A 288,358-nucleotide genomic window follows, 5' to 3' on the forward strand; every position below is an offset into this window, starting at 1 on the left:
CATCCCGTTCAGATAATTCCTTGGTGGTGGATCAGTTCCTTTTTGTGTATTTTGCATAGATATAGGGGCCCTCTTATTTAGTGCATGTACTTTGGTTCTATTTGGGATTTGATTAAAAATAGTTTGGTTCTGGGGTGCCTTCGAAATCTCAAGGTCTTCAAGATTCAGAGGCCCCCATGAGGACCAGAAGTCTGGGGTGATCCCCCCCCCCCCCTCCTCATCTGCCATTCATCGTCATCTTAACCAGTTTCCAGGCTCAGGCTAGTCCATATGAAAAATAAGCCTTGCCGTCTAGTCCTGTTTTCCCACCATCTTTCTGCGTTCACTCTGCCCAGTCCTCACCTCCTTTTTCAGCACACTCCTCCAAATTACTTCAGTCATCCATCCCTTGGTCTTTCTTTTGATCACTTCCTTCACATTTCCATTTTATGTATCTTCTTGGAAATCTTCTTGTTTTCCATTTTTCCCGTATATAATTGTTATGGTACAGCACATTCCTAAATGTTTAATCATGGACTGTGGGTCCAACAGTGCATTTGTGGTCTCCCAATAAATAAATACTGCTATACACAAGCCCTTAAAAGCTGTAATGTGTTACACCAAACCAAAACATTACTTACTATTTCAAGAGGTAGATCACACAGTATTTAACTGTTCATTTTAAACTTGGATTACCCACCTTTTTTTAGAATGGACTATGGTTAGTTATATGCCAATTCATCCATGTAGCCATCTTGGAGTGTGACGACATTGAGGCAGCTATCTTGACCTTGAGGGAACCAACAGGATAAGTACCCTTGAATACGGTAGAGAGGTAGGGGAAGGTGGAGGGAAAGGGGGTGTCTCAGCATTGGATTTTAACATAAACAACAACTTGTGAAACCATAATTAATTCCCCTGCATGCTAGAAAGGGGGCGGGGAGAGGTGGGAGTGAAGGAGCCTGTCACAGCAGGGTAATAAATTATTCTAATTAACTGAGTTGTCTGACAGAGGGATGGGGAGCAGAGTAAAAATTGTTGATAAGGATGGCAGGTGGGGGAGACTCGGTGACAGGTCATAAATCACTGTGCTTGAAATGGCAAAACCATTATACTACTGACTATATTCAAGCAGTGTGCACACTGATAGAGAAATTTACAGAGTGTGATATCCCACATCACATAGCCTTCAAAGACTACTGGCATTTGATGCAATCAAGACCTGAGCAGTAATGAGGGTTATAAGTAGTGTCTGCATTTACTACAGATATAACAACATAATCAGCTACATTTATGAGAATGCCACTCTACATGTGAAAATAAAGGCAGGCTGGATCACCGGAAAAGTTCCAGTGCTAAGAGGCGAAAGACAAGTAGACACAATCTCGCCTAACTTGTTCCCTGTGCTCTAAGGGATGTATTCAAGTGCCTATCCTGGAGACAGAAAGATATCAACATAAATGGAAAACGTTTCAACCATCTTCAGTTGGCAGATGTATAATCCCCTTTAGCATCAACACAAATGGTCAACAACAATCCAACAACTTAAAGAAGCTTCCCAAGCAGTAACCCTAAAATCAACCTTGAAAAGACCAAAGTCATGAGACATGTCAGTATTACAGCCTCCAGTGAAAATGATCCTCTGAAAATAGTACATGAAGACTTTTATCTGGGAAATAAAATCCAACTAGGAAACGATATTCAGGTAGCAGAGATCACCTGGCATATGAGCCCCACCTGGATGACATTTGGGAAACTTGGTTACATTCTCCACAAATTGAGTATCCATATATATTTAAAGAGGAACTTTTATGATACATGCATCCTGCTAGTAACAACATACAGGCTCAAAACACTGACCCTTATAACAAGCAGCAAAAATCAACTCTGGGTCTGTCAAAAGGCAACACAGAGTGCATAGAGAGTGCAATGCCTGCAGTGAGTCCCCGTGATAGCATCAAGAACAAAGAGAGTAGGAGATGAATGTGAGTCTATGATGAAAAGCAACCCTACGTTTACAGCATTTGTAGACTTATAGAAGGCTTTTGACAGTGTTAATTGGAATACTGTCTTTGAAATTCTGGGGGTAGCAGGGGTAAAATACAGGGAGTGAAAGTCTATTTACAACTTTTGCAGAAACCACCTGGCATATATAAGAGTCAAAGGACATAAAAGGGTTGCTGTCATTCAGAAGGGAGTGGGACAGGGTTGTAGCCTATCCCCAATCTTATCAGTCTGTATAATGAGGAAAAAAATTGAAGTAGGAACTTAAAAACTTTGGATTTTGCTGAAGGCATTGTAATTCTACCAGAGTCAGCAAAAGACTTGAAAGAGCAGTTGAACAGAATGGACAGTGTCTTGAAAGGAGGATATAAGATGAACACCAACAAAAGCTAAACGACAATAGTGGAATGTAGTTGAATTAAATCAGCTGATGTTGAAGGAAATAGATTAGGAAATGTGACACATAATGTAGTAGATGTGTTTTGCTATTTGGCCAGCAAAATAACTGATTGTAGCTGAAGTAAAGAGGATACAAAATGTAGACTGGCAATGGCAAGAAAATAGTTTCTGAAGAAAAGAAATTTGTTAATGTCGAGTAGATTTAAGAGTCAGGAAGTCTTTTCTCAAAGAATTTATAAGGAGTGTAGCCATGCGAAGTAAAACATGGACAATAAACAGTTTAGCCAAAAAGAAAATAGAAGCTTTCGAAATATGGTGCTACAGAAGAATGATGGGTAGATCATGATAGGAAACTGAACTGGCAGTCACATGTTTTAGATCTTCTCAATCAACTGAACTATTACATTACAGGTAATAGCAGGATCTGGAGACCAAAATGTCACAAGTTTGACTTACTTATCCTCTAATGAACGTCTTTTGACATCAGATTCTGGGGCAGCTTATCATAGAGGAAGAACATGTTTACTGCACACAAGTGTGTAATATGTGGTGATTATGATAGAATCTCTTGAATATGATTCTAAACAATTGGCCACACTGATTATGACCTTGCAGTACATTTACTGCTCATGATATTTGTAGTCGACAGTTATCATGTTTAGAAACCAACAGTAAAAATTCATAAACATAATACTAGAAGGAGAAATGGATTACACTATGCATAATTCAAGATAAGTAGGGTGCAGAAAGAAGTCAGGTACTAAGCTAGTAAAAACAATGGACAGCTTAACCAGTACATTACTCATGTTGTGGTCTTCAGTCCAAACACTGATTTGATGCAGTCCTTGGTGATAGTCTAAGCTAAACAGGCCTCTTTATCTTTGTGTAGTTACAGCAACTAATATCCAGTCCATTGGTCTCCTTCTACAATATCACACTTCCCCTAGCCTCACACAATCACTTCTTCTAGTACAGTTGTGCCATAAATTTATTTTCTCCTCCGTTCCATTCAGTCCTCTTCATCATTTAAATGGTCTACCTACCTAATCTTCAGAATTCTTCTGTAATACAACACTTGCAAAGCTTTTATTCTTTTCTTGTCTTTACTTTATATTGTACCACTTCACCACTACAGACAAATAATTTAAGAAAATATTTCATACCATTTATATTTACATTACACATCAAGATATTTTTATTTTTCACAGACAAATTTCTTGCTACCTACAATCTCAATTTTAAATCCTCTCTACTTCAGCCATTGTCAGTTATTTTGCTAACCAAATAACAAAACTCATCTAGTACATTTAGTGCCTCATTTCCCTAGATAATTCTCTCAGCATCACCCGATTTCATTCCACTACACTCCACCAGCTTTGTTATGCTTTTGTTAATGTTCATCTTACATTCTCTTTGTTATACACTATCAATTCTGTTAAACTGATTTTCTAAGCCTCATGCAACCTCAGATAGAATTTCAGTGTCATTGTCATAGCTTAAAGTTCTTTGCTTGCTCAATGTACAGATTCAGTAACCCGGAGATATGCTGCACCCCATCCCTCTCCTTGCTCAACCACCTCTTCCCTTTCACGTTCTTCCACTCTTATAATTGGAATTAGGTTACTGTAAAACTAGTGGATAACCTTTCACTACCTGAATTTTATTCCTGAATTTCTAAAAGCATATTATACTTAACATTCTAATAATCTTTCTCTAAACTCACCAAATCTACATTTATAGATTGAATTGCTTCGTCTTCCTTTATTTTGACTGGCAGGGATCTCAAACAATCACGCATAACTCAAGAATAGGTCATACAAATGTCTATATGTGTCTCATTTATAGATGAGCTACATTTTCCTAAAATTTTCCCAGTAATTCAAATTCAACCACTCACCTGCTACCAACCTTACAAGACTGTTCCATTTCATATCACTTTGCAATTTTACACCTTGGTATTTAATTGAGGTGAGTGTATCAAGCCGCTCATCACTACTAATGTATTCGAATATTACAATATTGTTTTTCCACATCATCCTCACATTAACTTACATTTTTCTACATTTAGAATAAGCTGTGATTCAGCACACTAAATAGAAATTTTGCCCAAGTTGTCCTGTGTCCTCCTACAGTCACACTTTCCCTGTGGCACTCCTGACGATGTCCTTGTTTCTGATGAACACTTGCCATTGAGAACAATATACTGGGTTCTGTTAGTTAAGAAGTCTTTGAGCCACTCACATTTTTTGGAACCTATTCTGTATGCTCAGGCCTTTGTTAACATTTTGCATTGTGACAAAATCTCAAATCTTTCCAGAAGTCTAGGAATATGGAGCCTGCTTGTTGGCCTTCATCCACAGTTTGCAGTTGACTTTCATCCACAGCTTGCAGGATATCTTGTGAGAAAAGGGCAAAGAGTTTTGCACAAACAATGCTTTCTAAATCCATGCTGATCTGTGGATAGAAGCTTTTCTGTCTCAAGGAAATTTATTTCTTTAGAACTCAGAATATATTCCAGAAATCTGCAGAAAATCAATATTAACGGTAGTGGCCTATAATTTTGTGCATTCATTCTTTTACCCTTCTTATATACAGGAGTCACCAGCACTTTTTTCCAGTTGCTTGGGACTTTACAGTGGGAGTGACATTCATGATAAATGTAAGCTAAGTAAGGGACCAATGCAGCACAGTGCTCTTTGTGAAACTAAACTGAGATTCCATCAGTACCTGACAACTTGTTTTAAATTCCTTCAGTTGCTTCTCAGTGCCAGAGAGCCTACTTCTATAGCAGTCTGTATGGTGGTCAAGCTATGGTATGTCTGTACAGTCCTACTGCCTGAATGATTTCTTAAACAGGAAATTTAAAACTTCAACTTTTCTTTTGTTGTCTTCTATTGCCACACCATATAGAAATGACTGGATGCCTCCTTAGCGATTTTATGTAGGATCAGAATTTTCTTGGGTTCTTGGTAAGATCTTATGATGGTACAAACAGCTGGTTTGACTGCCGCTGAACGAACTGAGGTCAGCTGTGGACTGGTTGACTGTTTGTTGGGGCAGCCAGCTGTCAGATGGCTGTGACAGGCAAGCTGGGTGGGAGTACAGGTGGCTAGCAAGCCACAAGGCCCAGCGGTCATCAGGTTTTTTCCAGGGGCCAAGAGGGATGTGTTCCTGTGACACGGTCATGGGATGAAATAATATGGAGGGACCTGTGACTCAAAATGTCATCACTAATATGATTTTAATGAAAATACATTAAACAGGTTAAAAGATTGCTAGAGAAAAACCAATGACAGTTTTGGAACTGTGGTGGTGGGATGAGGTCACTGAACATAAATCCATGTCTGAAGCTTTAATGCTTAAAAAGTATCACACTTGTGATACACCAGATGATAATACCTGTAATATAATGAACTGATTATTTTTCTAATTAAACAATTATAAAAAAAAATGTTATACATAATTTAGTTCATTTTTGTTAATAGTGCCATGACTATGAACTCTCCCACATACACAAATGATCTTATGAGCATGAGTTTCTTTCCTTAATACTCCAATTAACTCTTGACAGTATTTAATTTTGGTGGTGAGTTATAAAATAGATAAAGTTAGTATTTTGATTAAAGTGTTGAATGTGGTGATTTAAGTGTTTTTGAAATTTATTTAAAATTGTTAAAATAATGTATAAATGAGTTTGTTAAGAGACTGGAAAATGATTGCAAAGATTTTCACATTTTTTATTGTAAGTAATTATATGAAAGTTATGAATGGTGGTAAGGATGAAAGTATCTGCACTGAATCGAGGAGTGATCATGTGACAAAACCTTTAGAAAAGCATGTGGGGCATAGCTCATGGTCTTTCGCTTGTTGTCTTGTGTCTAGAGTGTTGGTGGGGTTTTTCGTCTCAAGCAGGTAATGATATGGGTGGTGTGTATGTCACAAATGCTATTTTCATGTATTGCGACTTGTACATTGTGATTTAGTGCATGCTGCTGGGTATGATGCTATGTTTGTACAAAGGCATACCAAAAGGGGCACTGTTGCTGAAAGACTCTGTCCAGTTATTCAATGAGTTATTTGTTTGCTGCTACCATTCACATATGTTGTGCAAACAAAACAAAAAAACAAAAAACAAAAAAAAAGGATTGGGGTTGATATAAAACTTGAAATAGATCAGTTTCGAGCAGTGTTATTTATCTTTCAGGATTTCGACCAAGAGATTCTTCAGTACCTCTTTTATTAAATTATTTGTCAATGTCTCACTGCTAATATAAGACTTTGGAATTAACATTATTATGTTGTGTTGTTGGGTTAAAGAACAAAAGTTTGTGGCTACCCCTATTGATATTAGTGAGCCACATGCAAAATTAATGGCTGTACACTGCCCACATCCTGGGAAACAGGAGAAAACATCATAATCTTTAGCCAAGATGTAATGGTGGAAATTGTTATATGCTTTCGGCATCAATCTTTTCAGAGGAGCATGAATTTATACAAAATTTTGCCTGTTGATATTTTTGTGTTTTTCTTTTTTTTCTGGACCAAAGGTGCAATGATCTTTACTTCCTTGCAATTTTCCAAATTTTGTTATGAACCCACAGAGGTCCTTTTCATTCCTCAGACCACTTATTTGGCACATACTTCTCCAGAATGTAACTTATGATCAGTTCAAATGTTGCTCATAATTCCCCTACTTCTCTCATATCGGAACTAAATGATATCCATTCATTGTCTACGTAGGAGGCTAACAAGTTCTTGTTTGCTCTTACCTGCATAAAAACTCTCCTAGCCTTCTCAATGACTTTGTTAACTTTGGTAACCATCATCACTATGACTAATATCTAATATTTGTCTGACACTGTTGATGACATAGTAATCACATCTGTTAGCAAACACCTTCTTTGGAATTGGGATTATTGCATTATTTTTGAAGTATGAGAGTATTTCACCTGTCGTATGCCTTGCATTCCAAGTCGGATAGTATTGTTATTGTGGGTTCTTTCATGGATCTGACTAATTCTTTTGTAACATTGCTTATTCCATTGTACTGTTTTAACTTAAGGCTTCCAATTCCTCTGTCAAGTCCTTCTAGCAGTATCAGACCTTCCATCTTCCTTTCATTGACTTCTTCTTATCCTTCCATAATATGGTCAAGTTTCTTTCCTGTATGCAGTCCTTTGTTACTTTCCGTTCATCTACTCATTGTTCTTCCATAATATTCCTTTCCCCCATTTCAGTCAATCATTGCCACATGATCCCTTTGAAACTCTCAACAGTCTCTAGTTCTTCAATTTACCCAGATCCCATCTCCTTCATTCCTACTTTCGTGCAGTTTCTCCAGTCTTCCCCTGGAAATGTTCTGCATTTTAAAATCTTGTTCTAAATCATTGTTTTACAATTACATAAGGTGTATGAAACCTAATGATCATATCAGGGTGTATACACAGACAAGAAAAAAAAGTCCCATTTTTTCATGGTTAAAAATACACTTGTTAGCGGGTGAAAAAACACATTTTTCCAGGAGAAAGTTCATGTCTTCAGTGTTAAGTGACAATATACTTTCCCACAGAGCTGTAAAACTCATCAATCCTTTGAATGGTACATTGGTGTAAAACTTACCTGTATTTTAGGAACTAAAACCCAGCAAACAAAAACATATTTTAGAAATATCTTTAATATGGAGCAACATGTACACTGCATATTTTGGTATTAGAAAAATATAAATATGAATTCTAGCAAATACAGCACACTAATTTCCTAAGGGAAAAAAATGAAGACTGCGATGTGATTCTGTCAGCGAACCATAGCTTATGTCACGTGATCATGACAGCAGATATTCAGATTATAGGACACATCAGCCAACAGCAACATCATTGTCAAGTACCATGAACACACAAATAGGAAAAGTTAATGGTTTAAATTAATGTACATACAGTATAGCTAAAAAAACTAAGCTGTCACCTTTTATACTGGCATCACAACTTTTTGCTTTTTTGTTTTCAATTGTGCTGTTATCCACGATTGTAAGAGCACAGCTGAAACTGCAGCAGCTACATATTTCTGAAAATCATGATTATAAATTTCACTGCTGAGTGACAAACATTACGTGGTTTACCTGGGTGAATACACGTTCCAACAAGTACTTCAAATTTTCCATAAAAAAGCAAATTACATGTGAAATTGCTCAAGAACTCATCAAGTACTTTTTTTCAAGGATAAGTGTACTTTTTGCTATCATTATTCAAATGGTTCAAATGGCTCTGAGTACTATGGGACTTAACATATGAGGTCATCAGTTCCCTAGACTTATAACTACTTAAACCTAACTAACCTAAGGGCATCACACACATCCATGTCCTAGGCAGGATTTGAACCTGCGACCGCAACAGTCGTGCAGCTCCGGACTGAAGCGTCTGGAACCGCTCGGCTACCATGACTGGTGCTATCATTATTACATAGTTCATAATTTACAAAAGAACTAAAATGATGTGAATATAATAGAGGGAAACATTCCACATGGGAAAAATATATCTAAAAACAAAGATGATGTGACTTACCAAACGAAAGCGCTGGCATGTCGATAGACACACAAACAAACACAAACATACCCACAAAATTCAAGCTTTTGCAACCAACGTTTGCTTCATCAGGAAAGAGGGAAGGAGAGGGAAAGACAAAAGGATGTGGGTTTTAAGGGAGAGGGTAAGGAGTCATTCCAATCCCGGGAGCGGAAAGACTTACCTTAGGGGGAAAAAAGGACAAGTATACACTCGCACACACACACATATCCATCCATACATACACAGACACAAGCAGACATTTGTAAAGGCAAAGAGTTTGGGCAGAGATGCCAGTCGAGGCGGAAGTACAGAGGCAAAGATGTTGTTGAATGACAGGTGAGGTATGAGCGCCGGCAACTTGAAATTAGTGGAGGTTGAGGCCTGGTGGGTAACGAGAAGAGAGGATATACTGAAGGGCAACTTCCCATCTCCGGAGTTCTGACAGGTTGGTGTTAGTGGGAAGTATCCAGATAACCCGTACAGTGTAACACTGTGCCAAAATGTGCTGGCCATGCACAAATGCATGTTTAGCCACAGGGTGATCCTCATTACCAACAAACACTGTCTGCCTATGTCCATTCATGCGAATGAACAGTTTGTTGCTGGTCATTCCCACATAGAAAGCTTCACAGTGTAGCCAGGTCAGTTGGTAAATCACGTGGGTGCTTTCACACGTGGCTCTGTCTTTGATCGTGTACACCTTCCAGGTTACAGGACTGGAGTAGGTGGTGGTGGGAGGGTGCACGGGACAGGTTTTACACTGCGGGCAGTTACAAGGGTAGGAGCCAGAGGGTAGGAAAGATGGTTTGGGGATTTCATAGGGATGAACAAAGAGGTTACGAAGGTTAGGTGGACAGCAGAAAGACACTCTTGGTGGAGTGGGGAGGATTTCATGAAGGATGGATCTCATTTCAGGGCAGGATTTGCGGAAGTTGTATCCCTGCTGGAGAGCCATATTCAGAGTCTGATCCAGTCCCGGAAAGTATCCTGTCACAAGAGAGGCACTTTTTAGGTTCTTCTGTGGGAAGTTCTGAGTTTGTGGGGATGAGGAAGTGGCTCTCGTAATTTGCTTCTGTACCAGGTCGGGAGGGTAGTTGCGGGATGCAAAACCTGTTTTCAGGTTGTTGGTGTAATGGTTCCGGGGTTCCGGACAGGAGCAGATTCGTTTGCCATGAAGACCGAGGATGTAGGGAAGGGACCGTTTGATGTGGAATGCGCTTTCGTTTGGTAAGTCACATCATCTTTGTTTTTGGATATATAAAGAACTAAAATGAATATATATGCCCAAACTCTTTGCCTTTACATATGTCTGCCTGTGTCTGTATATGTGCGGATGGATATGTGTGTGTGTGCGAGTGTATACCTGGCCCTTTTTCCCCCAAGGTAAGTCTTTCCACTCCCAGGATTGGAATGACTTCTTACCCTCTCCCTTAAAACCCACATCCTTTTGTCTTTCCCTCTCACTCCCTCTTTCCTGATGAAGCAACCGTGGGTTGAAATTTGTGTGTTTTGATGAGAGTCAAACATTTCGCAATTTAAGAAATTTTGTCATTACATATTCTCTCATTTAACATAATTCATCTCATGTAAAAGGAAATTTACCTTGAAAGTAATGCTTCTCAAACCACCATTCACAATGTTTTCCCATAACCTGCAAGAAATGTAAACAGTTGTGACATCATGCACATCAAAAGCAGTTTGTTGTCTTCGTCCTAAAGCTTTTGACACATTTTGCTATCAGCAGATGCCTGTGTGTACACTATGTTTTGTTTTTGTACATTTTCTTTGGAACTTAAGTTTTATTTTGACGTTATTTTGTCATTAATTTTTTATTGCTGTAAGAGCATCAGTTATTATCAATCAAAATTAGAAAAATTTAACTGAAAACGGAAACTGTGAAAAATTCCCAGAATTCTAAAACTCCCCGATTTTCTGGATCCAATACACCCTACATATACAGTTAATATTCCTGAGATATGTTGAGTCTTACCTTTATCTATGATAACGATGTAGGCTGAAACAATTAATTAATTTGTACCTGTGCGAGATTTGAACCAGGGTTGCCTCCTTACTAAGCTGATGTGCTAACCACTTTGCCACATTGGTTCTACAACTACCAGCTACACAAATTACCCTAGTACGTGTCCCTCCCCATTACAGATTCACTTAATACCTCAGCCCATTGCTATTCCCTCTACTGGCATCAGTATTGAAGAGGCTTTTTAATAGCATCATAGCACCTTATCAGTAACGGAATTGAAGTTAATCATGGCTCCATCTCAGGTGTAGGTGATTTATTAATCATATATGAATCACATACAGTGTGGTGCAGCATTTACGGCATCTGCCTAGTAAGCAGGAGACCGGCGTTCGAATCCTGGTACTGGTGTAAATTTTAATTCATTGCTTCAGCCTAAATCATTATGTACATAAAACCTTATCATTTCTACAAATCAGTTCCTCACATTTAATCTTTCATGATTTAATTATCTAGGCTTTCACGGGCGGTGTCAAGACAATCAAAATTCTTCTGGGTGTTGTACCACATCACTGTATAAAATACTTTAATTAGAAACTAAAACCGATGTTTAAACCATATTACAATGGCATTACACAGGGCAAGACTGGTTTTGGTGGACGAAATGTGACTATTTATTTCAAAAAATGGTTCAAATGGCTCTGAGCACTATGGGACTAAACTGCTGTGGTCATCAGTCCCCTAGAACTTAGAACTACTTAAACCTAACTAACCTAAGGACATCACACACATCCAAGCCCGAGGCAGGATTCGAACCTGCGACCGTAGCAGTCGCACGGTTTCGGACTGCGCGCCTAGAACCGCGAGACCACCGCGGCCGGCGACTATTTATTTCAGACAACTGGTATCAATACATTATTTTTTGAACCTTAGAATATAATAGACTAGTCATGACACAAGGGGGAGGGAAGGAAGGAAACTATTGGAGTGCCAGCCGGCTTGTCAGTGATTGACAACAGTTTGCAGATCTGCATAAGGGTTCTGGTGGGCACATTTTCTTCCTGGTGCACATGGAAATACACTGACAGTTCCTCTGTACCAGTTTGTTTAGGCTGTCATACCCATGCCCAGTGAAGCTTTTACCCTACAACTGCTCACAGGCAGTTGGACTGGGAGAGCTGGCAGCTAGGACACTGAAAGTTTGAGGCAGCTTAATAATCTAAACTGTCTCTTGAATTTTTTGTTGGCGAGACCATAACTCTTTCACCAGCACACTGGCTTTCTGGAACAAGATAGGTTGTCTGCAGTCATGATGGTGTTCTGCTGTTGTCAATTTAATTATACTATGCTAATCACACATAGTATTTACCTTCTGTTAGTCGTGTGCTAACTGGTCACTTTGTCTCCCCTACGTAGGCAGCTCCACACTCACGAGTTCATTTGTTAACTGCATCCCTGGAGGAACCTATCACATTGTCGATCTTGTGGCTGCTGCAGAAAATCGGTTTGAGACTTTATTGGCAAAGGACGTTGCCTAACCAGTCACTGATGCCCTTCACATATGGTAAGTGCACTAGCGGATGCTTCTCATCATTGCCCTCTTCTCTTGTTTCAGTTGCCCTTGGTTGTGTTTCTTATAACATTTTTGTCATAACCATTGGCGTGAAATGTGTGGTGTTGCTCACTCAGTTCTTCCTTGATTTTGTTAGCGTCAGTTATGTGGTAGACACGGGCAATCAGCATATGCAGAACTGAATACTTCTGAGGTGGTTGATATTGGCTCTCCATGTGCAGGTACAGATTTGTGTGCAACGGTTTCCCCAATGTTTGGTAGTCACAAAAATATTTTTTTTTTAAATATTGTTTATTATTTTGAAATGGCGGCCCTATTTGTTCCAGGTGGCATCCATTTTTTCGTATTTGCAAGCATCTACATTTTTTACAATTATTCAGTAGTAGATTGTCCTAAGCTTTTCAGATAAAATGCATTTAGTTCAACACACTCTGGGCTACAAATTAACATCATTATCACCTAGCTGAAGGTAGTCTTCAATATATTTTTAATAGTTCAAACTTATCAACCACAAATTTTAAAAAATCAAGTTTTGAACAGTAGTTTTCCAAAGAAAGATTAATTTCTCAGCTTTAATATTTTTTCTGCTTTGAGATTCAGTTGGAAGTTATGGAAAAAAATTACAAACAAGAGACAAAAATACATTTTTTAATATCTGCGATATCTGGTAGGCTAATCAAATAAAGTACCAATTGCATAATGTAACACACCACATTACACTAGCTAATGATTATTTGTCAAAACAATGCTGTGGTAATTGTTTCAGCAGGCTAACAATTGCATCTGCAAGCCTATAGGAGTCTGATTGTTCTCTTCCCCCTTATACCAACAATTGCCTACTCACACTTATTGAACTAGAAGTTCTTGAAGTGTGCAGTTGAAAAATGGTGTCTCAGTGTTCTGTTGGTGTTATTATTAATGAAGCATGCCATAAAAATGTGTATGGAGTGTATCCTAAAGACATTACTTTAATCGAAGATTACAGTGAAGAAGAAAAAACGTTGTTTTACTTATAAGTTGGCTCAGAGGTAAAAATCAACATACAAGTGCCACGAAATGAAATACTTTAAAAAATTCATCTCCTTTCTGGTCAGTTTTACATGGACCCTTTTGAGAAACATAAGAAACCTACAACAAAAGGTCTGCGAGAAATAACATTTGATCATTATTCTAAAAAAAAAAGGCCTTTTGTCAATCTCATACCAGGAAAATCATTGTGTCCAACATGTTATTCTAAGATATTTGTAATTCCCAAGAAAAAGGATAGTGGAACCTCAGATACAGAATTTTGTGACGCATCAGCAACCATTAAATAAGTAGATACAGCTTGTGAAATCCTGGGTATATCGCCTGCTAGTAAAATTACAAAACTAAGTCAAGATAAAAAACCAAGTGCCTTGTATACAAAAATTGAGAAAGTGGCAGCTACTGTCAAAAAGAATTTGGAAGTTTCATTTCAAAATACAATTTGTACTAAAACAGATGGAAGTTCTAAAACTTCACCAACCGAATATGATGATTTGATAAAAAAAACTAAAAACTAAATGCAGTACTTCAAACGAGGAGGATAAAATTAAGATGATCAGTTTACTGCCGAATTCTTGGAGTCGAGTAAAAGTTAAGTGATGAATTTAATGTGTCAGAGAGTCTTGTTAAGTTAACAAGGCAATTAGTAAAAGACCAGGAAATTTCACCTGCATTACAAAAGAAATGCACATCTAATTTGGTAGATGAAAACACAATCCATAAAGTTATTAAGTATTATGATGATGACAATAACAGCTGTTTGATGTGTGGCAAAAAAAGACTGTGTTTCTGTGAAAGAAAATGGTTCTAAGATTCAAAGACAAAAAAGGTGTAATTTAAATAAACTATTCACTGAACTTAAAAAAGAAAATCCTGACATTAAAATTGGAAGATCAAAGTTTTGCAAGTTGAGACCAAGACGGTGTATTGTTGCAGGGGCATCTGGCACCCATTATGTTTGTGTTTGTTTGTATCATCAGAACGTAAAATTGATGATAGATGGGGTCAACCTTAGAGCTGACTATAAAGACCTTTTAGAAGTTATGGTATTCAATATTGACAGCTACAATTGTATGATCAAGGGAAAATGTGAAGAGTGTCCAGGCAAACAAGCCTTACTTGATATGTCTGAAGAATCCAAAGAAGACAATTTGATGCCTGACAATATAAAATACAAACAATGGGTGATACAAATCAGAACTGAAATGGTGACAGTCATAAAATCACGAGAAGAGTTTTTTTAAGTGTTGTTGGCTAACCTTGAAAATCTGAAAATGCATCATTGTATTGCAAAATCTCAAAGTAAATTTTTGAAAGACAAAAAGCAAACCTTGGCAGCTCATGAATGCTTAGTTCTTGCTGACTTTTCGGAAAATTATTCCTTTCTTGTTCAAGACGAAGTACAAGGGCACCACTGGGTTAACAAACAGGCCACAGTTCATAAATTTGTATTCTATTATAAAGATGAAGATAAACTAATGAACCACAGCTTTTGTGTCATAAATGACACAACACTACAGCAATGCATATTTTTCAACTAAAATTAACAAACTATATTCAACACCACCACCCTTCCATAAAAAAATTGATTTACGTTTCGGATTGGGCAGTAAAAAAAAAAAAACCAAACTCCTTTCACAAAGAAGATTTTGGGTCTGATGTGGAATGGCACTTTTTCACTTCATGCCATGGGAAGAATGCTTGTGATGGTGTCGGGGGTACAACAAAGCGAGCTGTTACAAAAGCAAGTCTGCGCCGGACTGATGACAATCATACCATAACACCTCAAGAAATGTTTGAATTCTGTAAAAAACATATCTAAGGAATTACCTATGTTTTTGCACAATATGAGGAAACACAAGAAGTCTATGACAGTGTCTTGAAGGAAAGGTACAATGCTTGTCAGAAGACTGAAGGCACTCGATCTTTTCATTATTTTGTACACCATTCACACAACTTACTGAAGTGTAACATCAGATCAACTTCACCTGATAGTGAACTTAATCAGTGTGGAAAACTTGTACAACAGGTTCTTCAGAATAAAGACATAGTGGCTTGTGTTTACGATAAACAGTGGTGGATTGGCAAAGTTGATAATATTGACTGTCAAAACCAAGATGTACATGTTGTATTTTATCACCCTCCAGAACCAAGGACATCTTTTAAAAAAATTGCGAAGGATCAAGTTTGGATGCCACTTAAAAATGTACTAAGGAAGCTGTCTCCCATGGAATTTACAGCTGTGAATGGGCGAACTTGTAATCTAACACCCAAACTGCATTGAGCGATGTACTAAAAACAAATAACAAGAGAACAATATAATGTAATTAGTAGACTTATTTCCAATTAAAAAAGTAAGTAATCATAGATATTGATTAAATTATACTGTAACTGATATATTTTATTCCATAAGCCAAGATATCACAGATGTTAAGAACGTATTTTTGACTGTGGCAGTGATATTTTTAATGTCTGGTGCAAAGTGATATCAAAAGTGCATGAGAGTTTTTTTTTGGTCATGTGTTGTTTTTTATCTTTGCCGTAAGACTACACAGTCTCCTAGTTTTTGTTTCTTCTCTGTTGTTTTTTTAATTTCTTCTCATTGCGAGTTTTGCGAATAAATATTTATTCACAAAAATTCACAATGAGAAGAAACACATGACCAAAAAAAACTCTCGTGAGCTTTTGATATCACTTTGCACCAGACATGAAAAATATCACTGCCACACAGAAATTAGAGACTATGATAAAATTGCAGTGGAACAGACCAAGGATGCAGAGCTACGACAGCTGTTAAACGACCCGTCCATAGGTCTGAAGTTCGAGCAAATTCTGGTGCCTAGCTCCAAGCGGAAGCTGTGGTACGACTTTTCTCGAGGCAGACCGAGACCTTTCATTTCAGAAATATTGCGCAAGACGGCATTCGACAGTGTTCACACACTGTCACACCCTGGAGCCAACGCTACAATCAAGCTCTTGACAGACTGCTATATGTGGCCTTCTATGAAAAGAGATGCGGGCATTTGAGTACGTTCCTGCATTCCTTGTCAACAAAGTAAAGTAGGATGACATGTGCGTGCTGATATTGGAGATTTTCAAGGTACTTCTGCTAGATTCGCACACGTTCACATGGACCTGGTTGGACCTCTCCCACAGTCAGAGGGTTACAGATATTTGTTTACGGCCATAGATAGGTGCACAAGATGGGCAGAAGCAACTCCAATAGTCGATATTTCAGCCAAAATTACTGCAAAGACGCTTCTGTGTACGTGGGTTGCCCGTTTTGGATGCCCCCTTCAAGTCACAACTGACCAAGGACGTCAGTTTGAATCTACACTCCTGGAAATTGAAATAAGAACACCGTGAATTCATTGTCCCAGGAAGGGGAAACTTTATTGACACATTCCTGGGGTCAGATACATCACATGATCACACTGACAGAACCACAGGCACATAGACACAGGCAACAGAGAATGCACAATGTCGGCACTAGTACAGTGTATATCCACCTTTCGCAGCAATGCAGGGTGCTATTCTCCCATGGAGACGATCGTAGAGATGCTGGATGTAGTCCTGTGGAACGGCTTGCCATGCCATTTCCACCTGGCGCCTCAGTTGGACCAGCGTTCGTGCTCGACGTGCAGACCGAGTGAGACAACGCTTCATCCAGTCCCAAACATGCTCAATGGGGGACAGATCCGGAGATCTTGCTGGCCAGGGTAGTTGACTTACATCTTCTAGAGCACGTTGGGTGGCACAGGATACAAGTGGACGTGAATTGTCCTGTTGGAACATCAAGTTCCCTTGCCGGTCTAGGAATGGTAGAACGATGGGTTCGATGACGGTTTGGATGTACTGTGCACTATTCAGTGTCCCATCGACGATCACCAGAGGTGTACGGCCAGTGTAGGAGATCGCTCCCCACACCATGATGCCGGGTGCTGGCCCTGTGTGCCTCGGTCGTATGCAGTCCTGATTGTGGCGCTTACCTGCACGGCGCCAAACACGCATACGACCATCATTGGCACCAAGGCAGAAGCGACTCTCATCGCTGAAGACGACACATCTCCATTCGTCACTCCATTCACGCCTGTCGCGACACCACTGGAGGCGGGCTGCACGATGTTGGGGTGTGAGCGGAAGACGGCCTAACGGTGTGCGGGACCGTAGCCCAGCTTCATGGAGACGGTTGCGAATGGTCCTCGCCGATACCCCAGGAGCAACAGTGTCCCTAATTTGCTGGGAAGTGGCGGTGAGGTCCCCTACGGCACTGCGTAGGATCCTACGGTCTTGGCGTGCATCCGTGCGTCGCTGCGGTCCGGTCCCAGGTCGACGGGCACGTGCACCTTCCGCCGACCACTGGCGACAACATCGATGTACTGTGGAGACCTCACGCCCCACGTGTTGAGCAATTCGGCGGTACGTCCACCCGGCCTCCTGCATGCCCACTATACGCCCTCGCTCAAAGTCCGTCAACTGCACATACGGTTCACGTCCACACTGTCGCGGCATGCTACCAGTGTTAAAGACTGCGATGGAGCTCCGCATGCCACGGCAAACTGGCTGACACTGATGGCAGCGGTGCACAAATGCTGCGCAGCTAGCGCCATTCGACGGCCAACACCGCGGTTTCTGGTGTGTCCGCTGTGCCGTGCGTGTGATCATTGCTTGTACAGCCCTCTCGCAGTGTCCGGAGCAAGTATGGTGGGTCTGACACACCGGTGTCAATGTGTTCTTTTTTCCATTTCCAGGAGTGTACGTTGTTCCTCAAGCTATCCAAAAGGTGCGGTTTCCAATGCCACCACACGACTACCTATCACCCTGCCATTAATGGTATGGTCGAACGATGGCACAGAACACTCAAAGTAGCATTGATGTGTCATCAAGAGAGATGGACAGAAGCATTACCATTAGTGGTGTTAGGCCTGCGGACAGCTCACAAACCCAATGTTGGTGCCTCAGTTGCCGAGATGGTTTACGGCAAGCTGCTACGGATTCCTGCAGATTATTTAGTACCAACCTGACTACCTGGGTCAGAGGGCCTCACACACTGGGTGCAGCAGCTAAAACGTCACTGCACAAATATACGTTGCCCGCCAACATCTCGCCATGGCAACCGTGAGGTGTTTGTACACAAAGACTTATACAATTGCTGTCACGTAATGTTGAGAACAGACTCAGTCAAATCACCTTTACAACCACCATATATGGGCCCATTTCAGGTGCTGAGTAGAAATAAGCATACCGTGGACATAATGTACAATAGTGTTCCGACAAAGGTATCGATTGAACGTGTCAAGCCGGCACGGGTTTTACCCTCTCTGACCTCTGACACCACGCCTGTGTATCAACACATTATGGATCCAGAACATACCGAAACACTGCTCAGTACATCATCTGAGACAGGTGAATCACCGCCCCCGAGACAGCCGACACACACCAGAGCTGGACGCCGAGTAAAATTCAAGTATCAAGATATCCCTGGGGCTCCACACATTAAGGGGGGGGAGGGGGGGGGCTGTGTGGCAGTGATATTTTTCATGTCTGGTGCAAAGTGATAGCAAAAGTGCACTAGAGTTTTTTTTTGAGACATGTGTTTTTTATCTACTATAGAGTCTCCTAGTTTTTGTTACTTCTCTGTTGTCTTTTTAGTTTCTTCTCATTATGAGTTTTTGCGAATAAATATTTTTTCATTAACTCATTATACTGGGTGGCTATGCAATTATTTGCTGTAGGCAAGTCGCCTACATGACTCGTGTTTGTAATTTTTTTCCATAACTTCCAACTGAATCTCTAAGTTGAAATTTATACTGAAGTTTGATATCATAAAGGTCTATTACTGTCAAATTTTCAGATTTTTATCTGGTCCCCCAACAAAGATATTGTAGACCACAAAATGGAAAAATTAAAAAAATCCATTTTTTAAAATAGTGTATTTTTTAAGTGTAAGCTGCTCACCACTGATACTCTATAAAAAGTAACTATACTATACAGTGTAATAGCAGAAAAACATTAAAACTAAGAAATTAATCTTTCTATGGAAAACTACAGTTCAAAAATTGAGGTTTCTTTTTTTTTAATTTGTTGCTGATAGCTTTACACTATTAAAAATATAGTGAAGAATACATTCAGCTAATTGATAATGATGTTAATTTGTTGCCCAGAGTGTGTTGAAGTAAATGTATTTCATCTGAAAGGCTTAGGACAATCCACTACTGAAAAATTGTAAAAAATGTAGATGCTTGCAAATACGAAAAAATGCATGCGGCCTGGAACAAATAGGGCTGCCATTTCAAAATGATAAACAATAATTTAAAAAAAAAAATACTTTTGTGTCTACTAAACATTGGGGAATTCATCCAGCAAATATAAAATTTTTCTGAGATGGTCAAGCAACCAATTATTTTTTTCTTGGACCACTTGGTATGGATTGACCCTCTAGGGAAATAAAGAAACTTTAGTTTGCCCTTACTTTCAGCTGTTTACAGTATTATTGTAGCAAGCCCAAATATGTGAATGTTAACAATGCAGGAGCAGTTAGTCAACCAGGCTACTGGCCCTGGAACTATCTTCAACATCATAGTGAGAAATCACATTTATTACTCATGTTTTACAAAAATAACTAACAAATAGAAGAATGAGATAGATGACAAAAGTCTGCGCATGATTTTTACTAATTTAATATAGTGGGACTTAAGAGCTAGTAGTGAGCAATTATTCTGTTTCCACTGAAGAAAGAATACTGTTTCCTTGGCAATACAAAGAGGTACTTCAATATGGAACACGAAGGTAATTCACTCAGGATATCTGCACAACTGCTGAAAGAAGATATTATTTGCAAACTGTTTGTTGTGTTATGTAGGCACTTTACAGCCACTGGAAACAAAAGGCAGAAAAGTCAATAGAAGCTATAACCACATATTTTAAAGTATTGCTACATACTGAGAAAAAGATTCAAGGTGTAAATGTGTGAAAAGAAAAAAAATTCCCGGATTTTTCCTGGATCTCCCGGTGAAATATACATTTTCTCCCGGGTGAAAATACACTTTTTCTGTGTTAAGTGACCTATACTTTCCCTCCAAAATGTAAAACTTATCCTTTGAATGGATATGGTTTTATATAGCAACGTAGAATTTTCCGGCACTTTGGAAAACAAAACTCAGGGGGGAAAACACATTTTGGAAATATCTTTGATGTGCAGCAACTTGTACACTTTCGCATTACAAAAGTATAAATTTGAATTCCACCAACAGGAAAAGTTAATGGTTTACATTAAAATACATAGTGTTGCTACAAGAAAAGGAAAGCTTTCGCATATAGTATCAGTCTCTAAGATTAATAAGCAACAATAGAAGCTAAGCTTTCACATATAATGTTGATCTGTTTAGCGCATGTTACACTTTAAGATACATTACACAAATACGCCAGTAAAATTTTTAATACAGACATACATCTTTGATCTTATGGGCTCGAAATTCTTCTAAATGGTTCGTCATCAAAGAGTTGATTTTTAAAAGAGAGGAAACGCTCTGTGATTTAAGAAATTCATTGTACATTCTCGCACATAGTTCATAGGAAATTTACTTTGAAAATAATGCTTTTCGAACAACAATTCGCAATATTTTCCTGCGACCTGTTATAAATAGATTCATTTCAGCAGTGGCTAGAGAGCGCCAGATAAGAGGCATCAGTGCGCTGGCGCAGCTAGTAGGAAGCCCGTATGCTCGTACATATAAAACATCAAAAGATCTTCCATTATGTCATAAGAGAAACAAAACATCAGAGGATACTCGAAGAGTGTCGGAATTTTGTGAACCATACTAAAATGCATAGTTCACCTTACAGTGCACATTCGTATGTCCAGATTCCCAATGAAGTAGGCCTCAACCTGATATGAAGCTTTTCAGTGTGATTTTCGAGGCGTAAATTTTCTTGGAGTACCAGTACTGTATTATCTCATGTTTGTTTGTTTATTATGGCATAATGCCATATGTGCTAGAAGATGAAAACGTGCACTTGAAATGCAGCGAACAGATGAAACTAGCCAATAGTGTGGAGTTAAACACTTCATTTCGAATAAATTGACTGCCTCAGCAGGAAAGCTTAGTAAAAGCCGTCAAAAATAAAAAGACTTTTCAAAAATAAGTTCATTTTGTAGCACACACCTTTCTGAAGAGTCTGATATATAAAACACATATCTTCGATGAAATTTACGACACGGTATTGGTCTTAAAGTGTGCAGTGCAGTGCCACGCCTCTTCAAACAATATTCTTATACCGCACGTCACTGCATTTCGTTCTGTGGAACTCAAACATGGATATTTTGTAGTGGATGCCATCAAACTATTTCAGAACAATGAAATTAAACACACAGGGGCTTCAACTGGCACCGTCTAGTATAGCGATCTGGCCAAAAGTTGTCTGTCAAAATTGCACTTTCTTGGATACACCGAGAAGATAATACATAATCTTTCTTACCTGTTAGTCTTTTTATTTCCACTCTGGTAGTCTGAATCTATGGATTTTGCTACTAATTATAACAACGCTGAACATTTGCAAACCAAATCAACCACATAAACAAGCAGCAGTTGGCAATCACCGGTTCGGCTTTATTCCGCTCAGCTCTTATAGCCCCGTCCCGTTTTGTCTGAAGGAAAGTTTATTTCTAGCTGCGATGAGGATTCCTCTGGCAGAGATATCATGAACACTATGCACGCATTCAAAAATCAACTTATAATTCATTCATTTTCCCTGTACCCCATGTGGCTGGTTGCTGCTTACACAGCCAACAGCCACAGTTCTGTAGCCAGAAGCGGGAGAAGGTACTACTCATACGCGACTCAACTGCGTGTGTGCACGAGGCCGCTCGTAACTGATTGAGTCTAATGTAAACAGTTGTGACGTCATGCTCATTGGAGCCAATTTGTTGTTATGAAGCATTGCATAGTCTTCCGAAAGCCTTTGACACATTTTGCTGTTGGCAGATGCTAGTATGAGCACTGTGTTATTTTATATGGCGCATTGCCTTCGCAATTTAAGTTTTATTTTCATTTTTTTCTCTCGATCATTTTTTAATGCTGCAGTATAGTAGCGAGATACAGTAATATTCTTTGTTAGAGTATCAGTTCTTACAAGTCAAAATTACAAAAATTTAACTGAAAACTAAAACAACGAAAAATTCCCGGAATTCTAAAAAATTCCCGGTTTTCTCCCGGATGAAAAAATTTCTGGGTTTTTCCCATATCTCCTGGATCGTATACACCCTGAGATTGTTAACAATACCACCCCATCAAGGAAGATTGCTGGATAGTAGTTTGATTCTGTTTGACATGATTACATGTCCAGTTTCCAAGTATCTGCCTCATTTGGTCATTGCCCGTATAGACAGACAAGAAAGCTACAAACTTAATGAAGCAAGTCATGAATGTGTTGGCAGTTCTGCACACTATAGTCAGTAGGAGCTACAGAAAGAAGCTGCTGACACAACAAAAAAAAAGTAACTGCCATCACAGCCCAGAGGGCCAAGCAATGCTGACCAAATGCCATTTCGTTCTCTAGCTAAAAAAACATAGTTCAATTGTGATCTAAATACCAATCTTGGTCCTGCCAAACACCTGTGAGATTCCTATAACACCATATGAAGTACCTTATACAAAATTAGCCTCTATAAAAAGACTGAAAGTGACAATGATTGCATACATGTTGACTCATCCACAGTACTGCTACTGAGATGTAGATGTTGCATTTTTGTTGCCCAATGAAATTATGTGCTGTCTACTTTCTTAATTACATGTATACATAAAAAAATCTAGGGAAACAAAAGAGAAAGACGACATAACCTTCAACAACTTTATTGAGGATTCAAAAAACAATCCATACTACTCCACTGAAGTTATTGTCTTTTACTGTTCACTGACAATCAAGAAAATAGCTACTAGTAATATAAACTGAATAAATATAATTTTCCAGGCTTATTAAAAACATATTACAATCCATCATCACTGTGAGGAGCAGAATTCTTAAAAGGAATGGCATGTTTCTTAATTTTCGTAGAACAATAAAATAGAAAACAAAATGGAACATTCAAGCACTACCAGAGACTGCAATTGACTGTTCCCCAACTTACTTTTTCTTTGAAACAAATAAAATTGGTCGGAAGCTCTTACAAAAGTATACTAAGATAATATTTACCTGTGTAGACATAATCATGTAGAAAATACAGATTTTATCTAGAAGTCCTTGCAATATGATAAGATTAGGGATCAGATAACTAGAACATAGCACAAGACATAATTATTTGTGAAATGAGCTTCATTTGACTTCTGATCATACAATGTCTATTTAAGATTATTACTTTCATTCATAATAAAATCACTGAAAACCTAAATTATGAAAGAAAGACAATAAATTAAAAAAGATTCCAAGTATGAGCTTGCTATGTAACTGTGATGCCCCTCCGCTCAATATGCACAAATTCTCCTGTCTGTTTAACAGGCAACATATCTGTTGTCACTGGTATTAGGAGGCACTTCACCAATTACACTTACAGCTTTCATCTGGCCATCACTTTACTTTCTAATGAAGGTGAAAGCATTGCAACGCTGTATAACATTCATCAGTTTAATAAAGTTTTCAGTTAATGCACGAGTACTGTATGAGAGATATTAACCACAGTACCTACAGTACCACAAATAATACACAACCCAGCCCACCAACTTCAAACCTAAGTATTGGAGTAATCTGCTAGTGACACAAAAAGGATTAAGCAGCGTTTACCACGAAACAGTCGGCAGCGTGCGGTTAGCGTAGCTGCCTCTAGATTGCAGAGTCCTGGGATCAATTCCCACACAGGTCAGAGATTTTCTTTGTTCGGGGACTGGGTGTTTGCATCCTAAACATTCCATCTCACCAATGTGCATGTCACCAGAGTGGTGTCAAATAGTGAAGCTTGCGGCAAACAGCAGAAAAAAAAAAAAAAAAAAAAAAAAAAAAAACAGATGGGGTCTCCTGGCCAATAATGCCATATGATAGTTTCATTTCACTTTGAAATAATGTGAAAAATTGTGCAAATTAAAATATTGCATTCTTGTATTACATTTATATTGAATGAGTGCTCAGTGAAACAATGTTTACAACTACATTTTTGTTTCTCATCAAGAAGGAAAACAATAAAGATTCTTTTGTCTGCTTTAATTGGTTTTACTCGTATGTCATAATATGCAAATGAATTTCTGAGAAGGAAAAAATCACTGATACATTGCAAATAAGAAAAATATTATAAGACTGTAAACAAACCATCAGGACCAATAAAAGATTTTACCTATGCAGGTTATCAATAGCATTACTTCTGTTATAGCCTGAAGCCTCCTATGAACTTCGATGACATATCATCCAGGTTCCTCAGTCATTGTGTCAACATGATACATGACTATCAGAACACAGTATCTAAACCATATTGTACCTGGTCTGACATCTGTGCATGCTTCTTCAGTACATACTTGCCATACTTTAAGGCTCTGAGGGCAGGAGGGACTAAAGCTTAGATAAATTTCTACCTCCAAACTACTGATGCTGAAATGGCATCATTAATCATACCACATGTACCATTCACAAACAAAAAATCAGTTGCAGTTGTGTGTTTCATAGAATGTTGACTGTCAAACAACAATTTAATCACTGGGTGGCAACTGAGGATCAGACCATTTGGCTGTTGCTTAAAACGACAGAAATAATTTAACTGTCAAAAAAGTAATTTCAATATTATTTTTAAATTTTGATAGTTGAGAACTTCTGTCTCATTTAATTGTGTGTTCCTCTTATGTGTTATGTTTGCTTTGTTCCCCTTTGCCTTATTCATTGTTTGGCACTGTGTATTGGCTGCAGTCTTTTGCTCTGTCCTATGTGAATAACTAACACACAAATATTCCAGTAACTCAGAGACAGTGCTTCAAAAAATCAGGAATCAAACTTTGACTGGCAAGATGGGTCGAGACCTTCTGAAATTTACGACGAAATCTTGTGAGTGATAGCTACATTTGCATACAAGTTCTTCAGGATGGTGCAGCTTTAGTATCTATAAAATCAGATACTGACTTTGTACTGTGAATAGAGATGATACTGTTTGCGTGTTCATTTCTGTACACTTTTCAAAATTATTATAGAATTGAATAGTTTTTTTTTTTCTACTACTGCCACTGACTCTTATGGGGCTTATATTTTAGACAGCAGCATCAACAATAAACAGTTCACAAAGGGAGTTGGTATCAGAGACAAAGACAAACTTAAATAAATCCCATTCCATGGTACTTCTTACAGAATGTTTCTATTATTTGGACAACACTTATCTTTTTTATAGTTGTATGTGTGGTGAAAAAACAAACCTATATATAGAGTTTTTTGTACGACAGAAGGTTCAATGTTATTTCCAAAACTTACATTTCAATATTTTTATTTAAGACAAGTAATTAAGCAAAATATTACAAAATAGTTCATTAAGGTAATGTGAGAACACACAGAAAAATGAAAAAAAAGACAAAAAAAATTATCAGCTCCCCATTACAGCTTCAGTATGACCTTTATACTTTTTGTCATGAGTCACATTTCTGTCTGAACAAAACAAAAAGAACTAAGGACATGTATCAAATCATTTACCTTACAATATAAAATTGGCGTAAATGAAGGAGAACATAGTATCCGTGTTGAGGTTTTTCCCTAAAGTTTTCCACATCGTTGTATTATACAATAGTACCAGTAAGCATGTACAACAATGAACTGATGCTATCACTGACTATATTTATGAAATAATTATATACTTTTAAGCATACAAGTGACAAACACACACGAACATGTCATAAAAAGTGACATTGTAAACAAGAGAATTTGTATAAATCACTACTTTACTGCTCATTCAGTACTTCCCATATAACATGGCAGTACTGGCACAACAAATACACATAATCATGTAACACATAAGTATTTCCACAGTTGCAGGCCTTCTATCTGCTGATTCTTCAGTGAAAAGCTCTTGATTATTACCAATTTCTGAAAGCAAAATCAATATTAATTACAAAAAAAGCTGTGGATGAGGTTCCACCAAATCTAATAAATGTGTGTGCTAGAAACAGGAAATTTGGAAGGCTTGCTTTTTTTCCATTTCAACACTATTGCTTTCTCACATACCTAAATTTATCAAAAAATATTAAGAAATTTTAAGTGTCTTCTGAAACAGCAATCCTATATAATGGTATTTTGCTATATGATGCACCTGACTTTTTGAGATGGAGTTACATTACTCAGTGACCCAACACTTGCCGAAATTTATACTCTCATAAATGACTGTAAAATTTTTTGTAACAAAATCACAATATATGAAAATATTTTTTTTCCAAGATTTATCAACTCCAGTATTTAAGTGTGTGCATATTATAACAAATGGACGTTATTCTCTTTGGAAGGTACTTCCCCAAATGCCACCACAATTCATATTTACCCTGTACTTCCCCTTCTTGTACATTGCACAAACTCAAAGATACCCTTCTGATGAAGGATTAACTGGGAAAGATTGGAAAGTAAGTTTTTTTTCTTTCTTTCAGTATTGTCAACAAAGGTGGGAAAAGAATAGCACCTTGTACTACCCTATTAGATTTTAGCAGAAGGGGTGAAGGTTCTGAGGGGATTTAATGTGAACAACAATATCCATATATCAGGGGAGTGGTACCCAACCAAAAATTAGCCAAGCCAACAATCTTAAACAGTGATTACACTTCTCAGAATCTTGCACTTGTCAAACACATCTTAGCCACCTCATCTATAATTTCATACCTATTATTAGTAGATGGTTATAAGAAAGAAGTGGATTCACAAACAAGCAGAATAAGCAATAGGACATTAGAGAAATATGGTGTGGGTTACACATTATGGATTTACATGAAAATACTTAAAGTACATTTTCCATAATACATAAGTTACATTAATTTCTTTTTTAAAAAAAGAATTAGTTGAATTCACTTGAATAAGACTTTTTACATGAGATTCTTTGTAGTTGCACAAGTTACCACTTTTTATGAATTTATAGAATTACACAAACAGAGGCTGCATTCAGATTTGATTGTTAATGCATCATAATGACAATACAAATAAACAAGCACATGAATTACAAGTAACATTAGCTCTGAAATCTTGTGTACAGTATCTAAGAAGAAAGACATACCGTGTAGGTTTGTAGGAACAATGCAAAACAACCAATAAGTTACTTAATGGAAGAGAATGTCCAGCGTAGGCTGTTTTTATTTTTGAAATTAACATTTTATTTCATGATTTTTCGCTATTGGATCATTTTGCTCCTTTGGGCATTTTCAAGCTGCTTACACAGATGTGAATTCCGTCTGCTACATGATGAAATGGAACCCTTATGTAGGTCTTTGTTGCCATACCAGCATTAACCACAATAAATCTGTTGGTTCCTATTAAAAAAAATGCACATGACATAATCAAAATCTAAAAATGAAATGTCATTCATATCAGCAAATTTAACTGTACAAAAGCATACAATTAAATTCGCTGACACACATGCCATTTAATTTTCAGATGTTGACCATTTCACGTGCAGTTTTATTTCAAATGTGAACCAGTGGATTTGGTGTGGCTGATGCTTGTGACAAAGATCTGCACGAGGGTTGCATTTCATCATGTTACAGATGGGCTTCACATATGTGCAAATAGCCTGAAAATGCCCAAGGGGGTAACACTGGTTAACAGGGGGGGGGGGAAACAACATGAAATAATATTTTTTTTCCCCAAAAATAAAAACAACGTATGCTGGACAATGACTTCCCTGAAACAATTTACAATGGCTATGGGCCCACATACACAGAAGACTATTGAATCAATAAGGTATTTGTCAAAGTAACTAGGTCACATAAGGTCGAAGTTGAATAAGTTTAAGAGCAAAATTTTACTTGTTGTCAATATGACAAAATAAATGTAATACAAACCTTCAATACTATTCATTTATATGCACATGAACAAGGACTAAAGAACTTCTTGTAATTTAGTCAAAGACATAAACTGCATGTTTTAACACAATACAATAGAACTCAAACATATGACACATGAAATATCTACTTTCTGATCTATTTATTTTATGGCAGTAACAGCTGTATATGGACACCCTAATCTAATAAATACAAGTACTGCAGATTCTTAACACTGAACCTGCAGGGCTGCAGCACAGCAGTAGGTTACATATATTACTCTACAACTAGTCAAACTGACGGAGACTGAAGGACGGGAATGATGAACAATCATCAGAAAACTGTGAAGCCAGACACATGAGTCCCAAGGTGCATACTAATGTCACCTTCAGTAACTGAAAAACCTTAGTTACACAAGTGACTGCTTTTACCTGTTGGAAAAATTGTTTCTTTTCTCAGAAACAATTTCAATACTCATTAATGTACAATGAAGCCCATACAGTTCAACACAGCTGACAATTTGCAAACATTAATTACGCATTCTCGTATACAGGAAGGAAAATGATGCTCTTTATAGAAACCATCACTTTATGTTTTCCAAATACATGAAACTAGTTGCAGCAGTGCACATTTATATACCACAAATATATGGTAATGGACATAGAATTCCAAATAAAAATTGCCGTCTGCACATCATGGAAGCAATCTAATGGCCTAACATCATTAGGCTGTCAGACATGGATCTAAAGTCAAAAGCTAGAGATGAAGCACAAATAATGCAGTGAGTGTTTCAAAGGTGCACATCAAACACAAATTGCTCTTAAGATATACTGGAAAAATGTCATCACTTCTTAGTCCAGTCCACAAATTAACACATGAACTGCAGAATCTGGCAATGAAACTTAACAAGACTTGAACATATCAAAATGCTGAATGCCTTTACATTTTCTTCATCACAATTAAGACTGAATATTTTGTCCAAAAATTTTCAATGATTTTCAGAGTTTTTCACGGAACAAGGCTCCACTGCAAACTATCTGCAGAACTTTGGTCATTGCATAAATATTTCTGCCACTAACAAAATAACTCTTTCAGACAATGACATTTAGGACACAACCAGTCTCTTCTGAGAAGAGCACTGGCGTATCCCATGCAATTTTCTTGTCTTTACGTCACTACAATGCAAGAGGTAGCCTATATTTCGAAAGCACTCCCCATTTACCTTTGTTTCCTAATGAAATTCTAAATTCTTTAATTCACTTAAAGAAGTAGGGAAGGAGAGTGTAATGCAGATAAATATGTGACCAGCTTCCACCACATCAGTCATTGTGCACACTTTTTAGAAAAGAACTACTTTCTGATGAATATCAAGTTACAAAAAAAAGGCACCTTTTTCAACTTCTTTGAGTTCTGCAGTTTACTGTAACTATGTCAAGCCACCCACATTTTTACACACTGCTTTACACAACAGACGTGTGTCCTCTTCATCTCTAGCACTCTGTTCTGATGTTCTGAAAATATTCTAGCATTCTAAAACAATAATAGCATGGATATGCAGCGTTATTTAACAATGTTGGGTTTCCTACATGTTACAACACTACAAAAAATAATAAATAAATCTCTGTCTCTTAGTTCCATTTTCACTCACAGCAGCAATAACCCCAGAGTAGCAACGAGTTTCTACACTTGCATATTCTTGTCTTTGCCAAAGCAAATTTCTGGCCCTGAGTTGTGACACAATATTTTACAAACACTACAACTAAAGACGAGGCCCTCACTGCTCTACAATCAACACCAAGGTACAAATAGTGTGTAAAGCAGCACACGAAGTAGCTGAATGTGGACTATGAGTAGTGTGCAACTGGATGCGGTCATCTTAAAGCACAATAAAAGCTTCAGTCAGTATGTCACCTGCACACCCACAAAGAGTAGCAACGTAGGAAGAAACTACGATTTGCTAACAAAATTGGGTGCATCACCATGCTGCTGGTAGAACTGGCGCAGAGCAGCTAGGATGTGGTCCATCTCAGCGCGGTATTCGGCGAGCTGGCGGTTCTTCTCCAGCAAACGGCGCCGCAAGGCATCCGCATCCTCATCACCGTGCAGCCCCGCCAATCTGCGCCTCTGGTCTGCGTTCCTCTCCAGCAAACTAGCCACCACTGTCTGCAAGCGCTGCTCGCGTGCCTCGTGCCGCTGCTCCAGTGTTAGCAGTTGTGACTGGAGGGATGCAAGCTTCATATGGTCCTACACAAGAGAAAGTCATTGTACAAGATTCTTGGAACACATTCTACCTGCACACTGTAACCGAGTTTTTACTTTTGTGCTAGTGCAGTAAAATATATCCGTAAATGTTTGTAACATAGTGTTTGAAAAACAGAATTATTTTGAAAATATTCTAATGTGAAATGAATTAATAATACTATCCCATACAAACGAATGAGCAAATATGAATAAAACATTCATAACAAGTCATGGAAGTTTGACAATAGAAAATTCAGTTTGAAAAACAAGTAACTTTTACAAGCACAGGCCATCAAACATTTTCATGGTGAGATACTGCTAATGGACAGAGAGGCACACAAACAAGAAAAAAATATCTAATTTTTACAAACATTTTCTTTTTCTATTTTCTGACTACAGCACTGATTTTCTGATTCTCTCTCTCTCACTGTTCATGTTCAATATTTTTGTCACTTAGGGACTATGCATTATTAACATAGTAATTTCCTTCCCTCGTTTATCATAAATTTTTGAACCGCTGACTATTCGTGGGTACAATTCAGGCATCCATGCTGTAACAATTCTGATCTTTCTGCTGTCTCATCAAAGTGGTTTGTTTTCTATAACGGATTTAACACTGTATTCTCAATGTGTGTTTCCCTCTTGAGGGGCAATGTGTCAATTTCCATATTGAGGAGGGAAAAACCCTTAAACACAGTTAATTTTAAAGTAGAAACTCACCTGTAAAGAATTGCCCATTGAATTTTACATTTTCACGATTGATTTTTAAGTCACTTTGTAGCTTCCAATAAAAACTTGTTTTACTGAAGTGCTAAATATTTGGTGCAAACAATACATAATCTTTAGTACCAGTGCACAAGAAAGTAACCAGAACATATCCACTCAGGGAGGGCTGTACTCACTCGATGACAGTGAGTACTTCTGTAACAATTACACAGTTGAATTACTAGAAAGAGAGCTTAAGTCTTCATTTCTTTTACTAATAAAGATATTATCTCAAATTATATTTTGGCCCATGATTTACAATACTAGCTACTCATGGATTTTTTTAAAAATATGTACTTTTTCAAAACATTAATAATTTTTAAATTTCATTTTGGAAAGAATTTCTTACATTAACCTATATATTACAGTATACTACATGAAAGGGCATGAAATCATCATCATCATCATCATCATCATCATTTAAGACTGATTATGCCTTTCAGCATTCAGTCTGGAGCATAGTCCTCCTTATAAAATTCCTCCATGATCCCCTATTCAGTGCTAACATTGGTGCCTCTTCTGATGTTAAGCCTATTACTTCAAAATAATTCTTAACCGAATCCAGGTACCTTCTCCTTGGTCTACCCCGACTCCTCCTACCCTCTACTGCTGAACCCCACCATCTAAGCCTGTTTGCCCTGACTGCTACATCTATAGAGTTGATTCCCAGTTTTTCTTTGATTTCCTCATTGTGCACACCCTCCTGCCATTGTTCCCATCTACTAGTACCTGCAATCATCCTAGCTACTTTCATATCCGTAACCTCAACCTTATTGATAAGGTAACCTGAAGCCACCCAGCTTTCGCTCCCATACAACAAAGTTGGTTGAAAGATTGAACGGTGCACAGATAACTTAGTCTTGGTACTGACTTCCTTTTTGCAGAAGAGAGTAGATCGTAGCTGAGCACTCACTGCATTAGCTTTGCTACACCTCGCTTCCAGTTCTTTCACTATGTTGCCATCCTGTGAGAATATGCATCCTAAGTACTTGAAACCGTCCACCTGTTCTAACTTTGTTCCTCCTACTTGGCACTCAATCCGTTTATCTCTCTTTCCCACTGACATTACTTTTGTTGTGGAGATGCTAATCTTCATACCATAGTCCTTACATTTCTGATCTAGTTCTGAAATATTACTTTGCAAACTTTCAATAGAATCTGCCATCACAACTAAGTCATCCGCATATGCGAGACTGCTTATTTTGTGTTCACCTATCTTAATCTCTGTTTTCAACTTATGATCCATAAATAATATGAACAACAGTGGAGACAGGTTGCAGCCTTGTCTTACCCCTGAAACTACTCTGAACCATGGACTCAATTTACCGTCAACTCTAACTGCTGCCTGACTATCTATGTAAAGACCTTGAATTGCTTGCAAAAGTTTGCCTCCTATTCCATAATCACATAGAACATACAATAACTTCCTCCTAGGAACCCAGTCATATGCCTTTTCTAGATCTATAAAACATAGATACAAGGGCATGAAAAATGCTGTAAAATGGTATGCACCCCAGGTCTGTACCTCAATCAGAAAAGCTTCTACAGAAATTGTAAAAAAACTGTCATTTCCTGTTTTTGGGTCCATTTATGACAACGTTACAGCTCTGTAATTCAGAAACGAATTGATATATCTCAGTAAAACTTCATATTTTTCTATGCCCATATCAACAGCCCTCCACCAAATTTAAATAAAATTTGAGATGGTGAGGTTGATGTGATTTGATATTGAGTAACCCTAGCCTGGTCCAAGAAATCGGTTAACAACACGAAGTATGACTTTTATGTGTGAGATTATGTCTCCGGAATATATTCTAACAAGAAGAGGGCGCCCAGGGGTGTGACCGACGTTGTGAGACCATCTATAACTCTGGAGCAGATTACGACTGCAGGCATCAAGTTCTGCAGTCACTGACCTTAGTAAGCCATCAGTTGTGAGCAACTTACGAAAAACATTTCTTGGAATTTCATGTGATGCCCTTGAGCAGAATTTCCAAACTGTTTCATCCAGAACAATGGTATCTGTAGTAAGTGCTCCACAAAATCTATTAATAATGTGGCAGGTTTTTTTTAACATTTTGATGATAATAACTATTTTTTAATTTTGTTACTATTTCTGTGTTAATATTTATGATTTAAAATTGAAGTAATGACTCAATAAAAAAAGTTTTTCCTGTTTTTTAAAATTTTATTAACCTCTGAAATAAATACTGTGTTCCACCAAAGAAGCAGGGTTCTCAAAAGGTTCTGCCAGAGGAAAAATTTGAGAACCCCTGCTCTAGAGCTCTATAAATGAAATCCATTCACAGAGTACTATAAATGATATCTGTTCACAGAGGTGTGCTGTGTTGTAGTGGTTAAGGTACGTCCATAATGTCCAGAACATTAGGGGTTCAAATCTCATCAATAACTACAATTTTTTTATTTTTAAATCTTCGTAAAAATCATTTTGATCTATATTTTTATTCAATTAATTGCTTTAAATGTAGTCTTTTTTAATTTCTAATCCTTTGTCACATAAAATATTTAATTTTATTTTATTCTGTCTTACAATTATTCTTTTTTTCATTTGGAATTCATCTTATTTGTTTTAGTTGTATGCATGCCCTTCTTTCGTTTAAATTTTCATCTGCATTGTTTTGACCATAGTTCAACAAGAATTTATGTTTTACATGTTTGTAGGGCAATTGCCGCCCGAAAAAGTACATCTTGTAATGAAAAACACATTTTTGACAAAATATAAATAGGTTAAAACATTCTTTGATTTTTAGCTGACAGGTTAGCAAATTTAAACATTTAACTATGATGGTACATAAATGAAATCAATTAAAATGACATGCACAAAGATTCCACACGAAAAAAGAATGATTGGAAGACAAAATAAGAATAAATGAAGTAGTTAATGTGTTGGTTAAAAGAAGAAAACATTACACTTAAACCAATTAAGTGAATAAAAATAATTATGAAAGTCATTTTCAAATACAAAAACAATCACAGCACCTTACAATATTTGAGCCAACAACCTTCTGAATGTCAGGAAAATACCTCAACCACTACACCTCTCTGTGACTGGTACCATTTTAAAAGGCTCCAAAGAATGGATGGAGGACTAGCAGCATTTGGGCCGGATCTAGCCTGCGACTGGTTTCAAGCCCAGTCTGAGGAAGGATTTAGGGGGTGGGGAGGGGGGGAGGGATGGGGTGGGCGTAGGGGGTGGGGGTAGGGAGGGAGGGAGGGAAGGAGAGAGAGAGAGAGGCGGGGGGGGGGGGGGGGGAGGGGTGCTCGCATTACACGCCATAAGAGATGCATTTTTTGATATTTCTGTTGACATTCGGCTGGTCTCAGGCTTGCAGCTCATGACGTTTTGCTTACTTTGCTCAAGTGCTATGTCGTTTCTCCACCACTGTATTTGAACAACAATCAGAAACACATGTCCAGTCTTAGCATGAAATCACGGCTGTTACGCTCATGTATACACTGAGGGTGGGGAAAATAGTCTACTGCCTTCAAGGGACGCAGGGAGAAAAATTTTGACCTCTGGATCAGTGCTTGTAACACAGACGTACTTTTACTGCTTACGTCCTGCATCTGTGCTACACACTGATACATCACAAATGTTGACAGTAGGCGACAATGGCACAATAATACCCAATTTGAACAGTGTCAGCTGGGATAAACTAACTGGTTGTGTTGTCACATATAACATTCTACACTAGTTATTTTTTTAATTTCGTGCAAGTGTTCCTGTGCACCTTTGCTAAGTTTATTTGCAAAATGTCTTACATTGAAAGGACGAAAGTATATTCTCAATGTTGCCAAATCCAGGAGAAACGGATAGACAATTATTTCTTTACCATGTACAAACATCAATTTACATGCTTGCTATGCAGTTTCAGGGAGACCATAAGGGAACAATTCACAGGAATGGGGGAAAGAAATACAGTAGAAGAAGAATGGGTAGCTTTGAGGGATGAAACAGTGAAGGCAGGAAAGGATCAAATAGGTAAAAAGACGAGGGCTAGTAGAAACCCTTGGGTAACAGAAGAAATATTGAATTTAATTGATGAAAGGAGAAAATATAAAAATGCAGTAAATGAAGCAGGCAAAAAGGAATACAAACGTCTGAAAAATGATATCAATAGGAAGTGCAAAATGGTCAGCTGGGATGGCTAGAGGACAAATGTAAGGATGTAGATGCTTATCTCACTAGGGGTAATATAGATACTGCCTACAGGAATATTAAAAAGACTTTTGAAGGAAAGAGAACCACTTGTATGAATATCAAGAGCTCAGATGGAAACCCAGTTCTAAGCAAAGAAGGGAAAGCAAAAAGGTTGAAGGAGTATATACAGGGTCTATACAAGGGCGATGTACTTGAGGAGAATATTATGGAAATCGAAGAGGATGTAGATGAAGATGAAATGGGAGATATGGTACTGTGCGAAGAGTTTGACAGAGCGCTGAAAGACCTAACTCAAAACAAGATCCCTGGAGTAGACAACATTCCATTAGAGCTACTGACAGCCTTGGGAGAGCCAGTCCTGACAAAACTCTACTATCTGGTGAGCAAGATGTATGACACAGGAGAAATACCCTCAGACTTCAAGAAGAATATAATAATTCCAATCCCAAGGAAAGCAGGTGTTCACAGATGTGAAAATTACTGAACTATCAGTTTAGTAAGTCATAGCTGCAAAATACTAACGCGAATTCTTTACAGACAAATGAAAATACTGGTGGAAGCCGACCTCTGGGAAGGTCAGTTCGGATTCCGTAGAAATGTTGGAACATGTGAGGCAATACTGACCCTACGACTTATCTTAGAAGAAAGAGTAAGGAAAGGCAAACCTATGTTTCTAGCATTTCTCAACTTAGAGAAAGCTTTTGACAATGCTGATTGGAATACTCTCTTTCAAATTCTGAAGGTGGCATGGGTAAAACACAGGGAGCGAAAGGCTATTTACAATTTGTACAGAAACCAGATGGCAGTTATAAGAGTCGAGGGGCATGAAATGGAAGCGGTGATTGGAAATGGAGTGAGACAGGGTTGTAGCCTCTCCCCAATGTTATTCAATCTGTATATTGAGCAAGCAATAAAGGAAACAAAAGAAAAGTTCAAAGTAGGTATTAAACTCCATGCAGAAGAAATAAAAACTTTGAGGTTCGCTGATGACGTTGTAATTCTGTCAGAGACAACAAGGACTTGGAAGAGCAGTTGAACGGAATGGACAGTGTCTTGAAAGGAGTATATAAGATGAACATCAACAAAAGCAAAACGAGGATAATGGAATGTAGTCGAATTAAGTTGTGTGATGCTGAGGAATTAGATTAGGAAATGAGACACTTAAAGTAGTAAAGGAGTTTTGCTATTTGGGGAGCAAAATAACTGATGATAGTCGAAGTAGAGAGGATATAAAATGTAGACTGCCAATGGCAAGGAAAGCGTTTCTGAAGAAGGAAAATTTGTTAACATCGAGTATAGAAGTCATTTCTTAAAGTATTTGCATGGAGTGTAGCCATGTATGGAAGTGAAACGTGGACGATAAATAGTTTAGACAAGAAGAGAAAAGAAGCTTTCGAAATGTGGTGCTACAGAAGAATGCTGAAGATTAGATGGGTATATCACGTAACTAATGAGGAGGTATTGAATACAATTGGGGAGAAGAGGAGCTTGTGGCACACCTTGACAAGAAGAGGGAGACCAACAGATGAATACATTACACAGATTCAGAAGGATGTAGGCTGCAGTAGGTACTGGGAGGTGAAGAAGCTTGCACAGGATAGAGTAGCATGGAGATCCGCATCAAACCAGTCTCAGGACTGAAGACCACAACAACAACATGCAGTAAATCACTATCTTTTGTGAAGGAATATAATACAAAATGGCACTTAAAAAAAAAAACACCACTGTTTACAGGACAACTGTGGAAAGACAAAATTAAAATATTAATTTCCAATTTGGACAAGCAACAGCAAATGTTTGCCAAACTGAGGACACAGTGCAACAATTTGGTTAAAGCTAGTTTTATAGTGAACACAAAAATTGCCAAACTGTTAAAGCCTTTTACTGAAGGTGAATTTGTAAAGGAGTGCCTCTTGGACATCACAGATGTACTAACTCCTGATTTTTTTTGTTTTAAAGAAAGAGTTTATCAAGATAAACAGTTATCCACCAAATTAGTATGATGGCTGATTACATTAAAACATGTTTGTGTGATCACCAATCTAATGACTGACCGAGAGCGAGGATTGTTGTACTGTGGATACACGAAATGTTTTGAAGTTGAAGGTAATTTATAATGAATTGGCAGCAACCAGTTGACTTTATGGGGGTGTATTTTCCATGATAACATTTCAAAATGTCTGTCATCCCATCTCCACATATTTACATTTATTTATGTGTCATGTACACTGTTTATTTACAAATAATGTTGCAGAATTTTGCAATGGAAGTTTTTAAGACAGCTCTTGTAAAGCATCATAAGTAAAGAAACAATGCTCACAATGTGCAAATTAAGTATAAATATCTGGAGATGGGTGAACACAATACGAATGTACTCTCAAAGAGGCATGCTTTGAGGCATAATTTGCTGGCATGTTGTTTCAGGAAAGGGGGTGCCATTCCAAAATAATATGTTAGTGACCAATCAAACTTTCTTCATAAGATATCAGTTCCTCAATGAGACAGTTGTAACACAAATAAGTCACCAGGTGTTATACAATACAACAAATGAGCAAGCTCAGAGGGGAAACATCCACCTCCTCTTCATTTTAGACAATACTTTGTTCTTTGTAGCACTTAAGTATCTATGCCATTCAATTTATTGTTTAAATTCAGCCAATGGTATTTTATCACTTACAAAAGGAAATTTGATCAGCACAGCATAGATGTAGGTTGATGATCACACTAATTGTGATAGTCTTTACCATTTTATGGACACTGAGTAACATCAGCTTAACAATTTCTGTTACCAGCAGTTTTTCATATGTGACATCATTATTATTTCCAACTATACTCTGTATCATTAAAAAAAATCTGAGGGAATACGCTCAGAAAACAAACAATTACTTTATAGTCCACACTCACAACAAAAGTAATGAGTGTCAAATCATAAGACTTACCGGGTCATTGTCAGTCTGGAGAACAGATATCTTCTTACGGAGTTCCACAACACTGTTCTCCAAATGGTCCCGTTCAGTCTTCAGAACTACTATCTGCTCCTGACACAGATCAAGCCTGGAAATGTAGAAAGAGTATGAATATTATCAATAAAGTCTCCACACCTAACACTGTTATATATGCATAACACTGTCTGTCTGAGGCTGGGCAGGTGAAGTTACGAAAATAGAGTAATTCTACTTTATGAACCTGTCTCATATTTAGCACTACATTTTTGAAGCTAGATACACACTAAAAAATACACGAGGCAAAATAAAAAGACATTGTCATTCGCTTCAGAAACAAATAAATGAAGCTGGCTGCAGTATAATGCAGATAATACAGTTTTATGATTGTAGTACACCACACTGAATATTTCTAACAATTCAAAACTGTGTGTCAGAGTGGTACTCAAAAGCATGCACCCGGCTCTCACAGGCTTCTTGTTTCTAATGTTTTCCAATACAACTGATTGGTGGTATGTTTTCAGGGTTCCAGGTAAAGTTTTTTAATATGGTATTATGAGGGCTAACATACGAGGTGCATTCAATTTCTAAGGCCTCTGATTTTTTTTTTTCTAATTAACTACTCACCCGAAATCGATGAAACTGGCGTTACTTCTCGACATAATCGCCCTGCAGACGTACACATTTTTCACAATGCTGATGCCATGATTCCATGGCAGCAGCGAAGGCTTCTTTAAGAGTCTGTTTTGACCACTGGAAAATCGCTGAGGCAATAGCAGCACGACTGGTGAATGTGCGGCCACGGAGAGTGTCTTTCATTGGTGGAAAAAGCCAAAAGTCACTAGGAGCCAGGTCAGGTGAGTAGGGAGCATGAGGAATCACTTCAAAGTTGTTATCACGAAGAAACTGTTGCATAATGTTAGCTCGATGTGCGGGTGCGTTGTCTTGGTGAAACAGCACACGCGAAGCCCTTCCCGGACATTTTTGTTGCAGTGCAGGAAGGAATTTGTTCTTCGAAACATTTCCTTAGGAGGCACCTGTTACTGTAGTGCCCCTTGGAACGCAATGGCTAAGGATTATGCCCTTGCTGTCCCAGAACATGGACGCCATCATTTTTTCAGCACTGGCGGCTACCCGAAAATTTTATGGTGGCGGTGAATCTGTGTGCTTCCATTGAGCTGACTGGCACTTTGTTTCTGGATTGAAAAATGGCATCCACGTCTCATCCATTGTCACAAACGACGAAAAGAAAGTCCCATTCATGCTGTCATTGAGCGTCAACATTGCTTGGCAACATGCCACACAGGCAGCCATGTGGTCGCCCGTCAACATTTGTGGCACCCACCTGGATGACACTTTTCGCATTTTCAGGTCGTCATGCAGGATTGTGTGCACAGAACCCACAGAAATGCCAACTCTGGAGGCGATCTGTTCAACAGTCATTCGGTGATCCCCCAAAACAATTCTCTCCACTTTCTCGATCATGTCGTCAGACCGGCTTGTGCGAGGCCGAGGTTGTTTCGGTTTGTTGTCACACGATGTTCTGCCTTCATTAAACTGTCGCACCCACGAACGCACTTTCGACACAACCATAACTCCATCACCACATGTCTCCTTCAACTGTCGAATTTCAATTGGTTTCCCACCACGCAAATTCAGAAAACGAATGACTGCACGCTGTTCAAATAAGGAAAACGTCACCATTTTAAGTATTTAAAACAGTTCTCATTCTCGCCGCTGGCCGTAATATTCAATCTGCCGTACGGTGCTGCCATCTCTAGGATGTATTGACAATGAACGTGACCTCATTTTAAAACAATGCACATGTTTCTATCTCTTTCCAGTCCAGAGAAAAAAAATCGGAGGCCTTAGAACTTGAATGCACCTCGTAGTATCCTCTTTCAGGTGCTGCAAGCTGTGGTCTTAACTGAAGTCTCTGCCTGGCCTCTAACCAGACTGGTTGGAGTCACTGAAAAATTATGTGCAAAAATGGAACTGTCAACTGAACTGGAAACATGTTAAACATGCCATCACGTGCTCTACATACTGAATAATGTCCATAACTGCACACTGAGTTCCAATTTGGTAATTTTTCTCCCAGAAGTGTACAGGAAGACAGGTGGGCTAGCTTCAGGAGGCACAACTGCCAGAACCGCCAAAAGAAACAGACAGAAAAGCAATACCAACCCTATAATTTTTGGAACAACAGATATGTCTTCAGCTTAGAATGAGGATTTGGTTGGAAAGTGGACAGAGGGACATCTTACAATACAAAACTCAGGCTAAGAGGGATTTACCACGTACAGTTCAAACTCTATCAACCAATTCCTCTTACCTCTCTGAAGAAAGAGCTTGTTGTTCTGAAAGCTAGGACTGCTGTTATCTTTTTTTGTGCACTAGTAGTACTGGGTGCTGCATCTCTACTTGGATACAGCGGAAAATTTATCATCAGACACTATCATGAGTTTCTATGGCTGTAGTTTTTTAAGGGTACAGTTTTCTTTTTACCAGTAATATGTCACCTTCTCTCAAAATATTTTCATTTTCCATTTAAGTCCAACATATTTGAAGTTATAATTGCATTTTCAAGGAATTTACTGATACAATAGTTGTTACATTCAGTGAAATTCACCACTTGGTAGTAGTTGAACTACACAGATGTTACTTTTACAAGAAAAAGCTTCTCAGAAGATATTAAAAAGTGGACAAAGTATAATTAGTTGTGACATTCATTCAGCAATAAAATGTTTGTCTTCTGCATTGATGGAAAACTTTTATGTCACAGTTGTACTTATACTTCAAATGGTCTAATATATTTATGAAACTGCATGACTCCAATACAAGTTCAACTCCCAGCCACTTATTCAGTTTTAACTCATCATGAAGAATTCACTACTGGATGTACTCCAAAATTTAATATGTCATCTAGAAGATGAGGGTAATGAATGAATTTTCATATGTTACATAATAATACGGACTCCTAATTTTCACTCAACCGTGCACCCGCTGTTTCTAGCCAGCATTTGCCGCACACTCACTCCTTGAGCTTCTCCTGCAGGTGCTCTATGACTAGCTGCTGTGTGGCCAGCTGGCCTTGGAGTTCCGCCACCTGGGTATCCGTGCCATAGCGCGCACCCTCGTCCCGTGCTTTGCGCAGCTCCTCCGTGTGGTGCTCTTGAAGCACACTCAGCTGGAACATCAGAGTAAGATAGAATGAAGAAGTGGACAAGAACCATTGTTCATAACACAACTGTGAAAGCAATAATTTTCAATTTTATAAAAGCATCAGAGCTAAGAAGACTTCAATTTCAACGCAACTGAAATGTGGACTTGTACTACTAAGTGCTTGAGTTTCTCTCTCTCTCTCTCTCTCTCTCTCTCTCTCTCTCTCTCTCTCTCTTTCTCTATCTATCTATCTCTCTCTGTCTCTGTCTCAGCTTATGAGAAGTGCTTCGAGGATTGGAAGAAGCGTTGTCACAAGTGTATTGTATCTGAGGGGAATTACTTTGAAGGAGACGACATGAATAATTGATAAATAAATCTTTTTTCATAAAAATATAAAGTCACTTTACTTTTTGGACACACCTCGAATGGTGAGTAGCATTATATCCTTTACATAATATTGTCATTATTCCAACCTGGATTTTCTATTGTTAGGTACTGGAAGTTAATATTTTTTCAGTATAATCGCCAACGCAACCGAGATATTTGTCTTAAAAGTAAACCAGTTTTCCAACACTATCAACAACAAAATGCCAGATGTCATCCTGTCAAGCCAGCTCATTGAAGTTCATCATTTGTTACCCATAGTATGAGCTATCAGTTTCCTCAAACTTACTCTCCAGAATTTCCCACCGGATATGTTAAATATACAGCTCTCAGGTCTGCCACTGGATTACACTTTGTAAATCTCTCAATATTTCTTCTAGGCAAATGCTCAATATCATCAAATGGTAGCTATTTGTTACTACTGGCAAATGGTCACTAGTACTTGCTACTTGCCAGTGACAGCAAACAGCTACCACCTGAAGGGCTGAGCAGTTGCTTCGAGGAATTCTGAGGTCCAGTAACAGACACGAGAGCCATATATTGAAATTTCCTCGATGACTTTCCCAGTATTTTGTGTTCCTACTGCAATTAACAGTGATGGCTGAAGACAGATTTTTATGACACATTTTTTACAATATCAACTATTTGCACCATTGTTAATACAGCGCTGTTTTTAAAGCTGGTGTTTTACAACGGCAAGACATTTAATGACATAAAAATGAATAATTTGATTTTTCAGACTAGTTCTCATCAGTGTTTTTCTTCAAATATCTGTAATGTTCTCTTTTGCCTAATAATGTAGATTAATATTTTGTGTTCATTATTTGTGTGAAAGTTCTCACAGTATAAGATTCAACAGCACATCCCTCTTGCAATGGAAACTTAGGATCCACATATGCTGTTTTAAAAAATCTTATCCTCCTGTTTTAATAGTGTGGTTTCAGTTCTCTGAGACTGCAGGCGTGTGTGCAAGTTGCATTTGAGTGTGTGTGTGTGTGTGTGTGTGTGTGTGTGTGTGTGTGTCTACTGCTGACAAAGGCCTTAATGGCCGAAAGCTATAATTGTGTGAATCTTTTTTCGTGCCTATCGCGACTCAGCATCTCCACAATATGGTGAGTAGCTACTTTCCTTCTCTGGTATTGTTACATTCCATCCTGGATTTTCCGTTGTTTGATTTCTTACAAGAGTGACAGTCCAGTAAGGCATGCAGGATGTTTTCTACAAAGTTTGGGAGGTAGGAGAGATGCAATGTCAGAACTTGGGCTGTGAGGACAGGCTGTTGAGTTTTGCCTGTGGACAGCTAAGTAAGTAAAATCATTACCTGCAAAAACTAAGTTAACAGTTTTGAGGCTCTGTTTAGCACACACTTTTAATCTGACAGGAAGAGTTTCAAAACACACTCCTGCACAATCAGTCAGTCATTTTGGAATGTTTTTAATGCTGTCAATAGCAGTTTATTAAACAAGAAAAAGATACAGGTTGACCAGTTTCTGTTCCTAGTTTAAAATTAAAATAAAACTGGAGTGCATACAATAAAATTGGAGTGTGCGGGCACGCCCACGCCCGCACACGCGCAAAAAAGCAAGAGTAGGACCTCCAAATTTCCTTTTAGGTACAAGAATTTAGTGATCTCTGAATCACTAATAAAACTTTTCACAATCATTTACAGAACAATGAGAACACAAAATGAAGAATAATATTGTACAGGACAGAGTTCAAGAACCTACTTACAAGTTACTGAAAATAAAACTACTGCAACACTAATGGAAGACAAAATTAAGTAAAATAACTAATGATTTTGTACCCAACAACTAAAAGAAGACACGAGTAAAACTACAGGAAAAAAGTAAAAAATGTAATTAAAATGTAGCTGAATTTCAAATTACAAGAAAAGTTTTTAAAGTGGTATTTTGTATGCCCATTTGACTGACCAGCCAGTAATTAATTTAGTGCAATATTCTGTATAACAATATGTACTCATGTTAATAAGGACTACAAAACATGAAGAATTACCATTACTTCACAACAACTGACTTCTGCTGTAGTATTCCACTAGCAGATGGTGTGGTATGACTTCGTAAACCAAATCGGCCAAGTGTTCATATGGAAACTGAAACACCATACTATCCAACGAATTTTTTTTTAAAGCAACACAGAACCAGCAGTATTAATACCAGCTCTGCACGGTTTGCTGTCTGACAGCACCTAATGCAGTCAAGAACAACTTCATTAGGCAAACTGCCTCATCTCATGTGCCAGCCACTGTCACACTCTCTGCCTCCTAACACCATGTAGCAGCGTTACTCAGCCGATGCTGGAGTACTGGTTAATCTTCATGGTATGTGTCCCTTCTACCTCATATCAATAAACTGAATACAGCACTAGACTAATTTGGAACTGCACTATCAAACAGGGACAGAAAATACCAGATTGAAAAAACATTTTGCTTTTAAAGATAAACACATGGCATTTTCCATCGACAATGCACATCACATAAAACAAATGATCAGGAATATTTGTTTGGGCTGACTACATATATAAATTGCACATAACTGTTGAAACAGCAGGGATAATGTGCTCGGTGAGTCTTGGAAGAGACATCTCTACAAAAACCCAGAATGAAAATAGCAGCAATGGGGAACATAACAATGTTTTTCATTTAACCCTGGATTGAAAATCATCTTTGTAAGGAAGTGAACACCAGTTCCAGAATTGCAAATCCTATTATAGTTTGAGTAAATAGTAAGTAGATTCTCTCATGCTAACCTACACAGTTATTCTGTTTCTTTCAACTGAAGAAGACATATGCCACTTAATTTTTAAGCCATTGGCATGATGTGATAATTTCTGTGAAATGTCTAATTCACACAATTTAAAACACCTTCACATTTTTGGTTTTTCCATTTCATGAATAAAGAATGTCCACTATTTTCTGTCTCAGAACACATTTATTCTTAATAGCTAGAATGTGGCAACAATATCAGTCATTGATTTTACATGTACACGGCTACTATAATGATGAATTGGTTCGTTTCGAAAGTCTTATATTTTCCTAAGTATTGCATGTACAAAAATAATGCAGGAATAGAACAGTAAACTCATCAATTCTGCATTTTGGCCAGAAGTTGGCGTTATGAGTGCAGTGTCTGACAATAAAAGAGAGATATCCCTTACTACCTGATATTCAATGACAAATAACCTTCCAGTCATCTGGTATGGTTAAGTTGCAGCAACACAAATGTGAAGCACTCAAAATCCTCATGCAACTGTAGAACATATATGAGATTTGCTGAAGGTTAATGTTTTCTGTACAAGGTCATGTCCCAAGCTGTATGGGCCATTTTTATTCTGTGAGAAGACTGTGATGGGTGCCTCTTACCTTGATATGTTGCAGCTGTGGTAGTTTCCACAACTGACTGCTAATTCTGAGAATTTCATCAACAAAATGGTACACACACTCACTGGAGCACTGATGTTCATCACTGCCCAAATGAATATCTTCCACTTTGCTGGATTGGGCACAAATACCTTACACTTCGCATGGTGGGTCTAGTGGTGAAGATGATATAGCTCTGTTCCTCTGGCTGTCCATGTCGCTTGACCTAATATCTTTTCATTTTTCCTTTTGGGGGTACATTAAGGACAGTATTTATGTACCCCTGCTGCCAAGAATATCAAAACAGCTCACAGAATACTGCTGTGATGGCCACTAGCAGGATTTTGATACACAATGTATAAAACAAACTTGATTATCCCTTGGACATTTGACCAGAGGGGTATTCGAGCAAAATTTGTAGAGTGAAAAATGAAAACTTTGTGAGTTTATAGTTCTATTCCTGCATTGATCACACTTGCACATGTAATACAATGGAAAATATAGAGCTCTGAAAATGAATGAATCATTTATAGTAGGCTTATACTATTTTTCTGCATACTCTACTCACATTCTATGACCTCAGCCAGCACTGAAGAGCACATATTCCCTGTTGGCATAAGCTCTTGTCCTGTGCTCACAGTCATGTTTCCATTGCATGATCTATACTCTCATCAGTTTCAAAGTGTGTCCCACATACATAACCTGTAAGAGGCCCAAGCACATGGTAGTCCGATGGTGTCAGGTCTGGCCTACAGGATGGATGAGACAGTGAAGACCAATCCAATTTGGTCATGTGTTCCCAGAACACTGTGCAGACATGCATTGTCATGTTGGAGCAAGATTTCTTTATTGTTCCTGGCCTCACAATTAATGGCTGACCCTTTTGACAGCACATCCCTTAGAATGACACGACTAATAGCCCAAAATAAAGTCATTGTGACTTTCCAGCAGACGGAGTTGTCTAGAATTTCTTCTTTATTGGTGACTGTGGGTGATGTCACTCCACTGAATGCCGTTTGTCTCTGGCTCAAGGTGATGCATCTGTATTTTCTCACCTGTAATGTTCGGTGGCATCAAATGATCCAACAGTTCAGATGAAATTGCTTTTCTTTTATCTTGTTGTCTTGTGTAACCTATTATAAGCACAGCTTTTAATATCTAATTGCAAAAGTATTTCTAAATATTACTGATAGTTGTAGAGTCAATTGTTGAGTTACAACACACCAGTTTGCAAGAATAATGGCATCCACATGATTCAATGTGACGAAGGAACTATGACAGGACATCCCAAAAGTGGCATGTCAATGCTCTCAGTTTCTGCACTTCTTGACACTAACTCCTTTTACCCACTGCCCAACAGTACTCGTACAAACTGCACCATTATTGTACACTGCACACAAACATTTCTGTATGTTCACCACACTTTCTTTTTGTACAACCAAGAACTCAATTACAGCATGTTGCTTGTAACTGTCTCTTATGTAGACAAAATTTTGTTAGTGAACTAAGGCTCTGCCAGCTTTCCGAATCGATCACAATTTTGCAAACATGCAGAAGAAACATTATTTGTTGAACAACTCTCATATATTGTCCAGTGACTGTCAATTAAATATAGCTTCCACTCCTTACCCTGAATTTGCCATGCCATTCCCAAAAGAGTAAGTTCCTCCTCATCCTTATTTGATAATTTTTACACATTTCAGTTTCTTATTGTGAAAAGAAAAACAGAAATTTTGACTCATCTAGTCACAAGAATGGTAACACATGGTTTATGCTAAAATACTAACATCCTGCAAGCGCTTCACTTTCAGCTGCTCGAAGTCTGCCTTGAGAGCAGCGAACTCCTGGTGCAGCGCCCTGTTTTCCTCCTCCAGCCTGCGCATTGCATCCAGCTGGTCGCCTGAGCCGCCGCGCTGCCTCAAGCTGCTGCTGGACGAACTGCTAGCTGCGCAGTTTTGACTGTCCCCTCTTTGTTCCCCTAATGATGCAACATGGTTAGGTGGTTGTTAAGGTTAACAAGAACATTCAGATGTGTATAAGTGTTATATTTACAGAAAGCAGAAACATTAGTATGAGTTAAAGGAACATACAAATCTGATAGTCAATTCTGAGTTTCTCAATTTAAGTTTTTCCAACTGAGGACACTAAATCCTTGTGGCATGGTTGCATGTGAACTGGAAGTAGCTAATCTGATGCCTGGAGACAACAAAAACTTATACCCAGAGGTGATAATAGGTCGTCACCAAACTATGTCCCAGTGTACTAACTTAAATTGTATACAGTATACAGCTGATGTGTTCTGTAGACTGGTGATGTACAGCCAATGGTGACACAATGCAACTGATAGATTACATCACATGAACTCATACACTGCTTCATGCTCGACTCGTACATCCGACAAATCCACCTTGGAGGAGGGAAATAACCATCCAGTAAACACAGTTGATGCACGTTCAGTGTCCAAAGAAACAATTTTCACCAAGTTTGTTCTGACTGTTTCTTTCTTTCTCCCTCAAAAATTATCTGATATTAAGCACAAGAAGTAAAGGAATATGATGCAGTAATGTACGCTCATATAAAATGACAAAAGCTAACTACATTCATGAGTCATGGAATCAGATACAGCCAATGTGTGGAAGAGGCAGCACTCTCGAAGTCACATATAGTGGAATGATTCATAGTGTCACAGTTGGGTTCTCATCTCATCTCGTGGCACATAAGCACAGGCCAGGAATGATGAGCAATGTTAGCATATCTGCTCACAATTGTTCTGTGAGAGTGAATAACTCAATTTTGGAGAAACTGTTGCCAGTCTAGCCATGTGCAGGGGGCAACAATGTGTTAATCACAGTGTTCGCTCTTGATTATTGCGAGTTGTAACAGTGGATTTGTAGGCCGTAACTTAGCAAATCAGTCACCTGTCGAATGCCAGATAATCACAGCTGATGAGCACCCATACTATCCAGAACAATTTCCTTGCCTCGGAGTATAAAAGCCACAGCTCCACATGGTATCCTGGGTCACCACACTTCACAGAACAAGAGGCAAGCACTGGTGCCGGAACAACAACAGCGGAGTCTCTAAATATGTCAAAAGGTTGCTGGGACTTAAAAGAGTCACAATAAATATTTGATAGTCATTACTTACTGGTGTTTATGCAAGATATACAGTAATTCCAACAACACAAAATAATTTCATAATAAATATTAATATTTAACTGCGGGTAAACAATAAAACTTAATTCTCCAGAACTTCAGTCAAAAAGTCCCAAAAACTGGAATTAATTTTCAGAAATATTGATCAACACCTTACAGTACATCAAACATTAATGACTTTATAGAAACTTGTTATCACATTTTTACAAGCTTGCAAAATCGTTAATATACTTCACATTCTGCAAGGCCTTCTTTGATCAGTAGATATATTTATATGTTGATGGAGATTTATATCAATGTAAGGAAATATTTTTGAAGTGATTTTCATAATCATGACACAATATACCAACAAAGATTTTGTAAAGTTTTATTATCCTCTTCAGCAATATAGAAAGTAACAACCCATCAATGATGATGCCATATATTCTCAAATAATACAAGGATGTCGAAGTAAATTGGCCCCGTAGCTTTCAAAGGAACCATCCCAGCGTAAAGCCATCGGCACATTAACATTGAGCGTGCCAAGTTCAACGTGCTGCTGAACGCTCAGGAACGATGTGACTTGTGCAAACGGTGCGCGGGCCCCAACGTGGTATACGTGAGCGCGATGCACTCCAGCGGTAGTTGAGGGATGTTTCTAGTTCATAAATCACACTGTGTACTCAATGCGCGCACGTAAAATTCCCACATTAGCTCTATTAAAACACACATTTCCTCCATCGTCCACAAAAGGGAAAGTACCATGTCCAATCGATAAGGAATCAGGCTTATAAAAGTTCCATTACAAACAGTGCGGTATAAATTTAGAATACTTCTCCGCAAAAGATAAACATTATTTCATCATTCCCACATTTTAGTAAAACCCCAAGGTCAGTCTTACTTGATCACTGTTCTTACCCTGTAGTAGAATCTTTGCATCATGTGAATTACAAAGTGTAAAAGAAAAAGGAGCAAACAATCTTCATACAGGTAATGGAAGCTGTCCTGTAGATTAAGTCAATCGAACAAAGTCACCCTTCAAAAAAGGTGAACCTATATTTATATAACATCAAATATTATAGTATATATTAAACTAATAATAAAGTATCAGAACCTAATAAAAACACAAATGTTAGGAAAAAAAATTTGGAATTGTCAAGACGCAAACCATCGCCCCAACGAACAACTCTATACAGGACAGTGACGCTACTCATTACACTAAACCAACAACACACACCTTGCTTCTAATCACAGGACCCTTGCTGAAAACCTTAATTGTAGATATGTTACTAACTGAAATTTAATTGTAAGAAATTGGGTGGATCTTTAGCGTGTTGCTGCCTTCAAATACCCTACTCTCATAATAGGCAAGTTACAATAATTCTTTTGCCACAAATATGATGTTATTTTATTGGAACGAATCACACAGTTAACAGCAGTTTTTCCAGTGATTCTCAATTTGCTGGTGCTCAGAAATGGCAAATATACATATAGGCTTGAATTGAATGCCAATATGCCACCTCACAACTCTGTACTGAAGGGAGATGGTGTGCGTGTGACGTAGGTGGCGTTGTGCCATCTCGTTGGTCAACGCTCAGACGCATGCTCAGAATATCTGACGTGCCAGATATTGCTCTGCATGTTTGGAAAGACTCCCGAACGTGCTACTCCATGCTATGATGTCAGAAACTTGGCACGCTCAACATTCAACTTTTGGATGCACAGTCCATGTGCCAATGGCTTAAGGAAGGTTTCTGTATATAATTTATATAGATGTAAAGCATATGGGCTGAACTATGATTAAGTTGTGCCTCTTGAGAACTTTCCTGGTATGTGGTGATTAAACTGTTCAAGTTATACTTGAATTTGGAGTTAATATGCAATTACCAAACTCTACACTGTGGCCGTAAACAAAATTGCCACTATACCAAAAAAGTTGGCTGTGGATACTTAGTGCTAGCAGTGCACAGCTGGGGCAGTCGCTTTTATAACCTAAAGCTGGATCAACAGGCAGGAATTTGAAGACTAGTACACCTGAGAAATGCAGAGGTAGTGACTGACTTTTATTTCAAATTCTGTTAACTTTTTTTTTTTTAAACAAATAACAAGAAGGAAATGTGGTAATGGAAACTCCTTGTTGGTATCAGATGTGTGAAAGCAGTCGTATCACATACTAACTCTACTCTAATTCCTGCACACACTTTTACTTGGACACAACCACCAACCAGCTGTGCACTTGAATGAATGGCTGCCACCAAAATGTGGCCCAGAACAGAGTTAACCACCTGCCTGTATCCGTATCTGAGTGATTACTCTGAAATTTACACCTAAGTGTATGGCAGAGGGTTCACAGGACCACCTTCAAACTACTTCCATCATACCACTCTAACATTATGTGTATTCTGCCAATGAAACACATTCTCTGGTTTGCCCCCACAACATTTTCCATGTGGTGGTTCCAATTTCAATAGTTTGTAATTGCAATCCCTAGATATTTAGCTGAGTCGACAACCTTCCAATTTGTGTTATTTTTTATGTAACCAAAATTTAATACAATTGTTTCAATACCAGTGTTGAGGACTACACACTTTTTATGGTTTAGGTTCAGTTTCCCCTTTTTGTACCATGCAAATACGCTGCTTAAATAATTTTGAATTTCTTGCAATACAGTGGCAGAACACAAGGCTTAGCACAAGATGTTGGCTTTCAATGGCTCCTTCACAACCCTTACCATGTGTATCCTTCCCTTCCCCCAACACCACCAGCTCTGAATTACAGTGAAACACCATTTTTGCATTCTCGCATTTTACATTTTCCCACTTTTTACATCCATTTTTGTTGGTCCCAACAGAAGTCCTAGTCTCTCAATACAATGCTTTCCCATCATTATCGATTCCAAGTTACATTTTCTGTATTTTAAGTTTTCTTTGATGTTCTTGTGATCTTTAACACTGATTTTCATACAGATTTTGGCAAAAAGTGCATCATATTGCTGCTCAAAGTGAGCCTTAGAACAAAGCAGAAAAAACATACTATATGAAAAGTTACTGATTGTGTAATGCAGTGTTAGCACAGTAAGCAAGCTGTAAGCTTGTTGGATCATGGCTGCTTAATTATAAGTCTGCAGTGTTTGGAATGGTGGGAAACTCTGCTGAATTACTGCCTTATGGATTATCATGATCTGACAATAGTGACTCTAGTAGCAACCTTCCTTCTGCTTTATAACAGCTTTAATTTAATTTCAGAGTTGTTTACATAAACAAACACCACTTTTGAATATGGCCGTCTCATAATGTGCTTTCACAAATAATTATTTCTGCTTGAAAAATGCTAAACTGTACTAGGTGAACTGCCCCCAGTTTGTACGATATGATGGCAGATGTAAACATTCCTCCTCAAGATGCTCTGTAACAAGATAACAATTTCTGCCCTGTTTCTCATCCAGAACTTCCCTGAACTGAATGACCTCCTTGTTAGCAAGAAGCTGTAGATTTAGTGTTTATTGTTCTCTGTTTTCAAAGACTGCCTCTGGATAGTAGAACATCACCAATTGGGATTTTCTGTGATCTCTCTAAGGCTTTTGATTGTGTGGGTCATGAAATCCTCTTAGATAAGCTGAAGTACTATGGAATGAATGGTTCAGTACACAGATGGTTCACTTCATATTTAACTGGTAGAATGCAGAAGGTTGAAACAGTAAACCCACATAGTACACAAAGGGCATCAGATTATTCAGACTGGGGATGTATCAAGAATGGGGTACCACTGGGTTCTGTCTTGGGACCTTTATTGTTTTTAATATATGTTAATGACTTGCCTAATTATATTCATGAAGATGCAAACTTGGTTCTCTTTGCAGATGACAGAAGTAGATTAGATTAGATTAGATTAATACTTGTTCCATAGATCATGAATACGACACTTCGTAATGATGTGGAACGTGTCAGGTTAATAAAAGATGTCTGTACAAGAAATTACATTACACAAAATATTGCACGACACTAATGATTAAGTTTTTTTTTTTTACTTAGTTTATATCTAAAAATTCAGCCAATGAGTAGAAGGAGTTGTCATCTAGAAATTCTTTTAATTTATTTTTAAATGTTAGTTGGCTATCTGTCAGGCTTTTGATGCTGTTTGGTAGGTGCCCAAAGACTTTTGTGGCAGCATAATTTACCCCTTTCTGTGCCAAAGTCAGATTTAACCCTGCATAGTGAAGATCATCCTTTCTCCTGGTGTTATAGGTATGCACACTGCTATTACTTTTGAATTGGGTTGGATTATTATCAACAAATTTCATAAGGGAATATATATACTGTGAGGATCCCTAGATCCTTAAATAGATGTCTGCAGGATGACCGTGGGTGGGCTCCAGCAATTATTCTGATTACACGTTTTTGTGCAATGAATACTTTTCTACTCAACGATGAATTACCCCAGAATATGATGCCGTACGAAAGCAGTGAATTAAAGTAGGCATAGTAAGCTAATTTACTGAGATTCTTATCACCAAAATTTGCAATAACCCTAATAGCATACGTAGCTGAACTCAGACGTTTCAGCAGACCATCAATGTGTTGCTTCCAGTTTAACCTCTCATCAATGGACACACCTAAAAATTTTGAAAATTCTACCTTAGCTACAGAGTTCTGTTCAAATTCTATATTTATTACTGGAGTTGTGCCATTTACTGTACGGAACTGTATATACTGTGTTTTATCAAAATTTAAAGAGAGTCCGTTTGCTGAGAACCACTTAATAATTTTGTGAAAAACATCATTTACAATTACATCACTTAGTTCTTGGTTTTTGGATGTTATTACTATACTTGTATCATCAGCAAAAAGAACTAACTTTGCATCTTCATCAATGTGGAATGGTAAGTCATTAATGTATATCAAGAACAGTAAAGGACCTAAGACCGAACCCTGTGGGACCCCGTGCTTGATAGCACCCCAGTTTGAGGAATCAGCTGTTGTTTTAACATTACACGAACCACTTATTTCAACTTTCTGCATTCTTCCAGTTAAGTATGAATTAAACCATTTGTGCACTGCCCCACTCAAACCATAATGATTTAGCTTATCTAAAAGAATTCCATGATTTACACAATCAAAGGCCTTTGAGAGATCACAAAAAATACCAATGGGTGATGTCCGGTTATTCAGAGCATTTAATATTTGATCAGTGAAAGCATATATAGCATTTTCTGTTGAAAAGCCTTTCTGAAAACCAAACTGACATTTTGTTAGTACTTTATTTTTACAAATATGGGAGGCTACTCTTGAATACATTACTTTCTCAAAAATTTTTGATAGAGCTGTCAGAAGAGAGATTGGGCGGTAGTTGTTGACATCCGACGTATCCCCCTTTTTATGCAATGGTTTTACAATGGCATATTTCAGTCTATCAGGGAAAACACCCTGCTCCAAAGAGCTATTACATACGTGGCTGAGAATCCTACTTATCTGTGGGGAACAAGCTTTAAGTACTTTGCTGGAAATGCCATCAATTCCGTAAGAGCTTTTACTTTTCAATGAGTTTATTATTTTACTGATTTCAGAGGGAGAGGTTGGTGGAATTACAGTTGTTTCAAACTGCGAGGGTATGGCCTCTTCTATTAATAGCCTTGCCTCTTCTAGTGAAGATCTAGATCCTATTTTCTCCACAACATTTAAAACATGATTATTCAAAATATTTTCAATTTCTGATTGTTTGTTAGTGCACTTGTCATTCAGTTTTATTGCACTAAAGTCTTCCTGTGCTCTTGGTTGCCCTGTTTCCCTTTCAATAATATTCCTAATTGCTTTAATTTTATTATCAGAGTTACTGATCTCAGACACGATACACATGCTTCTGGACTTTTTAATAACTTTTCTTAGTACCGCACAATAGTTTTTATAATATTGAACAATTTCGGGGTCAGTACTCCCTCTTGCTGTTAGATACAGTTCTCTTTTACGGTTGCAAGATATTCTTATTCCTTTAGTTAGCCAAGGTTTTTTATATGTTTTCTTGGAATTATGTTTAACTATTCTCTTGGGAAAACAATTTTCAAATACCCTTAAAAATGTATTGTGAAATAAGTTATATTTCAAGTTTGCATCGGGTTCCTTATACACTTCATCCCAGTCTAGCTGCTGTAGGCTTTCCCTAAAGTTTGCAATATTTATATTGTTAATTGAACGCACTGCTTTGAAAGTCTGATTTATTATACTGCATGGAGCTATGTCATGTACTGTAACAAGCTGTGCACTATGATCTGAAAGACCATTCTAAACAGGATAAGCATTTATGTCCTTAAACTTATCTTGGTCTATAAAAAAGTTATCTATCAATGTACTGCTGTTCTTTGTTATCCGAGTAGGAAAATCAATGACGGAGCTCAAATTGAAAGAACTGAGTAATACTAAAAGGTCATTCTTCCTATTACACTCTTTCAGGGAATCAACATTGAAATCCCCACAAATGATAATTTGCTTCCCCCTGTCTGACAGATAGCACAACAAAGCATCCAAGTTTTCTAGAAATAGCTGGAAATTCCCCGAGGGGGACCTATACACTGTTACAATTATGAAAGTGCCATCATTTAGTTTTAGTTCAGTGGCACATGCTTCCATATGTTGCTCTACACAAAATTTTTTAGTTTCTAAATTTTTTGCACTGTGGAAGCTTTTGACATATATGGCAACTCCTCCTCTCATCATATTATCTCTACTTACATGTGCAGCTAATTTGTACCCATTGATGCTAACCTTTTGCATATCAGTGACAATGTGATGCTCAGACAGGCATAGTATATCTATTACATTCTTGGTTTCTATATCTTCTAAACAAAGCAGAAGCTCATCAATTTTATTCTTCAATCCCCCAATATTTTGATGAAATATACTAACAGTATTTTTCACTTTACTTTTGTGAGTATCTTGAACTTTTTTAACATCTTTAGTACTTGCCTGGCTGAGTTTCCCACTGGACACTGATCTTACACTAAAAAAGAGTTTCCACCATGAGATGTAGTTCTTCCCCCCTTTAAATTTCCTGCTATCAGCCCAGCCAGTTTACCCTTCCCTTTCCTGTTGAGGTGTAGGCCATGTCTAGTATAGTCCCACCTACAGAGTGAATCAACAGGAACCACACCAATGTGTGACCCTGCACCAGATCCAAGTAGCCGTTCCAATTCCAAATTAACTCTCCTGACAGAAGAGGTCAAATGAGGTCGGTCGTGGCGCTCCAGAACCGACACAAACCCAACACTAGTATGATTCGATGCCGATGCAATCTTTGCCAGGTCACACTTTATGCTGTACCTCGGATCTCTGTCAATACTGTTGCCCGGCCCACCCACAATAACCACGGTGTCTTCCTTAGTAAAACCTTTACATAGTGAACCTAAATCCTCTGTAACCTGCCCAAGTTCAGCACTAGGTTTGAAAAAAATTGTGACCTGGTAATCCAACCCTAATTCATCCTGCAGAAGTTGGCCCACACCCCTAGCATGCGAACTACCTAGCAACAAGACTTACTTTCTCTTTGCAGACTTCCCTACATTCTTAATCAATTTGCTGCTGAAAGCTTGTTGAGCCCTGTCTACATCTACTTCTGTGAGAGGCTCATCAGTTTCTGACTGAGGCAACAGGTCAAACCTATTTTGTACATTAATAACAAAGCTGTCAGAAGAATTTCTTGGCCTGTTCCTCATGCCTGTTGCCACTTCCCACCCCTGTTTACCCTTCTCCCCCCTTAACCTGCCCAGTTCTCGCCTAGCCTCATCTAACTCAGCCTGAAGGGCAGCAATTTTCCCCTCCTGTTCCACAATCTTCCTATCTCTACTGCATAGCCTACAGAACCACTGATGAGTCTCGCTCATTTTCCCAATTCCCACGCCACTACAGTCGCCCCAATGAAAAAAGTTACTACATCCATCACACCAGACCCCGGAGCTAACGATCCTGCGGCACGTCAGGCACTTTACACTCATGGTACAAATCGATTTTAGTGACAGAAAGACAATTAAGTTATCGGAAAACAATGAAAATACGTGTACGAAAAATTAGGCCTACTCGCGACTATGTAAACAGTGGTTCAGAAGTTTTTTTACTGGAAATTACTTAAGAGATGACGATACTCTACAGATATAAAGGGGTAGCAAACGTATTTAGCACACTAAACTATCAGTAAATGCACTTAAGATTGCGGTATGAAGTTTAATCTGAAAACTCAAAAGTTCGGCCTGGCCGCGATATGTAAACAAAACGAACTTTACATGATTACTGTGAAAATACGCGAGTAAGACAAAAACCTTTAATGGTACGCTTGCAGAGCACTATAATTAACGTAATAAATTAGTTTAAAGTGTTAAAAAACAGTTTATTACTACTTAAATTACTTATCTTGTACAAGAGCTGTGACTCAGACGTCTGTGTAGCAGGCGCAGGGCTACCAAAGTATTGTAATCAAGCCTAAAAAGCAAGAATCAGCTGAGGAAAATGCAAATAATGTTTTTCAAAGAGTTATTAGGTGGTTTTCCGCAAATGGACTTTCATTGAACTTTGAAAAAACACTGTACATACAGTTCAGTACAGGGAAAGGCATAACACCGGAAATAAATATAGAGTGTGGGGGAAAATCTTTAGCTAAAGCAGATTGTTCAAAATTTCTGGGTGTCTGTATTGATCAGAATTTAAACTGGAAGACACACATTGACAATCTACTGAAACGATTGAGCTCAGCTACCTATGCTATTAGTGTCATTGCAAATTTTGGAAACAAGCACATCAGTAAGTTAGCTTACCATGCATATTTTCATCAGTTGCTTTCTTACGGAATCATCTTTTGAGGCAATTCATCACTAAGCAAGAAGGTATTTATTGCACAAAAACGTGTTGTCAGAATAATGTCTGGGGCTCATCCAAGATCATCTTGTAGACAATTATTTAAAGAATTAGGGATATTGCCAGTAGCTTCACAACATATATACAGCCTAATGAAATTTGTTGTTAGTAACCCAGATCACTTCAGAATTAATAGCACAGTCCACAGCTACAATACTAGGAGATAGGGTGACCTTCACTACCGTTCATTGAATTTGACATTGGCACAAAAGGGGGTGAATTATACTGCCACAAAGATTTTTGGTCAATTGCCAAACAATATCAAAAGTCTGACAGACAACCAATCGGCATTCAAAAGTAAGTTAAGGGAATTCCTGAATGACAACTCCTTCTACTCCATAGATGAATTTTTAGACATAGGCCAAAGAAATACAGTAAGCATTAACAATTGTACCATATATAAGACTAACAATGATTATTTGGGATAAATGAATCTTGTGTACTTTGACACGTTCCACATCATTACGAAAGAATCGTGTTCATGATCCTTGGAACAAGTAATATAACTAACTAACTAACTAACTAACTAACTAACTAATTAACCAACCAATACTTTATTACAAGTTCTATTTACTGTAATTTTATAAAGATTATCAATAATAAGTCTCATATTAAAATGTGAATATCTTTTTAATATGGTTTCACAAAAGATTTGTGTTTCCATTAGACATGATCACAATGAAGAAGGAAACCTGCACATGTGTTTGAGTGTGTCAGCACTCAGCTGCTGCCTTTGTGATTATCATGAAGGTAGTGGCCGAGTGCTAATACACACAAACATGCATTTCCTTCTTCATTCCAATCTTGTCCGATAGTGTAAATAAAACACAGAAGGAACAGTCTTTTGTTAAACCACATTCAAAAGATATTTGTTTTCTACTGTGAGACTTATTATTGACGATCATTATAAAATTGTGGTACCAAAATTTGTACCGCAATATTTGTTGAAACACTAAAGTTCGCAGTCTCTGTAAACAGAGAACAATAGGCATGAAATCTACAGATTGTTGTGTTTCCTATGCTTTCCTGTATGTCACACTTTCCTGCATTTTAAACTTTTCAGGGTCAGTCCACTGAGAAGAGTAAAAAGGGTTTTTTACTATAGGTAGGTGGAAGTTGTCAGTGAACACACCCTCCGATCTCGTAACCTGCCTGGCCTGTCTCCACTAGATGGTGCCCCATACCCAACTTCACGTGTGTCCCATGACTAACTCCAATCATCCTGCTCTCACGCCCTTTTTGCCAGTCTCCCTCCTCCTCTATTCCACATATTTAAACACACGTAGTATGACATGCTGAAAGATTTGCATGCTATAGTCAGAGAAGACATCACTGGCTTCACAATGCCACTGGCGAAGGACGAAGAGGGCGGAGAACGAAGAGGAGGAGGAGGAGAAGGAGGAGGATGATGATTTGTTCAAAAGCTAGCAATGAGTTAGTCTTGTTTGTATGTCTGTTAATAACATAGTATCTCAGTTATTCAGTGAGTTATGATCTTCACTCCTTAAATACAAAGTAAACAGTTTTGAAAACAAACCTGAATGCATCCCTCAGCAAAAGCTCTTTTTGTAAATTCAAATGCTAATAAATTATGACAATTAAAGGTAACTTCCCCACTTTTCAATGAAAAACTATCAGTATTGCTGAAGTGTGAAAAAAGTTCCTGTAGATAATCATGGAATCTAAAGAAATACAAGAAGTAGCAAGTCCTTGCTGATTTTCTTTCTTATTCCCTGAATGGTACATACTTCTCAAGTACTTCTGGCAATTTCACTGACAAAGGGAAACCTTGTTTCCAAAAGCCTGCACACCTATCAACTTCTCTACATATAAATGTACTGTACTTTTATTTGATTTGAATCAAGCAACTATCACTCCCTTTTCAGGTTCAGGTTTCTCATTTGTAAATGACAATCATTAATCATCAATATTTGGCATGAAAATACTGAACACTATTAAGGTTTATTTCTCCTGACCAAAATATCCTTACTTAAGGACTTCAGGTTTTTATGCACATTGTTTTCATACTCAAGAAACTAATAGCCACATGACAATATTATGAAAAGGGTAACTGCTACTTACCATATAATGGAGATGCCGAATCACAGTCACAACAAAAAGACCATCAGAAAGTGAGATTTCAGGTAACATGGCCTTCGTTATAAGTACACACACACACACACACACACACACACACACGACCACAGTCTCTGGCTGCTGGTCTGGTCTCGGCAGCCAGAGACTGTGCACGACCACAGTCTCTGGCTGCTGGTCTGGTCTCGGCAGCCAGAGACTGTGGTTATGTGTGAGTGGGTTGCTTTTGCATGAGTATGTGCATATATGTTGTCTATTTCTGATGAAGGCTTTGTTGGCCGATCACTCACTTTCTGACAGTCTCTTCACCGTGGCTATCTGCTACTCAGCATATCTGCTATATGGTGAGTAGTAACTATCCTTTTCATAATATCATTACATCCCATCCTGGGTTTCCCTTTGATATAAATATGAATGCTTTGTGCAAACAGTTTAAAAAAAATTAAGTTCCTCTACTCTAATCTACTCTTCCTAGACCACATAATCACAAGCAAGGACTGGTTCACAGGAAACTACAGGTTCAAATGATAACACAAAGTAGCTGTGCTCACCAGTACCAGCAGTTCTGAATACAGAGAACAGAGGTTGACATAATGACAATGATTAAGCATACCAGAAAGTTTTCATTTAAGTTGTAGTTTTCACTGTATCATTAAGAATAATTAAACACATGCAATATGAGATGCTCAGAAATTTGCAAACCACAGTCAGCAAGAACATTATTGGCTTCAAAATTAAACACACAATATTCCTTGATAGGGGGATTTTACTTCATCAATAATTTTACGGAGTCTTCAGGAGCTGTTAAAAAGCTGTATACAAGATTATAACTGATTTATCTACGCTAATTTACATGCAGCAAAACTGAAAGCAAGGAACTATTAAAAACATAGAAAGATTTATTACCCTCCTATAACTAAGCCTGAATCCTAATGAGGAATTTGCCATCCAGTCTACGCTATACCTACATCTACACACATTGCTACACTTCTGGCTACCACTATAGAAAGCATGCCAGAAATGTGTGTGTGAGCGAGTACCTTGCGTTACCTTTCGAGGCAGTGTGGACGTGCTGGTGCTGCTGGTGCTGCTGCTGTTGCTGTTGCTGCAGGTGTCGCTCCCTCTCCTTCTGCAGCCGGCGGTTGACCCGCCGCATCTCCTCGAGCTCGCGCGCCAGCTTACGCGCCTCCGCTTCGCGCGCTGTCAGCTCCTGCTGCAGGCCACGCACCGTTGCCAGCAGGTGCGCGTCTACTGTGGTGGGGGCAGATCGCGGCCGCAGCACCTTGGACGGGTTTGTGGGAGCTGGGGCAGGGGTGGGAGTGGGTGTGGGTGTCGGCGTGGGAGCCTGTGAGGTGGCTGAGGCAGGGGCAGCTGCAGAAGGAGCAGCTGGAGCCGTAGACGCTGGGGAAACTCCATGCTGCTGCCGCAGTTTCATTGTGTGCAGCTGTAGCTCCAAGTCTGACACCTGCTCCTCGTACTGCGACTGTAAGACAATTTTAATCATTTGTCTCTTTTGTAATAAAAAATACAGGATATTTCAGTAACTGGTTAACAAACAAAAATACCACATTTTATGCTTCATATGATAACATAAATCAATTGTGATGGATTAAATTAAGATAACAACAAAAGTTATGTCTTTCAGTCAGCAAGTGATGGAAGGAATGACTGTCAGTCAACTAACTTCTTAAATTTAACAATGTACAGATGTTACCAAAATGATGAAAACATAAGAACCGACATGGTATAATGATGAACCAGCATATTTATCTTGAAACTTCCTTGCAGATTAAAACTGTGTGCCGCATTGTAACTCAAACTCAGGACCTTTGCCTTTCCAGGGAAAGTTCTCTACCTCTGCAATATCTTTTCTTCCCAGAGTGCTAGTTCATCAAGTTTTGTAGGAGAACTTTTGTGTAGTTTGGAAGGTAGGAGATGAAGTACTGGCTGAAGTAAAGCTGTGAGGACAGGTCTTGAGTTGTACTTAAGTAGCTCAGTTCGCAGAACATTGCCCTCAAAAGGGTAGGTCCTGAGCTCGAATCTCAGTCCGGCACACAGTTTTAATCTGCCAAGAAGTTTAATATCAGCGCACACTCCAGTGAAGAGTGAAAACTCATTCTGCACATTTATCCTGTCACCCATTTGTAATTTATTAAGCAAATGATGGATATTCTTTGTGAACTGTCTTCACAGGAATTTTATATTATTCGTCACATTGCACTGCACTTAGTGTCAGGATATCGCCGAGCCTCAACATGTGCGATGAACAACACAGCAATCTATATCAATTCAAGCACTGCCACACTAAAAGACAATGATATCAGTAGACTATACAGGGGTTGAACAAAGTAATGTTATGAAATGCGGAGCCACTGCCACCACACAAAACAGTATAAATGCTCTTGGGGATCAAAACTTACATATCCAGACTGGCAGTCAGTGAGATTTTAAACCATTCCACGTAAATGATTGATTCTATCTCCTTTGAAGATACTACAAGAGTGTGATGGGGTCTTGTATTCTCAGTACAAACTACAATTAGTCTGAGTTGTTTACTAGGTAGAATCAATAGAAGATACAGAGAAACTCCAAATCAGATCAACAGGTTTCCATCACAAGTTCATTTACTTACAGTAAGAATTTCGAGGATACATTGAACAAACTCCAGTGCCAGTGTATCACAGCAAAGTTTAAAGATAAAATTCTTAAACTGTGCATAGCAAGAAGAGTCGAGTAACATTATTATGATTTCCACACACCTCGTAAAATGACCACAATGGGAAAAATGAGACAAATTACAGCTTATACAGAGGCTGATAGGCAATCTTTCTTCTCCCACACCAATCACAGGTGGAACAAGGAAAAAAAATGAAAGGAAAGGAAATGACACTTGTATCTGAAGCAAATTTCTCCACATACCATATGGTGGCCAGCACAAAACAAATGGAAACTTCAGACTATTCAATATTTTGTCTTTCTGGTGTGTACTTTCGCTGTTCAGCACCTTTTTCAGTTGGTAAACAGTATCTATCTGCAGCAGATTAATTCCCCCCCCCCCCCCCCCCCTCTCTCTCTCTCTCTTACTCTGTCATTTTGTTTGGAAAAAAAGTTTAGCAGGGATTGGAATGAAACCACTATGAATATTGTGCTACCACTGAAGCATTAACATGCACAATGAGTCAGTAAGAACTGAACTCTATCATTCTTTCAGCAGCCAGAAAGTCGCATTCTTTGTTGCAACAGCATTTGGTAAGATGGATAATACAGAAAAGACATAAGATGACTTCATTAAAGCTACTAATAAGATTTTTTAACACCAATAATTTGAAGTGTGTGTGTGTGTGTGTGTGTGTGTGTGTGTGTGTGTGTGTGTGTGTGTGTGTGTGTGTGTGAGAGAGAGAGAAGTAGGATTTGGTTTTCTGCGAATGCTCTCAAGAGGGGTGAAAAGGCTAAAATGTAACTGATTAACAGAATTTAATACTGGACAGAAACAATTTCAATATGAAAACTGAACCTATGCCATATGTGACAGGATCCTAAAGCACCACAGAGAAAACCTCTTAAAACTGCCACGGATAAATTTTGGGTGTGCCCGTACTTTCAGTATTTGGTTTACTTATCTGCAGGAAGACTGGTCTGCGAGTATAATGCTGCCCTAATAGAGAACCTATTACATTGGAGCACAAAATACAAATCTACTTTTAGTGTACAGCTTCCAACCTACTTCAGTTTTTTTACTCACAAGCTGACAACTTATTTGCAAATGAAGTGAACACAGTCAGAACTAAATGAAGACTGCTGTAATTCAACAAAGCTGGCCTCTTCAGGGAGGCTATTTTTCACTTCAATGATATTGTGATATGAGAATCATGCAGAGTAAGCCCAGTAGAAAAATAATTTTTCCATGAAAGGCAGTGGAAGTCAAGAGTACCTTCAGTTCCTGACGCTGCTTCTCGGCATCTGCTATTGCAGCTCTGTGCTGCTGCTCCCTCTCGTTAAGCTGTTGTTCAAGCTGCTGGAGTCTGTTTTCCAGGTGTTTAACGCGTGGCGAGAATTCTGGAGAACCTTTTGGCAGAATGCCTGCCTCCTGTGCTGCCACAGGGTTCCTTTTTAGGATATGCTCCAGCTCGTGCACCTGTAGAAAAAATGATGGCACTGACTTCATGAACCAAAGGGCACTGCCTGCAAAGTTGTTAATAGAGAACGACACATAAGATGGGCTCAGTGTTCAATAAAACACTTGCAAGAAACCGGCCTGTGAAACTTGGCATTTTACTACAAGTGAGAAGCTAATGTTATTACTAGAAGTCAGTTCAAAACCAATCTCTAAATCACCGCAAAGGCCTAAGGATAGGCAAGATAGCATACAAATGTTTTAATTAGTAACTGAATGAAAATTGTAGGATGTTAGGTCCGCCAATTACACAATACACCATTTTTGCTCAGCACCACTGTGCTGCAAACATGTTTCAGTACCACTGTGCCATAATCAGTGGTTTCCATTTTATTTATTCTGTAACCTCACCATCATGCGTAGAATAAAAGGCCTAGCCACACGAAAATGTAATAAAAATGAATATAAGCGCAAAAACATTGCGACTTACCAAATTACATTCTATATGCTAGGTTAACTCCCAGTAAAATTTTCTCATCAACATTGTTTGGTTGCAGATGACAAGTTACCTGTAGTAAATAATACACAAGTGATCCGGAAACTTCATGCACACCAAGTGTAAAGGTATTAACAAAAAGAAACGAACAATTGTTTGAACTAAACATCGACATAATTTTGTAACCATTTAACAAAAATGTTCACATTACAGAATAAATAAAATGGGAACCCACTGATGATGGCATATTGGTGCTGAAACATGTTTGGGTACTGAGAAAAAAATGGTGTTTTGCATAACTGGTGGACCTCACATCCTACAATTTTAACTGCAAACACAGTCAACACAAGGAGCTGCAAATACAAATGATGAATAACTGAACCAAAATTATTGGTATTATAATCAACTATAAATGAAAAAATTCAACTTAATTGTACATTTTATATTTTCCATCACATATTTACAGAAAATGTTTATATCATTACACATTATCAGTCACCAGTGGTCTTAAACAGAACTAGAAAAGAAATGAATATCTATTTTACTTTGTCAAGCCTACATCTACAACAGAACATAAAAAAGGAATAGAATTACATTTCATATGAATTAAAAGCAGTGTTGGTTAGTCACCAAGTAATCCTCTGTAAAAAAAACTGTGAAATTAAAAAAGTCAATCACTTTCTCCACAACAAAATGTCTTATTTCAACTTAAAGGTAACAAGAAAGTAAAGAAACACATGCTATGGGCACATAGGTCAAGTGTATAATTTCCTATGGGATTTTCTTCTCTTCTGCTGGATGAAGGAGCCCTTCCAGCAAAAGCTAAATTCTGTGTCACTTCTTGTTTTTATTAGTGCTCAAGTTTGTTGGCAGCTGGTAAGAAGGGTTTTTTCCAGTTTCAAATTAATGTTTGAAATGATCTTGTTTATTGTCTCACAATGTGTGTCCTCATCTGCTCCAAAATATGTTTGCTGTAACTCGCATATTAAAACATGTCTCATTTGAATCCTCAATGAGTAAACTAAGAATTTTGGGGATAAAAAGATCTTTCAGTTCACGCATCTTATTTTTGTCAACAGGATTTTCCAAAGGAGACAGAGACCTGCAAATAGGTAGAATTGTGGTTATGCAATCAGTGATGCACTGCCTTCTCTGTATGAACCAAAGTTTAATGGTTATGGAAAGTTTTTTTGAGGTGATGTACCTTCAATGACTTGTTTTAGTAGTTGACACTTTTAACCTTAACACCTATATACATCTGACAAGCCTGTTGATGGTTCCGAGACAATAGCTAAAGTCTGTTTTCCACATAAATTGATAAAAAAAGATTAATAACCTTATAAGAAGACTGAGGCAGTTTGTGTATTCTCTGAAGAGGAAAGGTGTATTTGTATACCTGATAAAATATGTGCAGTACTCTACAGGATGGAGAAAAATTGTGTCACAATATTTTAACCCCGAATAGCTGATGCCAGTAGGAACCAAAATTATTAATGCTGTATACATCGACAACACACCATTTTTAAATTATGGAAACTTGGCACTACGTGCTCTGATTGGCCGTGGGATGGCCCTATTGCCGTTTGTTGGTTGGCGGGCAGCGCTATGGTTGTTGGCTCACACATACAAACATCCCTCGCCCCGTCACTGCCCAGATGTGATACACACACATGTCGAATAGGTCTTGCTGTTTGTCTCCACCTCACATCACAGGCATTCACACGTAAGCTTCACTTCAGAGACACACACGTCACCTGCAATTTAGGCATGCAGCATGCCTGGTGGCACAGTTTTCATTTGAAGAACAGAGATATGGTTTTTGTTTATGGACTAGCTGACAGTAATGCGCATGAAGCTCAACAGTTGTAGGAGGAACGGTACCTTGCAAGACGCCACCCACACCTGCAAACATTTACAGCAATTCACCACCGACTTGGTGAAACAGGCTCATTAGAGGGATACAATGGTGATGGTAGAAGACCTCGAAAACTAAGGGATGCTATATCTGAAGAGAATGTTTTCGAGCACTTTGAGGAAGCACCTACGACAAGTATTTGAGCAGTTGGACACAACAAGAAGGTCACTCATCGGTTAGTCTGGGAGGTTTTGAGGGATGAGGGCCAGCATCCATTTTCTTTCCACCCTGTCCAAGACCTAAATCCTGTGGCAGACTACGAACACAGGCTAGGATTTTGCTGGTGGTTTCTGCTACACGTTGCACGAGATCCCGTCTTCCCCGTCACTGTGTTGTTAACCAACGAGCGCACTGTCCATCGGGATGGCCTTTACAACACTTGAAACATTCATTATTCTGCAAGAGGAAATCTTCACGTTACGTATGTCCACAGACACCAGGAACGATTCTTGCTCAACATTTGGGCAGGCATTGTGAGTGACCATCTGATTGGGCCAGTCTGTCTACCTCCTCGACTTACTGAGGCAAATTACCTTCACTTTTCATAAGAAACTCTACCCGGCCTGCTGGAAGATGTTCCCCTGGACTTGCGGCTACACACGTGGCTGCCGTATGATAGGGCATCCGCACATAACAGTCTTGCTGTGCGTGGATATTTAAATGAACTCTTCGATGACCGAGTAATTGGCGGAGGTACTCGATGGACATGGCCCCCATGATTACCTGACCTCACACCACCGGACTTTTTCCTGTGGGGATTCTCCAAGGTTCTAGTTCACCCACCTGGACATGAACCAGCTAGAAATGAAGACGAATTAATGGAGCGCATTCAACATGGTGCCAATCACATCAGGGCAATGCCAGGAATCTTTGAAAGAGTTCGGCAAAACACCATTTGACGTTACCAAGCTTGTGTCACGTCAGAGGGTCGCCAGTTTGAGCATCTGCTTTAAGTAAACAGTGTCCTAGCTACAAAAAGGGCCCTTTTCAGGACCGACACAATTCGAAAAAGACTTTCTGTACACAGACTAACCGCTGTTGATGGGTTTGTTCCCGGTACGTCTTACCATGACACTACAGTGGATGTGTCAGAACCCTGGTGGATTCGCCCCCAGGCCCCCAGAGTGGAAGACTGGCGCGCTACCACGGAGCATGCGGTCCACCTTGGATACACTACGATATTTGGCAGGCAAAGCAATCATGGTCATGCGCTGTCCAGAGCATCTGCCAACAGGTAAATCCTGTGGCCAATCGGAGTGCATGGTGCCAAGTTTCCGTAGTTTAAAAATGGCGCATTGTTGACCTACACAACATTAGTAATTTTGGTTCCTTCTGGCATCAGCTATCCAGGGTTAAAATTTTGAGACAAAATTTTTCTCCACCCTCTATGAAAACGTGAATGTAATATAAACTGTCCAAAAATACCGTTTTTGAACCTAACAACCAATATTTATTGAAAAATGTAAGTATTTACCTTCCACTGGGAAGTACACTGACACAAAGCCAATAGCAGTTGTCTGTGAAATGGTGTGTGTGTGTGTGTGTGTGTGTGTGTGTGTGTGTGTGTGTGTGTGTGTGTGTGTTTTCTTCAGCCAAGTAGAAGCAGCAACTGGAAGTACTGCATCAGTACAGCTAAACCGATTAGCAGAGCGGCTCAGCTCACCTGGCGTGTCATGTCCTGCAGCTGGGCCGCTTGGTTGCGGGAGTCCCTCTCGACGGCATTGGCACGTGCTCGCTCCTTGCTGAGGGCCTCGCTCAGCTCTCCCACACTCGCCTCCAGGGCATTTCTCTGCAGAGCCGCCTCCGTCCTCTCCCGCTCTGCGGCTGCCTGCACTTTCTTTGCCTCTTCCTGGGCCAGTGCCAGTTCTCGCCGTAAAGAACGTGACTCACGTTCCAGTTCTTCTATACGAGATGAATCCTGTGTAAGAAATATCAGTGTTACATTATTATTATTATTATTATTATTATTAGTTTACTGAGTCACACTGAATATCAATTTCAAAAGTGTCACAGTCTTTTTATATATAACTTATCACACTTCTATCAGTAAAATAACAAATTCTCCCTTTATAAATCTATATGTAATAGACACAATCCCACTTTGATGCAGTAAAACTATGATTCAGTTTTAATGATCGAAGCAATGAAACTTATTCATGATTTATTCAGATACATTTTGCCTTTCGTTCCACTTTTTGTCCTGCACTCATATAATTAGTCCTGGACAGAACTTGTTATTTTTGTCCTGCACTCATATCATTATTCCTGGACAGAACGTGTTATTTCTGTCCTCAGGAACAAGGCACTATCCATAATCCCTCAATGCTACATACTGTTTCTCTGGTAGATTTACAGCTACACCATTACTCTGAAATTCACACTCAAGTGCCTAGAGGGTACATCAAACCACTTTTTCTCTACCATCCCACTCTAAAAAACAAACACTTATATCCTTCTGTGTGAGCTCTGATTTCTCTTATTTTATTATAATGGTCATTTCAGCCTATGCAGGTGGGCACCAACAAAATATTTTTGCATTCAGCAGGGAACATTAGAGATTGAAACTTCGTGAAAAGATCTTGCCATGGTGAAAAAACACCTTTGTTTTCATGACTGCTACCCCAATCTGCATATTATACCTGTGGCACTCTGCCCCCGTTTCATGACAGTACAAAACAAGCTGCCCTTCTTTGGACTTTTTTGATGTCCTCTGTCAATACTATTTGATGCGCACCCCACTCTGCGCAACAATACTCCAAAAGAGGGTGGAAAAGCATAGTGCAGGCAATCTCATTAGTAGACCTGTTGCATCATCTAAGTATTCCACTAAATCACAATCTTTGGTTTGCCTTTCTCACAATATTACCTAAGTGATTGTTCCAATTTAAGTTGTTCATAATTTTATTTCCTAGGTATTTAGTTGAACTGACAGCCTTCAGATTTGTATGATTTATCATGTAACTGAAAATTAAGAGATTGCTTTTACTACCCATGTGGATAACCTCACATTTTTCATAATTTAGGGTCGGTTGCCACTTTTTGGCCCACATAGACTTCATGTCTAACCCATTTTGCAATTAGTTTTGATCATTTCACGACTTTGTTGGATAAATGGCAGCATCGTCTGCAAACAATCTAAGACAGCTGCTCAGATTGTCTCCTAAATAATTTATAGATTAGAAACAGTACATGGCCTATAATACTTACTAGGGGAGAGCCAGGCATTACTATGTCGTTAATATAGATCAGGAACAATAGAGGGCCTATAACACTTCCTTGGGGTACGCCGGATATTACTTCAGTTTTACAAGATGATTTTCCACCAAATACTACAAACTGTGACCGCCCTGACAATAAATCATGAATCCAGTCACACAACTGAGACAATATTACATATGGACACAATTTGATTAGAGACTGCTTATGAGGTACAACATCAAAAACCTTTGGAAATTTCAGATTAATCAATTGTATTAGTACTTCATTCTTACAACTTCCTTCTTGTATTGCCTTCCTAATGTGTTTCCTGTTATATAAGTTCTATCACCACAAATTTCTGTCTGCTTGTAGTTACCTTCACAACTTTTCCCTTCATATTACAAGGTACTATCACAGTGCTGTATATCTGAATACCATCTACAACAATGAAGTGTTGATGTATGTTCTAAGCTATTCTGTACTCCTGTTTAAAAATGATAAGAGATCTCATCATCAAGAAAAATGCTGCTAGATATGAAACTCAGTTCCAATTAATCACCAAGAACTTGCAAAATTACAAAGCAATTTCCTTAAAATTGGTTTGCTGCAGAATTATTGAGCATATCTAAGTTCAAAGATAAAAATTTCCTTGAGACAGAAAAGTTTCTGTCCACAAATCACAGTACATATTTAGAAAGAATCGCTCTTGCAAAACTCTGCTTGCTCTTTTCTCACACAATATCTTGTGACGATGTAAATAAAACAGAAAGAAACTTCCACATGGGAAAAATATATTAAAAATAAAGATTCCAAGACTTACCAAGCGGGAAAGCGCCGGCAGACAGGCACATGAACAAAACACACAAACACACATACAAAATTACGAGCTTTCGCAACTGGCAGTTGCTTCGTCAGGAAGGAAGGAAGGAAGGAGAGGGAAAAATGAAAGGGTGTGGGTTTTAAGGGAGAGGGTAAGGAGTCATTCCAATCCCGGGAGCGGAAAGACTTCCCTTAGGGGAAAAAAAAGGACAGGTGTACACTCGCACACACACACACACACATATCCATCCGCACATACACAGACACAAGCAGACATATTTAAAGGCAAAGAGTTAAGGGCAGAGATGTCAGTCGAGGCGGAAGTACAGAGGCAAAGAAGTTGTTGAAAGACAGGTGAGGTATGAGCGGCGACAACTTGAAATTAGCGGAGGTTGAGGCCTGGCGGATATCGAGAAGAGAGGATATACTGAAGGGCGAGTTCCCATCTCCGGAGTTCGGATAGGTTGGTGTTGGTGGGAAGTATCCAGATGACTCGGACGGTGTAACACTGTGCCAAGATGTGCTGGCCGTGCATCAAGGCATGTTTAGCCACAGGGTGATCCTCATTACCAACAAACACTGTCTGCCTGTGTCCATTCATGCGAATGGACAGTTTGTTGCTGGTCATTCCCACATAGAAAGCATCACAGTGCAGGCAGGTCAGTTGGTAGATCACATGGGTGCTTTCACATGTGGCTCTCCCTTTGATTGTGTACACCTTCCGGGTTACAGGACTGGAGTAGGTGGTGGTGGGAGGGTGCATAGGACAGGTTTTACACCGGGGGCGGTTGCAAGGGTAGGAGCCAGAGGGTAGGGGAGGTGGTTTGGGGATTTCGTAGGGATGAACCAAGAGGTTACGAAGGTTAGGTGGACGGCGGAAAGACACTCTTGGTGGAGTGGGGAGGATTTCATGAAGGATGGATCTCATTTCGGGGCAGGATTTTAGGAAGTCGTATCCCTGCTGGAGAGCCACATTCAAGGTCTGATCCAGTCCCGGGAAGTATTCTGTTACAAGTGGGGCACTTTTGGGGTTCTTCTGTGAGAGGTTCTGGGTTTGAGGGGATGAGGAAGTGGCTCTGGTTATCTGCTTCTGTACCAGGTTGGGAGGGTAGTTGCGGGATGCGAAAGCTGTTTTCAGGTTGTTGGTGTAATGGTCGAGGGATTCAGGACTGGAGCAGATTCGTTTGCCACGAAGGCCTAGGCTGTAGGGAAGGGACCGTTTGATATGGAATGGGTGGCAGCTGTCATAATGGAGGTACTGTTGCTTGTTGGTGGGTTTGATGTGGACGGATGTGTGCAGCTGGCCATTGGACAGATGGAGGTCAACATCTAGGAAAGTGGCATGGGATTTGGAGTAGGACCAGGTGAATCTGATGGAACCAAAGGAGTTGAGGTTGGAGAGGAAATTCTGGAGTTGTTCTTCACTGTGAGTCCAGATCATGAAGATGTCATCAATAAATCTGTACCAAACTTTGGGTTGGCAGGCTTGGGTAACCAAGAAGGCTTCCTCTAAGCGACCCATAAATAGGTTGGCATACGAGGGGGCCATCCTGGTACCCATGGCTGTTCCCTTTAATTGTTGGTATGTCTGGCCTTCAAAAGTGAAGAAGTTGTGGGTCAGGATGAAGCTGGCTAAGGTGACGAGGAAAGAGGTTTTAGGTAGGGTGGCAGGTGATCGGCGTGAAAGGAAGTGCTCCATTGCAGCGAGGCCCTGGACGTGCGGGATATTTGTGTATAGGGAAGTGGCATCAATGGTTACCAGGATGGTTTCTGGGGGTAACAGACTGGGTACGGATTCCAGGCGTTCGAGAAAGTGGTTGGTGTCTTTGATGAAGGATGGGAGACTGCATGTAATGGGTTGAAGGTGTTGATCTACGTGGGCAGAGATACGTTCTGTGGGGGCTTGGTACCCAGCTACAATGGGGCGGCCAGGATGTTTGGGTTTGTGAATTTTAGGAAGTAGGTAGAAGGTAGGAGTGCGAGGTGACGGTGGGGTGAGGAGTTTGATGGAGTCAGGTGAAAAGTTTTGTAGGGGGCCTAAGGTTCTGAGGATTCCTTGAAGCTCCGCCTGGACATCAGGAATGGGATTACTTCGGCAAACTTTGTACGTAGAGTTGTCTGAAAGCTGACGCAGTCCCTCAGCCACATACTCCCGACGATCAAGTACCACAGTCGTGGAACCCTTGTCAGCCGGAAGAATGATGATGGATCGGTCAGCTTTCAGATCACGGATAGCCTGGGATTCGGCTGTGGTGATGTTGGGAGTAGGATTAAGGTTTTTCAAGAAAGATTGAGAGGCAAGGCTGGAAGTGAGAACTTCCTCATCCCCTCAAACCCAGAACCTCTCACAGAAGAACCCCAAAAGTGCCCCACTTGTAACAGAATACTTCCCGGGACTGGATCAGACCTTGAATGTGGCTCTCCAGCAGGGATACGACTTCCTAAAATCCTGCCCCGAAATGAGATCCATCCTTCATGAAATCCTCCCCACTCCACCAAGAGTGTCTTTCCGCCGTCCACCTAACCTTCGTAACCTCTTGGTTCATCCCTATGAAATCCCCAAACCACCTCCCCTACCCTCTGGCTCCTACCCTTGCAACCGCCCCCGGTGTAAAACCTGTCCTATGCACCCTCCCACCACCACCTACTCCAGTCCTGTAACCCGGAAGGTGTACACAATCAAAGGGAGAGCCACATGTGAAAGCACCCATGTGATCTACCAACTGACCTGCCTGCACTGTGATGCTTTCTATGTGGGAATGACCAGCAACAAACTGTCCATTCGCATGAATGGACACAGGCAGACAGTGTTTGTTGGTAATGAGGATCACCCTGTGGCTAAACATGCCTTGATGCACAGCCAGCACATCTTGGCACAGTGTTACACCGTCCGAGTCATCTGGATACTTCCCACCAACACCAACCTATCCGAACTCCGGAGATGGGAACTCGCCCTTCAGTATATCCTCTCTTCTCGATATCCGCCAGGCCTCAACCTCCGCTAATTTCAAGTTGCCGCCGCTCATACCACACCTGTCTTTCAACAACTTCTTTGCCTCTGTACTTCCGCCTCGACTGACATCTCTGCCCTTAACTCTTATCTTTAAATATGTCTGCTTGTGTCTGTGTATGTGCGGATGGATATGTGTGTGTGTGTGCGAGTGTACACCTGTCCTTTTTTTTCCCCTAAGGGAAGTCTTTCCGCTCCCGGGATTGGAATGACTCCTTACCCTCTCCCTTAAAACCCACACCCTTTCATTTTTCCCTCTCCTTCCTTCCTTCCTTCCTGACGAAGCAACTGCCAGTTGCGAAAGCTCGTAATTTTGTATGTGTGTTTGTGTGTTTTGTTCATGTGCCTGTCTGCCGGCGCTTTCCCGCTTGGTAAGTCTTGGAATCTTTATTTTTAATATATTTTTCCCATGTGGAAGTTTCTTTCTGTTTTATTTACATCGTCATTAATTTGAACCCAACAATTACGTTTGTTATTGTCTCTGTTACATTTCGAAATCTTCTCTATCGTCTTACTTTCTCTTTTCGTTTGTACAAGAAGTTCCACTTTGTATTCATCTTCCATTTTTCCGTAATCTACCATACATTTTATCCTGCCTAATTATACTCAATAATACGTAATTTACTTCCAAACCATAACCTAAAATTTTCAACGCTTTCAACATAACCGCTGCTATAAAATCCATTGTTCCAAGTTTACAAACATTTCGTGTAAACTCGTGAATACTATTTCACAGCTTCAGTTCCTTTCACCCATTACACAACCATCTCAGTTTTTTTCCAACAACTTTCGTTTTATTTCCATTCCCGTTTTTTCCCACAAAACCGATCATTTTCTAGCAGCTTCCCACAGGTTTACACGTTATTATTTCTTCATCAAACAATTGTTAGCCTCATTATCATAACCTGCCAGTACATAACCAGTCCTTTGAATACATTTACACACATATTCTTCGAGATTTTATTCAAAAATTTTTTTTCGAATTTTAATTTTTCGCAAATTATTTCTTCGAAACTTTTTTCGAAAAAATTTTTTTGTCGAAATTTTCTTGAATTTCTCGAAATTTTCTTGAATTTCCCCACCCTTTAACGTGATCTGGAGACAACATAACTACCCAACCTTTGCACCCATTGTTGTTCACCAACCTAAGTTCAGCACATGATCAACATAGCTCATCTCAAACCAACACTTTTTCGACTTTTTTCACACCTTTATCTCTCCCTATATAAATCTCTCTTTACTTTCACTTTAACCTCATATTACCCTTTCCACCTACCAATACCATGTCAACCTCACAACATCCCTACAATGACCCCATTAAATTTTATTTACATTCCCTCCACAAACATGCCTTCACCCTAGCCAGATTACGCTCCCATATTTTATTTACTCAGGCTTGTCTGACATTTGGCATTACTCCCAAAGGCCTCACACTTAAAGTTCCCATCTCTGGCTGCAATCCTTCTTTCCATCAGTCCTTATACCAGTTCCAAACAGCACAATCCATAGCCCTCACCCGCCTAATCCTTCACCTATACATCGACTCGGCCAATGAACACACCCGTCAACTCCTATCCCAAATCAAAGTCCTCAATCTTTCCTCTCCCGCATCCACACCGGCTGTACATAGCATCCTCCTACAGGCCAACCGCAAATTAGAACAACATGCCACCCTCCACCTCAAAAAACTATCCAATCTCCTGGTTTCCCACCTCCGGAAAGGCAACTCACTCACCCTCCACAACCTTTCCAACAAACCTCAACCCCCTCTCATTGCACACAGACCCAGTCTCTCCCATCTACTCAATCTCCCACTTCCAGCTCCACTCCCCCCAACACCTCAAAATTCTAGTCAACACAATCTGGAACCACAACACCCCAATTCAGTAGTTAACCTTTCCTCCAAACCCCTCTCCCAATCCGAAACCTCTGTCCTATCCAAAGGCCTCACCTTCAGCCCCACTCCCAGGTTCAACCAAACTGCCCTTGTCAAGGATTTACTGTCCTACACTCGTAGTCTCTGCTGGAAATATCACTTTGCCACGAAGAAAAACAATCCTGATCCCACTCCTAATGATCCAACTCCCCAAGACACTATCCAAATTGAACCCTGCCTGCAACAGTTCCGTCCTCCATCACAGCGGGACCCACCTCCTATTCCCCAAAATCACCCTCTCCAAACCTTCCAGGAATTTCTCACTTCCAGCCGTGCCTCTCAATCTTTCTTGAAAAACCTTAATCCTACTCCCAACATCACCACAGCCGAATCCCAGGCTATCCGTGATCTGAAAGCTGACCGATCCATCATCATTCTTCCGGCTGACAAGGGTTCCACGACCTTGGTAGTTGATCGTCGGGAGTATGTGGCTGAGGGACTGCGTCAGCTTTCAGACAACTCTACGTACAAAGTTTGCCGAAGTAATCCCATTCCTGATGTCCAGGCGGAGCTTCAAGGAATCCTCAGAACCTTAGGCCCCCTACAAAACCTTTCACCTGACTCCATCAAACTCCTCACCCCACCGTCACCTCGCACTCCTACCTTCTACCTACTTCCTAAAATTCACAAACCCAAACATCCTGGCCGCCCCATTGTAGCTGGGTACCAAGCCCCCACAGAACGTATCTCTGCCTACGTAGATCAACACCTTCAACCCATTACATGCAGTCTCCCATCCTTCATCAAAGACACCAACCACTTTCTCGAACGCCTGGAATCCGTACCCAGTCTGTTACCCCCAGAAACCATCCTGGTAACCATTGATGCTACTTCCCTATACACAAATATCCCGCACGTCCAGGGCCTCGCTGCAATGGAGCACTTCCTTTCACGCCGATCACCTGCCACCCTACCTAAAACCTCTTTCCTCGTCACCTTAGCCAGCTTCATCCTGACCCACAACTTCTTCACTTTTGAAGGCCAGACATACCAACAATTAAAGGGAACAGCCATGGGTACCAGGATGGCCCCCTCGTATGCCAACCTATTTATGGGTCGCTTAGAGGAAGCCTTCTTGGTTACCCAAGCCTGCCAACCCAAAGTTTGGTACAGATTTATTGATGACATCTTCATGATCTGGACTCACAGTGAAGAACAACTCCAGAATTTCCTCTCCAACCTCAACTCCTTTGGTTCCATCAGATTCACCTGGTCCTACTCCAAATCCCATGCCACTTTCCTAGATGTTGACCTCCATCTGTCCAATGGCCAGCTGCACACATCCGTCCACATCAAACCCACCAACAAGCAACAGTACCTCCATTATGACAGCTGCCACCCATTCCATATCAAACGGTCCCTTCCCTACAGCCTAGGCCTTCGTGGCAAACGAATCTGCTCCAGTCCTGAATCCCTCGACCATTACACCAACAACCTGAAAACAGCTTTCGCATCCCGCAACTACCCTCCCAACCTGGTACAGAAGCAGATAACCAGAGCCACTTCCTCATCCCCTCAAACCCAGAACCTCTCACAGAAGAACCCCAAAAGTGCCCCACTTGTAACAGAATACTTCCCGGGACTGGATCAGACCTTGAATGTGGCTCTCCAGCAGGGATACGACTTCCTAAAATCCTGCCCCGAAATGAGATCCATCCTTCATGAAATCCTCCCCACTCCACCAAGAGTGTCTTTCCGCCGTCCACCTAACCTTCGTAACCTCTTGGTTCATCCCTATGAAATCCCCAAACCACCTCCCCTACCCTCTGGCTCCTACCCTTGCAACCGCCCCCGGTGTAAAACCTGTCCTATGCACCCTCCCACCACCACCTACTCCAGTCCTGTAACCCGGAAGGTGTACACAATCAAAGGGAGAGCCACATGTGAAAGCACCCATGTGATCTACCAACTGACCTGCCTGCACTGTGATGCTTTCTATGTGGGAATGACCAGCAACAAACTGTCCATTCGCATGAATGGACACAGGCAGACAGTGTTTGTTGGTAATGAGGATCACCCTGTGGCTAAACATGCCTTGATGCACGGCCAGCACATCTTGGCACAGTGTTACACCGTCCGAGTCATCTGGATACTTCCCACCAACACCAACCTATCCGAACTCCGGAGATGGGAACTCGCCCTTCAGTATATCCTCTCTTCTCGATATCCGCCAGGCCTCAACCTCCGCTAATTTCAAGTTGTCGCCGCTCATACCACACCTGTCTTTCAACAACTTCTTTGCCTCTGTACTTCCGCCTCGACTGACATCTCTGCCCTTAACTCTTTGCCTTTAAATATGTCTGCTTGTGTCTGTGTATGTGCGGATGGATATGTGTGTGTGTGTGCGAGTGTACACCTGTCCTTTTTTTTCCCCTAAGGGAAGTCTTTCCGCTCCCGGGATTGGAATGACTCCTTACCCTCTCCCTTAAAACCCACACCCTTTCATTTTTCCCTCTCCTTCCTTCCTTCCTTCCTGACGAAGCAACTGCCAGTTGCGAAAGCTCGTAATTTTGTATGTGTGTTTGTGTGTTTTGTTCATGTGCCTGTCTGCCGGCGCTTTCCCGCTTGGTAAGTCTTGGAATCTTTATTTTTAATACAATATCTTGTGAACTACATATGAAGGGCAACAGGCAGATTCCTTATTCCTAGGTTTCCAGAAAGCATGTAACCCAGTGCCCAACTGCAGACTGCTAACGGTCTGAGTATATAGTTTAGGTTTCCAGATACATGAGTGGTTCGAAGAATTCTGAAGTAACAGAACCCACTACATTGTCCTCGAAGGCGACTGTTCATCATAGGCAAAGATATCATCAGGGGTGCCCAGGAAAGTGTGACAGGAATGCTCATGTTCTGTTTATACATAAATGATCAAATGGATAAAGTGAGCAACAATCTGGATCTTTTTGTTAATGAGCTGCAGTGTATGAGAAAGTGTGGTCGTCATCGTGTGACTATAGGATGACTTACATAAAATTTCTATCTTATGTGATGAATGGTTGCTTACTTTATAAGTAGAAAAATATAAGTTACTGTAGATGACTAGCACAAACAATTCTGCAAAAAATCATCTACAACTTACAAGAAATCAGATGGCAGTTACAAGAGTCAAAGAGCATGAAAACAAAGCAGTGATCGAGATGGGAGTGAGACAGGGTTGTGGTGTGCCCCAAAATACAGGGTGTAAATAAAGTCCGGTAACACGTTCAGTTATTTATTGCACAAGAACCAAACATTGTACAGATATCATACATATGTGATTTTGAAGAGAGACCCTGTAAGTTTTTTTTTTCATGTATACTGCCACAGTGTAGTTTGGTAATTTGCCGATAGTCAGCGCTAGTCATAAACATGGCGAGTTCACATACGGGGCGAGCTTTCTGTGTGTTGGAGTTCGATAAAAACAAGTATAATACAGCTGTGCAACCGATGTTTAGAACCAAGTACGGTAAGAAGCCACCAACAAGGAAGACCATTTACCACTGGCACAACAAATTGGTTACGGCAGGTTGCTTGTGCCCAGCAAAGAGAAGTGAATGTGGAGCACATCTAGGAGTCTAAAGAAATCGGTGCATTTTGCATCCCATGAACTTGAAATGGCTCCAATGACAGTGTGGAAAGTCCTGCGGCAGAAGTTGTCTTTGAAACCATTCAAATTGGAGCTAGTGCTCAAGCTCAATGACGATGACAAAGACAAGCATTTTGAGTTTTGTTCGCAGTTGCAACAACTGAATGAGGATGAGGATGGCATTGGTGATCGCTTAATTTTTAGTGACGAAACCACTTTTCACACTAATGGAAAAGTGAACAAGCATAATTGTCAAATCTGGGGTACAAAGCATCCACATGAATGCATTGAATTTGAGCGCAATTCCCCAAAGGTAAATGTTTTTGTGCCTTGTCACGTTGAAAACTGTAAGGGCCATTCTTCTTTGCCGAGAGTACAGTCACTAGATATTCCTACTTGGACATGTTGCAGCAATGGCTGATGACTCAAATGCAATTGGACTCTCAATTCATCTTTCAGCAGGATGGGGCTCCACCCCATTTTCATCGTGAAGTTTGTAGGTACCTGACCACGGAGCTGATGCATCGATGGATCGATCGTGCTACACCACAGAGCATTCCTTTTACAATTTCTGAAGGGGATGAAAATCACCTGAGTCAGGGCGGTCTTCATCTTGATGCAATGGCTTAACGTATAAACTGGGGCTCGACAACTTCACCGCCTAGAACTTCAGAGCTCACAAACAGAAGACAGAACACCACCTCAGGAAACACTCTCAGCAGAAACATTGAGCCCATATGCCACACTGTTGGCAATTAACAGGATGCAGTTGCTGGACCTAGATCACTAATGGAAGCCTACACACTGTATTTTTGTGTTTTACTTTGTAAATAGCTCTTGTTCTGCCACCATGTGAATGAATAAATAAATGAACAAACTGGTCACTACTTACCTTCAGGAGGGTAAGTGCTAATAGACATGTGAAAATAAAAATGATGAGGTTATCCTGACTTTCACAATGGTCAGTATTTCCCTTGGGGAGGAGAGAGGGATAGTGTGGTGAAGCTCAAAAAGAAAAAGCAGACCACTCACACCTGTCTCACATTTATTAGTTTTCTCAATAGAATTTTCCTTTGATAAAAATTAATAAAATTTTAATCCATCAAACACCTCCCTCTCCCTCTCGAAGTGCTGACAGATTCCATCAAGTAGGTATACTTTTAGAAAGAATTTCTGTGTCTTTCCCCCTAGTCTAAGATAATTTGAAAATTTCATAAGCTTGGAAATCTTTCATCTTATCTCTGCCTTTTGAGCTGAAGTCTGCTTTTATACTGGCAGGTACATTTTTCATTTAGTTTTATGTGGTCGACTGTATGACATGACAGTAAACACTGCTGCCCTATACAGCTACTGATGATGAGCAACAGAAAAACCCTTTACCTACCTGATGTGCCGAGGCAGCACCACCTCACCTATTTATCACAGAGAAAAAAGCTAGCTAGTACACGATTCAAACAATACACTTTATTTCACTATCAGCAGTTTTCTACAAAACTGTGGATGCAACTCGGCAACTGCACCTGTGCATTTTGCCTGACAGTCCTGGTGGCAGTGGTGGGGGACTTGGGGGACCGCAGTGGCTTGCCACCAGCAGCAGCTCCGCCTCCCATGCCGTAGGTTGCGCGTCGCCGCTGCCTCTCCAATTCAGACTTTGTCTCGGCCAGTGATGCCCTGAGGTCACGGACTGTGCCCTCTAGGTCCCTCTTCCCTGCCTGTACCATCCAGAACAAAAATTGGTGATTATACTGATTCAACTTAATGACAAAATAAAAAAACCCTAGTAACTTGAAACTTCTTGGCCAATTAAAACTGTATACTGGACCTTTGCCTTTTGAGGGCAAGTGTTCTACTGGCCGAGCTACCAAAGCACGACTCGTGACCTACTTTACTGGAGGAAGTAAAACAGTCAGGACATTTCGCAAGTTGTGCCAGGGTAGCTCAGCCAGCAGAGGCCTTGCTTACAAGAGGCAAAGGTCCCAAGTTCAAGTCTTGGTCTGGTACACAGTTTTAACCTGTCAGGTAGTTTCATATCAGTGCACACACTGCTGCAGAGTGAAAATGTCATTCTTTCATACCATGTCAGTAACAAATACTGTTACTCTGGGCTTACAGGCTGTGTTTTATATTTGAGTACATTCAACAGAAAATGTCCCAAAAAATTAAGTGCAAATTAATGTAATGACATATTACTTGACACAGCAAATTGTAAACCCAGTCACAGAGGGAACTATTTTCGCCCAATCACTATGAACAGCTATGTTCCAGTTCAAAGTACTGTGCACTGTTATCTCTCAGTGGAAGTGCGGACCACTAAAAATGACTTCATGGGCAACCATAATGCCTTGTTATTAATGTCTATAAACTTGTAGCAGTGAGGAGGAGAAAGGTGTGACAGTGCTGGCAGAAGAGGTGATGGGATGCAGGAGTAAAATGTTAAAGTTGAGTAAGTTGGAGATGCACAAATTACAAAAGTAGGGATATGGTGCTTGGTGCTATGAGTGAAATTCATAATAGTTGTCTCAGAGGAGGAGGAGGAGGAGGAGGAGGAGGAGGAGGAGGAGAAAAGTAAATATAATAATTATACCACTAACAATGGTTAAATGTGTCAGTATGGAGAAATTTTTGCAGTATTATGTGCACTGCAGAGATATACACACTTTGCAAGAAGCACAAGCTTTTGTCACATCAGAACTGGATTTCAGAGAAGGTGAGGGAACTCTGAGAAAAAGGCTCTGTCTGAGATTTGCTTTTAAAAGGTACCAGACAAAATTAGTCATCCTGTCCGAATCAAATGACTCAGTTAAAAAAAGGCACACTAAATTGCACTGGAACATAGCTGTGTAGTGCGTGACATTGTATCATTTGTAAGAATACTGCAATGTAGTCTGTTACTATTATGCCTTCCCTCTCTGCTTCTTGGGGATAAACACGATGGGGCTATCAGACGAGTCACCTCTTCATTTTGCTTCACCAAATAATACACAACTTACACTAGTTTTATTATCATATGTGAAATGTGAGATTAAAATGATGACTAGATCATGAACAAACAGAAAATGTTAATTTGATGTAAATTAAATAAAGGTTTTACTAAAGTATGTAAATTATCTTACAGAGAAAAATCTGAAACATATTGTCACAATTAGCATGCAATTATAAATCATCTGTGTGTGTGTGTGTGTGTGTGTGTGTGTGTGTGTGTGTGTGTGTGTGTGTGTGTGGGAGGGGGGGGGGGGGGGCACACTCTCGTGAAGCTTCTAATATATTGTTTCTGAGTAGCTGTCTGGAATATGTTACTTTGAAGGGAATACTTTTGGTTAAGAAGTGGCAGCTGATACAAATAAGTGTAGATGAAACATGCAACATCATTGCCTTTTGAATTGACCAATTTCTCTGTCTAGCAAATGAAACAAAACATAGAAGGAAGTGGGCCTACTCATCTACAGGAGACATAGCTGCACATTCGGACATCATTTCTTTGTCATCATGCCTTGATCTAGAGTTCTCATGATAACACAGTCTACTAAATCCCTGATAGACTTGTTTCATATAACTCTCTTACCTCTTCCATTTTACAAAGAAACTTCTGGAACTGTAAAGCTGTGTTATCCACTTTTATTCATTGATGTTTATGTGTATGCCTTTGCCTATACCTATGCCCCCCCCCCCCCCCCCCAAACTCCTTCCAGCTCCTCTCATAGTGATTTACTTGCTTTTCTGGATTAGAAAATTAGCCTATAACATGCAAAATAATATGCTTACAATCAGTTTAAACTTGATTATCACATGTGACCAACAAACAGTCACTTGATATCTGTCACAACAAGTAAGAAAAAGATGACCACAAATTCTAAAAGAGCTGTAATGTTAGTGAGGAAGGTAGGACAGTAGTCTTGCAGGAGTGAATGGTTGTAGAGGTGTGGTTGTACTAGAAGTAGCAGTTATCATGTTAGTGTAATGACGAATTCTACAGTTATGTATACTATTTTGCACTTCTCTATAGTGAGATTGTCAGACCAACATTACCCAAAGTAATGTACCTTGAATTTTCATTACTTATCTCAAATTTTTCCCTACCTTTGCGTACCATCAACACAGACAATACAAGTGAGGACAGGTTGAAAAACAAGAAGAATATGACTTCTACAGTCTCTGTGAGATGTTTCTTACCCTCAATGCATCCATTTGCACTCTTGCAGCAATAGCAGCTTCTCGAGCCTCACGCAGCTCATCTTCGAGCTTTCGCCTTTCCACATCACCTGTTGCTGGACCCTTACTTGCCGTTGAACCTGCCTCTTTTGTCTTTAACTTCTCCTGGAATACAATTGGAATTATCAGTTTTATACCAATTGTGTGTGTGTGTGTGTGTGTGTGTGTGTGTGTGTGTGTGTGTGTGTGTGTGTGTGTGTGTGTCAGGGATGTACTTGTTAGTTCACAACATGTGTTCTCTGTAAGTACAGGGTGCTAAAAAAGTCAGTATAAATTTGAAAACTGAATGTATCACAGAATAATGTAGATAGAGAGGTACAAATTGACACATGTGCTTGGAATGACATGGGGTTTTATTAGAAGCAAAAAAATACAAAAGTTCAAAAAATGTCCGACAGATGGTGCTTGATCTGATTAGAATAGCAATAATTAGCATTACAAAGTAAGACAAAGCAAAGATGATGTTTCCAATTTGGAAGGTAGGAGACGAGATACTGGCAGAAGTAAAGCTGTGAGGACGGGGCGTGAGTCGTGCTTGGGTAGCTCAGTTGATAGAGCACTTGCCCGCGAAAGGCAAAGGTCTCGAGTTCGAATCTTGGTCTGGCGCACAGTTTTAATCTGCCAGGAAGTTTCATATTGGTGCACACTCCCCTGCAGAGTGAAAATTTCATTAAATGAACAGATGTTTAATTATGTTGGCTGCCAGGGTCTGAAGTGTTCCTTGGCCCATAAATAGATTGCTGTAGTCAGTGGAGTGGTGCAGAATGATGTAGCACTGAGCTGACACAATCAGTGATTACATATATTTAGTTTTTCTATGAAAGTGGAAATAACAGAAGTCTTTTTTCCTATTTGGAGCCAATGGCACAGTTCACAAACACCATAGTGGATCATGATGACGGCCTCACTCACCACTGTTATTACATTAATAGTGGCAACTATTTACTTACACTTACACAAAATAAACTTGTTTCAAAGTTTTACTGATGTCACCTGCATTGTGATCAACCTATTGCCAGTTGTGTGGATGTTATTGGGTACCGCTAGTAGTGTCAGCTGTGTTGATACTTAAGAGTGGAGCAGTCTATTGCCCAGCAAATCTCTGCAACAGTTCTATAGCGAACAGCATGATGAGTTTCCTACACATTAGAAATCAAGTTGAAGCCACAATGGCTTAAGTCTGGGGAGTACAGCACTTCGCAGCCCTGTCGATCAAACAAACCTGTCACATCTCACTCCATATGCATCTGAGCACTGTCCTGAAAAATGATGTGCAGGTGCTGCAGGAATTGTCATCACCACTTTCTCTAAGATGTTCATTTTTGAACCCCTGTGTCCAGCTTAAAAGAAAGAAGAGGCAACACTTACTGCATGTCCCCACCCATAATTTTGCAGGACAAAGCTCAGGCACATATGCAATGCGTTGTTACGGCTTGTTTGATCATTGGGGCTATGGAGTGCTGTTCTCCCCAGACTTGAGTCATTGTCGCTTCAACTTGATTCCTAATAGGCAGGGTCACTTTATGGCATTCGCTTCAGTGTTACAGTTATTCGTTGAACAACACACAGCCTCACACGCACTATCAACACAACTGGTGCAGCAAAGGATATCCTACGATTTCCACATCACTGACAATAAGTTATAGACAATGCTGGTGACTACTGTGAAGGATAGCATAACTTTGAAACATATCTCTATTTTGTACAAGTTGTAAGTAAATAGTTGCCACAATCAAAGTTTCAACCCTTGTATTTTATAATGTTACAAAAGTTACACCATGAAACACAATGCAGCCCATTGAAGCTAATGCAATTACTACTACATATAGTGTTTCCACTAGCTAACACTGACTGCATCCAGAAGAAAGTGAGCACTGAAAATGTGATCCAAACTACTTCAAAGAACTGGCACTTAGTAGCCTGAATATATGGAACGAAGGTCATTTTTTATAGAATAATATCATCTGAAGCTGCATAACATGAGTATCAGTCATAAAAGTTGTAATCATCAGCTCTAAAGATAAAGTTATGTAACTAGGTTTTTGCTTGTCTGGAGTTACATACAGTGGTCTTGCACACATCAGAATCCCCACAGCACATAACAGTAACACAGCACTATGGAGTGCCAAAGCATAAGTGCGCAGCCAACTAATGAAGTGTAGTAGAGTGCGATAATTCATTTTCTGCATCTGAAGGGGAATAATGCAGAAACAATCTATGATGAGTAGGTAAAGCTGCACAGAGATGTGCACCATCTAACGACACTGTAGTTATGTAACACGACAGTGTCCGTTGTGGTCAAACAAGTGTGACTGACAAAACACGAAGTGGAAGATCATATCTCTGTGAAGAATAAGGAATGGCATGGGAAGCTGAGACCCTGATCCTTGAAGAATGGTGTTAACACAATCAAAAAGTGGAAATTGGTAAGGGTAATTTTGAATATGACAAAAAGTTGTTGCCTCCTACGTACTGCAACTGCTACCCCCATTCAAAAAAGCCCACTAAACTGTTGTAGCAGTTGTTACATCTCTGTTAGGTGAATTCAGATGACTTCTTTGGTCACCAAATCACCACTGGTGAGTGCTGGGTTTATCACTATGATTACAAGAGGAAGGAGTAAAACAAGCAGTGGAAAAAGGTAGATTAACCACTGCAGAAAAAAGGTGAAAACCAATGAAATATTAAGTGTAAAGTGGTGACAACAACTCTGTTGAATATCTGGAAGTATGTGTACCATTAACATGGCATAAAACGGATGACATGTATGTGCTTTTATCCATCAAAAATAAAGGGAGAGCATGCTCAGTCACTAACATATCTACATCAATACTCCGCAAAACACCTGATGGTGTGTGGCAGAGGGTACTTTTGGTATGACTAACTGATGCCCCCTTCCCTATTCCACTCATGAAGGTGTGCAAGAAGACTGATTGTCGGTAAGCCTCTGCATTAATTTCTCAGATTTTCTTGTCATGGTCATTTTGTGAGACGAATGTAGGAGGAAGTAATATGCTCCCAACTCTTCGGACGTGCACTCCCAGGATTTCAGAAGTAAACCTTTCTGTGATGCGCAATGCCTCTCTTTTAGCGTCTGCCAATGGAGTTTGTTGAGCATCTCTGCAGTGCTCTCACACTGACTAAATGATCCCATGGTGAAACACGACACTTTTCACTGGATCCTGTCCCCCTTCTGTTGTTTTTTTCTTGGTAAGCGCCCAAGACTGTTGAACAATACTCAATAATTGCACAAGGAAGTGTTTTGTATGTCACCCCTTTTGTGGACATATTAAATTTCCTCAAGATTCTTCCTAAGAATCTCAGTAGGTCATTCACTTTTCCTGCAATTTGTTTTATATGGTCATTCACTTTATGTTACTCTCGATGGTTACTCCAATGAATTTTGGAGTATTTACATGTTCCATTAGGCTGGCTGGTTTAAAAGAGAAGAAAGGGACCAAACTGCGAGGTCATCGGTCCCTTGTTCCCAGTAGAACAATTACCCAAGGGAAAGAAGAAAACAAAGAAGACGTACTGCACAATAACAGGAGAAAGGAAGAACCAGAAGAGTGACAGAAGGACAACAAACACTACAATGGACAAAACAGGACAAAAAACTACAGAGAGACACAAGAAACAGGGAGAAGAGACTAAAAACAAGAAAGCAGATTACCATGGCTGGCTGACCATGAGAATAAGAAAAGAGAAGCCAGCCACTCTGCAACACATTAAAACCTACACCCAAAAAGCCCTAGGTTCGAAGACACAGAGAGAGAAGGGACATGAGCTAAAACTCAGATCAAATGATAAAACCCACCCTCACAAAGAAAACATAAGACTAAAGCTGCTGTTGAGGCATTGTCACTCAACGCCAAAGGTAGTGTGCTGGGAAAGTTAAAAGTCCACTGCAGAGTGGCTAAAAGTGGGCAGCCCAGCAAGAGGTGGATGCCTGTCATTTGGGAGCCACAGAGACACTGTGGCGGATCCTTTCAACAGAGGAGGTAACCATGTGTGAGCCATGTATGGAAAAAGTGAAGCCGACAAAGGACAACTGATTCCCTGTGAGAAGCCCCCAGGGAAGACTTCTGCACATTCGTAGTCTCCTTAATGACATGCAGTTTGATGCGCATACTGTTATGCCACTCCGTCTCCCAAAGCCGAAAAACCTTGTGGTGTAAGACAGAATGCAGGTCAGTTTCAGAGACGTCCAAGTCCAGCAGTGGTTTCTGCATAGCCTGTTTGGCCAGCCTGTCAGAAAGTTCTTTGCCTGGGATTCCAATGTGTCCTGGGGTCCAACAAACACCACTGAACGACTGGACCATTCCAGTACAGAGATGGACTTCTGGATGTTCGCTACCAAAGGATGGTGAGGGTAGCACTGGTCAATAGCTTGTAAGCTGCTCAGGGAGTCAGAACAGAGAAGAAATGACTCACCAGAACAGGAACGGATGTACTGAAGTGCACGAGATATGGCCACAAGCTCTGCAGTGAATACACTGCAGCCAGCAGGCAAGGAATGCTGTTCAGCACGGCCTCTGTGAACAGAGGCGAAGCCAACATTACCATCAGCCATTAAGCCATCAGTGTAAACAACTTCAGAACCCCGGAACACGTCAAGAATCGAGAGGAGGTGACACCAGAGAGCGGCAGGGTTAACGGAGTCCTTAGACCCATGCAAAAGGTCCAGATGAAGCTTCGGCCAAGGTGTACACCATGGAGGTGTACGTGAATGGACCTCAAGTAGAGGTGGCAAAAGGGAGAGCTCCAGTTTGGAGAGAAGGGATCATATGAGAACCACAATTGTGAGCCCTGACCTGGGCCACTGATGCGGGAGGATGAACTGCCGCAGGTGTTAAAAGGAGATGGTAATTCAGATGCTCAGGAGAACTACGAATGCGTGAAACATAACTGGCGAGCAGTTTATGCACACCAAACCTTCAATGGAGGGACTCCAGCCTCCACAAGGACCCTGGTCACCGGACTTGTTCTAAAAGCTCCCGTCGCTAGACAAACGCCACAGTGGTGCACTGGATCAAGTAAACGCAATGCCGAAGGTGCCGCCGAACCGTAAACCAGTCTTCCACAGTCAAGGCGGGATTGAACAAGGGCTCTGTAGAGCTGCAGCAGCCTAGAGCGATCTGCACCCCAGTTGGTGTGGCTCAGACAGTGGAGAGCATTGAGGTGCTGCCAGCACTCCCACTTAAGCTGGCCAAAGTGAGATAGCCAAGTTAATTGGGCATTGAAAACCAGTCCTAAGAATTGATATGTCTCCATTACAGTGAGTGGATTGTCATTAAGATAAAGTTCACGGTCCGGATGAACGGCATGATGCCAACAGAAATACAGATTTCTGCAGAATGCCATTCTTCTGAATATGAGGGGGGGGGGGGGGGGGGGCTATGGGAGGCACCAAAATGGACATGGAAAGTACGGAGCGACAGGAAGTTTTGGATAAAAATCAGGAGCATGCCCTGGAGACCCCACTCATACAATGTGGCAAGGATATGACGTAGCCAGGTAGTGTTGTATGCTTTATGTAAGTCAAAAAAGACAGCAACCAGGTGTTAGCATCTGGAAAAGGCTGTTCGGATGGCAGACTCAAGGGATACAAGATTATCAGTGGTAGAGTGACTCTGGCGGAAGCCACCATGACATGGAGCCAGTAGGCCATGTGACTTCAGGACAAAACCCAACCACTGACACAACATACGTTCCAGCAGCTTACAGAGAATGTTGGTGAGGCTGATGGAGTCGGTAGCTATCCACATCAAGTAGATTTTTACCGAGTTTCGGCACCAGAATGGTGGTGCTCTCCTGCCATTGCGATGAAAACACGCCATCGCACCAGAGTTGGTTGAAGATGACAAGGAGATATCGCCTGTAGTCAGGCGAGAGATGTTTGATCATCTGATTGTAGATCCGATCCGGCACAGGAGCTGTGTTGGGGCAATGTGCAAAGGCGCTGAGGAGCCCCTCCCACTCTGTAAATGGGGCGTTATAGGGTTCACTGTGGTGTGTAGTGAACGAGAGGACTTTCCTTTCCATCCGCCGTTTGGAGGTGCGAAAGGCTGGGGGGGGGGGGGGGGGATAGTTCTCTGACGCAGAGGCTCGAGCATAGTGCTCAGCAAAGTGCTTGGCAATCACGTTTGCATCGGTAGAGAGCACGCCATTGAAGTTAAACCCAGGGACGCCTGTTGGGGTCTGGAACCCAAAAAGACATGTGATCTTGATCCAGACTTGCGAATGTGATGTATGGCACCCAATGGTCGAGATGTACCTCTCCCGACACTCCTGTTTCCATCGTTTTATACACAGGCAAACGCGGGCACAGAGCCGTTTAAAGGCTGTTATGTGCTCTAAAGAAGGGTGCCGCTTTTATCACTGTAGAGCTCGCCGAAGCTCTTTAATTACCTTCTTCGACTTTCGGCGACCACCAAGAAACTGTCTTTCGCTGAGGGGCACCCTAGAGGACAAGCGATCGCGCTTTCCGCCGCAGAAATTATCGTTGTAGCAACCTGCTCAATGACAACATCGATTGCACCATGTGGGGGAGATTCAACGGTGAAAGCAGAGGTGAAGGCTACCCAGTCTGTCTTGTTTAAAGCCCATGGGCATGACGTCAGGGGAGTGACAGGAAGATGGGGAAGTGGTCACTACCACACAGGTCGTCATGTGCTCTCCAGTGGATAGATGGGAGTAGTCCCGGGCTGCAAATTGACAAACCAATGGCCGAGTAACTACCATGAGCTACACTGAAATGTGTGGCAGCCCCAGTATTTGAAAAGCAGAGGTCGAGTTGGAACAGTAAATTTTCAACATCTCTGCCATGGCAGGTAAGCGTGGTGCTACCCGACAAGGAGTTATGGGCGTTAAAATCTCCAAAAAGTAGGAAAGGTTTAGGGAGTTGATCAATCAGTGCAGCCAATAGGTTCAGGGGTACCGCACCATCTGGAGTGAGATATACGTTGTGGGCAGTTATTACCTGCATCGTCCATATCCTGACAGCCACTGCTTCAAGAGGAGTTTGAAGGTGCACAGGTTCACTACATAACGAGTTTGGGACATAAACGCCAACTCCACCTGACGCACTGTTACACTACTGGCCATTAAAATTGCTACACCATGAAAAAATGCAGATGATACACGGGTATTCTTTGGACAAATATATTATACTAGAACTCACATGTGATTACATTTTCACGCAATTTGAGTGCATAGATCCTGAGAAATCAGTACTCAGAACAACCACCACTGGCCATAACAACGGCCTTGATATGCCTGGGCATTGAGTCAAACAGAGCTTGGATGGCGTGTACAGGTACAGCTGCCCATGCAGCTTCAACACGATACCACAATTCATCAAGAGTAGTGACTGCCGTATTGTGACGTGTCAGTTGCTCGGCCACCATTGACCAGACGTTTTCAATTGGTGAGAGATCTGGAGAATGTGCTGGCTAGGGCAGCAGTCAATCATTTTCTGTATCCAGAAAGGCCCGTACAGGACCTGCAACATGCGGTCGTGCATTATCCTGCTGAAATATAGGGTTTCGCAGGAATCGAATGAAGGGTAGAGCCACTGGTCGTAACACAGCTGAAATATAACGTCCACTGTTCAAAGTGCCGTCAATGCGAACAAGAGGTGACCGAGACGTGTGACCAATGGCACCCCATACCATCGCGCCGGGTGATACGCCAGTATACCGATGACGAATACACGCTTCCAATGTGCGTTCACCGCGAAGTCGCCAAACACGGATGCGATCATCGTGATGCTGTAGACAGAACCAGGATCCATCCGAAAAAAAATTACGTTTTGCCATTCGTGCACCCAGGTTCGTCGTTGAGTACATCATCGCAGGCGCTCCTGTCTGTGATGCAGCGTCAAGGGTAACTGCAGTCATGGTCTACGAGCTGATAGTCCATGCTGCTGCAATCGCCGTCGAACTGTTCGTGCAGATGGTTGTCGTCTTGCAAACGTCCCCATCTGTTGACTCAGGGATCGAGACGTGGCTGCACGATTCGTTACAGCCATGCAGATAAGATGCGTGTCATCTCGACTGATAGTGATACGAGGCTGTTGGGATCCAGCAGGGCGTTCGTTATTACCCTCCTGAACCCACTGATTAAATATTCTGCTAACAGCCATTGGATCTCGACCAACGCGAGCAGCAATGTCGCTATACGATAAACCGTAATCGCGATAGGCTACTATCCGACCTTTATCAAAGTCGGAAACGTGATGGTATGCATTTCTCCTTCTTACACGAGGCATCACAACATTTCACCAAGCAACGCCGGTCAACTGCTGTTTGTGTGTGAGAAATCGGTTGGAAACTTTCCTCAAGTCAGCACGTTGTAGGTGTCGCCACCAGCGCCAACCTTGTGTGAATGCTGTGAAAACTAATCATTTGCGTATCACAGCATCTTCTTCCTGTCGATTAAATTTCGCGCCTGTAGCACGTCATCTTCGTGGTGTAGCAATTTTAATGGCCAGTAGTGTATATGCGCTACAATTCTTGTAACATCCCCTGTAGCCGTGAAGGGCAGGGGTCCGCATTGCCGGGAACCAGGTTTCCTGGAGGGCAATGCAGAAAGTGGGTGCAAAGCTTAACAGTTGCTGTAGCTCAGCCAGGTAATGGAAAAAACTGCCGCAAATGCACTGGAGGACGACGTGATTGTGAGACTGGGAAGGCATGAAACACTCAATGAGGCAGTCTACACTTCAGGGTCATCTGCTGCGACAGAGTTATTTCATGAACAGGCTATTGTATCCATTGTGTCTGAGGTTATGGCGAGATCTAGGTCCTCAGTGGACACCAGCATCTTCATCTCTTCCTCAGTCGCAGAGCTTGTAGGTAGCAGTGGTGTGGGTGCCACTGCAATTCCCTTGCTCTTAGGGGTCTTCTTTCTGGATTTCTTTTGCTTATCCTTGGGTTTCTCTGGCTGGGAGGGCTTCACTGATTCAGTCTCCGGGACTGAGAATGATCGTGAAGCCTTACGACCAGCTGCTTTTGGGCACTTCAGCCACTGGCAGTGTTATCTTTCCCACTATCGGAAACCAGGGAAGGGAGTGAACCAAGGGACCCTTCTAGCGAGGGGAGACGAATAAGCCTTACGCTTCTCTGGCTGAGAAGTGGGGACTGGTGTCCCTGATAGTTGGGGGGGGGGGGGGGGGGCAGTGCTCCCGATGTAAGTGGTGCGGAAGCAACAGCCAACATGGAGGGAAGTGCCCCCCCCCCCCCCCCACCATCAAGGGAGCAGGTGTAGTCTTCAGGCTCTGAGAACCGACTGGAACTCGTGGAACTGATGTGGCTACAACTGTCCAACAGGATCTTACTTCCTTGCATTGTACTGAGACTTGGAACACTTAGAGACTGCTGGCGTTTATCACCAGCAAGTGATGACGTGGTACGCTTCATCGCGCGTAATTCGCCCTGGCCCTGATGACACCCACTCCGACCCGAGGCCCTCCCCACGGGCACCACCCAACCGCAGCAAAGGCCACCTGACAGGATGGCCATTGCCGCGAGTCCCGATGCCCCATGGTGACTGGCATCTACCCCTTGGCATACGTGGGGAGTTAATGGTGCAGGCATCAACAGAGAGATACCTGTGAAGTCAAGGGGCTACAACCAACAGGGTACATGGCGGCCCCACTACAATGGATTGGCTGCCGTGCTGGGTATGAGGTGCGAAGAATTCTATGGTCATCGTCGGTGCAGAAAACGACACTGCATAGTGGGTGGAGGAAATCGCACCCAGGAAGGCGTCCTCGCTCAAGAGATGGAGGATGAGCAGGACAGCAATTCCACGAAGAGAAAGTGGGCTAAAGATCTCAATGCACGATGGACACAATGCACCATGTAAAGGCGCCCTTCCCCAATTCGCTCGCTCTTCTTCAAAATTTTGAAAAAATGGAGGTAAAACCCTACAGGGGACCATCATATGGTGTGAGGCTCCTTTTAGTCGCCTCTTACGACAGGCAGGAATACTTCGCTCCTATTCTAAACGCCAGGTACGCAGTGGGTGTTCCGTTAGGAATGACGTGTTCGTTAAGAAAGTCCTCGTGTGTTCTGTCTGCAAGGAAGTCTCGAAGCCAGTCACAAATGTGGACCGAGACCCGGCATGCTAGTATTTTGTTCACTAGATGACATTATAGAAATGTGACGAATGTCTTACTGAAGCCAAGACCCACGGCATTAACCTCCGTGTCTTTGACAATCCGTTCCAGATTTTCTAACTTTAGTTCCTACACTCCTTTTTCCCCTCACAGAATGAACAATAGAGTGTTTTAAATCGAAAAATGGTTCCAGGCATTCCCATTGACCTCACCAGGCGTACTTAGCAGTAATAAACTGTAGAAAATGACAGCAAAATGATGCACGAGACCTGAGAAATTTTGTATTTGTACCACCATTTTCTTCATGTACTCCATGCCTGCAAATTTAGCACAAAATGCTTCTTGATGTAGAGAACAACGAATCTCGTCTGTCGATCATGTAAATTTTGGCTATTTCATTGCCAACTAAATCTTTCAATTCTTTCTGCATGATATTGTAATGTCGTTTCCAAGCAAATTTGCAGTACCCTTCGCTTATTAGACTACATAATATATGTTGACAATTCTCATCCGTCTCTCCTGTCATTCACATTCATTTTTAAGGGCTTTTGACGACAGATCGCTAGCTGCCTTTCCTGTGCAAACAGGCACTGGACCTGTGAACGTCCTCCATACCACATAGAAATAACGAAGGGTAAACAGCGCTGACACCACGATTCTGCTGAACTTGAAGAGAGTTTCAACGATCGAAAAACGCCGCACCGAAATCCTAAATGAAATGTCGCGCTGTGCCGGGCGCTTCAGAGAAGGACCTCAGCGAAATCCTACGTTGGGATTAGAATTTATATTATAGCATAGACTAGGCGCCAGTGGTGGCGGCGTTTTTATTGCATAACAGCTCTATAGTATGTATCTAGTGAGGTTACTACATATTCGGAATTTCAAATTATGGGGTGAAGTTGAATATCTAAAGGAGACAAAATATGGTAATCGGATGCATACAACTTACTGTATGTCAAATAACTTATAATTTCTACTCAGTACTTTGTGCTAGGAATCTTCGCGCCAGGATGTTCGACCGGTTCCTTTCTGCAGCTGTGGAACTGCAGGTCGAGGGAGTGACAGAGAAAAGATTGATCACATTTCTTTGGCACGTTTCTATGATGATTCACAACCATTTTGAATGCAGAAGAGGGACGAAACCGCCGTCGCATCAAGGAATCGGCAAAATTGCCTGTGGACTAAGTGAGATGACTGTTAGATTTCTACGAGGGAAGGGTCACAACTAGTAGTAGTCGCTTACGGCGCCAAGCAGAGAGAGGCGCCAGGAGCACACAGGTGCCAGAAATCTATACGGCGTATATCACCAATAGTGGTGAAAACTGAAAAGACTCAAAAATGTACGAGGGAAAGAGACAGCGGCGCCAAATGAAAAGTCGTTTGTGTGGAGAAATGTTACTGAACCGGCCCTGATTGCATTGGAGTCGCAGACAATCATTGCTATTAATTCATGAGAACTGTGTAATGAATAAAGATCCTGTGCTCAGATTTCAGGAGAGGGAAGTGCCACCTCTTGTCCCCTGTTAAGGATGCTCTACACAAGTGCATTTATTCTTCAAACAACTCCGTTTAAATGAGAGTTCTTTAAACGCAACAGATCAGGTACAATAGGGCCATCAGTGCACCCACCACACAAACGTAAAGTACCGGCGCACACAGGTGACTCTGATGTGTATACATATGTAGGCATCATGTAACATAACATACGAGAAAACACTAACGACGGGAACATCTTATGAAACAGAAGGGTACAGGTCTAACCAAGTAAATTTGCTACTCTCTCTACTACAGCAACTGAGACTCCAAGAATCACAATGCACTTCTTGTTAACAACTGGATTGGATGTTTGAGCAGCAAACATGTATGAACCCTAATATTTGCCTAAGCGGGCAGTGAAAATATCTACGACACGCAGAGTATTACCATTACAGTATCACAGTGGTTTCATGATGATTCGATAATATGATCCATAGCTCACATAAAAATTGTGTTATCGAATTTTTAAAATTATTCTCTGTGTGTAAAGTGTCCTACGTTATTTTCACACACCACTGTAATTCCAGCATTATCGTTAAACACTACATGTACAGTCCTGTCATTATGCATAACTGGAAAATCAGGTGAAAGGGAAGATAAACCAAGAGCACTCACCTTAAACGATCACCAAGAATTCCTCCACAAACCACAATTGTGCTGCCTATACACGAAATGAGATGGAAGGAATACCAGGGTTTACTGTGCTGTTGACTACGCGGTTGTAAGAGATGGTCCACAAGTTCAGAAAGAAACTAAATTAGGAAAGAAAATCGACCTCGTTCTTTTCAAGAGGTATTCAAATTAATAAATTTATGGAAATCACGAAATACTTTAATATGGACACGGATTCGAAACCCGCTCCTCTCGTATGTGAGTCCATAGACGCCTTGTAGCCGAACGAACAAGGATTCAAGTCTCACAAGGAGAGAGGTGCCACCGACTTGTTGAAACTACACTATGTGATCAAAAGTTTTCGGTCACCCGCAAAAACATACATTTTTCATATTAGGTGCGTTGTGCTGCCACCTACTGCCAGGTACTTCATATCAGCGCAGTCATCAGTCATCGTGAGAAAGCAAAATGAGCTGCTCCGCGGAACTCACGGACTTCGAACGTGGTCAGGTGACTGGGCGTAACTTGTGCCACAGTCTGTACGCATTTCCGCACTTCTACACATCTCTAGGTCCACTGTTTCCCATGTGATACTGAAGTGTTAGCGTGAAGGGACACGTTCAGCACAAAAGCATACAGGCCGACCTCGTCTGTTGACTGACAGAAACCGCCGACAGTTGAAGAGAGTCGTAATGTGTAATAGGCAGACATCTATCCAGACCATCATACAGGAATTACAAACTGCATCAGGATCCACTGCAAATACTATGACAGTTAGGCGGGAGTTGAGAAAACTTGGATTTCATGGTCGAGCGGCTGCTCAAAGTCACACATCACGCTGGTAAATGCCAAACGACGCCTCGCTTGGTGTAAGGAGCGTAAACATTGGACGATTGAACAGTGGAAAAACGTTGTGTGAAGTAACGAATCACGGTACACAATGTGGCGATCAGATGGCAATGTGTAGGTATGGCGAATGCCCGGTGAACATCATCTGCCAGCGTGTGTAGTGCCAACAGCAAACCTAAATCCTATAGAACACCTTTGGGATGTTTTGGAATGCCGATTTCATGCCAGGCCTCACAGACCGACAGCTATACTTCTCCTCAGCACACGACTGAACGTATGCTTGCGACAGTGGAAGCTCTCATCAAGGCTAAGGGTGGACCAACACCATACTGAATTCCAGCATTGCCGATAGAGGTTGCCATGAACTTGTTAAGTAATTTTCAGCCAGGTGTCCGGATACTTTTGATCACATAGTGTACCTATGCAGTGACGTACGTTAAGGTCCCAGGAATCAGACACTGCAGCCATTCACCCTGGTCGGCACTGATTTGCGAGTAATCGACGGAAAAACGGTGTTTTATATGATATTCAACAGCGCTAAAGAAAGTCACATTATGAAGGCTGGTTGTGTGGCGCTAAATAGCTTCACATGCAGGAGGTTGTGGGTTCAAAGCTCATCAACTGCAGCAAGGTCTTTTATTTTTATATCTTTATCGAAATTACCTCGATCATTATTTTTATTCAATTAATTGGTTTGAATGTAATTGATCACTTTTCATTTGTTTCATTGTTTATATCATTCTTTTCCCAATCGGAATTTTTGTGAACATGAATTTAATTATACTTATCTATTATAATATTCAATTATTCCAAAATTTCGATTAGTGATATGAATATCGATGCAACCTCTTTGATGCAACGATCTGAAATTACATTCTCGTACGCTAAACCCAATGCATCAAGTGATTACGAAATAAATCTACAAAATACTCACAAAAAATTATTTATTTTCCCGTAATGCTTGCTTGAAACTGAACTTCATCAATCTGAAAGAGAAAAAAAAGGTCTGAACAACTCCGAAAATTCTGCTGGATATCAACAAAAATAACAAAAAATGCCACTATCACACCCCTCAAAGTGGAAAAACAAGGAATAAACTTTTTTTTAAAAAAAGTATTATTCATCTTTGACGTCATCCACTACACTTCGTTAGCTTACAAAATTTCACATCGAATAATGTCAACAAATTTATTGCATTACTTCTGTGGTTTCCGTTAGCTATATTTACCGTCATAGCCCTACTGATCAAAATGTATTTTGACAAATCTGTCGGATTTGTTAGGTAAAGTGCAGCCCAAGGCAAACATATGACTACGTCAACGTCGACAATCTCCGGAAACCACACTCAAATTGACCGGTGAATCCACTTTTAACAGCCTAGGACTTGAACTAACACAGTCCTTTTCTATACAGTTAGTCACATTTTTGTGCGGCAATACTAAATGAACTGCTGAATTTCTAGCTATATGATCGCATGTGGAGCTGTCCTACAAACCACATAATTGAGATGCTCCCGAATCCTGGCAAGGACAACTTTTCGACCTCAAAATCTCAAAATTTAACACTTTTCTCTTCTAGGGCAGAGAAATTTTATTTTCGTTTTCCGACTAATCCATTCGAGCTACAGAATATGTACAGATGTAGTACACACACACACACACACACACACACACACACACACACACACACACACGCTCGTGTTCTTGAGAGTCTACTGCAATAGTTCTGCATAACAAAAATGAATGAAGAATTCGCAAGCTATCAGGGGTTTTTTGATCCAGAGATAAAACGATACGCTATAGTTGTGATTACGTTGCGCAGCAGGAGGACAAAGCGTCCTTGAGGGAATTGCAGACGATTGACGGGCACGTAAACGGCTGCCATGTTTGTGTTCTGCTGTAAATACCGTGTTGCAGCTCGGGAGTATGCGACAGGGAAAATATTGAGAACACTCCTTCGATACTATTTTGTAAAGGTCTGCTTCCATTTCGACTGCAGAACAGCGCAGGAATCGCTGCCTCGCAAAGAAGTCTGCGTTAAGTTCCCGTGAACTGCGTGACAAAACGTTGTATATACACTTTCGTGGCAAAAACCATGGGATAACTACATACATATATATATACAGATAGCGGAAGTAACCCTTACAAAAGGTGTAAAAGGGCAATGCATTGGCAGAGTTGTCATTTGTAGTCAGGTGATTCGTGTGAAAAGTTATTCGACGTCATTATAGCCGCATGACAGGAATTACCAGACTTTGAACGCGGAGTGGTAGTCGGAGCAAGACGCATGGCGCATTTATTTCGGAAATCGTTGGGGAATTCAATATTTCGAGAACCACAGTGTCAAAAGTGCGCCGAGAATACCAAATTTCAGGCATTAGCTCTCACTACGAACAGGCAAGCAAGACCGCGTGGAATAACAACAGAAATCAATGTGGGACGTATCCGTTAGGACATTTCGGCAAAATTTGGCGTTAATGGGCTACGGCACCAGACGACCGACGCGATTGCCTTTGCTAACAGCACTTCATCGCCTGCAGCGCCTCTCATGTGCTCGTGACCACTCTGGTTGGACCCTAGACGACTGGAAAACCGTGGCCTGATCAGATGAGACCCAATTTTAGTTGCAAAGAGCTGATGGATTGAGTCGCAGACTCCAGGAAGCCATGGGCCCAAGTTATTGACAAGGCACTGTGCAAGCTTGTGGTGGCTCCATAACGGTGTGAGCTGCGTTTACATGGAATGGGCTGGGTCCTCTGGTCCGATTCAACCGATAACTGACTGGAAATGGTTAGGTTCGGCTATGTGCGAGACCATTCGCAGCCTTCAGGGACTTCATGTTCCCAGAAAACGATGGCATTTCTATGACTGGCATACGCTATATCACTGGGCCGTAATTGTTCGTCATTGTTTTGAAGAACATTCTGGACAATTGGGGGACATAATTGTTCGTCATTGCTTTGAAGAAGATTCTGGACAATTGGAGCAAGTGATTTGGCCACCGAGATCGCCTGGCATGATTCTCGTCGAACATTTATGGGACATAATCGAGAGGTTAGATCGCGCACAAAATCCTGCACCAACAACACTTTCAAAATTATGGACGGCTATAGAGGCAGCATGACTGAACATTTCTGCAGGGGACTTCCAACGACTTGTTGAGTCCATGCCGAATTGCTGCGCTACGTCGGGCGAAAGGGGGGTCGGCATAGTATTAGAAGATATCCCATGGCTTTTGTCACCTCAGTGTACCGTGATCGCTGAAGTGACGGTGTACGTAGGACTCTGGAAAGTAAGTTAGACATGCGGACTACCTGTAACCGCGGTTACAGGTAGTCTGCGAAAACCAGTTATAGATGTTAGCCCGCTCAGGCCTGAAGATGGTCCAATGAAGCACCGAAACTGGTAGGCATACAATAAATGATATCTTGAGGACGGCTGTACGTGCTTCATTTTATTGCGTAAGTGAGCGGCCGAAGTCACCCACACCTCCTGTCAAAGGATGGACATATAGAAAAAAAGACGATTGTTGTGACCAAAACGACTAAATTTCACACAGGTTCTCCGTGAAAGTCTGGCGACGTATGGACGACATGCAATGACGAGTGCAGCCGTAGTGAAATGGTGCCAAGACTTAGACCAGCGCCGCAGAGACGCGGGTGATAATGATCGGGGAGGAAGGCCATCAACATCGACGACAGACGGTATGACGGGGCAAACTTTTCGGCGAGTTGGAAGAACATCGGAGCGAAAGAGATCTTACACCTACGAGGACGTTCACACATTGATTCTCTGATGGCTCGTCGAGCATGGAGTAGATTTCTATCGTCGAGTAACTGAACGGTAGCCAAAACGTTCCGAGGTGCGGCATTCAACATAAGTTCATAGAGCTGCCATAATAACGTGTTCAAATGTCTCTGAGTACTATGGGACATAACATCTGAAGTCATCAGTCCCCTAGAACTTAGAACTACTTAATCCTAACTAACCTGAGGACATCAAACACATCCATGCCCGAGGTAGGATTCGAACCTGCGACCGTAGCAGTCGCGCGGTCCCGGACTGAAGCGCCTAGAACCGAATGGCCACCACGGCCGGCGTAATAACGTGTAACTTACTCTCTGAAGTCCCCTCGTGCTTAACGTTGCGCTCGGCATTGTTAAATCTGCAGATTAGCACAGTCCAATGCCATCGCTGTTACAAATTCGTGACAAATCTGTAAATAGTAGTAAGGCTACATCCAGATTCCAGAAAGGGATAAGTCCGTACTGCTACGTACGAGTATATCCCGAGAAAAGACCATGAAGGTGAGAAGCTTCCAGCTCACACGGGACTGACAAACAATCTTTCTTCTCGCGCACAAATCCTGATTGCGAAAGGAGAGAGGTACGCTTCGCCGCGGAGCACAGTGTAGCTTATGGAGTATATATAGGGTGTTACAAAACGATACGGCCAAACTTTCAGGAAACATTCCTCACACACAAAGAAAGAAAATATGTTATGTGGACATGTGTCCGGAAACGCTTACTTTCTATTTTAGAGCTCATGTAATTACTTCTCTTCAAATCACATTAATCATGGAATGGAAACACACAGCAGCAGAACATACTAGCGTGACTTCAAACACCTTGTTACAGGAAATATTCAAAATGTCCTCCGTTAGCGAGGATACATGCGTCCACACTCTGTCGCATGGAATCCCTGATGCGCTGATACAGCCCTGGAGAATGGCGTATTGTCCACAATACGAGCACGAAGAGTCTATACATTTGGTACCGGGGTTGGGTAGACAAGAGCTTTCAAATGCCCCCATAAATGAAAGTCAAGAGGGTTGAGGTCAGGAGAGGGTCGAGGCCATGCAATTTGTCCTTCGAACACTTCGACTGAAATGTGCAGGAGCTCCATCGTGCACGAACCACATTTTGTGTCGTACTTGTAAAGCCACATGTTCTAGCAGCACAGGTAGAGTATCCCGTATGAAATCATGATAACGTGCTCCATTGAGCGTAGGTGGACGAACATGGGGCCAATCAAGAAACTACCAACAATGCCTGCCCAAACGTTCACAGAAAATCTGTGTAGATGACGTGATTGCACAATTGCGTGCGGATTCTCGTCAGCCCACACATGTTGATTGTGAAAATTTACAATTTGATCACTTTGGAATGAAGCCTCATCTGTAAAGAGAACATTTACACTGAAATGAGTATTGACAGATTGTTAGATGAACCATTCGCAGAAGTGTGCCCATGGAGGCCAATCAGCTGGTGATGGTGCCTGCACACGCTGTACATGGTACGGAAACAACTGGTTCTCCTGTAGCACTCTCCATACAGTGACGTGGTGAACGTCACCTTGTACAGCAGCAACTTCTCTGACGCTGACGTTAGAGTTATCGTCAACTGCACGAAGAATTGCCTCATCCATTGCAGGTATTCTCGTCGTTCTAGGTCTTCCCCAGTCGCGAGTCATAGGCTGGAATGTTCCGTGCTCCCTAAGACGCCGATCAATTGCTTCGAACGTCTTCCTGTCGGGACACCTTCGTTCTGGAAATCTGTCTCGATACAATCGTACCACGCCACGGCTATTGCCCCGTGCTAATCCACACATCGAATGGGCATCTGCTAACGCCGCATTTGTAAACATTGCACTGACTGCAAAACCACGTTCGTGATGAACACTAACCTGTTGATGCTACGTACTGATGTGCTTGATGCTACTACTGTAGAGCAATGAGTCGCATGTCAACACAAGCACCGAAGTCACCATTACCTTCCTTCAATTGGGCAAACTGGCGGTGAATCGAGGAAGTACAGTACACACTGACGAAACTAAAATGAGCTAACATGGAAATTAAGCGTTTCCGGACACATGTCCACATAACATATTTTCTTTGTTTGTGTGTGATAAATGTTTCCTGAAAGTTTGGCCGTACCTTTTTGTAACACCCTGTAGATGGAGATGTAGTGGAGTCGCCCAGAGGAACCAAAAAAATCTAAATCCCAATTGCTGGGCGGAGAATCGTATTTCAGTCTAGTGTCGCCTCGCTCGGTGAATGTGGCTGGGCGCTGGGACACTAGTGACAAGTTATATTCCAACTAGCAACGTCAATCAGCGGAGAGAGGACTCGACAGGTGGAATCGTAGAACTAAGTAGGGTGCCGCTAGGAGCGCCAATGCTTGCAAGTGGACCGAAGCGCCATTACTCGTATGACGCGGCACGGCGCGGCACACAGCCTTCACTTTCCCGCTCAGCAGACAGCGGGCGGGCGGTAAAGTGTGCTAGCGGCGCCACTGGTGGGCGTCGCCGCGACCCGCTGACCTCGCCCTGCTCTGCTCTGCCGAAGCGGGCCACAACTGGACGACCACACAGGTCACACGAAAAGAGTAGCGCGCTTCATCTTCAAAGCGGAACTTCTTTTGTCGTCGTCGTTGTGGTGGTAGTCTTCAGTCAGAAGGCTGGTTTGATTCAGCTCTCTACCCTGTTCTAACAAACCCCTTCATTCCTTAAATGGATGCTACTGCAACCCAATCCCTTTGAATCTGCTAACAGCCAAGCCTTGGCCTCCCTCTACAACATTTACCGCACAAACCTCCCCCCACTGCCAAACTGCATATTTCTCGACACTCAGGACGTATTCTGTCAACTGGTACCTCCCTTCAGTCAACTGTTGCCACATTTTTTCCCCGTCAGTTCTCATCTACATCATACTTAGCAAGCCACCTAAGGGTATGTGGCGGAGGGTACTTTCGGTACCACTACCTGATCCTTCCACACCTTTTTCACTCGCGAATAGTGATTGTCGGTAAGCCTCTGTGTTGGCTCTAATTTCTCGAATTCTCTCCTCATGGTCAATACGTGAGATATATGAGGGGACAAGTAATATGCTGTCAGACTCCTCCTGAAAAGTGGTCTCCCGAAATTTCAATAGTAAATATCTCCGTGATGCACAACGCCTCTCCTGTAACGTCTGCCAGTGGAATTTGTTTAGTATCTCCGTAACGCTCTCTCGCCAGCTAAACGATTCCGTGACGAAACGCGCCGCCCTTCGTTGGATCTTTTCTACCTCCTCTGCCAGTCCTGCCTGATAGGGATCGAAATACAGTCGTCGTTACTTTTCCATGCGGGTAACTTTCTGTAATTTCTTTTCTGTATTCTTATTACCTCCGACAAACCGCTGAATTTTTTATCCTAATCTGGTCTGCGTAGTGCAATGATTGATCTACATTTCGTGTACAGTCGCACAATGAGACCGAAAGTATTTCGGATTACGTTTCCACTTACCAAAGACGATTTTGAGAGAAGATAGTATATTTCCCCTAGATTCAACAGTCATGACATCCACACAGCACTTAAAAGTTTTCACCTGGATAACTACATCACCATCTTCCTTGGCAACGTGCTTACCCTGACTTAGGCCCTCATGCGGTATTTCCGTCATGCACCACTTCATCGTTTCTACACAGCTCTGATATGTCTTCCCAGCAGGCTTGTTTAGTAGATTTTGTTTCGTGTATCTCTGATCCTCCACTCTAACAAGGGTTTTTTCCTCCTAATCTATGTAGTTCGCTGTTTTCGCATTTATGAAAATGATATGCATTTCAAACGAATTTCTTCGTTTCTAACATTTAGATATCTCCAGATTGGATCATATAAAACATCGTTCAGGAGATTACGTTGCCACCCATTAGAGATGCTTGTCGCCTATAGATCATAAACCTTAATTAATTCGTTTTCTATGAGGATAACATGAGCAATAGCGATAATTTCTTAGAAAAAGCCAGACCAGGTGTCCACAATGAGATAAATCTGTAAATATCGAATGACTACACTGAAGTTCGTTCATCAAATCTTATCGCGTTTTGGTGTGGTGAAATGGGTACATATCAGCCTATAATTCCAACGGTTGGGTCATTCCTGTGATTTATTCTATCACTTACTCCTTCATCTAGATATGGCAGTCTTAAGTAAGTGAAACCCGGCTCGCTGCAGCATAGTCACGAGTCTATGTTAAACTATACGCTGACAAGTCAAAGGATCATGGCCAACTGCTTAGAAGCGTGTTAATCCATATTTAGAACACAATACAGCAGCGATTCTGCATGACATCGATTCAACGAGTGCTTGGTAGGTTTCCGGAGCTACGTTGAACTAGTCCTCTACGCACACGTCACGCAATTTTCCTTAAATTACTGGCAGGCGGTTTCGGAGCGCGGAGCTAGCGCGTGATAGATGTGTTCCGCCGGGATCAGATAAGGTGAACTTGGTGGCCAAGACCTAACTAACCTAAGGACATCACACACATCCATGCCTGAGGCACGATTTGAACCTGCGACCGTAGCGGTCGCGCGGTTCAGGACTGAAGCGCCTAGAACGGCTCGGTCATCCCGGCCGGCGCCAAGACTTCAACGTGAGTTTACTACCATAATCTTTAAACCATTCTAGTGCGATTCTGGCCTCGTGGACGGACAGATATTGCCAGATGGAAGATGCGATCGCCGTCGGGAAACATACATGAGGGGCTGCAGGTGTCCGCAGTAATGCTTACCAACTCATGGTACTATGGATTACTACCACAGATCCCACGGAAACAAAGGTGAATATCCCAGTACCGTACTGCAACATCGACCATCGTGAGGAGCGCTGTGCATGTTTAAGAGCAGCTCTTTGCTGAAAAGTGATTCATCCGACCAGGAGACACGTTTATGATGATCAACGGTCCAACTTCGAGGACGCGGTGCCCACTGCAACGCGACGGTATGTCATCTGATCAACATAAGAACATGTACGGAACGTATACTTCAGAGTGAAAGAAACAGTCGTGCTTGCCACCAGGACTGATTTCTGTCATCGTCTCTGCCACCAGTCGCCGCCTATCCTGCTTCACAGAGAGCAGGCAATCCTACGACCTCCACGTCCAGTGATGAGGCACGCTCAATAATCCCACTGAAAGTGGAAATTAACAAAAGTTTTATTGCACTAGAAAATGATATTTGAAATTAATGTACTTCTTGTTTTCAATCTTTATGCTATGTCTGATAAAATCAAATAGTTCAGCGCCGGAAACCTAATTCGTGAACTTTTACACTTTTCACGTGCGTAGGATCGAACGGAAAAAAAATTTTATTACACACAAATCCGGGTTCTATTCACAACGCTCCTCGCGACCCGCCATGTAAAGACGCCGACATACGGTCACTTTGTGTAATAATGAGTATTAAGCAATAATATTGATCGACTGTTAACGGTCTGCAGGAGACTGCAGAGCTTTAACAATATTGACATTCGCGCAATATACTGTACCGCCTAAGGATGATATTGTGGAATATAGGGCAGTTCCCACCCAGTCTTTGAGGTTTTGGAACGTGAACAACTGATTATATATCAACCTGATGCGATGAATGAAAGTTTGTACCATGACGGGGATTCGAACTCTGGTCTGCTGCACACTAGGAAAATGCGCCTACCATTACGCCATCGTGGCAAAATGGTTTTGTACGACTGCGCGGATTTCCCTAGTACGCCTCCCTTCCTTAATCCAAATTCGGATTCAAGCCTTAGCCTCCTTGATATTCCCCCATGAACTCTAACAGCGTTGTAAATGCTCTCCAACTATATTGGAATGGCATCTCAGCATTGGCTATGAATTTGAATACATCACGCAGAACGATGAAATGCGTCTTCTGTTGAAGTGCATTCAGGTGAAAAGTTCGATTACATTTTATAACTTATTCAGTAATTAACTATAGGAACGTTCAACAAACATATTTAGGTGCAGTTCTTACTATTTTGTTCAAGTCAGAAGCCTGAATTATTTATTGCAGAAATAGATAACAGCACTAGCTACTTAAACATCTCTCGTCGACAATAACGTGTTTACTCTTTTGAGCTTCCAGCATCGTGGAAAGTGAAATACGACGACTATACGAACAGAAACTTGAAAAATTAGGACAACCCTGTCATGAAAGTCTATCAACAAAGGCACCCATCAGCTACGAAGGAGGATGTAAAAAAGATGTTCCATCCGCTATGAACAAATTTTCAGATATATTACAAAAAACCAGCGACAGAAAAACAGGTATTGGACGATATACATGCAAGTACCACGACGTACTGCTCACTGCCCTCCGCACAGTACTTTTCTGTGTGTAAAAGGTGTAACGAGGTTTACAAATTTGTTGGAAGGTCCCTTGTTCATGCATCCAAATACCGATCGTCATTCGGCTCTGCTACAAGTTCTCTATAGAACGTTAGAATGTCTGTGTGTTGAACGCCTTCCAAGCCAGTTCTTCGATCATCGTCGCTTCCTGCTGTTTTTATTTCAGTAGCACTTAGCGACTTGAATCGCAGTACACGCAGGTGCACATCGTTGAGTGCCGGCATGATAGCTACGAAAGCTGCTTCCTAACTTACGAGTCCCTGGGCATAAATACTGCGCAATAATGCTGTGCCGTTCTTGGGCTCCCATCTTCACCCAATACATGGAAACAATTTTATTGCGCAATAAATACCGTAGAACCTGACAATAGCGACATCTAAGAACCTTGATAATTATGTTGTTATAACGGGTGCCTTAGTAACCGAGATTCGTATTTTCAGTCTATTGTGATGGCAAATGGAAAAGAAAAAAAAAGTAATTTGGCATTGTTTTATTTTAAAAACAGTATTCATTCTTAAGTTTACACCACTATACTATATACAGAAGTATGTCGAGCACTAACCAAACTACTCTTACGAGTGAAGTAATAAGTCATTTTTCTCTGGTATCTATTCGCTGAATATACACTTTCTACATTACGCCCTATTTTCACCGTTTCATTTGTAATTTCACCGTTCCCTTCCTGTGTTCATAGAGCGTGTTCGAGATTCTAACGGCGTCTAAAGCGTTTCCTCTTCCTCTTTTTTCTCCCTCGCTCCACATCTTAGTCACTGTGGCCCTGCTCCTTCACTCCATTTGCCGATTTCATTTACAATTTGCGCTTCGGTTGTAACAAGGTCATCTATTGCTGCACACATTTCATAGTCGCACCGATTGAGAATATCACGGTTCATTTCTGGCAGCAATGCATATAGGGGCAGAACATCAGTATAATCGAAGATTTGTCTTCAGTTTCGGCGGTATTTATTCCTTCAATTGTGATTTCCGCATGTCGGTAACAGTTATTGATGGTTCGGGCTGTTACCTGCTCCAAGTTTTGGTAACGAACCTGATCGCATCCATCAGTGTAAGGAATATTCCAGCTTTTTCACAGTGCATTGTTTCAGTAATAGCTTACGATGGTGGAATTTCTGACACCTAATTACTATTTGGACCATGGGCTGCAATAAACTTGTCGTATTTGCAGGAAGAAATCATTTTCAGTAATAGCTTACGATGGTGGAATTTCAGACTCCTAATTACTGTTTGGTCCACGGGCTGCAATAAACTTGTCGTATTTGCAGGAAGAAAAACAAGCAGGGTTTTCTGGACAGCTGTGAACAAGAACCAGTCTTCTTTTTCTGACTTTTAGGCTCCGGATCCTAAAGACTTACTCCAGCTTCAAAGAGTTCAAAGATCATGCTGGACTTTTTGTTAGTATTTTAATGGACTGACAGATTTTTGACATATTTACAACACCTAGGAGTTTTTGATTTACCTGTCAAGAGCAATTTTTTTCTCTCCGTTCCAACTGCGTTAACAAAAATCAGAACTGTTGCTCGTTCTTTAGGTAACATGCCACCAACAATTTTTTCGCTCTTGAATTTTAGAGTTTTGCCAGTCTTTCCTGCATTACACAGGTTGAGTCATTAACTATTGCCACCAAGAATAACTCCAAAAGTATGGTAGGAGCTGAAAAGTTTGTGGGACAAAAGTTGCATGGGACAATGGGGGCCATAATATGAAGCTGGTGTTTTGTTGCTACGTGGGGTCGCTTCAGAGATTTGAAGGTCAACTTTGTTTTTCTATAATTGCATGGTACAGATTGGTACTTATTTTCTGATAGCGGCTATCGACACGAATCCAATGATGAGTAACAGTAAGGTCTTTGAAGGTCAACGACGGTCAGAAAGGTGGCATGAACGTCCATCTACAGAAGGTGTTCGAAGTGATGATCATTGGTATCAATGCACTGCTGCAATCTTCTGATTATGGACTGAATGGTATTACTTATCACATCGGCGCTTATCGAAGTACATGCTCTGACAATTATCTCTCGCATATCTTCAGGCGTAGTTGGAGCGTCTTTATAAACAATGTCTTTTGCGAATACCCACAATCCAACGATTTGTGAATTGTCTCTGCAACTCATTTCTAGCCATCAGCGAAAAATGTGCCGGACACCCATCGTGTTGATACCACATTCTGTTCCTTGTTCCTAAAGGGATTTCTTCCAATAACAGACCTAAAGTTTCTTGCAGGAATGTGGTGTACTTCGACGAAATAGGGGCGTAAATTCTGTCCTTCAGAATCCCCCACCAGGCAATAACCGTCCACGGTTTTTGGTGTGCAACTTGCCGCAGCCGACATGGATTTTCAGTTGCCCAATAATGCATGTTATGCAAATTAACATTTTGATGGTTTGTGAATGTAGCCTCGTCAGTAAATAATATCAAATTAATAAATTTGTCATCCCTCTGAATCTGAAGTTGAGCCTATCAGCAGAATTCAATGCGACGCATGCAATCCGTACCAGTTAATTCTTGGTGCAGACTGATATGGTAAGGATGATATTCATGGCGATGCAGAACACGAAGAACACTATTCTGGCTCGGGCCATATTCCCCTGCGATTTGACGCGAACACAAGGGTCTCGAACTACAGTGGTGAGAGTGCCAATTTCCGTTTCCTCGTTAGTAACTTTCCTTTGCCAGATATGCTTCCGATGCGTTTACGACCCAGTTGTTCTCAATTTATCACACACATATTTAAATGTACGGCGTGTAGGGTGAGTACGTTGAGGATATCTTTCAACTCTCAATTTCGTTGGGATTCTTCGTAAATGAGAAGCATATCGACTTGTTCCTCGAAGGGATACATCATTCACATTCGCTTGATTCGACGATACTAGTCTTACCGTTCCTATTAGTGTCGTATTGCGAAACCGTCGAATGGTGTTTACATGTCAATGGCACGTTAGATGGATACGCCGTATTCAGCGAATATTTACTATTCGCACGATATGCGAGAGAGAATTGTTCGAGCATGTGCTTCGATAAGTGCCGATATGTAAAGAATACCACTCAATCCATGATACGAAGATTGTAGCACTGCACTGATACCAATGGTCATCACTTCGAACACCTTCTGTAAATGGACGTTCATACCACCCTTTTGACCATCGCTGACCTTCTAAGACCTTACTGTTACACATCATTGAATTCGTCTCGACAGCCGATACCACAAAATAAGTACCAAACTATAGCATGCCATAAAAAAATAAAAATAAATAAAAAACCACAGCTGACCTTCTCTAACGCGACCCCACCTAGCAACAAAAAAACCAATGCCGTATTACACTAGTTAACAAATTTAAACGTTTTTTCTGCGTCTGGTTTTTAAATGGGTGGATTTACCTAATTTAGGGGTGCTGAATACACTGGTAAAAACAGTTTTTCTCTATGACGTCACATTTCCTAGATACACAGCAGAATAAAAAAATGGTAATAGCAAAAATTGACACAATTAATAAAAAAATACACATTCAGAATGTTTGAAATCAATACAATTTTGTATGTATATATGGGAATGATGCCAATAAAAGGTCCAAATTAGTTCAAAGGATATTTTCACATTTAATCGTCTTTAGTTTTTGAAAAATGCGACGATGGAGCTCTTCTTTTGTTTCATCACTCTCCCTAACAAGACCCCACCAGTAGTCACCCATCATTGAAGGGTTAAAATGAACCTGGTAACGGCGTTCCACGGCAAAAATGTCTTGGTGAAAGGGTTCACCGTGCTCATCGCTTACGGCTCCCAAATTTCCGGAAAGAAATCAATGTGAGAACGTAAAAAGTGAATTTTAAGAGACATTCTACACCCCATGTTCTTACAGTTGTCCAATAGATCATTCACAATTGTAACATAGTTTTTATCTTTTCTGTTACCCAAAAAGCCCTTCACGATTGCCTTAAAAGAAGACCAAGCAGCTAACTGAATATCTGTGAGAATGGTATCAAAGGTTGGACCTTACAGCAATTTTCTTATTTAGGGTCCAACAAATATACCCTCCTTCAGCTTCGCCTCATTAAATTTGGGAAACTTTTCTTTTAAGTGATTGAAGGCCTCACCTTCTTTATCCAGAGCTTTTAAAAAGCTCTTGAAAAGGCCCAACTTGATATGAAGGGTAGGCGAAATGATTTTATTGGGCGCAACCGATGGGATATTTTTCACATTTACTTTTCCAGGAACATATAACTTTGTTATAGGCCATTCCTTGACTGTGTAGAGGTTCTTGGTGTCACGGCTGTTCCAAAGGTACAAAAAACAGCAGTATTTCGTGAATCCAGCCTGTAAACCTGTAAGGAGTGCAACAACTTTTAAATCACAGCAAACCTCCCACTCACGATCCTTATATTTGATTGCCTCCAGCAGCAAAGCCCTGGTTTCATAAGTTTCATTCATGTCTACTGCGTAAGCCACAGGTACCGATGGAAAAGCATTGCCATTATGCAGTAGTACTGCTTTCAAGCTGGTTTTACTTATTTAGTCGCCACTACCGTGGATTGTGTTGTACACCAAGCTTCATCATTAGACCCTCTTGATCTGAAACAGGAAATTTTTGTGCCTGGAGCTAGACGGTTCCGTTGTTGCAGTCTCGACCCCAAGAGTTCAGCTTGCTGTTTCAAAAGTTTTAGATCGCGAACCAAATCGTTCAACTTCTTTTGATTACAGAGCTGACGCGAAGTGTCATGATATTGAGGACAGTACTCTTCTACATGTTAAATACTTTCTGATTCACTTGACATGGTGTCTGGTTCCGTGGCTTTCAAGTTACAGACAGGAAGAGGCAAACCCTCATCATGGGGCACATGCAAATGCACTGAAGATATATTTGAATATTTTATGTCTAGTTTTGCTTGAATGTCCCAAAATATTTGTAAGACAGAAGTAACAAACTGAATAATGGTAATTATGCTCACACCACACCATCGGAACAGCGAATGACATGACTCGGCGTTTTCCTTTCAACCACTCGGTTAAGGTTGAAGTACAGATTATGCAAACAATATGAGGTGCAAAATTTTTATCTTGATCACCAACAGAACAATCAAAATGCAATTTATATGTCTTCTTAACAAAATCAGTGATTGGTTTTCTCTGAGCTTTTGGAGTGAATTTCCCCACACACATAAAAAAAGTTGTCGGGGTGGTTTAGACAGCAACGAGATTTACTAGTTGCCATTGTTCTTAGTGATAGTTTTAAACACAAAAAGTTTGCACTATCTTTCACAGGAAACCCTAACTGAGGATCTCTTTCACACCACTGGATTACAACACAAACCATTTACCGACGATTTGTAGATCTCCTAGCTCTCTTCTGGAAATCAAAAACAAACAAATATCAAAATAGAAAAAACAGGAAAAAGCGAAAACTGAATACGAAAAATAAAAACCCTTTAAAAACTTAAAAAATGTTACGTGCTATAACATTTTGAGAGGTATATTCGGATCCTACAGAGCAAAATACATACTAGTCGATGTATCACATCCCAGATGCAAAATGGCTGTTTATTAGTGTTATTGCCCCCGTTGTTCCATGCAACATTTGTCCCACAAACTTTTCGGCTACGATCATACTTTGGGAGTTATTCTAGGTGACAATAGTGACTCACCCTGTACATGTCACAGACTGCACATCCTTCACGAACTAAAGGCCAAACGGTAATGAGCCACTGATTGTTTCAGTATTCGCAATGTTGGCTTCACCAATCACTTTGCCAAAAGCAATGCCGTGACGTTGCTTGGGTCTATCAACCCAGCCACTGCTGCACACAAATTCAACATCTTTTCATTTCTTGGCAAATTCTTCTGCTTTCGCCACAAGGAGAGGTCCACTAATGATTAGATTGATGCATCTTTGTTGCTTAAAAACCACTTAAGCAGCGCTTCATCCACGTCGCTCCGTTCAGTTTTTCGCCAACTGCTTAATTTTAGATCCATTTTGTTCAAACGCAGTAACAACTTTAGTCCTGTTGCTCCAAATAGTTTGGACTGTGGAATTTACGAGGCCAAATTGACGACATACAGCAAAGTTTTGAAGATCATTAGAATTCCAAAGAAAGATTAAGGAAAGGCAAACTTACGTTTCTAGCATTTGTAGACTTAGAGAAAGCTTTTGACACTGTTGATTGGAATACTCTCTTTCGAATTCTGAAGGTGGCAGGGGTAAAATAGAGGGAGCGAAAGGCTATTTACAGTTTGTACAGAAAGCAGATGGCAGTTATAAGAGTCGAGGGACATGAAAGGGAAGCAGTGGTTGGGAAGGGAGTAAGACAGGGTTGTAGGTCTCTCCCTGATCAATCTGTATATTGAGCAAGCAATAAAGAAAACAAAAGAAAAATTTGGAGTAGGTATTAAAATCCATGGAGAAGAAATAAAAACTTTGAGGTTCGCCGATGATATTGTAATTCTGTCAGAGACAGCAAAGGACTTGGAAGAGCAGTTGAACAGAATGGACAGTGTCTTGAAAGGAGGATATAAGATGAACATCAACAAAAGCAAATCGAGGATAATGGAACGTAGACGAATTAAGTCGGGTGATGCTGAGGGAATGTGGCGCTACAGAAGAATGCTGAAGATTAGATGGGTAGATCACATAGCTAATGAGGAGGTATTGAACAGAATTGGGAAGAAGAGGAGTTTGTGGCACAACTTGACTAGAAGAAGGGACCAGTTGGTAGGACATGTTCTGAGGCACCAAGGGGTCACAAATTTAGCATTGGAGGGCAGCGTGGAGGGTAAAAATCGTAGAGGGAGACCAAGAGATGAATATACTAAGCAGATTCAGAAGGATGTAGCTTGCGGTAGGTACTGGGAGATGATGAAGCTTGCACAGGATAGAGTAGCATGGAGAGCTGCATCAAACCAGTCTCAGGACTGAAGACCACAACAACAACAACATCATAGAATCTACATAAGAAACAAACTCACCAGCCATGAAATTACAGCTACGGTATATTAAAAAAACAGGTTAGTTGGTTTGGGGCGGGGGGGGGGGGGGGGGGGGGGGGCAGGCAGACAGTGATGTCATCGGTCTATATAAATAGTAAAACCTTAAAGTCCCCGAGCAGTCCCCGCATACTTCCAACGCTACAAAATTCCCAATCGAACTGAAATTCCCCATAGTTTGGGGAATTACCCACGAATTGACAACGCTAGTCTATACTACACCTATTGTTGACGGTTGAGCAGAGAGCAGGTTGCTATATTACAACAGAGTTCCTTCTACAGTACACTGGTTCTTGGAAAATCTTTTTGCTAACTGAGCCTGAAAATGACGTTAACTACGAGGTACATGCCGTATACAGGCAGTGGCAGTGGTAGGTTGTCGGCGGAAGCTTGGTTTTCGGCAGCCACGCACGCAGGCCAGTGTTGGTGCGTGGGCGGCCTCGGCAGGCTGCGAAACCAGCGGGCGGGTCTCGCCTTATCGCCCGCATGCCGGTCGTCTGCCTCGCGCCTCGTCTGTTCGTGTTGCCCAACTGGGGCGCGTAGCTCGTCCATCAGGACGCGCACGCGCCGTCAACCCCATCTCTCACACACACACACACACACACACACACACACACACACACACACACACACACACAGGCGGCGAGCCTACATCCCGCGTTCTACTCAAACGATGCCGCGCTCACAGGCGCTGTGTGCCCGTCTACAACCTGTCACCTGATGGCACTCGCAGGTTGCCTATTTAACGATTTCCACGGGGTGGGGAGGAACAAAAATTTGATTTTTCATACTTCGCGTAATTATTGATCGAATTACAAATCTAAAACGCTGTCGTAATATATACTCATAAAGAGCTGTAATCTTATGTTAAAATTTTTAACAAAATACGTGAAGTATTAGAGTTACGAGCTCTGTGTATCTCATGAGGCAGCGCTCGTGACGCGCAAAGTACTCAGACTTTATTCCACGAGTATTTGAGAATGAGAGCACTAACACCCAAACTTTCAGACGTCAGACACTCAGATCGGTATTGGTAGGAACTGTTGCGTAGCTACGGTTGCGAAACTCAAATAGTATACGTACCGTACATTTACGTCTTCCGGTAATTGGTTGGCCATTTGAACATAAATTGCAAAAATAAATAAATAAATAAATAACATACGACTAAATAAGTCACTCTAACCTTAAAATGTTTTTGGCACGACTTTGAACTATAAAATGAGCTCATGAATGGCAAACGAATACCGACATGCGAAGAAACATTACTTTCCAGTCTACCCAATGTTTCTCTGTTTTAAGCTCCTTTTGCACGATCAACTTGCTTGTCTCAATTTTTCGTCTACTCGTGGCAAGTGGTTCTTCTGGAGCGCCACTGGCATTTTATTCCAGTACTGAGTGTCACCAGTGACGAGAGGTAGTTTTCCTTTACACGTCAGGGCCAAATTGGTTGCGGCGTGAAGGCTGCCTGAATGCTGAAAGTAATGTTACGAGGGACTATGCTTCTTTAGGAAAAATAGACATTTAGCCACAAAATGTACCAGCAAGTAATGGCAATAAGAGTTTATTAATGACTAAAGCAAAACTCGTAGTGGAAGTTCATGATAATGAACGTACGTCAAATTAGTTACATTCCTGAGACATGAAAGAATACGAAAAGCGACCACAGACTTTAAAACACATGCTTTGATTTGCTCGCGAAAAGATATACTTGCAGACACATCAAACAATATCTCTTCTAGTTTACCTTTTGTTTCTTGTTTTCTGACAAACTACTAAATAACATTCAAAATTATTTTCCTCATCAAATAATTCTTTTTCAATGCTGAAATAATTATCATTTTAACACATTTGTCTACTTGCGTTCTTATTTATGCCAGTGCAGACTTTTTCTTTTTCCGGATTCGTAAATACCATCTTGCTTTCAGATAATTCATCTCTCTTATAGAACAGTCGTAGGAAAAATAACCAGGACCTCGTGCAACCTTTTCAGTGTATCACGAAAAACAAAGTAAACGACAGAATAAAGATTAGGAAGTTACGGAAGTACAAAAAAAGTCAGATAAGCGAGAATAGAGGTTAACTTCCAATGTTGCAAGAGAACGCGCTAATATCTGTTTCTGTGTATTTTTCAAACCAAGATTCATGGAATCTATAGTAGAAATAAGAATAATCTACACAAGGATTTAAAGTCACTAAGTCTTGTACAAAGAGGTGTGCATTATCCAGGAACACACATTTTCGATAACTTGCCAGCAGCCATAAAAAGTTTAACAACCAATGAAATTCAGTTTAAGAGAAGCCTAGAGGATTTATTGGTGGCCAACTCCTCCTACTCCATAGATAAATTTATCGCTAGAGCCAACTGATGTGTGTGCTGCACCATTGCAGTGCAGTAATGTGTTCATTGTAAATAATTATTATAGTATTTGTATTATAAATATATTATTACCTTATAAATAAACAAAAAAATATTTTAAATTCAGTAAATTAGTATTTGTAAAATGATTCTTTAATATAGTGTTCATTAAAAAATGTCAATCATTCCACTTGGGACCTGTGGAATGGTACATTAGCTTATTTGTTCGAGTTGTAAATATTTGTGATGTATTGTTGTTTTTCTGGCATGTTCTACATCCGGGAGGACCACCTCACTACGGATCAATTGGAATGAAAGTAAATCTAATCTAATAAAACACACTCAAAGATTTGAAAACTCGGCAGTTGGCAGAGTCAACTGGCCACTGACGTCACATGTCCACTTGCGACGTGGTTGGCTGCTGATCTGCACGCAAGCGCGTGACGCCCATCCACGACGAGAGATCGATTTTGAGCAAAAAGTCGTCACTGTGAAACGGGCATTAAGGGCTTATTGTAAGTCACAGTAAGAGACTGACAGATAACCGTAGCATGTATCGTTTCCTTGCCTGGATGTCTCAAACGTGAAACGTGGACTGACCGCTTCAGCCTCGATCAATACACATTGTACAGGAAGGCAGCTCGGGGTTTGAATGGCCGATCGACGATAAGGCCAGCAGAGCCAGAGCTGGACAAGGGAACGAAGCAAACCATCCGCATGCGTCTTCCGGCAATTCTGTTACGCGATTTAGGGAAAACACGGGGAACCTGTATCTGGATGGAATCTGAACCGCAGTCCCCCCGTATGCGATTTCGCGCCATATCCGTTGCGCCACCTTGCTGCATATAACTGAAAGAAGAAAAGTAAACTTATCAACAGGGCCTCAACGAGGTCCTTCGTTACAATGGGCAGGCCACTGACACATAGGTGCCCTGGTTCTCTTCATATTTGTGTCTCCAGGATTCTCAGAGACCAGAGACAACAGTGAGATGAGAACTGTAAGAAATCTGCAAATCTGCTGTACCTATGCCTCTTGTGAACGGAGGGGTGGAGGAACATTAGTGTTTCCTCCCTCGATGACGAAGGTTATAAAAGAACAAACACAGGCGTGGCTGAGACTAGAATGAAGGACAAATCGCATGTGCCCCTTTGTAAGAAACTATGCCGCACTCACATTAATCAATTTACACAAACTACGAAAATCCGAAATCTCCATGACGATCCGGGATTTTAACCATCCTCCACGCGAACGTCAGTCAACTGCAATACAATGAAGAGGCTTTCAGCGGCGAAAGGAGCATAAAACCTTCATCACTGGCGGACGGAAACATTTAATATGATTCGACGAATTAACGTTTACACAGTACCCTAACGCAGGGTAGATTTACATAAAAACAATATCACGGGAGAAAAGGAAACATATTCTAGATATTACCTTGCAACAGCTGCCGATAAGAATGGTGAAGTTAGTGCAATGGTTTGAGTGGTCACCATGGTTTTCAGTGGTTTCTAGGATCATACTGAAAAGAAAGGTAATGCGTAAGGTCAATGAACCACATTAGAGTTCTAGGTTGATTTATTATGGCTCGTTTGCTAAGTGTCAGAATAAAATCCTTAATGTCCAGGGCTCAACACTCATTCGGTTTAGGATGTTTTTTAGGTCGTAAGGGCAGCTCGCGAGTCTTGTCCGGATCACTCAGCTGGTGTATTCTAGAATAAACTAGTCCCAGACCGGTACACGTTTTGAAGTTTTAACAGACGCATGTTGTGCATCTTCGATAATATTCTTATTATTATTGTCTTCTTTTCTTCTTCTTCTTCTTCTTCTTCTCCTTCAGCTCGTCACGCTACTCTATCCTGTTCAAGCCTCATCTCTGAATAACTTGTGCAACCTACATTCTTTTGAATCTGTTTACTGTACACATCTATTAGCGTCCCTCTACAGTTCCCGCCCCAAGCAGGCCCACACATACACACCCTTCTATCCATTACCAAACTGACGACTCGTTGATGCCTCACAACGTGTCCTATCCCTTCTTTACTCAAGTTTTGATATAAATTTCTATTTTCATCAATTCTATTCAGCATCTCGTCATTACTTACCTGGTCGAACCACGTAATACTCAACATTTTTCTTTAGCACCACAGTTGAAAAGCTTCCACTCTCTTCTTGTCTGAACTGTTTATTGTCCACCTTCACTTCCGAACAAGGCTACACCCCACACTAACACCTTCATAAGTCTTCTACCTCTTAAAATTTATAACAAACATTAGCATATTTCTGTTTTTCAGAAATGCTACTGCCAGTCTGTCATTTATGTCCTCTCTATCTTGCTGTCCAAGTAACAAAATTCGTCTTCTGATTTGCACATGGCTTGATAGCACACCATTTTGCTTGTCTTAATTTTGTCGAACTTCGTCTCTTAACATTTTTCCAAGACACTATCCGTTGCTTTCAACTGATCTCGAAAATAACTTACAGTCTTCTCGCAGAACTGTAATTGCCGTTCCAAATCTTTTCTTCAGTTCCTTTACTGCTTGTTCGTCGATAACACTGTCTCGTTCCGTTCGCAACCAATGTCTGCCTTTCACGTTCTTTGACTCTTATAATTGCAGTCTAGTTTCCGCACAAGTTGTAGATAATAACTTTTCGCTCCCAGTATTTCATCCCCAGTACATTCAGAATATCTGAAAGAGTAATCAAGACATTTTCGGAAGCCTTCTGTAAATCTAGAAAAGCTTGGACTTTAAGGTGTAAAATTCAACAGGCATACGTCAGATGTGGAGAATTCAGGAACGGTGTGGGTTAATACCCGATTATCAATTACGTATGGTTCATCCCTGTTTACCGCCGAGAGAACCTCGTTTAGATACGCACCGAGCGGTTTGGTGCAGTGTTCAGAACACTGGACCCGCATTCGGGAGGACGACGGTTCAAATCCTCTTCCAACTATGCACACTTACTTTCTTCTATATCGTTCCGGGAAATAACGAGATGGTTCCTTTGAAAGTACACGGCCGATTTCCTTCGTCATCCTTGAAGAGTTTGTACCCCGTCTCTAATGACCTCGACGTCGACGGGACGTTCACTTTGATACCTTCATTTTGATACGCAGACTGGGAGAGGTGCCGCTCTCAGCAAGCAATAGGACTCATACTCGGGTTGAGTGGTCTCCAAGTCAATGTCGTGACATTCATTCTCCACGACATCCCCATATCGCTTCAGGTAAGCGGCCGTATGACTATTTTAATTTTCCTGCACCATCCTTGTCCAAGTGAGCCAGAGATCTCTCTATACTAACACACAAGACAACAGGCCACTTAACCGTGCCGTTCCTTTACTTTTGAGGTTTTGTCAATGGCAATGTTTATGACGCTACACTTCCGGCGACGATGCCAAAAGTTGGAAGGTGCATTACTACAGTATATCTAGTTCAGCACACTCGGTCTTCTTGATACGGCACGCCCGAAGCCTCGACCAGTAAGTTACTAGATACACACCTAGTGCTTCAAAGTTGAGTGTAAAATTCTCGCAATTTCCTATTCCGAGATGGCGATAACGCGCTTTTTATCTGAAATTATAGATTTACGCTTGTCGCTGACTAAGCCCGCTCCCAGAGCCTAATGCGTAGCGCGCTTGCTTTGCGAGGCAGGGAGGTGAGCCTGGCTCGAAACGACTCAGCGTTGCGAATTAACGACTGTTGCTCTGGTACACCAGCTGGGCTTTTATATGGTTTTACGCACACATCTGGGCGAATGATGCGCTGTTTCCAAATTTCGGCCTCAAAAAAATACGATACACAAACGGTTAAATAATGTCAATAATATCAGCCATTTTTCTTTAGTTGCTCCTTCAATTATGCATATTGAAGCAAAGAAAAAAAGAATCCGTATTTTCAGCTGAATGTTTAATTTGTGCCTACTAGAAAAGTTTCTCCTGTTCATCAGTGCTCGACAATATAATAAAAACTATTTAATTTTACGTGTTTTTACAATGTAATTTGGAATCAAATGGTGTTGTGTACAATTTTTGTTGAATTTAAAATTACGTCTTGTCCTGTGGAGTAACTCAACAAAAATGCGAAAATTATTATTTTATTGAAAATTATATTATCAGAATATGTATAATGAAATAATTTTCAGTATGTTATAGACCACTGATGACAGTTATCATGAACTGGAGAAACATGTTTGTTAGACACAAATGAAACATTCAGTTGTAAAAGACAGAATCTGTTCGTATTCATATGAAAAAAGTATAATTAAATGGTTGAATAATTTACACCATTCACAGATACATGGGCTAGTTGCTTGCTTGGCTTATTGGGGATAAGGGACTAAAGAGCGGTCTCTAGGTCAAGGCTTCGTTCATACGGCGGTAGTGACGCCCACCAGGAATGTGCTGAGGTGAGGAAAGTAAATAGGAGAGGTAAAAACAATGCACTGAAGACAATACTGACAGCAGAGCTGAAAAATGATTTATGGAGAAGTAAAAGTATATGGATTGGATTAGAACGTATATTAGAGCAGGCAAGTGGTCTAGCCATGATGACAGAACCCTCACCCATGTACACCCCCCTCACCGCCCCCCCCCCCCCCCCCCAGACTCAATTAAAGGCAAAGATACCTACAGAGTGAAGAATGCCTTTTAGGCACCACATCCCGGTAAGCAAATGGCAAAAAGCTAAAAATGTAATGGAAGCCAGATAGACTGCCAATAATAAAACAAGATGAGACAAATAGTTAAGGCCGCACATGAGCGTACTCCGAGGTTCTGCAAGCAAAGGGGCAGGCCCTCCCTCAGGCTTCCCACCCCCAATATACCCTACACAAAGCGTTACAGAGGAGGACACCACCTATTAATTAACGCAGTGCTACTCCTAAAATGGAAAACAGGGTGCAGCAGAGGAAAGGCAAACCATCCAACACCAATTAAAAGAGAAAAATGGAAAGTGGCAGAGGAAGGGTCAAGCATTTCTCCGGCCCAGCATGTGACAGGGGACACCCCCAACCACAACCACTCAGCCCCGCCCTGAAGGTAGTTTAAAATGTGATACCAGAGAATAAAAACCACTGTCACGGAGATCAGCTGCCCGTGAGTTGTCAGCCAAATGAGACACAAAGGATTCAGAAGACAGTGTTTAGCACGGAGAGTCAGAAGGAGCAACCATTCCACCACCAACTGTCACTAAGACTCCACAACCACAATGTGGAGGTGGTTCATTATGTACAATCAAATGAGTCACTCTGGTATAATCAATGTGGAGGCGACATAAAACTGTGGATTTACTGTGGGAGAAATGGAAGGAGGAGTGCCATGCAACAGTAGTCTCATTCACAATGAGTTTATTAGAGGGTGCAGTTCTCCACCAGATGATGCTCCAAATTTGAGTTAGCAATGGCTTTAGTTGTACCTGCAAATCTGCACTTGTAATCGTCAAAGCAAATTGGGGGGGGGGGGGGCGGCAGGGGGGTCAGTCACACCGTCTTCAGCCAAAAGATCAGCCAGTTCATTTCATGAGATACCCATATGACGTGAACCCAGACAAAGACAACTGAGCAGGTGGTATAAGTTCAGAGAGAAATTCATGACATCAGACATCACAGGGTGATAAGCATAGCATCAGTTAATGGCCTGAAGACTTCTCAGTGAGTCACTACATATTGAAAACACAGTCAAGGGAGGCCGTTTAACAAAATTCATGGCTCTCTTAATGGGCAGCAGCTCCACCGTAAAAAGACTGTTTCTGGCAAAGAATGGCGTCCCAGACCAGCAGGAGATATAGAAGCATAATCCATCCTATCAATGATTTTAGAGTATTCAGTGCAAAAGGTGGCAGCATCCTGAAACTCTTCAATAACTGCAAGGAATAGTGGCCAAAAGGTCTTGGGGCGACTGAGACTCTTAGGCTCTTGAAATAGGTCGGTCTTAATGTGTGGTCCGCCTACCAACGAAGGAGGGGTTGGACGGAGGGGGGGGGGGGGGGGTGGGGGGGGGGGGAAGGAGGTCGTTGAGTGAAAACATCGGAAGGTGCATTCCAACTGGGATGATATGCTGGATGAGAAGAAAACTGTCAGATTATGATTGCATAGGTGAGTAAGAGTTGGTACCACCAGAAATGAAGACGGAAGATCCCCACTTTGACAAGGAGACTGTCTATGGGACTACTTTGGAATGCACCAGTGACTATTCCAGCTCCATGATGATGGACTGGGTTTAAGCACAGTTCTGGGTCAAGGTGGACAATGGTATGATGGCGAAATTGCATGACCCACATACTTGCCAGCGACATTTGGAAGTCATGGGAAAGGATTCAAGCAAAGGCCCATCAGATGGGGTCTTGGATCTGTTGTTCAGCCAAGGTTACATAGTGGGAATTATCCAAATGGAAAACTCACTGACACACAGTGCCATTGTGATCAGTGACCCGACGCACATCACTAGCCCACTGACAGCGACAAAGAGTGTGACACTCGGCACAGGGCACCGTTCTCTTGGACTCATGGGGAACTGAGCGAAGTACAACTCTATCCCAGAACAACTGGTGAGATTAAACCTGACGGAATAAAAACTGGTAAGGAGCCACGAAAATCCCGCACATGGAGAGTCAGTAAAATGTGATGGCACCAGGTGGTGGTGTGTGCCTTATGTACGTCAAGAAACAGTGATGGGGTGCTCGTGTGTAGAAAATGCCCATCGGATATCCGTTTCCAACCTAACAAGATGGTTGATTGTGTATCTTCCCTCCTTGAAACCACACTGATAAGGGGACAAAAGACCTAAGATCTGAGAACCGAGCATTAATTGGCAGGCAACGCTCCTTTCAAGCAGCTTGCCAAGAACGTTGGTCAACCTAACTGTCCAGTGACTGTCGATGGGTATTGTGTTTCTGCTTGGCTTAGGGATTGGAATGATGATATTACTTCGCCACTGCGAAGGGATGACACCATTGAGCCAAATACGATTGAGAATCTCAAGGAGATGGAACCACTGAGTAACAGTCCTATTGTCAAAGGAATTAGGACCTGGGACTGTATTGTGAGATGAAGCAAGAGCCTGAAGCAATCCATAGCCAGTGAATGGTTCATTATTTAATTTGCCATGCTGAGGGGGCGAAGGAGAGGAGGATGTCAGTTGCTCCATACTGTCATTGTTGCAAAATGAGTTGCACGGTGTTCAGCAAGAGCTGATGTGTCAGTACGGAGACCATCCTGAAGGAACATAACCAGTACAGTTGTGGTTCTTCTGCAGTTCAGAAGAACACAGAGGGTGGCCCATACCTAGCATGAAGAGGCATACATTCCCACAGAGGAGATGCAGCACTGTCAGCATTCCATCTTACTCCATTTTATTACGTACTGAGCCTTAACACTATGTGACTTAAAAGGGTAAGGCTGGTCAGTGAAGGATGCAGCCCTAAACTTTGCAGGACTCTGCAACTATCCTGAACAGCTACTGCAATATCTTTGGCTCATTATGACACTGGCTGGCTAGGTCTTCCATAATTCCGTCGACACAATCTGATAGAAGGAGCGATAGAAATGGCAGAGGCATACAGCTGCCAGTTGGCTCTTCAAAGCACTCAGTGTTGTAGTCAGTCCAGCTGGATGTCACAAGGAAGTGACAGAATCACTCGAAAGTTGTCACTGTCACAAAGGCAGTCATTTAGTGATGTAGCGAAGCCATGAGATTTGGTGAAGAGATCGTTAGTTTGATAGCTGAAAAAATGCAATGGGTGGCCCTGAAGCTTGCAGGTGTACCATCATTGCGGAGATGCAGATCATGGTCAGTAAGAAACTGGCCAATTAGAAGCCTCTTCCCACACGAAGTAGTAATCCTCCCAAAGGGGGTGGCGCACAATGAAACCCCCAACTAGAAGAAAAGGGAGTGGGATGAGGAAGATGTTGGATTAAGGTTGTCAAGTCAATGGAAGTAAGTGGCCTGAATGGAAATAAGTAAATTTGTAAAGTGATCACTGAGGTCAATTATACCTATACCACTATTGCTTCCAACATGATACAAAGGCCAACATATGTGCAAACTAATGTAGTCTGGTCAAGATGCCCTCTTCAGGCCGCATGGTTCCGACAATACACGATAAACACAGACTATTGCGAAATGGTCATCACTGAAATGTGTTTCTTGTAGAGCAACGAAAACTGCAGAAGAGAATGAAATAATGTGCTGTAGTTCCAGCAACTGACAGTAATATTCATTCAGTACCACTGAATGATCACGTTGTGGGTGACCAGATTAGCCATGAAAAGACCAGGAGGACCGGTCATGCCCCAGGACCTCTGCCTGTCAGCCATGGAATAGAATCACAACTATACCCATTAGTATAGAATCCAATATCATGGGGGGGGGGGGGGATCTGACGCTTTTGGGCTCACCAGAATAGCCCTGTCCCGATCCTCCTCCTCCTTCACAGCCTTTGTTGGTCAGGACTCTTGCAAGGGTCTATTCACGATTAGTGTGGGGCAGATAAAGAGCGGGATCCCTGGGATACACTGCGTTCATTCAGCCAAGTTCCTTCAGTCACAGACATGCAAGCCTCTCAGCTGTGGGTTTATCAGGAGACTGGTCCCGTGAGGGAGCCATATTACAAGTAGACACTGGAGGTGGAAGCTCTTCCTGAAAATGGTGCCTTGGGAACCAAAAGAGAGGAGGGGAGTATGGCAGGAGAACTAGTTTGGAAGAAATTGAAGTAGAGGGAGCGATGGCTGTGACTTTCACGTAATTGACTGTAATATTGACGGGATGAACATTCTTTTTTTCCATGTGCCTTAGTATACAGACGGATGGTCAACAGATTTATATTCCTATATTTTCTGTTCTTTCTTGAACAATGGGCAAACTGGTGAACATGGTGGACAGCATTCCACGCCAACTTACACATAAAGGTGGTTGTTCATGAGGATTATATTCGTGATTGTCTGCAGTCACTACGTTTTGGATCCGCTGTGAAGTGGGACCACAAATGACTATAAAGCGTGAGCATTAGAAGTACCTCAAGGGTAGTGGGACGTAACATTTCACTTCACATTTGTACAACATGGCAAACTTTTTCCTGGAGGTCATTCCCTTCAAAGACTAAGATAAAGGTGCCTATATCTGTTCAATTATCCTTGGCGCCTTATTGGACGCATATAAAAATATGTACACATCACTACTCAAGATTAGTCTGTAGCTCCTTATTTGTTTGGGACACAGGGTCTCTTTGGAAGATGATTCTTGGTCCACATTCAAAGTTTTGTGTGGTGCAATGTTCACTGGTATATCATCTAGACATTCATGTACCTGAAGGTCAGGAAATTGTGCAGTAGACCAGGCTTTAATCAGTACTGATACTTTGGACATTTTTTCTATTGATTGGCCTTGTCCAAATTTATATATAAAGCAGAGTGAATGTGTTTATATCTACAATCTCGTCCCAAACACCTGGATCGATTTCAATCAAATCTGCTAGAGATGGACAGAGAAGGGGAAGGACAGACCAAGGGGAGGAGGTGGAGATGCACGAGGCAGGTGGAGGCTGCAGAAGGGCAGTGAGCAAGTGGAAAAGGAAGCGGGGTAGGCAGAGACAGCAGGTGGAGGGAACGGACAAAGAGAGGGAGAGAAAGAGGTCTGCACAATAAATGTGCCAAACGTGTATGTTCCAAAAAAAAACAGCTGTCGCAGTAAAAGTATCTCTCTCAGTTTGAGTACACACTAAGTATGGACAAGTTGTTTCACTCCCTCGACATCTGTCTCGTTCCTCACCCCATGGGATAGCAACAGGAAGGAAAGTAATAGGATTATAACAGTTGGCATTGAAATTTCTATTCCTGTATGATGCCATGGGTGGTCAGAATGGTAATTGTTTTGGTGTAATTTAATATGTTTCATGCGTCAAATGTGAGTCCTGGTGCCATCTACTCCAGTCAATGTCTCTCCCAACTGGCACTATGCAGCTACAGCAATGTCAAATGACACGATGGCCTTTGTTGCAAGTCTTGGTCTCCCAAGACGATAAGCATTTACTCCTTGCCATATGTGGGCAGCTAGCAACTCAGGCATAGTAGTGTGATCTTTGTGTTGTCACGGGACTCAACTGAATTGAGTACAGAACGACCCCACTGTCACTGATTGGCTACTGCATTGGTTTCGCAGTGTACATTACAGCGTATGCAGATGTTTTGTGCAGCTGATCTGTAAAACTGATGCAGATAATGAGATGAAGTGCAGAGGGGCACCACTTGTAGGCACCATTTAAGGTATTCTCTCCAGTCGCTCCACACCACAGAAAAAAAAAAAAAATGGAAACTGAAGGTCAAACCCAGAAGGGGATCAAAATTAATTCAGCCAATAGATGATGTTCCGAGAAACGAAACCAGAACCCAGGGAACAGCTGGGTTCTTGAAAGGCTGCCACCATGAGAAAGAGAAGGAAAGATAGAGATGAAAGTCTGTAGCACACGAAAGGAAATAGTTACCGCAATAATTTGGGGCCACGTGCTTGCTATGCAGTTGTGAGTTCCCTTAGGGGACATATACATGAGGCACGACTCCCTTCCGTTAGCTCAAACAGTGACAGAGCTGACAGGAGGGACATGCAACCACGAAGTTAAAATGAAGTAGCAAAATAATGAGAAACGGTGGACCCAGAATGAACAGAAAAATGCAAGGAGAGAGAAGATATCATTCTATAGTATTCGCATATGAACATACATTTACACATCACTGTATTCGCAGAGTTCCCACGTTTGATTGGAAGAAAAAAACACAGGCGCAGCCCCCATATATATAATATAATATATATATATATATATATATATATATATATATATATATATATATATATATATATATATATATATATATACAGGGTGTTTCAAAAATGACCGGTATATTTGAAAAGGCAACACAAACTAAACGAGCAGCGATAGAAATACACCGTTTGTTGCAATTTGCTTGGGACAACAGTACATTTTCAGGCAGACAAACTTTCGAAATTACAGTAGTTACAATTGTCAACAACAGATGGCGCTGCGGTCTGGGAAACTCTATAGTACGATATTTTCCACAATCCACCATGCGTAGCAATAATATGGCGTAGTCTCTGAATTAAATTACTTTTGACAGCGTGTTTGGCGGAATGGCTTCACATGCAGATGAGATGTACTGCTTCAGCTGTTCAATTGTTTCTGGATTCTGGCGGTACACCTGGTCTTTCAAGTGTCCCCACAGAAAGAAGTCACAGGGGTTGATATCTGGCAAATAGGAAGGCCAATCCACGCCGCCTCCTGTATGTTTCGGATAGCCCAAAGCAATCACACGATCATCGAAATATTCATTCAGGAAATTAAAGACGTCGGCCGTACGATGTGGCCGGGCACCATCTTGCATAAACCACGAGGTGTTCACAGTGTCATCTAATGCAGTTTGTACCACCACAAATTCACGAAGAATGTCCAGATAGCGTGATGCAGTAATCGTTTCGGATCTGTAAAATGGGCCAATGATTCCTTTGGAAGAAATGGCGGCCCAGACCAGTACTTTTTGAGGATGCAGGGACGATGGGACTGCAACATGGGGCTTTTCGGTTCCCCATATGCGCCAGTTCTGTTTATTGACGAAGCCGTCCAGCTAAAAATAAGCTTCGTCAGTTAACCAAATGCTGCCCACATGCATATCGCCATCATCAATCCCGTGCACTATATCGTTAGCGAAAGTCTCTCGTGCAGCAATGGTAGCGGCGCTGAGGGGTTGCCGCGTTTGAATTTTGTATGGATAGAGGTGTAAACTCTGGCGCATGAGACGATACGTGGACGTTGGCGTCATTTGGACCGCAGCTGCAACACGGCGAACGGAAACCCGAGGCCGCTGTTGGATCACCTGCTGCACTAGCTGCGCGTTGCCCTCTGTGGTTGCCGTACGCGGTCGCCCTGCCTTTCCAGCACGTTCATTCGTCACGTTCCCAGTCCATTGAAATTTTTCAAACAGATCCTTTATTGTATCGCTTTTCGGTCCTTTGGTTACATTAAACCTCCGTTGAAAACTTGGTCTTGTTGCAACAACACTGTGTTTTAGGCGGTGGAATTCCAACACCAGAAAAATCCTCTGTTCTAAGGAATAAACCATGTTGTCCACAGCACACTTGCACGTTGTGAACAGCACACGCTTACAGCAGAAAGACGATGTACAGAATGGCGCACCCACAGACTGCGTTGTCTTCTATATCTTTCACATCACTTGCAGCGCCATCTGTTGTTGAAAATTGTAACTACTGTATTTTCGAAAGTTTGTCCGCCTGAAAATGTACTGTTGTCCCAAGCATATTGCAACAAACGGTGTATTTCTATCGCTGCTCGTTTAGTTTTTATTGCCGTTTCAAATATACCGGTCATTTTTGAAACACCCTGTATATATATATATATATATATATGGTGAGTCACCTAACGTTACCGCTGGATATATTTCGTAAACCACATCAAATGCTGAAGAATCGATTCCACAGACCGAACGTGAGGAGTGGGGCTAGTGTAATTGGTTAATACAAACCATAAAAAATGCACGGAAGTATGTTTCTTAACACAAACTTACGTTTCTTTAAATGGAACCCCGTTAGTTTTGTTAGCACATCTGAACATATAAACAAATACGTTATCAGTTCCGTTTGTTGCATTGTAAAATATTAATTACAGCCGGAGATATTGTAACCTAAAGTTGACGCTTGAGTACCAATCCTCCGCTTTTCGATCGCGTGTATCGGATAGCACCGAATTACGTAGGGATCCAAAGGGAACGGTGATGGACCTTAGGTACAGAAGAGACTGGAACAGCACACTACGTCCACATGCTAACACCATTTTATTGGTCTTTTTCACTGACACACATGTACATTAGCATGTGGGGTGAGGTTCACGTACACACGTTGTTTCCGTTTTCAATTACGGAGTGGAATAGTGTGTATCCCGACATGTCAGGCCAATAGATGTTCAATGTGGTGGCCATCATTTGCTGCACACAATTGCAATCTCTGGCGTAATGAATGTCGTACACGCCGCTGTACATCTGGTGTAATGTCGCCGCAGGCTGCCACAATACATTGTTTCATATCCTCTGGGGTTGTAGGCACATCACGGTACACATTCTCCTTTAACGTACCCCACAGAATGAAGTCCCGAGGTGTAAGATCAGGAGAACGGACTGGCCAATTTATGCGTCCTCCACGTCCTATGAAACGCCCGTCGACCGTGTACCGCACCCCTCATAGTAATGTACATGTGCGTCAGTGAAAGAGACCAATAAAAAAGTGTTAGCATGTGGACGTAATGTGCTGTTCCAGTCTCTTCTGTACCTAAGGTCCATCACCGTTCCCTTTGGATCCCTACGTAATTCGGTGCTCTCCGATACATACGATCGAACAGCGGAGGAGTGGTACTCAAGCGCCAACTTTAGGTTACAATATCTCCGGATATAATTAACATTTTACAATGCAACAAACGGCACTGATTACGTAGTTGTTTATATGTTCAGGTGTGCTAACAAAACTAACGGGGTTCTATTTAAAAAAAAAACTTAGATTTGTGTTAAGAAACATACTTCCGTGCATATATTATATATATATACAGGGTGATTCAAAAATGCATGTAAATATTTTAAGGGTGTATTTGTGAGGTAAATATAAGACAAAAATGTTCTATACAATTTTTGCTATACTTGGCCTATTACAGAGTTATGAACAAAACATGATAATACATTCAATACAACGTAAAGTATTTACTTCCCAGAGTTCACAGTTTAATTACAGTGCATTTGGACTAAAAACGCAAACTGGTAAATAAACGTGACGTAACAAACTGAAACAATTCCTCGCGAATACTGTATTACTTTAGTTCCTGTTGATTGAACTAAATCAATGCAAAATAACTAAGGAAAATACGTGAAGAATTTACAGACTGTACTGTACTGTATTTGCACAAATCTTAATGCAATGCATGTTCAAAATGCTGTCCCTGAACTTGCAGACAGACCCGTGCTCGTCGCCGCAATGATCTCTGCACATTACACAGTCCGTTCAACTCTCCACGAATAATTTCACAACCACCTTCAATTCTTTGTTGTAGCACTTCTCTGTTCGGTACTGCAGAAGAATACACCAATGTCTTTAGTCGGCCCCATGAATAAAAGTCTAAAGGGTTCAGGTCAGGTGATCTGGCTGGCCAAGCAATTGGTCCTCCGCGACCTATCCATCGATGTGGATACGCATCATTGAGGTACGCCCTTACGTTGCGGCTGTAATGGGCAGGAGCACCATCGTGCATAAACCACAAGGTGGCTCGTGTTGCAAGAGGGACATCCTGTAACAATCCAGGCAATTCCCCCTCCAAAAATTCGCGGTAAGCGTGCCCAGTCAGCCTTGGAGGTAGAACATGAGGTCCGAGTAAGTCATTCCCCACAATACCACACCAAATGTTTATGGAGAATTGATGTTGATATCCACGCACAATTCTCGCGCCAGGATTCTCGACAGCCCACTGGTGCATATTATGCGAATTGATTACACCCGCACGAGTAAACATGGCCTCATCTGTGAACAATATCCGCCGAATGAACATTGGATCATTCAAATGACGCTCTTGTAACCACTGGCAGAATTGCTGACGGCGAGGATAGTCTGCAGGTGTCAATTCGTGCACTTTGTGCAGGTGAAATGGATGCAACTGTTGTCTCCGAAGCAGCCGCCATTCAGTAGATTGTGGAAGTCGTACAGCTGCACTAATTTGTCTCGTACTGATGGCTGGATCTTGGTCTACCAGGTCCAAAACATGTTCCTCGACGTTCACTGCATGCTCAAGTGGTCGACCTGAATGTGGCCCAGGACGAATGCCATACTCCCGCATACGTCTGTCCACAGATACAAACGTCTGATGACTTGGTAACCGTCGTCTTGGAAACAGCTCACTGTACCTTCGTCTTGCTGCAAGTGCGTTTCCATCTGCTGCACCACACACAAGGTGCATAGCAGCATACTCACTGTTTGAGTACATCATGTGCACGAAACATGTAGCCTTCCGACGATGAATGAACGACAGGAAGTACGTTTCCGTTACCAACAACATCAGCGCCATCTTCTGTACAGTAGGAGTAAACAGCAATTGCAAACACAAACACTATTCATGCAGTTTCGAATCAACTGTTGGGAGATACGTATGTGCATTACGTACCAGAATATGGCATCCTGCTGCTTGCACTGACGTCGTTTTGATACGGACATGACTTTCGTATTTTAACGATAACTCTGGAATTAAACGTTTATGGAAAAACATTTATAGAACATTTTTGTCTTATATTTACCTCACAAATACACCCTTAAAATATTTACATGCATTTCTGAATCACCCTGTATATATAGGGTGAGTCACCTAACGTTACCGCTGGATATATTTCGTAAATCACATCAAATACTGACGAATCGATACCACAGACCGAAAGTGAGGTGAAGGTCTAGTGTAATTGGTTTATACAAACAATAAAACAAATGCACTATATATATATATGCGCGCGTGCGAGATGTCCGACACTCAACAGCTTGGTTATCAGTGCCATTACGAAGCGTTAGTATGGTTCGTATGGACGGGGGAGGGAGTGTAGGGCAGACGACGGACCGAGTTGCTTACAATGCATGAAAGACCACCTAGTAATTATATAAACAAAACGCCGTCATGGTGCACTAAAGTATTACACTGAAAACTAATTAATAAACATTTGGTTTCCTACTGACGCATGATTCTTCTCTCAGATAATGTGATGAAGTGCAAAGGGACACCACATCATTCACAACACCATCCTACATCCTGTTTTGGTTCTTTGTCAGTCATGGCATTCCCTTATATCCTGACATGTCTAGATACCCAGCAAATGACCGCCTCCTTGGCTTTTTGTTGGATCCGATTTAAGGTGTCATAGGTTATCTCAATCAACTGGTGTACTGGATACATGTGGTGAACCTGTTGTAGTGCACTGAACAAGTCAGAGCGGACGATAACTTTCGTACTGCGATGCCTTTACATCGACTCCAGTTCCATCATAAACATACACTCTGCAACATAAGTTGAAAAGTTTTCTAGAAATCGCACTTGGAAAACCTTATCATGGAAAATAGCTGAACAACTGAATGTATACTTTTGATGGGAGCCATCCTCATATATTCAAAGCTAAGACAGTGGTATGTACTTCAAATTGAAGAAAACAGATTTGCAAAAACGTAATATGGGATATAGGTATTCTTGTACCATGTCAAGCTTAAAATTACTTTGCGCCTGAAGACGACAAGGTGGCAGTTGGTTCCCTCCTTACTGTATGTTCAGAGGTCTGATGTATCTGCATCCATGAGAGTCAGTAGCACAAATTCCAAATGGCTTGGTTGCATGCGGCCTATTCTTGAGCAGCTGCTCGAAGTTGGAGTGGGCTGTCACACTAAATGACTGAGGCAATGCTAACATTTTCAGGGTCCCAGAAGGAGGCGCCATCGAATCAGGAGTGGTGGCTCACCAACCTCTGCACACAGACTCTGAAAAGTGTCAGTCCGATAAGCTCCAGTTGCTATCTGAATGTTGTCAGGGTCGACAGTGCCTAACACATTGAGATAGGAAGTACGTGCTGATACATAAACTGTGCTGCTGTAAACTAACCGTGATCGGACAAGCGCCCTATAAAACTGCAGGATGGACCTGTCAGTTCCCCACACTCTTCCACTGAAGCATTTCAAAGTATTCACTGATCTGATGCTCTTTGTTTCACGTATCTTTCAGGTGTAGGAACCAAGTTAATTTCATGTCAAGTAGTAGGCGCAAGAAGCGCACATTGTCCTAAAAATTAAAAACATTCTCCCCTCATTGTGAGCTCTGGTCGGTAAAAACTTCGACGTGCATGGTTAACATTCATGTACGCAGTCTTCTCTGGTGAGAACCTAAAACAATTTTATTGGCTGAAGCTTTCAGCCTCCCAGTGGTCAGCTGTAGTTGCCTCATTGTCACTGTAAGATCGGAAGAAGAATAGAAGATTGCTAAGTCATTCACAAACAAAGGGCATTTAACAAGGCTCCTGGCTGCAGAGGAGATGCCACTGATAGCGACTGCAAACAATGTGACACTGAAGACACTGCCCTGGGGGACAGCCAACATCGAAACACAGCAGACAAGCAAGGTGTCACCAACGCCATATCGAAAGCACCTGTACTGTAGGAAGGATCAGATAAGAAATGTCAGACGTCCATGTAGTCCCCCTTTTATGTAGTTGGTGAGGGTTGTTTTAAGTTCAAGTGTTGTACGCTTTGACGATGTCAAAAAAAAACAGTAACCAAATGGTCACAGCATAAAACGGACTCCTGATTTGTCATCTCTAATAGAATTAAGTTGTCAAAGGTGTGACGGTTTGTTTGTCTTGTTTTAGGGCGCAAAAACAACTGAGGTCATACGCGTCCAAGTCAAAACTATAGAATAGGATGACAAAGAGGAGTTAAATACCAACTTACGTCAACCCCAAATGACATAAGAGAAGACAGCTAAAAACAGGTACGGGGAAAAGGGCTACAAAAGACACCATACAGAAACGGTGGCCCAAAACTAAAAATTAAAAGGTCTTCGCCATATTGCTTTGACGGATAAAAAGTAAAACGAGGTAGACAGGCCGCGAGTCATTTGCTAAAGCGCCCGATAACTCAGACTGCAAACCCAAGTGGGAATGTAAATGGTTAAAAATGGGCATTCCGTCAGGAAATGGGGGAGGCGGGGTAATTAAAACTTGGGCGCAATGTGTACAAAGTGGTGGGGGAGCGCCACACATCAAATGACAATGGCTAAAATGGCAATGACCAATGCGCAACTTTCTTAAAATTACCTCCTCCTGGCGGGATGGAAAAAGAGGTCATCCAAGCCGCTGGGAGACGCTTAATAATCCGGAGCTTATTCCCATGAAGGGAGGACTAATGGCGATGCCAAAGGGACACCACCTCCTGACAGGTGGCAACACAGAGATCACTGGAGGAGACATAGGAACTGGTGAGCTGAGGTATGAGGACTGCAAAGGCGGAACGGTAGTACCTGAAACTGCACTGGGAGCAGCGCATGATGACTTTGGGATTCAAGGAGTCTGATGATTTGGAGGTTGACCATGCACTCTAGAGTCTTACCTGTACTGCTAGTACGGGCTAAACTCCAGTACCTGTCCAGAGTTGGTACAATTCTTGTTTTCACCCAAGTGGCACGCTACTGTCCACCAAACCAGATCTGATTCGTACATGATAGGAGCCTGCCTTTTTTGTTGCGGGACCAGATCAGATTTTTTATGCCACAGTCAATCATCTGTGTCCTAGTGGTATTATCCCTGGCAGTGGACAGAACTGATTCCAATTCCCACTCAAGAAGAAATGGAACCTCCTATCTCCGCAGTCCAATGGAACATCTGTAACTATGGAGATTGTCCAGATGATGCAGTGATGGTACTAAAATAAAGTATTAGCTGAAATCTGAGCCCTATTCTAGGATGCGCCCACCAATGCTCCATTTTGCGACGAGGCCTAAGTGGAGGTTCACCATCCTTTCCTGCAATCTGCTTTATTGATTCCCAAACTCATGCAGTGGAAAACAACCAATTAATGGATGTCGTAAATTCTTTCCAGGAGTTCCTCTTGCATTTTTCTACCAATCGCCTCAATAGCGCTCTTGCAGACCTGAAGGCATGAAGTCTTTCCCCTAGTTGTATGGTGTTTGAATTTCTGCAAAGCTGAACACCTGGCTCTGATTGCCGAGCAACATTCTTCATTTTACCATGGGACAAGTCATGCTCTCAGATACGCCTAGAGTTAACAGTAGCAGTAGCCTTTCGGCGCTGGTCAGTCCCCAGCTCTGGAAACACCGCATTGCCATGCCTGTACCCAACCACTGCTGGCGGAGCTCCCTGGGAAAAGAAAGTGCCTTCCCTTCTCTAATTTGTGGGACAGTCTTCTTCAGGCTCCTCCAAACAGGTCTGTCCAGCTTGGGTTACCCTGCCATTAGCAGTACTCAGCGTCACTAGTGTGTGCAAACCCTCTGACCCAGAACTGAAGGTGCCTACAATGAGACAGTGCCCCCCCCGCCATGAAGATTAGAGGATAGATAATGTTCACAGTTTTCATAAACGACGTGTGATATAGTACTATGCAACTGTTCACTGTGCCGTTGTCTACAAGAAAGTATTGTCGCTGGACTATCGTAAGACAATATAGAACAACTTAGTATTTCCACGGCAAGATAGTTTTCCGAACGAAGGAAAAAATGAATATGTAGTGGCAACTGAAAATTTCTGCCAGACTGGGACTTGATCCGAGTTTTCCTGTTTAACTATGATGGAGTGAAGTCCACGCCTGGTGTTTCCACATTTAATGTTCAGACAGAACTATCGGACGTCCTCCAACGGTTATGCGACAACACGACACTGAGTCGGTGCAAAATTGATTTCATTTTCAGCGGCCCATTCAGTTCCTTTCAGTACGATAAACAACTCGATAATATTCATTTACAGACATGGTTAGTGGTACAACGTGTCACACCGTTTAAATCTCTGGGGACGAAAATGTGGTATCAATACTACGAGAGACGAACTGGAGAGTTATACTTATTGGAAGGGATAAAGTGTGTTGGATATGTAAAGGCAGGTCACCACATCCAAGTCGCTAGCGCCGGCCGTTGTGGCCGAGCGGTTCTAGGCGCATCCGCCCGGAACCGTGCTACTGCTAAGTTCGCAGGTTCGAATCCTGCCTCAGGCATGGATGTGTGTGATGTCCTTATGTTAGTTAGGTTTTAGTAGTTCTAAGTCTAGGGGACTGGTGACTTCAGATGTTAAGACCCATAGTGCTTAGACCCATTTGAACCAAGGTGCTATCGTGGGCAGCTGTAGAGTACTTCTCTGGTGTTAAGTGAGCTGATGAAATCGGGGTGACATCACACATAGCAGCGCGTCTCTGAATTGTTTCTAAGACACGAATGACGATACGAAACGATAACATAGACGCTAAGGGAATGTCAAGGGGAATCCTTGGAAGCAAGACGACGTTGTTCTTGTCAAACACAATCGAGTAAAAACCAATATGTGAGGAAGAGTGCGCGGTAATTCTGCATCCTCCATAATACAACGCCTGTTGGACCATAGAATAAAATGAGAGATTAGGGCGCATACACTCACTCATATTTTCTCTCGTTTCATACGCGAACGAAATGGGTACAAATGCCAGTCTTCCATTTACTGTAGAGTGGCTCGCAGCGTATGTATCTAGATGTAAAATAAATTGTAATCGCTCTGCATAAAACAAGACGTTTGACGTATCCTGCATTTAAATGTGATTGCTGCCTTACGTTTTAGCTCGACATGGAAATAATGAGGCTGGACAACATGCTGAAATATCATTTCCTATACTTCATGAACGACGTCTGATTTTCTCGCTGAAATAGCTACAGCATTCCCGCTTACAATATAAACAGTATTCTGAAACTGTCTGCAAAACTTGGTATGTGGAAAGACCAGGCTGGCTTCTCCATCGGAAGACCAGGAACTGACCAAACGAGACGAAATTCTGATCGCCTAATACTACGTCTGGACATACCTCTCAACAAAGCTCTGATCTGCCTGTCTCCCTGCGCTACCTACGAATGCTGGTCATCGATGCTACGAGCGAAAGTTCGCTGGCAAACATTTCAGTTTAGCTGCCACGTGAGGTAGTGCATCAAAGGGCCCCACAGTCTTACGCCTAGCGTGACCTCACTATCGAACCGCTCCGCAGAGGTGCTATTTCGAGTGCCGTGCTTTCTTCTCGCCAACCCTTCTAGGTGTTAAGAAAGTCAGTATGTTTCGTTGCAGGCACATCAACAGACATCACCGCACTGGAGTAACTTTTGTGTAGGGAAAAGAGCAAAGTGAAACTCTCCTACTGAGACATTGACACGTTACCACTAAATTCCATTTCAACAGCTATTCAAACTATTCGAATAACAATCATGCAGGGTGTCCCAGAAGGAATGTTATACTGAGGGATACGACAGGAACGATGAGCAAGTGCTTGCACCCCTTAACGTACGCATTTTAGAACCCATATTTACTGGATGGTCGTTCTTGTTATATACCCAAATATTTATCATTCCTACTTGGACGCCCTATATAAAAAAGGTTCTTTCGTGACACAGAAGTCAAAGCTCGTCTCTACATCATACCAGAAGCCGATATACCAGTAAGGGGCGTGAAGTGCTGGAAACAAGGACGTACTCACGGTGCAGACATGACAGTATACACCGGGAATAGTTGTAGAATACCGCAAGCGTGTATGGAATTCATGGTCATCTCACTGACGTTTTCAGAAACCTGTACAAGGACAGAAGATGGGAACGCTCCCTTTCTTGTGATATTCTAAGAGGCGTCAGACAAGGATGCGTTTTGTCACCCTTCCTTTTCATATTAGAAGATTTCATAACGCGAAAAACTATGGACAACTCCAACACTGGCACAATACGCTAGGGTTCCGGATCTGTATTTTGCTCATGACATTCTTCTGGCAGAGACACTACAAAGTCTACAACTAATGACTGGCAAGAAAGTTTACAGCTAATGACTGGGACGCTAGATGGAATGGCCCGTTCAGTAGACCTAAAAATTAACAATAAGACAAAATCAATGAGCATAACTAGTGGAAACCTATCTAAAAGTGGAAATCTATCGACACGGATTATAGTGCAGCATGAGGTACTGCAATATGACGACTGATTTGCATACCTTGGCAGCTGCTTCCAATGGTAGGGACGTAGAAGCAGGTAGCAGTAGGAGAAATGGGAAAGCTTCTGCAGTCTTGCAATGCTGCAATCCATATGGCAACTGGACTCTATAGGTAGGCCCGCAAAGCCGTACATTCATGTGATACCTGGAAAATGCCAGTAAAACCAGTACACAAATTCAATATTTTTCACGCATGATGTTTAAGGTGAATACTGAAGATCAGTTATCGAGACCACGTATCAAATGATGAGATGTAGTGGTCTACGGAGCCTGCACAAAATAGTTGCTGAAACAAGACTAAGGCTTGTGGGTCTTGTTCTAAGTATGAAACGTAGTAGAATCGCCGAAATAGCAGTGTCATGGAAACCAACGAATGGCTGGAGAAGTAGAGCAAGATGTCGTAACAACTGGATACCAACTTCTGCAGAGGATCTTCGAAAAATGGACTTGAACTGCGAGGCAGCTAAAATCCTATGAGCTGATCGAATTCGATGGAGGTGGAGGAGGAGGAGATTAGTGTTTTACGTCTCGTCGACAAAGAGGTCATTAGAGACGGAGCACAAGCTCAGATTAGTGAAGGATGGAGGAGGAAGTCGGTCGAGCCGTTTCAAAGGAACCATCCCAGAATTTGCCTTAAACGACTCAGGGAAATGGTGGAAAACCTAAATGAAGAATCGTCGTCCTCCCGAATGTAAGTCTGGTGTGCTAACTACTGCACTACCCCGCTCGGCGCTCTGAAAGAGTTCGCTGGAGGCAACTTGTCGCCCAATATGCTAATAAGTCTAAAGGCCTCCCATACACAACCGGACGAGTTCGCCGATCCTTCTGCCGAGCGAATCTGCTCCGACCCGTTCGCCCATGATTGTGACCGACGGCCCAGCGGTGTGTCCGTGGTCCGGGGCCGTCGGTTCGACCGGCGGACGTCTACTTGCTAGTCATGACCGTTGCCTGCCAGCCTACACTCCATGTGGGCGGCCAGCCAGGCCAAGCACTCGCCAGAGCCCACAATCAGTGGGACGGACTAGCGCACCAGCCGGGCTGTGAATGGGAGCCGTTGCGCCGTTACGCCCATGTCCAAACGGTCACGACGTAGTGAGTTTACTAGACCAAGTTTGAAAGAACTCACAAAATCAATTATTATAGAGCTAAAATAATTTACATCCCTGCGTCTATACTCATTACGTTACATCGACGATGAATGATATATGACCTAATTTTGCATCTTATCATGTCCTGAGAACTTTAACTTTAGATATATTACGTTATTAACTCCCATTTAATTATTACAAATTGTGCCAAGAACAATGCGTTTTTGATGTGGCGTTGCCTTGAAATGGCGGACTTTCCTAACACGCAAGTTGCAATTCAAATATTCTTTAACCACCAATATGACGTTTCCCGTCATTTTATTGTAACAAAGCATAGCGTTAACGACGAGTTTTCGAGAGATCCTCAATTTGCTGGTGTTCTGAAACGACATTTTATCATATACAAGCCACTAAATATGAGCTGCAACTGAAAGCCAATACAACGTCTCTGGACTCTGTACTAGGTAAGAGTCACTTGACACATGTAGCGTTCTTCGATTTCACTGGTCTACGTTCAAATGCGCGTTCATAATATCTGACACGCTACATATTGCACCGTGCGTTCGGAAAGACTCCCGAACGTGCTTTTTCCACGTTATGTGGCACGCTCAACGTTCACGGCCAAATGCACGGTCCATGTGCCAACGGCTGTAGGGACAGCTCGGCTCGAAACAAGGATAACCAATAGTGTTTCATGGCATTCGGATCGGGTCACGTGTCACGTGACGTCACTCGCTTGCTACTTTGGAGACCTCATATTGGATTTAATCGTGTTTTGTTGTTTCCGAATTATAAGTTGCGTGTTACGACAACATGTTTCAATGCAATGGCCTACTGAAGATTTATCACGAATGTACTCTTGGTACGGTTTGTTACGATTAAATCTCAGTTAACGACGCATCAGCCGTAAAAAGCCTTTAGGAGATTGTAAGATATACGGTACTAACACAGAGAGTCGTATGTGCACGATGTGCTCTTGTGCTTAGAGATACGTGGTTATGATGTCTGAGGGAATAGGTCCGCATCCTGCTTACATTTTACTTTGCATTTTCGCTTTTATAAACGATTTTGTTTCTTTCTTATTATTAATAATAACCGAAAGATAAAACTCTTGCAACTGAAACGATCAGTAGTAATATTTGTGCTGTAGCCTGTTACCAATTCTATGCTGTTTACTCCCAATACCTCGCAAGTTCCAATGATGCGGTTACATACGAACCAGAGACCACAGCTTAAATTGCTGCGACTGAAATGAGCAGCAATGACTGTAAATGTCGCTGCTTGTCATGAATATTTAGTTGTGATCAAATCGTCAACAGCACTTCCGTAAATTCAACGGTCAATACAAAGATCGCACCATATGGAGAGTGATAAAATGAACTTTTTGCAAGGCAAAGAATAATAAATATTGAGGTTATTGTGTCTGAATGTGATTTGTACCATAATTTCTGTATTTCACGTTTCACATCTCGCTAAATGATAATTTAAGAACAAAATATACACTTACTTGTAGCAAGTAACACTATTCGCCTAGAGGACAATTCAATACAGTGCTACAAATTACAGAAAGAAGTGAATCTTTACTATACGTGAATGTTCCAGAAGTAGAAGCCAGCAACAGGAGCACTCACGTATTGGAAATGTGAGTCAAATTTTATCTCCCCCCTTCCATTTTCCGCAAAAGTAACTGCGCTGACAAAATACGCTACCCCATGAATCATCTGCTGAGAAATTGTTCTCGCAATATTTCACACGTAAACATTCTGCTTTGTAATGTTTGCCTCAGCACCCACAGACCGCATCCGGAACGAAGCAATCCCATTGCCTCTCGCTACCCAGTAATGCTGTCGGTTGTTCTTGTTTCGGGCTGAGCTGTCCCTTGCCCTTACCCAAGTGGCGACGCGCCGACGCAGCCGAACGCGCCGCCTTGTGCTCAACTGCCAGGGGACCAATGCACGCCTCCGAATCGGCCCCTTCAACCACTGTACGAACATATTGCTAAATGAAGAATGTATTTTCCCCTTCAGCTCTACTGATTCCAAGACCGCATCCTGCATCCTACTTAAAGAGGCGACCCCATCACAAATTCTTAAAACTTCGAAGAGCGCACGTCCGAAGATAAAGCAAGGAACGTACTACTTTTTCAGGTGCATATCTAGCGAAATCACCATATCGGTAAAGTGAGGCAAATTCTAGTTCACATGAAACCCTAGTAAGACTCGTTCACACACCAAGCACCACTAGCGAATGGGAGAGTGATACATACTGAAGTGCCAAAGAAATGGTATGAGTATACAAATACAGAGAGAGATATGTAAACAGGAGGGACACGGCGCTGCGGTCGGAAACGTCTTATAAGATAACACGTGTTTGGCTCAGTAGTTAGATCGGTTATTGCTCCTACAATGGCAGGTTATCAAGATTTAAGTGAGTTTGAACGTTGTGTTAAAGTCGGCGCACAAGCGGTGGGACACAGCATCTCCGAGGTAGCGATGAAATTGGGACGACCATTTCACGAGTGAACTATGAATATCAAGTATCCGGTAAAACATCAAATCTCTGACACCTCTGCGGCCGGAAAAAGATCCTTCAAGAACGGGACCAACGACGACAGAAGAGAAACGTTCAACGTGACAGAAGTACAACCCTTCCGCATTTTGGTGCAGATTCCAATGCTGTGCCACCAACAAGTGTCAGAGTGCGAACCATTAAACGAAACATCATCGATATGGGCTTTCGGAGCCGAGGGCCCACTCGTGTACCCTTGATGACTGCACGACACAAAAGCTTTACGCCTCGCCTGGGCCCGTAATCATCTACATTATACGGTTGATGACTGGAAACAAGTTGCCTGGTCGGACGAGTCTCGTTACAAATTGTATCGAGCGGATGGACGTGTACGGGTATGGCGACTACCTCATAAATCCATGGACCGTGCATGTCAGCAAGAGACTGTTCCAGCTAGTGAAGGCACTGCAATGGTGTAGGCCTTTACAGTTGGAATGATATGCGACCCCTGATACGTCTACATACGACTCTGACAGGTGACATATACATAAGCATCCTATCTCATCACCTGCATCCATTCATGCCCATTGTGGATTCCGACGGACTTGGGCAATTCCAGCAGGGCAATGCGACACCCCACATGTACAGAATTGCTACAGAGTGGCTACAGGAACACTCTTCTGAGTATAATACTTCCACTGGCCACCATGAGCATTATTGAGCATATCTGGGATACCTTGCAACGTGCTGTTCAGAAGAGATCTCCCACCCCCCTCCCCCCACCCCCTTGTACGCTTGCGGATTTATGGACAGCCATGCAGGATTCATGGTATCCATTCCCTCCAGCACTACTCCAGACATTAGTGGAGTCCATGCCATGTTGTGCTGCAGCACTTGTGCGTGCTCGCGGGGGCTCTACACGATATTAGACAGTTGTACCAGTTTCTTTGGCTCTTCAGTGTATCTAGCACCCAAGGTCGCAAATCGTAAAGCTACTTCCGGACTATAGTTGTAGATACAACCTAATCTGTGGAAGTATATCATTACCCTTAATAAAATAGGAGAGCAGATGCATGCTTACACAGTGGTTATCTGGAATCTTGGCGATTTCCGTTTTACGGACATTCAGAATTAATCTGAGGCACGTTTTTGCCTGACGTTTCGCCTCCTACTGCTCAAGACTACCTCACACGCTACAAACGCATATTTGTCTAACAAGGACATGTCCCAAGCGATGAGGTAGACTTCTTGAAAACGTGTATACGCTGATGTGGGTTAAGCTACTAGGTATCACACCTGCACCCATTCACCCTGGTGGTTCCTCGTTTGTTTCAATTACTTGGTTTAAATATATTTTTTGTCTGTATTCCTTCTTCACATTTTAATCACCATATTAACTTTTTCAGTTGCTCTCTTTTTGCACCTATCATTCTTTTTTCACTAGGAATTACTGTTTTGTGACTTTAATTGTTTTTATGTATTAACTTCCAATTAATTTGTTCAGTTTTATCATTCCATATTTTCGTCCATGTTGTTGCACTCTTTATTTCTATTATTCGTTCTGCTTCAATTTCGTTTTAATTATAATCCCTTCTTTCATTTACACTTTCATTTCTGTTATTTTGTCCATATTGTATTAAGAATTTGTCTTAAATGTTTGTATGACTACTACCAACCAAAAAATGTACGCCGTGTAACGAAAAATACGTTTTTGACACCATTACAAAGTCAGTGTAAGTAGATTTTACTTCTTTTGTTTTTTTAACCAGTAGATCGGCGTTTCTCAAGTGTTTAAATATTATGATATACGAAGGGTTACCCAAAAAGACCGAAATTATTTTTTAAAAGGCGTATGTTTTCAAATTGTTTACAAAACAATCTTTTCCTCTTCAAAATAATCTCAATTACAACTAATATATTTGTCTCAGCGGTATTTCCACTGTTCGAAACAATTTTTGTAGTCATCTTTAAAAATGGCTGAGAAGTCCTCCTCGTTTTTTTCTTGACCTCTTCAATTTCTTTAAATCGGGGCCCTTTGATGCCTCTTTTCATGCATGGAAATATGAAAAAATGGCACGGAGCCAAGTCAGACGAGTATGTTGGGTGGGGCAGCGGAACCAAGCTAATTTTAACCAAAAACTATCTAACAAGAGATTGCAGGTGCGTTGTCGTCGTTGAACAACCTGTCTCCCGTCTGCCACAAATCGAGCTGAACCGTGCTGTAAGATAACGCACTAGTCTCTGACAGTTGATCAGTTGTCAGTCGGCAATATGTTGGTACAAAGTCTCTAATTTTGTCAGTATTATCGGCGACTTGGGCAGCTGATGGACATCTAGAACGAGATTTGTCATCAATCGATATGTTGCCATATTTGAACCGAGCAAACCAATCGTACACTTGAGTTTTCCCCATAGCGTCATCTTGGTAAGCTATTTTCAACATTAAAACAGTTTCAGCAGCATTTTTGCCGCGTAGGAAACAAAACTTCACAGCTGCACGTTGTTCACTCAAACTTGACATCATAAAAAACGAAACAAGAATAAAAAGATGCTAGCAAAAAGTCTCTGCAGGTGAACACAACAAGCCAGGTCGACAACACAGGCGGCAATGAAGTGCCAATGATGTGCGATATACACGACTAGCGGCAGAAATGCTTATCGCACAAGCTCCGCCCCTCGTATAGCCCGCTCGGCTAGCCGCGCTGCTTCCCTAGCGGGAAGACGTGCCGGTCCCCAGCACGAATCCGCCCGGCGGATAGTGTCGAGGTCCGGTGTGCTGACAAGCCTGTAGATGGTTTTCAAGACAGTTTTCAATCTGCCTCGGCGAATGCAGGCTGGTTTCCCTTATCCCTCCTCAGTTACACTATGCCGGCGATTGCTGTGCAAACAGTCTCCACGTATGCATACACCATAATTACTGTGCCATGCAAAAATTTAGGGTTACACTCGTTTGGTATGAAACGTTCCCTGGTTCGGTGGAGGGGGGGCGGGGGGGGGGCGGTGAGGTGGGTGGATTGCTGTGGCCTGTTGTGAGGTTGCGAACCACTGAGGGCTACGGCGGGACGAAGCCTCTTTCGTTTCTAGGTCCCCAGTTCACTACACAATACACACCCTCGTATAAATAAAAATAATTAAACTGTCACGCACAAAGATTAAAACTGGAAAAAGAATGATGGGAGTAAAAAGCAGAGCAATTGAGCCCTGTACAATGTTCCATGTTTAAAGCCATAGAACATGACAAAAAATTCGTAAATTTCTTTTTTCTATTATTCGCAAACGACGACCCACCGCGGTGAATGGTTGCGGGGTAAGGTACCTGGTAGCTTCACTTGTTGTTGTTGTTATTGCGGTCTTCAGTCTAGAAACTTGTTTGGTGCCCCTCTCCATGATATTCTATCCTGTCCAGGATTCATCTCCGAGTAACTACTTCAACCTACATCGTTCTGAATCTGCTTAGTGTATTCATCTCTTGGTCTCCCCCTACGATTTTTACCCTCCACGATTTCCTCCAGTACTAAACTGGTGACCCCTTGAGGCCTCAGAATGTGTCCTACCAGTCGATCCCTTCTTCTAGTTAAGTTGGCCACAAGGTCCTCTTTTCCCCAATTATGTTCTGTACTTCCTCATTAACTACGTGATCTACCCGTCTGATCTTCAGCGTTCTTCTATAGCACCACATTTCGAAAGCTTCTATTCTCTTCTTGTCCAAACAATTTATCGTCCATGTTTCACTTCCATACATGGCTAACCTCCATACAAATACACTACTGCGCATTAAAATTGCTACACCACGACGATGACGTGCTACAGACGAAAAATTTAACTGACAGGAAGATGATACTGTGATATGCAAATGATTAGCTTTTCAGAGCATTCACACAATGTTGCCGCCGGTGGCGACACCTACAATGTGCTGACATGACGAAAGTTTCCAACCTGATTTATCATACACGAACAGCAGTTGACCGGCGTTTCCTTGTGAAACATTGTTGTGATGCTTCGTGTAAGGAGGAGAAATGCGTACGACCACGTTTCCGACTTTGATAAAGATCGGATTGTAGCCTATCGCAATTGCGGTTTATCGTATCGCGACATTGCTGCTCGCGTTGGTCGAGATCCAATGACTGTTAGCAGAATATGGAATCGGTGAGTTCAAGAGGGTAATAGGGAACGCCGTGCTCGATCCCAACGACCTCGTATCACTAGCAGTCGAGATGACAGGCATCTTATCCGCATGGCTGTGCAACCACGTCTCGCTCCTTGAGTCAACAGATGCAGACCTTTTGCAAGACAACAACGATCTGCACGAACAGTTCGACGACGTTTTCAGCATCATGGACTATCAGCTCGGAGACCATGGCTGCAGTTACCCCTGATGCTGCATCGCAGACAGGAGCGCCTTCGATGGTGTTACTCAACGACGAACCTGGGTGCACGAATGGCAAAACGTCATTTTTTCGGATGAATCCAGGTTCTGTTTACAGCATCATGATGGTCGCATCCGTGTTTGGTGGCATCGCGGTGAACGCACATTGGAAGCGCTTATTCGTCATCGCCATACTGATATATCACCCGGCATGATGGTATGGGGTGCCATTGGTTACACGTCTCGGTCACCTCTTGTACTCATTGACGACCCGTGGCTCTACCCTTCATTCGATCCCTGCGAAACCCTAGATCTCAGCAGGATAATGTACGACCGCATGTCCTGTACGGGCCTTTCTGGATACAGAAAATGTTCGACTGCCGCCATGGCTAGCACAGTCTCCAAATCTCTCACCAGTTGAAAACGTTTGGTCACTGGTGGCCGAGCGACTGGCTCGTCACAATACGCCAGTCACTACTCTTGATGAACTGTGGTATCGTGTTGAAGCTGCATGGACAACTGTACCTGTACACGCCATCTAAGCTCTGACTCAATGCCCAGGCGTATCAAGGCCGTTATTACGAACAGAGGTGGTTGTTCTGGGTACTGATTTCTCAGGATCTATGTACCCAAACTGCGTGAAAATGTAATCACATGTCAGTTCTAGTGTAATATATTTGTCCAATGAATACCCGTTTATCATCTGGATTTCTTCTTGCTGTAGAAATTTTAATGGCCAATAGTTTACTTTCAAAAACGAGTTCCTCACACTTCAATCTAAACTCGATGTTAACAAATTTCTCTTCTTGAGAAACTCTTTCCTTGTCATAGCCAGTCTACATTTTATATCCTCTCTACTTCGACCATCATCATTTATTTTGCTAGCGCAATTTAAAAAACCATGTCCACTTTAAGTGTCTCATTTCCTAATCTAATTCCCTCGGCATTATCTGATTTAATTCGATTACATTCCACTATTCTCATTTTACTCTTGTTGATGTTCATTTCATATCCTCGTTTCAAGACACTGCCCATTCCTTTCAACTGCTCTTCCAAGTTATTTGCTGTCTCTGACAGAATTACAATGTCATCTGCAAAACTTAAAGTTCTTATTTCTTCTCCATAAATTTTTCTTTTGTTTCCTTTACTGCTTGCACAAAAAACAGATTGAATAAAATCGGAGATAGGCTACAATCCTGTCTCACTCCCTTCTCAAGCACTGCTTCCCTTAATGCCCCTCGACTCTTATAACTGCAGTCTGGTTTCTGTACACATTGTAAATAGCTTTTCGCTCCAAGTATTTGACCCATGTCGTCTTCAGAATTTGAAAGAGAGTATTCCAGTCAACATTGTCAAAAGCTTTCTCTAAGTCTACAAATTCCAGAAACGTAGGTTTGCCTTTCCTTAATTTATCTTCTAAGATACGGCGTACGGTCAGTATTGCCTCGTGTGTTTCAACATTTCTACGGAATTCAAACTGATCTTCTCCGAGGTCAGCTTCTACCAGTTTTTCCATTTGTCTGAAAAGGATTCGTGTTAATATTTTGCAGCCGTGACTTATTACACTGATAGTCCGAGGGTATTTTAGCTGTCTCATACATCTTGCTCACCAGATGATAGGGTTTTGTCATGGCTGGCTATCCCGAGGCTATCAGAAGTTCTAGTGAAATGTTTTCTACTCCCAGGTCTTTCAGAACTCTGTCAAACTCTTCACGCAGTATCATATCCCCCATCTCATCATCTATGTCCTCTTCCATTTCCATAACATTGCCCTCAACTACATCACCCTTGCATAGACCCTCTATACACTCCTTCCACCTTTCTACTTTCCCTTCTTTGCTTAGAACTGGTTTTCCATCTGAACTCTTGATATTCATACATGTGTTCTCTTTTCTCCAAAGGTCTCTCTAATTTTCCTGTAAGCAGTATATCTTGCCCCCTAGTGATATATGCCTCTACATCCTTACATTTGCCCTGTAGCCATCCCTGATTGTTTATTTTGCACTTCTTGTCGAACTCTTTTTTGAGACGTTTGTACTCCTTTTGGTTATTTCACTTACTGCATTTTTATATTTTCTCCTTTCATCTATTAAATCCAATATCTCTTCTGTTACACAAGGATTTCTACTAGACCTCGTCTTCTCGTCTTTTTACCTACTTGATCTTCTGCTGCCTTCATGATTTCATCTCACAAAGCTATTCATTCTTCTTATACTGTATTTATTTCCCCTCTTCTTATCAATCGTTCCCTAATGCTCTCTCTGAAACTCTCGACTACTTCTAGTTCTTTCAGTTTATCCAGGTCCCATCTCCTTAAATTCCTACCTTTTTGTAGTTTCTTTAGTTTTAATCTACAGTTCATACCAATAAAATTGTGGCCTGTGTCCACATCTGCCCCTGGAAATGTATTACAATTTAAAACCTTGTTCCTAAATCTCTCTCTTACCATTACACAACGTATCTGAAACCTTCCAGTGTCTCCATGTCGCTTGCACGTACACAACCCTTCTTTCATGATTCTTAAACTAAGTGTTACCTATGATTAGGTTACGCTCTGTGAAAAATTCTACCAGGCGGCTTCCTCTTTCTTTTCTTAGCCCCAATCGATATTCTCCTACTACGTTTCCTTCTCTCCCTTTTCCTACTACCGAATTCCAGTCACCCATGACCATTAAATTTCCGTCTCCCTTAACTATCTCAATAATTTCTTTTATCTCACCTTACATTTCTTCAATCCCTTCTTCATCCGCAGAGTCAGCTGGAATATAAAGTTGTACCACTGTGGTAGGTGCGGGCTTCGTGTCCACCTTGGCTACAATAATGAGTTCACTGTGCTGTTTGAAGTAACTCCTTTTATTCATTATTAAATCTACTCCTGCATATCCATATTTGACTTCGTATTTATAACCCTGTATTCACCTGACCAGAAGTTTTAAATTTTCTAACCTACCTGCCCGATTAAGGGATCTGACATTCCATGCTCTGATCTGTAGAACACTAGTTTTGTTTCTCCTGATAATGACGTCCTCCCAAGTACTCTCCGCCCGGAGACCTGAATTGGGGGGGGGGGGAGACTATTTTACCTCCGGAATATTTTACCCAAGAGGACGCCATCATCATTTAACCATACAGCAAAGCTGAATGACCTCAGGAAATATTACAGCTGTAGTTTCCCTTGGTTTCAGCCATTTGCAGTACCATCACAGCAAAGCCTTTTTGGTTTATGTTACAAAGACAGATCAGTCAATCATCCAGACTGTTGTCACTGCAACTACTGAAAAGGCTGCTGCCCCTCTTCAGGCCTCTCAACAGATACTCTTCCATTGTGGTTGCACCTACGGCACTGCTATTTGTATCGCTGAGGCACGCAAACCTCCACACTAACAGCAAGGCCCACAGTTCATGGGCGAAGCTTAACTTACATAACCGAACAGTGGGATTCAACAAGTTGATCCTACCCCTGGGGACCTCTCCATGTAAGTTTCAAATTAATTAATTACAGTGCGATTTAGAACTGAAGGAATTTGATAGCTTGCAGGCTGGTCTGCTCCCACCAGTGGCAGCAGTGCACCAACGCCCTAATGCCACTGTCGGCTGGATCACACTCTGCCGCCACTTCCGCTGCACAAACCACAGTGACAGTTGTCAAGAAGCAAGCTTTTTTGGACATACAGGGGTTGGAAAAAATATGGAAACTACAAAAACACAACGCATTACCTTGGCTAATATGGTGTAAGAAAACCTGAGGTATAGAAAACAGCTTCCAGTCATCTCAGAATGGATAAACACACGTCCCGCGCTGTTTTCGTGGGAATCTTATACCATTCTTCCTGCAAAGTAGTGACCAGTTTGGGTTACAATGATGGAGGTGGATAGCGATCACAAACACTTCTCTCCAAAGCAGACCACAAATGCTGAATAGTACTGATGTCTGGCGACCGTGGCGGCCAGGGGAGATGCGAAAATTCATCCTCGCGCTCAGGAAACCAATCGTCGATGATGCGAGCTGTGTGAACAAGTAATATATCAATACAGTACATGGTGATATATTGTCGGGTTGGAGATTGATTTGTCGCTCTAATATTCAAGCTTCCATCCTCAGTGGTAGAGCAGTGTGATTAAGAGACTTTCCATATTTGACGATCTGTTGGTCACTTTGCTGGGTTAAATTGTCAGTGCAATATGGTGATCTGTACAAAACAGTTTTTTGCCGCTGAAAGTCTCATCTGCAGAAAAAAAGGCGGATAGTGCTTCCACACTGGCAGCATTAGTAATTTGGAGGATCAATTCAGTAATATCCAATCAGAATGCTCCATTCATTCACAAGACGTCCTTCGTGCTGGGGCATAGGAGTGTCTACAAACTGATTCGAATAAGATGGAGGCAAGGTATCTACGAAAAGTTCTGAGAAAGTAAGTGTTCAAACACAGGTTGAAGTAGACCATCCATCTCTGGTGGGGATTCTGTCACTCATCCGCCACTGTGGCATAAGGACATTACCAGACCAGTAGCTGTAGGATACCGAAAATTCCCGCCATTTTTTCTTCTGTAGGGCAGTGCTTCGAATTCTGTTCGCATAATTGTTCTGATTTCCCCCCGTCATTGCTTAGTCAGTGCTCTCTTTCCAAACAAGAATGCTTTTATCATTAATAGTGTTTTCGTAAGCGTGCACAGACATGATGAAGGCTTTTAGTGATGAGAACGTTTAACGTTTCCGAGATGTATGTTGACAGCAGGAAGGGATGATTTCCAGGAAGGGAACATATGATGTCTCGTTAGGACCATCGGGAAGAATGCAATTGGTGTTATTCTGGGCTACTTTTGTACACAGGTCCTGGTCTCTGCGCGGACATTTCACGGCGATGCGTCAGCCAAGCTGGGCAGGTAAGCACGCATGCATAGCTAGATGCAGCTCACGTATCCCTGTTATCTGTTTAGCAAGAGTAATAGAAGGCAGATTTGAGACTACCTAATAGATCAAAACGAAAATTTCTGTTCCGACATTGACAATGTTGAGTGTTTATGGAAAAAGTTCAAGGCAATTGTAAAATGCGTTTTAGACAGGTACGTGCCGAGTAAAACTGTGAGGGACGGGAAAAACCCACCGTGGTTCAACAACAAAGTTAGGAAACTACTGCGAAAGCAAAGAGAGCTTCACTGCACGTTTAAATGCAGCCTAAACCTCTAAGACAAAAAGAAGCTAAACGATGTCAAAGTTAGTGTAAGGAGGGCTATGCGTGAAGCGTTCAGTGAATTCGAAAGTAAAATTCTATGTACCGACTTGACAGAAAATCCTAGGAAGTACTGGTCTTACGTTAAATCAGTAAGTGGCTCGAAACAGCAAATCGAGACACTCCGGGATGATGATGACATTGAAACAGAGAATGACATGCGTAAAACTGAAATACTAAACACCTTTTTCCAAAGCTGTTTCACAGAGGAAGACTGCACTGCAGTTCCTTCTCTAAATCCTCGCACAAACGAAAAAACGGCCGACATCGAAATAAGCGTCAAAAGAATACAAAAGCAACTGAAATCACTCAACAGCGGAAAGTCCACTGGACCTGACGGGATACCAATTCGATTCAACACAGAGTACGCGAAAAGCTTGCCCCCCTTCTATCAGTCGTGTACCGCAAGAGGAACGGAAGGTTCCAGATGATTGGGAAAGGACACAGGTAGTTCCAGTTTTCAAGAAGGGTCGTCGAGCAGATGCGCAAAACTATAGGCCTATATCTCTGACGTCGATCTGTTGCAGAATTTTAGAACATGTTTTTTTGCTCGCGTAATATGTCATTTCTGGAAACCCAGAATCTACTCTGTAGGAATCAACATGGATTCTGGAAACAGCGACCGTGTGAGACCCAACTCGCTTTATTTGTTCACGAGATCCAGAAAATATTAGATACAGGCTCCCAGGTAGATGCCATTTTCCTTGACGTCTGGAAGGCGTTCGATACAGTTCTGCACTGTCGCCTGATAAACAAAGTAAGAGCCTACGGAATATCAGACCAGCTGTGTGGTTGGATTTTAGCAAACAGGACACAGCATGCTGTTCTCAACGGAGAGACGTTTACAGACGTTAAAATAACATCTGGCGTGCCACAGGGGAGTGTTATGTGACCATTGCTTTTCACAATATATATATAAATGACCTAGTAGATAGTGTCCGAAGTTCCATGCGGCTTTTTGCAGATGGTGCTGTAGTATACAGAGAAGTTGCAGCATTAAAAAATTGCAGTGAAATGCAGGAAGATCTGCAGCGGATAGGCACTTGGTGCAAGGAGTGGAAACTGACCCTTAACATAGACAAATGTAATGTATTGCGAATACATAAGAAGAAGGATCCTTTATTGTATGATTATATGATAGCGGAACAAACACTAGTAGTAGTTACTTCTGTAAAATATCTGGGAGTATGCATGTGGAACGATTTGAAGTGGAATGATCATATAAAATTAACTGTTGGTAAGGCGGGTACCAGGTTGATATTCTTTGGGAGAGTCCTTAGAAAATGTAGTCCATCAACAAGGGAGGTGGCTTACAAAACACTCGTTCGACCTATACTTGAGTATTGCTCATCAGTTAGGGATCTGTACCAGGTCGGGTTGACGGAGGAGATAGAGAAGATTCAAAGATGAGCGGCGCGTTTTGTCACAGGGTTATTTGGTAAGTGTGATAGTGTTACGGAGATGTGTTAGCAAACTCAAGTGGCAAACTCTGCAAGAGAGGCACACTGAATCGTGGTGTAGCTTGCTGTCCAGGTTTCGAGAGGGTGCGTTTCTGGATGAGGTATCTAATATATTGCTTCCCCCTACTTATACCTCCAGAGGAGATCACGAATGTAAAATTAGAGAGATTCGAGCGTGCACGGAGGCTTTCCGGCAGTTGTTCTTCCCGCGAACCATACGCGACTGGAACAGGAAACGGAGGTAATGACAGTGTCACATAAAGTGCGGTCCGCCACACACCATTGGGTGGCTTGCGGAGTATAGATGTAGATGCAGGATAGCTAGGTACAATGCACTCTGGTATTCTAGGAAGCAGTGGAACAGATTTCTATAGCAAGACCTGTGACGTCATCCACAGATAGGGAGGTAACGTACCAGCAATGATAAACATGCGCGCATAGGACAGAGGCGTTTCATGTATGGGACCAACGTGAGCGTTTCACCCGGCGTGCGCATCTTGAAGTTCTGTTTTGGGGGCGCGGGTGGGGGGGAAAGGAGGGGAGGGCTGATATGTCGCCGTTGACTTAGGGGGAGCCGGAGGTGCCTATGCTGTCCATGTTAAAATCACTAAGTTTGAGGAACATTTATGAATAAAATACCAAATAGAAAAATTTGAAATTTTTTTTACATATAGAGCGGTTTAGTATTGCAGTTATGACAGAGGGATTTTGGAGTATCTTTTCTAGTTTCCTTCCAATTGTTTTTTTTTTATTAATGACCCAATTTTTTTACAATTAATTGCTTTATAATTAAACTGAAATGAAACTACTGAACATATTGCCAAATGGCTGTGTTACAATTAAGTTTGACCACTAGGAGTGCTGTATAAAAATGTCATCTCTCTATCTTGAGTGTATTTTGAGATAATGTTCCTTATATTCGAAAAATTCTAATTTACGGAAAATGACTATCAAAGTTTCTCAATACATTCCTGCACTATAGGATGGATTATCAGGGTCTTCTTCATCCTCCAAAAGCTCTCTCTTCTGTCTTCTTCTCTGGCCTGTTGTTCCATCATACGTCATATGCCTTTCTCTTCCTTCTGCTCCTCTTATCCTTTCTCTGTCAATATTTCTTAGTGCTCGTACAGTGTTGAACACCCCAGCCGTAAATCCTAATGCCTTCAGAACTTCACACTGTTCCCTTGGTTGTAGGTTGCTACTGCATCATAAATGCCAAAGTGCAGTGTTTTTATGCTTACAAACGCCCTTTTAGGAATCACTTTCCAAATCACATTGTTTACGCTCTCATTAGGACTCTGCTTCTTTCTGTGTAGACATTTGTGTAACTATTCTGGCAGTGCTAAGTCATGAAAAATTGGTTTTCTTGCATTTATCACAGCTGCTGGCAAACCATGTTTGTGATCATAGTCCTTTTTTGCATTATGTTTGCACCAGTAATCTTTCGGGCACAGGCTGTGTTGTGGGTATTCATTGGAAGAGGCAGTATGAAGGAACAATGCCCACATGCTTTTCGCATGTCACTAACATTAGTAGTATTTTGCCTTGTAGCATACCCATAGTATCTCTGTAGACGTTCAATCACGTTATCAGTAAGCCTGCCTCTCCCTCCTATTCTCTTTCCATCACTGAGCTTATTTGAACCCAAAGTTTGTTTGAGCCTTCGAAGCCGTGCACCCATACGCTTTTGCACATGCCCAATGCATTCCAACTTTTCACTACAAATTCATTTCCATGTGGTTTCAGTTCCTCTATAGTCTTGAAACCTTTGGAGTCACCATCCCCAAGGTAGTATTTATACCTAACGTTGTATCTGGAAACTGAACATTCAAAAATTTGTTTCACTAAATCCACTTCCATTGCTCCACTTGATCCACTAAAATTTGCCTCACAGGTTCCACTGTGCTCTCCTTTGATTTTATTTTTACACCTACAATGTTTTGATAATATTGCAACATCTATAACTTTTGCACTATCACCACAAGTAGCAGTTACAACCCCATTCAGGGATTTATGACCCCTCTTTTGCCAGGAACCATCCAATGCCACTACCAAATCCCTAGAACCACCGTTCATTTCTACAGATTCCTCCACTGCTTCCTTCATGGTTTTCAAAGCCACATCTTCAACAGAGGATCCTACCAGTTCACAGTAGTACCCAAATTTGCTTGGAGGCGATGGCAAGTTCATAATACCACAAAACAGTTTACCAGCACCAGACCCTCTTCCAATGGATCGAAGACCATACACAAGTCGAACATTCACATCAAACACTCTAGATCGTCCATTTTCACCAAAGAGACTGGCATGTGAACTGTAGAAAGTCACTTGATACTTGCAACATTCACAGATTTTCTTCATCTCACAAGCTAAACCAAAGTGCTTTGTTATCGCTAGTCCCACTCCTACACTTGAACACATTTTGCTCAGAACACTTTCTTTCAGCACAGAAGATAATAATCCAATATTCAGTACTTCGTTAATATCATCACCGTCACTAACATATTCACGAAATCTGTCACTTCCACCTGTCAGCGTCTTGCTAGAAGATGTCACAGGGCTATGGCCGGCCATGTTTTGCTTAGCAGAACAACACAGTGTTTCAGTAATTGTAGTAGCAACTTGGTATTAGTGTTAATTTTCTTTTCCCTACGTTCTTCCTCTTCTTACATACACGGTTACTAAAACGTGGCATCGTAACCAGAACACCGCTTTACACAAGAAGTATAATACTACCAACAACAGGCGCAACACTGAACTAATTCGAAACCGTAAAAAGCAAAGAGACGATGTTCCGCGCTCTTACCGCTTACTTTGTCACAGAAAACAATGTAGCCAACCCTTGCACACTCGCTGTATGCGTAACATAAGGCGCTGTATGCGTAACAGGCCGAAAAAATCCCAAGCAGTTCGCCAGGAAGTCACGAGATGGTGTTACAGGGTGTTTCAAAAATGACCGGTATATTTGAAACGGCAATAAAAACTAAACGAGCAGCGATATAAATATACCGTTTGTTGCAATATGCTTGGGACAACAGTACATTTTCAGGCGGATAAACTTTCGAAATTACAGTAGTTACAGTTTTCAACAACAGATGGCGCTGCAAGTGATGTGAAAGATATAGAAGACAACGCAGTCTGTGGGTGCGCCATTCTGTACGTCGTCTTTCTGCTGTAAGCGTGTGCTGTTTACAACGTGCAAGTGTGCTGTGGACAACATGGTTTATTCCTTAGAACAGAGGATTTTTCTGGTGTTGGAATTCCACCGCCTAGAACACAGTGTTGTTGCAACAAGACGAAGTTTTCAACGCAGGTTTAATGTAACCAAAGGACCGAAAAGCGATACAATAAAGGATCTGTTTGAAAAGTTTCATCGGACTGGCAACGTGACGGATGAACGTGCTGGAAAGGTAGGGCGACCGCGTACGGCAACCACAGAGGGCAAGGCGCAGCTAGTGCAGCAGGTGATCCAACAGCGGCCTCGGGTTTCCGTTCGCCGTGTTGCAGCTGCGGTCCAAATGACGCCAACGTCCACATATCGTCTCATGCGCCAGAGTTTACACCTCTATCCACACAAAATTCAAACGCGGCAACCCCTCAGCGCCGATACCATTGCTGCATGAGAGACATTCGCTAACGATATAGTGCACAGGATTGATGACGGCGATATGCAGGTGGGCAGCATTTGGTTAACTGACGAAGCTTATTTTTAGCTGGACGGCTTCGTCAATAAACAGAACTGGCGCACATGGGGAACCGAAAAGCCCCATGTTGCAGTCCCATCGTCCCTGCATCCTCAAAAAGTACTGGTCTGGGCCGCCATTTCTTCCAAAGGAATCATTGGCCCATTTTTCAGATCCGAAACGATTACTGCATCACGCTATCTGGACATTCTTCGTGAATTTGTGGCGGTACAAACTGCATTAGATGACACTGTGAACACCTCGTGGTTTATGCAAGATGGTGCCCGGCCACATCGCACGGCCGACGTCTTTAATTTCCTGAATGAATATTTCGATGATCGTGTGATTGCTTTGGGCTATCCGAAACATACAGGAGGCGGCGTAGATTGGCCTCCCTATTCGCCAGACATGAACCCCTGTGACTACTTTCTGTGGGGACACTTGAAAGACCAGGTGTACCGCCAGAATCCAGAAACAATTGAACAGCTGAAGCAGTACATCTCATCTGCTTGTGAAGCCATTCCGCCAGACACGTTGTCAAAGGTTTCGGGTAATTTCATTCAGAGACTACGCCATATTATTGCTACGCATGGTGGATATGTGGAAAATCTCGTACTATTGAGTTTCCCAGACCGCAGCGCCATCTGTTGTTGACAATTGTAACTACTGTAATTTCGAAAGTTTGTCTGCCTGAAAATGTACTGTTGTCCCAAGCATATTGCAACAAACGGTGTATTTCTATCGCTGCTCGTTTAGTTTGTATTGCCGTTTCAAATATACCGGTCATTTTTGAAACACACTGCAGATTCATTCAGCGGCCGCCCATTTCCTCTGCAGGCGTGGGGGAAAAATGGTAATAATTCCACTTCTAGGGCGCGTAGAACAATAATTCAAAGTTTACATTAAAGAGGAATGTTCCAATTAATTTTCGGTAGAAAAAAAATATCGTAATTTTTTTGTTTTGACCACCTCCGGCTCTCCTTAAGCACTAAAGCAATTTTACTTGCAATGAGTGTTTGTGCATTGCATTATTTTCGGCGTTTAAGCATTCTGAGCGTTTACGTAGAGTTACACATGCATTATTTTTTTAAGAATTTACGAGTTGTTTCAGCGTCTGTTGCTTTATTTTGTGAGCAGGTGTGCAGGCTGTGCAACGCATTATTTCGACAGTTTACGAGTTGTTTTCGTGTCTGTACGTCAGTGTACTCCATTATTTCGACAGTTTGCAATTAGAAAGCGTGTCTGCAAAGCGTTTTACATGCATTATTTCGGTGATCTACGAGTAGTTTGCAGGTCTGTAGGGTGTGCTACGCATTATTCGGTAATTTAAGAGTTGTTTGCTTCTCTGGACATCAGTGCACTGCATTATTTACGAGTAGTTCGCAGGCTTATAGGCTGTGAATTGCGTCCAAGCAAGTCAGAGCTTGTGTTTTTGTATCAGTGTAATAAATAAACTACGTGAAATCCGTCCATAAATAAATTGTTCCAAAATAAATAAAGTACACTCCTTCCTCTCTCCAGCAGCCCAGCACATGCTGAGTCATTTTCCCGACATTTTTCCACCAGACCACTATGCGGTGAAAGTGCATTCTGGTGTCAGTACTGTGTATTAGGTCAGTTGGACTCTGGACCTCATGGTGGACACACTGGATGGAGCTACTGCTTCAAACTGCCTGCAAAATAAAGACTTACATCCATCCTAACCAGCACAGGCTGATTCCTTCCCCCAGCCAATTCCTAGGAAGAGGTGGCAGTCGGATGACTTAAGGTTAGTGGAGCTCGCCCAAGTGACCTTCTCTCCCACTATTTTATTGGGTTAGTAGAGGTAGCCATGGTGTGTTGCTTTGTCTTGCTGGAATTTGAACTTCCCGCCATTTTCTGGGGTGGGGGGGGGGGGGGGGAGGGGGGTTAGGTTAGTGGAGGTAGCTCAAATGACCTATGTTCCCACCAAAATTTGAACTTCCCACCATGAAGTCATTGCAACATTTCCATATCTATCGCCGCCATCTTGAATACAACTGACAACAATGGAGAGTGGGGTGACACTAGCTTGCTCCAGTACTGACAGTTCCTATCAGACGAGGGTCTACAGCAGACAGTTACGGAATTTTTCACACAGCAGGACTCACTGTTGTACCAGACTGGTATGCTCAACCTGCTACGACGGTAGGATGAGTGCCTGAGTACTAATGGCGATTTTACGTGATTGGCTTAAAGATTCTTCGAAGATCAGTCAAAATGAATGGTTAGAGTTTTGAAAAGGGGTTACAGTATCAACATCAACAAAAGTAAAACAGGGGTAATGGGATGTGTAAGGTGATGGTGACAGAATCAGTTTACCAAACAGCCTTTGAACAGAATCTTTTTGTTAATCGTCCCTTATACTTCCAGGAATGTAGCACGCAAACAGTCTAAAGCTCTCAAATTAACCTGTTCTCCGCCTTCAGGAGAGGTTAGGTTGCATTCCAAAAATGAACAGCACAGATATCATTTTGCAGGACAGTGCTCAAGCACGTACAGTGCGAGCTGTTACTGATTTGTTTGACTGATGGGTCTGCTAAGAGCTATACCACCGACTGCACTCCTCTGACTTAAGCCCTCGTAAGTTCCACTCGATTTCAAAACTGAAGGAACACTTCACGGCATTTGCTTCGGAACTGTTACAACAGCGCAGTAGACCGCACTGGTCGAACTGTCAACACTACTGGCACTGCTAAGAGTATCCTACGACTTCCACATCGCTGGCAATGGGTTATACACAATGCTGGTGACTACTTTAAAGGTCAGTAAAACTTTGAAATACGTACCTATTTTGCACAAGCTGTAAATAAATAGTTGCCACTATTAAAGTTCCAACCCTCGTATATCCGCAACAGAGTCGGCTTATCGCTCAAGCAATGCCCTCAAATGGAAACCTTTTTATTGCGCCATATACTTATCTACTTTGAACGATAGTTCCTCTCTGTTTATCTCAGTGAGACATGATAAATAACAACAACTACATTTTTGAACTTTAAGTAGTAAGCAATAACACACGGAGATATTTTGGATATGAAGAAGAAGAAATGTTTCTCATACAGATAGTGACAAAATACTATAAAAATAAAGATCATATATTTAAAAGGCGATTTGTTGTAAGAGGCAGACGCCATTGTGAATTTTTATCCGTGGGGGAGACGAGTGCGGTGGCCGCAACTTGCAGGCTGTATTTGTCGTGACAACGCAGCAACTTCGTACTTTAAACGTCAAATACCAACAAATTTAGATCAGACACAAACAACAATTTCATAGCATCATAGAATGCCTGGAGTATTAGGTGCCGAAACGTTGGATTCAGAAACCTCCCCTAGACCACGTGCTGATGTACATACGGCGTCGTCATGCACATGAGCTACAGAGTGGATGTTGGGGGCCGCGCCACGTGCACCTGCCTGGGAATGTAGGACGTGTCAATGCGAGCCGCCGATACGGCGAGGCCGCGGAAGCGCTCGCAAAACTGGCGTCGCGTCGCGTGCTACCGTTTCGCAAACGGGACGGCGGCCGACCGGCTGCCTGGCGCACTTTCTCGCGGCATGCGGGTGGGCGCCGCGCGCGCTATATAGCGGCTGGCGGGCCGCCGCCGCTGGAGAAATGCCCACCCCGACGTCGCTGCTGTGGCTCCTGGAACTGCTGCTGCTGGCTGCCGCAGCAGCCTCTGCGCACGCGCAGTCGCAGTCCGCGCCGACGACGCCGGCGCCCGTGTCGTACAGCGGCTACCGCGTGGTGCGCGTCTTCGCGGCCGATCACCAGCGGCGCACCGTCGCCGAACTGCTTGACAAGGGCGCGGTTCGCGAGTTGCTCACCAGGCGGCAGCACGCCGACCTCGCCAGCGCGCCCGCCGACTGGCCCGACGTGCGCGCCGCCCTAGAGGCCGCCAGCTTGAACTACACGCTGCTCTCCCAAGATCTGGGCGTAAGTACCGAGAATTCCGAGTGATTACGTACACGTGACGACATTGATAGCTTTCAGGCAAACGCTTGCAATATTTCGCATTCTTCCTAGGGTTTTACATAAGTGCCGAGATAGCACGGCCAACGTCACTCTCGAATGGACCTATTCACGCATATCCGCCTATGCAGCCGGAGGTCTCGGGTTAGATTCGGAAACTCTCCGCAACTTCTCACGAAGCGAGGACATATGATACCGTCGATAGGGATCAGTCCGTCAGAGGATGGCAGACGAGGCGACAGGCTAGGTGAACGGGGGGGATATCGGTTAGACTGATGGTAGTTAAAAAGAGGGGCGTCATTCTTCGATTCTCGGCTAAGGCGGCAAAAGACCTAGAAACGGCCCTGGGTGGACGTTAAGCTGAAGCTCTAGAGCAACTTCGTGGTTTTCGAGAACGGTAAACTGTAGGCCAGCCCTGGGTTCCACATTACTATTGCTTTCAAGGTAATCGCAGCTCTAGTCAGTAGTGACACTGATGCATGATACTATCCTCCAACACAGTCACTAAAAAATCTGTAAACAACGGTCAGAACGTCCTAACAATAGTTCAATTCCTCGACGATGCAAATGCGCCCCTTCGTCGCGGAGCGCCACCATGTTTTCGTCGTTGGAAAATTCCCGCCACCCTCGTACACCACCCCAAGCTCTTTCAACTTGCCGACAAGATAGAGATAAGTGTGCAAGTTCTGGACTGTATGGCGGAAGCTTTCAAACCTCTCACCGAAAATGCTGAACCAAAGATTGTGTTGTGCGCGCCATGTGGTGTGTTGCGTTGTGAACAAAAACAATGTGTTTGCTTAATTCTCCCCGCTTCTGTCGTTCGCTCACCTTGATAGAAAAAAAAACTTAGTGTTACTTAATTGGGGGGGGGGGGGTCGTGTGTAAAATACGACAGATCATTGCTTTAACCGCAAATAATAATACATCAGAGATCTTCATCCTCTCCCCCTACAAAAACACGGAAAACAACGAAAAATGACCCTTTGCCCACAAAAATATGTCTAGAAGCAGTCTCATTATACTTACATTTTCATTTATTCATTCACGCTTTTGTAACCATTGCTTTCGAGCCTAAATAATATAGCTCGTATTTTAAAATCAGAATTAAGGTTGCCAACTGAAGGTGAATGAATGAAATAACTGTGAATCTTGAAGTTTTCCTGGCATTGTGGGCGATCCACAAAGTTTCGGTTGCGAAAAGTCTAGCAATGTTCTGAGATGAAACACTGACACACACTGACTGCCCGGTAATGTCACAGACAGTACCAACGAAACTCAATGATCTGAGACATATCTACCATGGTGTTTAGCACCGTTTCCAGTTCATCACTAGAGTTGTTGACATGGATCACTTATAACTGGCACTTCAGACATCAATTTAAAGTATGGCGTATCGCAGAAAAGACGAATAACGGAAAGAGAGAAGTTTCGAAAGAGGTGCTGTGCTAATTAGAATAAATTTATAGTGGTCGATACCATCTTATGAAGAAAGTGGGCCAGTCACTCCACAGGGAATTGGTGCAGGTCCTTGACACAGACCTGTTCACATAGGTAGAATTTGGGGACATGGTGTTTGATAGTGTGTGGAGAAAATCCACAAAATTTGCAGCCATAAACTTGCCTGCAAAAAGTGCAATTGGAAGAATGAAGTGCACAGAGTTCTGGTGTCATAGCAGTATCATCAACATCATGTGCAAGCTTTCTTCTGTCAGGGGAGTGTACTGTAATGCGGGCACTGGTGTGTTCCTATGAGCTTAAGCTGCTGCTACAAGATGTATGTTGTACCTGTCAGTAAAAAATGTAATTCTTCATTTCCAACCATTTCTTATCTAAAAGTACTCAATTTAGGATTCTCCACTATTCAGATAATTTTAACCTTTACAGTCTGTGTAGAGTATATGCTGCCTGCTTATTGTCTGTAACAGATGAGCTTGTTAGCTCATTAACTCGAGTGACAGCCTTGGACAATAAAGACTGGATGACTGTTTTGCGAACCGTCTACTAAAAGCGCTAAATTCCAGCCTCCTGCAAGTTAAAGCCTTTGTCTCGATTATGCACCACAATGTATCCAAAAGAAAGGTAGCAAAACCCTTGCAAAAAAAATGACTTGTCCACAAAATAATATACAAAGTTACTAAAGCACTTCCCCCCATAGTTACCATGGACTTCTAGGCATGTGTTCTGTCGGCAAAACAACAAAGGCAGCATCCGCGAAATTATGGTACAGATCTAGGAGTCACTTAGCAACAACTTTCTGAACATAAGCATCGGTTCTGGAGCGGCAGGCAGCCATCCAGCTGCTGCTTCAGCAGTCCATTGCTTGGTGTAAGATCCAGTTTGCATGGAAGATATTCTAATGCAGTCCATTGGAAATGCTGGTTAAATCATGCGTAACCGGGGCCAAATGCGTGCCGACATAACACAGCACACCTTTGGAAAGCAATCCGTCAGTTACTCTGAATCTTCTTCTGTACCTGTTCCAATATCGCACAGTAACTGACAGCAATTGCAGAATCACCGTGGGTGAAGAAATCAATCAGCAGCACAACTCGCATGTCCCAGAAGACTGGCCACAACTTTCTTCATGGATACTGTTGTTTTGAACTTTTTATTGCAAAAGGGGAAAATTTGTGTCTCCAGGACAATGACACTCTCTTCATCTCAGGTTTCAGATGAAGTACCCATATTTCGTCCCCTGTGATGATTCAGTGCAGGAATGGAACACCCTCTACTCAGTACAGCAGTAACTGCTGGAGAGACAAACCCACTCGCGTGGGTTTATCATCATCAGAGGGCTGCTGCAGTACGCAGCAAGAATACATTCTTGTCCAATGCATTCTGCACAATATCAACTACATTGCCAATGGAGATGCTGACTTGTGTGCTATCTGCCTCACATGAATGTGATGATTGGCTTGAATCAAACGTTTGACATTATAGACATTGTCACCACAGATGGATGTGCTCAGCATACTACAACTAGTGAGGTGGATCGTGCACAGTGAAGCATTATGGTGTTCAAAGCAACTTCAGGCTGATGACAACTCTACCCTGACAAACATTTCCAAAGCATGTGACATTTTGCCTCTGGCGTTATGTGAAGGAAAGGGTCTTTGCTAATCATCTGCAGACTTAAAACTGCCATTCACAGTCAAATAAGCACCATTCTAAACGCTATTTAAGTAGTGTAAAAAAAAAAAAAAAAAAAAAAAAAAAAAAAAAGTCTTACGGCATAACTGCCTTGGAGATCCCAAGGGGCAGGTTCAGCCTATCCTTCATGCCACCTTTCCTTCATAAAGTGTGAGATTTGCAGGTTATCTGATGCATGTAGATGACTATATATATACATGTGCGTGTGGGTGGGGGGGGGGGGGGGCGGAGGGGGGATAATGATGAGATGGAAGAAGTTGAAACCTGGTGCCAGCACACATCCTCCTCCTCTTGAACAGCACTGGGTCCCAGAGCTTAACGTCCCCACCTGAAACACGGATCACCATGAATAGTGCCACACTGTCTCACTCTATGAGACGCAGAGAGCTTTCAAATTTAATCCAGGACATAAGCAAAGAGCCTGATGATCGAGAACTTTAAACCACCAGTTCTCCTTCCCTTAGTCAACAACACTTGGTGTACCCAGGCAGTTACCAACCCAAGTAACGGGCACAACCAACTTGGCTTAGCTTCCAAGATCTGATGGGAAGTGGTGTGCTCTATGAGGCAAGGCTGTTGGCTTAAGACATGTTTGCTATATATCGTGTGACACTTTTGCAGTGCGTACTTGCATACTGGGTAAATTCTGAGGCTATTACTTTCAAGGTGTAGTGAGCTTTTCCAGATATGTGTTACACACTGCAGCAGTGTCAATTTATGTACCTGTATTTCATGACTGTATTAAACTACTAATCGTATTCGCCATGTTTCTGATATAATTTGTAATTGGTAGATACAATATGTGTAACCCCCTATTGTAGATTAATTTGGCTATTTTGGCAGCAAAATAACCACTGATGGCTGAAGTAGCGAGGGTATACAAAATGCAGAGTGGCAATAGCAAGAAATGCTTTGCTGTGAATAATAAATTTTAAATCTAGTGCAAACTGAAGTGTTAGGAAGTCATTTTTTACAAGTATTCATCTAGGATGTACAGAACTGACATTAAACACTACTGGGAAGAAGAGAATTGAGGCTTTTTAAATGTAGTGCTACAGATGAACACTGTACATTAATTTCATAGACTGGATAACTAATGAGGAGATACAACAGTTTTATGGAAAAACTTGACTAGAAAAAAAGGACTGGTTGATAAAATGTTTGATCAAGCATCAAAGAAAACTGAATTTGGTACAGTGCGAAGTGCGAGAGAAAAATTGTAGAGGCCCTACAATAAGCAGGTTCAGTTGGTTGTAGTTTGCAGTAATTATGCAGAGATGAAGAGGCTTGCACAAGTTAGAATAGTATGGAAAGCTGTATCTCACCAATCTTCCAACTGAAGGCCACAACGAAATATATTATGTTGGTTACGGGAGCTTGTATATAGTCAACGAATTTCTTCAGTGAATATACTGGCATGCTATCAATGCCTACTGGATTTTTTAAAATCTTGCACTGTTTTACTGACTTATGCTCTATGGTGGTAACACTATCATTACATTTGCTGCAAGGCCATCTTGAAGCACTTCCATTAGGATATAGGCGAGATGCCCTGACCAAGAACTTTTAACATTATTTATTTACTTTGTGTTCCATAGGTCCATGTGCAAAAAGATCACTCGGTGTAGAACGAGTCAATTTTTACGAGCCACTGTTTAGTCCTGAAGTACACTGAACTTATGACAGTTTTTCTTTACACTTGGGCACTGTACTATCCTTTTTTAGAGCATAGTGTATACACAGCTTCCTCAGAATATTGTAAGTACAGTATGAACTATATTGGTTTCGAACAAGTTGCCATTTTTAGTAACATACCAGGGGAAAATATACTGAGCAGCTGTTGTAACAATTCGAAGATTTCTAAAAACACATCTGCCTGAGTGCCTCGGCTGGACACAATTTTTACATCTTGCTACTGCACATAAAATAAGTTTTTCACTAGCAGTTGATTTCGCATGAATATTATATCATAGGCCATAAGTGGATGAAAATAACAAAAGTGTGTTGTTTTTATTGTACTCATCTCTCTACTGCGAGATATGATTCTTACAGCAAATGTTGCTGTGTTTAATCTTTTACACAGATCTTGAATATGGTAATGCCACTGCATTTTTCTCTCTATATGCAGACCCAAAATCTTGGACAACTCAACCTTTAAAATCTCATGCTTACCCTTTTTCTTTTTTATTTATTTCATCTGTGACATTAGTATTAGACAAGAAACGAATATAATCTGCCATTTTTAGATTGACTAAAATCCTATTAATTTTTAAACCAATTACCCACATCTGCAAATGCTTTATTTGCTACCACACTTAATATATTCCCTGAATGATTATTAACTGATACAATGGTGCCATCAGCAAGCATGGTGAATTCTCCATTTCTGTACATTGTGGCTAATTGTTAATAAGTACTAGAAAAAGTGGTGAGCCCAATACTATGCCTTGTGGCACTCCAATGGTAATGGAGCCACAGCCTGAAGATATAGTCACCACACATTCCTCCCATGATAATGTTTCTGCTTTCTACGGCAAAGATAAGATTCAAGCCACTTACCTACTATTTTACTAATTCCAAGGTTCTTGACTTTATTCAAGAGAATAAGGTGACTAACACTCTCAAAAGCTTTTAACAGGTCACAATATATTCCAGATGTCATAATATTGTCATTTATGGATTCCAAAACATTCTCAACAAATGCATGTATTGCTCAGTCTATTGACACTACTTTCTGAAAACCAGACTGGTTATTGCTCAGGAAGTTGCATTTACCAAGATGCTCAACGTTTGCTGTACATACACTTCTCCAACACCTTGGAAAAATTGTTTGAGAATTAACCAGGTGAGGCCATTATGTTGCTATCTTCTGTCCACAAGAAGAAGCCTTTCTCTGCGACTGTAAGTGCATGCAGTCACTACAGCGTCATTTCTACAGTTTCTTTTTGTCCAAGCAGCATTACTAAGGAACAACTACTACTGAACAATCTATCACTAGGCTGCCACGTGACAACAATGGGGTTGATGAACACAACTGTTGTCTGAATGAACTGATCATGTTCAATAATCGAGTTCGCTATGAGTCTGTAGAATATCGACCATTGGCCAGCAGTTGCTGAAACAATTACGCTCACTACTCTACTGAAGGCTTATGATTTATGCCAACTGAGAACTGGAGGGAGCTGTTTGAGTTAGAGTGCTACGAAGTAATTGAAATAGCAATAGCTGAAATGGAAAATAGGTCTCACATATATCACATCATTTTATCTAATGATATACCTTCACTAAAAGGTCTTTATCTGTTGATGAAAAATGCGCAGCTGATTCAATGTCAAATACAGCAGAGTTATTGATACAGTTAGCCAATTAGCAGCTTTCAAATTCCAACTGGAAGATCAAGAAGAGCATTCACATGGTTTCCTATTTATTTATTTTTAAGGTTTTTAAAATATTGGTAATGAATTCATTCAAACATCATAATAGCTCAAGGATATTTATAACAATGGTGACTGACATCTTGTGAATGGAGTTTCAAAAAATTAAAGATGATTAAAAAACTATATAAGGTCATGCACTGGTGCAAGTAGACTGTCAAATATAGCTACACTGTCAACAGAATATGACATATCTGCTAAACATGAGTTCGATGAAATAAGTAATAACTTTGCTTCATTTAAAGCAACGAAGTTAAAAGTAAAATTTTAATAAAACTACATTTCCCAGAAGGGGATAGTTTATCAACTCTTAATCATAGCCTTTTTTCTTTGATTTCTAATTAGTAATTTATTCACTACTAATTATTTATGAGTAATAAATAAAATTGTTAATTATTAAACTGCTTAGATATACTAAAACTGTTGTATGGTAACTGCCATAAACAATAAGATGTATATTTTGTTTTAGTCACATTTTTTTTATAAAGTTTTTAAATTTTTTTAATAAGTTTCAAGAAGTAAAGTGTAATTTATTTATTGCAAAGATGCAGACACTTTGTAGTGTACAATATTTTTTTTCCAATGCAGTTCTCAATATTTCTTTGAATTATGCTTCATTTTCGTCGCATCTATCAAATAAATTGTAAAATTTGCTACTACCTGGTGCAAAAGATCATAAAAAGGTAGTTTTATAGGGGGAGGGGGATGACGGCAGCTTTAGTAGTTCTGTGACAGGCGTAGGATGACAACCATGGTATACACAGCTCTGAACTTACTTATTCATCCATTTTTTTAAAATGTGAAGTGGCATGGAAAGTTGTTTTGTTGCTGTTCTGCCAACTTTGGTATACTGTGACACAGGTGGAGATTGCCAATGAGAATCCTCCGGAAGACTACGATGAAGACTCTGACTACCGCATTGGCCATAGGCTCACCTGGCACCGATACCACTCTCTCGCTGGTAAGTCACCATCAGTCCAATAATCAAGTGAAAAGAGTCATCGAATGCAAATTTGACATCAGCACAGGACTTCATATTGTCCACTGAACCACAGCAGTCCAACAGCTAATTCATTTTAGCACTAAAAGCTCCCGACAAAAAGATATCATTCGATCATACACTATAATTGCCCTAGTAGGTACATATAGATTTTGATAATGCTTTACACAGAGAGAATTCTTCACTCACAACAATCTCAACATCTTCATGATGATTAAAAATAGTCACGATTTACATAGAATAACTTTCTTTTTCTTAAGGCTGTTTGGCTTTGAGCCATGTGCCCATCTTCAGCAGCACACTACAGAAGTCGAGTCAGAATGTTAAAATGTAAATGGGTGCATAGCAAACAAACTTGGTTAACAGTTTTGTACCAGAGCTTGATAGAGAATACCTGCATAGTTTAAGGTTACATTGCTGTATGTATAGCAAATACAGGAACATTTTTTGGCAGCACAGTCAAAATTATCGTTACCTGACTAACACAGTATGTGTGTACGCTCAATAAGTTAATCAGTGCTAGTTGTTTCATTATGGTTGACTTTTTGCTTTTCTGGGGGCATGATTGCTAGTATAATGACGACCTGCAATCCAACTTCTGTGTTGCATGTTTAACTATTATGAATTTCCCCTCTAATTTACTTACTTTATATGAAACATCCACCCTTAGTATGTGGACATGATCCATTCCCTTTTGTGTTGTGATGATATTCTGATTGCATCGGCATGCTCATATTCACGCAAAAATGTTGAACGGCACTGGCCAAAAAAATCATAGATAAGGGACGCCACACACTTGTTTAAGTTGCATACTATTTGGTTAAAGACATTTGTGTTACACATGTTTTGCTGCTAAAACGTTATGGTATGATCCTTTCAACCATTGTACACATATATTGTGTTAGACACAAGACAAACATTTTGACTGTGGTTCTAAAAATGACCACTTACGCCCTAGATATATAACTTTTAACCTGTGGAAATATTTTGTGTCAAGCTTGTGTACAAAAATGTTGACCATGTTATTTATTTATTTATTTAACCTGGCACGATTAGGGCCATCAGGCCCTCTCTTACATCTAACCAGGCATTCTACTTATTTTACATTCATATGTTTTAGTAGGCATGTTAAACTACATCTAATACAAAAAGTGAAATAAACAATTAGAAAGGTACACCTGGAAAAATACATTATTGAAGAGAAAGATTTTAGATAGGAGTGCTGGCAGCACGGAGTATGAGGAAGATTCATGGTGAAGGGAGGAGAAGAATAGAGAGACATGATGAAACATAATTAAGGAAATATAAAGGAAAAGAAGATTGCGTGGCTAATAGAGATAGATGAAGAGGAAGGCATCGCAGGAGCAAGATAGGAGACGCTAGCTTTGCTATTTGACATATGAGAGGATTGGCCTTGTACTTTAATTTTGTGGAGAACTTTATGAGGATGATAGTAGGAAATGCTTCAACTTCTTCTTAAAAACAACAGGAGATTGAATTTTCCTCAAGGTAAGGGGCAGTTTGTTCCAGAGGCAGACAGCGGCAACTGAGAAGGAGTTGCAAAAGTTTTTGTTTTGTGAGTGGGCACAGTTAGGATACCAGATAAGAGTGACCTCGTGTTTCGATTATGATGGCATGACAGGTTTTTAATCTCTGAAGCAAGGTACTGGGGTGCTTGCACAATGAGGAGTCGGTGAAGTAGACATAGAGTGTGGTAGTCACGCAGTTTGTCCGGCCGCAGCCACCCTAGCTCCTAGCTCGGAGTATGAAGCACTAACATGATCATATCGGCGAATGTTGCAGGTGTAACGCACACAGGCATTCATGATTAGCTCTAGCCGTCTTTTGTTTTCACTACTCATGCCTTGTTGAATCACATCACAATAGTGGAGGTTCGGTAGAACGAGTGCTTGCACGAGCTGGCGTTTCAAGTCCTGTGGAAATATGTTCCGAAACTTTTTGAGAGCATAGAGACAAGCAGACGTCTTTCGGCACACTGCGACTGTATTCTCTGCCCAGTTGAGATGCTCGTCCAAAGTTACACCCAAGTTCTTCACTGTTTTCTGATATGGTATTGGAGTACCGTCGAGCAGAATGGGAGGTAGCCGTTCGCAGAAATCTGAACTTATTAATTTCTGATGGGCTATTAAGATTACTTGCGTCTTTTTTGCATTTAATTTAAGCCCCAGGTTTTTCGCCCATGTCACTACTGAAGACAGATCATCATTCATCAGAGCGATTGCACTGTTTACATGTTCAGGTCTGACGCTTAGGTAGAGCTGGAGGTCGTCGGCATACAAATGATATTTACAGGAGGACAAAACCGACGAAATATCGTTGACATATAAAGAAAAACAAAAGTGGTCCTAAGACTGATCCTTGTGGCACTCCTGAAGAAACATGTTTCCAGGAAGATTTTGCATTTACGCAGACAACACATTGCTGTCTGTCTTTTAAGTAGCTTTCATACCATCTCATTGCACTATCAGAGAAATTAAGCTGTTGCATTTTTCTGAACAATATGTTGAAGTTAACAGTGTCAAAAGCTTTGCTGAAGTCCAGTAGTGTTAATATTGTTGCCTTTCGATTGTCAATGGCATATTTCAGGTCATCAGTTACTTTAATTAGAGCAGTGTTGGTGCTGTGATGTTTACGGAAACTGGATTGAAATTTGTCATATAGACTGAATTCATGTAAGTGTTCAGTGATTTGGTCATGAGCAATATATTCAAGTGCTTTGGAAACAGCAGGCAGTATGCTAATTGGTCGGTAATCACTAGGCAGTTGCAGGTTTTCGATCTTAGGGATGGGTCAAATTATGCTTCTTTTCTATGCAGTGGGGTATATTCCGTTCACGAAGGAAAAATTAAATGTGTCAGTTAAGACAGGTACTAAGATATCGGCAACATTCTTAATCATGGTTATACCGATACTGTCGTTGCCTATTGCATCAGAAGAGATTCTCATTATTGCTTTTCTTGTCGTGTTTGTTGTTACATGTTTTAGATGGAAGATATCGTTGTTAGTTATCCTGTTTGGGGATTCTTGTGGACAGTAATTATCAGCCGTGCTGGTATTCAGAGGTGCAGAGAAGAATTCATTTAATTCGTTAGCTGACACATGAAAAGTAGTTTCCGATTTTGCCTTTCCGACCCCCAAGCTACGGAGATTCTTCCATACAGTCGTGGGTGTCAGATCGCTGCACACACGGGAGCGAGCGTACCTGATTTTGGCATTGTGAATGCATTGTTTCACTCTGTTCCGTAGCTTTCTATATTCTTCGAAACGCTCGGGTTTCGGATCTGCCTTGAAACGCCTGTGGGCAGCATCCCTATTAGTCATCATTTGACGTAATTCAGCTGTCAGCCATGGAGCAGGAGATTTTCTTACACTGACTGTGCGCACAGGTGCATGTTTGTCATAGAGGGCAGTGAGTTTATCACCAAGTTCATTAATTTTGCCTTCGATTGTAGGTTCTCTGATTATTTGATGCCATGAGATTTCTGAGCAATCGGCTGTTAGAGCGTCAAGGTCAATACATTTCATGTTCCTACAAGTTATGTAACGCGATTTGATCCTTGGGGGCTGCACAGGGTAGGCCAGGAATATTACATCATGTGCTGAGAGGCCAGGGGCCGATGATTGACCAAAATCTCTTACTTTGTCAGTCTTGTTGCGATTACGTCTATAAGAGTATGACTGTGAGCCGTATGGTGTGTAGGTTGTAATGGAAGAATGTTCATGCTATTGCAACTAACTTCTTAGGTTTATTGCGGAGGGAGTGTCTCTTAGCAGGTCTATGTTCAAGTCACCCATTATGATGACATTTTCGTATTGACACTGAAGTGAATGTAATTCCGACTGGAAGGAACTCATTGAGCTTATTTTTGGCGGCTTATACACGACACCAGTCAAGAATTTCCGACTTTGTATATTTATTTCAATGAACATGAATTCAGCCTCTTTTTCTTCAGCAGGATTTGACGTTCGTAAGACTTTCGCTTTGAGATCTGTTCGTATATACGCGCCGACCCCACCACCTCGCTTTTTTGATCTGTCTGCCCTAAGAAATGTGTACCCTGGGAGATGAATAGATGCAGAGGATATGTGTGGTTTCAACCACGTTTCGAATAAGAGGATTACGTGGTAGTTTAGTTGGTTAAAGAGGAGGTTAAGTTCTTCGTAATGCGCAGGTAAAGACTGAATGTTGCAGTGAGCTGCTAAAAGCTCGGACGCGTTCCGCTGAGCAGCCTGGAGTAGGGCGGCAGACTGGCTTGTCCCTTTGTTAGGCACTACCTGCCGCGAGGGGCACTGGCCGGTGTTTCAGCCAAATGACATAATACAGGGGTGTCCGAGATTTTGCGCGCCCTGTTTGTGACTCCGCAAGTGCCGAAAGAAAGGCGACTGCAAGAGATTTCCTGAGGTTGCGGGAGTATAGAAAATGGATTAGTGGTATTCAGTGCAAGGAGAATATGAGCAAAATGGTGACGGCTGTGTGTCACTGAGTATCCTATGTCGTAAGAGGAGAAATGTAATTAGCGTATTTGAAACAGCTTAGGGTGGAAATAAGGGAAAGGGGAGTGATTTAAGAGGCCGATGCTGCCAGCAGAGAGAAGTAAGCTTAATATTTAATAGATTATCGTAGGAAGCTAGAATTAAATTGAAATTTACTAAAGTGATACTGGTAGTGATTATCGTAGGAAGCTACAATTAGATTTAAATTTGCTAAAGTGATACTGATACTGATTTTTGTTATGAACAATTTAAACCGAAGAGATGGGTGACTGATGAACAAAGGAGAGGCTAATAATTGCAATAGAACTATTACAGAATGGAAGAGAATAAACTGAGAAAATGAAAAAATTATTAGCAGTAACTAAAATTAAGCAATGGTTAGAGCTACAGACACAAAAAAATAGTAAAAAATTAATAGTTACAAAAACAATTAGTTGAAGGTACAAATATGGGTATAATTAAAAAGTTAATACAATTACAAGATTAAATCTGAGTATAGGACTGTTACAATTTGCAAATGGTGTTAAGTTTGCACTTTTGTCTCGAGTAGCTTCCCTTAATACTATTCAGTTCTGTCATGTTTGTGACTGTCTTCTTTCCAGCTGTTGTCTTAATGATTACTCTGCCATCTTGAGCCCACACATTCTGAAGACCGAAATGGGATATGGCACTGTTTAAAATCTTTAGCCGCTCGTGTGTCAGATCTTCCTTTATTGTAAGCCCTGTCCTTGCTAACTTCTTCTTCTGGGTAAATATCTCAGCCCTTTTTCGGTACGACACAAATTTAATTATTATTGGACGAGGTTTGGTAGCACCTGGTAGTTTTCGTCCCACCCGGTGGCTCCCGTCAATGTCTGCCTTGGTCACTTCAACGGCAAATTTTTCACGCGCAACCTGTATAAGCAGGTTGTCCGTGTCTTCTTCCTTATTTTCTGCTACTCCAAACAGTCATAGACTATTTCGCCTTTGGTACTGTTCTAGCTCGTCTGTTGCGGCAGATAGGTTCACTTCCAACTCTCGTGCCTTTTTCTCGTATTCAGACAGACTCAGACTTTTTTAGTGCTGTAATTTCGGCAGTATTGGCCTCAACAGTTTCATGCATTTTGGCCAATACTGCTGCCGTTAAAGTATCTGATATGGTGCCTACTATCAGATCGAGATTGTTTTTATCGCGAAGCGCAGCGTTTACCTCAGAGCGGACCAGCTCTGCTATACCGGGAGCCGTGGCCACATCTTCCGCCAGGAGCAGGTCCGCCACACCTGCTGCTTCCACGCTGCTGGACGCGCTGCTGTTGACTCTTCTGTTTACCATTTTCTCGAAGATATTGGCGGAGCACAGAAAGAAAAATAGCACTACTGCACAGAACATTGTTGTTTACACGATTTCCACTTGTACTAGACAACACCACCTGCGAGAACACCTTCGAATTCGACTAAATTTCGCGAGCCGAACTTAACACGTGTTACACTGCAGCCACCATGACACTAGGTATACAACTAAGTATATTTTAACATTTTGACTTGTACTGGGTAGTTGGGTAGTGTGCCACTGATGATTGTCATATGATCCACTACTGTACTACTGTCTGACACCATATGAAGTTGCTGTAATTTATGTTCATTATCTCCATCCTACTGAAGATGGGATTTTGGATCTGCAGTTGACTGATTTTCACATACCAGTTGAAATTTTGAAGTATGACTGTATAAATCATCATTTTCACAATTCAGTGTAAAATGTTTAGTCAACTCTGTGCTTTTCTTAACACATGGACTAACTGAATATTTTATGGGAATGTGGCTGGGTTATTTTATGGGAATGTGGCTGGGTAGAATTGTCCAATCATCAGAAATTTTGACAGGTTGCCTCCCCATCATGCTCACGCATTATAATACAGTACGACATGCACCCCCACGGAGGGCTGTGCTGCACCGGCGCAGATGACAGGAGAGAGAAGTAAGGAAAACAAACCACACATGGTGGAGCAGGCAATATTCCACCTGCCAACAAGAGAGAACTATTGTGGAAATATTATCGACAAAAAAAATACAGGGTTTCCAAATATAACTGGCCCAGAAAATATTTATGAGACTGGCAGAGAACTAATCCTCATTAATGATCAGGAGAACTACTCATCACAGAAAATGTTGGAAACCACGATTTCAATCCACAATTCTGTTGCTGTCACATGTCTGCAAATGCGCATCTCCCGAATGCTCTGTGCTGTGTACCACACTGCGGGTATCTTCTCAAAGGTCCCATTCTGCATCCGGGATTTGTGGAATGCTAGAACACTGAGGTCCTGTGCCTCCAATGCTTTAATGATTATGTGTGTTCTCTTTTGGCTTGTCCTCTGGCCTGGACCTTTTCAAGTAGTGATCTTCTGGTGCCGGAACAGTGGTGGGTCGAAAAATCGCACGCTGCTACATGTGTGCGTGCATATGGAGCAGTTGGGATGGGCGGCCTACTGCTGACCAGCTGACAGCTAGGTTGCTTCTGCAGCTATCTTCATAGCAGCAGCCACCTGCTGCATTTTGCTGAGCCGCGGCCACTGTGCAATGAAACACATTTGTGAATGTGCAGACCAAGCCAGTGGTCTTGCCAATTCTCGCATCAGCAGCTCAGTTACTGGACGGTGCCAAGACATTTCAGTCTGCTGCTACACTGTGGGCGCCTCGCCAACTTGTGTGGGGTAGATGCCCCGCCTGGTATTCTTCTGCACAGCGGGGGCAGACTCCGCCCCCACTGCTACATGTGGGCCACTCGGCTGTCCTGCTCAAGAGGCTGCCCATTTGCATCCGTAATGTATACTTTCTGGGGCATGTGGGCTGTCTTCTCAGGTGGGTGCCACCATTGCTGCTGCATCAGTGGCTGTGACAGCTCTGAGCTGACATCACCTATCCTGCTTGCACCCTGGAGTCATCTGGGTGCGGAAGTCAGGGAGTGCACCTCCTCGTGCTGCTGGTATCTCCCTCCTGGCTGAGGCACAGACGGCAATCAGAATGTGATGCTGTGAACTTCCGTGGCACCCTGTAGGGTATTCCACATTGGCGAGCTAATGCGACTAATATCTCGCAGCCATAATAATCTGCACAATGGTTTCTCTTATCTCTTTAGGGCACACTGCTGGCTTGGATGGCTGCCAGCACACTTCATGCAGATGTCAGAGATTGAGCAGTGGTGAGCTGTGCGCCCACACCCTGACATCTGAAGTTTTGCAGCAACCCATGCCACAACTTCACATTATCTATGTTTGAGTGAGTGTGAAGAGACTGTGTGTTTAGTGAGCAGCTGAATGCAACACAAAATGGTGTTCACGATAAAAGAACGCATGTTCACTGTCGAGTGTTACGCACATCACAATTCACAGAAAACATTTGCAAATCCATTTGCACAAGAGTTTAAGACTGGAAGTCCTTTGGCAAAATCTCCAGAAAAGTCTGGAATGCAAAACTTGGTGGCAAAATGGCAAAAAACAGTCTCTGTAGCAGATAAACACTGCAACAAGAGTCAGTCCTGCTTCAGACTTATTGCAAATATTTCCTGGGCCAGTTTTATTTTGCCTATTCAGTAGTAACATAGCAAGGACACACACTTAGTCTATCACTGTGCTGTTTCATCAGGCACGGAGTGGGTCTCCAAACAATTCAAATACAAGCCCTATCCCTATTTACAGGGCTTCATGCTAGTTTAATATCAATAAATTCTCTTAGAATTATACGCGGAGGCCAAATCTTTGTGTTGCGCTACTCTAATGGTTGGCTAAAGACAGAGCAACATTCTACAATTAAAGATTTGCTTGCCTGTTGTAAGCCAATGTGGCGCCTATCTTCAATAGTCTGTAATGTTTGTTCTATATAAAATGCACAGAAAATGTCTTATACAAGCAGTATATCTGCCAGTGCATGTGTATGTGTGTGCATTTAGATTCACGGTGAGCAGCGAATAAAAGAGGAAGTCTTATGAATCTAAAAACAAAGTAACTTCATAATGAAGTAGAAACAACATAATAATCAAAATGAAAGTATCCTGTTGGATAGTTGCTTACAAGTGGAATTAAGATCTGCCACTGGGTAACAATCAAAACTGTGCTGCTCTACCCTGTGCACTGTAATGAGCTCAGATGACCCTCAGAACACTGAACATAAATAGGTCCAAATGTCGCTGCTTGAGCCTTTTTCACTCTTCGACAGCAGCCTTCTTGAGGTCATCCGTGGACGAGGAGGGTTCCTGCAACAATGTACTATAGGCCCCAAGCACACTTAATTGGATCATGTCAACAGATACTAAGATAGCTTCCTGACTCCTCGACGAAGGATATTCACAAGTCTGGTTGTGCATTATCAACTCGGGAGACAAATGTGCACCACTATAATGTAGAATATAGTGCTGGACAATGGACTGGAGGATCATACCCCAACACTCCACAGGTCTGAATATGATGAGAGGCTTGTAACATATGTACCTGATACCAGCCAAAAACAAACACGCCTCCCTGCAGAACTCGTGGGACTTTATGCCTGAGGCCTGCATTGGTACTTGGCGGTCTTCACATTATACTTCAAATCCTGTTGGTGAAGAGAATGTGACTCCATTCATCCAGGTTTCACCCAGGTAGTGACACAGCTCTCTCAGTTCCCTCAGCATTCCGTTGCATTCTGCTCGGGATACCCATGAGCCACAATTTATAGGTAGCATTTGTCAGCTGGTTTTGTTGATTGTGAATAACAGCTACATGGCGTACATTCCGTGCTGTTTGTCTCATGACAGCCCTAAAATGTTAAAAAGATATTACTGTGGTGCACACCAATCCAGCAAGTAACTACCAATACTAAGTACCCTTCTCACCAGAAAGTGACAATGTGCGCACTGTCTAAGCTTGAAATGACTCTTCGGGGGATATTGGTGAAAAAAGTCACATTGTCCTGTTCACAATTTGAACATAAGATATTCTACTAAAATACACTGAGACTGTTCCATTACACAAATGGCTGTATGTTGCTAATTTCCATAACCAAAGAAGGTATTGAGAACATATATTTAAAAATTACAAACCCCTCAAGTCATAACAGTGGTGTAAAAGATTTTCCACCAATTTCTGTCAAGTCACAACTGCAAGACACCTAGTAAATAACTCCCTTGCAAGGACATAAATTCACATTTCGAAGCCTCTGAAAAAGCTATGTATTCGAAAGGAGGTCACGATACACACTTCAAATAATTTATCATTACATCTCACTGCCTCCCTCTCTCTGCCACCCTTTATACTTACAGATTATTGTTAGCACAATGCGTGTGCAATCTACCAATCATTGCAACCATTATTGTGAACGATGCACCTGAAGTGAACGCACTCAACTGACAGGTTTCTTGCGTTCAAGTATACATTGACCTAAGCACCAAGCAGGAATGATGGTTATCGCTGAAACAACCAGTCTCTCTCTCTCTCTCTCTCTCTTTAACACTGAACACTTTTGCCTTACATGTCTGAAGATATGTAGACTCAAAGTATCAAGTAAAATAGTCTGTCCACCATTGGTTGCTGTTCTCAAAAAGTGATATGGGGTTGAATATTAAAAATAATCCCAGAAGTTTCCTATTTTTTGAAACATTACTCAAAACTCACATGCGGTAACCCAGGATCACACCATTATTTCGGCATTACAAACAGTCAGTTTTAAAGGCTTAAAACTGAGGTTGGAGAACTTTTATTTTTCATGTTAAGTTGTCCACTTCCAAGAGCTACAAACATTGTCTAATAGGCTAGGCCACACAGCAACATATACATTATTGTCTCTGTGATGCTATACTGATTCTTATTTGATGTGTTTGTTGCTTATTTCTAAATGTTAGAGGTGTTATTAAAATAGCACTGATTGCTTTTCCAATTTTCAATAACAATTCAATATTTCAAAGCAACTGAAATTTTATAATAAATGTTACTTGTTTCTTAAAAATGTTTTACTTAAAAACCAAAAATTTTTGCACTGCTGCTATGGCAAATTGAAAAGTCATTTTTCTGACCTGGTTATTAGTAAAAACTAAAAAGAACCTGTTATATGCAAGACCTTACAAGCACCAGAAAATACTGGTTATTTAGAATTAAAACACCAGTACTGGTTTTCCCTGGGCAGTTTTTCCCACCCCTAGCACTAATGCGTGAAAAACCAGTTCACACTGAAGGAAGATTAGGACTTATTGTCCCATTGATGAAAAAGTCATTACAGATGGAGTGTAAGCTCAGAATGGGGAAAGATGGGAAAGGCAACTGGCAGTTCCCTTTTCAAATAAGTGTCTTGGAATTCACATTGGGCATGTTAGGGAAATCATGGAAAAGAAAAATCTCCATGGCCAGATGAAGATTTGAAGCAGTGTCGTCCCGAGCACGAGTCCAGCATCTTACTGTACTGCGAAACGCTGCTTAGACCCGACACATTGACACAGATGGTAATGGCCAGTGCTTTACTTGTGACAGTATGCACTGGTATGCCGCACCAGTAGCTCTGACGAGAAAACATCAGAACCACAGAGTCTGAGGTATGGTGCCATAGAAATTCTGTTGTGGATGAAGTGATGTAAAACAAATTTGATATTCACACTTTGAAAATGCTCAGATAAGCTTTAAAGTAACATTTTAAGAAGCCCCCCCCCCCCCTGCAAGGTCACAAAACCAGAAATTTTTCCAAATCTAGCACTTTAATTACTGTACTTATGGCAGAACAAATCTGTGTAAGATTTGGACTGTTCTAACCAGCTCTGAAATCCAGTTAACTATTAAGTGCCTAATAATACGTGCCGCATCTATAATTCTATATTACTCAATGAAGTAGCCTGTAAGTAACATAATAACAGTATGAACTGAGCCAAAGTTTTGATATGGGACGATAATTCTTGTTTCTCTAGCATTATTTCTCACTCGATTTCCTTGTTTTGTTGTTGTCTTCTGTCTCTAAACTGATTTGATGTAGACTTGCATGCTTCTATGTTCTCTGTAAGGCTCTTCATCCTTGCATAGCTACTGCACGCTACACCCATCTGATTCTGCCTACTGTATACATCCCTTGGTCTCACCCTACAATTTTTACCCCCCCCCCCCCCCCCCCGCCCTCCAGACACACACACACACACACACACACACACACACACACACACACACACACACACACACACACTTCCTCCCCCTGCCAAACTGACAACTCCTCGATGCTTCTGTTCTCTGCTTGTCTGAATTGCTCACATTTTTAAGTTTCACTTCTGAACAAGGCTACACTCCAGACAAATAACTTCAAGAAAATACTTTCTAACACTTAAAGCTATATTTAATGTCAACACATTTCTCTTTTTGAGAAATAGTATTTCTGATATCTTCTTTACTTGGCGATTGTCTTCTTTACTTGGCGATTGTCAATTATTTTGCTGGCCACTAGCAAAACTTACCTACTACTTTTAGAGTATCATTTTCTGATATAATTCCCTCACCATCACCATATTTAATCCAACTACGTACCATTAGCCCTGTTTTACTTTTGTTGATGTTTATCGCATAACCTGTTTTCAAAACACTGTCCATTCCGTTTGACTGATCTTCGAAATCCTTTGTTGTCTCTCACAAAATTGAAATCTCATTGACAAACTTTTAAGTTTTTATTTCTTCTCCTGAACTCTCATTACCTTTCCATATTTCTCTTTCATTTCCTTCATAGCTTTCTCAATGGAAAAACTTCATAACATTGGGAATGCATACAACACCGTTTCACTCCATTCTCAAGTACTGGTTACCTTTCTTGCTCTTCAGCTTTACATATTTCGTGTGGCTACTCTTCGACCCCCCCCCCCCCCCTCATATTAATCCTTGCATATAATAATACTATACTGAGCTTTTGTAAAATATCTGCTGGTATTCGATAAGTTTAGAAAGTGTCTTTGACTTTCTGAGCCCTTCAGCACTTAGGCATTGTTGTAGGCATTGTCTAGAAGTTCTAACTAAAACACACACACACACACACACACACACACACACACACACACACACACAGAGAGAGAGAGAGAGAGAGAGAGAGAGAGAGAGAGAGAGAGAGAGAGCAGGGGGGGAGGAACGGAGGGAGGGGGGGGGGGGATTGAGATGTGTAGATGGCAATGACAGTCAGAAAGTAGTCTTTCGCAAAGCAGGTGTGATATTTGTATATTTATGAGCATAATTCTGTGTTAAAGAATGGTGAACAATAAACAACTTGGGTTTAAATAAATATCTGAGCTCGACTATTCATTGTCATGATCAAGTGCGGAGTGAATGTGGAATGGTGAAACAATATCTGAAGGGGAATAAGCTAGTTTCAGAATCAACTGGTCTGTTTACATACTCTTATAACTGCAATCTGCTTTTTGTGCAAGTTGTAGATAACCTTTTGCTCCCTGTATTTTCTTTCCCCTACCTGTAGAATTACAAAGATTCTATTCCAGTCAACACGGTCAAAAGCTTTCTCTACAACTACAAATGCTGTAAATGCAAGTCGGCCTTTCTTTACCCTATCTTGTACAATAAGTTGTAGGCTCAGTGTTGCCTTGCATGTTCCTACAGTTCTTTGAAATGCAAACTGGTTGACTTTTATGAGTTTTCCCATTCTTTTGGAAACAATTAATGACAGCATTTCGTAACCATCACTTATTAAGTTAACGGATCGATTATACGGACACCTGTTGGTATCTACCTTCTATAGGAACTGGGATAATTAAATTCTTTTTGAACTCTGCAGGTATCTCACCCATGTCATATTCTGCACTCCGAGTGGAACAGTTCTGCTGTAGCTGGCTCTGACAAGGATCTCAATACTTCTGAGGGGGTGTCACCTAATGCAGGGGCCTTGTTTTGATTTAGTCTTTTTCAGTGTACTGTCTTCTCACAGTATTGGATCTGCTATACCCTTTACACTTCCCATTAGTTAGTATCTCAAATTTACTGCAGCTGATGCTTGGAGGAAATGTCAGATATCTTGATACAAGACAAAATGACATCTTGGAAACTGCAGCGTACAGTGAGTGCTTTTTGCAGATATCGAGAGCTACCTGGACTACTTATCAAGCGTGTACAGCCACTTGTGCAGCATCGAGGAGATCGGCCGCTCCAGTGAGGGCCGCCCCATCAAGTTGCTCAAGGTCTCCACTGGTGGGCGGTCTGTCAAGCCCGCTATCTGGATAGATGCAGGTGAGTTCCAAGAATCTGTTCTTAAAGAATATTTGGTCGCTGTGCACTTCAGCTGATGTACAAAGTGTATTTGTAAAGTAATGGCCATTTCCTTGTATTTAAGAATTGTCACCACAGAACAAAGTTGAACAAATGCAGCACCATCTACCATATTTTTACAAATCCACAGAGGTAACAATTTTCATTCTATAGTCATCTGACTGTGGTTCACAACAATGGCTTTGAAAATCATTTCCACCCTCGCCAGTGGCAAAGTGTGAGCTGCAATACAATGCAAAAGGACCTACAGCTATTCACATTCATCAGTAGTCGAGCCAATTTGATGAACTGATAGTAATGAGTGACTGAAAGGCTAGACAACAGTGTGGAGACTTTGAAAATGGCCCTACTGAGCAAAGTGGCAGTCCTAGTAGTGTCAAAACGATGAAACTGCACAGCAAGTGGACCAAAAAGTGATCTTATGGAAGATTGATGCCTTGGCTGATGAATTCCCTTATGTCAGACACAGCACTATCCTAATGATTTGGCACAGACACACTCGGACGTGGAAAACTGTGGGCAAACTGGATGCCAAAACTGCTTACAGACCACCACAAAGAGCAAATAATTACAAGTGGATGAGGGTTTTTGGAGTTCTACCAACAAGATGGAGATCTTTTCCCCGCACTGTTACAGGTGACAAGAAGTGAATATCCTATGCCAACACGGAATCAAAGCATCAGTCAATGCAGCTGCACCATTCAATTTTGCCAGAATCAAGAAACACCATGCAAGATCCATAGTTTTTCAGGGATGAGGGCATTCTTTTGGTTTCAAGGAAAATCGGTCAACAGTTACAGCTAATGCATTATGACCAGGCAAGGTGGTACAGTAGTTGGCACACTGGATTTGCATTCGGGAGGATGACGGTTCACGCCTGTGTCCAGCCATCCTGATTTAGGTTTTCAGCGATTTTCCCAAATCGCTTCAGACAAATGCAGGAATGGTTCCTTTGAAAGTGCACGGCTTTCTTCCCCATCCTTCCCTAACACCTGATGGGACCGATGTCCTCACTGTTTGGTTCCCTCCCCGAAATCAACCAACCTAACGCGTGATGCAAAACGCTCAGAAAATTGAGGTCTTCCAAAAATGACAGCACTGGGAACTGTCATCTGGATTGATCTGCCTTTACAATAGTGTTCACACACCATCGCTATATTTGTCAGGGGTAAAAAACAGCATTTCGGACTGGAAATTTTTGATCATTCAATCAAATATATATAAAGCACATTATTGGAACATGACATGTGGAAGCAAAAAGCTTTCTTGTTCATAAGATAACCAGTACAAACTTCATTCGTGTAAGATACGTAACACGGTTTCCAACAGGACTGAAAGCTTCTAACTCAAATTACTTCAGCATCAAGGAGGCATTAGTAGTGTTGTAAAATTCCCGGGAATTTAAAATTGAGGAAATATTCCCCTAATTCATAAATTCTTGGGAATTTATGATTAATTAGCAAGACAGCTCAAAAAACTGTTAATAGGCAAAACAGTAAATCTTATATGGATCTGAATTTAACCTCCTTGTTAGAAATAAACACATTTTTTTGGTTTTCATTGTTTTAAATATCAAAGAATTAGCCCTAGAAATGGCATGTGTCGACATTTATGACTCTTATGTTTCCTAGAACTGCCAATGTCGAAATAATTAACCTTCAGAGAAACCGAGTTTATAATACTGATATGCCATCTAGTAACTAAAGTTACTAAAATAAACTGGGAAGTTTGTTTATTCAATTTGTTAATTTTTCCATCAGTATTAGAGGTATTTTAGGCTATAAAGTTCATTTTAAACTCTTGTAAATTTTGTAAACATTAGTAATTGAAAATGACATTTTGGGGAAAAATTATGCAAATAAACTGGTCGAGATTTACGGTTTACTTGAAAATACAAGTGATTTTATTGACATAGAACATGATAAAAATATTAATTAACAATTCTAAAAGTGAAAGTGATTGAGCTATTTCGGAAAATAAATTTATAAATCATAGTTCGTCACAATCTGAAGTAAAGGCCAAACGAAGATTAACCTGTTTTGGACACCTATACTGAATGGATGGAAACAGACTAACAAAACAAATACTACTATATTTCTAGAAGAAGAAATCGACAATAGCATGGATTACAGAAGTAAGGAAAAATCTAGAAAGAAACATCAAAGAATAAGAAAAGCAGAAAGAAACTGTTTCAAAAATGAAATATTAAATTTGGAAGGGTTTCAAAGCAGAAGAAATTAAAAATCGGGAACAACATGAACAGAAGAAAAGAAGAGACTTCATGAGGAGAAAATAAGGAATACTGGCAAAATAGGAAACAATAACAAAGGAAGAAGAGGAACTGAAGTTGTTAACATGATACTAGTTGGCCAATACAATTCTTCAACATAAAAAAAAAAAAAAAAAAAAAAAAAAAAACCAACAACCATCCCATGAAATAAGGAGTCTTTGAATTCTGAAAGTGAAACGCCTCTAGTCATCCGTTTGGAAAAATTAAAAAATAATACAGATAATGGCTGATTGAGAATTACACCTCCAGGGAAATATTTTGTAAGTTTAGGTTTCATTCAGAGAAATGTGGGGTTTCAATTTGCCTAAAAATAGTAGGCCTAGCGAATATTTTAAATTATTTTCTCCACCAGACTTACAGTAAATGATGTTTTCCATGGAATTTGCATGAAAATTAATGCATGGAATAATGAATCTTGGATTAAAATGTATGAATTTACTGAGTTAACCTAGTTTTAAGGTTCTTTAACTGTTAATAAGTGTTAAAACATTCAAAATCTAAAAATTTTCATGAATTCCCAATTTTTGGGAATCTTCCCGGGCCAAAGAAATATTCCCGGCAATATTCCCTCCCACTGGGAATATACCCAGCCCACATCACTAGGCATTAGACTTCTAATCTCTTTTTGGCCCACAACCTTTCTTCAGGCAAAATGAAGTCCTTGATTCCACACTAAAAAGATATTTCCAGGTACATCACAATGAAATATTTCATGGTTATTACAGTTCATGTTATACATAAATTATAAAATTAATATTGTCATGTGAAAACACATGCTTTTTGTAGATCATCTGCTTAACTATGAGGTGGTGAACTACTGAAAGTGCCATAATATGCAGTCAGATTTAACAAAATGTTGTACTGATGCAACAATAGGCTTTTAGTCTAAAGAAATGTAAAACTGTGGACATCAAAAAACATGAAAATGCTTTAACTACATGATTAATGAGTCACTGCAGATGTCAGTCAAATAATAGAAATACATGGGAGTAAAAATGTGCGGGGACATGACGTAGCACAATCACATGATGTCATGTCAGTTGTAGATAAAGCGAAGAACAAGCTTTGATTTCATGTTATGATACAGGAGAATAGCACAGCGTCTACAAAATATAATGCTTACATAGCAAGAAGGATGTTGTGATGGAGTGCTAACCTTTATTTTGTTGCTGGAAAACTTTACACAAAAATTGTTGGAAAATCTCAAAAGGGAAAAGTTAATATTACACGAAAATCCATTTAGATAAATTCAATAATCAATTTTCAGGATGGAATCTGCAAGTATTTGCCAACCAATTCCTAGGAAAGAAGTGGGGAAAGTGCCAATGACAAGTGACACAAGAGACTTATAAGCATCCTTCCTGCAGTCTGACTTTAAGTGAAAAGGAACTAAACTTTAACATGGTGTACAATGAAAAGTATACTATGCCAAGCACTGTGTTGTAATGTGCAGGATATAAAAATTTACGGGCCAAAATATTAGCCAGAGGCACACTGGTTGCTTTGGAGCTCTGTATGTAGAGTGCAGCTGGTACCAGGTAATGGTGTGACCCTCCATCATTAATGTAAGTCAGGGTGCTGAAGTGGTGTGTGTGTGTGTGTGTGTGTGTGTGTGTGTGTGTGTGTGTGTGTGTGTACGGGCATACATACACCCCTGTTTCTAAGTGAACATTGCTTATTGTACTTCGACCAGCTCACTAACTGATTCAATGAACATGTCTTGAGCTATTTGGAACAGCAGATGAAACTTAGCGATTGACACCCTAGCAGTTTAGCAGCTGTGTGGGGGGATATGATCAACAATGAGTGGCTTCAGCAGGATATGGCCTACCAGATGAAACTTGTGGGCCCTCTTCCTTGCCAAATTGTGTTCATTATCGAGGCTGAGGTATTGTTACAAGGTATTAAATGTCATGTCACACGGAGGTGACTAATTTTTGTATGGTGTGGTTATTTAGATGCAGAAGGTCATTCAGACAGAAAAATTCATTCTGAAGTCAAGGAGCAAGGACCATGGCTTAACCTGCCACAAAGGATATTTGAAATCAATTAAGCACTGAAATGAATTGATTGATGGTGATGAAATCAATCCTTTACAAGATCCTTTTCCCGTGTGCTGGTATTCCATGTGCTCCATGGGACAAGCTCTGTTGGTAGTGTTTGGAATTCACAGGTGAAAAACAACAGTGATAATGAAATTTGGTGATAACGCCAAAGGTGTACTAACATATCCTAAATGGTTGAGGCACCTGCTTGCTATAAGCAGAACTCCAAGCCAGGTCTGTCACAAATTCCATAATTATGTTCTGCAATCCACTATTGTTATGAATTTGGTTTCCATCTCTCTCCTGATGAGTCGCTTCATACAATTCTGCATCACCCAATGAGCTACCCTTAGTTTTTTTTTGGATGGTTTTAGCACTGAAAGTATAAAACTGGTAAATACACACCAACTGTAAGCTTTCTGTCTTGAACAAATTGAAAAGTTTATTTAGTTTTTCCAAATCAATCTTTTGCTGCCCAACCAGTCATTTTCTTCAAATGCCCGAAAACCACAAATCCGTTCATTGATTTATCGCTACTGTGGATTTGTACTATTTCATTTTCCCTGTACTGGCTATTCGTAGTCTTGTAACTAACTTTCAGTCGCATTTTCAAGCTTGCTTTATTAGTATTTCCATTAGTAGTTGGTGTTTCTCAGCACTAGAGACAAACACTACAATGTTATTAGAAAAGTTGGTCCCGCTATGCTGCAATAGCAAAGTTCGATAGAAACAGTTGTGCTTGGTACTCATAACAAAAACGATTAACAGGGGATACTGAGCTTATACAATGAAGGACAACAGTAATGGCCACAGGTATGTTGAATGAAGAGAGAGTGTCACTGAAATGTTGAAAAATCTTATTTGGCAGATGCTTGAAGGCTGATACCAATGATACTCCAAGAGCTAACTAATAAGTTTCAAGCAACAGTAGTAAGCAAGAGATCTTGGAATATATTGTTGTTCCCCATGTATCATTCATGTAGGGATTGCAGAGACGGGATTGAAATAATTACGGGGCAAGCAGGGGGATTTAAGCAGTAAATATTCCCATGCTTTATGAGTGAACAGAACAGGCAGAAACACTAACCAGCAGCAGTACAATGGAAAGTACCCTCAGTCTTGTACTTGACAGTAGTGTGCATAGTGACGATGTAGATTACAGTCATCAGACACATGCATCACGTCACTCCTGCAATTATTCTAATTCCACTTGCCCACATGCCACTAGGTGGCAGTCTCATCCTTTTTCCTGCCTGTTCGAATGCAACATATAACTTCTTTGGTCCAAGCTGGCATCCATTTGATCTGCCAATCACTCTAAAAATGTGTGAGAGTTCTGCAATGAATATAAAGCCAGTAACATAGCTGCCAGGAGGAGGTAAGAGCCTTCTTTTTGTGCTCCTTGCAGATGCCTATGCTTGATGGCAACTCCTTCATCTAGTTAATAATTTGGTCTGATACTCAGTACGCTCATGTTTTGTTCACTATATGACAGTACACACTTCAAAATCATCAACATATCATAGGCAGGTGAGCTATATCAATTAAGAAAACTGAAGTTACATTTTTTTTCTGTAGGTACATGTCTGAAGTCCAACAACACATTGAAATCCGCACACTGCAGAACAGCAGCACACAGCTATAGGTGTCAAAACAAAATGGCACAACCCACTGATAAAGTGGAGTATCACGTGACAATTCATTTTCTGCAGCAGCGGAAATGTTGGTTGCAGCAGTGTCACACCAGTCGAGATGGCTATACAAGTCATCTGGAAACTCCACTGTGTCAGTGGGCTCCGTTATTTTGTTTTGACACCTCTAGTGGTGTGTAATGATTTTGCAGTGTGTGGATTTCAATTTGTAGTAGGGCTTCAGACATATACCTACAAATAAAAAAATAATTCTTCTTCTTCTTATTCTTCTTGTCTCCCTCCTCCTTAATTATCACATTGGTCACAAAGTCCTTATCCAGTCTATACATCCTCAACCAATCATTTCTGTTCCTGAATTTCATGGCCTACTCTTCTTTTCTCAGGCCCACTGCCTCTGTATCCTTGTTTTTATCACTCTTCTATCCTGTCCACAGCCTTCCACTTGTGGCGAAGCAAGCTAAGATCTCTTGACCTCCCCCTCTTGTTCTGCCATCTGCCTCCTTAAATTCTTTTTATTTTCAATTTTGCCTAACTACCATTAATAAGCATGAGTATAATCTGCATTTTCATAAAAGAGAATGGTTGGCCCTCAGTCTTAAATAATATAGCACCAGGTCTAATTTTGTGCTTAGTTTTGTCTATGAAATTAATTTTCTAATTTATTTTGAACATTCATAGTCAATAGCTTTTGTTATAGGGTGCAATCAGTAATTGTTTTGTGACTCAGGTTCTATCGTTGACTTATAAACAAATAAAAATTCTGTACTAATTTTATATTTGAAAGAAGAACTACTAGGATTCTTAAAGTATTTATTTGTGTTTATTCAAAAACATATTAGCAAAGCCAACCCTTAATTAATTCCAAAATAATTACCAGGTTTGTCAAAAGTATTGTTTGTATAACTATACCTGTTAATTTCATTATTTAAACAAATAATTTGGCCTAACCTTTGTGGTAAATGGAACAATTAAAAAGAAGCAAATTTTATATGTATTCAGTTAATTGAATAAGTTATGTTTTAATTGTAATTTCTGTACCTTAAACATCAAATAATGTATAGTTTCAGTGTCTATTGTGAGGATATATAAAAGACCGATTTTTCGTCCCGGGACAGTCAGTTCATGGCAGATTTTCTGAACAGTAGAATAAGTGTAACACAAATAGGCTGTGTGTTACATCAATTTATTTGAAAAATAGTGTCACACATGCCATATTATTTCGCGAGAGCTGTGAACTATGTGGTTAGGTTTTCACTGCTCTTAGATGTTCAACAGCAAACTACTGAAGCAGTATGCTGAATGTCTGCCTGCAACCTATTAATGAAGTTTATCCACATTTGCCAATAGTGAACTGGCCATTTAATTGTGTAATATTGCAGGGTTGTGAAACAGTGAAAATAAAGAACTGTGAAATGCAATTGTACAACTGTCTGCTACATCATTTACAGTAATCAGTGTTGAAATTCCACCCTCCATTTTCCAGCCAGTATAAAAATACAGTACGGCGACACCGAGGACTATCAACGATGAAATAAAGCAGGCAAACGTCACACTCTGTCCCTTTTACCCTCTACAGACCCTGAGAACACTACTTGCAGTAGTCTTGCCTCTTCAATCCTAATTAGGTGTCCTGCCCAAATCAATCTTCTTTCCTTCATCCTTCAGAACATACCAGTTTCTGAGTATAGCTATCACAGTTCCTGCTTTTCAGTGTCCTCTAGTTCTCTGACTGGGTGTCCCTCTTCTGGACAAATATTTTCCCTGATATATTTCTCTCTTCAGTTGCTTTCCTAAATCTAAATGTTGCAGCCTATATAGAGCTACCAGGAGACTTGCACTCTGGTATAGCCTGATTTTTTAAAACTTTGTGAAAGTGCTCTTCTGCATAGCATGCCCTGTAATGCAAAATATGCATTGTTTGCTGCTGGAAACTTTTTCTTGATCTCAATTTCCACTCTATTCTGTTTGGTAAGGATGCTTCCCAAATATTAAAATATGTCTACTCTCTTAACAAAGTCTAGATACCCTGCTCATGAACATGCACTCTGTTTTCTCTTCATTAATTGTTAACATTATTTTCCCTGCAATAATTTTGTAAGAACTTGACACGAGTTGCAACTCCTTTTTGCTATCACTTATCAGATCATCATCCACATATTGTGTTGTTATATGGTCCTATTCCAACCTGACTTAATTTTTTTTTTATCCATGTATCCTTTCTAAAATTAAATTAAAAAGTATCGGAAATAATATGTCTTCTTGTTTATAACCAGTTCTGACTTAAAATTGCTCTGACATTCCTGTAATAATATTTACCCTGCAATTAGTTTCCTCCAAACACATCTGTAAAATTTATTACATAATTTTATTTTTTTGAGGCAACAGTTAAAACTAAACGATTTCCCCTTACATACGTGTATTCCAGTCAGTATGACTATGGTCTGTTGATGGCATTGCAGGCCAACATGGTCGTGAGTGGATCGCACCAGCAGCCGCGACATTTGCACTGCTGCAGCTAGTGGAGTTTGGTGGTGAGCATGCTGACTTGCTGGCCGCCTTTGACTGGTTTGTGCTGCCTGTAGCCAACCCAGACGGCTACGAGTTCTCGCGCGCCGGTGACCGCCTGTGGCGGAAAACGCGCAGCGGTGCTACCGCTGGGTCACGCTGCGCGGGTGTAGACCCCAACCGCAACTGGGACTTCCACTGGAGTGGCCCCAGCACTGGGGGGCGGCGAGGGTGGTCGGCCGCCTGCCGTGATGACTTTGCGGGGCCGCACGCCTTCTCAGAGCCCGAGACTCGTGCTGCTGCTGACCGCATGCTTGCACTCAATGGCTCGCTGGCGCTCTACCTCAGCCTGCACGCCTACTCACAGATGTGGCTCATACCCTGGAGCTTCCAGGTGCGTCTGCCTATTTGTGAGGAGTTCCTGTACTCCTTTTAAATTTGTCCAGTTGGGTAAATAGTTGTTTTATTGGTATGGCTGCTTTGAAGCTGCCTAAAATCATTACTGTGATTATTGCACTCTTTTGTTTCAGTACTGCATTGTTGCTGATATAAAGACACATGTGATGTGAGTGGACACAGTAACAGTGTTGAGGAATGATTAGGAGCATGCAGTGCATGAATGTCCACAGACAGGGAACACAAACACAACAAAGATGACAAACAAGGTTTAGAGATAACTTTGCCAAGATCCCACCTCATAAAGCAACCCTATTGCTTTTGTTTCAGGCAATCTCAAAGATATAAAACATTGTGGGAAGTAAAGAAAACGCGTGAGAGGAAATGTATGTCACTGTCACTCATTCAGCTGAGCAGTCCCCAACAAAAATTATTTGCAAAAAAGCAGCTGAACTTCATGTACTGCAAACAATAATGCACAACCACATCAAAAAAGATTTGAAAATCAATGGATTCAGATGATGGTTGGAATGAATTATCTGATGATGAAATGGAACAAAATTTGAAAATCAAAGGATTTGGAATGATGTTTGTGAATGAATTATCCAATGATGATATGGAACAGGGAGTTTCAGCCTCCTGTCATTTCTTGACACAAATTCCAAATACAGTGTCTCACTCAACGAGTGATATTTTCTGATAAATCTGCAATATACTGCAGTTCACACAGGAAGAATGTGGTTTTCTGGTCTAGGGCCAATCCCCATTACAAGCAATAATTAAATTGGATAGATAAAAAATCTACTCACCATGCGGCGGCAGAACACACACATAAAAGATGGTTGTAATTGGCAAGCTTTTAGCGCCACTGACTCCAAAAGCTTGCCAATTACAATGGTTTTTTATGTTGTTTTTTTTTGCTGCCACTTGGCAAGTAGATTTTTTTAACTATCCAATTTAATTAGTTAGAAAATTGCTTTATGAAGACCATCACAAGATGTGGTTTTAGATCAGATAATATTTTGAAACTAAAAATTAGGACAGAAGTACACCGATTCTGGCATGTATAAAATAATTACAGGGTCTGTGACCAAAACTACTTTGGACAAGCGGGGTAACAGTGTGGCATATGCTGTCACTCTGTAGATGACATGAAGAGCAATATGCACATTTTTCATATTGCACTGGAAGATCAGTTACCCAGTTTATTAGATGAATTCAATATTCATAAACACTGGAAGGAACAACCTAAAATAACTGTCAATGAACAAGGTCAATATGTTCCTAACCCACATTTTTATCTGTATCTCTAACAGTCACTTCTTCATCTGATTCCTGCCCCCCCCCCCCCCCCCCCCACAAGTGTAGCATCTTCACTTCCACATTTTTCTACTCTTAAGGGATATGGTAGACCCTCTAGCACCTGCTGGTTAAGCATAGTTTCTATTATTTATCTTCTTCTCATAGAGGGCAGTATTGTTCTCTATTTTACACACATAAGCTTCTCCTTGCATAACATTTTTTTATATATTACAGTAACATTTTATGCAAAGATTGCCTGTAAGTCATCTCTTCACATATGCTGAAATTTTTGTTATATTACAACAACTTGTTTTGTTTATTATAGCAGATTTTAGCCAACTTACGTTTATATACCATTTTTTTAACTTTTAATAATTGGTTAGTATTTCTATATTATGGTTTCTATTTCTGGATGTGTTGGATGTATTTTGCATTTGACTTTAACTGACATTCCTGTATTGGTATAATTAATTTTTATTCCACAGACTTTTTTGTATATTAAATTCAAGGAATTTTTATGTAGCTCATGTTTAACGCCAATGCACAGATTGCAGCACTGGCTGGTATAATGCAATGTTATGTAGTTTACATTACACATTTGTTCGTATTTATATTTTTCCATCACGAAAAAGGCCTGGAGATGGTCTTAACAAACCGAAACTGATAATAAGTTGGTATACATTTCCAATGACTCACCACTTACGGAGATTTAAATTAACATTCCCCAGAATGCTGTCTCTCTTTGTTGTACCAATGTTCCACCCTACAAAAAAGTTAAAAATATGCTAATAACTAAACTCTTATGATTAAGGCACCCTTTATTTAAAATCATCAATAATACTTTAAATAAGTAACTTCATGGTTTTATGGCACATTTTTTCAGAATGCAGCTGTAATCAGGTCTTCTCCTCTTTTGACATTTCGGCTGCCAAATATCCAACTATCATCTGAGGGAGTCATAAAGCATTCCCTGCCTTATAAACATGCAGACCATAACAACATCTATGTGGCTGCAGAATACAGTAACTGAAGAAATGCTTCTGTATGCCCCCTATGGATAGCAATGGTGATGAACTCTGTTTATATGCATTTCACCACATTTACAAGAGGTACTAATCATGAGAGTTGACCACTCAAAGTGCTGGACTCCACAAGACAGCAAACTGAAGCTGTTGTTGAGATGGGATAGGTCCAGCAGGTGGCTTTCAATATCTCCTCTTGTGAGCAATTCACAGGATGCTGCTGCTGCTGCTGCTGCTGCTGCTGCTGCTGATGATGATGATGATGATGTGGGTGCCAGAATTTGTAGCATGGTCCATCTAATGCAGTCTTCTGCTACTGGTGCTGCACCAGGCAATTATAGCACTTATGATCCATACACTGCTTTTGAATGGTTCATGTTATCTGACCAGTATATGGAACTCAACATCAACATAGGATCTTATACACATCTGCCCTATGAAGAATGTGATTCTCTTTCGCATAACTGAGCAGTGGGACAATCTAAAGTGGTGGGCGAAAGATGGCATTCAGTTTATGTTTGTTTCACAAGTAATCAATTTGAAATACAGACTCCTCACACAAAGTTGGAAAGCCACAGATTGAAACCTTACCTCATAAGAAAATTCAGTAACACATTCCAGCATAAACAGAAGGTGACTGTCTCAGGTTAAGAGGCGGACAAGGAAAGGTTGCTTCTAGGTACACAAGAGACAGGAGAGAGTAATAAAATTAATTCAGTAAAATGTATTTCCAAATTTGATTTTGCTAACTGACTTCTACTGAACAAATTTGTACAAAAATGGCAGGTAATGTCGTGAAGAAATTAATCTCTTTCTTCCTCCAAGCCAAAAATATCTTAACCCAAGAGACTTTTTCCATCTATTCACAGGATGAGAAACCAGCTGATTACTATGACCTGTTTGTGCTGGCTGAGGAAGCAGCAGCAGCACTGAAGGCAGAGCGGGGAACTGAATATCTTATTGGCACAGCACCAGAGCTTATATACCCAACAACAGGTACAAAGATTTATTAAAAATATGGAACTAACACAGGTGGAAACTAATTTATTTTTAGATATGACTGTGTAACACTTACAGATACATTCTATTAACTGCTAGGTTGGTCATTTTACACATCTTTACGAGCCAGCTAGTCTTTCCTGTTACTGAACCACAGAACAGCAAAAAACACAAGCTTCTTTGTGACCTCCTTGAGGACGCTCTGCTTATGAGTCTTCTGTGAGATGGCTTATGAAATTTGTCTGTGTTGTAGTAATTATCTTTGAACACTTTCTGTAAGTGGCTCAGTTCTTTCGGTAGGTTTTCAGCATCTATAACGCCTTCAGCACAATGCACCAAAGTACTATAAACAGAAATGTGGTGTAGTCCATGTAAACAGGTTTTTGGTAACACTGCTGTTGAGACAGTCATTAGTTTTTCAGCGGACAAGAACATAAGGAATAGCAAGGACCTGTTTGTCTTTGCTTCCATCATTTACTTAAGTGGTTATGGATGATGTTAATGCAGTCAAAGAACTCTCCTAGCATGTCACATCTGTGAGGCTAGACAACTAGTGTGCTGTTGAAGGAATGGTAAAAGCAACAAGACTTCACAGGAGCCATATCCAAGGTGACATCCTTGAAGTGCAAAAGATTCAATTCATCTGCTCTCTAAGTTTTTTTGCTGATGCTGTTGAGAATTTATTCAAGCACACTCCTGCACTATCATATCTTTTTGTATGCTGGAGAACATTTCAACCAGATGCATGGCACTGTGATAGGACACCCATTAGCTCCAATTATAGCCAATGTGATTATGGAGTACTCTGAGGATACCACTGAGCCATGGCTCCAGTGAAGCTTGATTGCTTTTATCGTTACACTGACAACACATTTGTTGTCTGTTCCCTTGGATGAGAAAAACTGGGAGAGTTTGTTGATGACATCAAGTTCATGATGAAGGTGTCTTGCTGTTCCCTCAAAAGCAAAACAATATCTCAGCCACAGTGTTTACTGAAAACTCACCCACACAGACAGACCAGTGTCTGCAGCCTATCAGCTACCCTCACCCAGTAGAGAAATGCTCTACTCTTCGTACCTTGGTGAATTGCAAAGAATCTGTTTCAGATGCTGAAAATCTGCATAAAGAACTGACCCACTCATAGAATGTGTTGAAAGAAAACAGCTACAACAACCGACAAATTTCAAAAGCCATTTCACTGAAGGGCTCATAAGCAGAAGGCCCTCCAGGACGAAACAAGAACTTGCGTTTTTGTCATTATGTGGCTTGGTAGCAGGAAAGATTAGCTGGCTCCTAAAGAGGTGTAAAATTGATTCAGTCTTCGGGCCTCCAACAAACATTCAACTACTCATGAGGCCTGTGAAAGATGTTGTAGGCTAAGAATGCCAAGGATATACAAAGTACTGTGTGGGTAGTGACAGTTTAATAACAGACAGACTGCACACTCTATTCAACAACACCGTGCAGAACGTGAGAAGTGTTTCTGCCTATGGTATCTTGAGAAATCAGCAGTAGCAGAACATGATCTGGAAACTGTACACAGAGTTGCATTCCACATGACTTCTATTATTAAACACATATATGTTCAGGAATACTTTCAAATGAAGTGATGGTGATAAAAGGTTGAAAACACTTTCAACAAAGATGGCATTTGCAGCTAAGCACAGCCTGGAACCCAGTCATCAGAAGACTGAAATAGGTGAGGTGTTCTTACAATGAAAAAACTACTTTCTGTGATGCTGGCATGGGCATAAGTGATGTGACAGGCAGTAGTGTGGCTATTTAAGGAGGGAAAACACATGAAAGTCACCACTTGACGGTGACAAAGGAGCGCTCAACCAAAGGCATGTGTGTTTTTAACTACTTAACACAGCTGGAAGCTTGAAAACATTTTGTTAGCATATATCACTGTAGAACCAAGCATCCATGCAGGATAATAGGTGGAAAAGCAGGGATGATAGGCTTCAGGCATGCAACAGGCCACAGTCTTTACTATTTATTTTATTTACACGTCAAGTTCCGTAGGACCAAATTAATGAGCAAATCTCAGAGGTCATGGAACGTGTCAGTACATGGTATTACAACATAAAAGTAATAACAGATAAAAATAAATGTTCATGAACCTGAAAAAAAGTCAGTCCATAAGTTTAAGTAAACACTATCAGCAACGCAATAAGAATCAGCCTAATTTATCAAGGAACTACTTGACAGAATAGAAGGAGTGAGCCATGAGGAAACTCTTCAGTTTAGATTTGAAAGTGTGTGGATTACTGCTAAGATTTTTGAATTCGAGTGGCAGCTTATTGAAAATGGATGCAGCAGTATACTGCACAACTTTTTGCACAAGAGTTAAGGAAGTCTGATCCAAATGCAGATTTGATTTCTGCCGAGTATTAACCGAGTGAAAAACGCTTATTCTTCGGAATAAACTAATACTGGTAACAAGAAATGACAAAAAGGAATATACATATTGAGAGGCCAATGTCAAAATACCCAGACTCGTTGTTGTTGTTGTTGTGGTCTTCAGTCCTGTGACTGGTTTGATGCAGCTCTCCATGCTACTCTATCCTCTGCAAGCTTCTTCATCTCCCAGTACCTACTGCAGCCTACATTCTTCTGAATCTGTTTAGTGTATTCATCTCTTGGTCTCCCTCTACGATTTTTACCCTCTATGATGCCCTCCAATACTAAATTGGTGATCCCTTGATGCCTCAGAACATGTCCTACCAACTGATCCCTTCTTCTAATCAAGTTGTGCTACAAGCTCCTCCTCTCCCCAATTCTATTCAATACCTCCTCATTAGTTATGTGATCTACACATCTAATCTTCAGCATTCTTCTGTAGCACCACATTTCGAAAGCTCCTATTCTCTTCTTGTCGAAACTATTTATTGTCCACGTTTCACTTCCATACACGGCTACACTCCATACAAATACTTTCAGAAACGACTTCCTGACATTTAAATCTACTCTCGATGTTAACAAATTTTTCTTCTTCAGAAACGCTTTCCTTGCCATTGCCAGTCTACATTTTATATCCGCTCTACTTCGACCATCATCAGTTAGTTCTGAGCCAAAAATATCCTTGTAGAACGGGAAGAGTTACTCCAAAATATAATACCATACGACATAAGTGAATGAAAATAAGCAAAGTAGACAAATTTTCATGTTGAAGTATCACTCACTTTTGATACCATTCAGATAGTAAAAATGGCAGTATTAAGTCTTTGAACAAGATCCTAAACGTGGGCTTTCCACGACAGCTTACTATCTATCTGAACACCTAGAAATTTGAACTGTTCAGTTTCACTAATCATATGCCTGTACTGTGAAATTAAAACATCTGGTTTTGTTGAATTGTTTGAAACTGTAAAAACTGCGTCTTACTGTGATTTAACGTTGGTTTATTTTCTAAAAGCCACGAACTGAGGTCATGTACTGCACTATTTGAAACCGAGCCAATGTTGCACACAACATTCTTTACTACCAAGCTAGTGTCATCAGCAAACAGAAATATTTTAGTTACCCATAATACTAGAAGGCATATCATTTATATAAATAAGGAACAGGAGCAGCCCCAACACTGATCCCTGGGGCACCCCCTCCCCCTCTCCCCCACTTGACAGTACCCAACACTGATCCCTGGGGCACCCCTCCCCCACTTGACAGTACCCCACTCAGATCCCACATCACAGCCATTATCAGCATTGTGAAAAATGACTTTCCTGCCTGTTGTTTAAGTAAGAGGTGAACCAACTGTGAGCTACTCCCCGTATTCCGTAATGGTCTAACTTCTGGAGCAATATTTTGTGATTAACACAATCAAATGCCTTAGTTAAATCAAAAAAATACGCCAAGTGTTCGAAACTTTTTGTTTAGCCCATTCAGTACCTCACAGAGAATAAAGAATATAGCATTTTCAGTTGTTGAACAACTTCTAAAGCCGAACTGTATGTTTGATAGCAAATCGTATGATATAAAATTATCAATTATCCTTACATACACGGCCTTTTCAATAACTTTTGAAAACACTGATGGCGTAGAAATTGGTCTAAAATTACATGATGCCTTTCTCCCTTTTTATAAAGTGGCTTTACTACTGAGTACTTTAATCGCTCAGGAAACTGACCATTCCTAAGCGAAAAATTACAAATATGTCTAAATACAGGGCTAACATGTGCAGCACAGTAGTTTAATATTCTGGTAGACACTCCGTCATAATCATCTGAGTCCTTAGTCTTCAGTGATTTGATTACTGACTTAATCTCCCTCTTGTCTGTATCACAGAGGAGTATTTCAGACATCAATCTCAGAAAGGCATTTGCCAAGAAAGTTATACGATTTCCTGCAGAAACTAAATTTTTATTTAATTCAGCACCAATGTTCATAAAATGATTGTTGAATGCTGTGCGTATATCTGATTTATCAGTAACAGAAATATTTGTACTATGAACTGACTTTATATCGCCGACGTTGTGCTGCTGACTAGTATTCCCTTCACTACTGACTGTACGGTTTTAACTTTAACCTGTGAATTAGCTATTCTATTTGCATACCACATACTCTTTGCCTTCCTAATAACATTTTTAAGCACCTTACAATACTGTTTGTTATTAATGGGCTACTGTAGCTTGATTGTGACTACTTCTAACATTTTGATATGATTTCCACTTTGTTCTACATGATATCCTTATAACACTAGTCAGCCACCCGGGCTGCCCATTACTGCTAGTATCCCGTTTAGAATGTTCTAATGGAAAGCAACTCTCAAAGAGCATGAGAAATGTGTTATGGAAAGCATTGTATTTATCATCTATGTTATCGGCACTATAAACATCCTGCCACTCTTGTTCCTTGAGAGAGGGGGAAAAAAAACTGTCTATTGTTGTTGGATTAATTTTTCTACATAGTTTGTAATTAAAAATGACACAGGTTTGAGTAGAAAAGCCTTTTAGTGTTAAAATTTGTGCATCATGGTCTGAAAGGCCATTCACACTTTTACTAACAGAATGCCCATCTAGTAATGAAGAATGAATAAATATATTGTCTATGACTGTGCTACTGTTCCCCTGCATCCGAGTTGGTAAAAATACAGTTCGCATCAGACCATATGAATTTAGGAGATCTACCAACATCCTCTTTCTAGCACAATCATATACAAAATTAATATTGAAGTCACCACATATAACTACTTTCTGGTACTTCCTACAAAGTGAATCAAGAACCCTCTCGAGCTTGAGCAGAAATGCTCTGAAGTCAGAGTTAGGGGACCTATAAACAACAACAATTAGAAGTTAGTTTCACTAAATTCAACCAACGCTGCACAACTTTCAAATATCTGTTCCTTTTCATAACATTTTTCATTATTCTATCCTGGATTTTCCATTGTTAGACTTCAAAGCTTGTTCTTCTTTAACAGTTTCCAATTGAATTCTCTGGATGGTATTATATGACCTGGATATTTAGAGGAGAGTTGCATGCAGGACAAGTTCACTGTTGCACACAAAGTTTCTGGATTAAGCTGGTGAAGAGCCATCAATGTGGAAGTTAAGTTACTGTTTGCATTCTCTTGAGAGTTACTGATTGGGATATACTATCATCACATTTCTGCTGCTTTGCTGAAATCACAGCGAGGCAGACCACACAAATACTGATTTGAATCCAACAGAGATCAGTGACAAGTCTTGTTGGTAGCAGAACACATCTACCGTTGTGTGGTCTAATAATTGGTTCCTCCAAAATTTTGTAGATGGACTTAAAAGTTTAATGCATAATCAAAATCACAGCAATTTTTTTTTTATCTTTTGCAAAGACGAGGTTCTTTTAGATGCAAAAAACCTTATTATATTTCAGAAAAAAACTGGAGAGGAGGTTAATTTTGATGAACTGAAGTCGCCCAACAATTTCTTACTGTTTAACACCGATAAACGAAAAATCATACTCGATATGTTTTTTATGTTGCCGTTTTACAATTATTCGATGTATTATTATTTCCAATATTTTTCCTTTAAATATGTGAAGACACATTCCACAGTGTTTCATTGGTGCAGAGTTCCTGCAAATTACAAATGAATTATTCACATCACATTTAATTCCTACAGTTTAAAGTACAGTCTGTCACTTCAATTTTTATTCACAGCCTCTGTTCTTGTCAAAAGTGTTCAAGTAATGTCTTAATAAATACATTACTTTTTTTGAATGTTCACAGGAAGTTCCGATGACTGGGCGAAAGGTGTAGCAGGTGCTAAGTATGCCTACACAGTGGAGCTGCCAGATACAGGCACACACGGCTTTGTCCTGCCAGCAGACAACATCAGGCCTGTTGGGATCGAAACGTGGGCCGGAATCCGCACCATGGCCCGTCGTCTTGCTCAGTCAGTGTAGAAACGTGGTGAAACAACTTCAAGGGTCAACTAGCCATTGAGCACTGTTGGATTTTACTACTTTCAAATCTTGGTGCAAAATGTTTAGCCTATAGTGCAACTGACAATTACTGTCTTCTTACATGACCAACTGTCTTTGTGAAAATGCCTTACCTGCAAGTTACAACATAAAACCTGACACCAAACTTCCAAGAGTCATAGTACTGGTTGTACACTGTACAAGCGTGTCCTACATGGAATGCAGACATATACAATAAAGATAGTTGATTTATGTGACTGCACACATGGTGAGATTCCTGTTTCAGACAAGTGATAACCTGTGCACCATCTCAAATAACAGTGTCTACACATTGCAATATTACATGTGCAAGGAGAGCTACTGCTTTAGTGTAATATACACCACCTCTTGTAATTCCGTGGCAACAACTATTACCAGTCATGCCATTTATCTTATGCTGAGACACAGCAATAAATGTAACACTATAGCTGCTGACTGCTCACCAAAGTTTCAGCTGGAGATAAGAGAGTATAAGAAACATAATGATAAAAAGAAATGAGAATGTGATGCGGTCACACAGACAGACCTGCAGCTGCTTGAGCTCCTGGCAGAGGCGCTCATTGTCACGCTGATAGTTGACGATTATTTGCTCCTGGCGCTGCATTTCCTCCTCCATCAATGCCACCCTCACATCTGCTCTCTGCACACTCTGCTCAGAGTTGGGAGCAGGAGATGCAGCCTCCATCCCTGATATCTGTAAGCAGTTCAAGTTGCCTTATTACAATGTCAATCTTTCTAGTAAAATAAAGAGAAATTCTCATAGAATGCAATAGTTGTCTAATATGTATCACTGTATTAGATGTATGTACAAATAAACGTGATCAAAGAGTGCTTCATAATGGCTTGATCTCTCAGATTAATTCAGTATAATAATGACCATCAGTGTAATTCCACACAAACAGTATTAATCACAAAAAAGCTATATGAATGGAAATCTAGGACTGTTTTTTTGTTAAAAATCATTCACTACATTGAGAGCACTGCTTTTCCTATCAACTACAAAACAAATATTTGTAAAAATTCATCAGCTCACATAAAACAGAAAGCTGGTATGTCTTATTTCAAACAGAAGAGGCACTGCACAATGGAGAGACTTGTGAAATATTTTGAGTCAGATAGAGCAGCGTTGTTTTTGGGTTTTTGGTTTGTATTTTCGCGCGCGCTCAACACCTCTTTGTGGCAAGTAATGATTCTCCATCCTCAGTTATACATTTTATCATGCATTGTAAATATCCCAATTCAACATGTAACAGACTTCACAAAACTATGCCCTATAAGGTAAAATCATATTTTTGTTTCATTATCTATTCTGACTGTGCTTCATAAAAAGAATCACTTTCATGATAAGTAGAACTCTCTGCCTTTAAAACTGTATTGTCTGCATATATTATATAACACACAATCTACTGCATTAGGAAAATCAAAGGCTTGATATTATTTGGATGTGTAACTTGTTTCAGGAGATTTTTTTTAAGACTTCTGATTGTGAAGTTTCAAACATGTTTTTCAGGATTCCATACAAGACATGAAAATGCAATTTAAAATCTTATATCTACCGTTTGTTGTGTTTATCCCTTGTCTTGTAAAATTCTGTTGTGTGACTGTGGACTGTAATACAGCATTTTAAGCAGGATCTTGATCTTTCACAACCTTTCACAATCAATTTGCCAGTGCCTATAACATACCCACAATAAAGTCCAAGGGAAAACAAAGATTATAGCTTAATGTACAATTTACTGTGACGTCATTACAAGCAGATCACAAGCTTGGAAAGAGTGAAGACGGAAAAGATAAATGGTCCTTTTAAAAGAAACCATTCTGGAATTCACCTTAATTGCTTTACAGAAAACAGAGAAAAAGCTAGAGTTCACTGATGGGCACTTATTTTAACCATGCTCCTCTCAAATGCACACCCAGTGTGCTAACCACTTGTGATCTAGTACAACCTAGATTCAGTAAGAAAATCCTTGGGAATTATATACGAGGGGGTTGAAGCCAGGTCATGCTCACTGGGAATGAGTGGAAAATATGAGATTTACAATTAGATTTATATTGTATATATTTATATTAAAGTGAATTATTACTACCTAATGTCTTGGGGCTTCATATTACAAATTCAGCTAATTTCATTGGCAAGTTAAAGGAAATGAGCATGGGCCCGGATAATATCCTCATTAGTTTTGATATTGTGTCATTATTTACTATGATTCCGGTAAACGAAGCTATCGCAAGCATAGTGGATATTTTTCCTATCGATATTGTGGCATTATTCTGGCACTGCCTCAACACAACCTACTTTCAAAACAAAATAATATTTTTGTTTCATTATCTATTCTGACTGTACTTTATAAAAAGAATCACTTTCATGATAAGTATAAATCTCTGCCTTTTATGAACAGATCAACAGGGTGGGCAGTCTGCTTAGGCCTGCTGCAGCTAACTTGTTTATGGAGACTTTTGAACAAAAGCTGTTGCAGACTACCAGTAAGAGACCAGCCAGATGGTATCACTATGTCGATGACACTTTCGTAGTACGAACACACGGAACAGAGGAGTTGGATGCCTTCCTGATACGCCTAAACAACATTAATCCAAAAATCCAACTCACTATGGAGACAGAGAGCAGCAGGCAACTGAATTTTCTGGATGTTGTGTGATTACATAACAGGATGGAACGTTGGGCAATAAGGCATATAGAAAGGCCACACAAACTGATCATTATCTGCATAAAGATTCAAACCACCACTCTAGACAAAAAGAGAGGTAATAATAACCTTAGTAGACAGGGTGCACAAAATTTATGAACCTGTTTATTTAAAATATGAAACTGAAGAATGGCTATTCCAGCAATGAGATAGATCGAGTACTTCGCTTTGGGCAGAGAATCAGGACCCACGACGAACAACAGCCACCCAACGGCCAGGTTTTTCTTCGATTCATTAATAAGGTCACAGATTGCATTGGGAAAGTGTTAAGCAAGTATGGGGTGAAAATTATTTTCAGACCTACCAGGAAAATGAAATAATATATGAGATCAGCAAAGCATGCACGACAACTGTTGGCTACACCGAGGGTATAAACAATTCCTTGTAGTTGCGGACAGGTTTATATCATCACCACAAAGAGAAGTGTTAGCACACGACTTGTTGAACATAACGCGAATTGCCACCTGGGTCACATGGATAAATAGGGCGTAGCAGAGCATGTTTACCATGGAGGCAATCACAAAATAAAATTCAGCAAGACGAGCGTCATATCTAAAACCTCGCATTATTATGTGCGCATGTATAGAGGGACTGTCGAGATTGATAAACACCATAATAATTTTAACAGGAAAGGGGAGAGACTCATAGCTTACTTCACGCAATGGACAGTGGTGCCCTCTGCACTGCCTATATAATCGGTGCTTCCTCGAGTTCTCTTTGCAGTTCGCCGCTTTACCTCTGAGGATGTCTGTCGCAGTCGTGGACAAAACGTAAGGGAAGAGAGTTTTATACATCGACCATGGCCTATCAGCGAGGAAGTTTTAAGTAAACTAGTCATCATTGAAATGTGGTTTAACAGGAATAAATGTGCCTATAAGGCAACTCCAAATCACTCGTGTTGCATCTGTTACTGAAATGCGAGGCTACCATCTACAGTACTTTCAAGATATGAGATTTCATTTCTGTGTGTCACTGAGGAGCTTTAACCTACAACTAGATTAATACACTTACACACCAAGTTACAGTGTAGTGAGGGTTTATGTTGCCATGCAGTTCTAGTATCTGATAATCTGACATTGCCAAGTTGTCCTATAGAGGAACAGATGTGTAACTATCACTAAATTAAAATAAAATACACTTCTATATCACTTCTTAAATATTCCACTTGGTGCAAGACTGTAGGTATTTTATGTAGTTATATTGGCTTCCTGTGTGAAACACAAAACTTTTTTACAATAAATTATGTTCTCCAGCTAAATTAAAACTCAATGGATTAAAAAATATTTTTCAAGTCTGAATACTAATAAATGCTTTCACTCTGTATTTTGTACACTGACTTATGGAAGTTATTATCCTTTATTCGCAATAAGTCAACTCCAAGCCAAAGTTTGAGTAGCCTTGGCTTATGGGCATTCTTTGAAATTACGAAATAAATAATCTTTTGTGTTGCTTGTAGAGAAACTATCAGACTCCTTTAATTTAATCTGGAAAAGATGCAGATATTGTTTTGCAGAGAAAAATTGGCTCACTGATTGTCTGTGAAAAAAGTCAAAAATTCCTTCCATGAGAGGTTCAATTATTATAATGTTCATTGGCATTTTTACTAATTATTTAAAAATGAAACATGGCTCAGGACATCTACATAATGCACATGACTCTCAGCAGTACTTTGCTTTTATATCATGTTTTCAATTTGAACACAGTCATATGAATTAGCAATGAACCATAAGAATATCAATCTCAATTGTAATCATATGAGGAATGGATGATTTTACATTGTTTCATCACATTTATATTTTTACAAAAGCTGTTATGATACAGTCTGCACCATGTTTCTGGTTATTATTGTTCTTTGCTCTGTTGATTTCCTATCTCAAACATTTTGTCTCTTTGTACATGTAATTTCTTACTCATAAGAAAGGAAACATGAATTAAAACATGTAAAATAACTTAAACCTAGAAAAGAGGGACCACATTATGCATATTATATAATAGTACACTGAGGCTTTAAATACCATTTTAGGCATCTTTGTCATACCTGACATATAAATCCATCACACTTAAAGAACACAAGAAAGGTTAGTGTATAACATCCCATCAACTTTGATATACTTACATATAGGGCATTAGCTGAGAATGGACAATTCCCATGCCTTGTGGCCTTTATTGAAAAATTCATTGCCAGCCGCTGTGGCCGAGTGGTTCTAGGTGCTTCAGTCTGGAACCGCGTGACCGCTACGGTCGCAGGTTCAAATCCTGCCTTGGGCATGGATGTGTGTGATGTCCTTAGGTTAGTTAGGTTTAAGTAGTTCTAATTTCTAGGGGACTGATGAAACTCTGAGTGTAATGATTTGGATGGGTCCCTACATAACCAAAAGTGTTAATCGCATAATACAGATCTACAGCAATCAAGAGCCTGAGACAATGTTTGTCAGGGCAACTAAGTTTAAGTACCAGCTTCCAGGTTTTTTTTTTTTTTTTTTTAAATTGGAATAAAATAAATTTCTTCATCTTGTGATAAATATTTATTTTTGCGTATTTTAATAAGTGGGCATCACAGATTTGTTGTTCCAAGTTACCAACAGAGATGAACTATCACTGTGTCCTACAATGATTGCAAATAGATATCATGAGACTTGATAATAATCCTGAGGCTAAATCTGTGGCTAATTTGAAATAGAAGTTTCTTAAGATGTCATTAGTTATTTAAAAAAATTTAAAAATATATATAAAAGCTGCAACTGACCTTTGCTCGCAGGACGCATATTTCCTTTTTCAATTCCAGAACTTCCTTCTCGTATTGTTTTGTCATTGCACTTAATTGTTTCTTGTGCTCTTTCTCCCCTGAAGCCAACTCAGCTGAAAGGAAAAAAATAATATACATAATAAAGTAGTTGATTGTTCCATATTTACACTTAGATATCACATTCATGGCACAAGTACTCATACACTAACCTTGTAGCCTTTGACACTTTTCCTTCTCCTCCTGAAGCTGTTTCTCTAGTGTGAGGAGCATCAGTGTCTCTTTCCTGAGAGATTCGTCTGTCACTTTCGCACCCTGGGTAGGCCTCTTGTCCTGTTCCGACGGCTGTGATATTGTACTCTCTTCTGAGACATCTGACAAGTACTTCCTCTCCAGTCCACGGATGTACTCTGTTCTCCAGCTGCTGGCACCATTGCTGGCATTACTTTCACTGCCCTTTCCTGGAACTTTTGTATTCACCTCACTCACTGCAGTCTCCACCTCGGTGCGCACCACATCATTCACTATTTGCCTTATTTTATCTGATACACTACTGGCACTGCTCTCCCTTTTCAGCTGCTTGCCTCTAGAACCTGCTGCGGATGGATCAACATCCTTTTCACGTGGCATTACTCTACTAACAGTGATGCTCTTGTGAATACTTTCCTCTCTCATCTCTTTTGTGAAATCTCTGCTTTCACTGGATTTTGCAGTACTGTTCCGCTTAGCACCTGAAGAAACAAAAGATTTTGAACTACTTTGGCCAGCATTTCTATTCTGATGAAAACCGAATGATTTTTTTGCACTTGGCTTATCACTGTCTTTTTCGTTACTTTTATGCCATTTTTTTGCTCCAGGTTTTTCACGGTGTGACGACATACTTTGGAAACTGACACTTCTATCGATTTTCTTGCCCTGTGGTGACAGTTTCCCTGTGGCACTTTGACCAGTGTCAATAAGAGATTTTTCTTGTGTAATTGCAGGCTCTTCTTTCCTAAAATCCTCACTTTTATCAACACCTGCAGCATGGCTATTGAATTTGTCATAATGTAGTAAAGCTGTAACAGGTAAGTTTTTTTCACTTGTACCAAAACTAGAAGAAACTGTGGTCCGCTTTAAGGCATCATATTTTTCAGTATCAGATCTGTCTGGTAATCCAGTTACCTTGGTGGGACCAAGGGAAACTGAAGAATGTACATCTGAAGGCATACTAACAGTTTTCTTTAATCTGCTGTCAACTTTTTCATTACTTTCAGATAAGGAAGAAATATCTGACATAAAGGATTTTGAAGATATCACAGAGGGCTGTCTAAATTCATTAAAAGTATTCTTACTGGAGGGAATCTGAGAAACTTTCTTAGAATGTTCTCGTGACTTACTAGCACTGTGACTCGATGGCGAAGAAATATCTGAAGGCACAACTTCACAACTCTCTGAGTCTGATGTGAGAGACTTGAAGCTAGTTCTTGATGATGCATGAGCAAGCTGCTCAAATGTCTGAGAACTCTCACGGACAACTTCTTCTGCCTCTTTCAAAATTTCTTCCACACTTCTGTCTTCCATTCCAGCTGGAAAAGCATCACAAAAAAATTGTACATTTAAAAATTTATCTTCGCAATCTGTATGTGGAGACTGCAGCTTAAAGATATATTGAATGCTGTAGCAGTAGTTTACATGTTACATATTTCTAATTACTAGACATTCATTCTTTAGAGAGCAGTTTTAGCGGAACATAAGGGCATAAAAAAAACACACATTTTCACATATCATTCCTGTGAAGACAGACAAATAAGCACAAAAATACACTAATCTGCAAAACTTAAGGATTATTACTACTCACCATATAGCAGTGATGCTGAGTAACAGACAGCCACAACAGGAAGACTGTCACAACATGATCTTTTGACCAGACCAATATGGCGTTTGTCGAAAACACACACACACACACACACACACACACACACACACACACACACACACACACACACATGCAACCAGCCCACACATGACTGCAGCCTCTGGAAGATCAAGCCACACTGCGAGCAACAGCAGCAGCGCATGATAGGAGTAGCAACTGGGTGGGAGTAAAGAGAAGGTTGAGGTAGGGAGGGGGTGGGGAAGAGTGAAATGCTGCTGGGGAGTGTGGAAGGATGAGGTTGAGAGACAGTGAGGCAGCTAGGTGCAGTCGGGAGGGTAGATGGTGGGCAGGGGAGAAGTGGGGGGGGGGGGGGGGGGGGGGGGTTGCGGAAAAGGAGAGAAGTAAAAAGGCAGAGTGTGTTGGTGGAATGAGGGCTGTGTACTAGAATGGGAACAGGGAAGGTGCTGGATGGATTAGAAAAATGACTAATGAAGATTGAGGCCAGAAGAGTTATGGGAACGTAGGCGGCATTCAGAAAAGCTAGTGTTGTTGGGAAGGATCCATATGGCACAGGCCGTGAAGCAGTCACTGAAATGAAGGACGTTATGTTAGGCAGTGTGCTCAGCAACTGGCTGGTCCACTTGTTTCTTGGTCACTGTTTGCCTTTCGCTCCCTGTATTTGACCCTGCAACTTTCAGAATATGAAAGAGAGTATTCCAGTCAACATTGTTAAAAGCTATCTTTACGTCTACAAATGCTAGAAATGTAGGCTTGCCTTTCCTTAAACTATCTTCTAAGATAAGTCATAGGGCCATTATTGCTTCATGTGTTTCTACAGAACCCAAACTAATCTTCCCTGAGGTCGGCTTCTACCAGTTTTTCCATTCGTCTGTAAAACATTCACGGTAGTATTTTGCAGCTGTGACTTATTTGGCAATTTTCACACCTGTCAGCACCGATGGTAGAATTTTGTCAGGGCTGGCTCTCTCAAGGCTATCAGTATTTCTAATGGAATGTTGTCTACTTCTGGGGCCTTGTTTCAACATAGGTCTTTCAGTGCTCTGTCAAACTCTTCACGCAGTATCATACCTCCCATTTCATCTTCATCTATGTCCTCTTCCATTTCCATAATATTGTCCTGAAGTACATTGCCATTGTATAGACCCTCTATATACTCCTTCCACCTTTCTGCTTTCCCTTCTTTGCTTAGAACTGGGTTTTCATCTGAGCTCTTGATATTCTTACAAGTGATTCTCTTTTCTCCAAAGGTCTCTTTAATTTTCCTGTAGGCAGTATCTATCTTACTCCTAGTGATGTATGCTTCTACATCCTTAGATTTGTCCTCTAGCCAACCTTGCTTAGCCATTTTGCACTTCCAGTCGATTTCATTTTTGAGACGTTTGTATTACTTTTTGCCTGCTGCATTTACTGCATTTTTGTATTTTCTCCTTTCATCAATCAAATTCAATCTCTCTTCTGTTACCCAAGGATTTCTATTAGCCCTCGTCTTTTTACCTACTTGATCCTCTGCTGCCTTCACTGTTTCATCTCTCAAAGTTAACCATTCTTTTTCTACTGTATTTCGTTCCCCCGTTCTAGTCAATGGTTCCCTAATGCTCTCTGAAACTCTCTACAACCTCTGGTTCTTTCAGTTTATCCAGGTTCCATCTCCTTAAATTCCCATCTTTTTGCTTGGTGCTTATACACTTTCTAAATAGCTAACTTTTTACCTATCTGTTGTGTTCAATAGTGTTACCAGAACACAGCTTTTTCAACTATTCAGTGACAACTTTGCTGGCAACTTCCACCATATATAATGTTTAACCGTAAACCTAGAAAATGGCAGTCAAAAATAATTTGTAGGTGTATCGTAGATCACTACATCTGCTGCTGTTTAAGAAAAGCTTAAATTTCCATTGCCAATTGTGTTCATCGATCGTGATCAGACACACACACAGTAAGGATATGTAGCTACCACTGTAAGCTCTTACTGTGATAGCCCACATACATTAATGTATATCAGTTACATTGTACTAGAGGTCATGTAATGACGTTCAATGAATACAACCAGCAGTGAAAATAAAAACAAAGTCAACTTTACTAGAAGATGGAAAAGAGTATATGCCTTCTGAACTCTGAACCAACGTGGCAAGAATCTCGAGATTTTATTTCATATATTATTTTAAAAATCTGTGCTGTGAAGAATGAGATAAAATTCTCTTTGTTTTTACTTGCTTTGTAGTGTTGCACAAAAAAGAATCAGCAGAATATGATCTGGTTTGTGCTTGTACTATGGAAATGTGCAAATATATCACAGCCGTAAATGTGTTTACATGTTAGCCCAATAAAACATACCACTCATGAACGTAAATAAATTTTTCTAACTACAACAGTGTTTGACAATTACCATGACAGAGCAGCACTCGGATACCTCTACCATGTTTCTCTCGCAGTAGGCAGATGTTTAAATTATAGTATACTGAGCAAGCATTGTCCATATACATGGGGACCTCTACTTAAATAATATATATAAAAAAAAGTAGATGTGGCTTTTAGTGATTGCAATACACTGACATAAAGGTATAAAAGGGGAGAAAAAAGGGTAAAATAACAGCTATTCACTCTTGGCTATTAATGAGAAATAAAAACCTAACAGAAGAACGAAACAGTATTACTATTACACATTAAGCTGAATAACCACATAACCTGCACGCGCAATGCTGTCACAAGCAGAGAACAGCTGCTGACCTTCATGTGAGAGCCCACTGCTGCTGGCCAGGCGGCTCATCTCCTCGAGGATGCTGCTGATCTCCTCATCCGTCTCATCTCCATCCACCTCCGCAGCTTCCACATTGTCTTCTCCGTCTTCGTCCTCTCCTCCTCCTCCTCCTCCTCCTCCTCCTCCCCCTCCTCGCTCCTGCATTATAAAGTGGAATATTACAATGCTGAGGCAAAACTTCATCAGCACAATGTGCTAGGAGCACTCCTTTCAGTTCTTGGACTCTGATGAAAGTAATCTCTTGTGTCAATAGGCAGTTTCCATAGCTGTTCAACTATATCAATGTATATGCATCAAACAAGATGCTTTGGAATTCATCATGAAAAGCCAATACCATAAAATACCTTACTTTATTCCACCAATGTAATTTACATTACATTATTAATGACTGTGTAGCATGTGCAACAACTTTTCACCATACATATTAACTTATGAAAGCAGTGAACTCTCTTGAGTGAGTCTATCATCAATGTGAATTTTTATGCATGATTCCATTTCGATTGTTTAATGTACTTTCATTTCTTACGATGTTTTGACTCCTGCCATCATTTGATCAGAACTCAGAATACAAAACGAAGTTCAGTATAAGTTACAGTTCAAACAATGCCAAAGCAATATGTCATCTACGGTTAGGCACAGGTTTTATTGTAGCTAACACAGCACTTGGTTTTGCATTATAAGTTCTGATCAACTGATGGCATTAGTCTAAACACCATAAGAAAGGAAACACAATAAGCAATATAAAAGGAGTCGTGTGTAAAAATTCATACATTAAAGATGCAACTTCCTGCATTATTATGGCATTTCTTTACATCCTCATTCTAGGAGACTGCATCAGCGTAACTTTAAATATTATTTGATACGAGGGTCACTCCAAAAGAAATGCACACTATTTTTGTAAAAATACAGTTTTCATTCTGCACGAGTGAAAGTTTTACAGTGTGTAGATACATCCTTCCTGATTGTTTTCAAACTTAGTTCAACCTGTTCCCATGAGTGACGCCGTCACAGCATGTCTTCAAGATGGCTGCTACACTTTATGTTCGTCAGAAGCAACGTACTGTCATAGAATTCTTGTGCTGTGAAAACGAGACAGTGGGAAGCATCCACAAGAGGTTGAAAATGGTGTATGGAGATGCTGCTGTTGATCGCAGTACAATTAGTCGGTGGGCAAGCAGGTTGCGTGATGAAAGCGGGCACGGCAATATTGAGGATTGTCCTCACAGCGGCAGGCCTTGTACTGCACACATTCCAGACAATGGGCAGAGAGTTAACAAACGGATGATTGCTGACAAACACAGCACAGTGAACGAATTGTCACGCTACGTTGGGATAGGGGAAGGAAGTGTTTGCAAAATACTGAAAGTGTTGCCGTTAAAAAAGATTTGTGCCAGGTGAGTTCCCAGGATGACAGTGGCTCAAAAAGAAACAAGAAAAACAGTATGCAGTGAACTTTTGGAACAGTACGAGAATGGTGGAGATGAATTTCTCGGACGAATTGTGACAGGTAATGAAACATGGCTCCATCATTTTTCACCAGAGATGAAGAGGCAATCAATGGAGTGGCATCATGCAAATTAACCCACAGGGGGGGGGAGGGGGGGGGGGGGGGGACGACACCAAACCTTCTGCTGGAAAAGTTATGGCTACGGTGTTTTTCGATTCCGAAGGACTCTTGCTTGTGGACATCATGCCAAGTGGAACCACCATAAATTCTGATGCATATGTGATGACACTGAAGGAACTTCAAGCTCGACTGAGTCGTGTTCGACCACATCAGCAAAAGCAGGATGATTTGCTGTTGCACGACAATGCACGGCCACATGTCAGTCAGAAAACCATGGAAGTGATCACAAAACTCAAATGGACAACACCGAAACACTTGCCTTACAGTCCTGACCTGGTCCCATGTGACTATCATCTCTTTGGGAAACTGAAAGACTCTCTTCGTGGAACAAGGTTTGAAGATGATGACTCCCTTGTGCACGCTGCCAAACAGTGGCTCCAACAGTTTGGTCCAGAATTTTACCGTGCGGGTATACAGGCGCTGGTTCCAAGATGGCATTAGGCAGTTGAGAGGGATGGAAATTATGTGGAGAAATGAAAATATTGCTCCTAAAGGATGTATCTTCACACTGTAAAACTTTCAAACATGTAGAATAAAAGATGGATTAAAAAAACAGTGCATTTCTTTTGGTGTGTCCCTTGTAGTATCCTGAAGTAATTATTTTCTTATAGAACACTGTTGCAATTTTCTTATTGGGGAGGGGGGGAATGGTAATCACTGGAAGTCAATCAGAGCTTCCGGGAAGACGAATAATGTTTACAGAGTTCTCAAATTTTTGTGAAAGGGTAGCTTTAGTATCCAGCAGTGATTCAGATTCACCACCCACGAATTTGTGACTGAAGCAGTTGCAGCTGCAGCAGCAACAATAAATGCAGCAACAGCACGAAAAACAGTGTGAACTTCTGCAGCACCACAAATAGCAATGAGAATTCCAACAGCAACAGCAGTAATTGCTGTTACATCTGCTGCAAAACCAACAACAGTCCCTTCCTCACTGAAAGCAAGTCAAGTAACTGATCCAGACTGCCAGAGTGGTGCAGAAAGTATGCCCACTCTTGGGCCAAAGTAGTTTGAGCTTTTCTGATTTTTGTGGTTTGCTAACTAACTATTACACTCACCAACCCACATAGTTGCAACCATCCTGAAATTTAACCAATGTGTTAAGCAACATAAGGAGACATATGTGTGGCCTGGGTTGCTGACTTACAATGCTTAGCAGGCAAGTGGTGACTTTTTCTTTAAACAGTGTGGCACATCTTAAGTAAACTCATTAAAACTTAATATTGTTATATGTCTTTCACCTGATAGAGAAGTTAGTGTGAAATCTCCGAAGTCTTCTGATGGAGCTGTTCCACAATTCTTCTGGTGTCAACACTGTTAGTAGTATTAGTCACTGTTGTGCTCTACAATCAATTGATAACTTCCAGTCATGTCATTATCTGATTTACCAAGTACCCACTGATCCAGCAATCCGGTTACAGGGGAGTAGGTAGTTAGTGATCCACCACCACCATCATCAGCAGATATGCAAAAACAGAAGTGCTTGGCATGTCCTAAAGTGAGTGGAGGCTCATGCAACCGTTTCCTCCCTGTTGTTGTCAAAGTGTCTTAAAACTGTTTTTGCTACGAAACCATGTCCAGATTGCGGCCCACAGCATCAACGGCATCATTGACCTTTCTGTCAGGTCACCTGTTATGCATGCCACAAACAAGGATGCCTAGTGACTGTCTGTCTTGGCTGGCATCCATCGACAACATCAACTGTCAGTGCACTATTCACTGTCTTGCTGGTGCCCATAGCAGCAGCAGCAGCAGCAGCAGCAGCAGCAGCAGACGGGATGCACAGGCTCATGTTGCAACTGGACATTAATGGAGCAATGGTGGATTTATAGTCGGAAACAAGCACGGCTGTGTCTCTCATTAATGAGGGAGCCTGTTGGTGCATTGGCTCACTGCAGCTGAGGTTCCCTCAGTGCATAGTGGTGACATACAATGACCAGTTGATTCCATTGTGGGGTCAGAATGAAGTTCAAGCAAATTACAAAAATGTAGCTCAGCAAATACCACTGCTAGTAGTCACTTTTTGGACAATGCCCAATATTTTTGGCTTAACCACTTTTGCGCTTTTTGGCTTTCAAATCAGCTGAATCTAGTTACCACTGTGGTACCATTCACAGAACTTGGTACATTATGTGTGTAATACAGGGTGTATCAAAATGAATCATCGGACTTTAAAAAAATCATAGCTTTTATGTTATTTAAGAAATGTGCATGAACAACATACTGTTGGAAAGAGCTAACTCTCAAGTTTTACATAGTTCCCATTAGGTAGCTATACCGACATCTCTAAGTGCAGGAATTTGTAAATCAAAGGATTACTGAAAGGTGGATCAGTCACACTGGAGCAAATGATTCAGCCTTACATTACTGGCCTCCAAGGTAAATGGACCTCACTGTAGGTGATTATTTCTTGTGGGGAATAAGACACTGTTTATGTTTGTTACCAACAACAGTGAATGAACTGAGATGTCGCATAACAGTAGCTGTGGAAGCTGTAACTCAAGACATGCTTGCAGCAATGTGGTAACAATTTGAACACCGCATTGACATATCCGTGCGTATGTGGGTGGGGGGGGGGGGGGGGGAGGAGGCACGCATACTGAACACCAGTGGGGGGGAAAAAAACCACTTTGAGTTTTCTACTCATCAAAAAACAAAATTCATTGTATATGCTTATTAGTTTCAGAAATATAGATGTGCCAAACTGGATGATTGTTTTTGATACACCCTGTATAAACAACTGTTAACACAACCCACATAAGGTTTTGCAATAGGGTCCCAGGACCATGTATCCTTGAAACAATCGATAGCACCCATGTTTTGTATAGCTCATCCAGCCCCTTTTGCCTTTCACAAGCAAGTTAATGCTGGACTAGATAGGCTGCAAAGTATGGGCATTATATTCCTGGTACTGTCTAGTCACTGGGCTATACTACATCCATGGTCGTAGTTAAGGAATCAAATGGATCACCTATAATTTGGGGAGGATTTAAGTCTATCATTAATGTTCACGCAAATGTCTATCAGTATCCATTTACAAGGCACAGATTTCCAAGCAAAGATTTAACGCTTGCCACTGATGCGACTCAAAAGGGGACTCAGCAATTGGATAGCAGAGGTTCAGCAGTCTCAGAGTAAAGGCTGTCCATGGGGATAGTGTAAAAAGCCCAAGACCCTAAACGCAATCCACAGTGGTGGACAGAATCTAGACGCGGAAGAATAGATAGCCATGCAGAGGAGTAAACTATGCTTCCATAGTCCAATTTCAAGCACACTAAGGTGCGTTATAGGTGGAGGAGGACCAATCGGTTCACTCCCCAGGAAGTACCACCCAGAGCACGAAGGGTGTTGAGGGTTTGCGGAAAATTAGCCAAAAGATAGGAAACGTGGGAAGACCAGCACAGTTTTCTGTCAAACATGTCCCAAGAATTTGGTGATGTCCACAAACAGAAGGTCAACAGGGCTTAGATGTAGGGAACATGGATAAAACTCCATACAACATCAAAAATTAACACTGACGGTCGTACTGGGAGAAAATCAAAAGCTGGTTTCAATGCTCCATGAGTGGAGGCGATCGAGACATCCTTGAAGATATCGTTCAAGAAGGCTGGTCCGTTGGGAGCTGTAGGAGATTGCAAAATTGTTAACAAAGAGGGAGCACGAGACATTGGGAAGAAGACAATCCATAACTGGATTTATGGTGATGGCAAACAGTATAACATTTAGCACGGAGCTCTGGCGCACCTCCTTTTCTTGAGAAAGTATGGGATAGAGTAGTGTTCACCTGCACCTTAAATGTGCACTCTTTCATAAATTCACAGATGAAATGGGGTAGCCAACCTCGAAAGCCCCAAGAGAACAGTATGGGGAAGATGCCTGTCCTCCAAAAGGTATCATAGGCCCTCTCCAGAACAAAAAATATAGCTACCGTTTGGCGTTTCCTGAGAAAGTTGTTCATGATATAAGTGGAGAGAGCAACAAGATGGTCAACTGCGGAATGATATTTTTGGAAACTTCATTGGGCAGTTTCCAGCCACGAGCCTAAACAGCAATTTACCGTACGCTCCAAAACCATACAAACACTAGTCGTGAGAGGGATTGGCCAATAGCTGGAAGGGAGATGTTTGTCCTTTCCAAGTTTCAGAACAGGGACGACGATAGCTTGCCGCCATCTTCTGGAAAAGGTACTGTTGACCCAAAGTCAAAGGAAGTAGCACAGACTAGGGTATGACAGATGCAGCAACATTTGGACATGGATACCACCCAGTCCCATTTGGACATGGATACCACCTGGTCCCACAGCAGAAGAGCGAGAGGAGGAGAGTGCATGTCAGAGTTCCTGCATAGAAAAAACGACATTTTAGTTTTCGTGGTTTTGAGAGGTTGCTCTTCCACTACCCGTTTCTTCAGGAGAAAGGCTAGTAGGTAATTAGAAGGGCTCAATATCTCAGCTAAGTGTTGACCCAATGAGTTAGAAATTGCGACCAGGTCCACTAAGGTATCCTGTGTGACATCTAGCCCAGAGGTCAGGAAAAAACTGGATGTCAGATCTCCATTGGATTCAACTCCAAACAACCGCTGAGGAAGTGAAGGTATTATGGAGCTGGCAATGAAATCCCAGCTTGCATTCTTACTATCACATATTATGCAACGGCATCGCACACGTAACTGCCTGTAGCGGCTATAGTTGGCAACCAAAGGGTGATGGCGGAAAATGCATGCCTTGTTCCACAAAGGAACTGGGAAGTGTTGGGCCAAAGGGGAGGTACGAGGTATTGAACATTCTGCAGCTGTGAGAATAACTTCTATAACATGAGTGACCTGATCGTCGATGCTAGGGAAACTGATGGTCATCAAATGTTTCTAGAGAGGTGAAAAGTGTCTAATTGTCTTGGGAAAACTTCCAGCATCTTGGTGGAAGATGTCAATCAATAGGGAGGCTCCCAGACAAGGACGCAGAGTTCCCCAAAGTGGGTGGTAGGCGTTGAAGCCCCAACCAGCAAATGGGGGGGGGGGGATGAGAACTTCCCAAGGAGATGAAGGAGATGGGCTCCTACCATTGGTGCAGACAATGGAATGTATGTGGTACAAAGAGAGAAGGTGAATCCAGAATGGGAAAGACGTACAGCGACAGCTTGGAAGGAACTGTGTAAGTGGATAATGGGTGATAATGGATAGCATCATGGAAAACAATCATAAACCCCCTGTGCTGGAATGCCAGCGATAGAGGGGAGATCAAACTGAACTGATTGGAAGTGAGGGAAGACAAAGTGATCATGGAAACGTAGCTTTGTTTCCTGAAGACAGAATATGACCGGGAAGTAGGATCGTAAGAGGATCGACAGTTCATACTGACTGGAGCAAATTTTATGGATATTTCAATGTATGATTGACATAAGGTGGATGAAAAAGGGAAAAATCTCACCACATTTGCTATCACCTCAGCGAACGCTGAGAGCCAGTGGACAAGATCCTGATCCACAGGTTGTTCGGGGGCAGCTTCTGCCACCAGTGACCGGCTGGTTGATCGGCCGCCAGCAGTGCATCTCAGTGACATGGAAGATGGCCCAGAGTGGCTACTGCTGGGTGGTGCTGTGGAAGAGACAGTGCTGTGGCAGAGAAGTAGAGGAACTGTTTTTCTTATGGGCCTCCTTGGAAGCAGAACGTTGAGCTGAAGGAGGAGTTGATGGTTGTGATGTCTGGATACGTAAAGAATCTTCATGAGTAGGGTCTTTTTTGGAAGTCCAGGCAAAAGTATCCTCAATTACTGGTGCCTCTGATGGCACAACCTTCATAGTGGGGGCCCTCTCTCAGGGCACTCCCGCCTTAGGTGATTGTTAACACCTCATGTTACACCTCCCGAGAAATGGACAGTGGGACCAATTGGCATGTTCAGAAAGTACCAGCTCAGGTAATCACCCCTCCCTGGGCCTGGCCTTTACCAGGGAGTACATATTGTCCTACTTGTCTACCCAGGGAATTACGTGTAGCCCCGTCACCAGCTACACATGGGTCGGCGTTCAGACACACACAGGGAGGAAAGAAAGAAAAAGGGAGGAACAAAGAAACGGAGAGAAGAGAAGAATTCTCAAACACCGCAACGGAGAAGAAGGTAAAGAGAAGAACCAAGGAAAGAGAAGGACAAAGTAAGGACAGACACATTACATTGTAGAGGTAAAAGAAGAGAAGCCACTTCATTTGTTCACAAGCATCCGTCTCCGGTCATTGGCACAAAACACACTCCCAAAGAGAGCAAACGAGAGGAATAAGGGGTGGGGGGGAAGGGTCGGGGAGAGGGAGGGATGTGGAAAGGAAAGGTATGCAGCCTGGAAAGGAAAGAGAGCTGCATGAGCTTGAGGTGCTGTGCTCACCACACACGTATCCACAAAAGAGAGTTGTGTACCACCCAGTGGGGGGGTGGGGGGGGGGGGGGGGGTTAGTGGGGGTGGCGGTAGGGGGCAGCATGTGTCAGATTGTGGTGTTGGTGATGTGCTGTCCCACAAATACACCGATGGCCCGGAATAGCCAACTGCATTTGCTTGTAAGACATTGACTGCATGTCAGTGCTTGTACAAGTGAACCGAGTCCTTGCATTGACCAATAACCATACTTCTCTCTCTCTCTCTCTCTCTCTCTCTCTCTCTCTCTCTCTCTCTCTCTCTCTCTGTTCCTGTCCATTCTCTTCTAATGAAGAAAGGGTACAACTGCTTAATTAAGAGCCATTAAACGGTTTGGGACATTCCACAGTATGTAGTATTTTAGAGATTTGTACTGTGCATGTCATTTCTTTTCCAAGAGCCAGGCTCACCTGGAACATTTGCTCCTTCCTGACAAAGTCTGCTGTGGAGGAGGATGCCTCTGGTGAGCGCGGAAGGAGGTCCAGGTTCAGCTGCAGCGTAGTGCGGGCCCCAGCCGCCTCGGCCCCTGCTGCAGCCTCCGAGCCTGGCACCTTGAGACGGATGTTTGGCCTCACCAGGTCCCCCGACATATCTCCTTCCTGCTGCTCTGTCTTCTGCTTTTCCCTCTCTCCATCACTGTAGTCCTTTCCTTCCACATCTTCAAGTGCTCTGGTCTTCATCCAGAAAAATTTATGATTTGCTTGAGCTGGCTGAACATCTTCCTTTGTGCTCGGTCCTGCTCCTGATGATTCCTCTGACGACAGTGGCTGCAAAAAAGTAATATTAATTGTAGTAGTAGTACTAATAATAATAATAAAAAAATAAATTTAACTAGTTATTAATTAAGGTATCAGGGCAGGAAAATGCATTTCCAGCATGAAATTTGGTAACAGATTTAAATAATGCACTGAGTCAGGTCTCACTCACAGCCTTTCATGGGCAATGCTCTAACTGACTAATACAACTGGGTGTGATGCATGAACACACAGCTTCAATTCTGCGACACCCCTGTCCCACTTTCCAGGTTAAGAAGAGCATTTCCTGCTTAAATTACAGGACCAGCACTCCTCGAAAGAAAGGATACTGTAGAAAAATGGCTCATACAGAGTCTACAGATTGGTTCCTGATCAAATCTTTCACATGGCAACAGAGTGTGGGCTGTTTTGAAACTTCCTCTAGGCTATGGCTAACTCATTTCGCTGTGATATCTTCCATTCCATTAGTACTGAACTGTCTACAGGAGATCTGTGAAGTTTGGAGAGAAAAGAAGGTTACTGGCAGAACTGAAGCTATGAGACTGGGTAGTGAATTGAGCCTGGAGAGATCGGTTGGCAAGTGTTTCCCATGAAAAGCAAGGTTCAGGGTTCAAGTTCCAGTTCGGTATGAAATTTTAATCTATCACGAAGTTCAATAATTGTACACTAGCGTAGAACGATTTGATTGATGGGATTAAAGAGACAATCTATGAGGTCATCAGCCCCCCCCCCCCCCCCCCCCCCCCCCCCCCATTCTTTGTGTGTCAAGACAGACAGAGCCCTCAGAGAGGAAGGACACAGAAGACAAATCTTGATGTACATGGTTGTAGCTGAGAATAAATAAAACCAAGAGATAGATGACGGTAGAATTGACAGATGGGTAAGAGCGTGAAAGTGGTTGAGTTGCTCTGCCCAGGAAGCAGATGAAGGCCCCCGGGACATGTTACACAATGGGAGACACACCCTCTGCATCTGACAGTTGTTTCCTCACTATCCATTACCAAAAGACAGATGGAAAAGAAAAAGAAAAATTAAAGAGATGAGAAGGCCAGGAGACATGCCAGACCGTCGAGCAAGGTCCCACAGCCGTTGGCCCCTTGGGTTGCAGCAGGCGACAGTACATCCCTCCGATCCCTCAAACAGCAAACGAGGCCAATGTGAAACTTCCTGGCAGATTAAAACTGTGTGCAAGACCAAGACTTGAACTAGGGACCTTTGCCTTTCGTGGGTGAGTGCTCTCCAGAATTAAAGCTGTGAGGATGAGTCATGAGTCGTGCATGGGTATCTCAGTCGGTAGAGTGAAAGGCAAAGATCCTGAGTTCGAGTCTTGGTCCAGCACACTCTTTTAATCTGCCAGGAAGTTTCGTATAAGCGCACACTCCACTGCAAGGTGAAAATTTCATTCTGAGGCCAATGTGCTCTATCTCACAGAGAGGAGTAGAAACGACCTCCACGAGTAAAACATTAAACCAGATCAACCACTTTGGTGTCATCTGCTAGCACACAGGCAGTGCATCAGCAAATTTCAGATTTTTCTGTAATGTGGTCAAATTACGGGAGTCCAGCAGGATGTGGGCTACCGTCATATGGGCACCACACTGACACAGAGGTGAATCCTTACATCGTAGGATGTGGCTGTGGGTCAACTAAGTGTGGTCAATGCGAAGCTGACAGAACAGTAGGTTCCTGGCAAGAAGCATGAAACAAAGACTGGCACATGGTCATGGTCCTCTTTACTGAAAATTGTTTGCTCAGAGAAACCAAGACACACCACTCCCTGTTCCAAGCCTCCAATAGTTGATGGCAGAGTGTCTAATGAAGGTCCAGTTCCAGTACCCCAATCTTGGAAAGCAGGATCTTGGTAGCCAACTTGGGCAACTAGTCAGCATGTTTGTACCCTGGGATCCCAATGTGACCTGGAGTCCAGACAAAGATGAGTCTACCTTGATGGAGGTCAGAAAGGAGATTCTGTACAGTTACAACCAATGGGTGTCGAGGGTAGCACCAGTTGATCGCCTGAAAACTACTAGAACGTCTCGTCAATGCAATAATGAATGTGATGGAAGGCTTGATCGAAGGCCACCAATTCTGCAGTGAATAAACTGTATCTGTTTGGCAGGGAGTGTAGTTCACTGCACCTTACATGTGTGTCGGCAAAACCAGTTTGTCCATCTAGTGTAGAGTAGTCGGTGTATACCACTTCTGAATGCCAACTGCAGGACTGAAGATTAATTCTACCTTCAAGGATCTCAAAACTGTTTCCAAATAAAGCAAGAAAATTTGATATGAGTTGCTTTTTTCTGCCTCTTTGCCACACGCTAAGTTTCTGGAATACACACATTTATGAGACTGTATAATTGTCCACTGTGATACATTGAACAGGAGTGTTTTGCTTTCTCTTTCAACATGACAAAAATTAGTTACTATAGTAACATAAAGATGAAATGCAATGTCATAGTCAAAAGACACATTTATTTACCTGTGAATTACATCACTAAGGAAATACTACAGGATTGCAGAATGGGTCAAGGTCAATATTAACAATGAGGGTAAATTGTTGGAGGCTGCAAAAATAATTGGCTACTGTTAAAGCATTAAAATGGGCAATTATGTGTGCTCACGCCACGCTCTTATAATACACTAAAATTAGTAAGATTGAAGCTTCTGCTCTTCTTTTAAACTGCTGTTCCTGCAATTATATTAAATAGCAATCTCTTGATGCTAGGCTGACTTCTACATGTCCCAAATCATATTTATCACAGAACAATTGTTATCTGTATGTGGAACAACAGACGCTGGTCTATAACCAACAATGCAGGTAACATGAACTGTTAATTCTTGAATCAAGTCACTTGGAGAGGAAGTCACAACTAATGTGCACATCATTTTTTTTTAAATTCCCAATGTCTTACTTTTATGCCTGTTGGGAGTATGTTGATATAACTTGCACCAACTAGAGAATCCCGCTGTGAACCATGGACAAAGAGGAAAAATCCTCCATGGAAATTATTTGTCTACCTTGTACTGTGACTCAGAATTAATTTGAAACTTATTTTAGTTTTAACAACCATTACGGAGTGAATGTCCTAGGAAGTGAGTGCAAGAATCCTTAGCTTTAGTGCAACAATCCCTAGCTTCTCCAGATATTTGTGGCAATGTACTTTACACAACATTCTTACTGTTTACTTTCACTGAGTAACTACTACATTTAAATGAAAGACATGGGCCAAAAAGATAGTTCTACACAACTGGAAGTGAAACTACACTAAATAAGCTAACACACTTGATTTTGAAACCCAACACAGTGATAAAAATCCGTGTACGCAAAACATACTTATGCTGCTTCTTGACTTCATTTTAACTTGTTACCTAACTATATAAACAAGAACACGAAGTGGTTCATTTGATGTATGATCACAAATGTCTATTTGTGAAGTCAGCAAGTTCTTGCTGTGTATTTGAAGTTTGGATGATGAGTCTTTGTGGCAAAGCAAAACTGTGGTGTGAGTGAATTATAGTCCTGCTGGACTATCACATAGCCTCTGACTGATATGATTGAGTTTGCTCACATGATTAATATACTTGTAACAACAAACATACCAGTTTTTGAAGGGTTCTTTAGAAGCATTATCCACTGGTTGCACCAGATTTGTAACATTACAGAAGTATTGTCACAGTAGCAACATAATCATTACACAATGATCTTTCATTATTAGTATGATGAAAGGAATAAACAAAAGAATTTTTACAGCTTTAGTAAAATAGTTAAGAAGGAACTAGCGTATGTTAGCAACTTAAGTACATCTACATTTACATCATAGTTCGCAAGCAACCTAATGGTGTGTGGTGGAGGGTGTTTTTGGTACCACTATCCGATACGCTCCAACCCTGTTCCACTCGCAAATAGTGTGTGGGAAGACTGATTGTTAGTAAGCCTCTGCATTATCTTTAATTTTTCAAATTTTTCTCCTCGTGGTCAATACTCGAGATGTATGAGGGGGGTGGGGGGGGGGGGGGCGTGGGGGGGGGGGGGGGGGAGTAATATGTTGTCCGACTCCTCCTGAAAAAGTGCTCTCCTAAAATTTCAATAGTAAATCCCTGTGATGTACAATGCCTCTCTTGTAACATCTGCCAGTGGAGTTTGTTTAGCATCTCAGTAACCCTCTCTTGCCAGCTAAATGATCCCGTGACAAAATGCACCAATCTTCATTGGATCCTCTCTATCTCCTCTATCAGTCCTACCTAGAAGGGATCACAGACAGATGAATAATACTCAAGAAATGGGCAAACAAGCGCCACTTCTTTCGTGAATGAGATACATTTCCTTAAGATTCTTTTGATGAACTGAGTCTGGTATCTGCTTTTCCCACTATCTATTTTATGTGGTCGTTCCACTTAAGGTCGCTCTCAATAGTTACACCTAGATATTGTATGGCAGATGCTGTTTGCCATCAATAGTGTAGCTGTACATTAGTGGATTTCTTTTCCTGTGTATGCACAATATGTTACATTTATTTACATTCAGTGTCAACTGCCAGAGTCTGCACCATTTATCAATTCTCTGCAAGTAGTTCTGCAAATTCTTACTATCTTATGGTGCACTGCTACTTTGGTACAGACAACTGCATCATAGCGAATAACCTTAAAGAGCATCCAATGCTTTCTACTTGATCATTTATATATATTGTAAACAGCAATGGTCCTATCACGCTTCCCTGTGGTACTCCGGATATAGCCTTTACATCTGTCGATTTTGTTCCTTAAGAGCGACGTATTGAGTTCTACATCATAATTCTTCAGCATAAAACATATTCCACAATCCTTCAACAGATTGTCATCAACGATATAGATCTGTCATATGGCCTTTCTTAAAAATGGGAATGACCTGCACTTTTTGCCAGTCATTAGGTACCTTTTGTTGCTCAAGCAACCAATAATAAATTACTTCTAGAAGGGGAGCAAGTTCTTTCACATAATGTTTATAGAAACTTACAGGTATCTTATCTGGTTCTGATGCCTTTCCACTACTAAGCGATTGTAGCTGCTTTGCAATTCCGCAATCACTTATCTCAATATCTGCCATTTTGACGTTTGCTCGATGACTGAAAGAAAGGACAGTGTTACGATCTTCTGCAGTGAAACAACTTTGGAAGGCAAAATTCTGTATTTCAGCCTTCTCTCTGTTATCTTTCATTTCAGTGCCAGTGTGGTTGCTGAGAGAAGCAACAGATGATTTTCACCCACTTACTGATGTTATATATGACCAAAATCTCTTAGGGTTTTTACTCAGGTCAGTTGACAACGTCTTACTTTCAAAATTGTTGAACGCATCTCTCATTACTCTCCTTATGCTCATTTTCACTTCGTTCAGCTTTTGTTTGTCAGCTAGATTTTTTACTTCTCTTGAATCTGAGATTAAGTGCTCTTTGTTTACATAGCACTTTTCTAACACTTCTATTAAACCATGGTGGATCTTTCCCATCCATTAAAACCTTGCTTGGAGCATACTTGTCTAGGGAATATTGAATGATGCACTTGAATTTTTTCCATTTGTTCTCCACATCTTCATCTTAATCACTGAGTATTTGATGCTGACTGCTGAGATATTCTGAAATTTGTATCTTGTCACCTTTGCTGAGCAAATATATCTTCCTACCTTTCTTAAAATTCCTTGTAGGACCTATCATCATAGATGCTGTCACAGCCTTATGATCACTGTTACCTTCCTCTACATTAACTGATTTGATAAGTTAAGGTCGGTTCGTTGCCAGGAGGTCTAAGGCGTTATTCTCACAAGTTGGTTCTCCAACTATCTGCTCAAAGTAATTTCCGGACATGACATCCACAACAATGCCGAACGATTCCCTGTCCCTGCCAACAGTTTTGGTGGCACAACACACCCAATCTATACCTGGCAAGTTGAAGTCACCTCCTATTACAACAGCATTATCAGGGAAATTACTAATGATATTCTGCAAGTTCTGTCTGAAATGCTCTACAACTACAGATCCTGGCCCAGGTGGCCTATAAAAGCTTCCAATCACCATTTTTGACCGTTCTTTGATATTCAATTTCACCCAGATTAATTCACATTTGGAATCCGTGATAACCTCGCTAGATTTTATTGAATTTTTTACCGCAATAAACGCACTGCTACCATTGGCGACTAACCTATCCTTATGATACACATTCCAATCTGAACTTTATACATACGCAAAGTATCTTTCCCCAAGACAGCTTTATTCAGAAATTCCAAAGGGACAGTCTTACCTCCATTCGAGATTCCTATATCTTCTCCACTTCTTTCCCCTCTCATTCCAAAAGATTTCATCAGCAATGACTTTTCAATGCTACAAAATAGAATGTAAAGGTACCAATGTTTGCTTGTTTGACATTTATAATACTTATTTAAAGAATTTCTTATAATAATGTAATCTCTCAAGACCAATGTACCCCACCAGTATTGAAAGAAAAAGCTGTTAGTCAATACACTGTGAGTGATCTGTACACAAAAAAATTGTATGTTATACAACCTGTAATACTCTAAAGAAGCATTTCTTTCATAACAAAGCTTTGAAATGGTAACTAACTTGCAGTGGCCTGCTGGTGCTTTTTCAACTTATATTAATGGCCGTTTAGCATAAGCAAAAATGGCTCCAACAACAGGGAAAGGAGTGATGGGTGTAACGAGAGGGTCACAAGTAAAATGAGGTAGACACCTTTTCTACTACTCCAAAGCAGAAAAGTACAAACAAGCTCTTACCAGATCCTAGTGTGTATTTGTTGTAACTCACTGCAAAGGAGCTGAGTAAGTAGCAAAAGAGAGCCTGCATGGCGCAAAAGTTATACTTATTGTGAGTATTTGTACAATTTGTATTTCTTTTGTGCAATCTTAAAATTTGCCCTAAATCTTAAAAATCTAACCATCTCTGCTTCCCTGCATAGCTTGTAACAGAAATATAGTGACCAGTGACAGGAATAGAACATAGAAGTGCAGGGTATTGCATGAGCTGAGTTAAATGATAGTTCTTTGCCTGTTTATTCAGAATGTAAGACAAGGTCTGAAAAACATTTCCAATTTTTACAATATTAGAATTTATATAGTTTTGTATGTCATGGTTTACAACATTAAACTCTGCCTGACACCACGTCATAGGCAACACAATTCTTATAATATCCTTTGTATCCATGAAGGGCTGGGGTCTGCGTTGTTAGAAACCAAGTCACCTGAAGGGCAATGCAGAAGGCAGGTGAAATGCTTAAAAGCTGTTGTAGCTCAACCAGGTGGTGGAAGAAACTGCTACAATTCAGCTGGAGAAAACAATGCTGTTGATGTACAGTGAGGCCATGAAGGGACCAAGGGAGCAGGTTATGCCTTAGAGTCACCTGCTGCCACAGGTTGAGGGATTGTGGCATCCATATACGTAGGTTCCAGTAACAGGTAGGATCTGGTGGTGTAAAGGCAACCAGAATGTCCTTTTTGGAGGATTTTTTTCTTGTATTTTCTCTCCTTACAGGATATGGATGATTGTGAGGGGTTCTCTGAATCAGTTTCAGGTAAAGAAGGATGACCACGAAGCCCTGCAACTAGCAGCCAATGGCTGGTGTCCAGTTGCAGACTGGCAAAAACTATGGAAGTAAGTGTCCCAAGGGACCTCTTCCTTGCAAGAGAAGCCACGCAGAAGGTGATTTGTCTCCAGGTAGGAGGTGGGGCCAACTTTGCTTGGATCAGAATTGACTTCATTTTCATTTTAGAGAAGGCTGCCAGTTCTCTAAACTTTGTCTTCCAAGTTCTCCAGAAAGAACAAAGGCTTTGTGGCCAACAAGAAATCATCATCAGTCCTTGTACAAACCAAGTATTACAGGGAGCATCACTCAGCATGGTGCTTAGCCTTATGTTCCTCCCACAGTGTAACGAGGGAAGAGAACATTTTAGGGTCATATCTCTCTGCATTGACAGAGGACTGTCCTTTCATAGAGACTGCTGCAACCGAATGGCCACCAGCAGTAGATAACTTCATCGGCTGCATTTGCAGCTAATTCGCCGTGGTGCCACGAACTCCAGACAGGAACTCTCCCCGGGCACCAACCAGCCTCAGCAACAGATACCTGACCAGCAATCTGTTGCTTGAAGTCCCTGTGCCCCAGTCACGACAAGCACATGCTCCTTGGTATGCATGAGGAGTTTTCAGCTCAGGCATCAACAGTGTGGTCCCTGCGTGGTTAGTGGGCAACCACCTTGCAGATAATGGATGATAACCCCCCTCCCTCCCCCACAATCACTAGTCACTGATCGGTACTGTACTGTGTTTTGTGTGTATTACTGTATTAAAAGGTTAGGGTGCATAGACGCAGAGGCACAAAAGTGGAGCACAAACTGCATTGGGCGACCTTCCGTGCAAGATGTGCACCTCTGGAAAATTTTGAAAATTGGTGGCAGGTCAAACCTAACAATGGGGACTATATATTTTTTGATGAAAATCTGTGGAATACGCCAGGAGTAGAAACTCGAGACCCAATCACAAACCAGGGCAATCACCAAGAAAGCCATCCGATGGAGAGGTGGAGGGAGGGAGAAAAGCACAGTGGAAGTATAAGCATGCAGCACAGAAAGGAAGTAATGCTGCAAATGCTGGGGCCCCTTCGTAGCCAAGCTCGTACTCACAAAAGAGTTGTGAGTCCCCTGGAGGGGCCAAGTCAGATAAGTGAAACATGAGAATGACAAGACTTTACATCACACTCTACGGATCTTAGCACATTTGCTTGTAAAAGAATTGCTTTGTGATTTTGTATTGTAACATAACAGGGAGTTAGAATTGTCACTTTTCATAATAAACACAAACTCTGATTTCTCTAAATAATCTTTAATTGCTTAGTATGCATTACTTATTAAGTATGTTTTAACTGCCTTTTTAAATAGAAGTAATTTATTAATCTCTTTCATCTCCTTGAGGAACTTATTATACAATTTTAGTTCCTGATAGAAACACAGTTTTGAATTTTTTGTTCGCTTTTTTCTTTGCAAATGCAAGGCCAAACTGGCTGTTATTGCATGATTACATTAGAGCTGTAAGTGAAAAGCTTACGATAGTTTTCTCTGATACAAACAATAATTGGTAGATGTACTCAGCACAATAAGGATACCCAGTTTAAAAAAAAAAAAAAAAAAAATAGTTCTTTACAATTAGCCCAACAACTTCTAGTTATTATTCTTATGCCCCTTTTCTGCAGTATAAAAACTGTATTCATGTTTTCTGCCTTTGAACCCCAGAAAAGAATCCCATTGCTAAGAACTGAGCGTATGTAGGAATAGTATGTCTCGATAAAACAGAGCCCTGAGAATATAATATGATGACGACATTCTTTTTGCAGTAACTTGGTGCATTATTTCCATGGCAACTAACAGTTAATGTTCATCCCTAAAAATCGTGTTTGTTACACAATCTATAGATTTATCACCCAGACTTAGTAGAACAGAGTTGTCTTCTCTCTTTTTTGCTAGCCTTAGACAAGTCTAAGAATATGTCTGTAACACAGTCTTCCTTTTCAAAAGCTTCAAGTAACATTTTTAAACTCTTTAATGGCCAATATTGTATTCTTCAACGTTGGAAACCAAACTGTGCTTCATTAAAAAAGTTATATTTATTGAAGTAACTCATTAGTTTAAATTAAACAATGGAAAATCCAGGATGGAATGTAACAATACTTCGGAAAGGATAATTGTTTCTCACGACATAGTGGAGATTCTGAGTCAGTCACACACACACACACACACACACACACACACACACACACACACACACACACACACACACACACACACTCTCTCTCTGGCAGCAGCAGTGTTGCCTGTTTTCAACAAAGGTCTTGTCTGCCGAAAGCTCATTATCTGATAGTGTCTCCACGGCACGTTTAAGAGCAACTATTCTTTTCATAGCACTATAACTCAATAGTTAATCTTTCAAGACTGATTCAATTATATTTGAGAGACATTAGCGAAACTGGCCTGTAGTTCTATATTTTCCGCATTACCTTTCTTTAGTAAAGGCACGGCTCGTGTCTGCTTTAGGTACTCAGGAAAAATACCTGAACTAAAGGACTCGCTTAATAACAGGGTTTGTATGCTATATGTACATACATTTAGAACAGAGACCTCGCCTCGCCTATTATACCTGCTGACGCTTTTTATTTATTTTTTTTTAAAAAAAAAAGAAAAAAAAAAACAATTTCCACAATATCTTCCAGACCTCACTACTTTTGACTGGCTTTCACGACAACACAAATGACATCTTCCCATACATATTACCCCTGAGAACAGCTAATATGCCTGAAACCCCACAATTCTGGAGTCCTCTAATAATTATAGCCCTTTCTTCAGTGTGTGGTTTCATGCACTATAGTACCAATTCTTGAAGAAAAAGCTGTTGCTCATTTCACTCTTGAAGCCCTCCCTCTCAGTTGAAAATTTCCTCACCATTTGATTGATTGTGTCAAATCCACCTTTTGTCTCATTATAATATAAATTTATGACTGTTTTCTTATTTGTGTCAGTGGGTGAACCAATTACAGCATCATAATGTTAAGTTGACATTCACGGGGGATATTAGAAACAGTTGTGATTGGGATGCTCAAGATGTCTTTCAGTTCTTGAGGTATATGCTTCCTATTGGCTTGTAAATGAAAGTAATCAATTTTTGAAAACATAATGTAGTTGGATAGATAAAAAAAATCTACTCACCAAGTGGCGGCAGAAACACACACACATATATATAAATGGTATTATGTATGCGAGCTTTCGGAGCCTGTGGCAGTGGGTTGAAGGGGAAAGAAGAGGGATGAAGGAAAAGGACTGGTTAAATTTAGGAAAAGTCACCCAGAACCCCAGGTCAGGGGAAACTTACCAGACGGGATATGGAGATCTCATCCCCTCTGCCAGAAGACGGAGACACTGGCTCTGAAAGCTTGCAAACATAATACCTTTTAAATATGTTTTTCTATCTGCCACTTGGTGAGTAGATTTTTTTATCTATCCTATTAGCTTGTAATGTTCCTACGAGAGTTAGCTTGTGATTCATCCACAACTGACAGTGACAGAGTAAGTTATACTGACCTGAACGAATCAAGTTAAGACTGGCAGTACATGTACTACTGCTGCCACTGTAGTAGTAGTAGTAGTAAATAATAATAATAATAATAATAATAATAATAATAATAATAATAGTTATATATACAACTACAGAAATCTGTAATTATTGATACATGTTCAATTACCAGAAAATTCCTAAATGCAATATAACATATACCGTACAGTTAAAAGGAAGTCACGCTTGATCAAGGTCCGCGTCACTTTCCATATTTAACCAGACATAACGTCTGAGAAAAGGATGATAATAAAAATAATAATACTGGTAATGGCAATAGAACTGAAAAGTTAGTTTCAAACTATTCTACATTATAGCTAAAATAATGTTGAGATTACAAAGCATTTGGCTAAACTGTAAGGATTTTCCACAGGACTAAAAATCATACGTCTTGTGTCTTTTTCATGTTAACATAGCAGTATGTTTTTGCATCCACGGGAGTTACACATGAATGAAAGGTTTCAGTTCAAAAGTTCTACTACTAAGGAACAATTTTTACAAATATTTTTTAATTTATTAACTATAATTGAGTGAATGTTTTGAAAGCTGAGGTAGGTTTTATATATATATATATGCCAGCGACACTGAACATTTTAGTCACCAATAAAACACCAGAACTCCTAGTAAAGAAGGCGAATGACACCCTCAAGGATATCCCAGATCCCAGTCACTAGCAATACCTATGTCTTTTTCATGTAGACATGAATTCTTGAAATCCTTGTATTGGGGGACAGACCCAACACTAAAGTAGTACATGAAGTTCAATGGTATCAAAACAAAAGCAATCACTAAAAATACAGGTACTGATGTTCTGTAGTTTTTCACCACCATAGTAAACCACAAAGAGATATAATGTGACTTGGCTGTTCTCCCAAAGAAACTCTTGAATAGCACCCTGAATGGTAAATTAATAGTTCTCGGCAAAATCAATTGAAATGATCACTTCACCAACCACATGAACTTCTTCCAGGTGCCTCAGAGATGCACTTTGGTGTTTTGAAACAGAATGGTCGCTTGCCAGAACATGAATTTTTTGAACCAGTTGCTGTATAAACTCTTTCACAGTTGCACGGCGCACCTCTTGTGTATCTCTACCAGCATGGCCCCACTGTTTGCATGAGAACTATCATTTCTTCTTAATCATATTCTTTGAAAGCATCTGTCAAATAACATTTCAGTTCAGGTTTTCTTGGACATGGTTCATAGTGTTGCAGCATGCAGTCTTTTGATTCCAAACACCACAGTTTTCTTCATTAGTTCCATGTAGTTATCAACTTTGATAGATGTTGCAGCTGACATTTTGGCATTTTGTTGTATTACACATTCAGTACAGAATAAATAAATAAATAAATGTTTAATGTGTGTGAATTCCTAAGGGACCAAACTGCAGAGTTCGTCAGTCCCTAGACTTACACAGTACTTAAACTAACTTACGCTAAGAACAACACACACACCCATGCCCAAGGGAGGACTCGAACCTCCGGTGGGAAGGGCCACACAATCCACGACATGGCACGTATAACTGCATGGCCACTCCGCGCAACCATACAGTACGAAAACTGATTGTATATCATCACCACCAACTGCAAAACACCACTTTGCCTGGAGTTCACAAGATTTCGACAAGCCCAATTCACTGCCATATTGCTTACAATAGCCAATGATAATTTCTTTCAAGTTACAAAGTAAGAGGTGTTTCTGGTTACAAAATTTTCCACCATCCACTCTTGCTGCTATGTAATAATTTTTGCATGGGGACAGCAGAGAAAATTCATCATCTTAGAACAGCCTGAGGATTTCATGTTTGATTTTATCACACTTTTTCACTACCACTTTGCAAGTGCTGCCAAGATGCCACCCTCTGTCTGTAGATTCCTTACCTGCTTCACCATTCACGCAGAAACACTAAACTCTTATGCTGTTCTATACACCAACTGCTAGGAGCCAGGTTCAAAATTTGAACTTTATTGGAATGATTTACTGTAATGTTTGCAAAAAATAAAGGAGAGGCAACCGCTCATGTATAGTAAATTGGTGTGTAGAGCACAGTAACATACAACAGAAAGCAGCATTCACACTACAACAGACGCCCAAACACACACCTCTGTGGTCATGGCATGAGTCTTGCTGTGACCACATGATTGTGTGTCTATGTGGCTGTGTGTACTACTGATTGAAAGAGAGAGAGAGTGCTCAAAAGCTAATGTGAATGCTGTGTTCTGTTATGTGTTACCATCTCCAAGCTTCAATCTGCAATAGGTGAGTGGTTGTCTTTCTCTTATACTATGTACTGCTCCATCCAGCAATTTCCATTATTGTATGTGCTTTAATTTTTAATTCATCGTTTAAAATGTCCATAGCCTTACATTCCTGGCATTGCTTCATCATTTGTGTTTCCACAACAGTGGAATCACACCAGCATGTGCTGCTGTAGCCTTGGTGATGGGACCTTGTGCTTTCTGAACTTGGTGTCTTACGCAACCCATGGAATGCCTTTTGCTAATTCATTGAAACTTTAAAGGTTAACCTCCAAGAGAAGCAGTGAAGGAGTCACTATGTAGCAAGTGTCAAAAAAATGGCTCAAATGGCTCTGAGCACTAAGGGACTTAACATTTGAGGTCATCAGTCCCCTAGAGCTTAGAACTACCCAAGGACATCACACACATCCATGCTCAAGGCAGCATTCAAAACTGCGACTGTAGTGGTCGCGCGGCTCCAGACTGAAGTGCCTAGAACCGCTCGGCCACACTGGCCAGCGTGACAAGTGTCAACTGCATCCATAGAATCGTAGACATTGATTCTTACTCATCCTGGGGCTGTAGTGGCTTATGAGTAAATTCTTGTCTTCATTTGGGATAAAGCTACTGGCTTGGTATGAAAACTTCATTAATTGATGGTATCAAGTTTTCAAAGTAAGATATGTCAACCATTCTTAATTTTATACTTGTTTTCCCAAATAGATTAAAGTAGGTATTTTGCAGGAATTGAAATGTTTTCATCAGCAACGCATTATGGTATAAACCAATTTGGGCATCTCCTGTAAAGTGAAGTTCAGATTTAAGTTTTAAATGTTTTTTGTCCAAAATGATATATCTTTCGCTGGCTGAAGTTGACTTTTACCACAGTAAAATGACGAAGGCTTGTGACAACACCATGTCAAGTGTAAAAAAACATCAGACACTTCTTGGTTCATTTCACAAAGCAAATAAAACACAAATTAGTTCAGCTACAAAACTTTCCAGGAAAAAGCTAATCACAAGGCAGAGAGAAACTGATATATTGCTTCACCAATACTGTAAAAACATTTTGGCAATGTTTTAACATTGTTTTCAACAACGCCTTAAATAATGTTAAAAATCAGTACTGAATTTACAAAATCTTTTGGGCTTAATTTCATCCATAAATGTAACTACAGTACATGGCTTCTGAAACTTAAAGGATACTAATCCTAGATGCTGAGAGATTAAAGCAATAGTCTAATAATTTCTTGGCAACATATTCAACAATATTTTCTACAATGTCTGAAATAATGTTGTTTAAAACAGTCTTCACAAATGTATTTACATACACTTCTGGGAGAATTTTCATCCATAAGTAGGCTGGGATATTCATTTGTTTCCCTGCTGTGTGAAATTGATTTGCACTACACCAGTATTCCAATTGACATGAGAGCTGTTTTCACCGATTTCAATTTCTGTTTATTCATTAAGGTCACATTCGAGCACACTACATGTGAAAACTAATAACATGGAACAATGTTTTCCAGCCACAAAATGGCAATGGTCAAAAATTAAACTTAATAGCTTCTGGGGCTTAAGGAATTGTCTTTCCAGGTAGAGCAAAATAAAAAACATTAAGGGAACCAATGGAAGCATCTGATTCCACCCATCTGCTTTCACACGTGACGTAAGATTGTGGTGGTGTTCGATGTCATTACAGCATGAAGTTTAGTTGATGAATTTGTTGTGTTTGTAGGTGTCGTCTTGTTGTATTTGATGGTGCCCTCTGGTGTGTGTGTGTGTGTGTGTGTGTGTGTGTGTGTGTGTGTGCGTGCGTGCGTGCGTGCGTGCGCGCACACTCGCGCATGGGGGTGGGGTTGGGGGGGGGGGGGGGAGGGCTGCACACGCTGAGTGTAATGTACAGTATTGGGTTCATTTGAGCTTTGGTGTTGGATGAGTGAAGTTACTGGCAGTGTTTGGAATTTAAGGACTGAAATTTTTCAGTGAGTTACCAATTATTTTTGTTTTGTTTTTTCGTTCGGCATTTTGTTAGATGTTATTGGTTTGCTGCTTGTGGTGCGGTAAGATGCTTAATTTATTGTGTGGCTTCTGTTGTTAGGTATGGATATGACAATAAAGTAAACAGTGCCATGTTGTGGTCGGAGATGTGGAGGACATGTTGTCCATTATTAAATTCCTCCAGATATTTGGACTGATTGCCAAGATTGTGAAGTGCAGTATTTGCCACGAGAACATGAGGTTGACCAGAGTTCCGGCATCTCAGGCTATGGATGGGTACATGTGGCGGTGTCAGTGTGATAAACGTCTGGTGCTCCATTAGATACAGTACTGGGGGTGTGTGTTCTGAGTATGTGAAGTATGGGGGTAAGTCAGGTGAGCCGGGGATGGCGATTGAGATCAATGAGTTGCAGTTTGGGAAGAGGAAGTAAGGGAGGGTAAGTCTCTAGCTGGTTTGTAGGTGTGGGGGGCTGTTATTTTGGAGGTGGGGTGGAGGTTGTGTTTTCAGGGCTTTTGAAGGGCCGTACTAGTAGGGGATTTGTGGGGTTGATTGCAGAATATATCGAGGAGGGGAGTACTGAAGTTTCAGATGCTTTTTCATCTTAAAGGGGTCTGGAGCAGAGGGGTCTTGATCATTTAGTTGTGAACCACAGTCTAGAGTTTAAAAATTATGAAACTGAGGCGGGTAAGAGGGGTGGGGTGGGGGGGGGGGGTTAAATCAGACAGGGTGAAGAGGTGCTCTTCTAATCTGTACTCTCATTTCAAAGAGTACTGCTGGCAGAAGAGTGTCCCTGGGAATTATTGAATTTTTCGTGTTTTTCTGAGAACTGTGGGTAAGATATACAGGACAAGAGTGGTTAGTTGAGGGGGTTTGGTATGTACAGGGAAAAGGGGTGGGCCGAGTTGTGGACTTAGGTGGGTGGGGGGGATTGTTTCATGATTATGTTGTAGAGGAATTTTTTTTTTTTGTTGCAGTTTTTATTTCTGTAGGGACACTTGATTTTTGAGGTGCTACGGGTTTGGTTTTATTTTTGGTAGTTGTACGTGTTTGTTTTTTGGTATCGACAGCTATAGTTGACCTGTGTAGGTCAAGGTAAATGTCCAATTCCTATTTTTGTAGTTATAGTTTTAGGTATTATTGTTTTGGTATTGTCAGCTGTAGTTCATCTGTATAGGTCAAAGACAATGTCCGATTCCAATTTTTGTAGTTGTAGGTGTTTCGGTATCATCAGCTGTGGTTAATCTATATAGGTCAAGGCAAAAGCTTGATTCTAATTTTTGTAGTTGTAGGTGTTGTTTAAGTGGTATCAACAGTTGCTGTTGAGATTTAAAGGTCACGGGAAGCTTCCAATTTCTGTGGACTTCGTTGGTGTATCAAAATGTGGAAGTTTTTTTTTCGTTATTTTGTGTGTTTTGGGACTGTGGTGAGTTTTTTTTATTTTTATTAGATTGTCCCCAACCTAAAACCTCCAATTTCCCACAGTTGCCCTGTTAGTTCGATTGTATTTTGTGAGGAAGATTATTTATATGTATTTTTGTGTTTGTTGCCGTGTGTATGTAGTGACATCATAGGCACCATATTGGAGACAATGAGGATTTCCATTTCCGCCATATTGATGACGTTATGAGTCAAATCAGACAGTTGGAATCAGACGGGAAGCACAAAGGCTACTGCATGAAAAGCAGAAAATGCATGTTTGTATGCATGTGTGTGTGTGTGTGTGTGTGTGTGTGTGTGTGTGTGTGTGTGTGTGTGTTTGAGAGAGAGAGAGAGAGAGAGAGAGAGAGAGAGAGAGAGAGAGTACAAATTCTTGGCTGAATCCAACCAAAGAGCATTATTTATGACTGGTCAAAGATGGGCTCCCCAAGTTGTACATTGAATATCCTGCAACTTTTGAAGTATTAGCACAGCTGTCAGCATGTGCATTTAAAAATCTTATCATTGTTATTCACCATAAATCTTGTTTAAGTGTACAAAAGCAGAAGCTTGTAAGTTAAAAGTACTTTTCGCAGATGTTATCTGGCACTTTGACATGTGTGTTTAGGTGCTGTAACCTTGGGACCTCTACCCATAAGGTGTTGTAGAAAGAGAACCAAAGGAGATATCAAGCTGAAACTTTTTACATACAGATCTCATACATTGTAGAACTTTCTCATAAAATGCCATTAGATTCACAAGTGATCAAGTGGGGAGCCCTTGTCCAATTGTCATGGAATGGCCCAAAACATAAGCCTAAATATATTGACAGTGAATTCAAAAAAAAGTTTCCAGATACAGTTCAGGTTAAAGAAAGATAACAGCTATCACATTCAACATAAATGATAAATCTATAAACTATGCAGCAAACCAAAAAAATTTAGTGACGAATATTAACTGTCACCTGATATGAGTGAAGACACATAATGGTCGCACACATTTGCTTTGCCCCTCTGTGATCAGTGTAAATCATCTGACTTTGTGCTGCTCTGGAATGTTTATGCTTGTTGCCAACCTTAGCTACATAACAGTATTGTGCACCTAACAGTTAACTAACCATTGTGAATACAGAGCTGATTAATGTTCTGGTGATGTGCATGCTGATTGTAAATATCATCTACAGAAATTAGCAAAGAGGCTGTAACTGGCACTTCTAGCAACCCACCATCAACTCTCATATCATTCATTTATCAATTACATGTTCATTTCTTTTTTAAGCTATAAGCAACAAAGGCCTTATTGGCCAAAAGCTTATATTGTGACAGTATTTTTGTTGTGCCTATCTGCGACTAAGTACCTCTGCTATATAGTGAGTCGCAACTATTCTTCTCATAGTACTGCTTTGGGGTATTGGGGTCTCACCTTCAGTGTGTAACAGCCGGTGCCCTGTGGTGACCTACTGGTTGTATGTTCACTCAGTTCTTAGTTATGGGAATCTTTCCTGGGGATCAAATGCACAAAGCATGGACACTAATTTCGATACTGCAGAAAAGAGACATTAGACTAATAACTAAAAGTAGAAGTCAGGGTCACTGTGAAGAACTATTTAAAAATATTTGATATCTGTACTGCATCAAGAGAGTACACATACTGATCTGTTGGACACATCAAGAAAAACATTGGTAGGCTAAGTATGCCACAAACAGTTTATTATGTCCCTGTTCGTGGAATAAGTGCCAGTTTGGACTTACATTTAAGAAGGAAAAAGAAACGAAAAGTTCAAAACTCCATTTTCTATAAGAGATCCAAACTGTTCAATAAATTGTTCAAAGAGAAGAAAGACATGTCTAACGCATATTTACAGGTAGTCAAAATTGCCTATACCTTTTGAATAAATCACAATGCACAAAGATTACTTGGAGAAATCACAGTAAGGGTTAATAAAAAAAACCGCCGATATAAGATTTTCAAAGTAATTTCAGAGGATTCCCCTGATTGGGGGGGGGGGGGACATTAAAAGTATTTAAGGCCGTTACATGATTTACAATGTTCATTAAATTAATTTGTATCGACCCTGTCCATTTAACTGGGCCACGGTAACCATACTGGAAAATGTTCTACAATATATCAATAATATGGATAAGAAAACAAGCAAGTAAAACCCTTCACCGCTTCTGTTTTAAGGAAACTATTAACAACAATATTCAGTCAACAATGAATAGACGATGCGTACATCGCACGCCACTCCATTTTACAATGCAGCATACATACAAACAGTAGATTCGAGTTTCCAGTAATATTTCAAATGATTATATTATTTTGTTTTTCTATTCCCGAAGTTTGCACTCAACAGCGTGAATACCATATTAAGTGATGGGAACCGAATGAAAACTGTAACATGCGATATCGTAACAACGGCGAGATTCTTATTCGTGTGCTTAAAAATGGTTCCATAAAACATATTTGCAAATCTCAGTATCTAATATTATCTCATGCGAAAACTGTAGTGAACTAAATACACAAATGATGATTTCCGGCTCTTGGCGTCGTGACAAAAACCGGTATTAAGAAGATATTACACAAACAGATTAGTCTGCATTTGTAATATCGACTGAAAAACGGGGAATAAGAACGACAATATCACCAACACAGCAATTACAACATCCTGTTGTCAGGTACCGATCGGTGAAAACCTGTAAACAAACCTATGTCAAATTAACTATTCACTTGTGCATTAGTTTACCTCACGCAGGAACGCCTGGAATTGCTCCTCAAAGTCAGACATTTGTAGCTGCGTCAATTAATTACTTAACAATATACAAAAACACAAACTACAACCATTCTATACTAAAATTACTAATCTACGTTCGAACCACAAAATTAAACAGATAGTAAACAAAAGCCGGTCGTTGTGACAGTTTTTTCAGTTGTGTCAAATAACAGTGCAGCCAACGTATAAATGATACGTAACCGAAGTGTCAACTGTATTAAATTTCTTTATTTATTTATATCAACGTGGATACACTATTTAGCAATCAAAAACTATAAAACAATGTTTTCTAAGACAAATAAATAAGAAATTACTGAAACTCAATATCATCACAGAAAATTTTGTTAATTAAAGGATATAATTACACCTTCTTTATAGAACCGTGGGCTGATTTTAAAATTACTATTAAAAATAAATATTACCAGATATCTAAGAACTGCCTTATCAAGGCCGATTCACAGTAGACGTCAACAGGTCTTTACATCTCCTCACGCTCTCAGGGTGTATTCACACTGGACGTCACGTCACGTCAATTTGTGAAAGGCTCATGGAGACCAGAAAAACGTATGAAGTTGCGTTCCTTATGCTGTGTTGTTCACTAAAACGGTGTAACATTTACTATATAAAATAAATATCGCGTGCACACGACAGAAATAACGAACAAGAAGCAATTGTAAACACTCGTCTGCTAATGTTTTGGGGGATACAAGATGGCGGCAGGCCCCGCCCACTGGCTTCAAAACAACTTATAGCGTAAGTCTGTAGCGCCATCTCCCCTTATTCTACCTCCATGGAAAGGCCCATGGAGGTATACCCCACGAAAGGCCAATCCACACTGTTCGTCACATTACGTAACGTCGTGTCACGTCATACATTCACAACGCATTTCAAATAATGGTATTCACACAGACCGTCACTTCACGTCACGTCATGTCAGGGTTTGCCACGAAGAAAATTTTGAAGGCAGCGTCTCCTGCTAACATCGAAAGATAACCTATTTTAGTAGTTACAACATCTTATAGAAGTGGAGTTTGTGCTTTTGTTTTTTCTTGATATTTAGTTTATTATCGTGCTTTTCATTCGTTGCAGATTGCAAATGTTCCATCATCACTTGGAAGTATTTTCCATTCGATGTTCTTCCACAAGCGGGGTCAGATATCTGAAAGCAAAAAGTTATTTAGCTTTTACAATACTGTACATAAATAGGAACATAAGTTGCTGAAGCAATTCCATTAAGCAATATTTATTTAAGTGAATAGGGAAGGAGTTGTTTGTGTTGTTATTAGATACCGGTAGTTAAGAAAAAATCATGGTGGAAAAGGTAAACAGGCTCTACTGATTACCTTGCAAGTATTATTTTGACGTGTTTGTATGTGTATATTTTCACTAGCAAATAAATATCGAAGTTTTGAAATTTTTTTTTCACTTCTTATGACTTCACCACACAGAACTGATAGTGAACTTATGTTATGAAGTTTGCTTAAGCCATTAGTAAACTTTGTCTTAATGAGCTCCTAAGTCTGGTACTATACTCATACTTTTAATATCACATATGATAACTGATAACCTCACTTTCAGCATTCTGTACTGGGTTAAGCAAATTGACATGACAAACGGTGTGAATACTCGCTGACGTGGCAGATCAGTGACTTGATGGTCAGTGTAACTAGTCCAGTATTGAACAGTGAAAGTAAGAGACCACCCACGATACAAAAGTCGGAGTATAGTATCGTAATTTATAGGAATGGAGGCACTAACGATGAAGTTAATCAACTGCCAAAGCAAACTTCATAATGGATATTTTTGATCAGTTTTGTAAGCCAAATTGATGCAAAGTGAAACATTTCAAAATGTTGACATTTATTTGCTAGCGAAAATATATACATACAAACACATTAAACAATATTTAGAAGTGAATATCTTCCTAAGGAATATCACCTTAACATCGGTGGGAAGGTTTGCATGTCTCAGTAGTCCACTGAGCTATACTGTCAGGAGGTATGCTTCTGATACGGTCACTGGTAGAGCTGACAAGTGCTAGAATTATCGCACAATCAGCTTAACAGCTCATGCATCCAAGTTTCTGACAAGAGTAATACATAGAAGAATGGAAAAGAAAATTGAGAATGTGCTAGATGACGGTCATTTTAGAAAAGGTAAAGGCATGAGAGAGGCAATTCTGACTTTGTGGTTGATAATGGAAGCAAGACTAAAGAAAAATCGAGACATGTGTATGGGATTTGTCGACCCAGAAAAAGCCTTTAACAGTGTAAAATGGTGCAAGATGTTCGAAATTCTGAGAAAAAAGGGGTAAGCTATAGGCAAAGATGGGTAAATTACAATATGTTCAAGAGCTAAGAGGGAATAATAATAGTGAACAACCAAGAATGAAGTGCTTGGATTGAAAAGGGTGTAAGACAGTGATATAGTCTTTCCTCCCTACTCTTCAATCTGTACATCGAAAAAGCAGTGATGGAAATTAAAGAAAGGTTAAGGAGTGGAATTAAAATTCAAGGTGAAATGATATGAATGATACGATTCACTAATGACATTGCTTCCCTGAGTGAAAGTGAAGATGAATGGAATGAACAATCTAATGAGTACAGAGTATGAAGTGAGAGCAAATCGAAGAAAGATGAAAGTAATGAGAAGTAGCAGAATTGAGACCAGCGAGAAAGTCAACATCAGGATTGATGGTCACGAAGTAGATGAAGTTAAACAATTCTGCTACCTAGGCAGTAAAATAACCAATGACGGATGGAGCAAGGAGGACATCAAAAGCAGACTAGCAGAACCAAAAAGGGCATTCCTGGCCAAGAGTAGTGTACTACTGTGAAACATAGCTCTTAATCTGAGGAAGAAATTTCTGAGAATGTATGTCTGGACCACAGCATTGTATGATGGTGAAACATGGACTATGGGAACGCCGGGATGGAAGAGAGTCATACCATTTGAGATGTGGTGCTACAGACAAATGTGAAAATTAGGTGGACTGATAAGATAAGGAATGAGGAGGTTCTGAGCAGAATCAGAAAGGAAAGGTATATGTGAAAACCCTAATGAGGAGAAGGGACAGGATGGCAGAACATGTCTTAAGACATGGGGGAATGGCTTCCATGGTACTAGAGGGAACTGTAGAAGGCAAAAATTGTAGAGGAAGTGAGAGATACAGCCAGCAATCAATTGAGGCCAAAGGTTGCCAGTGGAGAGGAAGAGGTGGGCACAGGAGAGGTATTCATGGTGGGCTGCATCAAACCAGTCAGAAGACTGATGACTCCCCCCCCCCCCCCCTAAAAAAACGGTCACCCATGGCAGATTGATCAGTAGGTGAGAGACCAAACAAAGAGTAGTCCCCCTAGGGGGCTCCCTTCTTGGGAGTATATGGGAGGCAACTGCATGGGCCCTTAGTGAAGTCCAACGTTATATCCTATTACTTGCACCAGGCTTCGTCTGTTTTCCTTTCTATCAGCCTCTCTTGACCAACTCTCGTTTTTTCGAACCAAAAGGTATTATTTTTCGAGTCCTAAGGGTCTCTTTCCATTTTCCGTTTTTATCTCTAACATCAGAGACAATGGAAAAAATGGATTTCGGTATGAAGACGAGGATGGAAGAGGGAAATTGTACTGTCTATTCTCAGAGAGCCAGCTACAAAAATCACTTAACTCATGGCTCAATTTAGCTGGACAACTATCTGAGTTTGTGGAAAGAACTGGGCTAGTACCACATTATTTTTTTCCAGGAAACACATGATGTGGCTCTCTTTGTAAAAGCATCTGGAGTCAAAACTTTCCCTCAGTCGGATCTCCTGGGAGGGATTTAATCAAAATCAAATATAGAAGCACTGAAGGACGATGAAGAAGGAAAGCTGAAACAGTGTAGGAAGAGGGAAAGAAAGTTAAGGATTGGGACATGGAATGTGCTCACACTGTTACAAGCTGGCAAGCTGGAAAATGCCAAACAAGAAATGGTGAAGAACATGCTTGATGTATTAGGTATGTGTGAAGTGAGATAGGGGAGTAAGCGAGAGTTGGATGTTGGAGAATACAAACTGTTTTACTCAGCCAGGGAGAAGAGTGGCAGCTATGGTGTGGCAGCTATGATAGGAAAACAGTTGGTAAAAAGGGTACTGAAATTGGAGTTTATTGATGAAAGACTGATTGTGATGAGATTAAGAAGTAATAAGAAAGATGTTGTTTTAACAAAATATGTCTGCCAACAAGTCAACACTGATGAGGAAGCAAAGTAATATTATGAAAACGCTGTAGAAATTATAGATAAATAAAAAAGAAACACTTCCTTCATTTGAATGTAGTGGTAGGAGAATGAAAAGAAGACGGACTGGGTGGAAGATCTGGACTGTAAAATAGAAACGAAAAGGGTGATAGGCTGCTTAATATTGGCAGAGAAAATTCTCTTGTGATTGGAAACACATTGTTTGAACATTACAGGAGGCAATGATACCTGTGTTGAATGATGACATATACCACATTGATTATGTCATAATTCAGAATATGTACAAAAACTGCCTAAAGAATGCCAGGCACAGATTTGAACTACAAATTGGTGGTGGTGGACTTGCAAATAAAGTTGAAAAGAGTGAGAGGAAGAAAATCAAAAGAGAAATTTGACCTGGAAAGGCTAAATGAAGAAGATAATGATGCTGAGTTGGAAAATACATTTATGTCAAAATGAGATAGAGGGTGCAATGAAGAGAGTCCAAACGAAATATGGAAGAGGATGAAACAAAACCTTAAGGAATCTGCAGAAGTAGTTGTTGGATGAGGAAGTTCTAAAGAATAAGGAATGAAAGGGTAACAAAGATAATGCTGGGTAAGATAGAAGAAAGAAGGAAATGGAAGACAGGAGGAATTGAAGAAAGGAAAAAAATGCACAGAAAGCTGAATAATGAATTAAGGAGACAAATAGAACACACAAAGAAGACATGGACAAAAGAAAGAAAATAGAATTAGAAGAGGAGATGAGAGTTGTGGAAGACAATAAGGGATGCTGCATCTTGAAAGGAGAAGTAGAAAGGGCTTTAAGAGAGATGAAGAATTACAAAACAAGTGGAAGAGATAGGTTACCAGCAGAATTCTTTAGGAGTCATGGGAGTTGTGGTGTGTAATAAGGTACATGAAGAAGGTGAGTGGCTGGATGACTTTCTCTTAGCAATAATTATACTAATTGAGAAGAAAAGCAATGGCAAGAAATGTGAAGATTTCAGAATCATAAGTTTGGTTTCTCATGTAGCAAAAGTCCAACTGAGGCTGATAAACAGAATATTTCATAGAAGACTGGAAAAAAGTATTGCACAGGAGCAGTGAGGATCTAGAATAGTGAAAGCTACAAGACATGCACTTGGACTGCTGAGAATTACAGGTCAGAGATACACTGAAAGAGGAAGAGAAGTTTATACTGCTTTCATTTATTTGGAGAAAGCCTTTGGCAGAGTACAGTGAAATAAATTAATTGAAGTTATAAGAAAGAATGATATCATCTGGAGGGATAGAAGGCTGATTAAGAACCTATACACACGACAGAAAAGAAGAGTAGAGATTGGGACTGAAATGGGAGGCGAAAGCACAATTGGAAGGGCAATGAGGCAACGTTGCTGTCTTTCCCCAGTATTGTGTAACATATGTTCGAAGAGATTTCGGAATTGCAGCCAGTCATCGTAAACTTCACACGGTATTTCGACTGGACACCTACCAGTCATCTTCAGGTAAACTTAGAAGACTGACATGTGTCTGAAGCTTATTATTCAGAAATGAAAAAGAGGAGCATGGGTTAGTGGTAGGGGGACAGAATATATTAGATTTGTTGATGATATTGTGTTATTAGCAGAGAGTGAAAGAGCTATGATTGAAATGCTAACAGAATTAAATAAGAACTGTGAGGAATTCGGAATGAGAATTAATAAGAAAAAGACAAAATTTATAAGTGCAAGAAAAGTAAGAACAACTATAAAGTCAGGATAATAAAATATAAAACAAGTTAGCATTATCAAATATCGGGAAAGCATAATCACAGACAACATGAGATGTAAAAAAGAGATGAAAACAACTATAGCAATTGCCAGAGAAGCATTTAATAAGAAGAGCAGGCTTCTATGTGGGTCTTGGACAAGGACCTGAGGAAGGGACTAGCGCAGTGATTTATCTGGACCATGGCTTTATACAGAGGTGAGACATGATCAGTAAGGAAAGAGGAAGAAAAGAAAAGTAGAAGCATTTGAGACGTGGATTTGAAGGAGGATGGAAGGGATAAAATTGGTAGACAAAGTGAGAAATGAGGAAATGTTGAGAAAAGTGGGGAAAAACAGAAAAAATTTAAAGGTAATCAGGAAGAGGAAACACATTTGGTTTGGGCATTGGATGAGAAGAGATTGTTTTACTAATGTATGCTATGGAAGAACAGTGAATGAGGGCACAGAAGATTCTAGATGGTGGATAGGATAAGGATAGGAAACAATTGTGAAAAAGGAAGAGGACAGCAAATGATAAGACTGCATGGAGAGCTATATGTGAAGACCTGTCCTAGGTCAGAACACTGATGATGGTGAGAGGTAATACATAGAATCTATTTTCCATATCCATTCCCTTTTCCGCCTTCTATCAAAATCAACTGATAAATCGAAGTGCACATAAAATTTAGTAGCTAGAAAAGAGAGAACTACTTATATTTTGCCATCTAAAGGAGTACTGTTGACACTCTGCTATGGATAGTGGACTCTATTGAGAGGAAGGTGAGCATGACTTATCTGAAAATCTTGAACCTTTGCTATCTGTTGCCAATGTTGTACAGGCTCTGCAGGAGTAGGATATCGAATAGAAACTCAGGATACACTGACATGAAGAAAAAGGCAAGCAGAGGCGCAAAAGGCGATACCAGTTAGTGCATGGTATCAGCAGCTACTCACAGCTCAGGTAAGACCTTTTCTAAGCGAATGAATACGATAGTGGGATAAACTTTCAGGAGAACACATCAGATGATACACGTCCTGTAGAAAGTACACATGTGGTAGTGTCAACTCAAGGAGTCACTAACCAAATGGGGAACAGCAACCTTTCCCAGTACAAAATGTGTATGACCAGGAAAGTAATAAGAACAGATATGACAGGACAGAAAGTCTAGACAAAAATATAGGGGAAGTTACATCCCTTGGCCATAGGTAAGTTGATGTATTCGTGCATCACCAACCTTAAAAACGCATATTACAAATATTTGTCAGCCAGGCAGGAACAGAGTGAAAATAGAACTGAAGTCAGCAACAGCAGCGAACAGTTTACTTAAGTTACCTGTAGTTAAAGAAAAAAGCTAGATGTGTATATCCCCAACTTCTTGTTACATACATATGCAATCATTTATGACCTTGGTACAACTTTAACAGTTAAAGAAATCTGTATGGAATTAAACAGCGAATGTCTAGTTACTAGCATATATAAGTTGGTATAAAATCAGAAAGGGATGGATCAACATTGATATGCAAGATTACATTTAGCTCACAAATATCACCACATCATATAATAATCTTGGGTACTAGACATTCTGTAGAAGCATATATTGCTCCAGTAGTACCATGGTGCCCATGTGCCCACCAGTGCAGAAACAAAATCAGATGCAATAAATGAGGCAGGCCGCATTCAATATATGTTTGTATGGAAGAAGCACATCTCGCCACGCGCATGTCATGCCAAATTGATGAACACTAACAAGAAATAAAATGCAACACAGCCTAAGGTAAGACCACAGAGATAGCGGAAAGTCCACTACCGAAACAGACCTCATGTACTGAAGCTTTAAAGAAGCCTCCTCCCTGAAATGGTTATAAGAAATTCCTATCCCTAAATCTGCAGGTGTGGGAATCAGTAGGAGTGACAGTAGCTCAAGATCGATTTGCTGACGTAATGCAGCCATTACCATAACAACAATCTCGGCAACAGCAGCAAATATAGCATATTCCACAACACACAGAGCAACAACAGTGTAGAGAACAGCAAATGGAGCTAGCAACCCTATCACCAAACCCTAAAAGTCAGCCCAAATCACCTATCTACAGCAGTATGTGCTGTCAGGATTATGCACAGATGAACCAAGAAATATACATCTACAACACTTTCCCATGTACCCCATCTTAGATAATCCATTTCCCCCACAATCTTATGATTGCTTATTGTTGCTTGATCTCTCTAAATGGGATCAAATTCTTAACAGAAAAAATTAGTAAGATTATTGTAAACGTAATTGCAGAAGCTAAGTGCATGCCAAAAGGAGCCATTCAGATAGACCTGATCAGAGAGTTACCTACTAGCTTGGCCGTGCCAGCTAGCTGCCAGTCTGAGGCGTCTAGTCACAGCCCGCGCGGCTCCCCCCATCGGATGTTCGAGTCCTCCCTCAGGCATGGGTGTGAGTGTTGTCCACAGCGTAAGTTAGTTTAAGTTAGATTAAGTAGTGTCTAAGCTTAGGGACCGATAACCCAAGAAGTTTGGTCCCATAAGATCTTACCACAAATATATACCTGCTAGCTTCTTATTGACAGACATTGGAACATACTATATTAATCATGAATTATAAAATTTTGTAGTGGAACACTCATTCTGATTGGGCAAATAAAAACACCTACATCATGAATTAATTGCAGAAGACATTTTCCTTATGTGCATTGTGAGATATGGTTCAAATCAGGATCTTCAGTTTATTTAAGAAGTTTTCACAAATTCAGATATGATCAGGAAGTTGCAAGAAGGGAAGTATGAAGAGGTTGATGGTGTTAAATTTCTGGGATTACAGCTAGATACTAAATTCAGTTGGGAAGGGCATACCACAGAATTGTTTAAGCACCTAAACAAGTTTGTATTTGCAGTGAGAATGATGTCAGATGTAGGAGATATAAATATAAAAAGAAATTGCATACCTTGCTTACTTTCATTCTATTATGTCATATTGGGATCATATTCTGGGGCAACTCATCAAACCAAGCAGAAGTTTTTAGGGTGAAAAGTGTGTGATAAGAATCATTTGTGGTGTAGATTCAAGAACATCATGTAGAAACTTGTTCAAGGGTTCAAGGAATTTTGTATTCTAACCACTGATTCTCAGTATATTTGTTGCAAGTAATACATCTCTATTTCCACCCAACAGCTCAATATGTAGTACCAATATTAAGAAATAGAACAATCTACATAAAGGCCTAAAATCACTTACTTTGGTCCAAAAAGGGGTCCAATATTGAGAAACACACATTTTCAATAAATTGCCAGCAGCCATTAAAAACTCGTTTTTAGGGAATGTACAGTTTAAACAGAGTTTGAAAGACTTTTTGATATGCAAGTTCTTCTACTCCATAGATGAATATCTTAACAGAGACTGTTAAACCAGCTTAAGTAAAAATATCTGTTAGATTTCAGTTTGATAGCACTTGGAACATCAGTCAAGATTTGGCATTTTGTATACAATAAATTTATTGACAGTGCATAACAATGTTTCATTCTGACAGTGTGTTAATTCTATGAATATTAACTGTTACAGATTAAAGTATTGCATTAACCTATTTCGATAGTTTCCTGACAAATGATCAGGCTAAGAAGTATTATTTTCAAATGTTTTATGTTTTTATATTATACTTTCTGACATGTTCCACACCCATGACAATCATCTCATTTTTTGGGTCTGTGGAACGATACCTAAATGTAATCTAATCTAAGCCTATCCACATTCACATGTGCCTTATGAGGTCTTTGGGCAGTGGCTATTAGGATCAGAATAATCGATAAAGAAATACTGGTAATATCATTGTATTGTCCACAAAAACCATAATTTCAAGATGAGACTGGCGCAATTTAATGAGTCAGATAGAACCACCATTAATTATTTATGAGATATTAGCACCCACAGCTTTTCCTGGGGATATGACTATCAAGTCAGTTACTGAATTGCTTTACTTCAAATTGCGGATGACTTTGGCTTTATATTTTGAATGATGTGTAGCCAGTATTCATTCCAAAACTGAAAAAAGCACTATCTGTGGTCGACATAACTTTATGTTCAGTGAACATCGCTACAGATCTCCATTGGAATATCATCAACTATCCCATTGGATCAAACAATTGTACTATAGAAATATAGACAACTCAGGACCATCACTCAACTCCCAACAACCCATAAGAAAATGGAAAGTTAACAAAGCAAACTGGGTGAGGTATCGAGAAATAATAGAGGACCAGATCAAGGCTCTAATCATATCGTCCTCAGGCGGTGGAAAACTGCTATAAATTATTTAACACTATCAATGATGTAATCTCAGCATCATTTCCTACAACTAATCCAACACACATACCGTGAGTAACACCGGTGTTCTGGTGAATTAAGATTGTGACTTCGTTATTATGAAGCAGAAAGAAGCCTTAAAAATATTCAAACACACTTCTACTTGAGGGAACTTTTTTCAATATAAACAAGCAACTGCTAAAGTGAAATGCATAGTTAAGCAACTAAAACTAAATAACTGGCGTGGTTATTGTCTGAAGATCAATAAAGACACTCCTTGGTCTGACATCTGGTTTATTATGAAATGTCTGAAGAAGAAACCAAGTAAACATTGTCCTGTAAGATGTTGGATAGAGGAATTCGTGGGTAGACTCGTTCCGACAGTGACTGTCTATAGGATGCTTACATTTGAAACATCTAGCAGCCATGGACAACCAGCACAGATATTGGAAAAATCATTTATGCAGTAGAGTTGGAACTGGCATTGAAGTCAAAGGTTATTACTGAGCCTAGAGTCGGTCACAAACCCACTCAATGGTCCTGAGACTACTGAGATATGTGAAAAACTACTCGTCGAAATTTTGAATGTGTTGTGCAGTAACATCACATTTTCGATGGAGTGGAGTATACATGTAGTCATCCTTATCCTGAAACGCTGAAAGAATCCATCAATGGTACCTTCATATCGACGCATTTTATTGTCAGTATGCATCTGTAAGACATTTGAACAAATTATCAAAGTTCAGTTGGAGTGGTGGTTACAAAAACACACCTTGTTACCAGAGACACAATTTGGTTCAGAACAGAGGTACCATGGATAATCTCAGTATCCTAATGGTCGACACTGAACACACATTTCTGGTGCAAAGATATCGACAGTGACATTCCTTTGTTATAAGTGGAGCATATGACAACATGCAGATACCAGTCCCAATGTATAAACGCTGAATTATAGTCCTACCAGAAGTATACATCCACAGTTTCTATGCCACACTGTCCAAATAAATACTTTATATATAACAGTGGGATGGACATGTGCATATAGTGAGGAACTGAGCAACAGACTCTTCTGATTCTCTATGGGTCACTAATATATTCTGCACAAGATAATGGATGTACATCCTATGTATTAAAGAAACTGGGCAAACTACAATGTAGAGCAATGAGAACATGCTTGGTAACCATGTCGATATCGCTGACCAACACACTCCTTGCAGAAGGAAAAGCAATGCCATTCTATATTTGACAACAATTACTTGCACAGAAATAATTGCTAAATCGAAACACAGACCCCAGTAACATGACATTCAAGAAAATACTGCAGTTATATCAAATCAGATGGCATAAAAATATAAGATGTACTCATATAACTCCTCTTCTTACAACAAGCTATCATCAGCTCTGGCCATTATTACCGTTAGTCCTCCAAGAGAGTGGTACATCAGAATACAGCTGTCTGTGTGAGTGAGCTATCCTGTGTGACAAGGTATTTTATTCGCCCACACCAGAAATAGTACCGAGAACAAATAGACAAAATTATCTGTCGTAGAAAAAGGTGGCCAAATTACATTTAGATCTAAATGGATGGTTCTATTGCCCATTAGCAAACATCACGGGGAGATACACAGTTTCTAATGAAGTGACTACCTGTGGAATATGGAATGAATTTTCTATAATTTTAATCACAACAGACTAAAAAGTACTCTCCAGAAGATGAAAATTTAATATTGGAATGTGGGCACAAGAAATAATGAGTCTGCTTAATACTGCAAGAAAAGTTGGTATTGATGTAAACTTCTTGTGGATCAAAGGACATACAGGAATTTTAGGGAAGTAAATAGCCAAGAGATAAGCTGAAGAAATTGCAGCTCAACGCATATTCCAAGGAATTAGACTATCTTATAATGATTTTGTACAGAAAACTCATCACCAAGCAACATCAGGGCCTCACTCATGTTCCCCTAATGTGCAGCTGACTGTGCAAAATTAATCATTGGCACAGATGATGGTGTTTAACATATCCACCCAGTTTTCAGTGGATCAGTTGGATTCTTCTGGGTGCAGCTTCTATTATGACAAGGAGTGCCGTTGAGGTTAACCTTTGTTTAGCCACAGTTTGGAGCAATGACTACCCTACAAGAGAACACATGGTTTTGCAGAATAAAAAGCTGTTTCCTATTTGGCTGTTGAGGCTCATCCTGCTAGAGTTAGGGCTGAAATAATCATGACATAAGCATTGCTTGTCCTCCATGCTGGAGTCTGATTTCTGAGTACTTCCTGTATGGTAATTTGATATTTTTCTCACCAGGCCATATTTATATTCTGGGGGCTGTTTGAATATACCTCTTTCTAAGATTTGTCTCGAAGCCCAATACCATTTTATTTCGGTAATAGTATAATCCCACAGAACACCGTAAGATTTCCCACTTAGAAGTTTTATGGAAATCAGGCGACACTAGATTCAAGTTCACTGAAGACCACTGTTTAAAGGGAGAAGGTATCATTGTTGGAGATTCATCATTAGGAATGGCCAATTCTAGATCTTTGGTTGCACAAAATAGGCGATATCCTTATGGTCGCTAACAGTATTGCCCCAAGCCCTGTGCTGAGAGTTCAGGAAGAGAGAATGAAGATGAGTAAACATCTGATCTCAGGTACTGTTACTGGTTAAAGTCTTAGGGGATTTAAGTACAGAAGTGAATCTGAGGACTCCATTAATTTAAGTGTTTTCGTTGTAACTGATGGTGTTCTTATTTAACAGTGCCGCTCCTTCATTAGCATCTGGTCTATCTGACCTTACTAAATTGAATCCTGAGAAATGAATTGGTGTTTGAGGCTTGAACCATATTCATTTGAGAGCGACAACAGCAATATTACGATTATTCAGCTCTTTTTCCAGGATTTCCTTGTTTACAGTACCGACATAACATTCCATTGTAATATGTTAAGAGCCATTCTGAGATGAGAAGATGCTTCTATCTGTTCTGGTCCATTTTTATTTTTTGGATAAAATTATGGCAACTACATTACCGATATCAGCATGCTCAAATTAGTTCAAATGGCTCTGACCACTATGGGACTTAACATCTGAGGTCATCAGTCCCCTAGTCTTAGAACTACTTAAACCTAACTAACCTAAGGACATCACACACATTATGTCTGAAGCAGGATTCGAACCAGCGACCATAGCAGCACCGCGGTTCTGGACTGAAGCGCCTAGAACTGCTCAGCCACAATGGCAAGCTATTAGCATACTCCACATCGTCTTTGTTAGAAGAGATTATTTGTGTTATTACATATAGTATTCCAGATACTAGTTTCCTGATCACTGCTGTGTTCTTATTCTTCATTCCACGAAGTTGATCAAATCTGTCTGACTGTTGGTGAATAAGATCTTCAAGTTGCAGTATCTAAGGATTCTCCATAACTGGAGATGCCAGTAAATTTATACCAGCTAGCAGGGTGGCTGGAGTCAGTGTAGGTTTGTTTGTTTAGGTCTATCAGGACGTAAGAATGTCGTGAATCTATGGTGTGTGTTTTGTGGGAGAGGGAATTTCTTCTCCTAATTGAATTTACTCTTACTACGCTTTTATACCACTGCAGCATATGGTCTGTGATTTACACATTCTTCAGATTCCTCAAATGAGATGTTAAGGATAGCTGAAGTTCTTTTAATCTCCTACCGTTTAAGATACATTGAACAACTTTTATCTCTCGCCACGTTGTCTGACTTGTACACTGTGTGGCCTCATGATTACCTTCACATGTATTAAAACGAACCTCTGAATAGCACTGGTTACTTATGTTACCATATTGTAGCAAATGGAAACACTGTCTCACTGGTCGAATTTGTGGCTTAACTGTGCACTACGTTCCACATATTGTAACGTTATCAGGGAGGAACCGGTATGAAAAGGTAATAACACGTTTGTCGAGTGACATTGCTCATTGTATGCGAGTGATTTATTCATTTGATCATCCAATGTACATGTGTAACAAGGATTGTAGGCTGAATAGTTCCCTACAGCTCTAGTTCTGACAGGGCAGTATCAAAATTTGTTATAACTACTTCAATTTGGTACATAATTCTGTTTGTGGCTTACAGGGTTTTCTTCCACAAATTTATTGGCTGCCTCCCTTGTTAACAGATCAGTTTGGCTCCCATTTTTCCAGCAACCTTGAGATTTATAACCCGAGTCTGGAGTGAACATTAATTTGCCCAAGGGCGTAGGATGGCATTTACTGATGTTGCTATTGATTCCCTCTACAAGCACATAAAAAGGGCCAGCTGCATCAATATAAGACCTACTGATTTTATTCTGTTCATACATTGTATTCAAGTTTATTTGAGCTATAGATCTCCTTTGTATGGTTTGTGCTTTTTGCAGATGTTGTTCACTAACCAAATTAACACACTATGATGTCAATAAAGTCACTGGGTGAGTAACGTGATTTTGTCCTTTGTTTGAAGAATAAATGTCAGAGATAACTGTATTGAACACTGTCTGATTCGTTACCTACTTTATTTGTTGTTGCTGATTACATTAGATTAGATTAGATTAGTACTTGTTCCATAGATCATGAATACGACACTTCGTAATGATGTGGAACGTGTCAGGTTAATAAAAGATATTACATTAGACAAAATATTACATAACACTCAATTTTTTTAGTCGTGGTTGGGAAATACCCACTTACTATATTCAAAAATTCATCTAATGAGTAGAAGGAGTTGCCATTAAGAATTTTTTTAATTTCCTTTTAAATGCTATATGGCTATCTGTCAGACTTTTGATGCTATTAGGTAAGTGACGAAATACTTTTGTGGCAACATAATTTAACCCCTTCTGAGCCAAAGTTAGATTTAACCTTGAGTAGTGAAGATCATCCTTTTTCCTGGTATTGTAGCCATGTACACTGCCATTACATTTGAATTCGTTTGGATTGTTAATAACAAATTTCATAAATGAATATATATGTTGTGAGGCTACAGTGAAGATTTCTAGCTCTTTAAATAAGTGTCTGCAGGACGATCTATGATGAGCTCCAGCAATTATTCTGATTACACGGTTTTGTGCAATGAACACTCTTTTACTCAATGATGAGTTGCCTTGGAATATGATGCCATATGAAAGCAGAGAATGAAAATAGGCGTGGTAAGCTAATTTACTCAGATGTATATCGCCAAAATTTGCAGTGATCATAATAGCATAAGTAGCTGAACTCAAACGTTTCAGCAGATCCTCAGTGTGTTTCTTCCAGTTCAACCCTTCATCAATGCATACACCTAGAAATTTTGAATATTCTACCTTAGCTACTGACTTCTGATCGAAGTCTATATTTATTAATGGTGTCATTCCATTTACTGTGTAGAACTGTATATACTGTGTTTTGTCAAAGTTTAATGAGAGCCCATTTGCAGAAAACCACTTAATGATTTTCTGAAAAACGTCGTTTACAGTTTCACCAGTTAATTCTTGTCTGTCGGGTGTGATAGCTATACTTGTATCATCGGCAAAAAGTACCAACTTTGCATCTTTGTGAATACAGAATGGCAAGTCATTAATATACATTAAGAACAGCAGAGGACCCAAGACTGAACCTTAGAGCACCCCATTCTTGATTGTTCCCCAGTTTGAGAAATCAACAGTTTTTTGCGTATTATGTGGACTGCTTATTTCAACTTTCTGCACTCTTCCAGTTAGGTATGATTTAAACCATTGGAGCACTGTCCCATTCATACCACAGTACTTGAGCTTATCTAGAAGTATTCCATGATTTACACAATCAAAAGTCTTTGATAGATCACAAAAAATCCCAACAGGTGACTTCTGGTTACTCAGAGCATTTAATATTTCATTAGCGAAAGTACACTCCTGAAAATTGAAATAAGAACACCGGGAATTCATTGTCCCTGGAAGGGGAAACTTTATTGACACATTCCTGGGGTCAGATACATCACATGATCACACTGACAGAACCACAGGCACATAGACACAGGCAACAGAGCATGCACAATGTCGGCACTAGTACTGTGTATATCCACCTTTCGCAGCAATGCAGGCTACTATTCTCCCATGGAGACGATCGTAGAGATGCTGGATGTAGTCCTGTGGAACGGCTTGCCATGCCATTTCCACCTGGCGCCTCAGTTGGACCAGCGTTCGTGCTGGACGTGCAGACCGCGTGAGACGACGCTTCATCCAGTCCCAAACATGCTCAATGGGGGACAGATCCGGAGATCTTGCTGGCCAGGGTAGTTGACTTACACCTTCTAGAGCACGTTGGGTGGCATGGGATACATGCGGACATGCATTTTCCTGTTGGAACAGCAAGTTCCCTTGCCGGTCTAGGAATGGTAGAACGATGGGTTCGATGACGGTTTGGATGTACCATGCACTATTCAGTGTCCCCTCGACCATCACCAGAGGTGTACGGCCAGTGTAGGAGATCGCTCCCCACACCATGATGACGAGTGTTGGCACTGTGTGCCTCGGTCGTATGCAGTCCTAATTGTGGCGCTCACCTGCACGGTGCCAAACACGCATACGACCATCACTGGCACCAAAGCAGAAGCGACTCTCATCGCTGAAGACGACAAGTCTCCATTCATCCCTCCATTCACGCCTGTTGCGACACCACTGGAGGCGGGCTGCACGATGTTGGGGCGTGAGCGGAAGACGCCCTAACGGTGTGCGGGATCGTAGCCCAGCTTCATGGAGACAGTTGCGAATGGTCCTTGCACGATACCCCAGGAGCAACAGTGTCCCTAATTTGCTGGGAAGTGGCGGTGCGGTCCCCTACGGCACTGCGTAGGATCCTACGGTCTTGGCGTGCATCCGTGCGTCGCTGCGGTCCAGTCCCAGGTCGACGGGCACGTGCACCTTCCGCCGACCACTGGCGACAACATCGATGTACTGTGGAGACCTCACGCCCTATGTGTTGAGCAATTCGGCAGTACGTCCACCTGGCCTCCCGCATGCCCACTATACGCCCTCGCTCAAAGTCCGTCAACTGCACATACGGTTCACGTCCACGCTGTCGCGGCATGCTATCATTGTTAAAGACTGCGATGGAGCTCCGTATGCCACGGCAAACTGGCTGACACTGACGGCGGCGGTGCACAAATGCTGCGCAGCTAGCGCCATTCGACGGCCAACACCGCGGTTCCTGGTGTGTCCGCTGTGCTGTGCGTGTGATCATTGCTTGTACAGCCCTCTCGCAGTGTCCGGAGCAAGTATGGTGGGTCTGACACACCAGTGTCAATGTGTTCTTTTTTCCATTTCCAGGAGTGTATATATAGCATTTTCCATTGAAAAACCCTTTTGGGAACCTAACTGACATTTTGTTAGTACTTTATTTTTAAAAAGGTGTGAAGTTACTCTACAATACATTACTTTTGCAAGAATTTTGGATAAGGCAGTCAGAAGAGAGATTGGGCAGTAGTTGTTGACATCAGATGTATCCCCTTTTTTATACAATGGCATACTTCAGCCTACTTGGGAAAATACCCTGCTTCAGAGAGCTATTACATATGTGTCTAAGAACCCCACTTATTTCTTGGGAACAAGCTTTTATTATTCTGCTGGAAATGCCATCAATTCCATGTGAGCTTTTATTCTTGAGAGAGTTTATTATCTTCCTAATTTCAGAACTAGAGGTGGGTAGAATTTCAATTGTATCAAATGGTGTGGGTAAGGCCTCTTCCATTAATTGCCTTGCTGCTTCTAATGAACATTTAGATCCTATTTTCTCAACAACATTGCTAAAATGATTATTCAAAATGTTTTCAACTTCCGGCTTGTTGTTTATCAAGTTTCCATTCACTTTGATGGTGATGCCATCATCCTGTACTCTTGGTTGCCCTGACTCCCTTGTAATAATATTCCAAATTGTTTTGATTTTGTTATCAGAAGTATTCATCTCAGACATGATGCACATGCTTCTGGACTTTTTAATATACTTTCTTAATGTCGCACAGTAGTTTTTATAATATTTGGCTGTTTCTGGATCATTACTCTTCCTTGTTGTTAGATACAGTTCCCTTTCGTGGTTACAAGATATTTTTATTCCTTTAGTAAATCAAGGTTTTTTTTGCATGGTTTCTTATAATTAGATTTAACTACTTTCTTGGGGAAACAGTTTTCAAATTCTCTTACAAGTGTGTCATGAAATAATTTATATTTTAAATTAGCATCGGGTTCCTTATACACCTCATCCCAGCCTGCTGAAGATTTTCTCTGAAATTTCTAATTGTTGAGTCATTAATTCAATGCACAACTTTGGAGGGTAGTTTTGGATTACTGAATGGAGCTATGTCATATACTGTAACTAGCTGAGCATCATGATCAGAAAGTCCACTCTCAACAAGACAAGAATTTATGTTTTTAAACCCATCTTGGTCTATAAAAGTGTTATCTATCAATGTGCTGCTGTCTTACTACCCAAGTAGGAAAATTAATGACAGATGTCAAATTGGAAGAACTGAGCAAGACTTCCCGGTCATTCTTCCTATTACACTCTTTCAGTAAATCAACATTGAAGTCCCCACAAATAATAATTAGCTTTCCCCTATCTGACAGATAGCACAACAAGGCATCCAAGTTTTCCAGGAATAAATGAAAGTTTCCTGAAGGGGACCTATATACTGTTACAATTATAAAAGAGCCCTCCTTCAGTTTAAGTTGACAGGCACATGCTTCTATATGTTGCTCTAGACAAAACTTTTTTGTATCGAAGCTTTCTACACAGTGATAACTTTTGACATATATGGCAACTCCTCCTCCCACCTTATTCTCTCTACTCATATGTGCGTCTAGTATATAACCACTGATATTTACCTTTTTCCATATCAGACAGAATGTGATGCTCAGACAGGCATAGTATATCTATTACATTATCAGATTCAACGTCGTCTAAACAAACCAGGAGCTCATCTACTTTATTCTTCAATCCCGGAATATAATGGTAATATTATTTTTTTACTTTACTTTTGTGAGAATCTACTTTTTTCTTTAATCCCCCAATATTTAGGTTAAACATGGTAACGTTATTGTTTATTTTGCTGTTGTGAGAATTTTGTGAGTTTTGGACCTCTTTAGCGCCTGCCTGCCTGAACTTCTCATTGGACACTAATATTAGTCTAAAAAGAGGTACATCCATGAGTACTAGGGTCCCCCCTTATGGATTTCGCTAACAACCCAGCCAGTTTACCCTTCCCTTTCCTACTGAGATGTAGGCCATGGCTTGTGAAATCCCCCCAATCAATAGCCTCGACAGGAACCAATCCAATGTCTGACAGAGAGGCCGCCCTGAAGTTTCTGAGTGGCAGTCGCTAGTCTCTTCACTTTTAGATCTTCTTTCCGCTCCAGTATATCTTCTGATGCAAATCTTGTCAAGTGATTGAGCCCCATACTCATTCTCAGAAGAATCTCAGCATCCTGTAAAAAACTAGAACTCAAGATCATGGGAGATTAATCCTCCCTCACCTCCACTGTCAATTTCTAGTGCAGAACTAGCAATTCAGATTACATAATCTTTTGATCCTCATATAAAGTTTCACTCTCACAAGTTGTGTGCATCTTGCGCAAGCTTTTATCCGAATTTGTTAGTAAACTTAGGAAATTAATTGTAACGATACTGTTTATTTGTTTTCCAACCAAAGATATTCAATATTCAATATAGCAATATTTATATAGACTTTGTCAATGGAACTCTTTCTTTCTTTCCACACAAACAGCGACTTTGTTAAACTTCTAGTATTGTGAATTATAGGAGCTCTCATGTGGACAAACAACGTGTTTGATGATACAATCCTTAACATTTGGTAGAAATCATAAATTGGGTAACACTTCCAATTCAGGCCTAATGCAAAACCTTTTTTCTTAAATTTGGTTAAATGTACCTTCAACATAAATGTCTTTTCTGTCAGAAAAGTATCTTATTTTTTAAGGTGAAGGAATAAATCCTTTGAGCACTATTACTGTTGAAGGAATTATTCCGACATGTATCTGAAGGAAGGAAACGTAGGTAGGTCTATAGCCTAATGAAATGATTGGAATTTGACTTCTTTGATGATACTCCATGACCCCTTAAGAAGGAAAATGTGAGTACAGAAACGTTAGGTGTTCTACCAAGGTGGGAAGCAGCAGTATCAGCAGTATGTGTGGGAAGGTGGGGTGTAGGGAAAGGAGGGTGGGGGGGGGGTGGTGGTGGCACAAACACGTTGGGGACTTGACCTATTGCCCTCAGCTAAACAAACAAGCAAACTGAGCTCTCCCTCCCTCTTTCTATCAACGAGTGCAGTCATCTCGTAGTGAGGAAGTTGTCCCAAGACAACCAGAAACAAACAGATAGGCCATTCCAGGGGATCGCGCTGCTATTGGACATTTGTGGTAATTTCCTATGGGACCAAACTGCTGAGGTCATCGGTCCCCAGGCTTACACACTACTTAAGCTAACTTAAACTAACTTACACTAAGGACAACACACACCCATGCCTGAGGGAGTACTCGAACCCACGACGGCTGGAACCTCTCGAAGCGTGACGTCATGTGGACTACTGTTATACAACGAGAGTTTAACACTACCCTCATGAATTGCGAGTTATCAAGCGCTGACGCACATTATTAGGTATCGCTTAAATGTAACATTAAAATAAATAAACACTTGTATGTTTTAATGATAACCACCTTCGAAAATTTACTATTGAGAACTAGGACATCTTACTGCATTCATTGCTACTTATTGTAGATCAGGAAGATGATAGCACTGCCCACGGAAGATTTTTCTTCATGCCAAGTTTTTTTATGTTTTCTGTTTTAGCTTTCGTGTGCAGATGGCTTATTCTATTAAAAGTGCTTGTCCTTAGGTAGAGAGGAACAACTTTGTCATGCATTTCAGGAAACTTAGAGTTATTGTAGTAAATAACTTTAGCATCGCTCGATCCCACTTAGCCACATGTCGCCCATTAAAACTGGGTAATGTCACTTCGAACTCCTTTATTTTATTGAACCAGTTAGTTGAGGTAGTGATCCACCTCTGGAGATTACGGAGATTCGGTCATTACCGGTGACGTAATTTGAATCCGGAAGCTGTTTCTCTGAGACTGAATCCAAGGAACTGTCATTGTGGTTGCATTTAAACAGTATGTAACCCGCAAGATAGTTCAGTGCGTCTTGGGATTTGCAGTCATCACTGGTTTCCAGCATGTCACTAGGACATGGTATCAGATCTAGTCCTTATTCGCAGTCCAAGTCAGCTGTCATATTTCCACTTATATGAATACACAACTCGCTTGTGATGAACTTTATGAAGTCCTGTTCAGATTCTTCAGTTGGTGGAAAACGTGATGGCGTCTTACTAGTACTCCCCAAACAGATGTCATTGCCGACAATTGGATGTCTTCTGTATTTCTAGTCAATATTGGAATCGATATTCTATCTTTCACTTCGAAAGGTACTATGTTGTTGTAGAGTGCACATAGACCACGAATGTTAGAGAAAAAGTTCAGTCTTGAAGTCAAGATGTATGATGCTCGCAAGTCACTGTAAAATCCATATAGAGAGTTTACTGAAATTATGAAGCCTTTCTGGAATGGCAACAGGCATGATTTCTTCTACGACGCATGTTAGAAAAAACTTGAAGTAAGCGTTAAGGTCATAACCACTTCTAAGAGGTGTGTTGTCATCCTTAGAAACCGTTGCATTTAAATATCAAAGATGTCATTGGTATGTTCAATTACATTTCCTTCATGTTATTTGTTTAGCAGATATTTAACAGCTTGGGATCAACAGTGCGAAAACGACTGTGCTGCCATTTGCACATTCTGGCAGGCTTGTCCTCTGACTTTTACGTGACTCTCCGTAATGTAATGTGTGGTGCTTAAAACCTCTGATCCGTGCTGCCAACAGATTTTCAAAAATATTCTTGTTCAAAGCTGTAGTGCTAGGCAGAGATACTCCATCATCTAAAACTTGGTTTCGAAGCAATTTAAGCAAATGCGAGTCATCACAGAAAAACCACATTCTTCTCGCTGGACCCTTAGGTTTTAAAAAGTAGGTTTTGTTGTGGAAACTCCAAGTTTTCTCAAGACGTATGAGTTCTTGCCTCCCATATCACACATTACTGCTGTATTTTGGGTTCCAGCTGCTCCCAGCTGGTTTATTACATTCAAGAATAATTCACTAGTCAGACTACTATCGAAGGCAAAATATACAGGCTGTTTCCACGATGACAAGAAACCATGGATCATGACCACCAAACGTTTTTGTGCTGTCATAAAATTACATCATTTGATGAGTCATAGCACATGTGACCATTTACAGTCATCTCGTCAAAACATTGGACTCCTATTTTCTCTCGAGGTTTCTATGTTTCTGTCTTAGATTTCATATGATCCAGCAATCTTTTCAGAATTCCAAGTCTGCACTTGAATTTTTTGGCCCATTTCTGAAGTGTTTACCGGCAAGCAAAAGTGAAGTTCGTTTTCCACAAGTAAGTGTAAGCTGTGACTGTGAAAGCTATTAAGATGAGAGTACTAGCAATATCTTTTGGACCCAAGCTCACTCTCTTTTTGTTGCTAAATACAGATCGAATCTGACCTGATGTGAAACACTGAGACAAAATGCTACTTGTATTATCCCTAATTTGTTGTTTTGTTGCAGAAGAAGCACATCTATTTACTTCCAAAGCATACTTCGAACACTAGGCTTTCAGGATCTTGTTGTTCCTTTTCAAAGCGTAGTTTTTTCGTCAATAGTTGTATTTCAGTTTTTAATCTGTTTTGTCTTTAACAGTGACTTCTAGGTCAAGAACTGTTGCTTGTCCACGATAAGTTGAAGATTCACGCAGTGGTTTTTGGGAATAGCAGGAGGCGTGTCATACTCCTGCATCAGGGCTGCCGAGAAGAGAGGAATGGTCAGGGGAAGGAAGCGTCGACTTGCATGTGTTGCCAAAATTCACCATTACCATTAACAACGTGTACAGTACTACTTCACATGAAGGGGTAACACTCAGAGGCAAATGAACAGCTTTCAACTAGCGCCGATTTTCTCCGCTTGTGCTGGCTCTAATGAAATCGTCAAGTTATTGTTGACATACAGTACCTCTGCACCTGTCGACTAATCAGATTTAATTGTTTTGAAGATAAGCATCTAATGTAGAAAGAGCTCTCTTTCGTACTCTTCTCTTTTCAGATCGGTGATCTCTTGCTGAGGTTACCTATTAATAAAACAAATAAATTTTAGTAACCATTGTTATTACTACTATTATTATTACTGTAGAAATGAAACCTTTGAATTATTATAAAAAATTAATGCATGGATATTTCCAAATTCGATAATACCTAGAAACGTGTTTCTAAAGACAATGAATATCTAGCAATTACCTGCATGCTGTCGTTGCTGATGCTTGCGACAACTTCAAATGCATATTCATATCAATTTGGAATTTTTTGTTATGGCACAACGTCACTCTTTAATTTTCTTCTCAAAGGCAACCTCAGGAGCTCATTTTTCAAGTCTTGTTCTCAATCTTTGGGAAGGAAAATGATCTGAACAAATTCTTACATTATTCACCTTAACAGGATTAGGTCTTAACAGCGTGACAACTTCGGCAGAAGTTCTCTTATCTTTCGGAAATCTATGATAAAGGACATCTGCAGTGTTATATGAAGCATTTTTACATTCAACAATGGCACAATGGTTCAATTTTAGCTCACAGTACTACAACATGACCAGCAACTAGAACAGCTAACAATCTAAAAAATGACTCTGAGTACTATGGGACTTAACTTCTGAGGTCATAAGTGCCCTAGAACTTAGAACTACTTAAGCATAACTAAGCGAAGGACATCACACACATCCATGCTCGAAGCAGGTTTCGAACCTGCGACGTAGCAGTCACGCGGTTCCAGACCGTAGCGCCTAGAATCGCTGGGCCACACCGACCGGCAGCTAACAATCTAGTACAATCTTTTTATTGCACCAGAGTGATGAGAATTACTTGTATTGGCAGTATTGACGTAGCGTTATTCCTTCCCGATTCTAGCTTTTTGTATTCTGTGACGTCTCCTGGCAAGACATTCACAAAATCGTTGTAATATATGTGAAAAAAGAAGGCTTTATCTGTGTTATTATTATTATTATTTCATTTCTGTACGAATGGTTGCCGATTATGTAGGCTCTGTAAAACAAAAAGAAATAATCTTTTTTCATTTTTATGTTTGTGCAATAATTATGTATCTATATTTTGCAAATAACGTCTGTGGTCGGCAAGTGTAGAAATCAAAGCAGACGATGATATTTAAAAAAGATAACAAAGATGCGTATTTAATTGCCTATAAATAGTGGAGTTAAGAGACTACTCTCTCTGTCTTCTTGTAGCCGTTAAAGTTGTAAGAGTCTGTAATGCTCGATTGAATGCTTGGTTAGCTTTCTTTTGTTCCTTGTTCGAGAAAGACGCCATTGGAGACTGAAAAATGAAAAAGGTGTGTACTTTAAATTTATGTTGATATTTGAATATAGAGATTGTTAAAAATACTTGTAATAATTTATTGTAAGGTTTGCCCAATATTTCATTCCACATTTTTAGCAGTTTTCAGGATCTTTAGAATTTTTCATGACGCAGAGCTGTGCAGAGATCGCGGGAGCCGCTGCCGCGGAAAATTCAAATTAAATTGAATTAAAGCAGTTTTCCCACAATTAAGCGGGCAGGTAACGGTACATTAAAAATTTTTCTTTGAGGTTCCCGGAGACCTCAGAGGTGAATGGTGGATTTTATTACGTCATTTTCAGGTGGACATGGGCAACTGCTATTACAATATCAGTGACGTAAATAATTTAAGTAAATAAGAGCAATAAAATTTAACTTGTGTGATATCAAAGACTGCTGTGATGAAATCTGTTCTGGTTTATAATACAAAAACCCAATTTCATTTTTAGTTTCATGCTCTCGTGTTAGTTGTGGCAACCAATAGAGTTCACATATTAAAAACTGCACTGCAGCTTTTACGTTTAGCGAACATAGCATACTGTAACTTCTGTACGTGTAATAAGAGTAATTTTCAGTGCATTTCAGAGATGAAGATAGCGAAGAACATGTTTAATTTCATAATTAGTTACAGTAATGATACCGTGTTCCATTTCTAACAAGCCAGATCAGGGTAATATAAAAATACACTCCTGGAAATTGAAATAAGAACACCGGGAATTCATTGTCCCAGGAAGGGGAAACTTTATTGACACATTCCTGGGGTCAGATACATCATATGATCACACTGACAGAACCACAGGCACATAGACACAGGCAACAGAGCATGCACAATGTCGGCACTAGTACTGTGTATATCCACCTTTCGCAGCAATGCAGGCTGCTATTCTCCCATGGTGACGATCGTAGAGATGCTGGATGTAGTCCTGTGGAACGGCTTGCCATGCCATTTCCACCTGGCGCCTCAGTTGGACCAGTGTTCTTGCTGCACGTGCAGACCACGTGAGACGACGCTTCATCCAGTCCCAAATATGCTCAATGGGGGACAGATCCGGAGATCTTGCTGGCCAGGGTAGTTGACTTACACCTTCTAGAGCACGTTGGGTGGCACGGGATACATGCGGACGTGCATTGTCCTGTTGGAACAGCAAGTTCCCTTGCCGGTCTAGGAATGGTAGAACGATGGGTTCGATGACGGTTTGGATGTACCATGCACTATTCAGTGTCCCCTCGACCATCACCAGAGGTGTACAGCCAGTGTAGGAGATCGCTCCCCACACCATGCTGCCGGGTGTTGGCCCGGTGTGCCTCGGTCGTATGCAGTCCTGATTGTGGCGCTCACCTGCACGGCGCCAAACACGCATACGACCATCATTGGCACCAAGGCAGAAGCGACTCTCATCGCTGAAGACGACACATCTCCATTCGTCCCTCCATTCACGCCTGTCGCGACACCACTGGAGGCGGGCTGCACGATGTTGGGGCGTGAGCGGAAGACGGCCTAACGGTGTGCAGGACCGTAGCCCAGCTTCATGGAGACGGTTGCGAATGGTCCTCGCCGATACCCCAGGAGCAACAGTGTCCCTAATTTGCTGGGAAGTGGCGGTGCGGTCCCCTACGGCACTGCGTAGGATCCTACGGTCTTGGCGTGCATCCGTGCGTCGCTGCGGTCCGGTCCCAGGTCGACGGGCACGTGCACCTTCCGCCGACCACTGGCGACAACATCGATGTACTGTGGAGACCTCACGCCCCACGTATTGAGCAATTCGGCAGTACGTCCACCCGACCTCCCGCATGCCCACTATACGCCCTCGCTCAAAGTCCGTCAACTGCACATACGGTTCACGTCCACGCTGTCGCGGCATGCTACCAGTGTTAAAGACTGCGATGGAGCTCCGTATGCCACGGCAATCTGGCTGACACTGACGGCGGCGGTGCACAAATGCTGCGCAGCTAGCGCCATTCGACGGCCAACACCGCGGTTCCTGGTGTGTCCGCTGTGCCGTGCGTGTGATCATTGCTTGTACAGCCCTCTCGCAGTGTCCGGAGCCAGTGTGGTGGGTCTGACACACCGTTGTCAATGTGTTCTTTTTTCCATTTCCAGGTGTGTATGAAACAAACCTATGAGTCAATACCTAAAGCTGTACAGGAGTTAACTGCGCAGGTAAATAATCTGCATGTATCGAATACCACCATTGTAGATGAAATGGGCATTTTAGCTAACCGAATCGAAAAATTATAACTAGATTCTACACAACTTGTCGAACACACACTGAACGAACACGCTACTAAAATTGAGACTGAATTTAATTATTGGTTAGTGTTGAAAGACAGTGAAATCGAGAAGAGATTGATACAAAGGTAAAAGCAGCTTTTGACGATAATGTAATAAACAGCCAGACACAGAGTGATGTTCAGACTGCTAAACAAATACTAAGTAGCAGATGAATATAGCTAAGCGGATATCAGACTTAGAAAAAGGTGCCGATAGTACCGAACGTGCAGAAAATGAAAGTGTGTCGACAGTAACCAATGTTTTTGCAAACGCACAGTGAAATCTAGAAAAAGATTGATACAAAGGTAAAAGCAGATTTTGACGGTAAGGACTCTGAATCTTTTAGCACTGTAATAAACAGCCAGGTACAGAGTGATGTTCAGACTATCAAACAAATACTAAGTGATGATGTTCCGTATTGGCAGATGAATATAGCTAAGCGGATATCAGACTTAGAAAGAGGTTCAGTCGATAGTAGCAAACATGCAGAAAATGAAAGTGTGTCGCCAGTAACCAATGTTTTTGGAAACGCACAGACATATGCGCGACGTAATAATGAGGAATATTCGTGTGATAATGCGAAAAGCTGCAGCTCCAGCTCAGAGCAGGCAGCGTATGCACCAGACGCAAATGCGTACAGTTCAAAAATATTACTCGAGGAAAGTCTAATTAAGAATAGACAATTCCAGACTTTCACTACCGAACGAAAGTCAGTACACCCGGTAGTGTTTATTAAAAGTTTCAGAAACATCTTGCCAAGTGCATGGAACGAAGCGCAGAAAATACACTATGTCATGTCCCATATTCAGGGTGACTCAGCATTATGGGCTACTGAAGTAGCAGACAGCTGCATGACATATGCGCAATTTGAGAAGGCATTTTTAGCAAAATATTGGTCGCCTTGTATCCAAGAGAGGCTTAGGAAAGAGGTCTATAATCCTGAACCTTATTCGGCTCGTCTTGATAACCTAAGAAGATATTTTGAAAAATTCGTTAACAAGACGCGCTATTGGGACGAGCCTATATCGTCGAGAGACATTACTAGGCTACTTAAATCTCATTGGCCTACCCACATAAAGGAAAATCTGATGCACGTTCCCGAAAATGACAAGGAAAATTTCCTGTCAGTACTAGATTCGATTGACTTAATCCAGAAAGACGTGAAGTGAGCTTGTGAACACGCAAGAAACAATGGCTCAGGATGCACAAACGGTAGAAATAGTAATGCACCGAACCAAAACCATGGAAATCGTGGGGGCGGTGGTAAACGGGATGAATATCCGCCGAGTAGTGGCAACAACCGAAATAAAAATGGTTATGGTCATCCGTCAAATAAAAAAAAAAGGAAGATTTGATGATCGATATGATTCCGGTCCAGCCGGGGTCAACCGCTGGAAAAAATGTGCGAGGTCAATGGCACGATAATTGCAATGAAAACAACCGTAACTGGAATCATAATCACCGACCGAACCAAAAGCGGTAACATAATGAGAGGTATGATAACAGCAGACCACCGCAGTAAAACACGCCAATCGCACAGCCTTGGCGGCCTGCAAATCAAAATGTGCATATTACAGAGGTCACGGACAACAACCGTCCAAGCACCTCTCACGAAAATAGCTCAACAAATTAGAATCGGCCACGATATGCTCTCTGTCGATGGCCGTGGGGTGGAGTGAAGGCATTACAAATAATAGTACACGTGGAATCAACATGCTGCATTACAATGACAGTATTAGTATGGAGCATGACCTCCTAACAGAACCGCACGAATGTACAAAGAATAATAATGAAGGCATACAAGCAATCCTAGAAGCAAAAATCTATGATATTGAAAGGTTACAGTACCACCCAACATTGAAAATAGGTACAACACTCTTCGTTATTCTTGTCAGAACAACATATTTTTTGTAGTAACAACTCAATTTCACTTAATACACTGAAGCTGGATACCGGTGTAGGAATGAAGGACAATTTATTTATTTAGTTGATCACATGTGCACGCCCACAAAATAAATTCCTATATCCAATTTGGTGAGACTGCGAAATGAATGAATGTATGGTCGTCTGCTAACCGCAGATAATGAATGTGCAATATATGATCATCTTTGAGATGGTCCTTTGGTCACCTTTGGTGGAACCAAAGAGATGAAATTTACCTGAGCTTTGAGCGCCTGAAATGTGGCTGACCAATACGGTAGCAAGGTGCTGTCCCACCTAGACGGAGGTGCGAGCTGACCTGAAGAACGGCCATGTTTCAGCACCCTGGCACTGGATCTTGTGTTGGTAAGACCTGTCTTAGGTGTGCTCTGTAAAGACAAAAGAGTGGAGAAAATGGTATGCATGTGAAATACTTAAGAGTAGTTTGGATTAATTATTTCTCTATTTCAGAAACTTTTGGGGGGAGAATTAAATGACAGGCAGTAGATCGTAGTAACCTTTGGAAGTGACCAACAATCACAGTAAAACCACGTGTAGCAATAAGTTGAAATACATGCGAGTGCTAGTACTAAGTTTGAATACCTGCGAGTGCAAGTACGAACTGGAAATACACTCCTGGAAATTGAAATAAGAACACCGTGAATTCATTGTCCCAGGAAGGGGAAACTTTATTGACACATTCCTGGGGTCAGATACATCATATGATCACACTGACAGAACCACAGGCACATAGACACAGGCAACAGAGCATGCACAATGTCGGCACTTGTACAGTGTATATCCACCTTTCGCAGCAATGCAGGCTGCTGTTCTCCCATGGAGACGATCGTAGAGATGCTGGATGTAGTCCTGTGGAACGGCTTGCCATGCCATTTCCACCTGGCGCCTCAGTTGGACCAGCGTTCGTGCTGGACGTGCAGACCGCATGAGACGACGCTTCATCCAGTCCCAAACATGCTCAATGGGGGACAGATCCGGAGATCTTGCTGGCCAGGGTAGTTGACTTACACCTTCTAGAGCACGTTGGGTGGCACGGGATACATGCAGACGTGCATTGTCCTGTTGGAACAGCAAGTTCCCTTGCCGGTCTAGGAATGGTAGAACGATGGGTTCGATGACGGTTTGGATGTACCGTGCACTATTCAGTGTCCCCTCGACGATCACCAGAGGTGTACGGCCAGTGTAGGAGATCGGTCCCCACACCATGCTGCCGGGTGTTGGCCCTGTGTGCCTCAGTCGTATGCAGTCCTGATTGTGGCGCTCACCTGCACGGCGCCAAACACGCATCCAACCATCATTGGCACCAAGGCAGAAGCGACTCTTATCGCTGAAGACGACACATCTCCATTCGTCCCTCCATTCACGCCTGTCGCGACACCACTGGAGGCGGGCTGCACGATGTTGGGGCGTGAGCGGAAGACGGCCTAACGGTGTGCAGGACCGTAGCCCAGCTTCATGGAGACGGTTATGAATGGTCCTCGCCGATACCCCAGGAGCAACAGTGTCCCTAATTTGCTGGGAAGTGGCAGTGCGGTCCCCTACGGCACTGCGTAGGATCCTACGGTCTTGGCGTGCATCCGTGCGTCGCTGCGGTCCAGTCCCAGGTCGACGAGCACGTGCACCTTCCGCCGACCACTGGCGACAACATCGATGTACTGTGGAGACCTCACGCCCCACGTGTTGAGCAATTCGGCGGTACGTCCACCCAGCCTCCCGTATGCCCACTATATGCCCTCGCTCAAAGTCCGTCAACTGCACATACGGTTCACGTCCACGCTGTCGCGGCATGCTACCAGTGTTAAAGACTGCGATGGAGCTCCATATGCCACGGCAAACTGGCTGACACTGACGGCGGCGGTGCATAAATGCTGCGCAGCTAGCGCCATTCGACGGCCAACACCGCGGTTCCTGGTGTGTCCGCTGTGCCGTGCGTGTGATCACTGCTTGTACAGCGCTCTCGCAGTGTCCGGAGCAAGTATGGTGGGTCTGACACACCGGTGTCAATGTGTTCTTTTTTCCATTTCCAGGAGTGTACTTCTGAGTGCCAAAGTTAAGCTGAATTACTGGCATGTGTACTGTAAGTTGGAAATATTTAAGAAATGGCGTGTGCAGGACTTGAAATTAGAGACGAGTACTTCCTCATGGTGAGTACTATGTGAGTCTCAATCTGTGTATGAGACAAAGGATAAAAAGAAGTACTCGTCCATGGTATCAGTTGAGGACTCGTGTGTGTGACGAATATGTTCTTAATATTACTTTGCGTGTTATGTTTCCATGTGATGCTTGATTCAAACTATAATACTCTGAGAGTGAAGCAAGGTGAGTCAGCCGTCTATCCAGCAACGCCACTTGGCTTGTATTGGACAGGAAGACGTGCATATATCCTCCAGAGTTCATAGCAGGAAAGAAAAGTTACGAAGTGGGGCAATGTCGTGTGAAATTGGGATGAATACTAATTGGAGTGGGAAAGCTGAAAGTGATGTGACTATAACGTTGTGACTATTCCTTGTGTTGTATTCCATGTTGCCAGTGTGGTGTATTTCATGTAATTTAAGTATGTGTGGTGTGCATGGGAGAGTAGCAAAATAGGTTCAGAGGTAGTGGGTTATGCATGTTCCTTTTTGTACTGCTCGGTCTGAAGGAAATTTTCGTGATGATGGGTGTGAGAGCCGAAGTGTGAGATATAGCAAAAGATCCACCATCCTATCCAGAAAGTGCACTGTAGTGTTAGATAATTACGAGACCATAAGATAGACAATCACCAATGTAAAGCCATGCCCACTGGGCGGAGTTTCTCATGTGTAATTGTTGTAGAAAATGTAATGGCGTGTTTAGGTTATAGAATTTACCGGAATAAAAAAGATAGTGAAAAGAAAAAGATTGGTGGTCTTTTCCTTCGAATAGTATGTTGTCATGATATCCAGAATTTATGTGTGCGCCATTCATATTCAGTGTGATGGCTACGTGTTGATCAAAGCCGTTGGGTAAGAAAGAAAATGTTTCATTGCCAGAGCGTAGTGAACAGTCAGAGTTGTGTAAATTACTAATAGTCAGATGTGCGTTATCCGTTTGCGTTGCGTAATATTCAAACAGGAGAATAAATTGCAACTTAGTTATGAGTACTAGAGCTCATGTTACTTGATAAATAAGAATGAACCCACTCACTTGGCAGACCACTCATTTTGCGGCCTGACTGCTTGATGACACAGTATGGGCAAGGCATGCGGGTGTCTCTCAATATTACCATAAATATAATTATTGACAGAGAGGTCTCGATCAGTGTGATGAGTGCAGAACTGTTTAAAGCACTTGGGAAGGGACGAAGTGCCGGCCAGTGTGGCCGAGCAGTTCTAGGCACTACAGTCTGGAACCGCGCGACCGCTACGATCGCAGGTTCGCATCCTGCCCAGGGCATGGATGTGTGTGATGTCCTTAGGTTAGTTAGGTTTAAGTAGTTCTAAGTTCTAGGGGACTGATGACCTTAGAAGTTAAGTCCCATAGTGCTCCCAGCCATTTTTTTGAAGGGACGAAATATACTGACCTACCCAGTGAACAACTGCAAGGTGTCTGGAGCCATAAGCGCACAGAGCCAGGTAGTTAAGCGCCAGGTGCAGGGAGAAATTTGTAAAGAGGGCGAACCCATAGTGAGCTCGTTCCTCGTTGAGGGGTTAAGAGTAGATTGCTTTCTGGGAATAGATTTTCTCCGGAAGAGAGACTCAGTGATCGACCTCTCCGCAGGAAAGCTAAGTATACTTAATAAACGCAGAAGAGTTGAACTGCCAATGATGAGATCGAAAGAGGTACATGTGCAATATTGTAACAGGATAAATATCAGGGGTAGGAACCCGTGTGTACTGCACTTAGATAATAATTCATCAAGAACGGATCTTTTCTATCCCAACAAGGAAAGTAATGATTTTGAAGTAAATGTAGATGGATTCCGGAGTAAAGTTCAGGGGTCAGAAAGTTTAAGTCCTATACAAAAACAACAGCTATCGCAGCTGCTGTCAGAATATACAATGGTATTTTCTGAACTATCAGAAGTAATTAGGGGGTTACAACTATCATATAGAGGTGACAACACACAAAACTTATTGTTGAGCGTCTTACCCCATTCCAGGGTTGAGAAGGCGAAAGAACGTGAAACTATTTGTACAATAATTTGTAAATAGTAGCTGTAGGGAAATTTCATGTTTGTGTCTTAGAATGTAAGTGTGTTTAGTTTTAAGTATGAATTTGTATATATTCAGTTTTGGAAGGCAAGATAATTATGAAATATTTATGGTGTGAGCAAAGACTCAATAGAAACTGTAATAATATGCTAGAGTAAGAATTACTTACAGACAGATTAGGTCAGTAAAAAATATTTCATGCTCATCAAGCAGTGAACAATTTCTTGTTTAGAAAGTATAAAACAATTTCTTGAATAACTTTTCATTGCTGTGTGTGTAGATAATTGATGATTAATTTGCATATAATACTCTAATCGATTTCATTGTATTGGTTAAAATAAGCTCTGAAAGGGTCTTTATTTAAATGAAAGTAACTTTGAGTCATGCGATGATTATGTATACTAGTGTTGCCACCAATAGTGGTATGAGAGCGACACTTGAACAAATTCAGTCTGAACCGAACCCATTTTATATGACGTACACTTTGTAGGTACCAATGCTTCAATTGGAGCTAGTGTATTTTGTACACATCTCTGAACACTGACTGCCCATCATGCGAATTAATTCATTCTATGCGGAAACTACACTGTAGTCCCATAGGACAGATTATTCATGCAAATTTCTGTCACCAAATGAAGTACTTATTGAACAATATGCCCAAGTCGAGCTGAAATGCACATGATAAGATCTGGTCACTGGAGGAGATGTCAAGCTACACAAAAAAGTTCAAAGTCACACACCTTCATGTATTTGTAAAAAAAAGGTCATTTATGCTTTATAACGATATTAGGGAAAGTGCAATGGACACTGTAAATGTAATAGACTCACCACAAGTGAAGGTAATTGTGTAAAGAAGGGCCAACATGCCTTCCAGATAGACTGTGTGTACATATGCAAATCTTGTAGAGAGATGGAATACTGTGTGTAGAAGGGACAGAGAATGACTGTTGGAACTGCACCAATATATAAGTTGAAGTAAATTGAATGTTGAGTTACAAACTGTCATAACGCAGTGCTCAAACAATAACAGACTTACCGTGTCTAAGGGAGTAGGAAATAATCCGTCCGGAGACGATAACAATAAATATCGCTCGACGGAATCAATTAGTGTGTGTGAACTAAAATGATTTCATGTGCTGAGAGATGCTCTGACCGCGCATCGACCGTGAGAACAAAGCAAAAGTGTGTTGTGCAGCCGCGCGGGATTAGCCGAGCGGTCTAGGCACTGCAGTCATAGACTGTGCGGCTGGTCCTGGCGGAGGTTCGAGTCCTCCCTCGGGCATGGGTGTGTGTGTTTGTCCTTAGGATAATTTAACTTAAGTAGTGTGTAAACTTAGGGACTGATGACCTTAGCAGTTAAGTCCCATAAGATCTCACACGCAATTGAACAATTGTGTTGTGTAACTTGCAAGTGATAAATTCTTATAGCAGTGTCACAGTGCAGTTCAGTTGCCAGGCCCTGAAAACCATTGAAAGGTCTCTGTTGGATTCCTTACATGTTAATTTCTTAAAACTTTTCTCATTTACGGCCTAAATTCCATTCTAAATTTACTGTGGTGTTTCTGATTATCTGGGAGGAGATTGAGCAGTGAAACGTGTTACTTTTACACATAATCAAGAACGCTCTGTCGCACTACTACACTTTAAAACACAGCTTATATATAATTCATGTCAAACAGTCTCATACGGAACCTACATCCGCTTTCTTTTATATACTGTATATGATAAGATACTGTCATCCCCCTTCCCTTCTGTGTGAAAGGCTGAATGAGCAAATGTATTTCTACTTGCACGCTTGATGGTAGCAGACAGGTCTGTCTGCTAGAGAACAATAGGACCAACTTCGGAGCAGGTAGCTACGCTTTCTGAAAGCAAAGAGGTTTCTATTCTTGGTATGGTCCTGTCGTCCCTTGTCATGTTGGTATAGGAAGCTGCCTCTCTGGCCACTTCCGTTTGTATCTGTGAATCACCCTCGGTAGGGGCCCATGGCAGTCGGTCTGCGGCGAGCGTCTGAAGTGGTAAGATCTCCTGCTAGGCGCGTCTCTGCTAAGTCTGTAGGACAATGGATTTCATAAGATCAGTCTCACTGAAAATTTAATCATGTTTATTTCAGGTTTAGATCTAAAATATCTAATGTTATCTTAAATTGCAATGCAGTGTAATTCGAGTGTGAAGTTCAGAATATCTTCTGGTAGTTGCTTTGTCACTACTATGTGAGTAAAGTGGAACCATGTGTTGATCAGTAACTCTAACTAAGATCATCAATCTTAAATGCGAATGTGTGTGAGATTATAACGTCTCGTCTTGACAATAGTTTTCAATATAGCAACTTTTCTTTATGTTCAACCCACATGAGATGTACTTTGTGAGACCAGTACCACGTACTTATAAAGTTGTTTGACCCATCAGGTTAATAGTAAGATTATACACTCCTGGAAATGGAAAAAAGAACACATTGACACCGGTGTGTCGGACCCACCATACTTGCTCCGGACACTGCGAGAGGGCTGTACAAGCAATGATCACACGCACGGCACAGCGGACACACCAGGAACCTCTAGCTGGGCAGCATTTGTGCACCGCCGCCGTCAGTGTCAGCCAGTTTGCCGTGGCATACGGAGCTCCATCGCAGTCTTTAACACTGGTAGCATGCCGCGACAGCGTGGACGTGAACCGTATGTGCAGTTGACGGACTTTGAGCGAGGGCGTATAGTGGGCATGCGGGAGACCGGGTGGACGAACCGCCGAATTGCTCAACACGTGGGGCGTGAGGTCTCCACAGTACATCGATGTTGTCGCCAGTGGTCGGCGGAAGGTGCACGTGCCCGTCGACCTGGGACCGGACCGCAGCGACGCACGGATGCACGCCAAGACCGTAGGATCCTACGCAGTGCCGTAGGGGACCGCACCGCCACTTCCCAGCAAATTAGGGACACTGTTGCTCCTGGGGTATCGGCGAGGACCATTCGCAACCGTCTCCATGAAGCTGGGCTACGGTCCCGCACACCGTTAGGCCGTCTTCCGCTCACGCCCCAACATCGTGCAGCCCGCCTCCAGTGGTGTCGCGACAGGCGTGAATGGAGGGACGAATGGAGACGTGTCGTCTTCAGCGATGAGAGTCGCTTCTGCCTTGGTGCCAGTGATGGTCGTATGCGTGTTTGGCGCCGTGCAGGTGAGCGCCACAATCAGGACTGCATACGACCGAGGCACACAGGGCCAACACTCGTCATCATAGTATGGGGAGCGATCTCCTACACTGGCCGTACACCTCTGGTGATCGTCGAGGGGACACTGAATAGTGCATAGGGGACACTGAATAGTGCATGGTACATCCAAACCGTCATCGAACCCATCGTTCTACCATTCCTAGACCAGCAAGGGAACTTGCTGTTCCAACAGGACAATGCACGTCCGCATGTATCCCATGCCACCCAACGTGCTCTAGAAGGTGTAAGTCAACTACCCTGGCCAGCAAGATCTCCGGATCTGTCCCAGATTGAGCATATTTGGGACTGGATGAAGTGTCGCCTCACGCGGTCTGGACGTCCAGCACGAACGCTGGTCCAACTGAGGCGCCAGGTGGAAATGGCATGGCAAGCCGTTCCACAGGACTACATCCAGCATCTCTACGATCGTCTCCATGGGAGAATAGCAGCCTGCATTGCTGCGAAAGGTGGATATACACTGTACTAGTGCCGACATTGTGCATGCTCTGTTGCCTGTGTCTATGTGCCTGTGGTTCTGTTAGTGTGATCATGTGATGTATCTGACCCCAGGAATGTGTCAATAAAGTTTCCCCTTCCTGGGACAATGAATTCACGGTGTTCTTATTTCAATTTCCAGGAGTGTATTAACCAGTTCGAGGTTTTTCTTTTGTAAATTGTGTTTCGATGTAATTTATTTTAATTATCAAAATTATTGTGGAGTTGCACTCTTTGTGTGAACCTAGTTGACCACATGAAGCAAGTGGTGTAATCATCAAAGTAGCCCTCAGCTATTCTTTTCGGGAAGATTTCACAGAGAGTTAGTATATATGAATTTAGTATAGCAGTGTGTGGTAATTTCATGACAGACAGGATTGCTCTACGCACGTAACTTCTTTGGGTGAAAATTGAATCAGTTGGTTGTGGTTAATTTCCTCTTGCGTATGCTTCAACGTTCTTTGTGTGTTATTTTAAGAATGTAGTATAGTATGCAGTCTCCCAATCTTAGCTCCATATTTGATGTGTTCCATAAGATTACAAACTCATATTTTCACAATCCTAAATAAGGCACCAGTTTAGTTATGAATCGAGTTTAGTATGCTAAAATTTCAATGATAAATATTAAAATAAATGTCCAAATATAAACTGATTTATTATATATACCAACAACCGCACCGTCGCTACTTCTTCGGGTACGCGGTGTCGATATATATATATATCGCCGGTTGCCGTAAGATGACTATTAAAAGATTATAATTAATGTTAGTCTGTTGGGGAGTTTTGTAAGCTAGACTGGATACTTGGTGAAACAGTTGCTCAGTAATGCAAGGTTAACTTCCCCAGATAGCCCACAGCTTTTAACCCGCTTTTATTGTCTTGAATATCAGCACCGCTTTCAGAACAACTAAAGGCATCAACATTACACCGTTATCACGTCAACATATTCTGTGCAAACCAGCGAAATGACGGCTTACTGGACAATAAACACTGATTAGTCAAATTGCATTCTATTCCCACATCTTATAATGTGTACCCTTAAAGATAGTATACTGTGGTGGAATGTTTGTTATGTCTTATAGTGGAGAAGCATGCGGAGCAGCAGCGAGGGGATGCAGTGCCGCCTCCAGTCAACTGATCGCGGGCGAAACAACTGTAACACAAGAACGGAACGGTCCAGCTGATATCGCAACTGCGCAGGCGCCACCAACAACCGCACCGTCGCTACTTCTTCGGGTACGCGGCGTCGATCCCGATGGTCACTGAGACATTGTGTTCCAGCCGACGCTCCGGGACACAACATTCACCTCACCCTATCGCACAAGCCGTCCAACGCCATTGTACACAGTTCGTCGAACATAAACGTCAATGTCGATGAACTAAACATCAGAATGATTTTTGTAAGACGAACTTACATCGAGTGAAGAACACTTTAATTCGTTCCAGTAATGAACTCAAACTATGAACCTATTAGACACTATATGTTAGATGTTTTCCTCATATTAGCAATATAAACTGACATGAGTAAATTGTCCCAGTAGAATGTCTATAATGAACAATTACGAGGTAAAGTCATAACACTACTTTGAATTATTTAATGAACAATATTGTCCTTTCCCTATAAAAAAAACCTTGATCATTTCCACTGATGTGGAATTTCAAGGTACCGGGGCAGTTTTCCAAGGTTCCCGAATGAACATAGCGCGAATAGGGGGGGCCAAAAACTGCAATGATCCTGGGACTAGGTATACGGTCATCTCGCAAAATGGAGGAGCGACATACACTCCTCGAAAAAGCATTGAATAGTGTAAACAATAGTGAAAAAAATGAGCTTTATGTTCAAAACACAAAGTGGTGTACAGTGATTGTGTTGACGTCAATGCCAATGTATTGACAAACATTTTCCAGTGTTAGTCATATGCTGCCAGGGGGCATTGTGACGTCTCCTGGCAAGACATTCAGAAAATCGTTGTAATGTATGTGAAAAAAAAGAAACATTTATCTGCATTATTATTATTATTTCTTTGTCCGCAGCTCGCGGTCTTGCGGTAGCGTTCTCACTTCCCGCGCATGGGGTCCCAGGTTCGATTCCTGGCGGGGCCAGGGATTTTCTCTGCCTCGTGATGACTGGATGTTGTGTGTCTTTCATCATCATCATTTCATCCCCATCGACATGCAAGTTGCCGAAGTGGCGTCAACTCGAAAGACTTGCACCAGGCGAATGGTCTACCTGATGGGAGGCCCTAGCCAAATGGCATTTCCATTTCCATTATTTCATTTCTGTATGAAAGGTTGTCGATTATGTAGACTCTGTAAAAAAAGACATAATCTTTTTTTCATTTTTATGTTTGTGCAATAGTTATGTATCTATAATTTGCAAATAATGTCTGTGGTTGGTGAGTGTAGAAATCAAAGCAGACAATGATAATTAGAAAAGATAACAAAGATGCATATTCAACTGCCTACAAATAGTGGAGGTTAAAACATTACTCTATCTGTCTTCTTGTAGCCGTTTAAGTTGTAAGATCCTGTAATGCTCGATTGAATGCTTGGTTAGCTTTCTTTTGTTCCTTGTTCGAGAAAGACGCCATTGGAGGCTGAAAAATGAAAAAGGTGTGTACTTTAAATTTATGTTGATTTTTGAATATAGAAATTGTTAAAAATACTTGTAATAATTTATTGATAGCTTGCCTAGTATTTTATTCCACATTTTTAGCCGTTTTCACCATATTTAGAATTATTCATGGCGCAGAACTGTGCAGAGATCGCGGGAACCGCTGCCGCGGAAAATTCAAATTAAACTGAATGAAAGCAGTTTTCCTACAATTAAGCGGGCAGGTAACGGTACATTAAAATAATTTCTTTGAGCTTCCCGGAGACCTCAGAGGTGAATGGTGGATTTTATTATGTCATTTTCATTTGGACATGGGCAACTGCTGTTACAATATCAGTGATGTAAATAATTTAAGTAAATCAGAGCAATAAAATTTAACTTGTGTGATATCAAAGACTGCTGTGCTGAAACCTGTTCTGGCTAATAATACAAAAACCAAATTTCAGTTTTAGTTTTATGCTCTCGTGTTAGTTGTGGCAACCAATAGTGTTCACATATTAAAAAATGCACTGCAGCTTTTACGTTTAGCGAACATAGCATACTGTAACTTCTGTATGTGTAATAAGAGTAATTTTCAGTGCATTTCAGAGATGAAGATAGCGAAGAACATGTTTAATTTCATAATTAGTTACAGTAATGATACCGTGTTCCATTTCTAACAAGCCAGATCAGGGTAATATAAAAATACACTCCTGGAAATTGAAATAAGAACACCGGGAAATCTTCAAGGTGCATAAAGTTAAATTTTCAACTGCAGAAAGTAATAGTGAGAAATGCATTTTACCTGTTGTGCTCACAACAATAAGCAAAATACAGTTAATTAAAATATTATGCCATATAAACTGCATGTAGAGTCAAAAGCTTGGTGGGGATTACGCGGCAATTCCTAATGAAAATTCCTAATGGCGCCATTTCGTGAGTAGTCTAGGCAGGAAGCCAGTTTGGCATGTCCTGAAATAGTTCAACTGAAGTCACTGTTCTGCCGTAGCCTCTTCTGGTTCTCAGCGACAGTAATTGCCATGATCATCTTTCCTGCAAGTCAGCTAGGACCCACCAAACGGGACTGTGCAGTGGTCAAGGCGCTGGGAAGGAAAAGGACGGCGTCGAGAACATGTAGCACAAGATCCTTTATAAAGCAATCATCTGGAATTTGCAGTAACCATGTTTAAACCTAGCCATGGTATTCTTAATTTAGTTGCCTTAGTAAACAAGTGAAAAGACATTCAAATCTTCTAGTGTCAAGTTAGTTTTTTTGATGTCAGCAACTTATTTACTAATATAACTTACAAGAGTGACTGAACATTCCCACATACTATCAAGCAGGAGTTAACTCAGTAGTCAGAGATGACATAAGTTTAGCTATACACACTTGTCTGACACAAAATTATTTCCGTTTCAGTGGCAGAATATACAGATGGATGTTCTAGCTGTGGGATATCCCCTCAGTTCTGTCCTTGCTGAAATCTTCATGGACAATTTTGAAATACAGTTTTAGGAAAAAACCCACTCTCTTCCGAAGTTGGATACTGATTTAAGTGTGTTGATATGTTGTACTTATGAACAGGTACTATGAGCAGAGGCAGGCACAAGACAGTTAATCCACTTGTCATTAATTAGCGAAGTTGATGTTTCGAATAAGGAAATAACTTCTATGTTAATTTTAAAAAGCTTTAACAGACCCTTTAACTTCAGTTAACTTTGCGTTCATTAATCGTTAATTAGGTACCTACTATTTACGACAAAAATGGCACTACGACTTCTGCAGATATCATGTTCTGACAAGTTCGGGTCATGTAGGTGTGTGGCTATGCTGGGGTGCACACAGTTGATGTAAATAGTCGAGTGCGAGCGAGAATAACTAAGTGTGGAAATTTAAATCACGGAATCGGATTTTCTGTGGGCAAAGGCATTTTGTCTCCTAAACAAATCTCGCTCTGGGTTGAACATTTTTTGCATGGTGATACTTATGAAGGGAAATACGCACCTTATGTCAGATACTACATGAATCTTCAGTATTTTTGTTATGTCATGATTTAACATTGATAACTAAAAATGATACACTAAATGATTAAGTTGATGATGATGAAATCCCATACTCCTTGACAGAGCATACGGGAACGATGCAGGAGACCCGCACCGCCGTACTAGACAAGGTCCTAGTGGGGGTGGTTTGCCATTGCCTTCCTCCGACTGTAATGGGGATGAATGATGATGATGAAGACAACAACACCCAGTCATCTCGAGGCAAGTGAAAATCCCTGACTGCACTGGGAATCGAACCCAGAACCCCATGCTCGGGAAGTGAGAATGCTACCGCGAGACCACGAGCTGCGGACATGATTAAATTATTAAACGTCCTCAACCAAAACATTTTTATTCAAGCAACGGTAAAATGTTTGATTAACCTGTTCATTTATCTATACCGACAACATAAAGTTTACAATTGCTAGTAACGATTAATGAATAACTATAACTTTCGATAAATCTCCTGCAAAGTAATGCTGTAACGATTAAAAAGTTGCCTTTTTTGTAACTGATTAACAATTAACGAAGTTATCTTTTGATTAACGTTGTCCATCTGTGACTACCAGACAATCATAACTTCCTTAAGCAATTAAATTCCAAACACAACAGTATAAAATTCACAATGGAATTGGGGGTAACTGCATAAATTGCTTAAGTCTAGCTGTAGACATCAGTGATCATATTTGTACTTTCAAGATTTATAGGAAACCTACCACTACAGATATTGCAATACCTGTCAATTTGTAATACCCAGTGGTCTATAAACATGCTACTTTTCATTCAATTATACATCGCCTAATATCCATCCACGCAAGTGACAACTTCCAGCGTGAATTAAATGCAATCAAACAAATTGCATGAGACAATGGCTGCGCTCCTACCTTAGAGGACTCCATGATGCATAAAAAGCAGAAACAACTGGTGTACTCTCTCTTTACCGCGTTCTCGACCCACCATCTCAAGTACGCAACAAATGATGCTCAATTAAATGTTTAGGAAATGTCTCACTGAATGTGGCAAGAAAGCCAGAATCCAAGAACTTTAAAACATTATTTTACATGCACACAGCTGTTGGGCACCTTTTACCGAATAAAAGGCAGTAGTTCAACTTTGGAAAAGAGTGGACTGCGCAAAATCACTTGTAATTGTGGCGAATTCTATATTGGCTAGTCTGGCAACCCACTATGCATCCGCTAGAAGGAATACCATAGAAGTTGAAAACTGAGAAAAGGAGACTGTACTTTTGCAGACCACGTGCTTAAAGAATCCATAGTTATAAGGTGAACCATGAAGTATTACGTCACATCCATAGAGGAAGAAAGATGGATTACATTGAACAGAAATTAATTAACATATGTCCATTTGCAGAAGCTTAATACTGAATGACCAGACACAGGCTATTACTGGAAACTTCTAACTGCAGATACTACTATTAATACCATCCACCTAAGTTTAAATTACTGCTTTTACTTACATGTCCAAGTTTTTTTCTTTTATTTCAGTTACTCCAATTTGTCTAGCCCTCAAAAAATTTTTGCTTTGCATAATCAGAGATGCTTTACTTCACTGCTTAGTGTCACTAGTATATCTGATCTGTTTGTGATTTAGGACCTGTTACAGACAAGATTAATTTGTTCAGCCACTTCCTTGTAACATGTCACCAGAGTTCATTGTTCAAATAATTTTCTTCCAGGGCAATTTTTGTAATTTGTTATATAGTTAATTACTTAATACATCACATATTTTGTATAAGTTAAATAATCTGACATCACATTTTGTATGAAATAGTTCCTCACATTTTAATTGTAAATCAAACATTAACAATAATTGCCATCTTCGGAAGCTGAGATACTCGGTAGATGCAGTAATTTAAAGTCTTTCATACTACATACATTTCTCTGCCACACGTGTTTCTCTTTGTACCTAATGATGGTGTAACAGCCAAAAACCGGTTTGCAAAATAAATAATAAATATTGAAGGATGTTACACCAGTGTCATTTGTGTTTTCATTCATAAATGTATATTACTTTTATAAATACCTGTTTATATCTAATGTGTAACCAGTATGTTCCAGAATTTGTCGAAATTTTAATAATGATGTTTCACATTAAACCTAACTATCCATTATTTACTTATCACTGTCCTTCTTGTGATAGTGTAGTTAGTTTTATTACATATTTTATTTACAGAAGTACAATATAATTACAGTATATAATGTGTACTGCCAAAAATTTCTACACAGATGAAAATTATTTGTGTTAGCCTTGAGATACAGAAATTGAAACCGCCATTTCTCTTCTTTTGATGAACATTTTTCTTCTTTGCAAAAAAAATTGTTTTGGAAGTCTTTAATGACAAAGACTGTTGCAATCTGGAAATGTCTTTGCTAAAATTGAATCAAATTTGAATAACCTGTACTACATTCTTGTAAGCCTAATTCTCAAGTTTCTAAAAATCATAATCAAAAAGCTACATCCCTTCATAACATCCCAAATCCTGCCCAGGACATATTCTCTTTTTTGTGCTATGATAGGAGCATTTTTCATTCTGATTACTAATTCATTAACTACATTGGATAAGGAAATGTTAGTTGTTAACTCTTTATGGAGATTCGATGAGAAGTTTGCCTGCATCTTTAGCTTGATATTTATCAACGTGTGTTTGGACATGAAAACAGAATGTGGTTCACATTTTAGAGTTTGCAATCATGTTTCAGACACCAGCTTGACTTGTGTGTGTGTGTATGTGTGAAATAACATTGTGACAGTTGAAGTCAACACTGCACTATTTTGCCTTGCTGACGTACTTTTATGTAGATGTGGGATAAACGTTGTGACTGTGATCAGCATTATACATTTGGAAAATAAGTAATTTGGGGGAGGGGTGACGGTAATGTCTCATTGAGTTTGATATGAGCTTTAGAAAAGAGTTTTGAATGTGGTGCAAAAAATTAAAATTATACAGATACTTTTGAGCGCAGCTGCAAATGATGCAAGCTACAGTATTTAAGTCATTTTTTGGATAAATATGGCGCAAAAATTCAGAACATTCGAATTTTTTGAGGAAACTGTAAAGCATTTTTAAACGCTAGAAGTTACACACTATACCTAATTTTTTGGTTGAGTGTGGCACAAAAAAGTTTCAGAGCATTTGGATACTTTTGAGAATGATCAGAATGGCTACACTCTACCTGGCTTTTTCATTTTAATGCCCACTGAGTCACAAAGCTGGGATCGGCCTTCTCGTTTTAATAGTGCACTGTGCTCAGTTGGTGCAAGGAGGGGTGGGTGAGGGAGAAGGTGAAGGTTGGTGTGGGTGAGGGGGGAGGGAAGGGAGGCATGATTACGTGATGTGACGATGGTCATTGCCCCTGTCCTTATTTTTGTGGATGTGACAGTCAAGACTTTTTGGCTGAATAAACCAGGATCGCCTTTGTCAATACCACCTACCTACAAAGGTATCAAGTACGGATATGCCTTCGCTTTGCAATTCAAATTCTATAGTATGCTTAACTGTTGAGAAATAGGTACAGAATGTCTTTGCATTTCTTAAGCATTTCACAGCACTCCGTCTGCTGGGCACAAGTGGCCGTGTCATCCTCAGATGAGGATGCGGATAGAGGGGCGTGTGGTCAGCACACCGCTCTCCCGGTCATTATGATGGTTTTCGTTGATCGGAGCCGCTACTATTCGGTCGAGTAGCTCCTCAAGTGGCATCACGAGGCTGAGTGCACCCAGAAAAGTGGCAACAGCGCATGGCGGCCTGGATGGTCACCTGTCCAAGTGCCGGCCACGCCCGACAGCGCTTAACTTCGGTGATCTGACGGGAACCGGAGTATCCACTGCAGCAAGGCTATTGCACAACTCATGTAAGAATGAACAATTGTAAAGAGATTAGAGTATGCTTTTCATTATTTTCCCACTATGTTGATACTGCTCCAAGTGTTCTAGAGTGTATGGAGTTTGCTTTTGTTCTGGTTTTCATGTTTCATAAAATTATACTCTACTTAGTCTAATACTATCGTGTTGTTGCTATGGATTATTGAGTAAATGATAAATAATAAGGATTCATTCTAAAAAAAGAAAAGAGGAATGTTTTCAGGGAATTTTGCCGAAGATACATCTTTTGTGTACTGAGTTCATTTTGAAACAGAAGTTAGAAACTTTCAAGGGGAGTAACTGAAAGTTCAATTAGTTCAAATGGCTCTAAGCCCTATGGGCTTAACTCTGAGGTCATCAGTTCCCTAGACTTAGAACTACTTAAACCTAACTAACATAAGGACATCACATACATCCATGCCCGAGGCAGGGTGCGACCCTGCGACTGTAGCAGCAGCACAGTTCTGGACTGAAGCGCCTAGAACCGCTCGGCTACAACGGCCGCCTAACTGAAAGTATTCATTGTAAATTATAGCTTGCAGATTTCTAGAATTCCTTGCCATTTTTGTTGCTCTAAAGTTTATTTTACTAAATTTAGCTGAGAAACTTCGAAATTGATAAATGTAAAATGTTCTTTGGGAGGGTGGAGAGGGCGATGGAGGTCGCGACCCATGTGAATCCCCCTCCTCCAACACCCCATTTATCCAGGCCACTGACACGCTAGGGCTGTCTTTGCGACCCAACGTCGTCCATTCCAATTCTGCCGTGCTAACAGTTATTTGTCCAGGATTTTGACTAGCTCTCTGTGGCATGAACGATATAGTGACTCCCAAGTTTCTAACCACAGCGAAAAATTTTTTTCAGTAATGATGTCTTCTTTTGAGACTTCTTGGCCACCGCATCCTGCTGCGCCATAAGCTTTATATGGATGCAAACTAGTTCCTGTCAAGAGAAGTCCTCCAGCGTCGATAATCATTCATGAGCTGCAGACCGTGGGAAAATTCACTGTGGACACAGTCCAAACAATTGTGTATTGTTTGCCAAGGAAACGCCACCAACGTCACTGCGATAGTCAGCTGTTTGTTGTGGCTCATAAGCAGTTTACAAATGTCTCTCACACGCATCACGCAGGCAGGATCTCTCCTACCACCAGAAACATTTCCAATCACTCTTCCCTGATCACTAGGGTCTACTACTGGTTGTACAGTTTTCAGCCTAATGGTTTGGGACACAGTGGGGTCGTTTTACATCTTCACTTGAATTTACTTTACTTATGACACAGTCTGTCTTAACTAAATGTTTAAACAAGCCCCTTATCTGACAGCGATGTGTGCACAGCTAGACTGATCGCCTGCGGGCATTCACCGAGGACAGCATATGTTAGCCTCTGAGAGGTCGTGGCAAGCTGATCTTCAGAACAATGAGTGGGAATTACTGCAAGAAAGACGACACTCTTGTCGCATGTTAGTGTTTGGTTAAATTTCAGACTCTATAACAATAAGACGGTGTCCATGACTTATCCCGCTCGGAAAACTATCTTTTCCGGGCCAGAACATGAAAAGAAGTGGTTGTAAATGGTGAAAAGTAACCTCTGAAACTCACAGTTCACTGACCTCCGAAGTATGATGAGTACCAAATGTTCCATCCATTCTCTCGTCGATAAATCTGGTTTTGAAACTGAAGACAAGAGACAAAATTATTTACAATAAAAAGCCATTTAATATAACACGTTTTAAGAGGGACTAAAAGGCATAAAATAATCTCTCCTACTCCCAAAAGATCCCTAACCCCAAGCAAATAGTCCTGAAAATTCGTGATTGTAAATATTTAATAGTTTTTACAATGATACAAAATTTATAACGAAAAACGGGGGGCTCTTGCAATTGACAACTGATGCGTGAACAGTTCACCCAAGTCATTAACAATTTCATTGCACTGCAAATAATATGAACAGTTGTTCGAATTTTCTCAACTACAACTATTCTCTACACCCCTAACTGTTATCTAATTCATGCGTCCTACGTTTTTGTTCTAAATTTTGAAACTATTGTCACAGCTATTAAAAATTCTCAAGCACAAGTTTTCAGGACTGTCTACATAGCGTCAGGAATCTGTGTGGGGCTAGAAAAAAAATTGTATACTTTGTAGGCTATTTGAAAAAACGTGTTGTATTAAAAAGTGTTTTCTTCAATAATTATTTTATGCTTTATAATCTTGTGTGCTTGAAATTTTTCAGTAGTTTTCAAACATTTTGTTGAGATTACGACAGAGACATGTGGTGAATGTAAGGTTTATTTCAGTTTCACTTCGCCTGAGTCAACCAGTATATTGCTGACTCCTACATAATATATCGGGAAAAGACAGCTTAAAATTAAAAATTAGGGAGATTCGAGGTGACACGGACCGTTCTTACTGCGAAACACCCGCGACTCCAATAGGAAATGAGGAACATAACAGTGTTACACAAAGTACCCTCTGCCAGACGAGAAAACGGAGTTAATATTTTCCACTTCTGAGCTATGTAGAAATTTCCAAGCCTTTAGTTCATGGGGAGTTAGTTTAAAATCAACTCAAAAATGTGAACCGAACAGACAGACAAGTAAGCGACCTAACATAAATATGTTAAAACGCTGAAATATTGAAGTCCGAATCTAAAAATTGACTGCCGCATGTAATCAAAGATGATGAATACTGAAGTAAGCACCCCGAATTAGTGAAGACTAGTCGTAGTGACCAAGGCACCAGGCCCATACGGAATCCCTGTTAACAGATTTCACACTCAGTACGAGGCTGGGCTAACTTCTTACCCCAGTTCATACTTGACGAGAATCACTCGCGCAGCTAACAACGGCGACGGAAAAATGGTTCTGAGCACTATGGGACTTAACATCTGAGGTCATCAGTCCCCTAGAACTTAGAACTACTTAAATCTAACTAACTTAAGGACTTCATACACATCCATGCCCGAGGCAGGATTCGAACCTGCGACCGTAGGGGTTGCGCTGTTCCAGACTGAAGCGTCTACAACCGCTCGGCCACACTGGCCGGCCTCAACGGTGATGGACACCTGTGTTTACCAAAATGGATAAAGAACGATAAAGAGACGAAGATTAGTGTTTAAGCTTCCATCGACAACGAGACGGAGAAGAAGCTCAGCCTACAAACACTTTCTGCTACTGTGACTTTTTCCCTAATTTCTAGACTGTGAGTTTCTAGAAGAGTATCCTAACATTATTAGGTAGCCTGCTATTTGAAAGAAATGACGATACTGTGAATTTGGTTCACGGTAACGATAAACGTGACTTTCTTGAATGAAAATATTTCGCGACTATATATTGTGATTGCTTCAAGTTACTTTCGTATTATATGTCTTTATCTGCATGCTTGTTTGTTTCGGAAATACTCATACAAGCAGGAAACAAGGTTTTGATGAAGCACAGTCGCAAGTTGCAATTTCTAAAGTCCTAAATACGTTGAGAATCTGATCGAATTTTAACCCTTATAAGCACAGTAGTTTCGTACTGAGAAGGTTGACGAATAAAACGATGTAATTGTTTACTTTATTCTCTTCAAATATACAAATTATTTATGTAAAATTTATACAAACGTCAGTTTTACAATTTGTAAGTGCTCGATTATGCCAGTGGTGTAATAAGGCCAGTCACTGAAGCCAAAAAGGCTGAATGTAGGAAACAATTCGTGCACTCGAAAATTTTTGTAGAGTGCTAGGAGGAAGCACTATGATCATATGTTTGGGACTGAATGTGGGAGTTGTGGTGCGTTTGACGGTAACTTTTGTATGTTTTCTTGAAGAACCCGAAAACTACGGCCGCTAGAGAAAACATATAAATTTCCTACAAAAAGGTCCTGTTCATTTTTTCTGCGGCACTAATACACTATTGGCCATTAAAATTGCTACACCAAGAAGAAATGCAGATGATAAACGAGTATTCATTGGACAATTATACAGGGTGATTCAAAAAGAATACCACAACTTTAGGAATTTAAAACTCTGCAACGACAAAAGGCAGAGGTAAGCACTATCTGTCGGCGAATTAAGGAAGCTATAAAGTTTCATTTAGTTGTACATTTGTTCGCTTGAGGCGCTGCTGACTAGGCGTCAGCGTCAGTTGATGCTAAGATGGCGACCGCTCAACAGAAAGCTTTTGTGTTATTGAGTACGGCAGAAGTGAATCGACCACAGTTGTTCAGCGTGCATTTCGAACGAAGTATGGTGTTAAACCTCCTGATAGGTGGTGTATTAAACGTTGGTATAAATAGTTTATAGAGAATGGGTGTTTGTGCAGAGGGAAAAGTTCTGGACGGCCGAGAACGATGGATCGGCCGCCAGGCAGCCCGTGACAGAGCACATCATCACTGGTCTCCAAGAAGCCCTGGTCTTACCCTCTGCGATTTTTTCTTGTGGGGGTATGTTAAGGATATGGTGTTTCGGCCACCTCTCCCAGCCACCATTGATGATTTGAAACGAGAAATAACAGCAGCTGTCCAAACTGTTACGCCTGAAATGCTACAGAGAGTGTGGAACGAGTTGGAGTATCGGGTTGATATTGCTCGAGTGTCTGGAGGGGGCCATATTGAACACCTATGAACTTGTTTTTGAGTGAAAAAAACCTTTTTAAATACTCTTTGTAATGATGTATATCAGAAGGTTATATTATGTTTCTTTCATTAAATACACATTTTTAAAGTTGTGGTATTCTTTTTGAATCACCCTGTATTATACTAGAACTGACATGTGATTACATTTCACGCAATTTGGGTGCATGGATCCTGAGAAATCAGTACCCAGAACAACCACCTCTGGCCGTAATAATGGCCTTGATACGCCTGGGCATTGAGTCAAACAGAGCATGGATGGCGTGTACAGGTACAGCTGCCCATGCAGCTTC

At 41.0% G+C, this 288,358-nt stretch overlaps 1 protein-coding gene across 1 annotated transcript; it reads right to left on the minus strand.

The window, feature by feature from the left end:
- Window positions 1–23,354: 23,354 nt before the first annotated feature.
- LOC126335007 (centrosomal protein of 162 kDa-like) lies at window positions 23,355–238,249 on the minus strand. The gene is made up of 15 exons (XM_049997837.1): window positions 238,059–238,249; window positions 218,175–218,531; window positions 209,709–209,877; window positions 205,315–206,670; window positions 205,106–205,218; window positions 200,181–200,348; window positions 82,893–83,036; window positions 80,243–80,434; window positions 67,858–68,112; window positions 63,601–63,804; window positions 60,720–61,152; window positions 47,335–47,525; window positions 41,661–41,812; window positions 38,620–38,734; window positions 23,355–30,735 (listed from the first exon to the last, which is right to left on the minus strand). Exons 1-15 carry the CDS (start codon window positions 238,098–238,100, stop codon window positions 30,439–30,441), a joined length of 4,188 nt encoding a protein of 1,395 aa, XP_049853794.1. The 5' UTR covers window positions 238,101–238,249; the 3' UTR covers window positions 23,355–30,438.
- Window positions 238,250–288,358: the final 50,109 nt, after the last annotated feature.

Source organism: Schistocerca gregaria, chromosome 2 (genome assembly GCF_023897955.1).
Source record: "Schistocerca gregaria isolate iqSchGreg1 chromosome 2, iqSchGreg1.2, whole genome shotgun sequence".
Lineage (NCBI taxonomy): Eukaryota > Metazoa > Arthropoda > Insecta > Orthoptera > Acrididae > Schistocerca > Schistocerca gregaria.

What these genes read in the sequence shown, in the direction of transcription:
- LOC126335007 (XM_049997837.1), bottom strand. Translation starts at nt 238,100, where the DNA reads ATGTCTGACTTTGAGGAGCAATTCCAGGCGTTCCTGCGTGAG. An exon ending in AAAGTGTCAAAGGCTACAAG is followed by an intron (nt 205,219 to 205,314) that starts GTTAGTGTATGA and finishes TTTTCCTTTCAG; the next exon opens with CTGAGTTGGCTTCAGGGGAG. An exon ending in TGCAAATGGATGCATTGAGG is followed by an intron (nt 80,435 to 82,892) that starts GTAAGAAACATC and finishes TGGATGGTACAG; the next exon opens with GCAGGGAAGAGGGACCTAGA.